The sequence below is a fragment of the Anabrus simplex genome, chromosome 1 (genome assembly GCF_040414725.1).
Source record: "Anabrus simplex isolate iqAnaSimp1 chromosome 1, ASM4041472v1, whole genome shotgun sequence".
Taxonomy (NCBI): Eukaryota; Metazoa; Arthropoda; class Insecta; order Orthoptera; family Tettigoniidae; genus Anabrus; species Anabrus simplex.
Genome location: NC_090265.1, coordinates 1,666,334,971 through 1,666,623,328, shown reverse-complemented (window position 1 = coordinate 1,666,623,328; position 288,358 = coordinate 1,666,334,971). Strand labels below are relative to the sequence as shown.

Genomic DNA, 288,358 nt, shown 5'->3' with positions numbered 1-288,358 from the left:
CTCCTCTTCGAAAGTCATGTTTTTCACTTTTATTTCTACATTTCTATTTATTTTTTCGTACTTCTACCGGTCGGTACGTGATAAGAACTGAGGCCTTATAATGCAGACGAACCTGCCCTAACGGACATCTTTATTCAGCGGACATCGCCCTATACGGACATTTTTCTAATGAACCGATTATATTTTCCATAAAACACATTTAAAATAAGCCTCATTTAAGCGGACACCTCGAATTCCGGACAGCAGACATCGCCATTAGTCTCGTCCGCTCGTCGTAAGCCGACACTTTACATGTTCCAGGACATTTTATTTACACAGGTCCATGTCACTCTTGCTTTTAAAATCATTCTGCAGACATAAGGGGTTCCTTTTGAATGTTTGTACTATTCCGTGTCCAAGGAAAACAGAAAGTAACGTACATAGAAATGCTGAAGTTAATTGTTCTGTACAGGACTCTTTCCAAACCTTTCGTTAGACTCGTCTTGTGTTCTAATTAGTGTACATTCTGATAATTCTAGTTGCCCGGGAATGCTGCCAGTGACTGTTTACTCACGTTACCAAGAGACTTTCCAGCCTATCTTTATCATTCTATTCATAACTCAGATTGTCTCCGATAATCTCCAGGCCAGGTCATGAAGTTAGATAAGGATGAGACATTCATGTGCTGATTGTTGAGGCAGAAATACCCATTTGATCCTTTAAAAGAGAAACATAACAATGTCCAACCTAAGCCAATTCACGCTCTATGCACTGTACAGAAAAAGAAAAGAAAATAATACACGTAATGTACAGAAAATGAATAGAACAATTTAGCAAAATAATGATATTCCTTGGACCTGGCATGAATCCCCTCGGATACTCCGGAAACGTGACCCCCCAAATGCAGGTCACCATGGTAGTCATCCTTGGCCTCTTCATGTCACGTCCAACTTCTCTCCTGAATATTATTATTGTCTTCCCAGAATATGCAACTTAAGCAATATTATGAATGTCACAGACCTTCATGCCGCTGCTGAGTATACACGCAAACCTTTACACATTCCATTCCTCCTATATTTTCTCTACTTGACTCCCTCGGGGTTGCTGATTCCATACTTCCGTTGCACTCACATTCTGCTACTACGTCTATTCAAGGCCACGTTGAGGCAGAAATACCATTGCACTCCAATCACTCAGTAAATATGGGTAGGAGGGACGAGCGTGTTTAGATCTCGGGACAAAAAAAAACTGTAGTGCGAAAGATCTTTCAGTAAGAAAAGCTCCCTGAAGAAATAAACTGCGGGAAAACACAACTGTGAAGAATAAAAATAACATTTTAAGTGAGTGGGAGGAAAATAGGAATTGAGGAATGAAAAGAAAGTGGGAGTCAGTTTTTGTAGAAGTGAACATTGCGGTATATGAGTGGTTCAAACTTTTTGAAGCAAAGAAACTGTGAGTGAGGGCTAATGTTACAATAAAAAGCGCGGGAAAAAGCAAATAACCTGAAAGTTCAATTTAATTCAGTAAATAATTTGTATGCCACGCTTGGCCGTTAATCCCTTTTCGAGAATATCGCAGTAAAGGAAAATATGCTAAATTTGTACAGCCAGCTGATTGATTACTTCCCGAAGCTGTAGTAAATATAAGGTATGTAAAATAACTCGTAATATCCGCCGGACAAATACTTAGTTAGAAATTATTTAGAATAATGAAAATAAAGACATATGCTTATATTTAAGCCGGATGTTCTTTGCCCTTACTGTGTTCGATTAATTTTTACAACCTCGTTTTTGCGGACACATCTCGTATCGGGCATTTTTTCACGGAATCGGCGGTGTCCGCTGAAGAGTGGTTCGACTATAATAAGAGCATTACCATCCTACATCGTCGCTGAGTGATCAATACTGCGTTAATGGTAATATTCTTCCTATCCATTATTTTTCCCTAAAGACTGGTCACGCCTCCCAGATGCATATGGATATGCAGTCGATCAGTACAATTTTCGTTGTGTTAATTTTCCTATTCTGATGAGTGAAGGAAAATTTACTGTAGGAGTGCGTAAATACGTCATGCAAACATACACCCCTACAGTACGTTACGGTAAGGTTCGTTTTCCTTTGCAAGTAAGCATTAGAAAATGAACGCAAAGAAAATTGTTTTGATGGACTGCATATCTATATGTAGCAGAGAGGCGTGACAAATATTCAGGAATATAATGGATTTAAAGAGCATTGCTACATAGGCGGTATTGCTCGTGAGTAACGAGTTTCACTTTGTCCAGTACCATATCACAAGAAAACAAACTAAGTACTTGAGATGATTCACCAGTCCCGAGTTTTGTATTATCTACCTGATAGTCAGTCCACATAGGTGCTTTATACTTGAAATGAATACTTCAATATTTATAACAGCTAACTTGATCTAATGCCCATCACTGCATAAGTGAGATCTCACTAGTTCCTCCCCTTTAATAGTCATACATTTTACTTATTACTTTTATATTTCCATGTTATATTTCTTTTATCAAGTTTGGAGGGTCGGTGCGAGATAATATCTGAGTTCTTTTAGTGGCAAGAACATTTCCATCTTTTATTCTCCTTCGAACGGCCGTACCCGTGTTGAAACACCGGATCCCGTGAGATCTCCGAAGTTAAGCAACATTGGGCGTGGTCAGGAGTTGGATGGGTTGCCACGCGCTATTGGTGGGGGGGTAAGGGAACGGAGGAGCGGAAAGGAACTGGCCACCCTACCGTACGTAAACTCCGGCTCAGGAACACCTCGGCGGAGGTTCAGACCTGTCTTCGGGCAGAATACACCCTTACCTTACCTATTCTCCTTCGCTATTCTGTACAGAAAATAATTAAACATTGCCCTTCTGTAGTTTTCTGACAGGAGTGATGTACTTCCTAAAGACCATTTTTCCTTCAATACAGTCGATTATTCTTCAGACAATAGGCATTCAGCAATCGACGTTATCGATGTTGGGACGTACAAGATCTCAGTCGAAATATTAGGTGCCGGTATCCACTCCCAGTCCGCCTCTGTGGTGTAGTGGTTAGCGTGATTAGCTGCCACCCCCGGAGGTCCGGGTTCGATTCCCGGCTCTGCCACGAAATTTGAAAAGTGGTACGAGGGGTGGAACGGGGTCCACTCAGCCTCGGGAGGTCAACTGAGTAGAGGTGGGTTCGATTCCCACCTCAGCCATCCTGGAAGTGGTTTTCCGTGGTTTCCCACTTCTCCTCCAGGTGAATGCCGGGATGGTACCTCACTTAAGGCCACGGCCGCTTCCTCCTCTCTTCCTTGTCTATCCCTTCCCATCTTCCCATCCTCCCGCAAGGCCCCTGCTCAGCATAACAGGTGAGGCCGCCTGGGCGAGGTACTGGTCATTCTCCCCAGTTGTATCCAGCGACCAAAGTCTGAAGCTCCAGGACACTGCCCTTGAGGCGGTAGAGGTGAGATCCCTTGCTGAGTCCGAGGGAAAAGCCGACCCTGGAGGGAAAACAGATTAAGATAGAAGAAGAAGATAGATCAACTCCCTATTCTAGAACAAGCTTATTGATAACCACTGACCTAAATGTGTTATGGTTTTTGAGTACAGCACGATCAGAAATTATGTGAAATGGAATATCAGGATGGTGCTATTTACAAATTAATTACATGCATCCAAGACAACGGGAAAGGTAATGAATAAGATACTGAGGTATTTCAAAAGCCCAACTCTTCAACGTTGAAATTTCTAAATCCACTCCGTGTAATGATATCGCACACTTTTGTAGCAGGCTGCTGGAAAGTTAGCCCAAACCGAGCGTCTTTATTGCAGCGACATGAGAACATTTTAGCATAAACAGTGTGGCAGTCAGTAAATTTCCTCGCACATGATATGAAGCTCGTAGCTAAAGGCCAATTAAGTGGGCTATATGTTCTTATTTCTGCACCTGATCTCCCACGTATACAGTCTCCATGGAAAATATAAGTCTACCGCACTTTTAGAATCTTCACTGGCAATATCGTGTGCGTTTTGGGTCTCAAGGGACGATGGCAGTATAGCTTGTGCTAGATAGCCAGCGAGTTGGCTTTCGATGTTCAGGAACATTTGTTCGATCTCCACAGTAAATGGCGATGGTTCGAAGGCGTAAAGATGCCTTACTTAGTGTGAAGGAATATAAAAAAAAAGGAACTTCGCACTCGATCATTTTCACTGCTACGCGCAAAAGCACAGAATTGGGATTATAAAACGAGAGAGTGAATTTCAAATTCCCCTCTTTGTAGCCTCTTCCGATATACAGCAGGATGCAGATAATGCATCCATCCACAGGGGAGATAATGAGTTCCGACAAGTCGATTGAAAAATAAGTGTATAAGCTAAGGTATTATAATGCTCATGAATTGTGAGAACTGAAAGACCTATATATTATTATTATTATTATTATTATTATTATTATTATTATTATTATTATTATTATTATTATTATACAAGTTGCTTTACGTAGCACCGTCACAGATAGGTCCTATGGCCACGATGGTGCAGGAATGTGTTAAGAGTCGGAAGGAAGCGGCCGTGGCCTTAATTAAGGTTCAGCCCCAGCCTTTTTCTGGTTTGAAAGTGGGAAACTATGGAAAACAATTTTCAGGGCTGTCGAAAGTAGGGTTCGATCCCACTATCTCCCGAATACTGGATAGGCTACTGGCAGCTCTTAAGCGACTGCAGCTACCGAGCTCGGTAATTTAATTATTAGTCAGCCCTGTGCCTGTCTCTTATTCCAAAGCCCTGGGTTCGTTTTTCGGTGAGTACAAGGATTTTAATTCTGGACTGAGGAATAGTACGGGGTTCACTTGAAACGAAATTTTCTCAAGCTCTTACTTACAAGAAGAAAGCACACAGCGAGAAGATGACGCTGCTGACCTAGTATACACAGAGGAACACTGGTTGCCTTGGTTACAAAGGCGTCGGGAAATTGATTACGCCCAGAACACAAAAACATATCCATGTTAAAACTTCTTCTACGAAGGAAGTTCATTAGCTCAAAGACATTGGTGGATACTTCCCTACTTTACATGTATGTGTCATTAACGAAATGACAACTCACGATCATATTTATCTCCCTCTGCTGACGAGTGGTAGAGTGTAGGTCTCCACATCCCAAGACTACGGGTTCGAATCAGGCAGAAGTAGTCAGTTTTTCGAAGGGTGGAGAAAGTCGCTCAACTATCCCGTAACTTAGGGTATTTCCTACTCTGTACAGCCTTATATTTGCTCAAATTTTTTATATACACGGGAAAACATCATCACCACCTTCTTTGTATTTTTCTCATTACGTGGGGTCTGTCTGTATATTTTGATTGTTACAGGATCAGAGTGCTTCACCTACTCTCTTCGTCTACATGAATCCTGAAATGGAAACGGCAATGGAGCAATTTTATTGTAAGTCCTCATCATAGTATCTATTGTCTGCAAAGCAGTTAAAATGTCGAGTAAGTGAATTAGTTCAGCTTATAGTTCATCACTTCGCTAAGGCTGCAAACTGGAGAAAATCTTCGCTCATCTCGTCACGATAACCAAATCGTTTCCTAACGACTCACGTACGCTCAGTCTGTGACGCGTTTCCCAAAGTGGTGAAGCCTTTAAACTTTCAGCGCGGACTGTATATTGGTAATAACGTCTTCTTCACCCGCCTTATCTCCAGGGAATTCGGGGGACGTAGGAGGGAGAGAAAAGCAATTCGCTACTAAGGTGAGAATGTAAAGCGGTGTAGATATTCCCTCCATAGATTCCCACTAGCCGCTCATACTAGTCGCCTGTAACCATGAAGCACGGGGTCGCGTGTTTTTGTTGAAAGCTTTCGTCTGAGTTAAGAATCTCATAACTTCATCTTAAGTCTCTCTCAAATTTCTTTCCTCTCCTCTTCTCTTTCTTCTAACTTCACTCCCTTGCTATCTCCTTAAAGTAAAACTTACTCGCAAGGAAATGCGAAGAATGGGGGAAATTATGACGTCGTATATCTTAATCTCAGGGCTGTTTTACACATAAACTGGTTCCACAAGCTCTATGATGCTGTAACACGGGTTAAATGAGCCAGTGTAGGTGGGGTCCGCCGTCCCACTGTGATATCTACCTCCCTTACATCCTTTATTAATGTTCCTCTTGGAGATCTTAGGTGTCAGAATCATGCTAAATAACTTGATGCTCTTCTAGTTGATCAATGAACTGGGATTCAACTCTCTTAGAATGAGGTGACCATAGTAGACCACACCTTCTGGTATAATGATTCTATACGGTATTCGATACCTGTCATTAACATGTAGACGTATCATATATATACAGGATGTAACAATAAGGTAGGCAAAACTTTCGGGATACTTTCCTGACACGTACAAGAAGAAAATATCGTCTCTGCAGACCCAAAACAGCGAATATGACAATGCTCTTCCTATCAATTATTTCCCTTAAGAAATGTGCCTTTTGTAGGGGCCGATGACCTTCGATGTTAGGCCCCTTAAAACGACAAGCATCATCATCTTCAAATATGCCTTTCAGGCACATTTAGATATGCTGTCCATCAGAACAAATGTCGTCGTGTTTTTCCCTATGGTAAAGTGTAAAGGAAAATGAACCTTAAATAGTTCATACTCTAGGAATGAGTAAATATGTCATGCAACCATACATTCCTACAATACGGTATGGTAAGGTTCACTTTTCTTTGCACGTGAGCATAGGAAAATGAACCCAACGAAAATTGTTCTGATGGGCTGCATATCCATATGAGATTGGGAGGTGTAACCAGTCTTCTAGCCCTTTTCTATCCCATCGTCGCAATAAGACCTATCTGTGTCGGTGCGACGTACAGCAATTTGTAAAAAAAAAAAAAAAAAAAAAAAAAAAAAAAAAAAAAAAAAAAAAAAAAAAAAGAAGTAAGCATTGCAACCCGCATATCCCCCAATTGTAATGTATTTTAACAATAATAGTAATGGTAATAATATGAGTATTTGTTAAATGAGATAAATAATGTATGAACTATTTAAGATTCATTTTCCTTTACGCTTTACCATAGGAAAAAAAACCACGACGACATTTGTTCTGATGGACAGCATATCATCCTGCCTATTATATTCCTTAAGAATTTCACGCCTCCCAGCCACATATTTATCCGCAGTCTATCAGAATAATTTTCTCTGTGTTAATTTTCCTAAGTTCACGTTCAAAGGAAAATGGACCTTAAATACATTATACTGTAGGAGTGAGCAAGTTTACCATCAAACGACATCCCTACAATACGGTATGGCACATCGGCATAGAAAAATGAACATAACAAAAAATTATTTTGATGTACTGCACATAAATATGTGGCTGGGAGGCGTGACCAGTCTTAAGGATAACAATGCGTAGGAAGAGCATTGGGACATACAAGGATTTAAAAGATAGCCATCGATAAGTTATATAACAACAACACAGTACCACCAAAAACCAAATATTGTATGAAATTATATCGAAACTAAAAATTTCATACGGCAAAAATGCAAGATAACAAGAAATGAAAACGAAAAACGAAGTAGTGCAAAATAATCAGTGAAATTAACGCTAAATTATGGCAATAACTTAAAATATCGCCATACAAATAGCATAACTATACAATTTCAGTCACTTGGAAACTTCCCCAGAATTTACGAAATACATCATTATAAGTCGTGTAGCATAATAATACTTACAAAACAATGACTTACGAATTCACAGGTAACTAAAATGCAGTGCTCTCATTTTATGAGAAAACCTTTCATCCCTACGCCGCCGCTGGCCGATTTCCTAGCAGCATGGAAAGCCTGATATGCAAAATATTCTAGCAGTTACTTCTTTCTGAGAATTCTACTGAAACTGGTGTGTGACTGTTCCTTGCTTGTGTATAGTTGTGCTTATATTAAGTAATTAATTGAAAAAATATGTATACGATGAAAAATATTTTTAGTGAAATATTAGGTGAAAAAGATGAAAGAAAGAGATTTTTCGTATATATCCTGACTAGCATTCCTACAAAATCTTGCGTTTCGAAGTTGATGAAAAAGTACTCTACAGCAGGTTCTATTTGTGATATCGTCGTTGAAGAAACCAACGTTCAAATGTCTAGTGCTCTTCCTATCCATTATTTTCCTTAAGACTGGTCGCGTCTCCCTGCCATATACAGGTGTTCGAAAAAAACCTGAACCGGGTGTACGAGCGTTAGAACGTTGGTCATGCTGATAAGTAATTTGAGAAAATTATGTCAATATATCGCGCCGTTGTCATTTTATCAGATGATGAAGTTAGCCAATCAGATCTCTTCGCGGGAGATTTCAGACGGACTTCTTTTTTTTTTTCAAAATGATATTTGTTCCTGGCGTCGACCTCTGCAGATTTTTCAAAATATGAGAGGAACCTGCGTGTAAGTGTAATTGCGGAAGTGTAGAGTGTTGAATGTGAGGGAAGGAACGTTTAGGACGACACAAAAACCCAGGCCAGGAATATTAATCATTTACAATTAAAAATCCCTGATGCGGCCTGGAATCGAACCCGTGGCCGCCGGATAACAGGCGGACGCGTTGCCTCCTACCTCCTACACCGCGAGGCCGCTTTGTAAGGCGATGTTGTTAACTGTGCACGTGACTTATGACCGGCTTCAGAGCGCCAATAGAAGGGATAAACTTCTCCATGTGAGGGACTTGAAGAAGGACTTCCTTGTCGAGAGGCTCGGCTCACAGCAAGAACGCTACCATGGCATTGGCTGAAACCCACGGTGTGTTACTGTTTGATGTCCATTTATCGGCATGGCTCTCGAGCCCAACGAAGCAACGTGCAGATTTATCAACAATGCCTTGTAATGCCCATTTCAATTCACTCGCGAAGCGATGACTGGCTAACTTCAGCAGCTGATAAAATTTCAACGGCGAGAGATATCGACGTAGTTTTTCCAAATTATTTATCAGTATCACCAACGCTCTAACGCTTATATACCCGGTTCACATTGTTTCCGACCACCCTGTAAGGATAGGCCTATGCAGTCCATCAGAACAATGTTCCTTGTGTTCATTTTCCTATGCTTGTCTGTACAGGAGAATGAACCTTACTGTGCCATACTGTAGGAATGTATGTTTGCGCGACGAATGTACTCACTCCTAGAGTATAATTCATTAAAGTTTCATTTTCCTGTACTTTCCGTCTAGGAAAATTAACACAACGAACACTGTTCCGATGGACTAGATATCGATATGTGGCTGGGAGGCGTCACCGGTCTTCAGGAACATAATGGATAGAAATAGCATTGTGACGTTCTACGAAGTTGGTTTCTTCATCGACGATATACAAAGGAATTGGCCTGTCTGTTAGGTCATCAGCCCAGAGGCTGGTTGGAGCCTCAGATAGCACCACCAAAGGCTATGCAGTTATAGGAAAACGACAAAAACCAATGGCAGAGCCCAAATGAGGCGTACTAGGCAAGATGAAGAGTGAGGTACTTTACCATTGCTTCCCTCACCGGACCAGAAGGTGTCACTGCACCACGACTGATCCTATGAGCAACACCTTTCATAACACTCGGACACTATTTGTGCTCCAAATGTCATTAATCAGCACCACCCATACCCCAGCAGCTTCCATATTGTCACAGCCATGGATGAGACTGAGACTTCAGTGGAAGCTACACTTTGCTCTGGCCTGTGTCAAGAGACGGATACAAAAATACTGCATCCATCAAGAAATGGCAACAGGCACAAGGAATTGGAAAGCCCCAAATTTATCTTCAGTTAAAACGTTTCTTTTCCGGAGCACGGTTCATTGTAAAGGCTTCGAGACTGAACCCTGTCGATATGAACGGCTTCTTGGGATTGGTCGGACGTCCGTATTTTAACCTATAACCGCTAGACTGCGCTGATGTTTCAGTTGACAAATTGCATTACTGTCACTCTTCTGCCCATTGATCATGTCCTTATATCATTTTGCCCCAACTGCGATTAAAAGTGCATAAGGGCAAGCTAACGGCATTATCCGAATTTCAGTGAACCGTCGTAGACTTGTCTTTAGTTGAGCTTAAAATTTCAATTGCTGAACTTGAAACTAATATACCCCAGTGTGAATTAGCTGAGTTAGACTCTTTTGAGAGACATTGTGGGATTGTGCGTTATGCGAAATAAGAAGCTCAGCATTCTGTAGGTGCGATTGAGATGAAATTTGTAGTGTGGCGAAGAACCGGCCTAATTAATGGTTACGGAATATCATCATAACATTGGCATAGGCTCACTGCTGAGTATAACTATTGTTTCCTGAGATCAAGAATGTTGGCAATTACGGTTCATTAGATAGCTAAAGATTCCAAAGCTGGAAAAGCAAGCAGTTCCGAAAAATTGGCACATCAAATCTACCAAAGATTCTTGTTGTAGAAACTGCTGCTCAGATCATTTGGAATATCCTCGACTTTTCTACCATGTTGTAACACAATCGTACCTTTGTTGCTCTTGTTCGCAACGTTGTGGGACCTGGAGGCTAACCACGTTGACACGTCGGTCTGTCAAATGCTCCATTCAACCAATCGGTTATAATATCATTTTGACGCAACAGAATATGTGTTGTTGAGTCATCAGTCCATAGACTGGGTTGATGTAGCCCTCCATGCCACCCTATCCTATGCTAACCTTTTCATTTCTACGTAACTATTGCCTCCTACATCTGCTCTAATCTGTTTGTCATATTCATACCTTGGTCTACCCCTACCGTTCTTGCCACCTACACTTCCTTCAAAAACCAACTGAACAAGTCCTGGGTGTCTTAAGATGTGTCCTATCATTCTATCTCTTCTTCTCGTCAAATTTAGCCAAATCGATCTCCTCTCACCAATTCGATTCAGTATCTCTTCATTCGTGATTTGATCTATCCATCTCATCTTCAGCATTCTTCTGTAACACCACATTTCAAAAGCTTCTATTCTCTTTCTTTCTGAGCTAGTTATCGTCCATGTTTCACTTCCATACAATGCCACGCTCCACACAAAAGTCTTCAAAAACATCTTTCTAATTCCGATATCAATGTTTGAAGTGAGCAAATTTCTTTTCTTAAGAAAGCTCTTCCTTGCTTGTGCTAGTCTGCATTTTATGTCCTCCTTATTTCTGCCATCGTTGGTTATTTTACTACCCAAGTAACAATATTCATCTACTTCCTTTAAGACTTCGTTTCCTAATCTAATATTTCCTACATCACCTGCCTTCGTTCGACTGCACTCCATTACTTTTGTTTTGGACTTATTTATTTTCATCTTGTACTCCTTACCTAAGACTTCATCCATACCATTCAGCAACTTCTCGAGATCTTCTGCAGTCTCAGATAAAATAACAATATCATTGGCAAATCTCAAGGTTTTGATTTCCTCTCCTTGGACTGTGATTCCCTTTTCAAATTTCTCTTTGATTTCCTTTACTGCCTGTTCTATGTAAACATTGAAAAGGAGAGGGGACAAACTGCAGCCTTGCCTCACTCCTTTCTGGATTGCTGCTTCTTTTTCAAAGCCCTCGATTCTTATCAGTGCAGACTGATTTTTATACAGGTTGTAGATAATTCTTCGTTCTCGGTATCTGATCCCTATCATCTTCAGAATCATAAATAGCTTGGTCCAATCAACATTATCGAATGCCTTTTCTAGATCTACGAATGCCATGTACGTGGGCTTGTCCTTCTTGATTCGATCCTCTATGATCAGACGTAAAGTCAGGATTGCTTCACGTGTTCCTACATTTCTTCTGAAGCCAAATTGATCTTCCCCCAACTCAGCTTCAACTTGTTTTTCCATTCTTCTGTAAATAATACGTATTAAAATTTTGCAGGCAGGAGATACTAAACTAATAGTGCGGTAGTTTTCACACCTGTCAGCACCGGCTTTCTTGGGAATAGGTATAACAACATTCTGCCGAAAATCGGATGGGATTTCTCCTGTCTCATACATCTTGCACACTAAATGAAATAACCTTACCATGCTGGTTTCTCCTAAGGCAGTCAGCAATTCAGAGGGAGTATCATCAATTCCAGGTGCCTTGTTCCTATTTAGGTCACTCACAGCTCTGTCAAACTCTGACCTCAAAATTGGGTCTCCCATTTCATCAGCATCAACAGCCTCTTCATGTTCCAGAACGAAATTACCTACATCGTTACCTTGATACAACTGTTGGATATGCTCCTGCCACCTTTCTGCTTTGTCTTCTTTCCCTAGAAGTGGCTTTCCATCTGAGCTCTTAATATTCATGCACCTAGATTTCCTTTCTCCAAAGGTTTCCTTGATTTTCCTGTATGCAGCATCTACCTTTCCCAGGACCATACAGCCTTCGACATCCTTGCACTTCTCCTTCAGCCATTCTTCCTTAGCTACCTTGCACTTTCTATCCACTTCATTCTTTAATCGCCTGTATTCTTTTCTGCCCTCTTCATTTCTAGCATTCTTGTATTTTCGTCGTTCATAAATCAGGTCTAGTATCTCCTGAGTTATCCACTGATTCTTAGATGATCTTTTCTTCCTTCCTAACATTTCTTCAGCAGCCCTACTGACTTTATTTTCCATGACTCTCCACTCTTCCTCTACTGTGTTTCCTTCGGCCTTTTCATTTAGTCCTTGTGCAACATGTTCCTTGAAACAATCCATCACACTCTTTTCTTTCAACTTGTCTAGATCCCATCTTTTTGCGTTCTTTCCTTTCTTCAATTTCTTCAACTTCAGATGGCATTTCATGACCAACAAGTTGTGGTCAGAGTCCACGTCTGCTCCTGGGAATGTTTTGCAATCCAACACCTGGTTTCTGAATCTCTGCCTAATCATAATGGAGTCTATTTGATACCTTCCAGTGTCTCCAGGTCTCGTCCACGTATACAGCCGTCGTTTGTGGTGTTTGGACCAAGTATTGGCGAGGACTAAATTATGGTCAGTGCAGAATTCAACCAGCCGACTTCCTCTTTCGTTCCTTTGTCCCAATCCAAATTCTCTTACTGTGCTACCTTCTCTTCCTTGGCCTACCACTGCGTTCCAGTCTCCCATCACAATTAGATTCTCGTCACCTTTGACATATTGTATTAAATCTTCTATCTCCTCATATATTCTTTCAATTTCTTCATCATCCGCTGAACTAGTAAGCATATAGACCTGCACTATTGTGGTGGGCACTGGTTTGGTGTCTATCTTGGCGACAATAATTCTTTCACTATGCTGGTCGTAGTAGCTTATCCGCTGCCCTATTTTCTTATTCATTATTAAACCAACTCCTGCATTACCCCTGTTTGATTTCGTGTTGATAATTCGGTAGTCGCCTGACCAAAATTCCTGTTCTTCCTGCCAACGTACTTCACTTATACCAACTACATCTAACTTTAGCCTATCCATCTCCCTTTTCAGATTCTCTAACCTACCACAACGATTCAAACTTCTAACATTAAGCGCTCCGACTCGCAGAATGTCAGTATCCATCTTCCTGATGATCGCCCCCTCTCGTGTAGTCCCCACCCGGAGATCCGAATGGGGGACTAGTTTACCTCCGGAATATTTTACCCGGGAGGAAGCCATCATCAGTACATCATTCATACAGAGAGAGCTGCATGTCCTCGGGAGGTGGTTACGGCTGTAGTTTCCCGTTGCTTTCAGCCGTGTAGCAGTATCAACACAGCTAAGCCATGTTGAGTATTATTACAAGGCCGTATCAGTCAATCATCTAGACTGGCGCACTTGCAACTACCGAAAGGCTGCTACCCCCCTTTCGATGAACCATTCGTTAGTCTGGTCTCTCAACAGATACCCTTCCGATATGGTTGCACCTGCGGCTCGGCTATCTGCATCATTGGGACACGCAAGCCTCCCCACCGCGGCAAGATCACATGGTTCGCAGAGGAGGCAACAGAATATACAAGTCCTTTATTTCATACCAGTGCAGCCCCATCTCTCGAGCAAGTCACCATATTAACACTCGTCCGCTGGGCGGCAAATAGTGTGCCACTACTCAGCATCAACAAATAATCATAGAAAACAATGGAAAACACTTTGTGAACTACTACCAACTGGACATACTGAGTACTGGATGACTTGGAGATCTCTATATAGGCTACGCCGGGGTGTTACAAGACGAATGACCAATATCCACAGGTTGGTGTATTCAGTGAATTCTGTTCTGTGTGGCTGTGGTGAACTAGATAGTACGGCCCATCTGATAGATAGACATCTTTGTCCTGCCACATGCACTGAGAAAGCGCTGCTTGAGGTGACAAGGAATACACTGAACGTTGCTGATTTTCGGTGCACCACTATATGAACCTTTGGTGCTCAATTAATTTTATTTATTTTCTATAGACATTTATTGTACACCTCTACATGTAACTCTGCTTCTGCACGATATAAATAAATAAATAAAATCACAGAAAGCTACCGCCATTAAAGGGAAAGCAGAAAGTAACGTCCGTCAGCTCTCATTCGTGTTTGGCACCTACTAAACAGTTCTGCAGACTCTCAGCAAATATCGTCCTGTGAGACGCTCTGTATATCTTGTAAAATGTTCTCCTGTAGCTCTTCTCTTGTGTGAGAGCCGTTGACGCCAGGAAATACAGAGAGTGAATTGAAACCAGTATTCTTTGACAGATGTATACTTCGCATAGGACTGCACAATGAAAGAAATATATTTCGACGTTAACATCAGTTGTTAAACAATACCGTAATTAAAAACATTCATACAAAAACTGCACTGCTAAAATAAACATGGGCAGTGGCAGAGGTACAGAGGAGAGGTAAATTTATTCTTCAAACCTTGCGACATAATACCACTGAAACCGATCTGCTGGAAGGGAAAATCACAAGGAAGAAAGGCCGAGGACGACTGACGAAAAATTCCTTAAAGACTTGACACAGAATCTTCCTTATGGTTCCTAATATTAAACGAAATGAGGAGCTGAGAGAGAGAACAGTGGTTGATGATCAATAATGCAAAGATGCTAAATTATTGCTGAAATCAGCAAAGTGATTTTTATCAGTGTTACATAATCTTTGCCAAAATGGCGAACTAGTGTAAGTGACGAACTAGAGAACATGTAGTTATGAAATTATGGTCTAAATTTTATTATTTATATAATATATACCCTCTGACAAAGTCTCACATCTCTGGCTCGTTCTGTATGGCTAACACTTTAAACCAGCCATTAAATATAAACATTGATTTGACAACTTGTTTCAGCTTTCCTAATTTTTTGACAATTTACACATTCGTTAGTTTGCTGGAGGGGGGACGATATTAATATTTCATCAGCCCGTACAGATGCCGGCTTGAGGCTATTACGGCTGCGCGTGTTGGGGTCAACATTCGACTGATAACGCGCATTCCTTGCAGATCCTTTAAATAAGTATACTGTGTTATATAAATGAACATTTTAAAATAATTCTGCCTTACCTAGAAACAACCAAATTCTAGCAACAAAAACATCGTAGAAATTTGCTGTCACAAATAAGCCACTATCACGGTAAAATCTGCACATACTTCTTTATGCACCTTCCAGTAACAATTCACATTTACCACTTACAACAAAAACACTCGACCTTGTTGCAACTGTGAGTCACGGAACTGCTACTGTATGTACGTTCATTAGTCAGCAAACTAATTTGTCAGTTCCTTCGTGTCCTTCATCTGTCTCATCAAGAGCGACTTTACTAGTTCCACAAATATTCAGCTACTTTTTCTTGGAGGCTACTCTTACAATTAAGCCAATTAGAGCAAACGGGCCGGTGACAGCTGATTGATGTGTGTCAAAGGCTAGGAGTAATTGCAGGATGTGGTGGATACCACCTGTCATAACTCCATATCCAGACCAGACCAGAGCAGTCCTTGTACTGTGGTGCGGTTGAGGGCGCTTTATAAGGATCTAGAATAATGTTTATAGTAATTGATTTATTATAAAGGAAACGACACGATCTTCACATACGTCTTCTTAGGTATGAGAATGAAGGCTGGATGGATTCAGGATATCTTATTCATAAGTTAGAAGTAACGATCATGGAACTAGAGAGAACGTTTGTTGGTGCAAACAGTGGCACATACTTTAAATGAGGAGTGTGGATTAAACCTAAATTAGGAATAAACTAGAAGGAAGCTGAATGTTTAACCCGACTTCTGTTACCAAGAAGAACAAAGGGCTCAGCCTTGGTAGGTAACAGATGTAAAGGGAGACCATATTCAGCTAATAAGTAATGTTTAAGAAGCTGAGAATCTAAATACCAGATATGAATCACCACCAAATACTATATTGCATTCAATGTCATGTGAAGAATCTGCTCCTCATCTGGTTACGTTTAGAAAAACTGAATCCACTGTATCAACAACCTATAAATAATAGAAGTACTTCACAATAATTTTCGAACGAGAATGGAGAAATGAACGTATAGTATATTTTTCACAAGCTACCAGATGGCCTCAGAAATATTCGTTCTACCAAAATTGTGTGCGTAATAAACATTATAGAAAATCTATTGTCAACGCTTTTTAGATTGAGTACATATTTATCACGAGAGGTATTATAAAGATCTTCACAAATTACACTTTTATTGCTATTACTGACTTTGAAATAATTTTTAACCGTCATGGTAAAAATTGAACTGGCTATAATGTTACTGTTGATCAGTTTCATGAGGTTTAGATATTGCATTCATTCATTCATTCATTCATTCATTCATTCATTCATTCATTCATTCATTCATTCATTCATTCATTCATTCATTATCATTATAGACTATTATGCCTTTCAGCGTTCAGTCTGCAAGCCTCTGTGAATCTACTAAACGTCGCCATAATCCTCGATTTTCAACTAGTGTTGTGGCCTCATTTAGTTCTATACCTCTTATCTTTAAATCGTTAGAAACAGAGTCTAACTATCGTCGTCTTGATCTACCTCTACTTCTCTTACCCTCAATAGCAGAGTCCATTATTCTCCTGGGTAACCTATCCTCCTCCATTCGCCTCACATGACCCCACCATCGAAGCCGGTTTATGCGTACAGCTTCATCCATCGAGTTCATTCCTAAATTAGCCTTTATCTCCTCATTCCGAGTACCATCCTGCCATTGTTCCCACCTGTTTGTACCAGCAATCATTCTTGCTACTTTCATGTCTGTTACTTCTAACTTATGAATAAGATATCCTGAGTCCACCCAGCTATCGCTCCCGTAAAGCAAAGTTGGTCTGAAAACAGACCGATGTAACGATAGTTTCGTCTGGGAGCTGACTTCCTTCTTACAGAATACTGTTGATCGCAACTGCGAGCTCACTGCATTGGCTTTACGACACCTTGATTCAATCTCACTTACCATATTACCATCCTGGGAGAATAGATATTGCAAGCCTTCACATATTAATTTACTTCGGAGTCTGGGATATTAGAACATCTAATGCAAAGGCAGTCCTTCCTTCTTTTCATGACTCCTTCTTTTCTTATTCGTCAAGCGATCATCTTTTTAAGAGTTTTTCTTATTTTTTATAATCATCTTCACAGTTTTCGTTGTCAATATGGACCGATTACTACGCGGTTTTACATTTTAAGACATTCATGACAAAATCATCGCCAGTTAACATTATTAAACAACACTTCGATGTTAAAAATGCTTAGCATTGTTATGGACTAAGCAACAAAAGTCTAAATCCATTATTCTATTATCATAGTAAAACTGTATAATATATAAATTATTGGAACTTGTATTCTCTATAACTTTTTTTAACGGTATGTAATACTTTTCGATAGGTACAATAACAAAGGTATGGGTATTAAAAAAAAATTAAATTTTAGGCACCTTCCCCTAAACAACATTTTATCCCTAGTAAATAAAAAGTATTTATAACCTAAACTGTAGCACCTTATTCCTAGACTTTACATACCGATTTTCATTAAATCTTGTTCACCCATTTTCTCGTGGCTCAGCGTTGATATGGACTTAGCAACAAAAATTGAAATTTACGAATTTCTGTGTTATAGCTGATACGGTAAAAATTTATAAGACATAAATGATCGGAAATGTAATTATATAAAACTTTAATTATGTAGTATTTGTCTATAGGACCATATTTGAGAATTATAGTACGCGAACCTTTTTCTTGCGCCCTAATTCCCACTCAGCACTATGGAGTTCAGGACTACAGCCCTTCCCCTAAACTACCATTTCACTGAGCGTGAATAAGACTCTTTATAGCGTAGATTGTAGTGCATCATTCCCCGAGTTTACATACCAATTTGCATAAAATTCTCTTCTGCCATTTTTTCGCGATTCCTGTACATACATACATACATACATACATACATACATACATACATACATACAGAAAGATAGACAAGCAGACAGAAATGATGGAAAATTAAAAAGTGCATTTCCTTGCTCCTGTGAACACGACCGATACATAAATACAATTCTTCTTAAATTCTCTCAAATATCGTCTAATGTATATATAGAGCCTCCGTAGCACAGACGACAGCGCGTCGGCCTCTCACCGCTGGATACGGTGGTTCAAATCCCGGTCACATTATGTGAGATTTATGCTGGACAGAGCGGAGGCGGGACAGGATTTTCTCCGCGTACTCTCTGTCATCTTTCATTCCAGCAACACTCTCCACTCTCATTTCATAGCATCTATCAGTCATTACTAAATCACTTTGGGAGTGGCGACCCCATCGTACTAATAGCCTATATATGATTCATTCATTACATCCCTGACCCGGTCAATGACTGGAAAACAGGTTGTAGGTTTTCATTCTCATACAGATAGATAGATAGATAGATAGATAGATAGATAGATAGATAGATAGATAGATAGATAGATAGATAGATAGATAGATAGATAGATAGATAGATAGATAGATAGATAGATAGATAGATAGATAGATAGATAGATTTGAGTCCCACCAGTTACTTATCTCTCCTCTCCTTTACATCCTTACTACAACCCCTAAATAGCTTCTAAACCATATCAAGGAATATGTAACCTTTATTTTCAATCCCGCTCGAAAGATTAGCCAAATGAAGCACTTTCCTTATATTAACACCTAAATACTTACTGTGATCCCGAAGAGGTACTATCACCCCATTAACACAGTAATTAAAACGGAGAGAACTATTGATGAAACTTGCAACCTGCATTTTCACGTCCTTTACCATCATCTGCTGTTCATCTCACAACTATGGCCAGGTCTTTTTGCAGTCGCTCACAATCCTGCAACATAATTGTTACTCCATAACTAAAATAATTTCACGCTATCTTACAGCCGATGACAGCTTGGAACATTCCGCTTAGTATGTACAGTGTTATTAGGGTAACACCAGACAAGTAAATAGTATCCTAATACTTTATAACTAAAGATGCTTAGCAAAGTATATGAATATCATTTTACAGATCCAAATTTCTTTTTAGCTACAAAAATTTTCTATACAGGGTGTTTCCATGGTGATGTTACGAACTTTCAGGAATGATGGATGACGGCAAATGGATCAATTTGAGATAAGGAACCATATTCCGGAAACGATAGTGTCAAAAGTTAAGCAAAATTCTACTCATTTAAGTCCGTTTACCTGCACAAGTTCCACAAGCTGCTGCATTTACAACAGGTGTTCGAAATGGCGCCCCACTGCAGGCATGGCATTGTCGCACAAAGTTCCGTCGTACCCGTTCGAATATCCTCGGACTTGCATGAACAGCGTCGCAGGCAGCGAGAATTCTTGTCGAGAGATCGTCTTCAGTCTCATACACAACCCCATGTCACTGGCTTCCGGTACGTTAAATGACTACTGCGGGACGAAATTCCGGCACCCCGACGTCTGTTAAGAAGGAACAGATGTTAAACAACTTGGATGATTATTAACTTTTTACTCGAACGTTTCTGGACTACGGTTCTCAAATACACACATTTCGTCCTCCATCTTCCCTGAAAGTATGTAACATCGTCACGGATACAGCCAGTATACGTAATTGTTAAAGATGTGCAATTAGTATCAACATATAAAATGAAAACGTACTTTGATTAAAAACGTAACGTGGCTTGTAATTTACAAAAATTGCTAATTTGCGGGAGGTTTGAATTTTTTGAGATATGCCCTGCAGGCGTAGGACGACGTTATTGTTCAGGAACATAACGAAGATGGTATTTGAAGTGAGAACGAATGATCAATTGAAGATCGAGGGAAAAATAAGTCCTAAAAGAAGGATGGAAGTTTTAAAGGCCACACCTTGAATGCCCTAATATCAACCCAGCGGAAGAAGACAAAATCGAATGGTGTACTATACCCTGCAGGGCATAAACAACAATGCATGATCGAACTTACCTACTTACCTGTTACTAACTAACTGCACCAGCCTAGCTGCAATCGGCAGACGTACGAATTCTGGGTAATTGTGACGAGAGTATTGGGGTTAGAAAATTACCCTATTATTTTAAATTATGAAATGAGGAACTCAGTTATAATTCATATTTTAACAGCATGTCCGATTAATCAAATAAACAAGAATTTTGTTATCACAATATCCTATTTACAATGGATCGCACTCGTAGTGCCAAAAACAACTGCCATAAAGGAGCATATTCATAATTTACAAAGTTACATTCAGTGATGACTCGGTGCTGGAGAATAAATCTGTGAACCAAACTTGTATTCCTCATTAAGGAATACCCATCGGACCTATAAAAATAAAAACATGATGCTAGGATCAGAACTCCTTCACAAAAGGGCTTTTATCCTCGTCTACTCATGACAAACCAATAGCCACATAAGGAGTGAGGAAGCACATCACATTCTATATATCCAACTCAAGTAACAGACCGCCATGGGCCTCATTTATACCATATAAAGTACTTTGCCCTGTTATTCCCATAAAACATCACCGTCAATCCATATGGCGTGTTCCTGGTAACCTTCAGGTCTAGGGTTAAAGCCCTTGCTTGGCAGAGTAAAACGGGGTCGCAAATATTAATGACACAGCCTACGGTGTGGTTTCATTTCACCCACAGTCGATTAAATAAATACAAGCATTTAAAAAAATTCAATTCGGGCAGCATGCAGACGCTATGTTATGCAGATCTGACTATCCTTTCCAATAGAGAGAAATGAGACACTATTCTGAGTAACCCTTAGTTACAAGTAAATTTTATCCGACGCCAGACACTAAGGAATACTAATCTAAGGCACACAAACAAGCTCCCGTAATACTAGGCACATTATTTCCTACCACATAACCTAACTTAATCATTGCTTGCTACATATATATATGTGTGCCTTATACTTGAATATATAAAAAAAAATCTTAATAAATAGCCTGATAAGCTGTAATCACATCCCCTGCTAATATTTTCAAATTTAATTACTGTATTTCTGTGCAACAACCCCCCGATCCTAACACATGCTTACGAGTATGGTTCACTTATCTATCATTTTGGAGACCTCCTCAATCCTTCGTCCGGGTTGAGCTTCGCCTGCCTAGCCCAACATGGCCATTTGGTGGTCCTGGGTCGATCCTCTAGGTCCAGTCTCCATGTGTAGCTCGTTCATGATGTCGTCTTCTGTAGAGATGGCTCGTTGGTCGTCTTCTTGTGGTTGTGGCCGGATGGTCTCGTATCACACGTCTCTTGCACACGTCACAGGTCTTTACTAGAATGAAATGTCTAATTTATTCACAGCATATCATCTACCGATGTTTTTCATTCACTTTTGAAATGGAGATCAGTACTGGCTATCTGCGACCTCCAAATTGAAATCAACGTTCAGTTATTCGAGGCAATTATTATTTCATGCTCAACTGATCCAGTCTCATAAGTCTAGCAAGAATAATACCGATTGCTTTAGTTTATTATTAGCACTTCTTCTGCGCTTCGCAAACTTCACCCTTACTGCTTTATAATGAAGTCTTTACCGTCAATTAATTAGGCACTCGCGACCTCACAGCAAAGCGTCTAAATATTATCATACACTTGAATTACTACCAGAAATTTATAGATCACCGATCCACTGAATCAAAGTTAGCGTAACTGCACTCATTATTCACAGTCTTTGTCCTAAACAAAGGTTTCTGGCGCAAATACAGGCAGACGTGCGACACGCACTGGCAACAGTCTTATCGTCGAATGAATTCCCTCCTTCCACATCTCTCAGCTCTTACAGGAGGCAAAAAGCCAAGCGACGCCAGGGTAACCCCCTTGAAACAACTTGAGTTTGGTATGCAGCCACTAAACAGTTTCCCACGGTGGTCGGATTATTACGTAGTCACTAATCTCGTTACTTGTTAATAGCATTAAACGTATCATTGGATTCACAAAATTCTGGAGATAATTTTCATTTCTTAATTATTTTGGAAAACCTTCAGATAGATGAGATATCGCTCAATTCCCGTGATGTGGTGAACCTGACTGCTCCCGCTTAAAATTATTGTTAGGGTGTTATGGTGATACCCAGAAAAAATTCTTATCTCTTATTCTCCCTTCCACATATTCTGTCTCACTCGTGCATAGCCTAGGGGATCACCTCCTGCGTTCCCGCGTTCTGTATGGCATCACGCCCTTACAGTTGGCGTCATGTTGCGCAATATTGTTTCTGCGTTAAATATCACTTATTAATGACTGAACAGAATGGTACAGTACAATGTCATGAGTCCCTAAAACATAACAGTGACTGAGTGTTGTTGTTTGCTGAGGTGTGCTTTGCCGTTTCCTGCGAGGTACACAAGGCCAGGAAATGAGCTACACTTGTCCGGCTCCTTGGCTGAATTGTCAGCGTAGTGCTCTTCGTTCCAGGATCCCGGGTTCGATTCCATTCCGGGTCGGAGATTTTAACCTTAAATGATTGATTCCCTTAGCTCGGAGTTGGGTATTTGTGCTTTACCCAACATGCCTGCAATCCACACACAACACTATCCTCTACTACTGTCCTATACACGACAGATGCTACCCACCCTCGTCGGAGGGTCTGTCCTAAAATGTTTGCACCAGGCTAGAAATACCCACACGAAATTATCTCATCAGCCGCAGTTTTGGTCATAAAAACTAGGCTCACGGAGCTGATAATCTCATCGCAAGATGGCAGCTGACTGAGAAGTTACTTGGTCAATTTAACATTAATGTGATACGAAGTGGAATGTATTTCCTCGTTTTTGTGTGTGGAATGTAGGCACCAGATGAACTGAACTTTAAAAACTAGCATGATAAATCTCTCAGATATACCCAATGTGGAAAGACAGACTTTCAAATCATTACACAGTTCTCACCAGAGAAGATTCGATGGTGAGTAGGTCTCCACGGAAGTTTTCAATTTACTTGATGAACCTCTGAAAAATACGGTAAATTATGGAACTATGTATTTATGACGGCACTTGGTTCTTTTTAATATGAAATCAACCTGCGAATTGTTAATTTGATTAAATGTATTTTTTTAATTTATTTGGTTTACGTACTACTAGCTACTTTGACTACTAATCCGGAAACGGCACGGTGCCGAAATTTGGTCCCACAAGATTTCATTTACGTGGCCGGAAATCTACCGATACGAGACTGACAAATTTGAACACCTTGAAATAAGACCGGACTAAGCCAGGATCGAACCTGTCAATTAGGGCAGCCCTCCAGAGCATGAGCCACTCATCCCGGTTGTTTAACTGATTACAGTATTTGTAGCTTGTTCTTTTATTAAAAATAGAATTGTCTCCACTGGCGATTTAATAACAGTAGCTGAGGAGAATACAGATTGTTCATTATGTTCAGAAAAATTGTCAGGGTCAATTGCTGACAGCTCTTTGGTGTGTTTTAGTAAGACCGGGCGAGACGGCCGTGCGGTTAGAGTCGCGCAGCTGTAAGCTTGCATCCGGGAGATAGTGGGTTCGAATCCCACTGACGACAGTCCTGAAGGTGGTTTTCCGTGGTTTCCCATTTTCACACCAGTCAAGCGCTGGGTCTGTATCTTAATTAAGGCCATGGCCGCTTCCTTCCCACTCCTAGGCCTTTCCTACCCCATCGTTGCCATAAGACTTATCTGTGTCGGTGCCACGTAAAGCAAATAGCAAAAAATAAAAGAAATGTTTTAGCAAGCAGCAAGACCGAAAAGCATTGCGCTATCCACCGTCCCTAAAACCGCTCAAAATTCAAAATTTCACTTGTCACTGCGATGAGTGTGCTGAAGGCGGACTTCATATTATTATTCTTCTAACGAGGTTCTTAAATCTCATTCTTGATGATTGATTGATTGATTGATTGATTGATTGATTAATTGATTGATTGATTGATTGATTGATTGATTGATTGATTGCAATGAATTAATTCATCCTTTCATTCATTCACTGATGGTGAAGGTCATTCTGTTGAACGCCCTGCGGCTGCGTGTGTGTGGTTATGATGCTGATGGTGATGATGCTAATGAGGTAGGGAATGGGTGAAATCATCATAATCAAGCATAAGGAGTAACATGGGGAGGTGACAGAGAATATGAAGAACTTCCGAACGGAACCTCTCAATTGCAAGTCATATACAGGATGGTCGGAAGAAATGTGAACCGAGTACATGAGCGGTAGGGCGTTGGTCGTACGGATAAGTCATTTGAAAAAAAATACGTAGATATCTCGCGCCGTTGTTGTTATATCAGCTGCTGAATTTAGCCAATCAAATCGTTTCGCGGGCGAATTATGGGTTTTCCGAGGCGGTATTGCTAAATCTGCACGTGGCATAGTCGGGCTTCAGCCATGCCGAGAAATGAGCATCAAACACTAACACACCGTGGGTTTCAACCAGTGCCAGCGTAGCGTGCTTGCTGTGAGCTGACCTCATCATTAGGGCGGTTGTTGTTCAAGTCCCTCCCCTGGAGAAGTTTATTTCTTCTATTTGTTCTCCTAAGCTGGTCGTAAGCCGCGTGCAGATTTAGCAACATCGCCTCGCAAAACCCACCTGAAGTAGTCCGCGGAGTGATCTGATTGGCTAACTTCAGCAGCTAACCAAATGACTACAGCGCGAGATATGTAATTTTTTTCAATTATTTATCGGTATGACCAACTCTCAAAAGCTCACAGACCCGGTTCACGTTGTTTTCGACCAGCCTGTATATAAATTGTGAAAAATACATTTTGCAAACATTACTATCGAAATAATAACAATAAATACGGTAGTACAATTAAATTTGTTTTCTTCCATTTATTGCAACTGTCACTAAGTTTCAATACTCATCATTTACCACCACAAAATCTAACTAAACAGTTCTTTCCTTTAGTGTAAATATTATAGGATTGTTAATTGTTGACTTCCAGATTATAAACCTATTTTGAAACCGTGTCTGTGTTTAATGAGACAATTTCGTACTACCTGATTCCTACACAATCCCTATTCAAGCATACGTGGATGTACATCTCTGAAAAGAGTACTCTGGCAGGCTTCGGAAGAACTCCATCGTTCCGTGGTTGAAACGATACTTTTTAAGGCCTTCTTTTACCTAGAGATCAATGGGTTTGCCTACTCTACTACCACTCATCAACGCTAAATGGCATCACTGTTCGGCTCCATGGAAAAATGGTTAGCGTGCTGGCCTTTGGGCACATGAGTCCCGCGTTCGGTTCCCGGCAGAGTTGGAAATTTTAACCATCATGGGTTAATTTGGCTGGCACGGGGACTTGGATGTATGAGTCGTCTTCATCATAATTTCATCCTCATCATGGCGCGGAGGTCGACTACGGCCGTCAAATCAAAAGACCTGCACCTGGCGAGCCGAACATGTCCTAGGACACTCCAGGCATTGAAAGCCATGCGGCATTTAATTTTTTCAATGGCATCACATCTGCTATATTATTAAAACTAACTGGTCAAGGAAGAACAAACATAAACAGCAGTTGATCCCAAAGAAAGTTATCATTGAAATTGTGAATTGAGCAAGAAAACACAAACACACTCGTACATCTTACAATTTGTGAGCCTCTTTGGACTTCAATGTTGTTGAATAAGAAAGTGTAATTTTGTGTAAAGCAGTTTTAAATTTCAATGTCTGTACATTGAGTAGTACTATTATGTGAGTTCTTATAGGATACACTTCTTCTGACATCATGTTTCCTGTAGTTGACTTGCGATTGAGCCCTAAATTTAGTTGATACTCCTTTATGTAAGTGATACTAAAAAGCACAAAAGTTATTTTTTCTCAGATTTAGAATCCTCCCTTCACTCGAGCATATGAATTACAGCTGATACCGCATGTCACATGCAGCGTACGGGCGAGGTGTATTCAGCGGAACATTTCAAAGGTACATACAGTCACTCCCATAAATATTCGGCCACTGATGAAATCCGCGAAAAAGTTATAACAGTAACGCACCCATGAGTCGAATGTGAAACCAAATGTGTCCAAGTTATGAAACTACATTTTGTTGCTTAGGCCGAAGAGGAATCACGGAACATTGATGTACAGTATGCTGTAAAAGAAAGGCCATAGTGGACATGGGTGAAATGACACGCCTCAAATATATTCGGTCACCTGAAAAGGCCGGGATTGCCGTTGTGTTCATTGACGGAGACAGGGCAGATAGCGTTGCAAAATGTTCAGTTCAGGAGTGCGGTGTCGCGAGACACGTCGTGCAGAAATCATTTGCTGCAGTGTTGCGGAATGGTATCAAATGGGGTGCAAAAGACAACACAATACCACTTTTGAAGAACGGCAGCTCGTGATATTCCATCGTGCTCGAGGTAAATCGCATAGAAAGATATCGCAGATGCTTAACATAACCAGAACAACAATTGGAGATATAATACGATGCAAAAATAAAGATAGAATTGATTCAATTCCCCAGACATGCAGACGAAGAAGGCTAACACAACGAGAGGAGTGGTTGTGCTTCAGAATGGAAAACGGAATCCGAAAATTAGTGCTCCGAAACTGGCAGCAGCTGTTTTAGAGGAGTGTGGAAAGAAAGTGGGTACTGATACCGTGCGAAGAGCACTGCGAAGGAATGAGTTCTTTCGGAGAAGAGCTAGGAGGAAACCATACATTAGTGCAGTAAATAAAACAAGCGGCTAGAGTTCGCAAAAACCTTCGTACGCAAACCCAGTGCTTGGTGGGAGGATGTGTTATTTGTTGATGAGTCAAAGTTCAACGTCTTCGGGTCTGATGACAAGCAATTTGTGTGGCGGAAACGTTACGAGGAACTGAGAACAAGCAATTTAGAAGCCACGGTAAAAAAAAGTGGAGGAAGAGCAATCGTGTAGGGATGTGTAGCATCGAACGGGGTTGGTGCACTGAGTTTCATTGAAGATACTTTGACAAAAAAGGGGTATTTGGCTATCCTCAAAAACAATTTGCGACAATTTGCGGAACAACTTGATATACAGTGTACTTTCAATTTCTACCAAGATATCGACCTCAAGCACAAGTCGTAACTTGTCAGGGAGTGGTTGTTGTACAACTGCCCGAAGGTCTTGAAACTCCACCACAATCACCCGACCTGAACCCCATCGAGAAGGTATGGAGTCGAATGAAGGCAGCTCTGCAATTGCGACGGCCAAGTTCCTTCAGAGACTTGAAGAGGAGACTGCTACAAGAATGGGAGGCATTAAGCCCTGATTATATCAAGAAAGTTATCGCCAGTATGCCGAATCGACTGGAATAGGTCCTAAAACATCAAGGTGGACCTACAAAGTACTGAATGTGTAACATTGTTGTGAATTATGCGAGTTTATGTTGCTTTTTGTATAGTGGCCGAATATTTTTGAGGTGGCACTGGAATTATTGCTTTCATTTAATGTACAACAGAGGGCGTACTAATGACTGTCAGAAGATTTTGAATTACACCACAATGTTTGTAGAACGTGTTACTATGTTTTCCTACATGTTTCGTTGTATTAAACGTTATCATTATAGTGTAAGAATAACTACCCAGTAAAAGTGTGTGAAAAATCAGACTGACCGAATATTTATGGGGGTAACTGTACATGTATTCGTTTCTCATTTACCGATGACATCAAGGTTGTCATATCAAGTTGAGAGACATAAATCATTCCAAGTCTGACTGTTCTTACAGTCACCGTGTCACCCACCATCTGCTCTGGAGGTAGAATGTTTACGGCATTCATTAAGACAGTTTAATGCAACTTTTCTTACACGTACATGTCCAGTACTGCCAGCTGCATCGTATAGAATAATAACTGTAGAAAAAATAATTTCAACTTCTTTTGACATGAATATGTCTTAAAATTATTAAATGAATATACAGTATTTACATTGGTTAAAATATAAGTCCTTATAAATTATAACTGTAATGTTACTAACGTTATATTTACACAATATTTATTTAATAATCTAACTTTTGTGGATGCTTCTTAATTTCATTAATCTCAATGTAGGTACAACTTCCAGTATTTTATTCTGGATGAGTACCTGGTTTCAAAGTCGTTACTATGGTTTGACAAAGCCGTAACCTTTCCCCTTAATTGCTTGTATTTTATATACAATGAGAGACCAAAAGTCATGGGAAAGGGTGTCCCATTGGACCCCTGAGCGTTGCGGCGTAGCTGAGTAGTCTGCCTCAGACACTCCTATCGTCAAAATGGCAATGCGTCGCGAGTTAACCCACTTTGAACGTGGGACGGTCATCTGTGCACGGCACATGGGCCATAGCATTACAGAGTTTACACGCAAATTCGGATTTCCAAGGTCAACAGTGTAGGTTGATGAATATTGAATTTTCACGACCGCATTGTAATCGAAACCGACTTTCAACCTATTAGGTCGTGTTACGTACGTTTAGTACGTATTGAAGAGATGTTAAGTACAGAACAAAAATGGCCAACCAGACACCAGTGGGATCCGAACCCACAACCTCCCGATTTCGCGTCGGTTGATTTTCAATATCGCAGAGAGAATGTTATAGCCAGCGTAATCCGCCGCACGGGAAGACCACAGGTGTTTAACGAACGGACATCACGTCGCCTCCGCAGAACCATACTGGGCGCTCAAGGAGGCTACTGTGAGTCAGATCACCACCCAGTTGAATGTTGGGAGTCAGGAACCCATTTCTTCCAGGAGAGTAAGGGGCCAATTTCACAGCATAGGTTTCACCAGCCGACGACCAACTCGTGTTTCTTTGCTGACACCTCGACACAGAGCTCAACGACGTGAATGGGCTCGCGAATATCGGCAATGGACTATGGAGCAGTGGCGGCGTGTGGCATAGTCAGAAGAATCGCGGTTTCAGTTGTATCGAGCTGATGGGTGTGTGAGGGTGTGGCGTATGCCCCACGAAGCTATGGATCTTGCTTGTCAACAAGGTTGTGTCCAGATGGGAGGTGGCTCAGTTCTGGTCTGTGCGGCGTTCTCATGGACGCAAATATGCCCCATTGTCCAGCTGCAGGGAGCGCTGACTGGTGCACGTTATGTGGACATTCTTTCAGACCATTTACATCCCTTTCTGGCCTGGAGTACTGTACCCTGATGGAGATGTCATGTTTCAACAGGACAATTCGACATGTCACCGCTCTATGGTGGCAAGCAGGTGGTTGGAGGAGCACGCCAGTGAAGTTGCGACCATGGGTTGGTCTTCCAGAACCTCCGATCTTAATCCAATCGAGCATTTATGGGATGCTGTCGATGGTGGTGTACGCTCCATGAACCCCGCACCAACTACACAAAACCAATTGAGGGTAGCAGTGCAAGATGCGTGGGTCAAGATCCCCTCAGAACTATTCCAACACCTTGTAGAGTCGATGCCACGCCGTATTGCTGCCATTTTGAGGGCTCGCGGAGGAGCAACTCGTTATTAACAACACATTCAGTGTCTTCCCATGACTTTTGGCCACACAGTGGATATCATTTACTGAAAGACACAAAATGGCACCGAAAGATTATATTTGGGTGGTAATGTAATAAACTATTTGTCCTATACCGATGAATTGATATTAATATCACACAGTGGTTAAAGCTTGCTATCTAAAGCACCGGGCTGAGTGACTGAGACGTTTGGGGCTGGCCTTCTTATCTCAACTTGGCAGGTTCGGTTCTGGCTCAGTCCGGTGGTATTTGAAGGTGCTCAAATACATCAGCCTCATGCCAGTAGATATTCTGGCACGTACATGTAATAATGCGCGACGAAATTCCCGCCCTCAGCGTCTCTTGAAACAGTAAAAGTAGTTAGTGGGACGTGAACTTGAAAAGAAATAAACCGAATACGATAACGAAAATTAGCATTACCAAGACTGAAGTGTTGTCAGTAGCGGAAAAGCCTCAGAGAATTGACAGTGAGATAAGGAATACGGCGCTTACGAGATGACTTTTGCATATCAACAAATCATAATTGAGCACGTTCAATCTTGGCTACAAACTTCGTGGTTTAATATTCTAGTACACGACTAGTAAACTGAATACTTTCGAATATAAGCTCTAGAAAATTGCAGTACTTGTGGTCATTTATATAAATACAATCGTAAAGACTATTTGGCTATTTTGGCGAAATTTTCATTCCGTTATCCGTCTCAGGTGTAATGATGACCATATGCATATTTTTTTTAGCTTTGGTGTCTGTTTGTCTGCTTGTTTGAGTTCTTATAGCTTGAAAACTACTGGATATATTTCTACCAAACTTAATATTTAGAATCGATCTGTCCTTGAGTTGGTAATAGAGTCAATATCATTTTCTAAATCCTGGATTGGCTTGGGGGTTTATAGGAAGCCGAAAAAGTGATTTTACCCTCTAACAAAATATACATGACCAACCATAATGAAAAACCTCCAGCCTTAATGGAAATCAATTTCCATAGATATTTCTCAAGTGCACAGTTTCGACAGGAGGATTACAAGGGAGTTATCATTAATGGACTGTTTCACAGGCTATCATGTCATTTAAAGTTGGGTTAAACGGTTTAATTAAAGAGCCATTTTACTCTTCTCGGTTACAACAGATATGAGGCAGGTTATCGTCAACGCCTGGTTTCATGAGTCTTCATCCACTGTGCCACTCCTGGTTTCAGATGAGCAACAATATGTAACCGAGAAGTAGGTATAATTACGCTCAACTTCGGACCAGGAACTGTATCGTTCAACAAACGCTATGGTCTACCCCATTCTCTCTCCACTTTGCTCGGCGTTATCGTAATTCACATTACTGCCACGTGTTTTCATAGAACAATATCAGTTAAACATGCCGTATTAAACCTTTGAATGAAGTCATGTAACTTTACATAAATTTATTAAGGAATCGTGAAATTGATTACCAATTTCCGTGTACATATGCTAGTTGAAAAATAATTTTCAAACCCCCTTAATCTGCTGCACTAACAGTTACATGACAAGTATACTTCTAATTTAAAATCCATGCTGGTGCCGTAACCAGAGGATTTTATCACCCTAGAAAGCTACTGTCTCACCGGCAACATCACACATGCACTCCACCGGACAATGAGGCATCACTTAACTGAATGTAGGTACTCACCATTTTTAGAAGATTATCCACCATATTAACAATATGGTCCGTATTTAACAGCAGTATTATCATCAACATCAAAACAAGGAACATTAACTCCTATTATTAGAATTCGAGATTATATATCGAAAGACTTTAGCAATACTCCGTTATTCCGTTCACATTTTTAACTATATAATTCAATGACTGATTTTAACAAACCATGCATTTTAGAAACTGAACTGTGAAGAACTTTTATAGGGATGAATGTTCTTAATTCATCATATGAATAATTCATCTAATGTCTAAATATCTAAACCATAGACACTGAACACTATAACTCTCAACAGGAGAATTTCTAACTTAATTAATTTGTTTATAATTTTATTGTCTTATTTTAATATAAATGTGACACAAAAGGGTTGAAATATGTCTACGTTATTGATATAAATTTTATCAATCTCATAGATTGAATTATATAGTATTAAATAAGTGCATAAATAAAGTGTTTACTCAGTAGTGAACTACAGTCAATACTGTCCAATAAGATGATACTCATCTTATGTAAAATATACACATCATAAAATCAAACCCCATGGCGCAACAGCTCCGAAGTGCTTTGGCTTACCAAGCGACAGATGCTCAGCCTGAAGGTCTGAAAATTGTGAGGTGTCGTGTGGTCAGCACGACGAATACTCTAGGCCGTTATTCTCGGCTTTCAAGACCGAACAAATAGACATCATATAAATATTATTTTAGAGACATTTATTAGAACATTTTTTCACGTCAATTACGTACAGAGGTGTTTTATCTTTGCAGTTCTAACTGAAGTCCTCCGCGCATACTCTAAAATGTGCGCTACGCGATGTCATCAAATTGGTCTAGAGGCTAGTTTGCACGACACTACGATACGCACATAATTTCATTAAACTGATATCATGAACTTAGTTGCATGGATGGCTGTTTACAGGGATACATTATATCGTCACTGCGCGAGCAGTACCGCGTATCTGACAATGATCCTCCTATACTCAACCAAAATTTGCGTTTGTTATGTTCATTTCCCTATGTCAGTATGTAAAGGAAAATGAACTTCATTGTAAGGTTCTGTAGGAAAGTATGCTTGCATAACGTATTACCCAGTCCTACAGTATGATCTATTTAATATTCATTTACCTTTACACACACGCATAGGAAAATTAACACAAGGAAAATTGATCGGATGGACTGCATATCAATAGGTGGCTAAGAGGCGCGACCAGTCTTAAGTTAACTAATGGATTAGAAGAGCATTATCACAATCTCGGTTTTGGAACAGCAGTGACGATATATGATACGTCCACGACTATACCAAGTTTTGAAATTTACATCTGCAACCACCTGTACCTTGCAAAAGACGGAGACACAACAATTACAAACATACAACGCAAAATGTATCGTGTATGATACTAAAGGTCCACCATAAGCTGTACTAATTGTCTGAGCCAAAAAGTAGATAAAACACATGACGTATCATATAATTATGATACATAGGGTCCCTAGATGATACTAAAGGCAATGGGTTGGGACATATTGTCATATGTGAAATAGGCCTATTTGATAACTTCTTTCTCGAAGGAGCTCTACCAAATGTGTGGAGAGTAGCTACAGTGATCCCTGTATATAAAGGAAAGGGTCATTCATTCATTTCCTTGTCCGGTTAGCATTTCCAAAAAAACTGCACCTGCGATCACCTTGTTGTTTCCTGTAAAATATCTTGTGATGTGCCTGGGTTATCCAGGAGAGGACAGATAAGTAGGTGAGTTGGGTCTTGTTCAGCACCACATTTAAACGAGCTGTCTGCGTTTTCTGGAAGGATCCCCCATTCCTTCAGGTTGGTCTTGCATCGAGGGATGCCCACTCTTAAGCAGTTAAGGGACGTCCATACAAGGTAAGGTAGGTCGGTCCTTTGGTGACATGTCTGTGGGCAGTGAGCTCCTCCATCTGTTAAGACGAGTTGTCTATGGTGTTCCTCCAGCGCCTGAGTTCTAGGAAGGAAGCTCTTACAGAATCTGAGGCGAGACTTTGCTTCTTGGTGACCATGGAGTGGATGTTAATGGACATTCTCCTACTTTGTTCTCTTGGCGTCTGGAGCAGTGGCCCTCCGGATGTTGGGTGGGGCTGTTCTAACAGTTTCTGCACGAGGGATGGTTTTACGCATCCAGAGATTATCCTTGCAGTATTGTTGATCACAGTATCAACCTCTTGAAGCGTTCCACAGAGGAGCGGCATACTGATCGGCTGACACACCCAGCACAAGTGCAGAAGTCCTCAGGATGTGCGCTCATATTCCCCAGGTGCTGCAGATCAGGTTCTTAAGTATGTCATTTCGAGCACTGACCTCCTGTTTCGTGTTCAGCAGTGCTGTCTGTGTGTTGGAGAGTGGTCTAATGTGACACCTAGATAAACTGGTGTTGGCTAATGTTACAGTCATTCACCTCGCCATGTGATGCTCAGCTGTCACCGCTCTTCCTCGTTGAGGAGATGAAACGTACACACTTGTGTTTTACTGGGCTAAGGTTCAGATGGTTGGCATCAAAGTACACGGAGAGTTCATTCATCGCTGAAATCAGCTTTAATTTTACTTCTTCAAAGGATGATCTCTGAACAGCTACCGCGGTTTCATCGGCATAGATGAAGAGTCGAGTGCTTGCTGGAATTGGCTGATCATTTGCGTAAGTGTAGTACAGCTCTGGAGCTAGCATTCTGCCTTTGGGGAGACCGTTATTCTGGGTTCGACATCTGCTCAATCAATCAATCAATCAATCAATCAATCAATCAATCAATCAATCAATCAATCAATCGATCAATCAATCAATCAATCAATCAATCAATCAATCAATCAATCAATCAATCAATCAATCAATCAATCAATACTGATCTGCATTTAGGGCAATCATCGAGGTGGCAGATTCTCTATCTCTTGTTTTCCCAGCCTTTTCTTAAATGATTGCAAAGAAATTGCAAATTTATTGAACATCTACCTTGGTAAGTTATTCCAGTACATAACTCCCCTACCTATACACGAATATTTCCCAATTTGTCCTCTTGAATTCCAAATTTGTCTTCATATTGTGATCCTCTCTCCTTTTAAAGACACCACTCAAACTTATTCGTCGACTACCGTCGTTCCACGCCAAAATTTGCAACATTTTCGTAACGATACTTTTGTCGGAAATCACCCAGCACAAATCGAGCTGCTATTCTTTGGATTTTTTCCAGTTCTTGCATCAAGTAATCCTGGTGAGGGTCCCATACGCTGGAATCATACTCTATTTGAGGTTTTTCCAGACAGTTATATGTAATCTCCTTTACATCCTTACTACAACCCCTAAATTCCGAAAGGTTGCAGAACGCAATATGTTCCTGCTTGTCCGGTGATGACAAACTACTATTAGGAATAGTTTTCCTTGAAACTTGGATGAATTCTATAAAGGCGTCGTACAATTTTGGTTGTGGTGGAATGTTTAATACCTCTGAGTCAATCCCTTCGCTAAGCCTCTTCTTTCAGCGTTCTTAAAGTTAAACCTTCTCTTGAATGGTACCTCCTCAGGCATCACCATGGAATTTGCGGTGCAGATAACAGGCCTGTGTTGAGTGCGAGGGAGGGGCTCTCCCGTAGTCTTCACACATTGCCCAACTACTTTTGAAGACATGAAGGTATTGACTGGATTGCACCCTCTTTTCCACCTACCACTGTTTAAGGAAGATTGGAGCTTCGGATCGTGGAACAGATGCAAGCCATGAGCCTCAGCTCATGTTTCTAGACCTGTTCCATTTGCATCAGAATTTGGGTATACCCAAGCTGCGCTTCAACAGTTGAAATGGCCAATGACAAAGTTTACGTCCTAGTGGTTGAAGTTGGCAGGTGTTTCAAAGCAGAAAATTTCCTCGAGTGGATTGTAGACTGATGTGATGCATAAGTGCGGACTGTAAAGAGCTTGATACTATTGTCTTCAGTCAATGATGCTGAGATGATGTTGAAGTCAGGTCTGAAAAAGATGGCACTGTCGTATTTGTCTTAGGGATTTTTCTAGGACTAGTTCCATACCAGCACTTCTTGGACGGTACCTGTTAATCTCCTTGTGTGTTTTCTGAACTAGCAGGATGTCACATGTATGTTTTTGCCCAAATTAGCTAATAGAAGTTCTTTCTCTCGAGATGATCCGTCAATGGTTTAAGAGATAAACACAATTGGCCTCAAAAATACCGATGTTTCTGCAATCCGTTTGTGTGGAGACCGATTGTGAAAGTATCAGTCGTCAGCACATTTCGTTGCATCATCTGACAGTGCCCGGGGTACATACAATTGCTACTCATTTCCTGTATGTCTATAATTGAAATCTTCGTGGAGGTTCCTTCCCGCGCATAGGAAAAATGAACACAACGAAAACTCTTCTGATGGACTGCATATCAGTCTGACGGGGTGGGGGAGTGACCAGTTTTAAGGAAAATAATGGAGGTGTAGAGCATTGTCAAATGTGTGTAATTAGAACTAGGCCATCGAGTATATGGACGTAACTGAGGCATGAGAAATGTTAGTAAAGTTATCCCTTGTGTAGTTAGTGTCTTATAACAATGGTGCGAAAGTATCACTCATAGCGTCATGTGGTGAGTGGATTTCAGTAGGCTGGCACACTGATACGTAACAATACCTTCTGGTTCAGCGAGAAAAGCAACAGGCAACTACAGTAATCTTCATTTCCGAAGACACTACGCAACCTGTGGTAGCTGATGACGGATCTATTGCGGATCCAGGCACATTTAGGCTGAGGATTTACGTAACAAACAGTCAAACGTACATACATACAATCTGTGTTCTAGGACTGGTGGGAGGGCACAGAAGTCCGCCTGAGTTGAACATTAATGAGTAAGATTTCCTACATCCTCGCACATCCTTCTATATTGGTTCCGCAGCGTTCTGAAAAGTGGCGCGTGGTCATCGAGTGTGTTAATTTGATAGACAGGCAATATACTGCTACGACGATCGTAAAATCAAGTAACATCACTCAACGTGGGGACATTTTCGCGAACTGCCGAATTTATCAACCCACTGGCTTGTTATGAACGCTTTTCTAGCAATGTAGCCACGTTTCAGGATTGAGTTTCTATCCTTCATCTTTGTCTCGCTCAATCCTTCCATCATCATCGGCTGAACATTGTCTATTAGTTGTCTATTAGCAGTTAAATTAGTATTCAAATAAATTCGTAGGATATTTGGTGATGGATTTCGAGAGAGATTTATTTGGTTCCTGTTGGTATTATGTGACTGAATGTTTAAGAACGTGCCCTCGTTGTACACGAGATTGTTGTGTAAAAGAACTCTGGTGGTACGTCTGTTGTAAAAGTGTAGTGTTTCGAAAATGTTGCAAACATTGGGCTGGGAACCTAAGTTGCTCGAATAAGCGGTATGTTCCGAGCTGCCAATCAAGAAATAGTTTGGAATGTTGGTAGTATACCAATAAAAATATTTTTAAAATTGGGAAAGATCACAATGAGAATATAACGTTGGAATTCAATCGGATAAATTGGGGCAAATATTAGTTTAAAGGAAGAGGAGTTAGGGATTCAAATAATTTACGAAAAACAGTATTCAAATAATGTCTAACTTCCTTGAAACTCGTACGGAATGGGCCACATAGACTGTTGGCCTAAATGCAGAGATGCCGTAATTAATTGAATAATTGACAAAATTAGCAAACTTCCAGACGTAGGTCACCCAATAGAACTCTGATTTCTCCCCCATTTGGTAGAGGAAAGTAGAGCTCCGAAATTGACACACATGCAACCCAAATGGCGTCAAATGAAAATGCGACCCCTCATGGTAGGTAATTGTGTACTATTAATATAATCATTCATTATTATTATTATCTCAGGTACTGAATATTTTAACAGTTTCTAATTTTACTTTTACCATCTACCATTGGACAGAAAGGATCCCCAAACGCTAGTATTACCCAAACAGGAATGGGTATAAACCGAAAAGCAATATTTATTAACTTAATGCAATGATATATTTCCGTTCTCTTTCCAAACTACCGTTTATTTAAAAGATACCGTGTTGTAGTTATTTGAAATTACCGTAACAAAAATAAAATTTCCGGATCTTACAAATAATGTTATTCAACATACTATTATCATTTCAAAGGTTATCAACTTGCAGCTCATAATCTCCTATTTGCAGGTGATTTGACTAGGAAATGTTGTAATAGTTCAATTACGTCATAATTCCGAAGATATTGTCACCAAATCCTACCTACTTTCACGTGTAATTTCGTACATTTTACTAGGCGGGATTAGTCGACGATTCTTTGCCATATGGTAGCAATAAAATACACAGTATATTATTTCTTTGTCATTAACTGCCTTCAGACTCTAGAGTTATATCCTTGACAGTGCGCTTTCTCCTTCTCCGATCGTAACAATATCTTGAAGCTTCTCGCTTAGTGACTCCTCAGAAGTCCATACTTCTAAACTCAAATGAAGTGGAAAATAATTGCTGATGTTAGAAAATAATTTATGAAAGATATCGTCGCTGAGGAGTCAAAACTATGAATGTGATAATACTCTTCCTATACAATATTTCCCTTAAGACTTGTCACGTCTCCCAGCCGCACAATGAAATCCATTCCATCAGAACAATTTTCATTGTTCATGTTCCTATGCTAATGTATACAGGAAAATGAAACTTGCCATACCGTACGGTAGCAATATATGTTTGCATGACTTATTTACGCACTCCTAGAGTATGATGTATTTTACATTTTCCATTTTTCTTTACACGTTAGTATAGGAAAATGATCACCCGAAAAAATGTACTGATGGATTGCATATCCATTCGTGGCTTGGAGGCGTGACATAATGGGTAGGGAAATAATGGACAGGAAGAGCCTTGTCATACATTCGTGGTTTAGCTCCTCAGTGATGGTATCATGACGGTACAAACACTTCTGTTTCACATTCTAGATACTGCACGCGAATTAAAGAAGGAACAAGCAATTGTGTCAGATCTTTTTTTTCTCATGATGACAATCCTTTTTGGTTATTTGTTCCATGTATTGGATAAAAGTAGTGAATTTCATTACTGAAAGTTTTAAAAGACTCCGTGTTTTTACTTCAACATATGGTTCAGTAATTTATCAATAAGCTTTCTAACACGTGACCCTCGATTTTAAGCCAGCAAGTGTTAATGATCGGTATTCCCGACAGACGCGATTATTCAGTAGCGTCTGTGTCGAAACATTCGATATTTAAATATAAAGTGTTTCTTTCTGTTTTCTTTTTTATTTCTGGGCTGCTGAATTTGTTATATGTTTCTGAAAATCTTAATGTTGACCTCAATGGAGAAATAATTCCTAAATCCGAGATACCTTCTATCAAACCAGTTGAAATGTGTCTAAAACAGTCAGAAATCATGCTTTTTTACAGGGCTTGCATGCTACACATGTCAAGCTCACTTACCGGTAATAATAATTTCGTGTGGCTATTTCTAGCCGAGTGCAGCCCTTGTAAGGCAGACCCTCCGATGAGGGTGGGCGGCATCTGCCATGTGTAGGTAACTGCGTGTTACTGTGGTGGAGGATAGTGTTACGAGTGGTGTGCGAGTTGCAGGGATGTTGGGGACAGAACAAACACCCAGCCCCCGAGCCATTGGAATTAACCAATGAAGGTTAAAATCCCCGACCCGGCCGGGAATCGAACCCGGGACCCTCTGAACCGAAGGCCAGTACGCTGACCATTCAGCCAACGAGTCGGACACTTACCGGTAATGATTCACTTTATCTTTATTGCCCTTTCGTCTGAGTGGTTGCATGAGGGTATTTGGATATTTAAACTTTTTTCGGGGAAAGATAACTGTCCACATTCGCAGGAAGATTCGTATATACGAAGTCAAACTGAGGCCATTGAGTGCGGATATTGTTTAGTAAATTTTCAGAGGCTCGAGGGAATCTGAAAGATGAAGAGCAGAGTAATCATTTATCAATATCAAAATTATTCGTTAATGTCGTTGATGAAATGGTACAGAGAATCTAGACGTAGGCTGTACATTAACGCCGCTGACGAAGTGGCACACGGGGAATCTACATGTAACGCTAATGATGAAATGGTAAATGAAAATCTAGATTTATTCGTATGCTTCAACAGATTCTCATTATATTATTCGGCCTTTCATGCAAATCACAAAGCCAAAATCTCAAATAACTAAAAATGGATTCAAAACACAGTTGCTGAAAGTAACGGACGACAGCATCTAAGATAAGTACAATAAAGTCCATAAATACTAATGTGTCAGTAGAGGACCAATCCATTCATTTTTGTTCATATTTGTTTATAACATCACAAGTTCATAATAATTGACTAGTTTACGCAGTGTAAACGCTATTGTACGTACATGCACTTGATTTAAAGTGATTTCATAAAATCTGAGGATGATCTTGTAGAATGAAGTATATCGTCTGTATGTCACAATACTCTTTCAAACTCTTAAGTTCCTTATGATTGGCGACACCTTCCATCCACATACGGATATGCAGTTCATCAGGACAATGTTCGTTGTATTCATTTTCCTATGTGAAAGTGTAATGGAAAACTAACTTTAAATACAGTATATTGTAGTGGTGAGTTAAATTCGACAAGCAAACATACATTTCTACAGTACGGTACTGTAAGGTTCATTTTTCCTTTACACGTAAGTATAGGGCAATGAACACAACGAAAATTGTTCTGATAGGCTGCATGTCCATATGTAGCTGGAAGGCGTGACCAGTCTTAAGGGAAATAATGTAGAGGAAGAGAATTGTGATATACGAGGGTTGGATTCTTCAAAGGCCGTATTACTTGTATACTGTCTGTTTCTCTTTTAGTACAGGTACGTGCTATAATTTCTGCTTCGGCAGGACGTAAAACATAACGTTATATTGTAGCCAAAATAAATGACGATTTGAATCAATACGAATAAAAGTACCCAGTCCATGAGCAAGATGAATTAATTAGACGCTACAAACATCCTCTGCTCGGCCATCAATGAGATCCTTGGCCCTCTAAACCAAAGATTTCTTCACTTGCTATTTATTGAAGAAGCCGGGCCAACCAACCCTCGAATGTTAATCACATTTATCAAAAAAGGTATGCATGTTGAATTTATAGTGCTTCGTTAATTGGATTAGTTTTAGTATTATAGATACAGTCAGTTAAAGTCATCGGAATGGCAAAGCTTTGAGAACAAGTGTTAGTGATTTGCGATGCGCGAAAGAAGGTGAACAAGCTTTAGTTGTGTCACGTGACACTGCCTACTTAATTACTGAACAAAGCCCGCTGTGCTCGTTAGATGAACAAGCGCTCCCAGTAAATCATGGCCTGCTGTGGAATTAAGATTGATTGCAAGTTGCATGAATATCAAAGGCGGCTTTGCCGACCATGCATCACTCCAGATCCTGTCGCGGCCTGCATTCCTTCGATGCCTGCGTCACTCTGCTGAACTAGGCAGGAATGAAAAAATTAATTAACACAATGAACGTACAAGTAGGATATACTGAATAAGGAATACATTTTTAATAAGCTGAGATTTATATTCCGTTCATTTTTTGTAAATTTCCAAGTATAAAACAACGGCGTCTGAGGAAATGAATGGCAAGGCCGTAAGATTATAAATATTGCGTATTATTAAGTATTTATTTTATTATATTAGGTTAGGTTAGGAACAAAGTCTGCAAAGTGGTGCAGAGTTTAGCAAGCTATTATAAAGTTTTGGATAATTAACAAATATAGAAACTCAGCAGAGAAAATGTATCCCTCCCTGGCCTGAAGGCAGACTTCACCAAAAGACGTGGCATTACTACTATAGGCTAGTTTCATTTAAAACACATTGTGAGTTGAAAAAAAAGCATGCAGATGTACCTTGACTGAGCAAATGTCATGGGATAGCGGAGCACTGATGCGCAGGTGTGTTGTCTGCGCACCACACGCCCCCTGTGCCAGCGGCAGTTGTATAGGTGACCTTGTGAGCAGCGGCTGTGCATGCGACAGGTGTAACATGGAACGTCGTCGTGAGCTGACACCGTTCGAACGGGGTATGGTGGTCTGATGGGAAGTGCGATTTCGGAAGTGGTGCGGGAATTCGGCTTCACACGATCAACCGTGTCCAGGGTGTATCGTGAATGGTTGAATGCGGGTGTCATCGTCCACAACTGACGAACGACCGGCCGTCCAGCAACCCTCGATGACCGTGACCGGCGACATTTGAGACGGATTATCAATAGTGACAGACGGGCAACCGTGCAACAAATCAAGGCTCAATTCAACACAGGCCGTGCTAGACACGTCTCCCAGTGGACATTCCGCAGGAGCATGGGTTCTGTGGGGGTACGGTAGCCGGCGCCGCACACGGGTGCCATTGTTAACCCAACGTCATCGGGCACAACGACGCGCATTTGTCGCCAGTCAGCAGGGATGGACACTGGAACAATGGCGTAACGTGATATGGTAGGACGAATCACGATTTCAACTGCACCATGCCGATGGGAGTCGCCGTGTATGGCGCAGTCCACATGAAGCGATGGATCCCGCATGCCTCGAAGGTGTGGTCCAGGGCGCTGGTGTCTCTGTTATGATCTGGGGTGCATTTTCCTGGTATGGAATGGTCCCCGTAGTTGTTCTGGAAGGGACTTTGAATGGTACGCGGTATGTTGAGCTGCTCGGAGACCATCTCCACCCATTTTGGCCTACCAGCGCGCAGATGGTTCTGCGGTGTTTCTAGATGATAACGCGCCGCCACATCGCTCCCAAGTCACTCGGGAATGGTTCCAGGAACATGCAGCGGAGGTCCAACGACTGCCATGGCCACCCAGGAGCCCCGATATTAACCCTATCGAGCATATCTGGGAAGTCCTGGAACGCAGGCTCCGTGCCATGGATCCTGCACCCACGAACAGACTAGCATTGGCGGCCAGCCAGGAGGGAGAAGCCAGCACTGCAGCGGGGCCACTTGCTACACCTTGGTCACTAGGCCGGGAGGACGGACATCAGGACGAGGCCTCTTCCCCTGCCGAAAAGAGACCACCACCGCTAGGAAGCAGACGCTCCCGGATTAGGAGGAAGAAGGAGAAGACGAATTTGGTCCACGAGGAGAGGGCAAACCAGCCGCAACCCAGGAATGCTCGCAGGAAGTCAGTCGAACTAGGAGCCATTCAGGAGAGGACCTCAGTGGGTAGCGACAGGCAGGTGAGAATAGAACGTCCCCATCAGCAGCTCTTGCAGTGTTTACGCTGTTTCAGGTGGGGCCAGCGTGAGGTTAGCTGTAGGCTCCAAGTGAGGTGCAACCGCTGTGGTGATGATCAGAATTACATGGCCTGTACTACACTTAGGGAGGCGCCAGTGTGCGCCAACTGCGCGTGGGACCCCCGGCCTCTCATTGCAGTTGTCCTATATACCAGGCCACGGTCCGGTCAGAGAAGAAGGAGGCCCGGCGCCATGTCCCGCACCCAACCAGCATGTCCCCGACTTGGTGGGCATGGCCTCATTCTCTGGAATCAGAAACTGGGTACGAGGGACCCCAAGGGAGTCGAGTGGTGCGACAGGCCCTAGTGGCTATTTCCGCATGGCTCGGTAACTGGCAAGGCCCACGCTAGTCACAGCAGTGCCCAGAAGAAATAATCCCCTGAATAACTGGACTGGCGAGGAATTGTCTAATGACTTGTGCATGATACCTGTTTGCAAATAAAGCATTTACCTGGACCTCTCCAGAGCCACATCCTCGCATGTGCTATTTACAAAATGTCAGGTTTTATATGTAGGTACCTTTCTTTTTCCGCCTATGTGGTTTTATCCTGACCCTTATTACACGATTACACCGCTATTGATGCCCATCACCACATGTGGCCTGGTAGCATGCCGCGACGGTGGACACGCAGATACTCCTGTAGTATCACACTCCCACTCCTCCCTGCTATCTCTTTATTCTTAGAACTAATAGCATGTCGGAGGCAATGTAGAATAGTGACGATTGCCACGCGGGAGGAGCTGGCCTCGGGGGAGCCCTGAAAAAAAAAGCAAAGGGATCAGCGTGGCAGTCGTAGCTCGGCGCGGTGCGTGCGTTAAATGCGACCACGTGAACTATGGCGACGTTATTACCAAATGCGTCCAAACAGGACCAACGTGCTGTTGTTCTGCTCTTGGCTGCATAAGGACAAAAACCGGGGAATGAAGACGGTGTATGGGGCAGCATATATGTCGAAAAGCACAGTTGTGGAATGGTGCACTAAGTTTCGTGCGGGTCACACTTAGACACAAGACGCCGGTCGGTATGGGAGGCCGGCCTCATCCATTACTGCCAACAACAAGCTGGCGGTGAATGAGGCCTTACAATTCTGATCTCTCCCCATGCGATTATCACGCCTGCGGTCTCCTCCAAAAGGCCTTGAAGTGTCGAAGCTACCTGTCAGACGAGGATGTGCAGCAGGCGATTACGAACTTCTTCTAGCAGCAGGACACAGTATTTTACCACACGGAGATCTTCAACCTGGTGCGTCGGTGGGATGAGCGCCTCAATGCTCACAGCGATTTTGCCTGATTGACATCGCGATTGAGTACTGTACGGCCGTCTAACGGCCCCTTATTTGCGATAGCTGCTGGAATGATGAAGTTAAATGTGAAAACTGCTTTTAACGTGTGAACTTTTAATTAATTGCGGTAAGCATCACGATATATAGCTGGCCTGCGAGGTAAGTGTCACTCTTCTTTGAAGGTTAGGCAGCTCAGACGGCTGCACAACACAGCACGCGTCCCGCTAGCTGTCTGATAGGTTTGTAAGTACGATGTCGTTTTTGGCTTTAGTATCACCTACGACTAAGTGACGATGTTCCCAACTTCCATATCAATCAGGAAATGACACAGACGCTCTCGGGAAAGTGGCAGATCGCTTGGGAAAGTGCAATAGAGATTCAGCGTCCGTTTCACCACTAATGATCCAATATTGAGGTGTTTTAGGTATGTAAAGAAATATTTTTAGTTTCTCTGTTTGAGAGGGCGAAACTGCCAATGATTATCTCTGTTACATCTCAAGACATTACTTTTTATTTTATTTGGGTATATTCAAGCCGGACACCCTGTATTAAAAGAAGCTTATTTGTTGCATCTGCTATTTTGCTGTATACATACATACATACATACATACATACATACATACATACATACATACATACATACACGCATACATACATACTTACATACTGTGCCCTACTGGGCTTCGGAAGGGAGACCCATGCATAATAATGCATCAGCGTAACCTAATAAACAACCATGGATGAGATTAAATCGAAGAGCTGCCCGAACTGCTGACACGGGCTTCGACCCGCGGTCCTCCTACTTTCTGTGCTAGCCAGGGCCACTCGAGCACTTGGAGGTGGTTACGTTCGGAAGAAAACAAAAGAAGAACAATGTTTAAGATGGAGTCTTTTCTAATACAAAAGTAGGATTTCTAGGTTAAACTATCTACTGGATACTGCTGAACACTGCTAGAAATAACAAGAAGCACGTAATGGGGTCACGAATACTAATTTATTCTGAAATGTGATGTAAGAGGAACAACACTATTACAATAAACTATTCCCATAAGAAGGATGGAAGGAAAGAAATAACCATATTACATTGTCTCTCCTGAAAGGCGTTCACTGACCTTAATCAGCACAAGCTTCATTTAGCAAAAAGGTATAATCGACGTCTGGCGGTTAACATAATCTATGTTTCCATTGTTAATTTCATTGCTTCTGTCAATCACATCGTGTAATTTGAGAAGATGTCCCTTACACAATATGTTCTACTCTTAGCACGTAATTAACAGGTCCCTACGCTACATAGTTAATATATGATAAAAATATTTTCATGAAAAAAACACACAACACTCAGCAAGACTCTCCCTCGCCGGGGGAATAGCCTGACACCAAGACAGACAACGTTGAGCATCGATTCTGTCTGAACTGAAAGAAATACACACTAAACACTGATCACAATCATATGTACACTCCTTGTAAAATGGGGCCATTCCTGTAAGAAAAATTGGGATAACACTTTCTTCTGCCCCGGCGAAAGCTTAAGGCAAGTTTGCGTAGCCGGCTTATTCTGATCTGGGGTCCAGCAGGTCTCCTTCTGACTAAAAGTTACATATCTGAAAATCCCTAGATATCCGTGGCATCACACTAGAGGATATAGGGGGATATATAATTCTACATTAACATCCATCTATTTTATCATGATATTATCTGTATCATTTAACACAAGTGTCCTTAACCTGAACCACTGAAAAAAAAAAAAAAACACAGCGTGAGATACAGGGTCCATAGCTTTTAACTTCAATAAAATGGCATGCCGCTTTGCACACAGGGAAGATAAAACGAAAGGGAAGGTTACTCTTCTATTGTACAGCACTCGGTCAGTAGGAAAGTCCTTCCCATTCAATGGCTGCAGAATTACAACGGCGAGTTCCCTTCCAAGAATACAAGAATACACTTATTACAACCCAGTTCATTCGTTTATTCGATCATTTCGTATTACCGCAAAATTCCCAAGAAATATTTTTTGTTAATTATTTATTCTCTCATCCTTCACGTCGATTATCTTTCGGTAATATAACATTCGAATTCTTCATTTCATATCTCATCGTAGACTATTTTGGGCGTTCGGCCCTCTCATTACTTCTCATACCGCGTATCCTAGTTCCTTGGGCATAGGGCCATCATTTTTCCTTTCTCATTATCTACGCTCACTGTAAAAAAGGAATGTTAGCCCGTAAAAAAAGCTATTACTACTATCTAAACTTCTACCGAAATGCTATTACAAGCACTCCTCAATCACACATCTTCATAAATTGTGCAAGCACAAAAAGAAGTTTTATTAAATCGAGGACTGGAGAAAGTGAAGAAATTGTGTTTGATTAGTAAACGGGGATTTGATGGGTCCAATCAATCTGAGTATAAGCAAAGGTTTACCACAAATCCCTAAGCAACTGATGCAAATATATTTGTTTTATCTGTACTGCCCAGGCGACTGATTATGGCTGCAGAAAAGTCCGGGACCAAGGAGGAAATCATAATTTGACAGAATTCGTTTATTTTGTAGTCCTATGAAATTTTATTTTGCATACGGAACTGCTGATCTATCCAAGTCCGAAATAACTCACATAGAAAAGCAAATCAACGAAATACACGTTCAATTACACATTTATAGAAGTAACTCACAAACTACTACTCACAATGGTGGACGGGAAAGTGAGCAACGCTCTGACAGAAACCACGTCTACACAACGGTGCTATATTTGTGGTCTTTCTTCGAAGAATTTTAATGATATAATAAAAGTTAAAATGCTGAAGTAAGTCCTTACAATTTCGGATTTTGGTTATCAGTGCTTCACGCATGGATAAGGTTTTTAGAATGCATTGTACACCTTTCATATAAATTACCCCTGAGAATTTGGCAAGCGCGGGGACTACAAAATAAACAATTAGTTGCTGTGACAAGAAAGAAGATACAGAAGGGGTTCAGAAATGAAATGTGTGTACACATTGACAAACCTAAGCCAGGGTTTGGAAGCAGTAATGATGGCATTACTGCCAGGCGTTCTTTTCCTGACCCACAAAAATCAGCATATATTACAGGCGTTAGTGTGGTGATAATACAGAGATTTAAGGTTATGCTACCAATGATATCCAGTGGTCACACCATAGCAACTGACAAATTTAGATCATATGCTTTGGATACTGCTAAATTATTTATCAAGGAGTACCCTTGGTACCCAATGCCACCAACCATTCACAAAATTTTGATTCCTGTAACCGAATTAATTCCCAGTGCTTTGCTTCCTATTGGAATATTAAGTGAAGAGGCAGAATAATCCAGCAAGAAAGTGTTCAAAAGGTATAGAGAACGCTTCACAAGGAAAACATGCCGAGAGAAGACGAATCATGATGTGCTTAATAGGCTCCTGATTGTATCTGACCCATACATCTCAAACATGGACGAACTACACACTACAAGAAATACATCTTTCGATACAAAAATGTGTCAGATATGTTGCCGTCACCAAACATTAACTTTGATTGTAGAAATAAGTCTATTGGTAACAGTTAAGATTCTGACTAAAAGCATCCATGTACAGTGTTTATTAGGTATGTACTGTGACCGTATCATCACAATTAATAATTATTTTAAGTTATATGCTTGGGAAGGAAGCAGGCAGCAAGCTTTCTTTGTGTGGATGTTGGGAGTAGCATCAGATTGCGCAACAGAACCCCCGTCAGAGCGGCGCCTTACACACCCAGTGGGCGGCTTAGAAAACCCCGAACTAGGCACACGTCATAGAAAAAGCAGCAGAAGAACACTATTTTAGTGACTCCATATTGAAAACAAATGCCAGCGTACAGCGATGCCAAAGCGATCGGGCCAATTTTAACGTATTTTCGGCTTAAATAAGGCTTGGTTAACCAAAATGCATCTGTCAGAGCAGTAGAAATAATATTGGCTAAATTTTGAAATCAGGAGTTATGGTAGAAGAGATTATCCAAGGCAAATGTGCTTAAAAACAGCTTACGTAACAGGCTTGGCGTACTGACGCTACGGGTGAAGCCAGATGCCTTCGGGAATTCCCCATTTCCCCTCCGATCTTATTAATTAATTGCTGCAAACCCGCCGATCATTTTCAACTCCGCCGGCATAGCGCACTTGTGAATAAGGTTTCACACAATCAGGCGTATTGCTGATTTCCACAGGCTGGTTGATCTAGGAGATGTGAACATAAGGGAGGGGGCGAGGTCCGCCGGCCACCCCTATTCCTGGCTCGCCTATAAGTTTTTGCACTTCCCAGGGAACAGCAGCAGTCGTGAAGAAGCTTTCGACGTGAAAAGACGGCCGGTTCGCTATCGAATTCGCCGCTCCTTTGTATATGAAGTGAACAAAGCGGGAGTGAATTTTCAGTGTTTTTCCCTTGTACTTTGGTGATAGACAACGTAAGATTATGATGATGAGACGTATCTGATATATCGGCCGCGAGGTAGACTGTAAACTCATGAAATATGAAGTAGGTTTTGTATAGAAAGTGATTACACGATAGTATGCAGAACTTCTGTCGTAGAACGCTCTTGTAAACTAATAATCAGTAGCTGTAAAAGAGAACAATTGATAGGGATAGAATCATGGTATTCGAAGACCTATTCGAAAAAGGAAAGGTAGACGTCTGACGAAGAACTGTGTAAATCTACGCTAATATATGAACAAAGCTTAGGGTGAGATTATTGCACTGATTATCAGGCAGTGAGAAGTGTTCCCGAACCAATGAACTAGATAGAAGATAGGGATAAATACAGTTGACTAGCGTCACGACTTTACGTGGCGAAAAATCTGAACCATGCGAATGCTGAGAATGTCCGTCTTAGCTGTGTCATAATTGAAGTAGACCAACTGAAATTAGCCATTATCAACACGTAACCGTCAGTGGTTAAGGAACGAGGTAGTGGAAGTGAATGGTGACGTGTGAATAAGAAATCTGTAAATTTGTGTCAACTACAATATATTTTAAGTGATCCCTGTGCTATTCAAATGGATTACGCAAGAAACCATATGGAACTTCTAGATCCCAGGACTCCAAGAGCCAGCGCCATGGAATAAGTCAACATGGGTAGGCCCCCGGAACTCCGGATGGGCCCGAAGACATCAAACTGTTGAGTACCAAGTTATGTTTCTACTCCAATGCTAGTATTTCCCTTTGTAAATAACAGTAATGTAAGGATAGGGTTATTAATAATATGATTTGATAGGCTAGTTCCGCTTAGAATGGTCGGGAGACCCTTTATTCATTTTGTTTCAGTTAATTAGATATGGGAAGGGAGTGATCCAATGTCAGTGTAGAGAATTTGGGACCCCTTTTAGTGGCTATATTTGCACGTTATCATAGTTTTGTTTATTTAGTGCTGAGAAGGAATTGAGGGGGAAAAAGGATAGAAAATCGTGTAGATTAATGTTGTAGATCTCACCTGAGCGATTGCTTAAGTCAAGCAGGGATTAGCAGGCGACAGAGTCATTAACAAGTGCCCGTATAAAAGAAAGATTGGGAATAGAGTCAGCACTATAGTCGTAAAAGTAGAATCAGTAGTTTATTGCATGTTAGTGTAAGCTTTGGCTGCAACTGAGGATGTTTGAGAATTGCTGTGCTGAGGTTTGACCGCTTGCCCCCCCCCCCCCACTACACTAGTGAGGTTACGTGTAGAAGCTCTGTTTAGTGTTTGGCGGGATTTTAATAATTTAAATTATTTTTTATGATTATTTTATTTTTATTTTTTATTTTATTTCTTTTCATATATGTTTGATCGATGATTTCATGCCGATCTATTTAAATGGCAGGTTAGTTTGATACCAGGTACACAAACTCGGCCCAAACGGGGAGATTAGGAGGCATTGTCTTTCGGTGAAAGGCGAACGAAAGTGTGAACTAGGTTACGAGAAGAAATGACTGGTTGAATTCCAACTTCTGCCAAAATGAGGGAGTTTTTGATATAATATAGCTGTTTAATGTGAGAAATAATTATTGGTCATAATGGTTGTATGAGTTGGTTCGAGCAGGTGGACCCTGCATTAGCCCAATTGAATAATTTTATTGACCCAGTGACTGCCGCTATTGAGCGTGTTAAATAGTCTCTCGCCGTGGTGTGAGGGGAGTATACTTGAGTCGTGATTTATTGCTCCGAGAAGGGAGGTCCGTGAGGGACACAGCCAAAAGAACTCGCCTTGCCAAGGAAGTGTTTTCTGTTAAAATGTTGCATTCTACTGTGAGAAATAAGGCAGAAATTATATGTAACCACCACACACAGTCCATTAGCCTTGATCCGAAGAACAATGTAGAAATTGACGACTGTCCGTGACACGATTAGCTAAGTTAGGGTTTTTATTACAGCGCCCTGGATGGAGACGGCCAGAGTCTCAGGTTCAAACCTCACGAGAGCACAGAAGGGATCGACTGCTCGCTCATACAGCGGGTCACAACGGAACGACTACAGACCTTGTATTTATTTGTACATGTGTTTGATATGTTTCTTTTTCAGGGTGTGTTCTTGTTTATTGTTAATCAATGTCAATTTGAATTCAGACTTCGTGAGAGTCCATTGATAGTAATCGCAAGTGATAAGTTTGTTTCAAGTCGGTGCTTGATTTCATATGGGAGACTTGAGACCATCTATTTCTTTTCCGCGTTTAAGTGATGGATTTTTGATATGGTCGGAGCATTTGGATTATTTACAATTTTGTTATTTTAATTCATGTTTAGATATTTTCTGCGGTAGAGTTAAGTTAGCCGACCATTCTAATGCGGAAAATTTTTCAGTGTAAATAGATTTTTATTGTGTAATACGGGATTTAGTCCCATGGAATACTCGCGTTGGGAGGGACATGGCTTGCTTTGTAAATATTGAAGGGTTATTTTATTATGTTGTCATACTCGACAGTTTATGTTTGACCGGGGGATAGCACACAAATAAACCAATATAGCACACATCTAAACCAATGTGGCATTTATGTAAACAATGTAGGACACAGGTAATCCAATGGGATAAAATGTGAAAGTATGGAGAAGTAGTGTCATCCTCTCGGACATCCTTCGCTTCATAGAGAGGAAGGTAACCATTAATGTACGTGTCATAAAGGAAAATTTGGTGTATAAGAGACATTACCAGCGATCGTTGCCATCCACATAGATTTTTTGTGGAATGTGGAGGCAACTGCTGATGTCGATGGTAGCACGGACTTTTCCGCTGCTAAAATATATGTTTTGTAATGTCACTTGTATTATAGTTATCCAGGATGTCAGTAATTGTTGTAAATATTTCCCCGAGTGATTAGTAAATTGTTTGAAACTATTTCGTGCCTATCTATACCGAAAAACAAGCATCCAAAAACCTCTTCCGTTCATTGTAAGCCTGTAAGATAGTTTAAGTTTAATAGCCATTACTTGCCGCGGACGGTCTTCGACCCTGAGTAGCCGGTGTTTAGACCTCAGGAACGGAAGAGTAGCATTGACCTTGCTGTGATGCATGACCGATGACTTCTCATGTGAGTGGATTTATTATACAATCCCAATGAGGGGAAATCGGCACAATCCGAAAAGGTCCCTCTACTATCGACTTCCGTGGAGCATGGTCCCATGTGTTCGTGACCCGAAAGGGTTGGTTTGTTGTCACATGGTCCCATGAGTCATGGGGAACGGTGGGAAAGGTCCCAGTACAATAAATAAAACTGTTATTTTGTTATAAAAATGTAATTCTGTCACTTAAGTTACTAATATACTGTTCACATAATTTTTGCCATATTTTTCCCCGTTCGGCCCCACTGTGCGACAGTATGCATGCTCTAAATGAACGAAGCATGAACGTAAATATTCATTCCTATCGTAGCAAGTTTCAATTATTTAAGGGATACTGAATATCTGGTCGTGACAGCCCGTCTATGGTTTGAATCTACATTGGTTATCATCCAACGTACCCCACTCTTCACCAATGATAATACCCTCTTTTTCAGAATTCCTGTGAACTCCTTTCCTCATACAATGATCAGTGAGATAGCCCGATAGTTGTTCCAATCCAATTTGATACCTTTTTCCTCCCTTGCCTGTGGTTTAACGTCGTACTAACACATCGAAGATTTTCGGCGACACAAGGCTGGGAAAGAGCTAGGGTTTGGGAGGTAGCGGCTGTGGCCTTAATTAAGGTACAGTCCCAGAATTTACCCGGTGTGAATTCTGGAAACAGCGGAAACCCATCTTCTGGGCTGCCGGCGATGGGATTTGAGTCCACTATCTCCCGAACGCAAGTTTACAGCTACGCGACCCTAACTGAACGGCCAAATCGCTCGGACACTGTTACGTTTCTGATACAGAAGTGCTATTAATGATTTTGCCCAATTGGAAGGTACTGTACCTTCCTCACATTCCACGCATTTCCTATCTGCCTTCCTGCTATATTTCACCATTTCAGGTCTAATTTCATGTCTCCCTGCTGGTTTATGAAAATGATTTTTCTTTACTACCTTTCTAATTCCTCGAGTATACTTTCACCGTCATTGCTTGTATCCTCACAACGAACTCCGTTGTTCGGGATTTCAACAACAAATATTTCCACTTACTTTGAGAATATTTTGTCGCTGCCTGGGCATTACCACGTATCTGTCAATGCACTTCATATCCAGAATTTTCCTTGTGCCTTGTCACCTCTCACAGCCACGTTTGAACATGAAGTCCATCAGAACAATTTTCGTAGTGTTCATTTTCCTATGCTCATGTCTTTTTTAAATTGACTTTTCCTCGCACCAACATAGATAGGTCTTATGGCGACGATGGGATAGGAAAGGACTAGGAAAGGGAAGGAAGCGCCCGTGGCCTTAATTACGGTACAGCCTGGGTATTCTCAGGTTTCTTCTTGTTATCATCTTTAGTAGGAGCTTGTGCATGAAAAGGGAATATAGTTGGTTTCCACGCTAGACGGACAGTTTTGAGAGGCGCTCGCTAGTTGTCGTGAAATCGATGATTGAGTCAACTAAATTTCGTCTTATTAAGAAAGCCATTCCAAAGACGCTGGAGCCATGTGTGTTTCTAGACGCTGGCTTCCCCTTAGTCATTCTATATCCTTCTGATTCGAAAGCCTCGTCATCAGTATATCTGATTTCTTGGACTGATGCTATAAAAATTTTGCGCTTATACAGGGTATCTGTTAGTTCCTTAAATTTTCCGGTCTTGAAGGGGAAATTCTTCTCCGTAATAAATTATCTGAATTTACGCACATTCTTTCCCGCTAGAGACGATCTATAAGATTATCACTTACCACTAAAAATAATATCTTACTGTAGAGAACTCTCTATTCAAGAAATGGTATGTATAATAAGCAGGTCATTCGGCGCTCATTGAAAACCCTTGAGAGTTTTAATAATAATAATAATAATAATAATAATAATAATAATAATAATAATAATAATAATAATAATAATAATAATAATAATAATAATAATAACTTTTATTACTAGTGATATAATCACACCAGGGAACGCTTATGACTAGTTATTTTTGAATGTTTGTTTTCGTTCACAATACCTCTTGATCCTGCTATTAGTTTCTTTCCTGTGAAAGAGTTTTGCGAGCTTTAACGTTGTTTCGTAGAGGAGACCACAATTTTACTAATTTACAAATTTAGGGCGGTCTGTGACATCAGTATGAGAAATCCCAAAGGAAGCAAAGCCCTTTTCACGTCTTTGTGCCACAAGCTTCCAGTCTTGTAGATTTTGATGAGTGAGAAGGTCTTCTTCGTGAGCCTCCCGTTACCCATTCTCAGAAGGCACCGGTAAAACATCAGCTGCCTGCGTCGCATGCTATTGTTAGCCGTTTCCAGCCGTTGGTACAGTTCGGAGTTCGCTTTCAGTCGGTAGGCTGCATCCGGGAACGTTTGGCGCATGAATTTTCCGGAGGATACGTTTTTCAGCTGTTGACGGGAGATTGGATACTTCCTGGTATCGCGTACTTTCGAAGAGGTATAACACAATAGTATTTGCACGACCATGGGCAGTAAGAACAAGGATATAGATAAAAGTAATACACATACTAAGATATCTCCAATAGAAGGTCGTAGCAAGCCGTGGAATTTAGTAGAGCCCAGCAAGATCAGGTGGATTAAAGAATAAATAAATTACTACTAAGTAAAAATATGTTACTACTGACTAAAAGTAAACGATTTAAAGGAAATTCCAGACTTTTAAACCAGAGATTACCTCCTGTGGGATTTATTAAGCGCTAATGCATAAAGTGTGAATGTTGTCCAGATGGGGTTTTTTTTTTCGATTTGATATACGTCGCACCGACACAGATAGGTCTTATGGCGGCGATGGGATAGGAAAAACCTAGGAGTGGGAAGGTAGCGGCGTGAAAGCCCCATTATTTGCCTGGTGTGAAAATGGGTAAACACGAAAAACCACCTTCAGGGCTGCCTACAATGGGAAAACCGGATGTTAATTACGTAGGGCGATTAGGGTGGGAATTTAAAATAATGCATGATCATTCCTATACTTAAGGTCTTTTTCCAGAAGGGTGATCGTTCTTGCTGCATGCTCCGTGTCCGTAAACGATAGCTTGGTCCCCATGATACTGTTCCTGTAAGCCAACAAAAACTCATGTACATGGATGAATGGATAATAAGATTGAGGAGGAGATAGAAAATAATAAAACTTAACCTATTATATAAAGTGTTGAAAATGCTCTTTCTCATCTTGTAGACAAGCGTTGTATAAAGCTGAAAATTACAGGCCAGTAAGTTTGACATGCATTGTATGTAAGCTTTGGGAAGGCATTCTTTCTGATTATATTAGACATGTTTGTGAAATTAATAACTGGTTCGATAGAAGGCAATTCGGTTTTATTAAGGGTTATTCCACTGAAGCTCAACTTGTAGGATTCCAGCAAGATATAGCAGATATCTTGGATTCTGGAGGTCAAATGGACTGTATCGCGATTGACATGTCTAAAGCATTTGATAGGGTGGATCATGGGAGACTACTGGCAAAAATGAATGCAATTGGACTAGACAAAAGAGTGACTGAATGGGTTGCTATATTTCTAGAAAATAGATCTCAGAGAGTTAGAGTAGGTGAAGCTTTGTCTGACCCTGTAATAGTTGAGAGGGGAGTTCCTCAGGGCAGTGTTATCGGACCTTTATGTTTTCTTATATATATAAATGATATGAGTAAAGGAGTGGAATCGGATGTAAGGCTTTTTGCGGATGATGTTATTCTCTATAGAGTGATAAATAAGTTACAAGATTGTGAGCAACTGCAACGTGACCTCGAAAATATTGTGAGATGGACAGCAGACAATGGTATGTTGATAAACGGGGCTAAAAGTCAGGTTGTGAGTTTCACAAATAGGAAAAGTCCTCTCAGTTTTAATTACTGCGTTGATGGGGTGAAAGTTCCTTTCGGGGATCATTGTAAGTATCTAGGTGTTAATATAAGGAAAGATCTTCACTGGGGTAATCACATAAATGGGATTGTAAATAAAGGGTACCGATCTCTGCACATGGTTATGAGGGTGTTTAGGGGTTGTAGTAAGGATGTAAAGGAGAGTGCATATAAGTCTCTGGTAAGACCCCAACTAGAGTATGGTTCCAGTGTATGGGACCCTCACCAGGATTACCTGATTCAAGAACTGGAAAAATTCCAAAGAAAAGCAACTCGATTTGTTCTGGGTGATTTCCGACAAAAGAGTAGCGTTACAAAAATGTTGCAATGTTTGGGTTGGGAAGAATTGAGAGAAAGAAGACGAGCTGCTCGACTAAGTGGTATGTTCCGAGCTGTCAGCGGAGAGATGGCGTGGAATGACATTAGTAGACGAATAGGTTTGAATGGCGTCTATAAAAGTAGGAAAGATCACAATATGAAGATAAAGTTGGAATTCAAGAGGACAAACTGGGGCAAATATTCATTTATAGGAAGGGGAGTTAGGGATTGGAATAACTTACCAAGGGAGATGTTCAATAAATTTCCAATTTCTTTGAAATCATTTCGGAAAAGGCTAGGAAAGCAACAGATAGGGAATCTGCCACCTGGGCGACTGCCCTAAATGCAGATCAGTATTGATTGTATATAGCGTGTGATAATATGTCTGTTCACTCTCTGCAATTCAGCCTCGACGATCTTCAAATTTGTGGTGTGAATTGCATTTAAAAATATACAGCTCACAGAAATAAACGGTTAAGCAGCTAATTCAGAAGCCATGAAACGCATTAAACTGATCAAATTGCTGTTGTATAAGAAGCAATCACGCCGTACGCTGTACGGGTGCTTACCGCAGACTAGCTGATATCATGACAACACTGGGCGGGTTGTTTGGATCAGGCGGCTGTTGCACCATCCGCTCGTCCAGATACTATTATCAAATTGTTTTAGGTCGCACCGACACAGAATCTTATGGCGATGATGAATAGGAAAAGGCTAGGGTTGGGATGAAAGCAACAGTGTCCTTAATTATCATTTACATGGTCTGAAAATGGAGAAACCACAGAAAAACCATCTTCAGGGCTGCCGACAGTAGGTTTCTGACCCACTATCTCTCGAATGCAAGCTGATAGCTACGTGACTCAAATCGCGCCGTCACTTGCTCGGTAGCCCAGACAAGGCAACGTGTTTTACCGGCAACTTGATAGAGGTTCGTACTGCGAATTTTATTACCTGTTACATACTGAATTTAGATGAATAGTGACTAAATATTTAGCCATCTTATACCAGAACAGCCGGCCCCGTGGTGTAGGGGTAGCGTGCCTGCCTCTTACCTGGAGGTCCCGGGTTCGATTCCCGGCCAGGACAGGGATTTTTAGCTAGAACTGGGAGCTGGTTCGAGGTCCACTCAGCCTACGTGATTAGAATTGAGGAGCTATATGACGGTGAGGTAGCGGCCCCGGTCTAGAAAGTCAATAATAACGGCCGAGAGGATTCGTCGTGCTGACCACACGACACCTCGTAATCTGCATTCCTTCGGGCTGAACAGCGGTCGCTTGGTAGGCCATGGCCCTTCAAGAGCTGTAGTGCCATGGGGTTTATACCAGAACAAACTGTCCAAATATACGTTTTCCTCTGCTCCTTTGCAAATATTCGTCGGCAATAATACGGATTAAACCCGGTTTTACTGCCGAATTCCTATCTGACACCAGTAGTTTGTGGAGAAATATATTATCTGCTGCTTATTTCTGCGGCAGCTAGAAGTGTGATTTGTTGTGTGTAATTGAACCAACCCTCGGGATAGAAGAACCAATCTTGTTTCTTCTTCTTTCCCATTGTGCTACAAACCCGAGCGACTCTGTCCTACCAAGCGACCACTGCCCAACCCAGAGATCTCTAGTTTAAGCATGGTCAATGCCACGAATTCTCCGAACTGTTATTTTTGGTTTTCTTGACCGGAGGCGCTTTTTCACAATCAGATATCTCCTCAATTGTGGAGTGGACCTCGAACCAACCCTGAGGTCCAGGTGCAAATCCTTGACGTGGCCAGTAATAGAACCCTGGGACTCTGTGTGAGAAGCAAGCACGCTGAAGGGAATTGAGCTTACGGCACGTGCTGTTCCAAGTGATCGTCCATGCCAGTACTGACCACGTCCAATGTTGCTTAACTGCATTGATCGGACGAGAACCGGTGTATTCAGCAAGGCATGGTCGTTGGCCAAATGTCATTAAAATCTCCAAAGACGACCGGTAATCAAATTTGGAGCCATATGAACAGATCATCACCCTGAACATTTATCCAAGCTGTCAAGGCACACTAGCAGAACAGAGAAAGAATGAGAATACAGAGAAAAGTGTGATGGCTGTATATTTCACCACTATTTTATAAAGGGATAAACAGATGGAAGAAGATGAAGGTAGTTTACGCCATTTTTTGGAGATACTGTGTATCTACTTGGAGATGATTTTTTTTGTTTGTTTGTTTGTTTACCGCAGTCCAGATAGTGAGCAGCTTGGCGTTACTTGTTGGTTCACCGGACACAAAAAGCGCTTTGCCATTACCGGCAGAATCTTTTCCATCATTACCTACAACACATACAGCCTCTGCTTATTGAAACGTCAATAAGGAAAGTGAAGTATGAAAGCAGCTAATGGACTTTTAGCGTGTGCTTTGTGTTTTGCAACAATAGCTGAAGCTAATTTCGTGCAAGTTTACTCGGCAAATTTACATATCATACAATCGCAGAATAATATTTTAAAAAATTCAAAGGAGTTTGAACTGATGCATCTTTGAGTTTTGTCTGAAGGTAAATAAATGTGAGTTTTAAACAGGAACTGTGGGAAACTTACCGCTCTTTACTGAAGAAATTTACGATGGTTATAAAGTATGTTGCTGATTTCTTATTGCACAACGCTGGGCGCCAAGGAAGGCGGTTATAACCAGGTATATTTTGCTATGGCAAATGTTGTAACATTATCCTTGTTATTACGATCTCTAGCGTACCTTATGATGTTCAGAATAGCAACTGGAAGGAAGTTAACTAATTATTATTATTATTATTATTATTATTATTATTATTATTATTATTATTATTATTATTATTATTATTATTATTATTATTATTATTATTATTATTATTATTATTATTATTATTAATAGCTAGGGATCACATGTCAATTTCAGTTACTCAGCCTTTGATGTTTCTCTTCCTTTCCTTCAATACTCCTTCATCGTTTCTTCTTTCTTTCCTGAGGCCAGTTTGTACCAGTCTTCTGTTGCCCTTGGCTCCGAAACTTTCCATATTAAATTTTTTAATTACATAAGTCCCTCTTTGTTTGGCTGTTATATTACTTAGTTGCAAATCTTTCTTGAATTACTGAATTCAATTTGTTGTTGACATTTCCTCCCAAAGGTGTCTGAATATTTTTCCGTTAACTTGTATTCATCCATGCTGAGGATGTATTCAGAAAGGTAAGAATCTTCTTCTTCTTACTGTTTCCGTTATCGATATTCTATGTACCGGTATATTTCCTTATTACTACTTAATTTCCCCAATTTTTTATTTTTATTCGAAACAGGTCTTTCCTAATTATTCTTCTTTCTAATATTTCAAGCATATTTATTCTATTATTGTTTTACTTTCGATTCGGCCATCTATGGGCCACGTTTGACAATGTACAAAATCATACCCAAAAAAATATCTATGTCATTTTGGAATGCACAGTATAAGTGGATCCAAAGGGTCAGTGCTGTTAAAAGTAATATTATTTTCTTATTCTTGCTAATCACAAGGACATTTTGCATTTTAAAAATATATATTATTGCAATCTGATTCATTCTTATGGATAAATATTAGTTAATAACTGCATAATAATTACCCTTACGTAGTAGTAAAACAACAGCTACGCGAATGTGTATGGGCGCCGCGTGCATCATTCAGCGGATCGCTCTTGCGTGTGGAGCTTTCCCCGTCTTCTCTCTCAGTATGTTTTCATCCTTTCTCCTACTTCTTTCTTCTGTTCTTCTGTTCAGGATCTCCATTTTCTCAGTAGTATCTCCCAAGTCTCTTGGAAACCGCGGAACGTTTTGACGAGTTGACTAAATCAATCTCTGTCCACTATATCATCTTCCGTAACCCCCGTCCTAGTCAAATCCAACATCACTTCGGTTATCTCTCCCTCTTCCTGAAGAATTCAAAGATTCTCTTCTTCAGTCTCTGTTGTTCATCCTCAACAAGTTTCGATAGAACTGTACATACTCTTCTCTTCCTCATGAATTCAACCACTCCTTTTTTTTCTTCCACACAATTCTTTGTTAGGTTTAAACCTCCTATAACCTTTTTTATATTTGGACCTAGAACTTTTCTGGACATTGTTGTTTATCTCTTCCGCATTCCTCCAAGCGCGCCTTTTCCAATCACATCCAATGGTTCTGCTTCATGCAGGCACTCATGTTTAATAAAAGTGTTTATATGCCTTAGTTTAGCCCCATATGGTTTTCGTTGTAGATGTTCCTCGTCAGTTCAAATGTCATTTCCACCTTTGTCACCCGCTCTTTAACAGCATTATTTTCCGACACATTCTCTTGCAACTTTCCTCCGAAATACTGAAAGATATTAACACTCCTGTAATTTTTCGTCTCCTAACTTCAACAGTTAAAGGGCCTCTGTTATTATTATTATTTATTATTATTACTATTATTATTATTATTATTATTATTATTATTATTATTATTATTATCATTACTAGCAGAAGTACCCGTTCTTCGTACGGATTATCAGAAACTGGCTTTAGTTACTCATACTACCGGTGTGACTGACTTCATTAGATATTTATATCACTGGTGTATTTACTTAAGTCATCATCATCATCATCATCATCATCATCATCATCATCATCATCATCATCAGCATCATCATTATAGACTGTTATGCCTTTAAGCGTTCAGTTTGCAAGCCTCTGTGAAATTACTAAACGTCGCCACAATCCTCGATTTGCAACTAGTATTGTGGCCTCATTTAGTTCTATACCTCTTATCTTTAAATCGTTAGAAACAGAGTCTAACCATCGTCGTCTTGGTCTACCTCTACTTCTCTTACTCTCCACAGCAGAGTCCATTATTCTCCTAGGTAACCTATCCTCCTCCATTCGCCTCACATGACCCCACCACTGAAGCCGATTTATGCGTACAGCTTCATCCATGGAGTTCATTCTTAAATTAGCCTTTATCTCCTCATTCCGAGTACCCTCCTACCATTGTTCCCACCTGTTTGTACCAGCAATCATTCTTGTTACTTTCATGTCTGTTACTTCTAACTTATGAATAAGATATCCTGAGTCCAGCCAGCTTTCGCTCCCGTAAAGCAAAGTTGGTCTGAAAACAGACCGATGTAAAGATAGTTTCGTCTGGGAGCTCACTTCCTTCTTACAGAATACTGATGATCGCAACTGCGAGCTCACTGCATTAGCTTTACGACACCTTGATTCAATCTCACTTACTATATTACCATCCCGGGAGAACACACAACCTAAATACTTGAAATTATCGACCTATTCTGGCTTTGTATCACCCATCTGACATTCAATTCTGTTGAAGTTCTTACCTACTGACATGAATTTAGTCTTCGAGAGGCTAATTTTAATACCATACTCATTGCACCTACTTTCTAGTTCCCAGATATTAGACTGTAGGCTTTCGGCACAATCTGCCATTAGGACCATATCGTCAGCATAGGCCAGACTGCTTACTATATTTCCACCTAATTGAATCCCTCCCTGCCATTTTATACCTTTCAGCAGATGATCCATGTAAACTACGAACAGCAAAGGTGAAAGATTACAGCCTGTTCTAACCCCTGTAAATACCCTGAACCACGAACTCATTCTACCATCAATTCTCACTGAAGCCCAATTGTCAACATAAATGCCTTCGATTGCTTTTAATAATCTACCTTTAATTCCACAGTCCCCCAGTATGGCGAACATCTTTTCCCTCGGTACCCTGTCATAAGCTTTCTCTAGATCTATAAAACATAAACGCAACTGCCTATTCCTCTCGTAGCATTTTTCAATTACCTGACGCATACTGAAAATCTGATCCTGACAGCCTCTCTGTGGTCTGAATCCACACTGGTTTTCATCCAGCTTCCTCTCAACGACTGATCGCACCCTCCCTTCCAAGATGCCAGTGAATACTTTGCCTGGTATACTAATCAATGAGATACCTCGATAGTTTTTGCAATCCTTCCTGTTCCCTTGCTTATAGATAGGTGCAGTTACTGCTTTTGCCCAATCTGAAGGTACCTTACCAACACTCCATGCTAATTTTACTACTCTATGAAGCCATTTCATCCCTGCCTTCCCACTATACTTCACCATTTCAGGTCTAATTTCATCTATTCCTGCTGCCTTATGACAATGGAGTTTATTTACCATCCTTTCCACTTCCTCAAGCATAATTTCACCAACATCATTTTCCTCCTCCCCATTTGCTTGGCTGTTCACAACACCACCAGGATGAGTTCCTTTTACATTGAGAAGATGTTCAAAATATTCCCTCCACCTCTCCAGTGATTCCCTGGGATCTATTATGAGTTCTCCTGAATTACTCAAAACACTGTTCATTTCCTTTTTCCCTCCCTTCCTAAGATTCTTTATTACTGTCCAGAAAGGTTTCCCTGCTGCTTGACCTAGCCTTTCCAAGTTGTTACCAAAATCTTCCCAGGACTTTTTTGGATTCAACAACTATTTGTTTCGCTCTGCTTCTTTCATCTACGTACAACTCCCTGTCTGCCTCGGCCCTTGTTTGGAGCCATTTTTTATAAGCCTTCTTTTTTACGTTTACAAGCTGCTCTCACTTCATCATTCCACCAAGATGTTCGCCTTTACCCATCTTTACACACAGTTGTTCCTAGGCATTCCCTTGCTGTTTCTACTACAGCATCCCTGTATGGCACCCATTCACTTTCTATATCCTGAACCTGCTTACTGTCTACTGTTCGAAACTTCTCACTAATCATATCCATGTACTTCCGTCTAATTTGCTCGTCCTGGAGATTTTCTTCCCTTATTCGTTTGCAGACAGATTTCACTTTCTCTACCCTAGGCCTAGAGATACTTAGTTCACTACAGATCAGATAGTGGTCTGTATAATTGAAAAATCCGCGGAAAACTCGTACATTCCTCACAGATTTCCTGAATTCGAAATCTGTTTAGTCTATTTTGGATCTGGTACCCCTAGCCTCCCATGTGTAGCGGTGAATAGCCTTATGCTTGAAGAATGTATTCGTAACAGCTAAACCCATACTAGCACAGAAGTCCAGCAAACACTTCCCATTCCCATTAGCTTCCATATCTCCCTCACATTTACCAATCACCCTTTCGTATCCTTCAGTTCTATTCCCAACTCTCGCATTGAAATCGCGCATTAGCACTATTCTATCCTTGCCGTTGACCCTGACCACGATGTCACACAATGCTTCATAAAACTTGTCAACTTCATCCTCATTCGCACCCTCACATGGTGAATACACGGACACAATTCTAGTCCTAATTCCTCCAACTGACAAATCTACCCACATCATTCGCTCATTTACGTGCCTAACAGAAACTATGTTCCGTGCAATGGTATTCCTGATAAAGAGCCCTACTCCAGACTCTGCCCTTCCCTTTCTAACACACGTCAAGTACACTTTATAATCTCCTATCTCTTCCTCGTTATCTCCCCTTACCCGAATATCACTTACTCCTAGCGCATCCAGATGCATCCTCTTTGCTGACTCAGCCAGTTCTACTTTCTTTCTTCCATAAGCCCCATTAATATTGATAGCTCCCCATCGAATTCCATTTCGTTCGCCAAGTTGTTTCCAAGGAGTCCCTCGCCTGTCAAATGGGAGTGGGACTCCGTTATTCACATAGGTCCGAGGCTTGCTTAAACTGTTCTGAGCTCGGTAGTTCATGAAGCAGGATGCTACCCTACTTACACATAGTCCAAGTGAGGATCTCTCCTCTAACGGGTTATGGACCACCGGTGGATTGTATAGTCCTAGCCGCCTGAGCACAAGGAGGGCCAGGACTCAGAATATGTCCGAGATGCCCACTCCCATTCCATAGTAACTGGTATCCCGACTCTCAGGACCACTTACTAGGCCACTCAGCCGTTGCCCATGGTTCACGAACTAGGACGTGACTACAGTAACTCACAAACATGAACCATGAAATTATTTGTCATGTTTGGAATTATAGTGTATCTTCTTCTTCTTTTCTTCATGGGGGCCTCTAAATATTAGTTCCTAGTTAGCGTCGACCTCTGAGATCTTTTGCTACCATGTTTTTCCTTCATTCCCACCTAGATATACCTGCTCCCTTCACAAAGCTGCAGGTTTAGTTTCAGTGTACTTCCGCTGGATAGTACCCCAAATATAAATATTATTGAATGTATTTGTTCGATCCGACATTTCGTAACTATTACAAATGATCAAGGAAATACGCGATGCATAAAAGAAACTACTATAATTATCGAGAATTATAATTATCAGGGTTTGTCACTCATGTCGCACATCATATAATGAATCTGAGTATAAATGTTGAGACATTTTTTTCAAGTCATGGGCGCAGGACCATCTTGACAATTGTGTACAGTATATAGATTGTTTTCATGGTTATAATGAACGTAAAAGTGGACCAAAATATCGGCACTAATAACATCAGTGATCCTACTACTCCATGGTTTGATAGAAAATAGTTTAAACTATAGGTAACAGACTCCGCAAAATGCTGAAACCTAAGCCAATACGTAAAAACGGAGGCCCGTCGGCAACCGCTGGTCGCTGTACTACGGAGATCCGCAAGGCTGTTATTTTTATACTTCACTCCCTTTCCATCCCCGCCCAAAGGAGTGCTATGAGCGTCTTACACAACAATTTATATTTTCCAGATAGTAAGTCATATATTTATCAGTTTTGGTTAGCAGCTATGCCCAAACGTACATGCAAAATCTAGCTGCTATAGAATCCCGGAGCTGACGTTGCCGTGGTTAAGGCCGTTCGTTTCTTTATCCGATTCCTAGAGCAGGGGTAGTGTGGTGCCAATATCTCCGTAACGGTTGGTTTTAGGGCCTTAAAACACGGTTTTCGGGCCCGTAGGGCTTATCGAGTTTTGTTCTTTGCGTCAAGAGGATTAAATTGAGCTTTGTCTCGTCCTTATACGACAAATTCGATATTTTGCCAATATTAGCCTACCGGTATTATTTTTTATCTCCCCCCCCCCCCGTGCCCCCCACCTCGAATTGTTTTGAAAATAAAATACAGCCCATGTTACTCACTGGCAATGTAGCTTTCTACAGGTGAAGTAATTCTTAAAATCGGTTCAGTAGTTTTTGAGCCTATTCGTTACAAACAAACAAATTATTCCTCTTTATAATATTAGTATAAATAATTATTTGTATTATTATTATTATTATTATTATTAAATAATTCCTTAAATAAAATTGTTATGGTTGCGCACAAGAAGTTTTTTAGCCGAGACAATAATTATGACTTTCCTGAGTGCATGGCAGCTGACCAATGTAATTCTAACCTGCAGTTTCTGATGGGTTATATATTGAGTCGGTGTACAACTGATTGTAGATGTTTTGGTAGGACTCCTGTTGTTGAGATCACAATTGTAACTGTTGTACCTCTTTCATGTTTCCAGAGGCATTTGATTCCTCTTGCCAGATCCATGTATTTACTGGATTTTTCACGGATCTTAATTAGCATGTTATGAACATTTCTTAAACTAAAACAGCAATAACAACAGGCTGCACTGCTGTCATCCAGCTCAAACCACTCACTGAATGTTGCCTGCTAGAGTCCCTTTATATCGCTGGTAATGGAGTACCTGAATCTTCGAGGCTCGACTAAAGACGCAACGAGAAGGTGGACTGGGAAGAGAGAATAAAGCACAACAGGAGTGGCCACGGTATGTCATAAGGACCGGCTGGGAGGTCCATTCCGTGTAATACCAAACGGGGCTAAGACAGGGCTGGCCCAAAACTATACGCTTTTTCAGCTTAAACAAGGTACTTCTGAGGTTGCTGGAACCATCTGGACTAAAGTACTTTTGGTTTTGGCAGAAAGTTTAAGTTCGGATGTCCTCCCTTACACCACGTGATTTTTCAGGTGAAAATTCCAACCCAGGATAAGCACGTGGTCCTTGTTCAAGTTCCTCCCCATGGAGAAGTGTATTTCTTCTACTGGCGATCTTAAGCTGGTCACACCGTCTCGCATAGCCCATATGAATTCGCCCGCGAAGCGATCAGATTGACTAACTTCAGCAGCTGATAAAATGACCTCGGCGCGAGTTATCTAATTAATTTTTTCCAATTATTTAATCAGTATGACCAATCCTCATATACCCAGTTCACGTTGCTTCCGACCAACCTGTATTCGTATTTAGAAATCGCATTCTTAGAAATATCTGGGTGAAATAAGTGGAATGTGCTGAGCCCTCAGGCTTGGTTCCAAAATATACAAGTGCTACTTTCCTCTCCTAAGATTGAATGTAGCATTGAGCTGAGATGTATTGTATTGGTTTCAGATGCTTGCCGCTAGTAGCAAGCTATTCGTAAGGAAAAAATGTGGTCGAGTTTTGTATCCATTGGAAGTCCAGGGCAAGGATGTGAATCTAACCATCTCCTTGGACTCTACAAATTTCTGGGTGTGAGGATGCAACCGATAATGACCTCAGCAGGAGAATTGCACATGACGGACATCAAATGTATACAGATGAAGATATTGTGGCTATGGTGTAGCAGAATTCTGAGGTTCATGAGGAACAGAATGATGACAAAGATAATGACCAGAGTGAGCAACATGTGTGACATTTAGACGTCACAGCGACCTTTGAACTTACTGCGCGTTAGGCTACACTCATCTCCTATAGTCAATGATGTACTGCGTCATCCAGTAGGTTAAATCATTGCAGCAAAAGACACTAACCGACTTTCTAAAGAAAAAACGATCAGTGCCCTATATTTCCGATGCATATTGATTGTTCATGTTATGTTAATCTTAACCTCTCTTCAACACGAACATGTACTAAATGTACATAACACGACCTAAGAGGTTGAAAGTCAGTTTCGATTACAATGCGGTCGTGAAAATTCAATATTCATTGACTTGGCCCTCAACGGGCAACTTAAACACACTCTAGAGTGTGATGGTAGTAGTACCAGACCTGTAGCTTAGATCCTTTCGAACAGAACAAAGATGGCCTAGTCCACCATAGCTCAATTGGTAGAGCAACCGACGCAAAAATCGGGAGGTTGTGGGTTCGAATCCCACTGGTGTCTCGTTGGCCATTTTTGTTCTGTACTTAACATCTCTTCAACACATACTAAATGCTCGTAACACGACCTAATAGGTTGAAAGTCGGTTTCGATTACAATGCGGTCGTGAAAATTCAATATTCAAGGTTCATTTTGCTTTACACTCGTGCGTAGGGAAATGAACACAACGAAAATTGTTCCATAAATGGCTGTGAGGCGTGACCAGTTGCAAAGAAAATAATTGTCAGATCTCGTTATATCTACGTTATATCGTCCTCCATAACCAATGTCCTCTAATATGATCTAGAATATTTTGTTACTCTCATTGACCTCTCACAGTCTCATCCTAGCTCCATCACTAATTGGCATGTTAGCATGTTGGTCTTTGGTCTAAGGGATCACGGGTTCGATTCCCTGCCGCGTCGGAGATTTTAACCTTAATTGGTTAACTCGTCTGGCTCAGGACTGGATGTTTGAGATATTTTCAACATTAGAAATCATGTCAGGTAGACGCACAGGTCGCCTGTAGGCCGTCTATTCGGAAATGAACTGCACCAGGCCCCTCCGGAGGCCATACGCCTTTATTATTATTATTATTATTATTATTATTATTTATCGTCCTTGGTTTTACAATATGAAAGTGACTTATGTATGCTTTTTGTTTGCTATTTGCTTTACGTCGCAGATAGGTTTTATAGCGACGATGGGACGGGAAAGGCCTAGGAATGGGAAGGAAGCGGCCGTGGCCATAATTAAGGTACAGCCCCAGCATTTGTCTGGTGTGAAAATGGGAAACAACGGAAAACCATCTTCGGGGCTGCCGTCAGTGAAGTTCGAACCCACTATCTGCCGGATGCGAGCTCACAGCTGCACGCCTCTGACCGCAAGGCCATCTCGCCCGATGGCTGAAGTATGGGCAATGCTAACAATGCCATTTATAATACAGCCAGTCTCTATTACGATCGGTATGAACATGTCGGGTCGGTGAAGAAGCAGCGGGAAGCGACCTCACGCCTCATATGCCTGTATGCCTGGGTCATCTGTGACGTGTGATGGCGGAGCTGTTGATGATCCAACCAGCATTCGGTCTGAGTACTCAACGTACGTATATACAAGTCCACCTGGAGGCTATGGTCGTTACGACATCACTCCATATGGTCTGACACCGTGGTTAACCGGTTCGAGTCCCGTTCGTGTAAAACATTTCACTAACAGAATGTAGACCGGTAGGGTAGGAAAGTACTGGTATGCAATTTTAATCACTAGACTGCGTGGAAAAAGGCTGGGCTTAATTCCAAACCTCTCTGCACTGTTCATATCGTCCCTGTTCTACCAAAACGGCGAATGTTACAATGTTCTTCCTATCCATTATTTCCCTTAAGACTGGTCACGCCTTCCAGCTATATATTGATTTTCGGTCAACCAGAACAATTTTCGTTGAGTTCATTTTCCTATGCGCGTGTGTAAAGGAAAATGAAGGGAAATAATGGACAGGAAGAGCATTGTTACATTCGCCGTTTTGGCAAAACAGGGACGATATGGAGCAAGGGCTCATGTTGACGTGTATATTGGTTCGTCCGTCGGATGAAGACTTTAATAAGCCTTGAGCAGACTCATTTGTGTTATTTGAGATGAGTAGGTTATATGCCGACTCTGCACCATCATCATCATCATCATCATCATTATCTCACACTCATAGGTGTAAGTCACACAAGAGCGTCAAGTAGAAAGACCCGCACCAGGCGAGCCGAACATGAATGACCTTGGACTCTCCCGGCACTAAAATGCACACTTTCAATAAATAAATAAATAAATAAATAAATAAATAAATAAATAAATAAATAAATAAATAAATAAATAAAAATAAATAAAATGAATAAGTACATACATGATATAAATTGATTTTTGCTAATTTGGAAGTTACGGTATCTCTTTTATACTAAACCCTTGACTACCGGCAGGATCCATTGTAACACATACCGTCCTGAGACAACTTCAATCATTCAGTGTGTCCTCTACGACAAATAATAAATTATCAATGCTAAGGGAACCTTTTCTGTTTGGAATACTCAGGTTTTCTGTGGACATTTTTATGAAATTCATCAGATCGTATTTAGGTATAAATGTATACCAAATAATTCACATGGAGTACGTTTGAAGCGGCCTCAAGGTTTCAAAGTAATGAGATGCTACCATTATTAATTACTGTTACATTCTGAGTGCTCAAAGATAGCGATCACCCCAGTCTTCATTACTCATCAAACTGCTATCTACATCATTGATAGCATCGTACTTCAAAGTGCTTAATGTGCATCACATTCTAAAAACTGGAACCGAACTTATAATGATAGCCTACCTTTGTTTTTGTGCAGCAGGACCACGAAAGCTACTTTTATTCATTCCAGCCACAAATTATTTATGTCTTTAAACCCACTAGCCGCTGTTCGAGACTTGCCTTCTAATTAGCCTGAATATCCCATCAAGGAAATTCAGCGTATCAATGCAAAATGTATAAAGAAAGGAGCGTTTGTGGAACATTTTACATGTCTCCCTCCCATCAAGCCATCGTGAATAAATAATGTAACGACATTAATACACGTACAGCCATAGGGGAGTCGGCTGGACACGAAAGGTGAGCACGAAGGACAGCTGTCACAGAACTGACGGCTGGATGACAGATCTTATGCCTCGCTTTGTTGCTCAAATAAATAAACCGCAAGTTCGTTTTTATTACTTTTTTTTTTTTACTTTAATCTTTGCAGACAGTGAGCCAACACCAAGGTAACAGTTACTGAGCTAATGTAAGCAAAGGAGAATGTTGTAGAAGCATATTCAGAGGAACATTTACAAACTATTTTGAAGGCCTGTAATATATTGTTGGCCTAGTTGTAATACTACGTATTTGATAATGCTATTCCTATGCATCATCTTCCTTAAGACTAGTCAGGCCTCCCAGTCACATATGGATATGCAGTCCAACAGGACTATTTTCGTTGTATTCATTTTCGTACGCTTACGTATAAAGGAAAATGAATCTTAAGTACATTATACTGTAGGAGTGCGTAATTAAGTCATACAAACATGCATGCCTAGAGTGCGTTACGGTAAGGTGCATTTTCCTTTACACCTTAGCTTAGGAAAATGAACACAACGAAAATTTTTCTGATAGACTAAAATCTATATGTAGCTGAGAGGCGTGACCAGTCTTAAGGAAAATGATGGTATAGGAAGAGCATAGTGAGATAGGGTACTGGGCCCTATATCCGGACGATTCAGATGTTTTTGGATATAGCACATAGCAGTGAATATTTCGAACATTGAAATATATTCAGTTTCATATAGAGTAGAAGTCCGATAGTCCGGCACGTTCGGGACCGGCCCGGTGCCGGATTACCGAAAATGCCGGACTAAAATGTTGATCAGAAGAATAATTAGTTTAATAACACACTCCTCTTTTCAAACGTGTTGTTTCTTATTGCCATTCCATTCCATTCCATTCGTCGACGTTTATATTTGTAAGCCTTCCTTTAACATCTAGAGTCTTTCCGTCTACAAATTCTCTTTACCTTCCTTCCGCTTCAGTTTTTGAAGGCATGTTCCCATCCGTTTTTGAACGTGGCCCATACATTCAATTTTTTAAAACTTTTTTTAATAATATGGTTGGCTTCCTAGTACTCAGTATAGCACACAGCCTTCTAGGCTGAATATTTCCAGAAATACTGTAGATATATTTAAGTAAGTCAATGCGTAACAAATGGTTTGTATCAGATGCATTTGCACTATGAACTTTGAAATAATAAAAATATATACTTCGATTGATTTCGACAAATAATGCATCAAATTGTTCACGAGGGATCATTATCAAGAGATAATAACATTTGAAAAATCCCGGAATGGTGCCGGACCATCGGGCGTTCCGGAATGTTGGATGGAATTCTACTGCAATATGCTTTAATAATACTAGTGGGTTTAATAACATTTAGAATATATTACATGCTTACAGAAAAACAATATTTTAAAAATTAATTGAAAACATCCGATAATAGGAACGGCTACTCTTAAATCCGGACATCACTGAAACATAGTGTGCCAATTTCCGGACATCATATTTTTGGCACTTACGATGGTTTACTTCCCCACTATTCAACTTAGCACATGCACGGTACATTATTCTTTACATTTCATATTGTTTTACAACACATTTGCCACACACAAAATCACGCTGTCACGCTGTTCCCACACAAATTTCGTGAAACCATATCTGGCACAGACCGCACTGAATCCATGATCCCATTCGCGCAGAAACGTCACTGAAATAGTCAATACTACAAAAACACATCATATAATAATACTGTCTTTATCATTTATAATTTTTCAGGACGGGGTTGAGGTAAAGCCTCATTTCCCCTCTATTTTGGACACCCCTCTATAACTGAAGCTGGTCAACCCTTAGGGTCATATCAAGTCTGCTCTGTTAAAAGTGCTAAATTGCCTGATGAGGGTTCATGTCGTCATGAACTCAGTACACAATGGGCTAGAAATGGCTTTTGAGAGTGCGTTTTCCATGTAACTGTATCTTCCTTATTCCACCTGCCATTAGAATAAGAAGCAAGTGAGAGAAGTCGTATGGTTGCGGGGTAAGGGCTGCGAGAGGTAGTCATTGCTGCCACGCATGTGTCTATCATAAGTCTCAAGGCCTGACAATAAACATCTGTTCCTTCCGTGGGGACTCTTGCGAATTGAGGTGTTGTTGTGAAGTTATAAGGTGGTAATGCACTTGTGCCTTAGTTATACATTTACTGTAAGTACTGCGTAATGAACAACTTTATAATAAACATGGATATGATTTTTCAGTAGAGCCTCCGTGGCTCAGACGGCAGCGCGTCGGCCTCACACCGCTGGATACCGTGGTTCAAATCCCGGTGACTCCATGTGAGATTTGTGCTGAACAAAGCGGAGGCGGGACAGGTTTTTCTCCGGGTACTCCGGTTTCCCTGTCATATTTCATTCCAGCAACACTCTCCATTATCATTTCATAGCATTTATCACTCATTAACAAATCACCTTGGGAGTGGCGACCCCATTGTAATAATAGCCTATATATATGTTTCATTCATTACATCCCTGACCCGGTCAATGACTCGAAAACAGGTTGTAGGTTTTCATTTTCATGATTTTTCAGTCACGACTAATGTTTGTAATAAGTACATTATCTGTTACTCCTGCCGTATCTACAAGCTGCCGCGACTTTCCGTCAGACGCAGATAGTAGCTTGTGTTTACCGAGTAATTCCATCGTCTCAGAATATATCTACAGCACTACTGTACTGATATGCGAAGAAAAAGTCATACCCCTTTTTCTTTGGCACCAAAGTTGAAAACGTAGAAAAGTAATAATATTTAATAATTGTCTTTATACATCCTGTGTGACAATTTTGAAGGTCTCCAACTCCTGCTCAATAATATCAGTGCAGTAAGTGAGGACATGGGACTAAAAATAAATGTAAACAAGACCAAGTTCATGATCTTCAGCAGACGTGCCAATGCTGAGGCAATCTTACAACTAAACAACCGACAGATTGAGAGAGTAACCACTTTTAAATATTTGGGTGCCATTGTCACTGAACAACTTGATCCCGAGAAAGAAGTGAAACAGAGGATAGCAATAGCACGAAAAATATTTACAAAAATGAAATCTTTCTTTTGCAATGACTACTTAAATTTAAAACTTAGACAGAGGATGGTCAAATGCTATATATGGTCAGCCTTGCTATATGGTGTGGAAACATGGACTCTCAAGAACATATCAGTGAAACGCTTGGAAGCCTTTGAAATGTGGATCCACCGTAGGATGCTCAGGATTTCGTGGGTTGCACGACTAACGAACCAAGAAGTACTCAGAAGGGCAAGAGCAAGTCGGGAACTCGTTCAAACAATAAAATTCCGGAAGATCTCTTACCTTGGCCACATCCTTAGAAATGACCGTTACCTCATCTTACAGCGGATTGTACAAGGCAAAATACAGGGTCGAAGAGGTGTCGGGAGGAGGCGAACATCATGGCTTGGAAACATCAAAGAATGGACTGGAATTCACAGTGTTGAAAGACTTTTCCACCTAGCAAGAGATCGTTCTGCATTCGCCACAGTGATCGCCAAAGTCAGGGGGACCTGATACGGTACTATGAAGAAGAAGATACATGTCGGTGGTCTCTTGAACATGTACAATTAACCAAATTTGAATTTGTAGTTGGTATGTATTGATGTCCGGAATTGGGAACAATCGAGCGTCCGGAAATAGGAAAAAGTCTGTCCATCATTCAAATTTCGCCCCATGATTACACGTGTCGTGACCTACACACTGGCTGGTTAAACCTTTCATCTTCAATACTACAGATTCTCTTACTCTCAGGTTGTACATTTCCTCAGTTTAAGTGAAACGAAAGATCAGAATAAATATACAGTCAAGAAAAAGTATAGGAGGCGCATCATACCGTGTTTCTTTTGATATTGTCTGGAGCAAGACCCCCCCCCCTTTTTCCCTAAGAAGTTTTGCCGAACAGCGACGAATCGTTCTGATGTACAACAGATATTTTACGTGGCTGTCAGGCGTGACTAGTCTTATGGAAAATAATGGATAGGAAGAACGCTGTCAGCTACGAGGTTTTGTTTTTTCAACGAAAGGGTAACCTTTTCCTTTCGTGATAATTTCCATATTATCTCGTATCATCAGTGATTTGGATTAAGCACAGTTCTACTGCAAGGTGTCCTTCCGTATTCTAATCTTATGTGGAAGGATATATCGTCTCTGTTGCAGCAGAACCTCGTATACCACAATGCACTTCGTACCAATTATTCTCCTTGAAACAATTTTCGTTGGGTTCATTTTCCTATTCGAACGTGTAAAGGAAAATTAACCTTAAGCACATTACACTACCGTATAGCAATGCGTAAATACGACATGCAAACATACATTCCTACAGCGACGGTAAGGTTCAGTTTCCTTTACAGATTGCCATAGAAAAATGAACACAACGAACTTTGTTATGATGGACTTCATATCCTGCGAGGCATAACAAGTCTTAAGGAGAATAATTGACAGGAAAAGCATTGGGAGATACGAGGTTTTGTTGTAACAGCGGCGATATTCGCCCTTAGTCATTAGTGTGATGTGTTGTTTGTAAAGGAAGATGTATAAGTTATTGAGACCATCCAAACATCCAGCACCCAACCTGATGAGATAAACAAAACCTGGCAGGTTTCCCTAGCTCGGGCGGAAATGGAACCCGGTGCCTTCTGTACCACAGGCTACACCACTGTCAATTCAGCTAAGATGCCGTACAAAGATACTTCGTATATACGAGGTACCGGCGTTAATTCATTGTCAGGTCATTTGCAGACATGATATTTCTTGATTAACTACTCTGAAGTCATGAATTTGTGAGGTTTGGTATTGACATAAATATGCGCATTATAATGTAGGACAAGGGGGCAAATATTCGCAGAGTATTTACAGGCTCACCAGAAAATCTATAGGCCAATTTTCCTTACCTGATTTACTGCTTATAGCGATTCCGGGGTGATTTCTTGAGAAAACAGTTTTGAATGGATTCTGTTTTGCCAAAGGCGGCGACGGTTGGCCTATTCATACTAACAGTTATTAAATTATTATTTCAGATGTTATCGTGCTTCTGGGGGGAAGATTTTACTCGATCCATAAATTTCGACTTGTCCCAAACAAGGACAAAATATTTAGTTGATGTGACATACCTCCGTTTAGTGAAACGAACTCGTACGTCATTTCTTAAACAAAACTCTGAAAGTGAAAGACTACTGTATACAAAGGACGCAATGTCGCCTGCTCGATTACTCTATAACGCGCATAATGGTGAGCCAAGATTCTTGGTGGAAAAGAGATGAATGCTAATGGTCGCACATGCGTGACAGAAGATTTAGCTCTAATTTGTAGAGTTATAACTATGTAATAGATATAGCAAAATAATATCTTTTAAAAATTCAAAACTTCCATTGTGGAACTTGTGTTTTTGGCGATTTTCTTTTAAATTTTACCGACCATGTTACTGGAATCGTAGGGACACGTGGAAGTCATTTAGACGTGGGGGTATGCGAGCGTCCGCTTATTTTCACCCCAGATATTTGAACCTTTTTTTTTTCAATTAACGTGAAAATCGTCTTTGCGCTTGCGAAAACGGCTATGTGATAATATTGTAGGCGAAATACTGACCCGCAGCTTAAAAGTCACAATAGGGAGAATTCTTAGAAATTATTCACAGAATACTGAACCTTAGATGACAGAGCCTTACCGGGCAAAGTTCTACGGTGAAATATTTCACATAGCGTTCTTCACAGGCGCAACGACGATTTATTACAGCACAAGGTTTCGTAGATATCTAAGAATTGGCATTTTTAGTTCAGTATATTTTAAAACCTCCATTTTGACGGTCTTTGGATTTACAAGCTTTCGGAGTAACAGCGGCGATATGCTTGTACCGAATTAGATTGATTAAATTTACGTAGTACATCACATCATTAGCCCCATATTAAATCTAACAACTGGACTTTGAGTAATATAAGTACTTAAAAGTGAATAACTTTAAGCTAATAAATAAGAAGAGCGGCATCAGACATAATACGCTACGAAGGTTCACCTTTAAGGATTGTCAATACATTCAAGTATCTCGGAATGACTTTTCAGACAACTGGAACCACATTTACAGCTCACATAAAGGAAAGGACTCTGGCTGCAATCATAGCAATAAATGACATAGTTCACCTTAGTCAACTGTCAATCAAAACTGCCTTGAAACTCTTCCGCCTCAAAGTTACTCCAACCGTCACCTACGGCATTGAAACAATTTGGACTTTCCTGAAAAAGAAAGATCTAAAAGAGATAGAAAGGGTGAAAGCAATTTTCCTTAAAAGAGCCCTATGTGTATCTAAATACACACCCTCTAGACTTGTGTATGAACAGACCCGAGAACCTTTCTTCATTGAGGAATTGCGAAATACAATGACTCTACAATCAACAAAGGCATATCAAGAGCTCTTACATGAATTAAAATTAAAGAAGACAAAAATTTGGAGTGATTTCTATATAACGGATGCAATGACAACAGTCAATTGGTGTCGGAGTTGCTTCGACCTGAGACATACAGTGACCCGTGCAGCTGTCAATGGCTTCCATCACAAGGCATGTGTTGTACCTAGATTTCACGATCCGAACCATGACTGTGTATGTCGATGGTGTGAGAAGTTCTGTGGTCGTTACCACGCACTGGAGTGCCAGAAGAGACCGTGTCCACTGACAAAACTTTGTAGTGATTAAGTTTATACCCCTACACATTGTGCGCTTTTCTGTGTAAATAAATGTAACACTGATATTTACACTACTCAAGGGATATGCGCAGTATTTAAAGTGACTTCAAAGAATATGAGGAATATTCTTGTAAAACGAAACATGTCAGTCTTTGTTTAACGGCGTGTATCTTTACATGTATGTTATTGTTTTTATGTGTTAAATTTATATTTTTCATATGCATGGATAGGAAGAGCATTGTCACATTCGCTGTTTGGGCATAGGAGCGACGATGTCATGCAAACATACACTCCTCCAGTACGGTACGGCCTCTTCGAGATGAAGGGAAACTAGAGTAGTTCTGTGTTAACACTAGTTCACGATCGGTCTGGTACACTGACTGTACTGGAAACCTACAACCTGTTTTCCAGTCTTTGACTGGGTCAGGGATGTAATGAATGAATCAGATACAGGTTGTTAGTAAATTGGGGTCCCCACTCCCAAAGTGATTTATATTAATGACTGATAGATGCTATGAAATGAGAATGGAGAATGTTGCTGGAATGAAGATGACAGGGAAAGCCGGAGTACCCGGAGAAAAACCTGTCCCGCCTCCACTTTGTCCAGCACAAATCTCACATGGAGTGACCGGGATTTGAACCACGGTATCCAGCGGTGAGCGGCCGACGCGCTGCCGTCTGAGTTACCGAGGCTTCCCACTGATTGTATTATTACTCATAAATAGTTCGATTTTTCTGGAGGGAAGAAGGATCGAAGCCTCTTCTTAACATTCACAAAACACAAGTTCCTTAAAAACTAGCATCAAACTGGAACGGGCCAGATAATTACATAACGACCACTGATGGCATAATCCGCCTCGTGGACATGACTGTTAAGGCGTTAATTCTCTATGCTTTGACGCAATGGTCATCCGTTGCTTCCGACCACCCTATAGATTAGTGAACTTCTATGTCAATAGTTAAGAAAAAGTAAGCCGAGAAGTCATATCTATTCCAGTGTGGCGTATTAATCTACGGGCTATTTCCGTTTGATTTACTTCCAGGGACAGCAATAATTCTTTCGTAGTGGAACTATACATCTCCGTCGGACACAAAGCATAGCTCAATTCTGACGTAGAGAATTGCCTCGTTGATGTCATATCTTGGAATCGAACAGATAGGAAAGGTCTTTGATGATGAGTGGCTTCTTGGCTCAGCTACGGTAAATGTTAAGGTTATTTCTCAGACACGACTTTCTCCTTATCCCACTACGATCTTGATAGCATACACTCAGAATTACTTTAATTTATTGTGATTATCCTCATGTAACAAGAACTTGTCTTTTACGGCTTGTGCAACATGTTATTATCTACTGCGAGCATGAACAACATCAAGAATCAAGATAATGAAATTATCTGAAACAAAATTTGTAGAATCGTTTAATATGATAACTAATTTTATAATCAAAATTGTACATCGTACATGTTTCCTGCCTCTCGAGTGGAACTGACTGTTAGATGGTAAACAATATTTCACAACAACAATATTTTGCGACTCTTATTAATTTTAAGGATGTAATTAAGTACAATAATGAATAACATAACAACAACAATTGGACGAAAAAAAATTACAAGATGATGTTGATAATAATAATAATAATAATAATAATAATAATAATAATAATAATAATAATAATAATAATAATAATAATAATAATAATAATGGCATGTGGCCTGATGCAGGTCTTATGGTGTGACGCCATATAAGCGAGCTGTACGTCTGTGAGGATGGGGCCCTAATTAACATGAAATATAATGCTGAAGACGGCACAAACACAAGCCCCCGAGTCAGAGAAATTAACTAATTTCCGACGCGGAATCCTTTGGATCAAAGACCAGAATGCTAATCACTTCTTTTTCTTGACGATTTGCTTTAGGTCGCACCGACACAGATAGGTATTATGGCGACGATGCCAATTATTTGGCCACGGAGCAGGTACTATTAAAAGATGTTATATCAAAACAAGGAATTTTGTGATAGTGAAAGAAGGAAAAAGAAAAGAAATTAAATTAAATCGATACTGCCAACCTGTTATTAGGATCACGACCTAGAAAAGCGAAAAACATCTGCATTATAACAAAAAATACATATAGCTACTGTCATCGTCTGTCCTATCTCAGTTTTATTTGTGAAACTTTGACATTGAAGAAAATTAACATTGGAAAATAGATGCCCCCAAATTTAGGTTTAAGAGAAGGCTCTGGCACATTTCATGGGTCCATGGTATATCATCAGATGGGCTCACTAGACGCACAGGCATGATTGCTCTTGAGAATATCCTCCTGTGGAGTTCGGCTGAATAACACCCACGGTGTCCCCTGCATGTCACAAGAGGCGACTAAGAAGGGCCCCATGGGCTCTTAATTTGGAAGCGTGAGTTCGCGACCATGGGGCCCTAGCTGAGTCCTGGAATTGCTTCCACTTACTCGTACCTGGCTCCTCATTTTCATCTATCCTATCTGACCTCCCATGTCCAACTCTTGTTCTTTTCTGAACCCGAAGCTATTAGGTTCCGAGTGCTAGGGAGTTTTTCATTTTCTCGTCATTTATGGCCTTTGACTTTGGCTGATACATTCATTTTACGAAGTGTCGGATCACTTCCACTCAACGAAAATTGTTCTGAGACTGCATAATCAATATGTGGCTGGGAGGTGTGACCAGATTTACGGGAAATAATGGACAGGAAGAACATTTTGGTATACGGGGCTTTGCTCGCGCAGCGAGATGTTGTACCTATTCATAGGTTTATAACTCCTTAATGCGGACGGCATTTGCCTGTACCACGTGTACGGTTTTGTGCCTACTAATTATCGGTGTAGTCAATTTGAATTAATTCTCCTCTGGTTACGCGACTACCGGTAGCAGTCTAATATCCACACAACGTGACCAGCCAGGCGTGTTCTTACGAGACACATTCCCATGTGGTGTTTATGTTACCCCCTCCTAGTTGAGATTAACTGGAAGTCTTACAACCTGATGCCATCTCCAGAGGATGGAGGGCGGAAATGTGCCTTGTTCTGAGAAGACTCCACCCCTCGGAGGTAGTAGAGGGCGGGTGATCTGAGGTGCACTTCTTGGAATGCGCGCCGGCAAACAAACAGCGGCGAGTTACAAAGGCGTCAGCCACTCGTCAAACACACGACTACTGTGTTGCGCTTAACAAAGACTGGAAGCTGGAGACCCATTAACTGATTGGTGTACATAGGCTTCCTCTCTCCCTCTTTCTAGTGACGCGCATGCACGCTCTTGATGGAAAAAGAAAAGAGACCAAATACGACTGCATCAAGGATTTACACAACCTTGGTCTCGTCTCTGTCAAGTCCTCAAACACATCTCCTTCTACTGCCGGATTTAAAACTATAGAGACTCAAATATAAACCTCTATATATTTTAAACGAGTGTACCGATCTCAGCTTGGAAATCACCGAACTGTAGTTTCTTGATATCTGGGTTTAGTAGTAGTTCATATTTTTTGTGTAATTAATGGTTGAGATATTTGGACGAAAATGGAAAAAGGGGCCTGTTTTTGACTTTCTATCGACGACCCTTCTTATGTAAATCAGGGTGTTAATAATTGCAATGCTTTACCTGTAGCAGTTTCAGAGATTTCTTTCGTATTAAAATAACTCAAAATATCCTGAAATGTATAAGTAAATTCTTTTGCTATAGTGTTGAATTGAAATATCTCTGAGAATGGATTAGTTGGAATGCTTTGGAATGCAAACTAGTGGAATCCAGGAAAAATAAACTTGAACTGGCCATCCATTAACAAAATATAGGCCTACATACAACAAGAAGTCCCTTTCATGGGGGTACGACATTAAATATTATAAAAGAGTAATTAAACAATAATCACTATATGCAGGAGAGACACTAAACGTGAATATCGAAAGCCAGATGGACAAAACTCGAGCTCAAAAAGACGAAAACTTTAAGAAAGATCATAGGACCAAAATTTCAGGTTAATAAGATAATATACAACAAGAAAGAAACACTCGACAAGAAAACTGAAAAACTCTCAGACACTATGGGAAAAAAAAATATTAATTGTTATGATCAACTTCTCAGAATTAACTCTAATAGATTAATGAAAGAAATCTTTGACTTCTTCCGCAACCGCAAAACGAAATCCAACTGGCTTAAATGAACTGAAAAAGACCTCTGTAGTAGAATTAAAAATTATAGGAAATTCACTATTCGATCGAACAGCTAAAGTTTATTTATTTAGCGTACGAAATAAAAAATAAAAACACACAATCACAAATTAAATATCCAGGCTGAGTGGCTCAGATGGTTAAGGCGCTGGCCTTCTGACCCCAACTTGGCAGGTTCGATCCTGGCTCAGTCCGGTGGTATTTGAAGGAGCTCAAATACGTCAGCCTCGTGCCGGTAGATTTACTGGCATGTAAAAGAACTCCTGCGGGACTAAATTCCCGCACCTCGGCGTCTCCGAAAACCGTAAAAGAGTAGTTAGTGGGACGTAAAACAATTAACATTATTATTACCACAAATTAAATATACAATACACTACGTAGGTTACAATTTCAAAATCAAGCTCTGCAAATAGTCTATACAAGAAGGATTTGGGTCAAGAAAGTCTTTTGGGTTACCCTGATAAACACTCAGGGGGCACTGTTCCACTTTATGACGAACTGTTTGCTTGGGGGCACCGCAGCTAGGAGGGAAGTTTGCCCCATTTATAGAGGAAGTCAGCGCACTTTCCATGGCCTATCCTAATACGATTGAAGGTTGTCCAGGTTTTGTGAGACAGGTGAAATCCTTTTGGTATTCTTGTAATACAGGGGAAGTTCTGATGCTCAGCTGGAGCCATGGAAGTCCATTCTTGAATCCAATCCTGCTGCAGGCTGGATTTGTCAACCGGAATTTTGGCAGTTCTTATTTGTGGATGAAGATGATTCCTTCCCATGCTGCCCCCTGCTAAGGTAGTTGGAAAACATTTTTCCATTGCCGAACTGAATGTCAGCATTCGACAGCCAGATAATCCTAGTGATCTCCTGGCTTAAAACTCATTACAATGACAGATAAAGTAATAACTAAAGACAAAGTATAAAGTTCCAAGGTAAATCTACATTAAAAGCCAAACCTATCTTCTCGGAAGATTAGAGGAAAAGAAGATCAGAAAAAATGAAGAAATACTGGGCACTAAGAAAAGAACAACACACAGAGAAATGATTAATTCAACGTACCCCAAAGAGGGTGAAACGACAGAAAAAGTGTTAAATTGATATCCGTGAGCTGGTAGCAATTCATTGTTACTGCTCAATAGGCTGTAAATTGTAAGCATTAATCATCGCTGATCTACATTACGCCTGCCGTCAAGGTGACAGATTCTCTCCCAGTTGTTTATCTAGTCTTTCGTTAAATTAATGAACTTGAACATTTACAGAACCTTTCCCACGAAAAATTATTCTATTCCCTAATTCCTCTTCCTATAAATTAATATTTGCTCCGATTTGTCCTATTGAATTCCGACTTTATCGCCGTTGAATAAACAAAGAGAGTGAGGGATTGTTTTAAGGAATAAGGTCAAAAGAGCGGTTGAAAAAAATGTTAGGAAGAAAGGATATAACAACTAAGAAACAATGGATAACTCAGGAGATACTAGGTCTGATTCATGAACGACGAAAATAGAAGAATGTCAAAGATGATCAGAGCAGAAAAGGATACAGGTGAATAAGGAATGAAGTAGATAGAAAGAGCAGGACAGCTAAGGAGAAATGGCTGAAGGAGAAATGCAAGGATGATGAAAGTTGCATGGTCGTAGGAAAGATAGATGCTGCATATAGGAAAATCGAGGAAATCTTTAGAGAAAGGGAAACTAGATGTATGAAAATTAAGAGCTCAGATGGAAAACCACTTCTAGGGAAAGAAGACAATGCAGGAAGATGACAGGAGCATATCCTTCAGTTGTATCAAAGTAAAGACTTAGATGATATGGTTCTGGATGCTGATGAAATAGGAGACCCAATTTTGAGGTCAGTATTCGACAGAACTTTGGGAGACCTAAATAGGAACAAGGCACTGGAATTGATGACATTCCCTCTGAATAACTGTCATAAGAGAATCCTGCATGGCGAGGAATGTGACAGGCTTGTACATCCGGCACATTTCCTATCCTTGCAGCTAGTTGCGGACTTCATTCATTCCATTCCTGACCTGGTCAAATGACAGGAAACAGGCTGTGAATTTTCATTGTATTACTTCTGGAATGAAAAACCATAATATATAAAAGAAATAATAAATTTCGGGTGTAAGGGTTAAGGATAGTTAATGTTTATTCACTTGGTGGCAATGCTGTTATACATAAAGGAGTACGAGAAGCGTGGATGCTAATGAACGAGGTATGAATAAGACACACTTGTTTTGTTAGTGGCTCTTTGACACCGAATCTCAACCACCTGGCACGAAGCTGCTATCTCAGAATCGAAGTCTAGCCATGACAGCAGTAAAATTTTACGACTTACGAAGTGTAATTTTATATTATAGGAATGGTTCCTATGATGATATCCGTAAAATTAACGCTGTACCTAAATGGCGTGTCCTCCACAGCAGGTATTATCCGTGTTATTGGCGATACGCGTGGAAAACTGCGCCGCTGACGGTTAGACTTTATCGCTTTGTGATTATGATTTTATATCGCTACCATTACAAATGTTAATTACATGCTCTCTAATGCACCGGCGTGGCGATTACATACAAATAACATGCAACTCATATATGCTAAATTATGCTTACATCTATAGCCTATTGTTTTTCAATTTGGATACATCATCATTGTAACTAATCGAATAAATAATGTTTAATGAGCTTACATTGATCGTATTTAAATTGGCATGAAATGCGTTTCACAAAGAGATTGCATTTACACTGCAAAACACTGCAGTCATTAAGAAGAATATCAGTGCAGTGATACCTTTGGAAGATACTGTATTTCGATTAAGAGGGTGCTAACCGAGATTGCTAGTAAAAATTGGTTTTAAATACCCTGGCCGTACACTGAATGTTTTCCTTTACCTCTTGTTTCTAACATATATTATTTTTTTACACAAAAGGTGCATTTTATTCGTAAATAACATGAAATATTTACTGCGAGAAGCCGGCCCCGTGGTTTAGGGGTAGCGTGCTTGCTTCTTACCGGGAGGTTCCGGGTTCGATTCCCGGCCAGGTCAGGGATTTTTACCTGGACCTGAGGGCTGGTTCGAGGTCCACTCAGCCTGCGTGATTAGAATTGAGGAGCTATCTGACGGTAAGATAGCGGCCCCGGCTTAGAAAGAGAAGAATAACGGCCGAGAGGATTCGTCGTGCTGACCACACGACACCTCGTAATCTGCAAGCCTTCGGGCTGAGCAGCGGTCGCTTGGTAGGCCAAGGCCCTTCAAGGGCTGTAGTGGCATGGGGGGTGGATTAACTACTAGATTTCTCATGGTCATGTACCAAGTTTAACTTAACAATTAAGCTGTAGATTTGACTTTACACTGAAAGAAATAACATATTGTAAAAAAAGTAAGAAAATGTACGTATTAAAAGAGTTTACTAAAAACTGCTTTGGCAAATCCGTCGCTCCGTTCTACTGAACCTGTCTGCTTTATTTTTGTTCTATTCTCTCCGGAATTACCTGCCGGTGAATAATGAGACATTGATAGGTCTCTAAGTTCATCCAACTTTGAGTAATCACAAAATCAAATCATAACATGATCACTCCAGTAATTGCAGGTGAAGGCTTATCCTAAGTCCAATATATTCTGTACTTAGCAGGTTGCTAAGCGACTAACACTTTCATCAATACTCTGATGTATGTGATTGTCTCATCCTCAGTAAAGTCGTTACATGCAGCCATGTTTGATTACAGCCTATCAAGCCAGAGAGTATACACTTTCTCTGATCACGGAAGAATACTATCCCTTGCTAGGTACTCTTTGATTTCCTAACCTTTCTCACCTTCCAACCATACTTTACATGTTGCTAAGAGAAAAAAGTCTACCTACAAAACAGACCCCTTCATTACAAACGCCTTGGACAGTATCTAGGAACACCTATCGAATAACTATATACACTCGAAAGAGTGAAGAACATGTATCTTTAAAAAAAAAGTTCTCTGCTTGGCATAAAACGCTCCTTCGAGACTAACCTATGAGCTCACAAGACAACCGTTCTATAACGAAGAACTACGATTAAAAATACCATTCGATGGAAAATGGACATTACCATACCGTATTGTACGGATGTTGTTTGCATGGCGAATTTACGCATTCCTACAGTATAACTCATTTAAGGTTCGTTTTCCTTTACACATTAGCATAGGAAAATGAACGCAACGAAAATTATTCTGATGGACTACATATAAATATGTGGCAGCGAGGCGTGACCAGTCTTAAGAAATATATGGGTAAGAAGAGCATTGGGACATACGAGGTTTTAAAAGAAAGCCATTGTTTGCCTTCTACGACACAATACTAAGTTTTGCATCAAGAACTGCAAGATAAAAAAAGCGAATATTGCACCCATAAGCGAATTTGCCTAATTTAATTCACAATTAAATTGAATATTTCACATATGAGATACCACAGCGAGGCTGTGAAACTAGCAGTCACAAAGGAACTTTCTGGCGCCAGCCTGACGGCGAGGAGAATCCATGAAACTCTTCTCTAAGCACGACCAACTTGTAAACCATCCTTAGGGTTCCTTCCAATAAATTTTATGACACCGCCTAGGAGGGGCGACTTGCTGTTCGTTCTCACGAGAAAAGCACGCGTTGAAGCCTGACCTACTTAGCTAGGACAATAGGGGACAACGACAATAACCGCCAATCCTTGGGATGAAATGGAAGCAGCCACGTTTGGAAGAGCGCGAAAGTCTCAGCCAATCAGAAAATTCTAAATTTGAATGAACTGTCACAGCGGGAAATCTACAGTCAGTATCTCGTGATCTGAAGCCCGATGTGGTAGTGGAAAACAGTGTCCTGATTTCTTTATAATATTTGGTGAATTATCAGTGCGAATCTGTGGTAAATTAGTGCCTAATTGATAAAATTCAAGTTCACACGGAGGAGTAATAGGACCCGGAAGGAGGAGCTGTCATGGCAGGATGAAGCCGTCCACCGGAAGAAAATAACACCAGTGACGCGCGCCGTCGTGTGGATTATCCTGTGATCATTTCTCACGGCGCAATATCACATGTGAGTCGGACAAAATTTAGGAAGTTTTGCATATGAATTTTGAAAACCATAACCTACGGATGTACGAGAAAGCGCTCCCGAGGACTAGATCATTACGCCACATCCCTTCCACGGAACTATTTTTCAGGTGGTGGGAGAACTCTTTACAAAAACCCAGCGACCAGAGGGTCGAATTCTCAGTTTTTTTGAGTATCCTCAGTGTCTTCAGAGTTCTCAGTTTTTTCTGTTGAGTCTTGGCAGTGGTTCTGTAAGTCTCAGTGTTTCTGAATTCTCAGTTGTTGGCTTGAGTATTGACAGTGTGTCTTGACTAATTCGCAGTGATTCAGTAATAATCTCAGTGTATCTACGTTTGACAGAGTGACATAGAGTGATAGCTAATTCACTTAGTCAGATTTGCTTTTGACTGGTAAGAAAGCGATTAGACACTTGTAGGCATTTTAGAAAGCCTTGTATTATTTATTTGGGAGAATAGCATTTCAGAAAATGAACACTTTAACAGACTTTTACTGTAAATGCAAGGGGAGTAGGCAAGAGCTACACTTTCAACTTAAATGAACTCACATTACGAGTCGAGAGGAACAAATCCATGTTTTTCAGCATATTTACATAAAAACATTTCTAACCAACTGGTAGTTTCACATGTGGTATCAGCATAAAGTTTCCTCCACAACATAAACTGTATTTTAGCTTGCTTCTACCATTCTATAAACTGTTTTGGCAAGCGAGATATTTACGGGCAGAAACTAGTAAAGACAGACAGGAAGGAGATTGACTTTCTTCAATGAAGGCCGCAATAGTCAACCTTGAGGAAACAGTTATGTCCCGTGGGGTTAATGCTCTGTAAGCGGGAGTGTAAACAAAGCTGAGAGAGGCGAGCAGACCAACAGGTGATTTCCAGGTAGATAGCGAGGCGACCGTCCAGCTTCACAACAGGAGTCTGCAGGGGCATCTTCTAACTTTCACTGGAGTGAGAGAAATGCGAGTGTTTTGTGCTAATATAAACGTGTGTCACGGCTTGGCAAAAATGTGTCAAATTTGCGTGTGTAAAAATCTGGAATACCACATCAGCTTGAAGATGGAATTCTAATTTCCACCATGACCGGGGCCGGAGGGCCAGCCGACCTGCCTCCACCATCACAGGTATGAGCATCATTAAATAATGTAAATAAACATGTAGGACCGTGGCAAATCGATGATCAATGTAGTTTAGAGTACTAGGTAGGGTTGTAAATAATTCACAGTTTTATAATACTGCTAATAATAATAATAATTATTATATAATAATAATAATAATAATAATAATAATAATAATAATAATAATAATAATAATAATAATAATAATAATAATAATAATAATAATAATAATAATAATGTTCATGTTGCACTTACAGCTAGGATTATTTGTGCATTTGTTAAGTAGATGTTTGTCTGCGTGTATTTATGGTTGATTTCTGGAGTATGTCAGTTTGACAGTTAGGCAGCTTTGATATTTGATCTACGAGTGTAATGCCAGTTTATTATTATTTTTCATCATGTTTTTAGATCGTAGTTTTTTTTCTTTGAGTCACTTTTGTTGGAGTTTTGATGTTGTAGACGCCGTCGCGATGTTTCAATGTTTATTTTTGCTATTTTGCGCATTTCAGCTTGTTTATTTGTGGATCATCCTTCAGATGACCGGTTTTGATTGTACTTATCCCGTGTATTTTTGCGACGATTTTTGGGTAGACGCGAGTATTTTATTCCTGTGTAGTTGCGGTTACACATGTTTCAACATCTGTGTTTTGAGAGGCAATCTCGTCACTTTTTTTTCATAGAAACAGTGAGTGCCATTGATGAGTCAGCTCTGTGATTTTTGTGATATGTTAAGCAGTGAATGCGTGTATTTTTGCGACGATTTTTGGGTAGACGCGAGTATTTTATTCCTGTGTAGTTGCGGTTACACATGTTTCAACATCTGTGTTTTGAGAGGCAATCTCGTCACTTTTTTTTCATAGAAACAGTGAGTGCCATTGATGAGTCAGCTCTGTGATTTTTGTGATATGTTAAGCAGTGAATGATCGAGAGATCGAGCTAGATGATTAATATCCCTGATGATGTACGTTGATAATGGAAATATGATATTTGGACCATGTCTTGAATTGTCGTAAGAAGCCGTAATGTGCACGACAGATATTTTTGCCCGCCGGATACGAGCGAGGCTGTATTGTGAGAATAATGAATAATAATGACGTCAAGAATTAATGAGTAAATAGAATTGTGAAATGAAGAATTTAACCACGAGTGTTAAATGTGGTACGACATGGGTTATGATAGTAGGCAGAAGCCTGTATTTGTTTAAATAATTCCAGGGAGAGTAGATGCTCGAAAAATAATGCTAGCCAGAGTACAATGTGAACAGAGCGACGAGTCAATGTGTTTTGAATAATTATGTAGAATCACGGATGACGTGAAATAACAGTAATGTGTCCATCAAGGTTAAATAGTATCATGTCCAGACATTTATCGTCTGAGGTTTGAGATTGCCGTCAAATTCGCAATATTTATATTTTTGCTACCCGCAGCGGGGTACATTTTCCTGGAGACTCCGATTTTGTTTTGCGCATTCCATCCTTATTAATTTCCAGTAGGCCGCGATGGTGGGATCTAGTTTGCTTATTTGTTTTCCTTTCTGATTGTACTTTCTTACCGTGTATTTGTAGAACGCAAGCGTATGTGAATTATTTATATTTGATTTGTTGTAAATAGATAAGTGTAGCTAGGCTAGTTTTTATTTGATTTCTGTAGTTTCTTTGTCGGAGCAGTGTTTCTCCGTTAATTAAGGTAATGATGTAAATAAAATTTCAGATGTTAGGTTTATGGATCATCGATTATGTCACGGTCGAAACAATAGTAGTGGTATGCTCATACCAGGCATTTAAGTAATTACCAAACTTTCTTTTAAAATCCACTACATTTTTATTTAGAAATGAAGCGATCTTTAAATAAACAATTGTACAAAACTGCCGCAATGAATGGTAAATAAGATGGCATCTGCCTCCATCTAGTGGTGGTACCACAAATATGAATTGATAATGAAATGCAGCTAGCGGCAAATTTAATAAAAATTTTAATGTACAAGGATCGCTATCATTCGATAATGTTAACATCAGGCACTTGGCCTAATTTTTGGTTTATTCTTAAGAAGTCCAGTCTATCACAGACATGCAAATGAAGTTTAAAATTTAGATGAGTGGTTGGATACACTCAGAGTGATGTTTCAATAATTTATTTTGTTTAACCATGAGGTGTTTGAATAAGACAATGGTTATGTCAGAGATGAAGTGTGATGTTCATGGCTGTTCTGTTTTCTTCGAATTATTCCTTAAGTGATACACTTGCTTCGTGCAGTCCATGATCTTAAATTTGGGTATTTTACCAAATAAGCCACATGTGATAAACATTTGATAACTCCTATAAGTCAGTGGACTGATCGACGTAACAAATTTAATTTACTTTATTGTGATTTAACTACTTAAATTTATTTTGAGAGATATTTTCTCCGTAATGTAATTTTGTATTTCAAGAAGGTGGTCTTTCGGACCAGAGTTTTAAACTGAGTCATTTTATTAACTTGAAGACAGTGTCAACATAGTCTGGTATATTTCAATTAAGGTGTTTGACCTTCAGTCAGTTTATTTAGGCAGTTTATGATTGTTTTGTAAGGCAGATCTTCAATCTTTAATATTTTATTAGTCTTATTTCATTTTGTTTACATTTTTCACTAGTTCAGTTTACGTTCACTTTTTAGCATTTTGCATTTTTATTTTAATAAACTAGTCTTTTATTTAAATTTTAATTCAGTCTTGGGTACCGTCATTTTTAGTTAGTTTACCCCCCTCTTTTCATTCCCTCACTCCTTGATCAGCGGGTGGCCTCTCCGGGGATAACGGACGGGCACGACTGAGAAAGAAGAGTCTACATGCAGCGGTGAGTATTATTTACATGTCTTTTATTACAGGAGCAGCCGGCGCACAGAAGAAAGAAGAGATCACCGCAGTTTTTGCCTTGAAAAGGGCACAATATATGGATAAATATTTACTAAACAGACGGCAGGATGGCGTCAGAATGCATTAATTCTGACTACTAACTGTTGCATTCCATAACGCGCTTCTTATCAAATATTCCTCCCTGGCTAAATGGTTAGCGTGCTGGCCTTTGGCCACAGGGGTCCCGGGTTCGATTCCCGGCAGGGTCGGGAATTTTAACCACCATTGGTTAATTTCGCTGGCAAGGGGGCTGGGTGTATGTGTTGTCTTCATCATCATTTCATCCTCATCACGACGCGCAGGTTGCCTACGGAAGTCAATTCAAAAGACCTGCACCTGGCCAGCCGAACATGTCCTCGGACACTCCAGGCACTAAAAGCCATACGCCATTTCATTTCATCAAATGTTCATAAAACCATTGAAAAGGGCAGAAAAAACAATATGACTACGACAGGTATATAAAGACGAGTTGTCTGACCTTCTATAACGACAGCTGCAGTAAGCACGGGTTCTCTAGTACACTGACTGACAGAGAAAATGCAACACCAAGAAGGAGTGGTCAGAACTTTATGCCAATTGCAGGGTAGACTGACGTCACTGAGGTATGCTCATGATGTGAAATGCGCCGCTGTGCTGCGCACGTAGCAAACGATAAATGGGACACGGCGTTGGCGAATGGCCCACTTCGTACCGTGATTTCTCAGCTGACAGTCATTGTAGAACGTGTTGTCGTGTGCCACAGGACACCTGTATAGCTAAGAATGCCAGGCCGCCGTCAACGGAGGCATTTCCAGCAGACAGACGACTTTACGAGGGGTGTGGTGATCGGGCTGAGAAGGGCAGGTTGGTCGCTTCGATACCCATAGGGATGTGTCCACGGTGCAGCGCCTGTGGCGAAGATGGTTGGCGCAGGGACATGTGGCACGTGCGAGGGGTCCAGGCGCAGCCCGAGTGACGTCAGCACGCGAGGATCGGCGCATCCGCCGCCAAGCGGTGGCAGCCCCGCACGCCACGTCAACCGCCATTCTTCAGCATGTGCAAGACACCCTGGCTGTTCCAATATCGACCAGAACAATTTCCCGTCGATTGGTTGAAGGAGGCCTGCACTCCCGGCGTCCGCTCAGAAGACTACCATTGACTCCACAGCATAGACGTGCACGCTTGGCATGGTGCCGGGCTAGAGCGACTTGGATGAGGGAATGGCGGAACGTCGTGTTCTCCGATGAGTCACGCTTCTGTTCTGTCAGTGATAGTCACCGCAGACAAGTGTGGCGTCGGCGTGGAGAAAGGTCAAATCCGGCAGTAACTGTGGAGCGCCCTACCGCTAGACAACGCGGCATCATGGTTTGGGGCGCTATTGCGTATGATTCCACGTCACCTCTAGTGCGTATTCAAGGCACGTTAATGCCCACCGCTACGTGCAGCATGTGCTGCGGCCGGTGGCACTCCCGTACCTTCAGGGGCTGCCCAATGCTCTGTTTCAGCAGGATAATGCCCGCCCACACACTGCTCGCATCTCCCAACAGGCTCTACGAGGTGTACAGATGCTTCCGTGGCCAGCGTACTCTCCGGATCTCTCACCAATCGAACACGTGTGGGATCTCATTGCACGCCGTTTGAAAACTCTGCCCCAGCCTCGTACGGACGACCAACTGTGGCAAATGGTTGACAGAGAATGGAAAACCATCCCTCAGGACACCATCCGCACTCTTATTGACTCTGTACCTCGACGTGTTTCTGCGTGCATCGCCGCTCGCGGTGGTCCTACATCCTACTGAGTCGATGCCGTGCGCATTGTGTAACCTGCATATCGGTTTGAAATAAACATCAATTATTCGTCCGTGCCGACTCTGTTTTTCCCCAACTTTCATCCCTTTCGAACCACTCCTCCTTGGTGTTGCATTGTCACTGTCAGTCAGTGTATATTATTTAAAATATAATTCTTGTTCTTCTACGCGAATGGGTCACTTAGAACCATGCGGAATCAACATTTGTTGAGCTTTACTCCTTGACCATTAGTTCTTCATTTTCACAGATTGTTGTATTTTCTGTTCCTCGACCAAGTTGGATTCTTCTCGTCTTCCTTAAATCCATTTGTGTGAACAATTTTCCTGATTATATTTCTATCCTGCAGATTTAATGATACCAATTCAGTGCGGACTTTGTCTACTTGCTTATACCAGTTTGATCTCGTACGTTTGATTTGAAAGAAAAAGTGTATTCGATTAGTAAAGTCTGTTGTCATTCATTCTTTATAAATGGGTCATAAATTGAATTCGTCGCAGTCGCACCGTGTCAGTTTAGGTACTTCCGAGTTGGGTTTGGCATAATGTATTCCATTTTTAATTCTTGGCCCTAATGTTTTCTCGTGATTTTCCTTTATTTAATATCTAATTGTTCCTTTAAATTTTTATGTTGTAAATTGAGCGTTTCTGAAGCATAAACAGCTTCAGATTTTATCACTGTTAAGTTTGTTATTAACCTTCTTTGTGTGCTGAAAAGTAATTTCCATTTTCTGAATTCTTGAAGCTACTGATGTATTTTCATTGCCATTTTCTGTGTTCCATTCACCTAACAACTTACATTCCTTTACTCTTGCAATTTTAGTCATATAAAGAGTAAGCTCAGGTGGAGCAGTTTTGATATTTGTCATAATATTTATAAAGAACAAAATAATTTTGTCATACTATATCACTCACCACTCTCTGAGGGTTTATAAAGACAAATTGAGATTAGTACCATTGGTAGTTTCAGGGAACAGTTAATTAATTACGTTTGGCTATTACTTTTTCGAAGCAGCCTTTGTAAAGCAGACGCTCTGATGAGGATGGGTGCGCCTGCCGTGTACCGGGAGCTGGGCATAGTATAGTATTGAGTATAGTGTATGAATTGCAGGAAAATGAGGGACAGAACCACTCCCACTCCCCAAAATATGGGAATGAATCGAATAAGATTAAAATCCCTCTCCGCGGCTGTCAATCGAACCTGGGGCCCCAGAGACCTAAGGCCAGTACGCTGATCACTCAATCATGAGGTCCGACTGTTTCAGAGACAATACACAATATGAAGAAACAAAACATCCTACGTCAAAATGTTCTTCCTATTCATTATTTTCCTTAAGACTGGTCTCGCCTCTCAGCCACATATGTATATACAGTCCACCAGAACAACTTATTTTCGTTGTGTTCATTTTCCTGTGCAAATGTGTAACGAAGATGAACCTTATCGCAACTTAGTGTAGGAATGTAATTATGTCGTCTCTGCTGTGCCGAAACCACGAATGTGACAATGCCCTTCCTATCCAATGTTTCCCTTAAGACTGGTGACGAATCCCAACCTCATTGTGATATGCATCATAACAATTTTCGTTGAGTTAATTTACCTATGCACGTGTGTAAAGGAAAATTAAGTTTACGGTATCGTAACTTAAAACGTTATAATGTGAGAGAGATGCCTTTGCTGGCGAGATGTAGTGTTTGTTACTTTCATTGATCTGTCTCAGTCACCTCCTCAGCTTTGACCTTATGAAAGTGACTGAGGTATGAGTGATGCTAGTAATACCATTCCTGATGCAGCCAGTCCCTATTATGAATTGTGTGAAGATATCGCTCATAGGTCGGTTTGTGCATGCATCTCATTGGGCTTGGCAGACTGATATATAATAGCAACTTCTGGCTCGATGAGGAAAGCAATGGGGAAGTACTTCACTCCTCATTTCCGTTATATGCCTCTTCAGTGATGCCTAGGCTGTTTATGACAGCTGTTAGCGGAGCTGTGGAGGATCAAACCAGCCTTCGGGCTGAATACCCAACATGCATACACTGTGAGTGAGCATAAATACTTTATGCGAATATACATTCCTGTGGCTGAGAGGCGTACCAGTCTTTAGGAATATAATGGATTAGAAAAGGAATTGCCAGATGTTTTGTGTACACAGCGATGATATAACATCAAAGAATTGCGGATGGTGGAGCTGATGATCGGCAACCGTGGGATAATTCGTCGCTGTTCGAACAAAAGGTCATATCTCCCAATGCTTTTCCTATCCATTATTTTCCTTAAGACTGGCCACGTCTCCCAGCCACATACGGATATTTAGTACATCAGAACAATATTCGATGTGTTCATTTTCCTATGCTTTCGTGTAAAGTAAAATGAACTTTACCATACCGCACTCTATGAATGTATGTATGTTTGCATGACTTATTTACTCACTCCTTCAGTATAACGTACTAAAGGTTAATTTTTCCGAACAGCGACGAACATTTAAAATCCCTTGAGATCCAACCACAGATTTACCGAAATGTTGCACTTTACTGTTTGAAGGGGTCGATCTGGATACCCTACTCAAAGATCACCTTTACAACGTCAAGAATCAACACATAACCTGTAAGTCTATCGTAATTGTCCCATTCCAGTTAAGCAGTAGCTTTCAGTTTTCTCATATTACTGTATTAGAGTCTCATTATTTAAATTATATATGGCACCCTTTGTCCTAGTTGGCAATACAAACTCCCTGGGAAGTTAAGGTAAATAATGCGAATGTATTCCCTGCAGTTTTCTTAGAGCCTTTTTCACAAAAAGTAAGATGCTTCAAGAAAAGATTCCAGTATTCTGTAAAATGTGTGTAAATTTCTATGTTATGGTGTCATATTTTAACGCAACGCTCAATCCACTATAAACTGTAGTATTAAGGAATCTGAATTATTTAAGGTATTTGTAAATTTGTATATGAAGACGCTGGATCTGGAATGGTAAACTAGTAGAATTGTTTGTAATATTTCCTTTCCATGGAATTGCTTTTTGCATTCTTGTTTTTGTTGTAATTGTTGTTATAGTAAGTCATACGGTAAAATTTTGAAATACTTAAGGTACGTGTGAATTTGTATACGACGATGCTGTAATGTTAAGCTAGTTGTAAGCTCAACCTCTAGTATTGTAAGCCGTAGTGTTAAGTATTGGAAATACTTTGTAGACGTTGTGTGTGAATTTGTATATGATGATGTTGGATTTAAAAAGTTAAACTACCGGGCGAATTGGCCGTGCGCGTAGAGGCGAGCGGCTGTGAGCTTGCATCCGGGAGATAGCAGGTTCGAATCCCACTATCGGCAGCCCTGAATATGGTTTTCCGTGGTTTCCCATTTTCACACCAGGCAAATGCTGGGGCTGTACCTTAATTAAGGCCACGGCCGCTTCCTTCCAACTCCTAGGCCTTTCCTATCCCATCGTCGCCATAAGACCTATCTGTGTCGGTGCGACGTAAAGCCCATAGCAAAAAAAAAGTTAAACTAGTAATATTTCTTGTAATACTTTCTTTCCATGGAATTGCTTGTTGTATTATAGTAGTAGTAGGAGTGCCTCCGCTTGTATAAATGTCTGCCTTTCGCCTTTGTATAGAAAATAAGGTTCTTTGATGGAAACTATAATTTAATTTCATCGATGAGATGCCAAAGGCAGGTATTTATACAAGTGGAAGCACATGCTTCCCCTAGTGCACGGTCACTGCATTGTCGTATATAAAGGCTTTCAGTGGTGTCTCAATGGCGCACTTGCCGCAGGAGTCTTGGAAAGGTGTAGCGATCCAACTGATGAGCCTACTGCTACACTGGGGCGAAACGCTGGTAATTTCATGATTGAAAAATCCCAAAGAGCTTAAATGATTTTAATAATTTATTTATTTATTTATTTATTTATTTATTTATTTATTTATTTATTTATTTATTAGCATTTGTGTGTTATTAATGTTTTCATTCAAGAAATCAAATTCCTTTGCCAGAGAAATTTCTTCTGCAGGTTATAAGACGCTCAGGATCCTCGGAATACAGGAGTATATGACACTCCGTGACAGTCTGGAACGTCTGATAACACGGCGATTGGAATTCATTCGTCATGTCGCTTGCTATGGTAATCGGTGTCTTCTTAGCTCTTGAGACACACCAGTGGCCATGTTTTAGAGTCAAATAATTCCAAACGTCTCCGTTATTTAGAACAGGTAGACGTCTGTTCAATATGAGATGAACCCAAGCAAAGAGAATACCAAGAGCTTCTGCCAGTGAAACATCAATAATACATGAATGGCGCTGGAATTACATGCCAGAACATTTCGGACAGAACAAGACTTATGGACCCTGTTACTGCTAGCACAAGAATGTTTATTTGCGTCCGAGCATGGCAAAGTTACAGAACATAGCAAGCATCTGTTGCTCGTCCATCTGCTGAAAGAATACTAATGTTGCACTACAGTATGAATGTAATTTAGAAGTTAATACACATCCGTTAGGTGCCAGGAAATCGACAATATAAATTCGGAACAAGTGGTCATAGCCTATGTGACTAGCTATTGTTAGTGGTCCAATATCAAAGCCATTTTATTGAAATGCATTCGGAATCTAACCTAGCAGATTATGACGGAAGTAATGGAGTTCCTTTCTATTTTTCTACTTCTATTTTCTACTTCTGTTTTTTTTTTAATTTTTATATTATCCACTGTTCTGGTGCCTTATTTCTGACCTTAATCTACAAACTTAACATTTTTCTTTACAAAAACACAAAACTTAACAACGAATAAGTATGAATGGGATAATTTTCGTTTGTTGGAAAATAGTGGTAAACTAATACTGGAAAACGGAACATCATTAACCTTAAATTGTTTGTAGTATTTCCAGGTATTTAACATCATCCTACGGAGTTTAGACATTGCACTTGCCATCAAGTAACCTAATTGTCATTTACAACAACTTGTCTTTTCATTTTAGATGCACAAGACATTTTGTCAATCAACTGATCTGTAATTCTTCCATGAGACTTTCCACACATTTGGCACTTAATCGGCTATGTTACTCTTGATGTCACATTTTTAAACTGACCATAGGCACGGCACTTATATTTCAGAGCGATTATTTAGGGAAATGAACACAACAAAAATTGTTCTAGTAAACTGCGTATCGATATGTGGCTGGGGTCGTGACCACTCTCATAAAAAATAATGGATAGGAAGAACATTGTATTGATCGCGTAGCGACGTTATATCATGCATTATGCTCGATCATAGATGTCGTTCGATGGAGTTTTAATATTATGTCAAGGGGAAGCCTACGCAAATACTAAAAAGGAAATTTCAAAGCTTGGGGTAGATGCTTCAAAGCTTGGGGTAAGTAGTGATAACTTTTTTCAGTGTGAAATATTCGAAAGCAAGTATTTCCGAAATTCCAAATGACGCCTCTATAACAGTTTCGGTTTTGATTCGTTTCATAATATGCGCATATGTGCATTCGTTGGCCCATAACAATCGTAATTTGTAGGCTCTGTTTCAATAATCATTGGTAATTTTTCAGAATGTTTGTGTTAAATTACGAAAGTACTCATTTTTTGTAATGTGTACTGTATATTGGGTATTCAGCCCGAAGGCTGGTTGGATCCTCAACAGGTTCACCGTTAGCTGTCATAGATGGCCTAGGTGTCACTGAAGAGGCATACTAGGGAAATGAGGAGTGAGGTAGTTTCCCGTTGCTTTCCTCACCGAGCCAGAAGTTGCCATTGCACATCAGTCTGCCAAGCCCACTGAAATGCCTGCACCAACCGACCCTATGAGCTACATTTTCACACCATTCATAGCAGGGACTGGCTGCATAAGGAATGGCATTACTAGCATCACTCATACCTCAGCCACTTTCATATTGTCAAAGCCACGGAAGAGACTGAGACAGATCAATGAAAGTAACAATTTTATTCTAGCCCATACCATAAGATATAGCGCACTGTAAACACTACATCATGCCAGCAAAGGCATAATGTGTACTACATATTAAAATTTTGTTAAAATATAGGAATTTGACTTAAATCTGAAATAAGTTCGTAATTTACTTTTTAAATGCCTCAATCCTGTGTAACTAAGTTTTAAAATAATGAACCAAACATATTTTCCCGTGGTACATTTTTAAAATAAATTTACCAGCAGAACGTTGGCTGACACGGTAGGTGAAGTGGTGGTACACAATTTCTATTTACTTAAATTTCCTGCCAGAACCTGAATTCAATTCCAAAACCTCTCCGCAGAGTTTATTTGGAGTGAGGCACATCGTCGCTGCGCTTCGGAAAACCGCTATGTGGTAATTTTGTGAAAGAAATACTGACCCACAGCAGATACACTACTTCATCAAAAGTATCCGGAAAACTATCTGAAATTGCACTTAGACTTCACCCGCGTCACGTTTCCTATTATTGGATATTAATATGGGATGGTTCCAACCTTCGCCTTTATGGCGGTTTTAACTTTGCTGGGGACAATTTCAATGAGATGTCTGAATATCTGTGGAAGAATGGCAGCCCATTTTTGCTCAAGAGCCGAAAGCAGAGAAGTTAGTTATGTTGGACGCTGGGTTGTGGAGCGAATTCGACGTTCTAACTCATCCCAATGTTCTTCCATTGGGTGCAAGTTGCGACTCGGGGCAGGCTAGTCCATTTCAGGAATGTTATTGTGCACAAATGATGGCCTCACATATGCGGATTATGACAAGGTGTACTGTCATGCTGATACAATCATCGTCTCCGAACTGATCCTCTACTGTACACAGTACACAATGGTTTAAAATGTGTTCATTTAGAATTTTCATACGCACAATGAGGAGATCACGCCCTAACCATGAAAAGCACTCCCATACCTTAATACCACCTCCCCGTACTTCACTGTTGGCACTACACATGATTGGAGGCAAATTCTTCTAGGCACTCGCTAAACCCAAATCCTTCCATAGATTGCCACAGGTTACAGCAAGGTTCATCATTCAAAATCACTCGTTTCCAGTCATCCACTGTCGGGTGGCGTCGCTTTTTACTCCACCTCAAGCATCTTTCGCTTTGACTCCAGAAATGCCTGGCTTATGAGTAGCACCTCAACCATTGTACCTTATTTCTTTTAATTCCCGACACACAGTCATTGCGCTGGCTGGAATGCTGGTAGCATATTGGAACTCAATGATAATTCCTTTCGCTGATTTCTTGCGATATTTTACAAGCACATTCCGCAATGATCGACCGTTCCTGTCCGTCATTAAATAAGGCTTGCATGGTCTTAGTTTAGCTGCGGTTGTTCTTTTGGTGTTTCCACTTCACATTCCCATCACCAACAGCTTTAGAAAGGTTTAAATATCCTTTTGGATTTGTTACTCAGGTGACATCCAACGTCTAGTCCACATTCGAACTAGCTTGACCGACCCATTCTGCTGTTACTGCTTCTCTACTGGCAAACACAATACTCCCTGTCTCCTTACATACCGGCGGGTCCGCCTCTCGTGATATCTAGGGTTCAATTCCGCATTACATACGGGGCGTTCGGATACTTTTGATCAGATAGTGTATATCAGTAAGAGAGTGAATACTTCTAAATTACACGCTCAATATAGAACCATAGACGACAGAACTTTACAGGCTAAGCTGAAATATTTCACATAGCTTTTTTGTCGGCCAATGATGATATGATGCTGTTGATAGTGATTCGTCCGTCCGATGTCAAGCCTTGGCTTCTACAGGACTACGTTATATGCCCTCTCCCTTCCTACTAATACGAGTTTATATATCACGTCGTTCATTACATCTCAGTAACTTCTCTGATGAGGTTCACGTCAGGAAGGGCATCGGCCGTAAAAACTCAGTATGAAGATTAATCTCATCCCGTAAAGAGTCCACCTCCGTAGCGTGACTGTTAGCGCCATTATCTACGGCCCTCCGGGTCCCGGGTTCGATTTTCGATATTGCCAGAAATTTAAGGATGCCAGGAGAGCTGGCATGTTGTTAAATGTTATATGCAGATCACCTCCATCGCGGGGTGTGTCTCAAAATAGCTGCACCACCTCGCGACGAGGACACGAGTTTATTTTGCTTTACCACGTAGAGGAACGTGACAACTAGTGGATACACTACAATACACACCCCTCCCCCACATCATGAAAGCTCACAGTTTTTCAATAGTACTTTATCAAATCCATTAGATCGATGTTATTCCTAGTAATACCTCTATGTGACAATATTTCAGCTTAAACAGCGAGCAGAAAGGTTCTGTCCTCTAAGGTTTAGTTTTGCATGAACTGTATCAACGAATTTTCGTTTTAAGTGATACATGTGCTGCGGATTAGTAGTACAACGCGACTCCTCACATGCCAGCAATAAAAAAATGTCTCTCACAAATTTTCGTCCTGCGAGTATATCCGGCAGAAAAAGAACGTTGAAGAGTGGCAATCTGGCAACACTGTAACCACGTGTAGGGTAACTACCTCTGTCAGCACGTATCAGTCGTGAGTTTGAAAGAGAGAAGGGGTGGGTGTATAGTAGTGTGTCCACTACTTGTCCCATTCCTTTACGTGGTAAAGCAAAATAAACTCGTGTCATCGTCCCGAGGTGGTGCAGCTATTTTGGGACACAACCCCGATGGAGGTGAGCTGCATGAACATTTAACCACATACCAGGCCTTCTACCACCCTTAAATGTATGGTAACATCAGAAATCGAACCCGGAACCCCGAGGATAGTAGCTAATGGCTCGAACCGTTACGCTACGGAGGTGGAATCTTTGCGGGACGAGATCAATTTTCGTCGTGAGTTTTTACGACCGAAGCCCTTCTTGTAACTCATCAGAGAAGTTTTAAAGAAAATGCTTTTTGTTCGGGGCGTCGACCTAGAAAGATATTTTCCCCCTACATGCACAATATTTTATGAACCTGCGTGTATTTGAAAATTGCGGAAGTTAAATGTGAGGAAAGGAACGTTAAGGACAACACAAACACCCAGTACCCAGGCCAGGGATATTAATCATTTACAATTAAAAACCCCTGACCCAGCCGGGAATCCAACCCGGGCCCTACGGGAGACAGGCAGACGCGGTCCTCCTACACCGCGGGGCCGGACATCAGAGAAGTTACTATTTACATTACGCTAAATCGGGAGGTTATGGGTTCGGATCCCACTGGTGTCTGGATGGCCATTTTTGTTTTGTACTTAATATCTGGTCCGCCTCTGTGGTGTAGTGGTTAGCGTGATTAGCTGCCACCCCCGGAGGCCCGGGTTCGATTCCCGGCTCTGCCACGAAATTTGAAAAGTGGTATGAGGGCTGGAACGGGGTCCACTCAGCCTCGGGAGGTCAACTGAGTAGAGGTGGGTTCGATTCCCACCTCAGCCATCCTGGAAGTGGTTTTCCGTGGTTTCCCACTTCTCCTCCAGGTGTATGCCGGGATGGTACCTAACATAAGGCCACGGCCGCTTCCTTCTCTCTTCCTTGCCTATCCCTTCCAATCTTCCCATCCCTCCACAAGGCCCCTGTTCAGCATAGCAGGTGAGGCCGCCTGGGCGAGCTACTGGTCATTCTCCCCAGTTGTATCCCCGACCAAGAATCTGAAGCTCCAGGACACTGCCCTTGAGGCGGTAGAGGTGGGATCCCTCGCTGTGTCCGAGGGGAAAAGCCGACCCTGGAGGGTAAACAGATGATGATGATGATGACTTAATAAATGTACAACGCGTACTGCATGTACGTAACACGACCCAATAGATTGAAATTTTATTTACAATGTTCAAACCAAATAATACGTACCATGCTTGTAAATTACGTTACACAACCATGGACCGGGGAATAAAAATAAATTAAGCAAACATATAATTTCACACTGTCACAATCTCTCGTACTGTGACAATTATTATACATAACATACAGCAAAAATAAATTCTACTTCAGCCATTTGCTAAGGCACTTTCATTCACATTACCTTGGGTGTCTCACAAGTTCCTGTCAGAAATGTGATCACTAAATTCCTCACCTTGCACATAAAAGGAAAGAATCCGAATAAGGTTCTGTTGGGTTTCGTAGTTCATTCTGAACACAAGCGCAATTAACACTAAAAATCAAAACAAACCCCCTGGTGTTACTCGACCCTTATGGTGTTTAGCCTTCCAAGCGACAGCTGGTCAGCCCGAAGGCTTACAGATTACGAGTTACGCGTGGTCAACGCGACGAGTTCTCACGGCCGTTACTCTTAGCTTTGTACATCGGGCCGCTGCCTCATCGTTAGGTAGCTCTTCAGTTGTTTCCACGAAGGCTGAGTGAGCCCTCAGATCCGGGTAAAAATCTCTCACCTTTGCGGAAATCGAATCCGGGACATCCGGATAAAAGGCAAGCTCGCTACCCTACGATTAACACCATACGGTAAAAATGTTCACTTAAAGAAACAGGGTAAATTTTCGTCCTCATTACAATACTACTACTACTACTACTACTACTACTACTACTACTACTACTACTACTACTACTACTACTACTAATAATAATAATAATAATAATAATAATAATAATAATAATAATAATGCCACCAGAGAGAACAGCCAAGCGAATTCTGGAATACATGGAGAACAGGAAGACACAAACTAGCTGGCTTAAAGGGGTCAAGGAGGATATGGAGGAAAATAATATATCACAGCAGGCAGTATACAACAGACAGGAATACAGAAAAATCATCAACAAAATTAAGGGATTCAAAGATCAAAGTAGCAAAAAACGGACCGGCAACAACTGGTCACGAGAACGTAAAGAAGCCCACTCCGAAAGGATGAAGAAGTACTGGGCCGATCGAAAGAGGAAGAACCGTAAATGAATGATGCTTAACGTGGTCCATAGTAGACCTATTCGAAAACAATAATAATAATAATAATAATGATAATAATGATAATAATGTCAATTACGTACGGTCTCGGCTATATTGTGCAAGCATTTTAATTGAACTACATCTCGCTGCTTGCTCGTCCGTTTCGACGTTCCGTTTTACTCTAGGCCTGCTAGATGGCAGAGTAAACGGAATCTCTCGTGGGCGTCTAAGGCTGAGGTTTAATTAATTTTTGTCGGGTAAACGCCAAATCCGTTACTAGGGATATCTTGCATGCTGACATTGTAAGACATGGAGTGTCGAATGGACATCTCCGCCCTTCGAAAGTCCTACTACCTCTGCCGGATTTGAACCCGTTATCTTAGGATCCGGAGGCCGACACTCTACCACTAAGGTATGTATGAATTTGTATACGGAAGTACTATATTTACAATGCTAAGATAATAGTTAGTAATTGGCCCGCTCAATCTACTGCAAGTAATAGTGGAAAATTTTGAAATATTTAAGATACGTGTGGCCGGGCTGAGTGGCTCAGACGGTTAAGGCGCTGGCCTTCTAACCCCAACTTGGCAGGTTCGATTCTGGCTCCGTCCGGTGGTATTTGAAGGTGCTCAAATACAACAGCCCCGTGTCGGTAGATTTACTGGCACGTAAAAGAACTCCTGCGGGACTAAATTCCGGCACCTCGGCGTCTCCGAATACCTTAAAAAGTAGTTAGTGGGACGTAAAGCAAATAACATTGTTATTAAGATACGTGTGAATGTATGTATGACAGTGTTGTAATGTTCAGCTAGTAGTAAGCTCAACCTATAGGCCAGTATTTTAAGCCGTAGTGTTAAGCACTGGAAATATACAAATTCGCACAAAACTTAAATATTTAGATATTTAAGTTTCGTGCGAATTTGTATATGATGGTGCTGGATTTAGAAAGTTAAACTAGCAGTATTTCTTGTAATCTTTTCTTTCCATGGAATTGCTTGTTGTACTCTTGTTGTTGTTGTTGTTGTTGTAGTTGTTTACTTTATTGTCACACTACTGTAAGTGATCATTGCCGTCACGATATTTCCCAATTGCGCAGTATTTGTTAATAATAATAATAATAATAATAATAATAATAATAATAATAATAATACACAATTACCACATCACACTACCAGCTATCAGGAGACAATTAGCAACTACATGGAAATGTGTCTGATGGATGTTCAGAGGATTTTTTTCTAGTTGCTTTACGTCGCACCGACACAGATACTGTAGGTCTTATGGCGACGATGGGACAGGAAAGTCTTAGGAATGGGAAGGAAGCGGAAGTGTCCTTAATTAAGGTACAGCCCTAGCATTTGCCTGATGTGCAAATGGGAAACTACGGAAAACCATCTTCAGGGCTGCCGACAGTGGGGTTCGAACCCACTATCTCCCGGATGCGAACTCACAGCTGCGCGCTCCTAACCACTCAGGCAACTCGCCCGGTGCTTACAGGATTAGCAGGAGTGGTGCGACTGGTAACGATATCAGCAAGGCATTATCTATTGAAGCCATGACCTATGTGCCCTAAGAACAGTATGCATAAATTGACAATTTTATTTAGAAGTTCGATTCTTGATAGCATGGATTTGACACGTGACGAGGGGGTGATTACCTTCGGTCCCACGCTCTGGGATACGTGACGTCAGCCGTACGTGTCAACGGCGGAAGAATCTCAAGTCATTTTTGTGAATTATATCAAAGCGCGTGTACATGGCGTGCCCCAAGCCAAGTCAAAAAAATATAGTGCCTATCAAAGAAGGTCAATTATACCACAAATCGAACCCGTATAAATTTTAAATGTCCATGAACACTGCCGCCAGAAATGTATCGAGTATGTAGTCACCTTCAAAACTCTTGTAATTACAGTTTAGTTAAGTCAGAAAATGTATAGAAATTTTCTTGGCGGCAAAGGGAGATGCCCGAAGAGGGGGTAACTGGTATAAATATGAAGGGGCGCCATGACGAAACCTCCTTCTCCGGCATTTATGGTACGAAGCGGACGAAAAAAGTGTTGAGCTGCTCTCTGAAATCAAACAACAAAAGTAGAATCAGTTCAACAGCAGATTTCAGCCATTGTGGCTGGGGTCTTGACTCCATGTGGAGATAGCTTCTTGAGTGGAAATAATTGTACCAGATAGGACGGTCAAAGTACTGAATAAATTCTCCTGTGATAATTAAAGTAATTCGTGTGCGGAAGTAATTACAGTCCATCGTGTGCGATCAAAAAAAGTGAAGGGCATTTCTTTTTTTAATATGCTTTATTCCAGGAAACCTGAAGAAATATAATAATGATCTGTAAAGCCACGAATGTAAAAATGGCTAAATAAAAATGCCAGGGTCGCAGGTGAGCCCTATGACGAACACTAGCATAACTACATAAGGTATGTGACTTTCCATCTTACTACCTATTAAATCTTGTTTCATGATCTCTAAAAGTGTATTTGAATGGGGATATACGACGCAGTGGTCACCCCTATTAAGTTTTTGTAAATGTTAGAATACGACAAAAACAGTCATTTGTTTTATTTTCCACTTGGATAAATTTTTGAAGTCTTGCGAGTGCCGTATAATGTTGTATAAATTTACTGAATAGGGTTTCGAAGTGATAGCACGTCCAATGTAGATCGCCATTTCCGTGTGTGTGTACTGCCTATATTTTGTGACGTCAAATTAAGATGTTCATTCGACGTAAAATTTTTCTGTCTGTAATTTTGACTAAATAATTTAGAAACACATGGTTACTCATTTTCAATCGAGTGGAAGCGCGCTGTCGGGTGAGAGTCTAGTGTGATGAGTTTGGTCGCGGGGAGAAACGTTTGTTTTCTAGGCCCATTTTAAACTGTGTCTATCTGACAATAAAAAGATCTAGTAGAAATTTTCAGTCATTTTTCGTAAAAATCAAGTTATTAAAAATACAATATCATGTTATGCGAAGCTGTTCATCATTAATGCATTTGCGTATTAGGCGTCATGAATTCTGGTAAGAATTTTATTCCAGTTCTTTGTCGGTGACAGTTGTGGAGTTGGGAAACAGAGGTTAGTTGTCGTGTGAGTCGAAGTGAGATTTGTGAATCAGGTTAGAGACCTGTCATTGAAGCCGGGACATGGAAGCCCGAGGAATATTTTATAATGTTGGGATTGGAAAGCAATATATAGAAATCCATAGCGGTATTAATTTGCGACGCGTATAAAAATTTGTGGACATCTTGAAGTATAATCTGTGCATTTTATTGGTCAGGAATATCTATTTTGTAATTAGTCTTTTGCGAAGTTAAACGTGTCATTCTTTGAGGTCAGTCAGGCATGATGAACAGATGTTCCATATCGAGATTGACAGACAGGGAAGGGTCGTTTGTAGCTGAGACCGCCAGCGGATCGAAAGGGAAACGGGTTGTAACGGGACATGTAGTGGTTTACGTGTAGGATTGAGATTTCGTTCGTGGCGACGGAGATAAATAATTATGGAATCTAGTTGAAATGTCCATCCGGGAATAACGTGCGAGTTGTTGGATACTGTGAATTTGTTTACTTGGGGACGTAATGAACATTTGAAACCACGAACTTAGTGTACTAGTAACCAAATTCAGGGTTGTCCAAAATATAGGGCGGTGGTAGTGATGATTGTTTGTCTGTGAGGGGTGCGCGAACGTTATAAAATGTTATGACGAGATATGGCATCGTAATTATATGGCGAGTTGCTTTTGGTTTGTACGTAGATTATTAGGGTATCCAAGTGTTAATAATGGCTAGGATTAGATTAAAGTGTGAGATCATGAAACAAGATATATAAACTGGACATGAATGATGTAGTTCTTTTCCAGATAATATGAAGCAACAGATAAACATCGATAGGATTTTAAAAATTGTGGGAACACAATTGCGTAGGAATTTGTGAAGAAACCAGAGTCCGCGGAGATAGAAATTGTTGTTTTTTAAGATTTCATTAAATCATTGAAATTTATTTAATTATTAAATTCAGTGAAACCGCATTTTGAAATAACTTTAATCAAGCTAATAACTTGGAGATGCATTCTGGAAATCTTAGTTTGTTTTCTGGTTAATATTTAAATGGTAAAGTAACGATTAAGGGGACAGATCCGAAGGAAATGGATTTTACTGCCACAAAGTTTGTGAGCATTGCTATTGTTGTAATAATTTAACTTTGATTGATTGAGCAGTGAATGTGCTGGGGATAGTAAAGTGGAAACTTTGGTCATCAACCGATGTAATTTAATTGTGTTTAGCCTTCAGCCTAGAAACTTGGATGGTCAGGGGTTCATCAACCTCAGTGATTTAGATTAGGACCATATGCCACTGTAGCATCAGTTTCCTTGCGGTCATCATCCACAATGACTTTAAAGTAACTTAGAAGTTTAGATGTCGGTCCATGATATAGACGCAGGTCACATCGATTCAATTAAAGGTCCATGCCGTAGAACCACTGTGTGGCACACACCGATTGGACGGCGTTAATTATACCCAGAGTCCAGAGTTCGTGTTACGAGGGCTGGACCATAACGAATCACTATGATGGTACATGTGGTCTCACATGGAAGCCGAATTTAAGGATTTCCAGACTTTCCTTTCCTTAATAAAAAAAATTAGACAATGGTTTCTAGTAAGAATGCCCATCAGGCAGTTACGTCCAAGGCTCACACCAGTGTTCTGACCTTCTATGTAATAAAAATTATTGTGGTGTCCAGTGGACACGATTGATTTCAACGATACCGTTGACATATCAGAATGCTTCAGAATTTCCGGAATAAATAGGAATCTTTTAAACAGACCTTTCATTCAAAGTAGATAGATTAGAATTACTGATCCCTACCTTTACCTCAGCAAGTGATGAAGAACCCGATACGACCCAAGAGACAGATCTCATGAACATTGCTGATAGGTAAGAAAGGTAGGTATCCCTAAATATGGAAAAAAAAAGGGTTCACTATAAAAAGCTATATGGTGCAGTGATTTTTCTCGAAGTGCGTAAGGACATGTTAATGATGGATTATACAGGTTTCATTGTTGAAGACAACAATAATCTTGTAAAAATTGATTGTGGCGCCAATTTAAAGATATGATAAATGCTTTGTAAGAAATTCGTTTGGATAGGATCTAATTTTCCGCACAAAACGACATTTAGACTATCACAATCACCAACAACTAAGGTAAAATCAGTAATCTAATCCCAATTCACGGAATTAATCATTCCTCTATGATAAGTTTCTCAGAGAACACTCGGGACATTCCAGTCGTATCGTAGTTGCGGCCATTCATTTATCAGCCCTCCCTCGTGGCTGTGTCCTGTGGTTCCGATTTCAGTCACATGGACGGTAGGGAGTCCTTGAGATGTCTCGTATTTAACTCAAGCCTTCAGATAGCTTGACGTTGAGGATACCTAGCACATTGTTTAAAGTTTCCATTTGAGATACTGCAATCAGCAAGTACGTACTTAAATTGCATTACGTGCAGTCAAAGTGGCGAAGCGGCCCAGAAACAAAAAATAAAGACGCAGATATTCATTAGCTGCCACTGCCCACTGAATCCATCAAACTACACAGCACTAGCTTGCAGCAGCCTGGCACGATATCAATTATTTTGATTAAATTATGAGAATGGCCAGTGAAAATATACACTCGCGATAAATAGGCAACGGCTTTGTTCCATGCTTACACTTTTTCATTTCTGTTAAATACAATATTCTTCAACAAGACTACAATTTAAGTAGTTGACTGAGATTTTAATACATTTTAGCTTTTTCTCTAAAATACCTTTCCATTCCGCACTTTTTTAAACAATATGTTTCTTGTTGCACCGACACAGATAGCTCTTAAGGCGACGATGGGAGAGGAAAGTGCTAGCAGTGGCCTTGATTAAGGCACAACCTGGTGTGAAAATAAAACCGCGGGAAACCACCTTCACAGTTGCCGACAGTCAGGTTCGAGACCACTATCTTCTGAACGCAAGCTGAGAGCTATGCGTTCCAAAGCGCTCATCTACTCGCTTCTCTAATGAAATAATTTTTAGCAAGATTCAATTCCTCTTTAATGATTGTTCATTTTGGGCTCAATGGCCGGGAATCGAAACCGGGGCCCTCTGAACCAAAGGCGACTGCTCTGACCATTCAGCCGAGGTGCCCTACACTGCATCACAAGACTTCGTTTGACTGCGCTCCATTACTTATGCTTTGGATTTATTTGTTTTCATCTTGTACTCCTTCTCCAGTATTGCCCGACTCCTTGGCTGAATGGACAGCGATGATGCCTTCCGTTCAGAGGGTGCCGGGTTCGATTCCCGGCCGAGTCGGGGATTTTCATCGCTTCTGATTAATCCCCTGGCTCGGGGACTGGGTGTTTGTGTTTGCCCCAACACTTTTCTCTTCATATTCAAAGAATATACTACACTAACAACCACCACAGAAACACGCAATGGTGATTACATTCCAACGTAGGGGTTTGCGCGAGGAAGGGCATCCGGCTGTAAAACAGGGCCAAATACACAAGTGCGACACAGTTCGCGCCCGTGAATTCAAAAGGTGCGGGAACAGTGGTAGAAGAAGAAGAAGAAGAAGAAGAAGAAGAAGATTCCTTCTCCAAGGCTGTGTCTATAACAATTTTTCCACATATTCTGTAAACTCAAATATACCAAGAATATCATCGGCAAAGAAAAGCAGGAATCCTGAATGTAGTGAGGCGGGAGTGAGGCAAGGCTGCAGTTCGTTTCCTTTTCAATGTTTATGTAGAACTGGCTGTAAAGGAAATCTGAAAGTTTGCGAGTGTAGTACGAATATCAGTATTTCCAAGATTAGTGACGTTAGTAGGGATAAACCTAAGAGGACTGAAATTAGGAGCGAAATACGAAATTGGAACAGGTTGATCATTTTATAGAATGGTAGTACCGGTACTATAACTGAAATCGGAGAATGTCTGACGAAGCCAATGCTATGAGTTTGCAGCAGCGATCAGTGGTATTCTGTAAGTATACACTGACGGGTAAACGAAAATACACCTTAAATACCTTATATTATAGAAGTGCGTAAATACGTCATGCAAACATACATTCCTACGTTACGGTACCGTAAGGTTCAATTTGCTTTACACAGTGGCAAACGAAAATGAACACAACGAAAATTATTCTGAAGGACTGCATATCGATATGTGGCTGGGCCTTAAGGAGAAATAATGGCTTGGAAGAGCATTGTGGGTTACGAAGTTTAGCCGGTGAATCGACGATTATAATGTTTATTTTACAATTTTGAATTGTAAATAAACTTGTATATATTGACTAGGTGGAACAAGTATATTAGTATTTTCAATTTATGTAGCATAATTGTCAGTTCGGACCCAAAATTAAATTTGTTTCTTGTAATATAGTCGGGGTTGAAAAACAACAAGATTGCACAAACGGAGGTCAGCTAGGAAAGTTGAAAATAAAGGGTCTTTCACGTGCAATTTGAAAAAAATGACAGATACAGCTTGGGAAACCGTGGTTGTCAACCCATGCTCCCAAGTTCAAAACCCCTGGCCCTACTTTTAGCCGCACCTTACGAGGTGCAGGGGATACCGTGGGTGTATTCTGCCATCCCTACACACAAGGGGTTGTATATATTCATGTAAGTGTACATGTATGGATGAATGTATGCTAGAACTGATAGTCTGACAACTGAATAATAATAATAATAATAATAATAATAATAATAATAATAATAATAATAATAATAATAATAATAATAAACATCACTACTGATATGCATTTAGGGCAGTCGCCCAGGTGGCAGATTCCCTATCTGTTGTTTTCCTAGTCTTTTCTTAAATGATTGCAAAGAAATTGGAAATTTATTGAATATCTCCCTTGGTAAGTTATTCCAACACCTAACTCCCCTTTCTATAAACGAATATTTGCCCCGATTTTGAATTCCAACTTTATCTTCATATTGTGATCTTTCCTACTTTTAAAGACACCACTCAAACTTATTCGTCTACTGATGTCCTTCCAGGCCATGTCTCCACTGACGGCTCGGAACATACCAATTAGTCGAGCAACTCGTCTCCTTTCTCCCAGGTCTTCCCAGCCCAAACTTTGCAACATTTTTGTAACGCTACTCTCTCGTCGCAAATCACCCAGAACAAATCGAGCTACTTTTCTTTGAATTTTTTCCAGTTCTTGAATCAAGTAATCCTGGTGAGAGTCCCATACACTGGAACCATACTCTATTTGGGGTCTTACCAAAGACTTATATGCCCTCTCCTTTACATCCTTACTACAACCCCTAAATACCCTCATAACCATATGCAGAGATCTGTACCCTTTATAATAATCGTATGGACTCCGTTATGCTGTGCAGGCACGTGAGTTCCGATGTTCCATTTTACACTACCAGATGGCAGCGTAAACCGGAACTCTGTTGGGGATCTTTGGCTGACTTTTAATTTTATCGGGTAAACAAAGCATGATTTTTCAGATTCTGATGTTATAGGTATTATTGCGACGATGGAATAGGAAATGGCTAGGAGTGGGAAGAAAGCGGCCGTGGCCTTTAGTAAGGTACATTCACCTGATGCAAAAGTGGAGAACGGTGGAAAACCATCTTCAGGGCTGCCGACAGGAGGTTCGAACCCACTATCTTGCAAGCTTACAGCAGGGTGGCCCTAAAAAAACGGCCTACTCTCTAGGTGGAATTTCAGTGAAAGGTGGAGGAGCAGCTTGAATTTAATTGGGAAGCACACTTTTCAAGTGATTACGAAGACATGTTTTCTGAAATTGTAACGGCAACTGCAACAGATAGTAAATCATAAAATACGGTTTAACAAGAGTGACTGCAACAAGCACAGATGGAGAGACAGAGTACTTTATTGTTTGACGTCTATCCGACAGAGAACACCGCCCCGCCCGCCATCTGGCCTGCAAGAGAATGTCATGCAATTCACGTAAACAGCGGCTGTTGATTTCGTTTTGTTGTTCCGACTCTACTTGTGCACTTGCGAATGGTCTAACCATTATTCTGAAAGCATTCGTTCTCATCAAGATTATACAGTACAAACACAGGTGTGAGAGAAACAAAATCAGCCGCGAACGAAGTTCATCATTCCAAACACAATCGCTTCTTAAAGCCAGTCATTTCCGAAAGGAAATTAAGTCGATTCTAACCTGTCAATTGATCCACTCAATTTACACAAACTGTATTAGTCCACCATGCTACCTCAGTTTCAGAATTTTTTGACGTGCATTTATATTTATCAGCATTTTTAATTCGTACATAACCCGGGACTTATCTTTAAATATCCCCTTCACCCCTCCTCGAAGGACTCCACTACACACACTATTTACGTTTTGTCTGTGTTTGCTGGATCATCGGCCCAGGCGCTGATTTGTTCCTCCAAGAGCATCATCAAAGGTTATGCGGTTATAGAGAATTCAAAATAACCGATGGTGGTGCCAAATTAGTCTTCTAGTCAAGATGAGAACTGAGTTTGCCATTGCTTTCCTCACTGGGACAGACAATGCTTTTGCAGCACGAATGACTGTATAACTAACACCTGAGTGTTAAACGAAGTGAGATCAAGAGAAATACGCGGAGTTGTGGTTGAGAGACTAAATCACCTTACATTACTGATAGTGTTTACTGGTCCGACTCTTTGGCTGAATGGTCAGCATTGAGGCCCCGGGTTCGATTTCCGGCAGGGTCGAGGATTTTAATCGCCTATGATTAATTCCTCTGGCTCGGGTACTGGGTGTTTGTGTTTGTCCCAAAACTTTCCTCTTCATATTCACACAACACACTACACTACTAACCACCACAGAAACACGCAATAGTGATTACATCCCTCCATACAGGGTTGGCGTCAGGAAGGGCATCTGGACGTAAAAAGGGCCAACTCCTCATGTGCGACATAGTTCGCACCCACGACCGCACAGCAGTGGGAAATGCGGTAGAAAAAATGAGAAGAGATTGACAGTGTTTACTGGAGTACACTGTTCATACACCCTGTATTTATGTCGAGTGGTCCACCAGCCCCTGAAAATGCAATTTTATTCAGACTTCAGTTTACAGGCAACCTAAATACATCGCTCTGTGTTCCCTTACCGGACCACTACAGCGATACGTTTAGTCTTAAGAGGAGGTGGTAGCCTACTCCCATCTCGTTCGTAAATATAATTTCGTTTATTTAATGAATTTTGCAACTTTGAAGTATAATTTATTTTATGTATGAGTAAATTGGACTGTCCAGAATCATTCTAGTCGCCCTGAAAATAAAATAAACGTTAAATGATGAGATTACGTCCTCCTTTTCCTTCTTTTCCAGGCATGCCAACGGCCGTAGCCGTGTTGAAACACCGGATCCCGTGGGGTCTCCGAAGTTAAGCAACATTGGGCGTGTGAAGAATTATTTAATTTATTTTCCGGGTTGAACCGTGTTGTACTTGTACGCATATCACGTACAGTTTGCCGACGTTTCGAATACATTGCAGTATTCTTTGTCAAGGCGACTGAAATACCCGTACTCGATCCGAGGTAATCAGTCTCCCAGGCAGAAATTACACTACTAGAGTGGCCTTGATCTTGGCCTTTTATATCCTAGCCTATCTATATCTATCAAGGCAACAAGTACAACACGGTTCAACCCGGAAAATAAATTAAACAACATTGGGCGTGGTCAAGATGCATAAAGCAATATTGTTGAACATATCTAAGGGAATGCTTTTGTTGTACCCATTTGTGTTGTAGCTCCTTCCACTTTAAACCTGTGTTCAGGAGACTTGCTGATCCAGAACCACTCCGTAAACGCTTGTATGGCCGAACATAGAACCCTGATGAATCATTCAACAGTGTCATACGGAGTAGGTTTCCAAAGTCAGTGTTAGTAGGATATCAGTCATTTTGCATTAGTTGTCTATTACGCTGTAATTGCATTGATTGAGGGCTGTGCTGGTAGGATGAACGTAATACATTGATCGACTAAGGAGTGAACACCCTGCGAATATTTCAAGAAATTGGTGATATGTGCTGCAAAAAGTCTGACCTGTATGCTTCTGTTATCCTCAAAGTATCAAGACTTGTGCATAGAAACCAGAAATGTGTAGGAACGATGCTGATGGCTCCGGTGATCCAGAATATATTACTGGTATGAATTAAGATAATCGGGATTGATTTTCTCCATTTGTGTTCTTTTTTTGTAGGAAGAGGCATATGATGATGAAATTTCAGTCACTAACACTATTGATTGTTTCACAAATTTCATAGATGCTTCACTTCAATAATTATGAACTATTGCATTTATTTCGCTACAAAATCTTAAAATATCGATGAAGAATGGGTTCGTTATAAATGTATGTAAATTCAGTCTGTTTAATATGTAAAGTCTAAAAATTACCGTTGACGCGAAAACAATACAGCTGTACGTGTACCAAATTTCGTAATGCTATTATTGATAGTCTTCACAAAATGTGTACCTAAAATAGTTAGAATTAGCATTGTAAATGTAGGGCTACAAATACCCCGTCCCCTCTTAAGCTCGATGATAGAGACGGAATCGTTAGTGCCAATGGTGATTACTAATAGAACAGGTCATGAATTCATGAAGCGATCATAGCTGTAGATAACACTTACGTTAGGACAGTAGGCGAAAATTAATGCTTTGAAGAGTTACGGTACACACGGCGAACTTGCGTCGCACTAGCTAAGGCAGCAAAAGCGCCCCTTGATAATATTACACTACCAGACCATGTGGAGACGGTTCAAATCTAAGCTATACTTCTACATTTGTTACGTCTATTACGCGTTGCTACTCATTTCCAAGAACGAATTTTTATTTGACAAAAAATCCCATTATCTGGAATAGTAGCTGAATGGTGTGGGGACAATCCTAGAGGTGGACTAAAATATGAAATAAATACATCCAAAACAAAATTAACGGGGTGCAGTCGAACGACGTCAGATGATGCAGTAAATGTTAGATTAAGGGAAACGCCGCTGCGCGAGCAATACCGCGTACCTGACAGTACTCTTTCTATCCATTATTTTGCCTCTGACTGGTCACGGCTCCCAGTCACATTTGGATATTTTGTCCATCAGAACAATATTTGTTGTGTTCATTTTCCTATGCTTGCATGTAGAGGGAAATGAACTTAACCGCACCGCACTCCAGGAAGGTATGTTTGTATGACTTCTTTACAGACTCCTACAGTATGATGTATTCAAGGTTCATTTCCCTTTACACATTAAGGAAAATAATAGATAGGAAGAGCACTGAGATATACGAGGTTTTGCTGGAACAGCGATGATATGACAAAACTCAAATGAAATAGTTGCTCCTAACATGACTTTTTTAGTTATATTGGGATAGTCTATTTTGCTCACCGCAGAATTCCACTATCATTACGAAGATCGGGCAATAAACTATATGATCTTTCTGAAATTGTTTAAGTTGTGAAACATGTTTGATCCAACCTTAAGGTACTTTCAATTGGTCTGAATCATTTTTATATAGTCGCATCATGTCTAGTACACACGTACGCGACGTAGTTGTGCTGCTCTTCAACAGAGAAACTCGCGTTATGGAACGATACAGAACCATACAGCGAACCATACAGAAGTAAACTTACTAACCCCTCAAATGTTACAAAAATTAATGTCTTATTTTAGGAAATATTCCAGTTTCAGAAGGAAATTAAAACATGACAGTGGCATTTAACAGATGTGAGTTGATACTGTTCTATTTTTTATATTGAAATGTAATTTAGTTTTCATTTCATGCACTCGTGCATTTTAAGTTTATGTAACACTGACGTATTTTTTTCGAGTGATTTTTAAATTCAACCAAAAGACTGTTCTCACACAAATTTACACCTACGTATTATAACCTCAGTTGGAATTTTTTGGACCAATTATCAGTGTTTTATTAATAAACGATAGTGAGAGTTTTACTGAGATGAGTTAGTAAAATATTAAGTCTAATTGAACTAAATGTTAACAAGCTTTGAACCTAAGATTATGAATGCACAGTGACTCGTATCCTCCCACTTTGTAAACACAATGGCCGTATCACATTTTGCAAGTATCATTTTCTTCTTCCTGATAAATTACAACATTATAATTAAAGGAAATACGATTACTATCAATGCTGTACATAGAAATAACAAATTATTTAAAGAGTGATACGGTTTTTAATTTCGAAAATTGTTTCGTTTACCAAAAGTATGAATTTGTAAAGATACTCCCTTAAGGCTCATAATGGCAGTGTTGCGATAAGGTAAATTAATTTTAAAAATCCCACCTGTTTATACCACCAATCATTCTTACTAATGGCATGCGTTTTACTCTCAAGTGATGAGGAAGTCCGTCTAGTATTCATTGATAATGATGACGATGATGATGTTTATTATTATTATTATTATTATTATTATTATTATTATTATTATTATTATTATTATTATTATTATTATTATTGACCTTATTGTTTTCGTTTCGGCCGCTTGTGGACCACGTTTGACAATCTTTGCACTTTTATTTAGCCTTCTCTGCGTCTCACTCTCAGTAAGTAACTTTTCATCCTTTCTCGTACTTCCTTCTTCTTTTCGTATTTATTTCAACTAGTGTCTTTCCAGTCTCCCGGAAACAGGGTAACTTTTCATGAAGGAGTTGTCCAAATCGCTTTCTGTCCATTGTAACATCTTCCGTAACCCCCATTTTAGTCAAGTCCAATCTCACTTCTCGAAACCATTTAAGCACTGTCTTCCTTTTCCTGAAGAGTTCAAAGATTATCTTGGCCAGTCTGTTATTGTCCTTCCTCAACATTTGTCCATAGAACTGTACCCTTCTCTTCCTCATCATTTCAACTACTCTTTTTGTTCTTTGATGAAATTCGTTGTTAGATTCGAGTGTCTTTCCCCGTATTTTAAATTATTTTGGCCTAGAATTTTTCTTAGCATTTTTATTCCTTTCTTTCGGCTATCTTCAGGCCCCGTATTTTTTAAATATTTGGGCCTAGAATTTTGATTAGCATTTTTCTTTCTTCCTTCCAGATATCTTCCGGCCCACCTTTCCTATTCATTTCCGAGTTTCTGCTGCATACTGGCACTCAGATTCAACAACAGATTCTGGATGCCTTAGTTTAGCCCCATACGATAGAATCTATTTGTTGTAGGTGTTCCTCGTCAGTTCGAAGGCCAGTTCAATTTTTCTCACCTATTCTTCTTTTTTTCTTGTTATTTGCTTTACGTCGCACCGACACAGACAGGTCATATGGCGACGATGGAGCAGGAAGGGGTAGGAGTGGGAAGGAAGCGTCCGTGGTCTTAATTAAGGTACAGCCCCAGCATTTGCCTGGTGTGAAAATGGGAAACCATGGAAAACCATCTTCAGGGCTGCCGACAGTGGGGTTCGAACCCACGATCTCCCGAATACTAGATACTGACCGCACATAAGCGACTGCAGCTATCGAGCTCGGTATTCTTCTTAATCTTATTATATTGCCTCCGCAGCTCAGGTGGTAACGCACCAGCCTCTCACCGCTAGGTTCTGTGGTACAAATAACGATTTCTTCCAAACAGTCCGGTTTTCCTTGCCATCTTTCATTCCAGAAGGATTCTCCAATATCATTTCATCTGTCGGTCACTAATCATTGGCCCAGAGGATTGTTACAGGCTTCGAGAGCCAGCACAGTTCCTCTCCCTGCCGCTAGATGAGACTTTGTTCATTCCATTCCTGACCCGGTTGAAGCTGGAAACGCGCTCTGCATTTTAATAATATATTATTATTATTATTATTATTATTATTATTATTATTATTATTATTATTATTATTATTATTATTATTATTATTATTAGGGCCATCCAGGACCACGCTGCCTTGTTACATTTGGCAGTGGACTTTGCTTCTTTTGACCCCAGAATTACCGCTTTCTTTTCTCGATGTGCCTGCTTGAGTTCCTCTGTCGAAGGGGCACCGTGTCTTCTTTTCGGTTGTTCGTCTCCGGCTTAGCCCATTCGTCATTACCTTCTTTCAGAAAAGACGTATGTCAAAGGCGTCTTCCGGTTTTATCTGTAGTACTTGAAGGTCTTCTTCGATATTTCTAAAGCAAGGCATCGTGGCTTTAGATTTTGAATCAAATAGACGAAAAATCGGTTTGGTCAAACTGTTTCCGTCCATTCGTTTGAGGTGACAGTAAAATCGTGCCCCTCTTTTGTGGATCGCGTCTGTAATTTTCTCTACGTTGTTATAGACTTCCTTATCGCATCTGTTTTGGTGGATGCCTTCCTTTTTCTTTTTCTTCTTCCTATTATTATTATTATTATTATTATTATTATTATTATTATTATTATTATTATTATTATTATTATTATTATTATTATTATTTGAACTAAGGATATTTGCATTAGTGGCCAATAGTAGTTTCTTCTATAAAGAAGTCAAATATCAGCCCGTGAAGTTCTCAAATGATGTCAGTTCACGATATATCGTTGCCTTCAGCACGTCACACATGAGGCTTGGCGCGAATTGAATAGCAAATACCGTGCTATTCTCTGTGTTTTGCAAGCCGTTGCACAGTAATCACCTGTTAAAGTCTGATCATGCATGCGCAGTTCACGGGATCCTAGACTGGCTCAAGGCTGTCGCCAAGATAGATGCCAACCTGCGATCTACGACACTGTACTCAAGTCGGCGTCTCTGAAGTCGTAAGTGCAATACCCTGGAACACATTGCGCATGCGTAGCATGAACGAGGGTCCACAGCTTGACGGAAACAAGCTGTCATGAATCAGTTTCTAGTGCAATGAGAAAGTTGTCTGCTATTCAGGAAGAATTATGGTTCCTGATAAGCACCCGTCAAGCTTTGCGTATCCAAACTGTGGGGGTTTCTACTAAACGAATGTGTTCGATGTTTGGACGAAGATGTAGAGTCTGGGAGAAGTGTGTGACCAGAAATCAAAAGAAGGCCAACAATTCTCGCATAACGCCCTTGAAGGAACCTAACCTCATATGTCACAATGCTCTTTCTATCCATTAATTTCCTTCCGGTCACGCCTTCCAGCCACGTCTGGATATGCAGTCGATCAGAATATCGTTGAGTTCAATTTCCTATGTATGCTTTAAGAATGTATGTTTACGTGACGTATTTATGCACTCCTACAGTACTCCGTATTTGAGGTTAGTTTTTCTTTACTCCTTCCCACAGGAAAATGAACACGACGAACGTTGTTCTGATGGCCTGCATCCAAATGTGCCTGTGTGGCGTGACAAGTCTTAAGGAAAATAATGGAGAGGAAGAGCATTGTGACGTACGAGGTGTTGTTTCTTCGTCCACGATATGTCATATCGTCGCTGCCTGGACGAAACCTCCTATGTGAAATATTTTAGCTTAGAACTTTGGGCGGTAATGTTTTGTCATCTAGGGTGCAATATTGTGTGAAGGTTGTCAAGGCATTCTCGCTCTTCATAATGTATGTGCTGCGGGACAGTATACCTCCAAAAATATTATCACACAGGAGGTTTTGTCCCGGCAACAACGATATACCGTTACAGTACGTTAATACGGATGACTATACACCATGCTTTTCAGTTTTAATATGTCAACAGGTCAACAGTCGTCTTCTTCCACTATTCATAACATATATAACGTCGCTGCGGGAGCAATATCGCGTAAATAACAATGTTCCTTCTATCCATTATTTTCCTTAAGAGTGGTCACGTGTCCCAGCCACAGAACAACTTACGTTGTGTTAATTTTCCTATTACAAAGTGTAAAGGAAAATGAACATTAAATAAATCATACTGGAGGTGTGCGAAAATACGTCATGCAAACATACGTTCCTACTGAACGTTAAGGTTCATTTTCTTTTACCCCGTTGTATAGGAAAATGAATACAACAAAGACCGTTCTAATGGAGCTGGAAGGCGTGACCCATCCTATGGAACCTACTGGATACGAAAAGTATGGTCAGATACGTGAGAGATATATATCAATGAGGGTACGTTACGGTACAGGTGGTCGATGTGGTCTTTGGAGGTTGTGATGGCTGTGTATTGATGGAGGGCCATGACTGAGAGATAGAAGGCTCTTTTATCAAAGATGCCTCATCATACTTTGGGAACTGATTATTCCATAGGCCTTGAGCCAGTTTTTCCCTTTCTGTGTATGGTTGACTCCGATTTATATACAGTCATCATAAAGACATCTTTCATAAACGCTTCGTTTGATGCAAATAAATGATTAATCGTTATCATTTTGAGTTTTTTCATTGAAATACATGTTTACGGTAATTTTATTTTCCCAAAAGAAATTTGAAACCTTGTTTATAGAACACTGGATCATCCTCCAACTTCAGTTCTTTGACATCCGAGATCCTGTCCATTACGAAAGCGTTTGAGCCCGTCATAAACACATTTGCTGCTTATTGCTCCTGTTCCGTACACTTGCATCGACATCTCATGCATCTTCGCCGCTGTTTTCCCAATTTGTAACAAAACTTAATGTTTATGTGTTGCTCCATTGGATTGTGACACGAGTCTTCATACAAACTACGTTCAGCTGGCCGCAGCAGATTAACCTGCTTCAGCCCCGTGTGTTCAACGCTACTATAAAAAATAGACACTTCTCGAGATGATCGCCTCCTTGGCTGATTGGTCAGCGCAATGTTCTTCTCTTCAGAAGACCCCGGGTTCGATTCCCGGCTGGGTCGGAGATTTTAACTTTAAATGGTTAATTTCCTTGGCTCGGGGACTGGGATTTTAACCTTCATCGGAGGGTCGGCCTTACAAGGGCTGAACCCGGCTAGAAAAAGCCACACGAAAAATAAATAAAACTTCTCGAGATGTCTCTTTATTTACATGAGCATGCACGCGGTGATACCAGTGTTACTGCGATATCGATCAATTAACCGAACTTTTTAGACCCACGTTGTATGTATTTATCTATTTCACTTGTACCATATGCCTAATAGTAGATAATAAACACCATACGATAAATAAATCGGCTACTGTCCATCAGGGAGATAATGAAGGTGACCATATAAATGAGGAGATAAAGGGATCACTGGTAGAATGATAGGAAAACGATTTATAACGGTGAGAGTTTTATACTTCCTAGGCCTGGTTCGCCGAGAGAAGAAGAGAATGTCGTAAACCCATAAAGCTCACAATATTCCACTGACTGACTGTTATTAGTCGCGGTGTGCTCTCTCTCTTTTCTCCCCTAAATGACATTATTGTAGTCACTGTAAAGAAAGCTAACCTGTCAACGAGGGTTACAGCGACTAGTTTAAAACACATCTACATTTTTATTAGAAATTAGATTTCAGCTCCCGGGCGAAACTATATTTACATCGATCTGTGTTCAGACCAACTTTACTTTACGGGAGTGATAGCTGGGTGGACTAAGGATATGTTATTCAAGAGTTAGGATGAGAAATGAAAAGAGCGAGAGGGGACAGTGGCAGGAGTGTACTCGGAATGAGGAGATAAATGCTAGGAATGAAGCCGATTGATGAAGCTGTACTCATAAACTTGCTTCGATGGGGGCGTAATGTAAGGGGGATGAAGGACGTTAGGTTACGTATGAGAATATTGGAATCGGACAGGGAGAGTAAAAGATTTAGGGGGTGTCAAAGACAACATTGGTTAGACTCGCAGTCAGTTTCTAATGATTTAATGATAAGATGTGTGGAAGTAAATGAAGCCACGGATCTGGTTATAAAATAGAGGATTGTGGAGGGGTTTAGAAAATTAACCGTGGTTTTGCAGACTGAACACTGAATGACATAATACTGTCCATGTATATAGTCTGAGTATGATGTGAATGTTACGTTCTCAAAATAAACAACTATTTATTCCAGTAAATGCATCAACTTTTAGAATGTTACTCTTATAACGAGAAAGTTCAGACGTGAATGCAGTGATCTGATGGTTTTGTTTTAGCCTACGTATAATATCTGCGTGTTTATAAAACAATATTTTAAACACATCTACATAATACGTTTCCAATATAAAGTGACAAATTTAATGAACACGTTAGGGTTTATGCTTACTGTTCCGGGGCTATCTGCGGAACGCAGAGGTGAAAGAATGTGCCGGGATGAATGGGTCTTACTACAAGGTCAAAGATAATATAAATTTTTAACAAAGGTTATATTTTCAGAAGAAACAACAAAATTATAACAACGTTTCACTGAGTGAAATAACAATTTGGGAACAAGAAATAGAAGGATCCAAGGTTACAGAATTTTAACACTGTTGGGCTACAAACCCCTAGTTTTACAATTCTGAGCTCCTAGCTCGACATTACAACACAGTAATTTGTTTAAAGGCCAGAAATCCCCTAAAACATGGAGCACTTGCACCGAATTACAATATCGAGCCTCCCAGAGGCACTCTTACAACACTAGAAAAGAGCTGACTCGCTCTCAGTTTTTCAAGCTTATTCAAGGCAATATCAGAACCTTACAATTACTTGCCATCAAGGCATAACTTACAGAAAAGAACCAGAGGTATCTTGTACCCAACATACTGGGCCTTAGCAGAAAAAGAACAGGTTAAGTAAATGGGCCGAAACACCAAATTGAATGGAGGCGAGTACTTGCACTTCTAGCTATGCATTCTAAAACCTAAAAGGCACTAGGCCGATGAAACAGGGGCTATTCCCAGACTATGGAGGTGACTCGTATATAAATAATTTAAGACATTACGGAAAGGAAGAAAACCAATTACAAAATGTAGTCACCTCAAACCAATATGAAGAGGAGCTGGAGAGGGTAAATCACTCTCTATCCCCGAGTTACAATTGCAGATTTTAGGAAATTTTCACATTAGCCGCAGAAATTTACATTTTAGAGAAGTAGGTTACATATTAAAGTTTCGGACCTATCCTTCGGGTTAAACTGCGGAGTGAGCAAGAAATAAAAATGTTAAACGGCCATTATCTTGCTGAAGGACTGCTGCCTGATGAAAGAGGCACCTCCCGCCTCCTGCTTCACATATACACACTTAGTTAGATGTTGATCGAGTGACCAAGAGCCGTGAAAATCCGCAGTTTATAAAACCTCGGGAAAAGTTCGAGACCTTTCATGAATAATCAAGCCACACCTCTTACTTTTATTGGCTAGCCTAAAGTTACACACCAAATCGAAGAAGAAGCCTGTGATGGGCCGAAAATTAATTACAGAAATTAGGGATTGGCTGAATTCAAAACTGGCGGAAAGAAAAGATCAATATTGCCAACCCAAAAATGAATGAACATAATTTAGTAAAGAACAAACTTATGAATACAAAATTTCTTCAAATAAAGTTCCTTCACTTCGCACCAAGGTGCATGATCATAGTTTTTGTAGTGACATCTGTTGCAGAAAGTCCCAACTTCCTGATAAATGGTAAACAAAATACGTAGAATTTCATACAGTACTGGAAACTTCACAATCCCAAAATTAAGGTGGTGACATCTTCTGAGTAAACGTTTAAATAGGTCTAGTTTCAAGTTCAGTGCTTCTCCTGTAAAGGAGGTTTTATAGGCACAAGATTTAAATGTGCGGCGTGGAGGTGTACCTCCCGGTACACTTACAAAGAAAAACACATAACACGAAAACGATACGGGTAACACAGTTTACTATGGTATCCCATTTTTAACAGTATTCACAGGTGGAATTCTTCTGCCGGCGATTCATCTTGTAGCTTAGGTGACCTTTATGATATCGTCGCTCCTATGCCAAAACCGTGAATGTGACAAGGCTTTTCCTATCCATTATTTACCTTACAATTGGTCACGCCTCCCAGCCACATATTGAACCCTTGAACTTACCATTCCATCGTTGGTCGGCCACGGCTGCTACAGTAGAACAATTTAGAACTCTTAAATCCTGGGTCGTTGCGGGAATAAATTCGGTCACGATCTTAACCAAACGATGGGGTTCAGAAGAGAGCTTAACTACTTGAAATGAGGAGCAAAAATGTGCTTACTAACTTTTATTAAATTGAAAGAGCACGATAACATCATTAATTTAATATGCATTCTTGCAAAATAAAAAAAAAATATAAATTATTGATTTTTGAATGTTCCAAACACAGTCACATTACATAACGTCAATTTGTTTCTTACAACGTCGAAGAGTTGCTTCCGAGAAGCTAATATGTTAGTGGACAGCGAAACTGAAAAACTGAAAAAGGGAAGACCTGAAAACCGGGCACCTATTATTCCAAACGAGAACTGAGAGTTAATCCACACGATCCGTGGAAAATCTGACTTTCAACAAGTAGTACGCCTGATTTTCTCTCAATTAAGGTTATCCACCAGTCGAATACCCTTCACGGATACGGAACACCCGCCGAATGGACCCTTAATCGAACCAAACTGACTATCAGTTGCTTTGGATAGGTTGCGAAATATTATGGGAAAGCATGGTGTTCACTACAAGTTAACAGCATCATTCACAATTGAAATAAAATTCCACCATGTATTTGTCATTCATGACACCCTTAAGTGATAAGATAATCCCGATGCTAAATGTGCATCACCCCAAACAGCTGTTCGGAAGGAACCAACAACAACAGGATCCGAGAGGATCTTACGTTATGTCGTTCTAAATGAACAAAACTGCGAGATGCAGGAAACAATTACTAATCATGCATTTAGAAGAAATGCCAAACACTGAAGATAATTAAAAAGTGGAAAAGTCACTTGAAAAATATTATTATCGAACCGATTTTCAGGTTAGAAATGGGTTTGTTATGCTTAATGAAATTACCAGTCCACGCTAAAATTTACTACAACTTTAAGGAATTCTTTCCCTTGAAAAACAATGCTACCAGCACAGATCTCTCTATTTACTGTCTGTCCCAACACACTACTTGTAAAGTGATTACTTACTTACTTTAACTATGAATAAGAATGAAAATACGATAAGATTGAAAATAAAATAAAATACTGGCTGACGAATCGAAACCGCATTCGCACCTCAAGTCTCACACTAATACACTGAGTGTCAATATGCACACTATCAAACGAAAACGGACGTTAAAACGAGAAAACAATGAAGTCCGTAAAAATAAATTAACATCTCGAAGTCATTAAAGCTTAACACGCACGGAGAATCTCAGTAAAAACATTTAATCTATACCGAGCCGATATCCAACACTTGGACAACCCTCTCAACAGCTGTCCCGTTATCTCAATGGAGCGCTACGCATTGACCCTCTTCTTAAATCATATCGTACTGTAACTGCTACCTTCCTCCAGGCCACTTCAACAAAAAACCAAAAGAAACATCTAAACTGAGACTTGAGTGTGTACAGCTACCATCCCAGACCTATCGTCGGGCTCACTTGAAATCTGTACACCCTAACACTAATCATTATATACATGATGCCTTCCAAATTCTATCGTCGGGCGTGACCTAGTACGTCTCATCATCAGTGACTCCAAGAATAACATGTGACGTCCTAAATCTATCGTCGGGCGTCAAAGTGGGTCGTACTACGCCTCCCTTAACATATCAGGCGAACTAGCAATTTCAAACAGACTCTGACTTTTAGTACTAAATCTGGTCAGACAAAATACGCACGACGGAACCACGTCTCTTACTATCAAATGAATGCAAGTCGAAAAATACAGTAAGTCTTTACCATTACAATACATGAACTCAAAAATAAATATACGCGACGAACGATTCTCCACCTCGAGCACACTCTCAGCCTGTGCCCTGAAGTGTTAGGGAAGCAAATGAAAATTCCCAACACATATTTGCCATTTAGTGGATGCCTTCAAAAATAATAATCATCACTACCGCATTCGAAATTCTCAAATCGCCTATCATCAATTCCAACTATATTATCAATGACCTCTCCAGTGAACAAATTCGATACAACCCAACCATGGGTCCAAAGTGCTCTTTGATCCTTGAGGTCGCTCATTATCTTATTATCCATACGGGCTTTACGTAACAGAAATCACTGGATGTTTACTACCAAGACTTTAACATTTTACTAGGGTCGTTTTCACTTGGAATCTTTCTATAAATTTACGATGCTTCACACCATAGTCGTCTCAAATTCGGATTGATTGCGGAAAACAGTACAGCCTGCCTCAAAACAGCCTGTTTCCTAAATACTTTCTCTTTAAAAATATAGCTTGTCTCAACTCCTTCTCCTCGCTTTATTCCAGCGGTATCACTTCTCTCTCATCTCCACGTACATATAAATTCGTCGCTCTCAAATTCCTTTTCCTTCAAGACCCTTTTTCATACTTCGATCCCCTGGTGGAAACGACAACCATTATTAAACACATCTCTTACTTTACTATTATTACGACTTTCGAACCTCGAGAGTCCAAGAGCACCCAACGACTTTTCGTATCATTGATATACACGATGTCTCAAAATTTCCTTCCCATTAATGACTGTGACTCTAACAAATTTCACCGAAATCATCTAAAGATGCCTGCGATCCTTGTAAAAATATACTGGTTAGATGCACTTTAACATAGAAAACTTTCCTTATCCCGCGGTAGACATTATTATTATTATTATTATTATTATTATTATTATTATTATTATTATTATTATTATTAGTATTATTATTATTAATTATTATTATTATTAATAATATTATTATTATTATTATCGACCAACATTTCTGAATTCAACTGACATCTGAGATTAAGATATTCGCCACGACAAATTTACACTTATAACGTTCCAAAAATCCACGCTTTGAATGATATCTCATCGAACATTCAACACAAAATTTTAAGCGTCGCATTTTACCGTTCTTGACATGAACTTTACACACTGAAATTTTCACACGCTGACCAAAATTTACAACACCTTTCGCCTGATAATTACGAATATCAACCCGACAATCATCTTGAAAAGTTGGTTGGGACAGACAATAACTAACTAACTACAACATAATATAAAATAGACAGACCTGCACAATGGTGACATTCCCAGCATTCTGATTACATCGTCACCAGCTGACCTCGGGCTTAGCCGCTCATTTTCACAGATAACATTTTCATTTCCAAAATCTCACTCATACAAACACTACCCTTCACACACACGAGATTAAAATTACCATATAAATCAGGCACTTTCTCTGTAACTTCCACCACGAACTTCCCTCGTCCTGCAGTCGACTACAACTGTCCGATGCGTTCCCAGAGTGGTCTCTCTCTCCGTTACCTCAATAAAACAGGTGTTCGGCCGATAAGGGAGCAGAACTACTCTGAATAGCTTCCCCCAAGACTCTGCTTCACTTTCAAGTGTACATGAGATGATATGAATAAAACCTGCTGCGTATATTTCAACCAGCCTACACTTTTCCTAGTTCGTCGGCAAACGTTCAGAGCTTTCCCAATCACTTTTTCTTCTTAACCAAGTATATGGACCTTAGCCACGGACATGTATTTAATTATTTGTCGGTCAATCTGGCGTGAATTTCCAATGGCGACGGGCGCAAGCTCCCGCGGCTTCAAGTTCCAGATCGACACTCAAAAATCTACGGTGGGGGGGTTTCTTTTATAATCTCAGGAGGGACGCTATCCCCTCTATGAGGCTTGGTTGTGTAATCTGCCAATTTTGCGTCTAATAGACCAATTTTGATGAGACTTGTCCCAGAACTCCGGACAGACTTGCACAATGTTAGATGTTAAATTTATAATTTTTCTACACTCACAACAGGGAAATAAATTGTTTCTGCCCGTGCGTTTCGCGCGTTTTCTTCCTCCCCTGACCTTGGCACGTGTAGCTGGTTCGCTGATCTCACGCTAACATGTACTTAGGCTTAACTGCATTTAAAGTTTTCCCTAGTGTCTCTGTCTTCACGGAGGGTGTACGAATAATTTTGCTTATTTATTTCTTTATATACCATATTGTCAAAATCCCTCGTTGTGCTGAATTCCATGAATTTAAAGAATTGTCGGGCACTCGAGTCCCACCGAGGTGTCCCGGCAATTCACGAGCTCGCCGTGAGTGAGAACCTTCCCACGCGACAGCGGGGCTCGTAGGAGCGCAACATGGCTGCCTTCAAACATAAAAGTACTTTCTTAATACCAAGTAAATATTGGAGGAAAAAAAATATTTTTCTCACCGTAGAATTATGGGTTCAATATTGATATTCAGCCCATCAGAACGAGTTTCGTTCAGTTCATTTTCCTACTGTAGGTATTGTCCTGTAGGACGATATGTTTGAATGAAAGATTTACCCACTCTTATAATATGATATATTTAAGGTTCACTTCTCTTTACACATGCACATAGGAAAGAGAGCTCAACGGTAATTGTTCTGATGGACTATATATCAATATGTGGCTGGGAGGAGTGATCAGTCTTAAGTGAAATAATGGATAGGAAGAGCATTGTCACGTTCGTGGTCTTGACATAAGAGCAGTGACATGAGACCAAAACATTTTGCCCTTTTCAGGCGTGTAGTCCATCAGCTGTGTCAGGTTCTCATCTGGCTTTTTGATTTAAAGCCACTTTATTTGAATAGGCAGGAAAAGGAATATCACTATTGTAAGAAAATTGTAATATAGTGAAATTTTCAGAAACAAAAAGCGTCCGTGATTTAGGCGGCAGCGCACCGGCCATCACCGCTGGGTTCCGTGGTTCAAATCCCGGTCACTCCACGTGAGAATCGTGTTGGATTTAGCGGAGGTGGGACAAGTTTTTCTCCCGATACTCCGATTTTCCCTGTCATTTCTCAGACCAGAAACACTCTCCAGTACAATTTCATTTCATCTGTCAGTCAATACTCATTTCCCCGGAGGAGTGCGACAGGCTTCGACAGCCGGCGCGATTCCTTTCCTAGCCTCTGGGTGGGGTTTCATTCACTCCATTCCTGACCCGGCCAAATGATTGGAAACAGGCTGTGGATTATTATTCAGAAACAACTCATCTATGACTCCGAGTGCTGTAACTTAACTAGGATCCTCTGCAGTATATTCATTGTAGGTGCGCATTTTGTAATGAGTTCGGTTTGAAAAGGTAACAGCAAAAGTATACCGACGGCCTAGTTCTAATGCCGCATATCTGACAATGCTACTCTTATCCCTTATTTTCCTTAAGGCTGGTTACGCCTCTCAGTCAGTCCATAGGAACAATTTTCGTAGTGTTCAACCTCCTATGAAAGTGTGCAAAGAAAAATGAACCTTAATACATAATTCTGTAGGAGTGCGTAAATACGTCATACAAACAATGTTCCTACAGTACGATACAGTAAGGTTCATTTCCTTCACACTGAAGCATAAGAAAATGAACACAACTAAAATTGTTGTGAAAGAATACATATCAATATGTGGCTGGGAGGCGTGACCAGTCTGAAAGGGAATAATGGATGGGAACAGCATTGTCACATACGTGGTATTAGAACTAGGCCCTCGATATGTACTGGTTTCGGTCCAAACGACTGGATCAAGGTCCCATATTTACATGAAGGAGGAATCAAATATTACGGTGTGCAACGAAATAAAGTGCCGGAAGGAAAAGAAAGACGAGGCTAAAAAAACTAGAAAGAATAAAATTCGCACATGTACATTTTCTCCGATACACGGAAACGTATAGAATCATGGACATATCTTTAGTGATTCGACTCTTTGTACCGTTCGTACAAATAATGTATCATTTCACTTCAACCACAGGTGAGATGAAATGAAATGAAATGGCGTATGACTTTTAGTGCCGGGAGTGTCCGCGGACAAGTTCGACTCGCCAGGTGCAGTTCTTTTGGATTGGACTCCCGTAGGCCACCTGCGTGTCGAGATGAGGATAAAATTACGATGAAGACAACACATGCACCCAGCCCCCGTGCCAGCGAAATTAATCTATGGTGGTTAAAATTCCTGACCTTGCCGGGAATCGAACCCGGGATCCTTATGACCAAAGGCCAGCACGCTAACCAGTTAGACATGGAGAGGGACACAGGTGAGATAAAGAGTCATGATAATCGAAAGAAAAATTAGTGTATCCACAACAGAATGAAAAGGCTCATGGATTGCGAGAAAATAGATGACATTCCAGATCTCGTAAAGATAATGTAATCATATTATTATTATTATTATTATTATTATTATTATTATTATTATTATTCATCATCATCATCATCTGTTTACCCTCCAGGGTCGGCTTTTCCCTCGGACACAGCGAGGGATCCCACCTCTACCGCCTCAAGGGCAGTGTGCTGGAGCGGAGACACTTTGTATGGATATAGCTGGGGAGGAGGACCAGAACCTCGCCCAGGCGGCCTCACCTGTTATGCTGAACAGTGGCTTCGGTGGGGGGGGGGGGGATTCGAAGGGGTAGACAACGAAGAGAGAATGAAGTGGCCGTGGCCTTAAGTTATGTACGGTTCCCACATTTGCCTGGAGGAGAAGACCGAAACCACGGAAAAACACTTGAAGGATAGTTTAGGTGGTAATCGAACCAGCCTCTACTCAGCTGACCTCCCGAGGCTGAGTCGATCCCGTTCCAGCCCTCGTACCACTTTTCAATTTCGTGGGAGAGCCGGGAGCCGAACTCGGGCCTCCAGGGGTGGCAGCTAATCACTACACCACAGAGGCGGATATTATTATTATTATTATTATTATTATTATTATTATTATTATTATTATTATTATTATTATCCAGCCCTATGGTGTAAAACCTGTCTCTTATTTCAAGGCCGTGGGTTCGTTTCTTGTCCAATACAATGATTTGAATTCTGGACTTAGGTGTAGAACGATGTTAACTTGACACGATAGTTTCTCAAGCTCTTAGTTACAGGAGGAAAGCGCACGGAGAGAAGATGACACTGCTAACCTAGTGTACATACACGAACACTAGTTACCACGGTTACAAAGGCGTTGGGAAATTGATGACTCAAAATTTCAGATAGACCCCCAACCCAAAATTATATCCATGTTAAAAATTGCAGAGGTTACGTTTTGGAACTAAGGGATTCAATTTCGGTCACGGACGCTTCCCTCCTGCCCCAGCCTTTCCAATCCCATCATGACCGAAAGACCTGTCAGCGTCGATGCGACGTAAAAGCAAAAAAATATGACTAGATCTTTTGTAAATTCATGCTATCAGAATTTGAAATGATCGAATCATGTAACGTAGATTCACCCAACAGGATCTTGACTTACATCTGTCATGACTGGGAGCACCCAATGCCTTTCTAAAGGTAGAAATAAATCAGTATGATTGGCGTGGCTGACACGCCATGATGTACTGTGGCAAGGTGTTCCACAGCTGGCAGCTTGCCACAGCTGCGCCATCTAGGTGGTCGCCGAGAGAACTACTCCAAAGCCCGTCGCCCATTCGTCTTGAACCCTGCAGACAAAACATCCGCTGACATTGTCGGCGCACTTTCTGTGGAGAGAAGTATTGGTATTATGCCCCATTCATATTAGCCGTAGTCAGTCTTAAGTCGTTAACCTGCTTAGGCCTTGTCTCCGGTTAGAAGTCATTGTCTTCCTGTTAGGTACTGCCACCACCAAGAGCGGGGAAAAGCGGTGTTTATATAGGCCTCGTTAAAGAAGAAGAATGTTAATATTTAAACAAAATTTTAGACCGCAGATTGCGAAAGAAAGTACCCAAATTAACAATTAATAACAATCTAGCTGAACATATTTAATAAAGTATAACGTGGGCTTACTTCTAAAACCTCGTATGTTACAATGCACTTCCTACCCATTATATTCCTTAACACTGGTCACGCCTTCCAGCCACATATTTATATGCAGTCCATCAGAACCATTTTCGTAGTGTTCATTTTCCTGTGCAGACGTGTAAAGTAAAATGGACCTTACCATACAGTATTGTAGAGGTGTTGTATTCGTGGCGAATTTAAGCACTCTTACAGTTTAACGTATTTAAGGTTCATTTTCCTTTACACATAACCATAGGAAAATAAACACAACGAAAATTGTTCGGGTGGACTGTACATCCATATGTGGCTGGGAGGCGTGACCAGTCTTAAGGACGAAAATGGATAGGAAGTGCATTGGGGGATACGAGGTTTTAGAAGTAAGCCGTCGATAAGTAATAAGGCTTTCTATATGTATTTTGTTCAGCCAAATTTCTAAAATTTAATGGAGTTAAAAATGGACTGGTGTCCTATAGTTTACTCAAATGTGCCTTAAAATATAAACAATAAAAAAAATGTAAAAATACATAAATACATCTTTAAGGTAGAATAATGCCTTTAAAGGGTGCAGTCTGCAAATCTCCGTGAATTCATTCGGCGTCTCCACAATACCCTATTTGCAACGAAGCTTTCGGACTAAGTTTACTTCCATACCGCTTATCTTTTAAATAATAAAAAACTGAGTCTAGCCAGTGTCGCACTGGTCTCCCTCTGCTTGTCTTACCCTCCACGTCTGAGTCCAATAATCAAAAACTGAGTCTAGCCAGTGTCGCACAGGTCTCCCTCTGCTTGTCTTACCCTCCACGTCTGAGTCCACAATTCTCTTATACAACCTATCCTTCTCTATTCTCCTCACAAGACCGACCGCCCGAGACTGTTAGAAATGGCGCAGGCAGATTCCAATGTCGCTTCTTCTAGGTCGCTTCTTCTGGTTCCTGAAAACCCTTCAAATGTCTGTATCTTGTTTCTGAATGTGGTTCTGTCGGGGATGTCTTTTTCCATGACATTCGTTCCTTGCAGGTCGTTCGTGATGTTAGTAAACCATTTTTTTTTACCAAACGTGTTGCCTATTCCCATGACGTCTGATATTCTGCCGCAAACTTTGTACAATCTGTTTTTGCGTAATAACGCAATTTTTGGGTGCAAGAAAAATTCTAAGGAATTTCCTTTCTTATTGATTTCTTCCATGCCCATTCTATACATTCTGAAGCGTATAGACGCTAGACGCTATCACAGTCCGATACACTCTTAGCTTAGTCTTAATTGGGATCGTTTCCTTGTTGTATATGTTCGTCGTAGGTTGGAAAGGAGGCGCCATTTTCCTTGTTTTCCCGTGGTTTATATCTTTATCGGGTCCATTGAGCTGTATGATATCATCAATGCATTTCATTCTAACGACTTTATTTATTTCTTCTTTCTTTATTGTCATAATGTCTTCACTGCTTTGCCAAAACCGCGGATGTGACAATGCTCTTCCTATCCATTATTTCCCGCAAGACTGGTCTCGCCTCCCAGCCACATATTTTTATGCAGAACAACTTTCGTTGTGTACATTTTCCTATGCGCATATATAAAAGAAAATTAACCTTACTGTACCGTACTGTAGGAATGTATGTTTGCTTGGCATATTTACCCACCCCTAGATGATGGTGTATTTATGGTTGATTTTCGTTTACAGTGTAGCATAGGAAAATGAACACAACGAAAATGTTCTGATGCACTGCATATTAGTATTCTTCGGAAAAAAAAATATTTCTAGTTGTCAATTTGAAAAAAAGTTCTGCCTCTGATCCAGGTCAAAGGATGAGGACTTTAGTACATCGCTGTTTATGTTTGGAAAGTTTGCGTAACACAGTACTTCTCAAACATGTTCACATTAATTATTTCCTTCATATATAAACATTTCAGCATAATTCGGTACAATTTTCGTACTACTCACGGAAAAAGAAGGGATAAATGTACAAATCGCACCCATAGGAAAATACTACCACAAGTCGCAAGACAAGTAACCCAAACCGTATAACATCAAATTATACAATCTCCTTTAAATACTAAACCTCAGCCTTCCACCCATTTTACTTCCACAAAACTCCCTAGATACCCGCCCATATTAGGCTCACTGAAACGAGCAACAATCTTAACACTCGAACAAATACAGTGAAATACCAACAGTTATTTCATTAAATTTGCAATAGATACTCATCGCATAGTGCAATTTATACTAATGGATAAAAATTAATGAGAGGAATGGTTGTGCGGTTAAATATGAAGACTATAATATGCTACGCAGATTTTTAACATTCTCTTAAACAGGTCATAGTTCATATTTAAAAAGCAAGCTATAAGAACTCATTCATAATGTTCTCTGATTACAAAAATGCATTAACTTCAATACAACAATCCATCAACAACACACCTCCTCGTTAAAGACATTCAAATGCTGTACCATAAGATCAAGATTTCCGGAAAACACAATTTTAATGTGGATATCATCTCATAGAGGTATACCGGGTAACGAATCAGCTTATCAAGCAGAAAAAGAGTCTTCCAATCAACGACAATAAATTGCCACTCCACATTATATTATCGCTTAGGCGTACATCAACATCAAACTACACTAGCGATGGAAAAATGAACTGGCTAAAACTTCCACTAGCAAATTCCAAAAAATTAAAATGATATATACGAAAATATATCCTCATGTCTCATACCATACATGAAAAGTCTTCATTTCCGGACTAAGGATAGGACACACCACTGTAGCTAGTTCTTAGCTACCGTGGGACAAATCAAGATCACCCACTACTATCTCCTAAAAAAGAAACAACTTCTCACTTGCAGAAAATATAACTGTTCCCTCACTGTCAAGCTTATCAACTCATAATGTGAACTTTATCACCATTGGTGCCAACACCAAAACATACCTAAGGAAAGGGAAGTGACACTGGCTTCTCCAGCACTGACTCATCAAATCATCGACTTCCTCAAAGACACTGACTTGCACTCGAAAAATCTGATAAATATACTGATTATATTTATTTATATTTTCCTGATAATTACAGTGTTATTTCTCTGTAATCACCTGTAAGTGTCGTGATAAGACCTTTGTGTCAAAGTGACTGTGCACTTGTACACAGCATATGTTTGAAAATACATTTCAATGTATTTGTCACAGCTGTAATGCTAATATTCTTTTAGTAACATTGATCCTACTTAAATTATTCGAAAATAAAGAACTGACGTACAGATGCAGTTGACCTTGCGATAAGGGGACCTTCGAATACTCTTCTCCTACCTTATCTATATCCTGATTTGTTAGGGTCAGTACTTTATGTCGATCTGGTCCAGTATTACGGATGGATGCCCTTCCTGATGCTAACTCTGCGTGAATTCGCTATGGCGCCCTTCTGTGTTTATTGATAGTGTGTTGTGTTTTATGTATTAGGATCAACACAGACACTCAATCCCAGAACTAGGAAAATCATCTACAGTTAAAGTTGTCGGCCTGTCCAAGTTTCGAACTTGGAACCTTCTGAACCCGAGCCCAATATGCTGACCATTCGTCCCAGCCGCTCCACAACAAACAGACCTTCGAATGTTGAACATAGTTTTTCAGTCTTTCATATCATGGTCCCAAAGGAACTGACATGTTGCAGTATTTTATTACTATACTAGCAAGATACCCGTGCTTCGCTACGGTATTATACTGAAATTTATAATTGAATGCTTAACGTTTTATATATAACCCGCCGATATTCGCGATCTGACTCGTTTACTGAGAGATTACGGCAAAGTTCCTCCCATTTTTCAATCGTTTTTCCAGCAATCGATTTCGTATTTCCCGGGCTAGGTCCAGGTATTCCACCCGGTCAGTTGGGTCCCTAAATCTTAGCCGTGCTTTCCTTATAAGCATTTTTAATGTGGATCAAATTCTTGAGGAGATCCGACGTGGTGTCCTCTTAGGTGCCTTGGCGGTACTGAACCGACGGTCGGACTGCAATCGTAGTCATTACCCGTCCAGGAGCCGTTTCCAGCACGGTCCGCACATTTTGACGACGGTCTAGAACATTCTTATTATTATTAATATTATTATTATTAATATTAGGGTGGGTAAAATTAGTTGAATTTAGGTATTATTATTATTATTATTATTATTATTATTATTATTATTATTATTATTATTATTATTATTATTATTATTATTATTATTGTTACCGTGGTTTGGTGGATCAGCAGAGGTGAAAGAAGGTGCGGTGGTGAACAGGTCTCAGAATACGAAATTAAAGTTAAGATAAAATTTAACAAGGTTATATTTTCTTTTCAAGATTAAGAAATAACAAATAGAACAGGTACTCAGTAGCCGAAACACAAATCGATAATGTACAATTACAGAGTTACAGAATTTGGGCTCCGAGAGCCAGACACACAATTCTTGAGCTATAAGCCCAACATTACGATATACAGAATTCAACAAAGGGGCAGAAGACCCCAATCATGCCCAGGAGCACTTGCTCCCAATTACACAGAAAAGCCTCCTCGAGGCGCGCAGAAAACAAAATTTTAGAAAGAGCAACCCGCTCTTAAGTTCAAGCTTATCAAAGGCCACACCAAATTCCACTTTCAAGTTGTCCTCCAAGGACATGAAAACAGGGGTAAAAATACCCACCCTACTGAGGCCTATTAAGTAAAGAAACAGGACAATTACATGGCCTCTAAAATACCAACTTGAGAGGAGGCGTTCTTGCACTCCTAATACACTTTATATAAAACCTACTTGGCACTAGGCCGTTACTGCAAGGGCTAATCCCATACTAGAGAGGTGACTTATAGAAGGAGACAATTTACATTACGTTAAGGAAGAAACGGTTCAGAAAATAAGTTCACCTCAACGCAATATGAGTGGGAACTCGAGAGGGTTAAGCACTCTCTATCCCAATATATAGTTTAAAAGATAGAATTGATACTAAGTGTCTTTACATTTTAGGGGAATAGTTACATGGTAGAAAGGCTTCGGACCTGCCCCGAGAGTTAAACTGCTGAGCTAGCAAGAAAAGAAGTTATTAAACGGCCATTACCTGGTGGCTGAACTGCTGCCCGAAGAAAGAGGCGCTTTCTGCCCCCTGCTACGTACTTTACACACTGATAGATGTTACTGAAGTGGCGCGGAGACCCGAAAATCAGCAGTTTATATACCCTCGTGGAAAGTTCGAGGCGTTTCAGGAATGAGAACACCCTCCCACAAGAATTTTATTGGCTAACAACGAAAATCCCTACACAAGATGAAGAAGAAACACATTATTGGTGGAAAATTAATTACAGAAGTTTCTGATTGGCCAGTTTCAAAACTGGCAGAAAGAAAGGGTTAATATTGCCAACTTAAACAATAACTGAAAGAAATTTAACAAAGAACAAACTTATGAATTCAAAATTTCTCCAAAAACACAGTTCTTTCACTTCGCACTAGGGTGCATAATTGTAGTCCTTCAGTATTGCCATCTAGAAGAGAATGTCCACACTTCTTACTACAGGCAAAACAAAAATACATCGAAAACGACCCAGTTCAGAAACTTCAAAATTTACAAGTAGTGACATCTTCTGAGAAACTTGAAAATTAACACAGTAGATAAAGTTCAGACTTCCTCCAGTAGAGGAATTTCAACTGGCGCAAGGTTTGAATTAGCGGCGTGGGGGTGTACCACCCGGTACAATTATTATTATTATTATTATTATTATTATTATTATTATTATTATTATTATTATTATTATTATTATTATTATTATTATTATTGATGTTCTGGACCCCACAGCAAGATGCAAGACTTCTACTTGGCGGTAAATTACATCTGCTGCCATTGTCATTGATGACAGTATGACCAGCACCATTGTCGCCCGTAGGCAAGTGCGCAGGACTTCTGGCGATACGAGTGACATACTTCCGTGTATTATTGACCTTATTAGAGAAGTGAACAATTGCACGGTCAATCTTATACCTATCGTTTATTTCAAATGTGTTTAAATTTCTATTTATATGCCAGAAGAATCTACTGTAATCTAAGAAGGTTCTCCAAAGGAAAAGATGACTCTTGAAAACGAATCCACGAAAGATTAAAAATGATCGGTTTATGATCAGAATAAGTCGATTGAAAATCAACAGTCATTCAACCGGGTCAGGAATGGAATTAATAAAGCCCCCAGCTAGCGGTGAGGATAGGAATTGTGCCGGCTGCCGAAGCCTGTCGCACTCCTCTGGGGCAATGATTAGTGAATGACAAATGAAATGAAATGATATTGGAGAGTGTTGCTGGAATGAATGATGACGGGGAAAACCGGAGTACCCGGAGAGAAACATGTCCCGCTTCCGCTTTGTCCAGCACAAATCTCACATGGAGTGACCTGGATTTGAACCACGAAACCCAGCGGTGAGAGGTCAGCGCGCTGCCGCCTGAGCCACGGAGGCTCCTTATAAGTACATTAGGAACAGTAAAATCAATTGGTCTCACCTCCGTCTTCAGCCCACCGCGGTTAAGTTGATTTACCCCCCCCCCCCCGCCAAAAAAGAAGGCGTGTTTCTTTATGATTAAAGGAGATTTCAAATACCAATGTTTACGTGTGTTACCTTCAGTTTTGAGATATAAGTATTCCTATAAAAGTAATTAATTTTTTTCACTTACTTTCACACTCCCCCCACCCCCTTAAGTGAATTTTCCGGCAAAGAATATTTGTTTCTTTAATAGTAAAGGATCTTCAAACTGCCGATTATCTTCAGATTTTGAGATATGTGTCCTCATGAAACGAATTCAACTCCTTTTCACATCCGCCCCCAAAGATGATTCCCCGATCCCCCCTCCACCAAAACGCGTCGTTTTATTTTTAAAGAAGATCTAAATACCACTTTTTACGTCTGTAACAACTTTATATTTTATTAGATGTAAGAATCCTCTTACAATTAATTCAATTAATTTTTCAATTTTTCACCGCCCCCCCCCCCCCCACCACCACCCACCCTCCATTCATTGGATTTTCCGAGAATACCTGTTTGTTTACTTTAACAGGAGATTCCAAATACCAGTTTTTACATCTGTAACATTTTACGTTTCTGAGATATACTGTAGATATAGTGTTTCTAAAAATTCACCCCAATTTGAAACTCCTGTTTAACCCCCATTAATTAGATTTTCCAAACAACAAAATAATACATGTTTCTGTATTTTGAAAGAAGATTCCATATACTAACTGTCTGGTCTGTAATGTCTTCAGTTTCTGAGATATAAGTATCCTCATTAAAGACATTCAACAACTTATTCACACATTTCACCCCTCCTATTGGGATTTTCCGAAAACAAAAAAATATGTGTTTCTTTATTTTGAAAGGACATTCTAAATACCAATTTTTACATCTGTAAACTTTTAAAATTTTTGAGATATAGATACACTCACTTTAAAAATCCACCCTCCTTTCAACCCTCCACTATTTGGATTTTCCAAAAACGAAAAGTACATGTTTCTTTATTTATAAAGGAGATCCCAAATACCGAATTTCAGGTCTGTAAAATCTTCAGTTTCTGAAATATAAGGATGCCTATTAAAGGAATTCAACCATTTTTCACCCCTTTTCACCCCTCCTATTCGGATATTCCGAAAACAAAAAAATGCTCGTTTCTTTAATTTGAAAGTAGATTCTATGTACCAATTTTTACATCTGTAAAGCTTGAATGTTTTGAGATACAGATACATTCATTTTAAAAATTCACACCCTTTTCACACCCCCATTAATTCCATTTTCCAAAAACAAAAACAAGAAACGTGTTCCTTAATTTTTAAAGGAGATCCCAAACACCAATTTTCAAGTCAGTAATATCTTCATTTTCTGAGATATAAGTATCCTCATTAAAGGCATCCACCACTTTTTCACCCCTTTTCACCCCTTTTATTGGGATTTTCCGAAAACGGAAAAATACGTGTTTCTTTATTTTGAAAGTAGATTCTATGTACCAATATTTAGATCTGTAAACTTTCAAAGTTTTGCGATATAGATACAGTCACTTTAAAAATTCACCCCCCTTCCTACCCTCCCAGTAATTGGATTTTCCAAAAACAAAAAAAACGTATTTCTTTATTTTTAAAAGAGATCAAAAGTACCAATTTTCACGTCTGTAATATCTTCAGTTTCTGATATAAGTACCGGTATCCTGATTAAAGGCATTCAACCCCTTTTTCACCCTTTCCCCCCCCCCTCCTATTGGGATTTTCTGAAAACGAAAAAATACGTATTTCCTCATTTTTAGAGAAGACTTTAAATACCAAATTTTACGTCTGTAAACTTTGCAAGTTTGGAGATATAGATACACTCATTTTAAAATGTCACCCCCCTTTTCACCCCCTTAGCGACGGAATTTCCAAAAATCCTTTCTTAGCGAGCACCTACATCTTAGTATGAATGTATCCCCAAAATTTCATTTCTTTATGTCCAGTAGTTTTGGCTCGGCGATGATGAATCAGTCAGTCAGTCAGTCAGGACAAGTTATCTATATATATACTAGCAAGATACCCGTGCTTCGCTACGGTATTATACTGAAATTTATAATTGAATGCTTATTGCTTTAGATATATAATCCGCCGAAATTCGCGGTCTGACTCGTTTTCTGCGAGAACCCACCAAAATTCCCGATCTGACTCGTTTTCTATTAGATTACGGCATGTTTCCTCCCATTTTTCAATCTTCTTTTCCAGCAATCAATTTCGTTCTTCCCGGGCTAGGCTCAGGTATTCCTCCCGGTCAGTTGGGTCCGTAAATCTTTGCCATCTTTTCCTATAATCATTTTTAATATGGATAAAATCCTTCAAGAGATCCGGCGTGGTGTCATATTGGGTGCCTAGAAGGCACTGAACCCGCGGCCGGACTGCATTCTTAGTCATTACCCGTCCAGGAGCCGTTTCCAGCGCGGTCCGCACATTTGACGACGGTCCGGAACATCATCATCATCATTATTATTATTATTATTATTATTATTATTATTATTATTATTATTATTATTATTATTATTATTATGTGTTGCTGGAATGGATGATGACAGGAAAACCGGAGTATCCGGAGAAAAACCTGTCCCGCCTCCGTTTTGTCCAGCACGAATGTCACATGGAGTGAACGGGAGTTGAACCACGGAACCCAGCTGTGAGAGGCCGGCGCGCTGCCGAGGATCCTTATAAGTACATTAAGAACAGTAAAATCAATTGGTCTCACCTCCGTCCACACCCCACCGCCGTTAAGTTTATTTACCGGCACCCCCCCCAAAAAAAAAAATTAAAAGAAGGCTTGTTTCTTATGTTTAAAGAAGATTTCAAACACCAATGTTCACGTCTATTACCTTCAGTTTTGAGATATAAGTATCCCCATAAAAATAATTTACTTTTTTCACTTCATTTCACACTACTCCCCTCCCCCCTAAGTGAATTTTCCCGCAAAAAATACTTGTTTCTTTAATAGTAAAGGATCTTCTAAATACCAATTATCACGACTCTTTCTTCAGTTTTTGATTTATGTGTCCTCATGAAAGGAATTCAACTCCTTTACACTCCCGCCCTCCAAGATGGTTTCCCCCCAAAACGCGTTTTCCTTTGTTTTTAAAGGAGATCCAAATACGAATTTTCACGTCTGTAACAACTTTAGTTTTTATTAGATGTATGTATTCTCATTCAATTAATTTAATTAATTTTTCAATTCTTTCACCCCCCCCCCCCTCATTGGATTTTCCGAGAATACGTGTTTCTTTATTTTTAAAGCAGATTGCAAATATCAAATTTCACGTCTGTAACATCTTCATTTTTGAGATATCAGTAGCCTAATTAAAAGAATTCAACACCATTTTCAGTCACTTTTACCCCCCCCCCTCCACCCAAGTGGTATTTCCGAAAGCTAAAAATACACGTTTCTTTATGTTTAATAGAGATAAAAATACCATTTTTCACTTCTGTAACATGTTAAGTTTTTTGAGATAAACTGTAAAAATTCTTATTTTAAAATTTCACCCCTTTTGAGTTCCCCTTAAGTGGAGTTTCCAAACACAAATCACCTATGTTTCTTTAGATTTACAGGAGATACAAACACCCACTTTTTACGTCTGTAACATTTTACGTTTCCAAGATATTCTGTAGATATAGTCTTTCAAAAATTCACCCAATTTGTCACTCCTGTTTAACCGCCATTAATTGGATTTTCCAAAACTAAAAAATACGTGTTTCTTTATTTTTAAAGGAGATCCCATATACAAATTTTCTGTTCTGTAATATCTTTCGTTTCTGAGATATATGTATCCTCATTCAAGGCATTGAACCCATTTTTCACCCTTTTACACCCCTCCTATTGGGATTTACAGGAAACAAATAATACGTTTTCCTTTATTTTTAGAGGAGATTCTAACTACCAATTTTTACATCTGTAAATTTTAAAGTTTTAAGATGTATACACACTCATTTTAAAAAATTTACCCTCCCCCCTTTTTACCCCCCAATATTTGGATTTTCCAAAAACGAAAAAATATGTGTGTTTATTTATTTTTAAAAGAGATTCTATATACCAATTTTCACATATATAACCTTTAAAAATTTTGAGATAGATACACTCATTTTAAAATATTACTCCCTTTTCACCCCCTCCCCCTAAATTGGATTTTCCAGAAACAAAAAAATACGTGTTTCTTTATTTTTAACGGAGATCCCAAACCCCAATTTTCAGGTCTGTAATATCTTCAGTTTCTGATATATAAGTAGCCTCATTAAAGGCATTCAACCACTTTTTAGCCCCTTTTCACTCCTCCTATTGCGATTTTTCGAAAACAAAAAAATACGTGTTCCTTTATTTTTAATGAAGGTTCTAAATACCAATTTTTACATCTGCAAACTTTAAAAGTTTGGAGATATAGATTCCTTCATTTTAAAAATTCACCCCCTTTTCACCCTCCCATTAATTGGATTTTTCAAAAACAAAAAATTACGTGTTTCTTTATTTTTAAAAGAGATCAAAAGTACCAATTTTCAGGTCTGTAATATCTTCAGTTTCTGAGATATAGGTACCGGTATCCTGATAACTAGCAAGATACCCGTGCTTCGCTACGGTATTATACTGAAATTTATAATTGAATGCTTATTGTTTTAGATATATAATCCGCCGAAATTCGCGATCTGACTCATTCTCTGCGAGAATCCACCAAAATTCCCGATCTATTATTTTACGGCACGTTTCCTCCCATTTTTAAATCTTCCTTTCCAGCAATCGATTTCGTACTTCCCGGGTTAGGCTCAGGTATTCCTTGAAGTAGCTTGTCCTGACTGACTGACTGATTCATCATCGCCGAGCCAAAACTACTAGACATAATGAAATGAAATTTTGGGGATACATTCATATTAAGATGTAGGTGCTCGCTAAGAGAGGATTTTTGGATATTCCGTTGCTAAGGGGGTGAAAAGGGGGGGGGGGGTGAAGTTTTAAAATGAGTGCACCTATATCTCAAAACTTTAAAAGTTTACAAATGTAAAAATTGGTATTTAGAATCTTCTTTGAAAATAAGGAAACACGTATTTTTTTGTTTTCAGAAAATCCCAATAGGAGGGGTGAAAAAGGGTGAAAATGGGGGAAAATGTGTTGAATGCCTTTAATCAGGATACCGGTACTTATATCTCAGAAACTGAAGATATTACAGACCTGAAAATTGGTACTTTTGATCTCTTTTAAAAATAAAGAAACACGTACTTTTTTGTTTTTGGAAAATCTAATTAATGGGAGGGTGAAAAGGGGGTGAATTTTTAAAATTAGTGAATCTATATCTCCAAACTTTTAAAGTTTGCAGATGTAAAAATTGGTATTTAGAATCTTCATCTATCTATATATATAAAATAGCTTGTCCTGACTGACTGACTGACTGATTCATCATCGCCGAGCCAAAACTACTGGACATAAAGAAATGAAATTTTGGGCATAGATTCATATTAAGATGTAGGTGCTCGCTAAGAAAGGATTTTTGGATATTCCTTCGCTAAGGGGGTGAAAAGGGGGTTGGAATTTTAAAATGAGTGTATCTATATCTCAAAACTTTGAAAGTTTACAGATGTAAAAATTGGTATTTAGAATCTCCTTTAAAAATAAGGAAACACGTATTTTTTTGTTTTCAGAAAATCCCAATAGAAGGGATGAAAAAGGGTGAAAATAGGGAAAAATGGGTTGAATGCCTTTAATCAGGATACCGGTACCTATATCTCAGAAACTGAAGATATTACAGACCTGAAAATTGGTACTTTTGATCTCTTTTAAAAATAAAGAAACACGTAATTTTTTGTTTTTGGAAAATCCAATGAATGGGAGGGTGAAAAGGGGGTGAATTTTTAAAATGAGTGAATCTATATCTCCAAACTTTTAAAGTTTGCAGATGTAAAAATTGGTATTTAGAACCTTCATTAAAAATAAAGGAACACGTATTTTTTGTTTTCGGAAAATCGCAATAGGAGGAGTGAAAAGCGGCTAAAAAGTGGTTGAATGCCTTTAATGAGGCTACTTATATATCAGAAACTGAAGATATTACAGACCTGAAAATTTGTGTTTGGGATCTCCGTTAAAAATAAAGAAACACGTATTTTTTTGTTTCTGGAAAATCCACTTTAGGGGTGGGGGGTGAAAAGGGAGTAATATTTTAAAATGAGTGTATCTATCTCAAAATTTTTAAAGGTTATATATGTGAAAATTGGTATTTAGAATATCCTTTAAAAATAAATAAACACACGTATTTTTTCGTTTTTGGAAAATCCAAATATTGGGGGGTAAAAAGGGGGAGGGTAAATTTTTAAAATGAGTGTGTATACATCTTAAAACTTTAAAATTTACAGATGTAAAAATTGGTAGTTAGAATCTCCTCTAAAAATAAAGGAAAACGCATTTTTTGTTTCCTGTAAATCCCAATAGGAGGGGTGTAAAAGGGTGAAAAATGGGTTGAATGCCTTTAATGAGGATACATATATCTCAGAAACGAAAGATATTACAGAACTGAAAATTTGTATATGGGATCTCCTTTAAAAATAAAGAAACACGTATTTTTTAGTTTTGGAAAATCCAATTAATGGCGGTTAAACAGGAGTGACAAACTGGGTGAATTTTTGAAAGACTATATCTACAGATATCTTGGAAACGTAAAATGTTACAGACGTAAAAAGCGGGTGTTTGTAATCTCCCGTAAATCTAAAGAAACATAGGTGATTTGTGTTTGGAAACTCCACTTAAGGGGAACTCAAAAGGGGTGAAATTTTAAAATGAGAATTTTTACAGTTTATCTCAAAAAACTTAACATGTTACAGAAGTGAAAAATGGTATTTTTTATCTCTATTAAACATAAAGAAACGTGTATTTTTAGCTTTCGGAAATACCACTTGGGTGGAGGGGGGGGGGGGTAAAAGTGACTGAAAATGGTGTTGAATTATTTTAATTAGGCTACTGATATCTGAAAAATGAAGATGTTACAGACGTGAAATTTGATATTTGCAATCTGCTTTAAAAATAACGAAACACGTATTCTCGGAAAATCCAATGAAAGGGCGGGGGGGGTGAAAGAATTGAAAAATTAATTGAATTAATTGAATGAGAATACACACATCTAATAAAAACTAAAGTTGTTACAGACGTGAAAATTCGTATTTGGATCTCCTTTAAAAACAAAGAAAAACGCGTTTTGGGGGGAAACCATCTTGGAGTGCGGGAGTGTAAAGGAGTTGAATTCCTTTCATGAGGACACATAAATCAAAAACTGAAGAAGTTAGAGTCGTGATAATTGGTATTTAGAAGATCCTTTACTATTAAAGAAACAAGTATTTTTTGCGGGAAAATTCACTTAGGGGGGGGGGGAGTAGTGTGAAATGAAGTGAAAAAAGTAAATTATTTTTATGGGGATACTTATATCTCAAAACTGAAGGTAATAGACGTGAACATTGGTGTTTGAAATCTTCTTTAAACATAAGAAACAAGCCTTCTTTTAATTTTTTTTTGGGGGGGGGGGTGCCGGTAAATAAACTTAACGGCGGTGGGGTGTAGAAGGAGGTGAGACCAATTGATTTTACTGTTCTTATTGTACTTATAAGGATCCTCGGCAGCGCGCCGGCCTCTCACAGCTGGGTTCCGTGGTTCAAATCCCGTTCACTCCATGTTACATTCGTGCTGGACAAAACGGAGGCGTGACAGGTTTTTCTCCGGATACTCCGGTTTTCCTGTCATCATCCATTCCAGCAACACATAATAATAATAATAATAATAATAATAATAATAATAATAATAATAATAATAATAATAATAATAATAATGTTCCGGACCGTCGTCAAATGTGCGGACCGCGCTGGAAACGGCTCCTGGACGGGTAATGACTAAGAATGCAGTCCGGCCGCGGGTTCAGTGCCTTCTAGGCACCCAATATGACACCACGCCGGATCTCCTGAAGGATTTTATCCATATTAAAAATGATTATGGAAAAGATGGCAAAGATTTACGGACCCAACTGACCGGGAGGAATACCTGAGCCTAGCCCGGGAAGTACGAAATCGATTGCTGGAAAAGAAGATTGAAAAATGGGAGGAAACATGCCGTAATCTAATAGAAAACGAGTCAGATCGGGAATTTTGGTGGGTTCTCGCACAAAACGAGTCAGACCGCGAATTTCGGCGGATTATATATCTAAAACAATAAGCATTCAATTATAAATTTCAGTATAATACCGTAGCGAAGCACGGGTATCTTGCTAGTATATATATAAAGTAGCTTGTCCTGACTGACTGACTGATTCATCATCGCCGAGCCAAAACTACTAGACATAATGAAATGAAATTTTGGGGATACATTCATATTAAGATGTAGGTGCTCGCTAAGAGAGAATTTTTGGATATTCCGTTGCTAAGGGGGTGAAAAGGGGGGGTGAAGTTTTAAAATGAGTGCACCTATATCTCAAAACTTTAAAAGTTTACAAATGTAAAAATTGGTATTTAGAATCTTCTTTGAAAATAAGGAAACACGTATTTTTTTGTTTTCAGAAAATCCCAATAGGAGGGGTGAAAAAGGGTGAAAATGGGGGAAAATGTGTTGAATGCCTTTAATCAGGATATCGGTACTTATATCTCAGAAACTGAAGATATTACAGACCTGAAAATTGGTACTTTTGATCTCTTTTAAAAATAAAGAAACACGTACTTTTTTGTTTTTGGAAAATCTAATTAATGGGAGGGTGAAAAGGGGGTGAATTTTTAAAATTAGTGAATCTATATCTCCAAACTTTTAAAGTTTGCAGATGTAAAAATTGGTATTTAGAATCTTCATTAAAAATAAAGAAACACGTATTTTTTTGTTTTCGGAAAATCGCAATAGGAGGTGTGAAAAGGGGTGAAAAAGGGGTTGAATGCCTTTAATGAGGCTACTTATATCTCAGAAACTGAAGATATTATAGACCTGAAAATTGGTGTTTGGGATCTCCTTTAAAAATAAAGAAACACGTATTTTTTTGTTTCTGGAAAACCCAATTAAGGGGGGTAAAAAAGGGGTAATATTTTAAAATGAGTGTATCTATATCTCAAAACTTTTAAAGGTTATAGGTGTAAAAATAGGTATTTAGAATCTCCATTAAAGATAAAGAAACACGTATATTTTGTTTTCGGAAAATCCTAATAGGAGGGGTGGAAAAGGTTGAAAAAGGGGTCGAATGCATTTCATGAGTCTACTTATATTTCAGAACCTGAAGATATTACAGACCTGAAAATTGGTGTTTGGGATCTCCTTTAAAAATAAATAAACACGTATTTTTTGTTTGTGGAAAATACAATTAATGGGGGGGGGTGAAAAGGGGGTGATTTTTTAAAATGAGTGTATCTATATCTCAAAACTTTTTAAGTTTATAGATGTAAAAATTGGTATTTAGAATCTCCTTTAAAAATAAAGAAACACGTATTCTTTTGTTTTCGGAAAATCCCAATAGGAAGGGTGTAAAAGGGTGAATAATGGGTTTGAATGCCTTTCATGAGGATACTTATATTTCAGAACCTGAAGATATTACAGACCTGAAAATTGGTATTTTGGATCTACTTTAAAAGTAAAGAAACAGGTATTTTTTTCGTTTTTGGAAAATCCAAATATTGGGGGGTGAAAACGGGGGTGAATTTTTTTAAATGAGTGTGTCTACATCTTAAAACTTTAAAATTTACAGATGTAAAAATTGGTGGTTAGAATCTCCTCTAAAAATAAAGGAACACGTATTTTTTTTGTTTCCAGTAAGTCCTAATAGGAGGGGTGTAAAAGGGTGAAAAATGGGTTGAATGCCTTTAATGAGGATACACATATCTCAGAAACGAAAGATATTACAGAACTGATAATTCGCATACGGGATCTCCTTTAAAAATAAAGAAAGACGTATTTTTTAGTTTTTGGAAAAGCCAATTAATGGCGGTTAAACAGGAGTGACAAATTGGGGTGAATTTTTTGAAAGACTATATCTACAGAATATCTTGGAATCGTAAAATGTTACAGACGTAAACAGTGGGTGTAAATCTCCTGTAAATGTAAAGAAATATAGGTTATTTGTTTTTGGAAACTCTACTTAAGGGGAACCCAAAAGGGGTGAAATTTTAAAATGAGAATTTTTACGGATATCTAAAAAACTTAACATGTTACAGAAGTGAAAAATAGTATTTTTTTATCTCTATTAAACATAAAGAAAAGTGTATTTTTAGTTTTTGGAAATACCACTTGGGTGAAAGGCGGGGGGGGGGGGGGTAAAGTGACTGAAAATGGTGATGAATTCTTTTAATTAGGCTACTGATATCTCAAAAATGAAGATGTTACAGACGTGAAATTTGATATTTGCAATCTGCTTTAAAAGTAAAGAAACACGTATTCTCGGAAAATCCAATGAAGGGGGGGGGGGGGTGAAAGAATTGAAACATTAGTTGACAATTGTATGAGAATACATACATCTAATACTAAAGTTGTTACAGACGTGAAAATTCGTATTTGGATCTCCTTTAAAAACAAAGAAAAAGGCGTTTTGGTGGGGAAACCATCTTGGAGGACGGGAGTGTAAAGGAGTTGAATTCCTTTCATGAGGACACATAAATCAAAAACTGAAGAAGTTAGAGTCGTGATAATTGGTATTTATAATGGTATTTATAAGATCCTTTACTATTAAAGAAACAAGTATTTTTTTGCTGGAAAATTCATTTAGGGGGAGGAGAGATTATTGTGAAATGAAGTGAAAAAAAGTAAATTATTTTTATGTGGATACTTATATCTCAAAACTGAAGGTAATAGACGTGAACATTGGTGTTTAGAATCTCCCTTAAACATAAAGAAACAAGCATCCTTTTAATTCCTTTTCGGGGGGGCGGGCTGTAAATAAACTTAACAGGGGTGGGGTGTAGAAGGAGGTGAGACCAATTGATTTTACTGTTATTAGTGTACTTATAAGGATCCTCCGTTGCTCAGGCGGCAGCGCGCCGGCCTCTCACAGCTGGGTTCCGTGGTTCAAATCCCGGTCACTCCATGTGGCATTCGTGCTGGACAAAACGGAGGCGGGACAGGTTTTTCTCCGGATACTCCGGTTTTCCCTGTCATCAGCCATTCCAGCAACACATAATAGTAATAATAATAATAATAATCCGGACCGTCGTCAAATTGCGGACCGCGATGGAAACGGCTCCTGGACGGGTAATGACTAAGAATGCAGTCCGGTCGCGGGTTCAGTGCCGCCAAGGAACCCAGTATGACAGCACGCCGGATCTCCTGAAGGATTATATCCGTATTAAAAATATTATAGGAAAAGATGGCAAAGATTTACGGACCCAACTGACCTGGAGGAATACCTGAGCCTAACCCGGGAAGTACGAAATCGATTGCTGGAAAGGAAGATTTAAAAATGGGAGGAAACGTGCCGTAAAATAATAGATCGGGAATTTTGGTGGATTCTCGCAGAGAATGAGTCAGATCGCGAATTTCGGCGGATTATATATCTAAAACAATAAGCATTCAATTATAAATTTCAGTATAATACCGTAGCGAAGCACGGGTATCTTGCTAGTTTTATATATATAGATTTGAATTGAAACTCTCCCGTTAGTAGAAAACTGAAACATAGGCTGTAGCGATGATTAAAAAAAACGCCGGGCTGAGTGGTTCAGACGGTTGAGGCGTTGAGGTTCCTACGCCAACTTGGCTGGTTCGATCCTGGCTCAGTCTGGTGGTATTTGAAGGTACTCAAATACCTCATCCTCGTGTCGGTAGATTTACTGGCATGTAAGATAACTCATGTGGGAAGAAATTCCGACGCCTCGGCGTCTCCGAAAACTGTAAAAGTAGTTAGTGGAACGTAAAGCGATTATTATTATTATTATTATTATTATTATTATTATTATTATTATTATTATTATTATTATTATTATTATTATTATTATTATTTAGCGTTTGGCTGTACATATCAACATTTGTCAAAAATAAAATACGTATTTACATTATTTACAGTTTGACTTTCAAGTTGTTAATAAAGTCTATTACATCCGGACCTGCTTCCACAAAGTCACTGAGGTGCCACTATAGGAATACGTCGGGCAGTCATTCACTATGTATAGTATGGTCTGTCTGGGAGCACCACAACTGCATTCTGGCGAAGGTATATATCCCCACTTGTAGAGAAGATCTGCACATCTGCCATGGTTTGTCCTTATCCTGTTCATCGTTGACCACGTTTTCCGGGGTAGGTTAAAGCCACTTGGTGGTGCTGTGGTGCTTGTGATGTCTTGCAGCTGACATGGAAAGTTCAGTACCAATTCTTCGTTCTAGGTTTGAAAGAGGTTGAAAGTATTGTTCACCAGGTGTCTCGCTGTCCGGATGGAGGGGTTCCGCGAACGTGAACGTCTGGCTTCAGCAGCAATGATGTCCTGGTGTGTTGGTAGCTGGTCGTTTGCATTTATCTTCTTATACTCCCTGAGTAACGCGGGTTCGCGTTTAAGTTCCGCTGGGGGAATGTGACTCAGTGTTGGTAACCAGAATGTAGGCGTTGATTTTACTGTGCCAGATACAATTCTTATTGCCTGATTCAACTGGGCATCGACAAGATTGATACAGCTACTATTGAGCCACACTGGATAACTGTACTCAGCTCTGACAAATAGGAATATGGGACAATAAAACAAATTCATATGACTGACCCTGTATCCCAGTACAATTGGCGTCAGGCAATGATACGGATTATCAAAGGAAGACTGGAAGGAGTGCACCAAAATTTGATAACTAGTACGGGGGGTGGAACGGGGTTCACTCAGCCTCGGAGGGTCAACTGAATAGAGAGGGGTTCGATTCCCACCTCATCCATCCTCGAAGTGGTTTTCCGTGGTTTCCCACCTCTCCTCCAGGCAAATGCCGGGATAGTACATAACTTAAGGCCACGTCCTCGTCTTTCCCTCTTCCTTGTCGTTTCCTTCCAATGTCTTCATCCCCCTACAAGGCTCCTGTTCAGCATAGCAGGTGAGGCCACTCGGGCGAGGTACTGGGTCTCCTTTCCAGTTGTTCATCCCGACCCGAAGTTTCAAGCTCCAGGACACTGCCCTTGAGGCGGTAGAGGTGTCATCCCTTGCTGAGTCCGAGAGAAAAACCAACCCTGGAGGGTAAGCAGATTAAGAAAGAAAGAAGGAAGGAAGGAAGGAAGAAAGGAAGGAAGGAAGGAAGGAAGGAAGGAAGGAAGGAAGAAAGACGTTTGGGGTACGATGGAAACTTGCTAATGCGAGTATCAAGTATATTCTAGCCCGCACAATGGTTATGTTATGAGGTGGTGGTAATTATTATTTTAAGTGAAAGTGCAACTAGGCATCCATCCTCTATGTTCTGCTATAGGATTATTGCACAAACATTAGTGATAAGGTCTATTGGAACCCCTCAATTTTATGTTACCCTTGTTACATTTTAAAAAGGGCGGGCCAGACGATACTCCGCACTAGCCGAATGTATATGCATTCTGAACTATTTATTTATTTATTTATTTATTTATTTATTTATTTATTTATTTATTTATTTATGTATTTATTTATTTATTTATTTATTTATTTATTTATTTATTTATTTATTTATTTATTTATTTATTCCCCAACTGGATATTGCCCCTGAGGACAAAGTATATAAAAATATAAGATGAACACAATGTTAATCCACAGCCTGTTTCCAGTCATTTGAACGGGTCAGGAATGTAATGAATGAAGCCTCCACCTAGCGGTGAGGATAGGAATTATGCCAGCTGCCGAAGCCTGTCGCACTTCTCTGGGGCAATGATTATGTCTGACAGATGAAATGATACTGGAGAGTGTTTTTGGAATGAAATATGACAGGGAAAACAAGAGTATCCGAAAAAGAAACCTGTCCCGCCTCCGCTTTGTCCAGCACATACCTCACATGGAGTGACCGGGATTTCAACCACGGAACCCAGTGGTGACAGGCGGACGCGCTGCCGCCTGAGCCACGGACGCTCTACAAGGTGAATATTAAATGTAATTATGAGTTGGTTAGCACATGCTGTATGTTGTTACATTGATAAGTTTGGGAAATATGGCTCTTCAATATTTGGATGGAATATTTTAAGGCAGTCAATGCAATTTCTTTTATTAATGCCTGATTGAGGTTAAATGATTTGAAGAACTGGCTGGAAATGAGAGGAATGGTTCCTCTAACGCCAACCATTAATCCTATGACTTCGATACCATCCAGCTGGTATTGTTGATAGAATGGGGTGGTTGGGTCCTACTTTTCGGATTTGCTTATAATGCAAGTTAACATTGAATTTTACTTCATCAGGCAGTGAAACGTACTTCTGTTTTCACTTTACCTCGGTACGAACAAAATAAATGGTTGCGGTAGGAGTATTTTCGGTTACCTGACATTGATTCTTTGCTAGTGACAAAAGCGGCCGTTAGGATACAACGCCGCCTTGAAGTGTGAGGCGAACTCGATACGTCTGTAGGGCAAGGAGGCAGCAAGAAAGATGCGCTAAACTAAAGGAAGTGTGTGGGAAGGTAGAAAACAACGCCAAGTTGTAAAAAAAAGAAAAAATAGAAGGAGAAGAAAAGTCGGGGCAAAGTGTTTGTGTCTTGGCGAAGAGAACAATAACTCAGAGTCCGGAACCGGCAAGCATTATTCGTCTTTCAACGCTAGAGCACCACCAGGGAAGCGAGTTTTCTCGCTCTCTCACTCTATGTATGTGTCTGTTTTATCCACATTTCCTCCGTGTTATCACTTCCTTTTCCCCTAAAAGGGAAACATAACCACGAGTCTGCTAACGTTTCCTGACTTTCAAGAAGAAAATTTTTAGAAACGAACAAGCTAACAAAATTGACTTTACTTGTCTCCTTGAAAAGGGGAAAAGAGAGCGCGCGGGAAGAAAGGAGAGAAAAAAAAGGAAGTACGACAAAGCGTGACTGTGTGAACTAACAACTCAAAGGCATCACCGCTTGGCTGCGCCACCATCCAACAACAAGCTGTTTCAGTCGACTTACACCTTATAAAGACAGATTATTATCACATTATGCTTCATCTTTCATCGAATACCTCAGTCTGCCGCTCCGGTCTTTCGTGATTGGAGCGACTTAATATATTTTTTTGTTATTCTTATTCCCCCTCCTGCCTTTTACAGCCCAACCATCCGTCAACTTTTAATGACCGCCTGCCGACGCACGCGATTATCACTCCGGTCCACCAATCAGAAAACGTGTTACAGATCAACTGGCGGCTCGACCCCTAGAGGCCGCCGCCGATGAGGTTTTCGGAAAGTGGCGCGGCTCAACGCTCCAGCATGGAAGGGGCGTAGGGGAGGAGGTGAGTGACGTCACACGTCTCGGCATGCGGCCGCACGGCGGAGAGCGCAGTAGTGCTGGAACCCTCCAACCAGTAGCACATATCTGTTTGGTCTTGTCGTGTGCGCGGACAGCGATGTGGAGTGTTAAGACGTGACGTACAACTAATAGTGTGTGATTATTGTGGCTACACTGACAACATGCTAACGTCAAGTGCCAACCAGTATCTGCGGCCGGAGTACCTCACACCGTTACCAACTACGGTAAGTTTACACTGACCTAACCTCAACGTACAATTAAATACCCTGTTATTCTCGCATTGACAACCCTGACCGTTTAGAAAGAGCTTCATGAAAAAAAAAAAGCACCTATTAGGATCGTTTATTTTTATAAAGATGTTTTCCACACACTTAAGGCACAATGTCAGTTTAAAAACTTCTTCATTAGTGAGATCTCAATTAAATAGTTTGTATGTTTGAAATGTTGTTCTATAAATTTCTAATTCTTATAAAACAGTATGAAGTATACGACCTACATGATTTTAAAACCAACACAGCCGTTGTCAGCGATCTAAGGATTATCAAATGCAAAGAAATGTCGTAGCAGAATTGTACAGTATATTCTCTCGTTTACCTGTACTGAGTTTTAACATGTTAAGGAGCAGTCTCTAATGGGGAGATTTGAATGAGATGGTGAACACAAATGATATTCAAAGGACATAGTTTCGTACTTAAGTTGAAGTGTAAATCTCTAGGGTGGTATATTACGTCACTTCCTTATCTACAAAATCAGACGTCCACCTGGCATTGGACCGAGGAGAACATTCAAAAGTGTGTTTTGAAAAAGTTTCTCATACACTTAAAAACCAAGGAAATTGAATTTATTCATATTATGGACTGTTTTGATACGTTCTATCGATATATATGTCACTGACTTACTTCCTCATTTGAAAGAATGTTAAGCAATCATAATAAGCAGTTGTATTTACAGTTGTAAATACCCTGGTGCATTTTGTTAAAAATATATTCGATATGGACCAAAATGGAGTTTACAACTGACAGATCGCAAATACATACTGTAGTCCATGTGAGAGGTTGAGAAATTGTAGGTACGCCTTTGAAGTCATAACATGTTGCGTGAATTTATTCCACATTCTAGCTAATACTGTAGTATATGATTGATTATTTAAATGTTTTATTCCTTAAGATACCACGCAGTAGACGGTCGTTTCATCTAGATTAGCTTCATTTCGTAAAGAATTTGTCCCTTGTACGCATTAAAATTTGTACCCTAAATATTATACGATAGGAATTTTCTATTCCTTGTCTTAAAAGTTTTGAATCGTCTTAAAGATATCGGTCTTTGTGTAAAATAGTAATACATTAACATAATAACACATCTGTATTATTATATAATAATTTAACGACCCTGCTAAATTCTACTCCTACTTGACTAATATTAAGAGCGACTTTATATATTTGCGGAGGAGAATATTTCAAATATTACTTAACGAACAATGTGAGAGTAATAACCAGAAATGAATATTTTCAATGATTGAATATATTTTTCAGCTGTCGTACCTTAGAAAGCTATTGAAAGTAACATATGTCGCAAAAACCTTGTTTGAATGTGTCGCTGTGAGCTGTACGTGCGCTCCTAGTCTTGCGCATGCCACTTATATAGCGTGTGCAGGTGTTAGTTTCCGCACGACCTGCTGTCAATATAGAGATAACATTTCCATATAGAGTAAAATAAAAAAATAATAAAAAAGTGAAACAGAAAAAACAAAGCTTGGTAACGGTGTTTATTGATTGAAAAGTGAGCCAACAAATTTCATTTATCTCTTGCGGGGTAGACATTGAGCCGTTAAGAGAAATGTACTAGTGCTGGAATTGCAGCGATAAAAAGTCTGCAGCAGTATGGTTTATATTTTGAATAGTACAGTGAGCAGTAAACACACGAGATGTAGATGGGGTAGAGTTGTTGTTAAAATTTAAAAAAAAAAACTATATGTGTTAACTCCGCTTCAGGTACGTTTACAAATGTTTCTCGTAGCGAACGGAATGTGTTGGACGACTGGCATTCTTTATTCATCGCGTTGGATTGGATCCAATCGAATTGGAGCTTGGGATATTTTTCTCCATTTATTATGAGAGTTACTGAAATTTCTACAGCTTTATTTTTCCATGATATTACAAGTGAACAGTGCCTTTTCGTTTACAGAACCGCGCTATCCAATTATAACAATATGTACCGTATCATAGAGGAAATCCCTTAAGAATTTGTATTATATCAGTTTCTTTATTTAACGAGATTGTCGTTGCAGAGTATTTATCTCAGCCTATGTTTCGTGGTTAATGTGATGTGGTATAGTCATTGTTCCGTTTTTTAATCTTCTTCACTTAATGAGGATTCTGAACTGTAAGTGGTTACCTAATAGACCTCACCATAAAACGGTAAATTTTAGGGTGATTTTTCTCAGATTTCTGTATATTCTATTCACTTCAAAAATAAAGATCTCTGGCAAGTTAAATATAATTCCATGATATTTTTAAATGAAAACTGAAAAACGTACTACAGTATTAGGAGTAAAATTGTATAGTTCACTTTGTTATAGGTTTTCCAAAATTGAATGTAATCCATATCGATGGCCTAGTCCTGATACCACGTACCTAACTATGTTCTTCTTATACAATATTTTCTTTAAGACTTGCCGCGCCTCCCATTCACATAAGGACATGCAGTCCGTTAGAAAGATTTTGGTTGTGTTCATTTCCCTATGTCTATGTGTAAAGGAAAATGAACCTTACCACATGACGTGGTGCACGACGTATTTATGCACTCGTGCAATATAATATATTTAAGGTTATATTTATGCCTTTGCTGGCAGGACCTAGTGTTTACAGTGCACCATGTCTTCTGGTATAGGCTAGAGCAATTTTGTTACTTTCATTGATCTGTCTCTGTCTTATCCTTGACTTTGACAATATGAAAGTGACTGAGGTATGAGTGATGCTAGTAATGCCATTCCATGTGCAGCCAGTCCCTGCTATGAATGGTGTGAACATGTTGCTCATAGGGTCGGTTAGTGCATGCATTTCAGTGGGCTTGGCAGACTGATATGTAATAGCAACTTCTGGCTCGGTGAGGAAAGCAACGGGAAACTACCTCACTCCTCATTTCCCTAGTATGCCTCTTCAGTGATGCCTAGGCCATCTATGACAGCTGATGGCAGAGCTGTTGAGGATACAACCAGCCTTAGGGCTGAAGACTGAACATACATACAAGGTTATATTTTCTTTACACACTATCATAGGGAAATGAACAAAACGCAAATTGTTCTAATGGTGTGCAGTTGCACACGTGACTGGGAGGTATGGCCTATCTTAAGGAAAATAAAGGATTGGAAGATTCTTGTCAGATACGAGATATTGCTCACTCAGTGACGGTATATGCATTCCAAATATTGTTTACCGGTAATGTCTTGGATTGCATAGTTCCCCTGTTTCTTCCAGTAAAGTAATACTAACTATTTTACTACTAGATGTAGTCACATAGCAGAGGGTCTCCAGGGAAACAAAATACATCACTTAATGTTAATTTATATGGGAGTTAGGATTAATAATCAGTTGATTAATTAATCGGTAGATCTTTTTTGCGAAAAGTGGAATCACTCTAGTTTTCGAGACCTCACCGCCCCTGTTGTATAGGTTTACTAGTACCTAATCCACCTTCAATTTCGGGTGACCATATTATGCATTATACCACACTGTACAAGTATGTACATTGATATCCAATAACAGTTTTGAACAGAGGAATGCATTAAAAATTAAATGTATGATTTGTGGTGCATTTACAGTTGTATCACGTGGGTAAATATCGTTGCTGCATGAACAAAACCACGTATGCAACAATGATCTTCCTATCAATTATTTCCCTTAAGACTGGTTACGCCTCCCAGTCATATGCAGTCTATCAGAACGATTTTCGTTATATTCGTTTTCTTATGCTAATATGTAAAGGAAAATTAACCTTACCGTGCCGTACTGTAGGAATGTATGTTTGCATGACGTTTTTACGCACTCCCGCAATATCACATATCGTCGCTTCACCGGTAAAAGGTTGTAATCCACAAAGCTCGTCCTATCAATTATTCTCCTTAAGACTGGTCACACCTCCCAGCCACATATTGAAATAGAGTCCATCAGAACAATTTTCGTTGAGTTCATTTTTCAATGAGTATGTGTAAAGGAAAATGAACCTTAAATACATCATGTCATGCAAAAAAAACATTCCTACAGTACGGAACAGTAAGGTTAATTTTCCTTTACACGTACTGATAGGAAAATGAACTCAACGAAATTTGTTTTGATGGACTGCATATCAATATGTGGCGGGGAGGCGTGACCAGTCTTAAGGCAAATAATGGATAGGAAGAGCATTGTCACATTCGCGGTTTTGGCATAGGAGTGACGATATTTTATCAAGAATACACGTTGAAACTTTTATTCTCGTATTACTCCGCAAATCTTTGTAATACTGTATAAATTACTATGACTACGCAGTTCTGTTGAGAACAACGGGATAAAGTCAAAAGTTTTAAGACGAAATTTCTTAGTCTATGTCAATAATATAACGTGCAACTGAACTGGAGAAAATTATTTAATTTCTTTATGCGTTTGGTGAATAAAAGAATAATATTGTTAGCCCAAGGAACCAGAAAACTGAAGTAATTTCTACAGAAACAAAGCCTCAGCGTTTTCGATGTGAAGGCCCAATTGTCACGGGTTCTTCATTGAAAAAGGTAGAAGATGTATGTGCTCTTAAGCGTTCAAACATGGTACAATGTCTTATTAGGGGAAAGCGTTCAGGTGCAGAGATAATCCCCACCGTAAACACTACGCTGACGGTGTGATTTCTTCCATCACTCCAACAGATTTTAGTGTGTCCCCTTGAAAGTCCCGTTCAATCTATCGCAGTTCGAAGACCAGACAAAGTTGAGACTCGACGGATACGCGAACTGATTCTACACGTGCAGGCGTGACGACTACGCACGTCTGTAGTCCCAAATGTAGAACACTAGATTAAGTTTTGAAAAGTCCCAATGTTCGTATTGTATGGGGAAGTAGGCATTACTTCGTAGGGTGAGGAAGGATTTTTTGCTACTTATTATACTTTCAAGTTCCATGACCGACATTGAAACGGGGATAATCGTCATAAAGTCCATCGGAATAACGTTACTATTAGTCAGTTATAAAACAAATTTTATAGCCTACCACTGATGAAAATATGCGACGGTAAAGATGGGTGAAATCCTTAATTTCTCAGGTACTTACATTCTATTTTCCTATTTTCTAAAATTCTGAATGAATGCCTCGAAAACAGTACCTGCAAGAGTAAGCCAGATCGTCAATATTTTGTTTTAAAATACAATAAGACATTTGCAAAAATTGACAATCAGAGAAATGGACTAAGCAGTTTTCTTCAGTTGTATATAATTTCTAATATTCGGAGTATTCATAAATTTGCAATTCCTCAAGTTTAACAAAGTAATGTATTCTCCATCGAGTGTATCAGCTAATTTGGAATAACAATCTAGATCTTTTGACTTATAAGGATTTTCTACTGGTAATTCATCATCTTCATCATCATCATCATCATCATCATCATCAACAACAATAGTTACTTTTATTTGGGGATACATGGAATTAAGCAACACTATGCAATTTTATGGAAATATGGGAGTAACACGTTAGGTGTTAATGTAATCAAGTTATATCTAGTATTCATGTTTTCATAAACCAGGCTTACTTTGTAGCTCGTAGGTAACTTTGTGGCAAACATAGATAGCGTGAAGGACTTCTGCTCATACCCTAGCCGGAAAGTAAATTTTAGTCCTATGTAATTTGTTCATCCTTCGTCCGTTTAATTCTGGAGCAACAACGCAGAAGATTTCGCAGCAAGGAAGATACTGATGTTTCACGAAGTTGCAAAGTGATTCTGATTGCGAATTCTCAAGAGTCAGAAAATAATTTCTGAAACATCTCATGAGGAGAAACTGTAATCTGCATAAATCACAGTTGTATTCATTAAACGTAAAAATATTATACGAATACGTCTTTTCTAGGAATAATGTTGGACAGAGACCCAGAGAGAAGCGCAAGCCTTCCCAAAACTAGTTATGTAGCCTACAGTACTAAACCATGAAAAGTATACTGAGATAACCAACAAGTATACATAACTGACAGAAGATATTCAAAGACTATGGCACTGCGAAAAAGGTGATAATTATGCCAATCATCCTTTCGAGTACAGCTGCTATATCTGAAAGTCTGAAGAAGTTGGATGTCAGCACCTACATCTACAAGACCGTGGAGAAGACTGTGGTCATTGCCACGACTGGAATTGTACGGAAATTTATGGGTTCAAATTCTACGTAAAAATTTTGTGTAAATTAAGGTTTAATGTGCTTCGATTTCCTAAAATTTGAACAATTGCTTGAATATAATTACCACGAAAGTGTGCAAAATAAATAATAATATTGGAATTTCCACCTGGAAAATCACGTGACGTAAGGGTATCTTGCCTTACCTTCGCCCTCCTTGACCCTCCCCTCCTAGAAACCCCAAAATGAGCAATGGTGCCCCCAACGGCCTGACAATTTCTCGAAATAAGCTGAATGAACTTGTTAGTTGCTATTATGACGATAATAATAATAATAATAATAATAATAATAATAATAATAATAATAATAATAATAATAATAATAATAATAATAATAATAATAATACATTATTATTACGCAACCTCTTCTACGTTAGCTTTCTATTTAAATATGTGACAGTGGATAATAATAATAATAATAATAATAATAATAATAATAATAATAATAATAATAATAATAATAATTTCGTGTGGATATTTCCAGCCAAGTGCTGCCCTTGTAAGGCAAAACCTCCGATGGGGGTGCGTGGCGTCTGCCATGTGTAGGTAACTGCGTGTTATTGTGGTGCAGGATAGTGTTATTTGTGATGTGTGATTTGCACGGGTGTTGGGGAAAGCACAAACACCCAGCCCCCGAGCCACTGGAATTAACCAATAAAGGTTAAAATCCCCGACCCGGCAGGGAATCGAACCTGGGGCCCTCTAGACCAAAGGCCAGCACGCTAACCATTTAGCCATGGAGCCGGACAACAAGTTGATGATGATGGTATTCAAGAATTGATGGGCAAAGTTTTGATATTAATTTTCGAAAGAAATTCCCCTGTAGCTGCGTATTTTTGGAAAAAGGTATATTTTAAGGTGTTTGCAAAACAGTAAAATATTAACATAGTGGTTTCCCATCACAACATTATTCTTCTTCTCTTTCGTTTTCTACCGCTTTTTCCACGCCTGTGGGGTTGCGGGTGCGAACTGTGTCGTACATGTGGATTTGTCCCTGTTTTACGGTCCGATGCCTTTCCTGATGCCAACTCTATATGCATGGATGTAATCACAATTGCGTGTTTCTGTGGTGGTTGGTAGTGTAGTGTGTTGTATGAATATGAAAAGGAAAATGTTGGGACAAACACAAACACCCAGTCCTCAGGCCAAAAGAATTAATCATAGGCGATTAAAATCCCCGACCCAGCCGGGAATCGGACCTGGGACCCTCTGAACCGAAGGCCTCAACGCTGACCATTCAGCCAATGAGTCGGACGACTTCCTATCACAACGTATTCTTGAAATTATCTGCCGTAATTTTATACACGATTTTGATATATTGTAAATCAATAATAATTTCAAGAATGTTATGAACCTTTTACCTGACTTGTCTTGAATCGGTAATTTTGAGTGCTTTTCAGTAGTCCAAACGTTAACTCGTCAGGCAGACCTTTGGTATTTTTTTTGGTCCAAGAGCCTTGGGTTGGAGACAAATGAGCACTGGCAATGCTTAGGACCGAAAATAATTTTAATTTGCTTTTCCAAATTCACCTTTCTATTATTCGAAATGGGTCGACGGGCTTCACCGGGGTATTTGACCGGATTCCCCTTATACCGCCCCGCCCCTTTCTGTAGATATCAAATAAGAGTTTTATCTGTACACTGATCAGAATTTCTAAAAATGGTATTTCTGTATCGATCGTGTCCACAATAACAATGAAATGCACTTTTTACTTTTTCGTCTTGTCTGGCTGTCTGTCTGTCTGTCTGTCTACCTGTATGCATGTACGCGCGCGCAAAAAAAGAAAAAAACCCCGGCTGAACAGAGTTTAATGAAAATCGATATCTAAAGTCGGAGAATGAATCACTACAATCCAAACTACAACCCCCATGGGAATACAGTCTTTGAAGGGCCTTGGCCTACCAAGTGACCGCTGCTCATCCCAAAGGCCTGCAGATTACGAGGTGTCGTGTGGTCAGCACGACGGATCCTCTCGGCCGTTATTGTTGGCTTTCTAGACCGGGGTCGCTATTTCACAGTCAGATAGCTCCTCAATTGTAATCACGTAGGCTGAGTGGAACTCGAACCAGCCCTCAGATGCAGGTAAAAATCACTGACCTGGACGGGAATCGAACCCGGGGCCTCCGGGTAAGAGGCAGGCACGCTATCCCTACACAATGGGGCCGGCACAATCTAAACTACAAGTACCTTTGTTCTTGAATTTTCAAATATATATGTTATTAATGTTCCTATCGAAAATACTACATAACTAAAGTTATGTATAGTTAAATTTCCCATCATTAATGTCTTATACATTTTTACAGTACCGGTTATGATAACAGAGATATTCGTGAATTTCGATTTTTGTTGCTAAGTCCATATCTACGCCAAACCATGAGAAAATGGGAAACAAAATGAATGAAAATTGGTATTGAATTGGAGAATAAGTTACTACAGTCGAGGGTGTAAATAATGGTAGTTTAGGAGAAGGCGCCTAAAATGTTAATTTTTAAATACCTGTGTTAACGGTTCTAAACAAAGGCATTAAATAACCAAAGTTATCGGGAATAGAATTTTCGATTCCGCCTCTGTGGTGTAGTGGTTAGTGTGATTAGCTGCCACCCCCGGAGGTCCGGATTCGATTCTCGGCTCTGCCACGAAATTTGAAATGTGGTACGAGGGCTGGAACGGGTTCCACTCAGCCTCGGGAGGTCAACTGAGTAGAAGAAGAACCGGAGAAGGTTATCCTAAATGCTGAATATCCGACAGTAGTTCGATATCCACGGTACAGAAAACCTGACGCGGGAAAGAAAAATAGGAACAATTACTCTATGATGAGTGCCAATTTTCTAAATCAGACGGCTCAGGGAGGAGGAGGAGGAGGAGGAGGAGGAGGAGGAGGAGGAGGAGGATAAGAAGAAGAAGAATATAAAATATTTTTTCTAAAGAAAACAATATTATTCCAAATCTTCTCATCAATTTTTTATGAAAAATTAGGATAAAATTGATTTTTGTGTCTTTTGAAAACAAACTCACTATATTCCATGATATTCTGATTACTGTTATCATGCAAGGGGAAATTTGTACAAAAAGAAGTCTTAGAAACTGCGGATAGTTTGTTGGACCTGATCGCGTTTGTCGTTTGGAATAGTCAGTGAAACCTTCAGATAGAGGCTGCTACAAATGTACTATGCTTTTTAAAAGTTCCATGAGTTTAGTAGCAAAAGAAAATTGTACTTTTGTGCGGGGTTTCTCTTGGTCTTCTTTCATGTGCATGTAGCCTTTCCTATATCATTATTCTGTTATTTGAGGACTTTCTTCCTTAGTAAAATAGCGTAAACCGGAGGTTTAACTCAAAATAAACTTATTTTTAAGAGTATTAAAATATTGTTACATTTTTTAGTTCAGTTCAGTAAAGTTCCACGACATGCCGTTTGAACTTCCGCTTATATCTATACTAATATTACAAAGGGGAAAAATGTGTATATTTGTTTGTAACGGGTAGACTAACAAACTACTGAACCGATTTTAAAAATAACTTCACCTACAGAAAACTGCATTGCCAGTGAGTATCATGTGCTGTATTTTATTTTCAAAACGATTGGAGGGGAGCGGGCGGCGGGGGAGATATAAAAATATAAAATAATAGGCTAATATAGGCGAGATCGAAATTATCGTACAAAGAAGAGACAAAGCTCATTTTCGGCCTCTTGATGCAAAGAACATAACTCGGTAAGCCCTACGAGCCCGAAAACCATGTTTTGAGGCCCTAAAACCAACCGTTATGGATATATTGGCACCACACTACCCCTGCTCTAGGAATCGGATAAATAAATGCACTGCCGTAACCATGGCAACGTCAGCTCCAATATTCTTACAGCCGCGAGATTTTCTACAACATATCACAAGAACCTAACATGTTACAGACATGAAAATTGGTATTTGGAATCCTTTTTAAAAATAAAAGTATACACATTTTTGTTTTCAGAAAATCCACTTAAATGTTGAGGGGGGGATGTGAAAAGGAGTGAGGAAGGAGTTGAATTCTTTACACTAGAATACATATATCTTAGAAACTGAAGATGTTACAGACGTTAAAACTGGTACTTGGAATTTTTTAAAAATAAATGAGCACTTTTTTTGGGAAAATCCCCTTAAGGAGGTTTTAATAATAAAAAAATCTGGTTATTTTTTAAAATGAGTATCTTCTTCTTGTACAGCTTTTCCCACGCCTATGGGGTCGCGGGTGTGAACAGTGTTATACATGTTGATTTGAACCTGTTTTACGGCTGGATGCCCTTCCTGACGCCAACCCGTGTGTAGGAATGTGATTACTATTGCTTGTTCCTGTTGTGTTTGATAGTGTGGTGTGTTGAGTGAATATGAAGAGGAGAGTGTTGGGACAAACACAAACAACCTGTCACCGACACAAATGAATTAATCACACGCAATAAAATTCCCCGACCCAGCCCGGAATCGAACCCGGAACCCTGTGAGAGGAAGGCCTCAACGCTGACCATTCAGCCAAGGCGTGGAGCAGTTTTTAAAATGAGTATATCTACAATATATCTCATAAACTTAACATGTTACAGACGTGAAAATCTGAATTTGGAATCTCCTTTATAAATATACGAGTACGTTTTGTTTTCGGAAAATTAAGCTGGAGATCAAAAATAAATGAAGGAGGTAAATTCTATTTATGAGGATACTTATATCTCAACAACTAAGATGTTACAGACGTGAAAATCTGTATTTGAAATCTTCTTTAGAAAGAAAGAAACCCTTTTTTGCCGACTTAAAAGAAGACTGTTTTTCACATGTAGAGTTCCATGTCACATGTTCCAGATTTAGCTCTCCCAATAGCCTGGTCATCTTAGCCCCAAAAGGCAATGCCACAAACGTGGTTTACAAAAAGGTTCTGTGGTAAATGAAATGCAATTTTTCGGTGAGTTTTTACACTTTATGGATTTGCAGATATCTTAGTGCAGTACTGAGGAACAGTTAATTATCAACTTACCAAATCCTCGCGAGCGAAGCCGTCGGTAACAGCTAGTTCCTTCATGTTTTTCTTTGTTTTCTCTATCAAAATCGCCTATGATGTGGAAACCTCAACGCTACAAACATAGCGGATTCATGACAAGACAGTCCACCCTGAATGGTACAGTCCAGAGCATTAACGTCCATCCTACCCACCATTTGTGGTTTTACATAAATACTAGGCATTGAACAAAATATACTGAATCCGTACAAACCTTGAATTTGAGATCATCATGGCCCTACATATAGAATAAGAGTTTGTACAAGTAGAAAATATCATCATATGAAGATGAAGTTAGAATTCAAGCGGACAAATTTGGGCAAATATTTGTTTACACGGAAAGGAATTAGCGATTGTATAATTTGGCAAGGTAGGTCTTTCAAAAGTTTCCAGTTCGAAATAATTTAAGAAAAACCAGGTAAACAACTGATAGGGAATTTGCCACCTGAACGACAGCCCTTAATGCAGACCAGTAGTGACTGGTTAGACTGACTGTGGTAAATAATAGACGGAAGTTGGTCAACTGCGCGGGTCACTAGATTTGATAATTCCTCGTCTCAGGTTTGTGGTTGACATTGAGAAGCTGTTAAATACGAGAGATGCTGCCGGGAGATCTTCTGGTTAGATACACTCTGTTCTATAAACTTCTGTATTTTTTTCTTATTATGTGTGACTTTCAGATGGATTTGGGCTACATACTTTTATTATAGAGATGAAGAAAAAAGAGAATAATTTCCTCTGCTCCCCGCACCGTACCGTACGTTAACTGTCACATCTAATTTCACTTTTGATGTAGTTTGGTATCACGAAATTGATAAAACATGTGCTCTTCAAGTTCTTTGTGCCAATGCGATTTGGTCTGTTGGCTTCTGCGCTCATGAGCTGTAGATAGATATTCTGTTGGTAGTTTTTGTTTTAGCTGTGTGGGTTGTTGTTTAATTATCAGCGTATGACGGTACAGCTGTTTATAGCCTTGTCGGGACAGGAAATTACAAGAAACTGTTGTCTAGCTGGTTTGTTTTTCGTGTGGCTATTTCTAGCCGAGTGCAGCCCTTGCAAGGCAGACCCTCCGATGAGGGTGGGCGGCATCTGCCATGTGTAGGTAACTGCGTGTTATTGTGGTGGAGGACAGTGTTGTGTGTGGTGTGTGAGTTGCAGGGATGTTGGGGACAGCACAAACACCCAGCCCCCGGGCCATTGGAATTAACCAATGAAGGTTAAAATCCCCGACCCGGTCGGGAATCGAACCCGGGACCCTCTGAACCTAAGGCCAGTACGCTGACCATTCAGCCAACGAGTCGGGCGTCTAGCTGGTGATGACGGTGGTATTCCAATATGTCACCTTGTAATGAGGATTTTATATTATTATTATTATTATTATTATTATTATTATTATTATTATTATTATTATTATTATGTGAAGGTCCACATGTTCTATATCGTGCTATTTCCTTGAGAAATTGATAAAGATGTCCGTATTCTGAAATTCTGACATGGGATTTATTCACAGAAAGTGATGCATATTATATGTATACAAAGTTGAAAAAGAAGTTGGATTAAACTCGATGTTTTTGCTCTAATAATAATAATAATAATAATAATAATAATAATAATAATAATAATAATAATAATAATAATTTATGTAAAATATAGGGACATTTATTATTATTATTATTATTTTCTGAATTTGATAGGCCAGTGTATCGTCCCTGCGGAAAAATACCGTGTAACTGACAATGCTTTTCCTATCCAGCATTATTTCTCTTAGCCTTGGTCTCGCCGTCATGTTACATATCGTCCCTGTTCTGCCAAAACGGCGAATGTTACAATACTCTTCCTACCTACGAACGTGGGCAATATCAACAGTATGTTCTCGAATGCCAAACTTCCAAGTGGATTCCAGCTACCACGTAAAACATGGACGGCTCTGAACAGAGTAAGAACAGACAATGGCAGATGCAGAGACATGTTGTTTAAATGGAACAAATTGCCTACACCGGCGTCTGACTGCGCGGCTACATGACAAACCATACACCACATAGTCAGAGAGTGTGAAACGCGGGCGTACACAGGCTGCAAAGTGGATTTTCTTATGGCAACTCCGGAAGCAATACAGTGGATCGATTGTCTTGACATTCAGTTGTAAGGAGTCTCTTATGTAAATATATATATTTCTATGTTCAACTTGATTGTATAGGTCATTCGCTAAATAAATAAAAACATTAGATAATATCGTCCCTGTTCTGCCAAAACGGCGCATGTAACAATGCTCTTCCTATCCATTATTTCCCTTAAGACTGGTCACGCCTTCCAGCCATATATTGATATGCAGTCCATCAGAACAATTTTCGTTGAGTTCATTTTCCTATGCCCGCGTGTAAAGGAAAACGAACCTTAAACACATCACACTCTAGGAGTGGGTGAATGTCATGCAAACATACATTCCTCCAGTATGGTACAATAAGGTTCATTTTCCTTTACACACGCACATAGGAAAATGAACTCAACGGAAATTGTTCTGATGGACCAAATATTAATATGTGGCTGGAAGGCGTGACCACTCTTAAGGGAAATAATGGACAGGAAGAGCATTGTAACATTCGCCGTTTTGGCAGAACAGGGACGATATACTAGGCATAGTCCCGCCCTCATAGACGCGTAAGTCGCCGATGGACATCAAGTCCAAAGAACTTCATGAGGCCTCTTCGGAGGCCGTACACCATTCGTATTATTATTTACTTTGGGAAAATATGGAAGCTTATATCAGCTTGAAGGTATCGTGCCACCAGGTGAAATGTGATCTCTTCGACAGAAGAAATATTATTTCCTTGTACCTTTCCTGGATAGTCAGTTGCGTGATCGTTCGCTCAGTGGAACCTATGGGATGGAATGTGAGCAGGTACGTGAGCCGATGCTCCACGTGACAGTCAATCATAAATCCCCTTTACAAACTACCAACAGACCATGTCACCAGCTTTTCATTTCGCTCGATCTGCACTTTAGCTCATATATGCTCCCGCGGGCGTCCGTCATATCTATGGCTGTCGTCCATCTGAGCTGGGCGTGAGAAGCAGATCTGACCACAGACCCAAGCACCGCACTCTAACTTCCCTCATCTTGTAGATTTCCTTGCTGACTCTGGTGGCGTTCTGCACGATTTCCTCCCAGAAACCAACCGACTTTCTGCATCTCCGGATGCCATGTAAAAATTCCTCCTATAATCTTTCAAACCACCGTATGCTCGTTGACCAGAAAATTTAAGCTCACTGTCCAAATCATGTGAAAAATACAGATCCTACCTACATCTATTAGTCCGGATGTGATGATTGCATTGTCTTTTCTTAGTATACAGCTGACGTATTTAATACTAATCAGTATAATTTAAAATTATACTTCCTAATGGAGAACTGTTCTGAAAACGATACTGATAACGAAGAAACGAGGTTTTTTCAAGTCATCTCTCTTACTATCGTCTATCAAACGTTAAAATAATGACCTTGCAATACGCAATAAAGTCCAAAATTAGTTTCAGTAAAAAAGTCGCACTCGTTCATTTCTTCTCCTATACACGGAAAACATAGAATTGTGGATAGGTTTTTGGGCGTGGAAGGCGATAGAGAGAGAGTTTTCATAACCACAGTTCTGTGCTTTTCTGTCTAGCGAAGAAAATGTCCGAGTGCGAAGTGCGAGTGTCCGTAATAGAGCGCAAGAGTGTAGGGATTCGATTAAGTATTTTTCACGAAGAAAAAAAAATACAATACTGATGGAATATAACAAAATTTCATTTACACATTAATGGAAACACCTGGGTTGTGGTACATTATTTATACTCAGTTATGAACACATTATCGGCGCACGTAATACTCCTCGTAGTGAAATTGCTGGGTCTTTGTTTAATTCGAGGGTGAATGTATCACGCACAAAGTAGAGAAACTCTTGACCAGGTGCTGACTTCGGTTAGATGTTCAAATTTCCGCCAGGTACAACAGGTAGCAAATGGTACTCGCTCTCAATAAGCTTGCGATCCTGTAGCAACGTATAGATTACGCTACTGGAAATTCAGATAATATTGTTGGAAATGGGACGTCTGTTTCTAGAAAAACGCATGAGCTTGGAAATCATTCATCGTATTAGGTTTGCAGTGGTTAGGAAGACTTTCATTCAGTCGATTTATTTATCTCTTTGAAAGCACACGGGTAGAACGCTCAATATAGTACTTCTTTAAAAAACAGTACTTAAAAAACCGATGTTAGTAAGCATTAGAAACAGAGAACAAAGAAGAGAAAGAAGAAAAAATCGAAAATACGAAAGACCAGTTTATCAAACTGGATAGAGAAGTTTCTGGTATTTCAAACATAATTGAAATGAAACTATCAATGGATGAATAAACACGGCAATAATAAGTACCTGGACAGAGTATAAACGATGACAAAGATGTTGATTTCCTTAAGAAACCTGAAATATTTGTTCCGAATGAGTAGGTGTGCTATTTACCAACTGATGATAACAACTTAGCACACTGGGGCGAAACACTGTCAACCAGGAATTAGTTAGCTGGAAAATTTATAGTGTCCAATAACGGACCAACTACATTAGTATAAACGATGGCAAAACAGGAAAATATACCGGTACCTGAATTTATAAAATGGAATCACAGTCCGTTAATTGTTTAACAATTACAGTGTCTGGTCGTCGTGTAAATAAATATGCATCTGCAGCAAGTATATTATAACAATATAGTATTTTGTGAAATGATAAATTCAAATGATGAGATGTTTCGGATCTTTGAGCATGAAATAATTTAAACCTACGAGCTCTAAAATGTGGAACATGAAAGGAGGGCATAAAGTTCGTTACTATTTAGGAATCAAATATAGTGGTAATAATTTTGTTTAACACTTGTAAATAAATAATAATTATTCTCTTATTTACTGTTGTGAGGTTAAGAAAACTCCTAAATTTCTAACCGTCGTATCAAAAGGACAAATGATAAGTGTTTTATAGAACACAATACTGCAAAAACATAACTTGAACAAGTTCGACAGCATGTATTTGTTCCTTTGAATACGCGTACCAAATTATAGACGCATACTCTAATTTGCTCTGTTTAGGGCTAGTGAACAACTGTAACAGTGTATATAATTTATCGACCTGCGACGGCCATCTATTTCTCCCGTTCTACTTCCCCATAAACTATTTATCACCGCTGCCATCTTTAGTCACAAGAAAACAAATCTCTGAAATGCTCATGAATAAACTGCTGGCAATGAGGCCGTAAGCTCATTTCAGCACGGTTGCCGATAAAATCTTCATTATCAGACGAAATCTGTGTATAATATTCTACAACCCTGACCATGAAGTGCAGGAAATTAAATTGTAAAATTGGACCTAAAATGACATTAATGTAAAATTACTGCATCATGTGCCGCGTAATGCAGTAAATAAGCGCGAGGATTATTTTGCGATCCATGTTGTGTGTTCCATTTGGATGATTTTAACGCTCTGTGCTTTGATGGGATTAAATTAACTAAAATTTACTACGCATGTTTTCCTAACCGCTGCACTCATAAAGGAGATGAATGTTTATACTGAGTTTTTATGACTAACTTATAAAATGGCCAAATACAGAGAGTGCTGAAAATCAAGACATTTAGAAAGGGCCAGGTACTCTTGCGTTACCTATCAAGACAGCCATGTTTTGAATGTTTTATTGTTTGTTCTTGTAATCTTTCTTAGTAATCCTTCTCTAATTTAGTAAATCATTGCTAATTATTACTGTTAAGTGTCATAGTAAGCCTTAAATTTTAAAGTAACAATGGTAGGTACAATATGTGTATCTGAAAAAATTTGCACCCTTCAAAACCTTAATCTACTATTTGGCTAGGGAGAAAAAATTCAGTTCCGAAATTGTTTTGAATCTGAAAGCTAAACAAATTTACCTTAAAAATTTAAATTGGTCTGATTTTAGGTTATTTTTCTTACGAACATCGAGGTTCGGAGCTATCATTTTTATAAAGTATCTATTTAAAAATAATTATGATATGATGCACAACAGCATACTGTCAGATATATAGCAACTGGCAATAGTCTGTAACACTGCATACGTGTCTTACGCGTACTGGCCATCATTTTGAAACTATAAATTTCTTTCCCTCACCTGAAAAAGTTGCTAAAAGTGACATAATGCCTTTTAGCTTCGACTGGTTCAATTATATTATTATTGAAAATACTGAAGTACCACATCCTTCATTCTCATATTCATCCTTGCACTCATGCAAGCTGACTACTTACATAGGAGGAAATCCCGGTAAGATCATTTAACAGAGGCTAATATTATGCAGTTCCTAACACCCTGGCCCAGACACCAGAAACGTTTGTACACTGAAGTACGGTTTATAGGCATAATAAGCGAGGTGTTGGATTGGATGTATTGCTGACGAGTGGAGGAGGGATGCCTAAGGTATGAGGAATTAGATTGCAGTTTTGCTTCATTCAAACTTTGGAAAACGAGTGTAGCTATGTGAAAATATCTCGTTTGCTCAATATTTAACCAGGCGAATATTTCGTAATAGGGAGTGACATGAGTTGTAAATTTTAATGAAAAAATGAAAAATAAAATTAAAATTAAAAGGAGTTCAATGCATTGTGCAGTTTCTTTATTTGTTCCTCAATAGTGTATAATTAATCTTATTTTGATAAAGTGTGGGAGAAGCGACGGGTGAATTCTGTATAAGTGAAGAGTAGCTTCTACTTACTTGCAAGTATCAGTTATTTGTTCATTCAGATCTAAAGTTTCATTTATAATGACCCCAAGGCATTTCACAGAATTATGGCATTACCATACCGTTGATGATGAGTGGGGGTGGAGGTCTTCCTTTTAGAGTAGTTATAGCCCTTGCCGGTCATATAAGCATTACTTGTGTCATAATAGGATTAAAAGAAACTTCTTATTAGTATTGATTAGGATTACATTGTTATTTATCAATATTTATCAATATCTTGAATTTTGATTGACTATATTTATACCTTGTCTGCATAAAGATGGTCTGTTAGCGATTAGCGACACCATTAATGTGATTAATAAATAGAAGAGGTGCAAATACAGAACCCTCTCGGGCGCCCGTAATTTTAATTTTCAATCTGATATTTTAACATCCAATACTACTCGCTGACATATGTTGACGAGGTACGAGAAGAAACTCGTGAGCTGTGATGAAGTTCTTGTAACTTAGCTAATAACATTTCGGTATTAACAAATGCGCTGCTGAAACCCAGGAGAATTATACTAGTTTCCGTTCGTCCATTGCTTTTCTGATGTCATGCGGAAATTTAATTAACGCTATCGCAGTGCTCAGTACTTTCCTAAAACATGACTGAAAGGAATAGGTGTAGAAACAATAGATCAATAGATAAAATAAGATAAGTAAAGCAAAGTCAGTTTAATCGATTATTTATCACCTAAACAAAATAAATACAGTATAACCACCAAAACCAATTTTACAGTACCTTACTTGGCTACGCACGATTGTATTGAATATCTTTTTGCAAGGAGCCTCCGTGGCTCAGACGGCAGCGCGTCGGCCTATCACCGCTGGATACCGTGTTTCAAATCCAGGCCTCTCCATGTGAGACTTGTGCTGGATAAAACGGAGGCGGGGCAGGTTTTCCTCCGGGTACTCCGGTTTTCCCTGTCATCTTTCATTCCAGCAACACTGTCCATTATCATCTCATAGCATTTATCAGTCATTAATAAATCGCCTTGGGAGTGGCGACCCCATTGTAATAACAGCCTATATACATGTTTCATTCATTACAACCCTGACCCGGTCAAAGACTGGAAAACAGGTTGTAGGTTATCATTATCCTTTTGCAAATTCTTCTCTACTTTTTGTGCTTTACATACAGTATAATCCACATTGCCCATATATTCCAGAAATCTTAGAATGGTCCTGATAAATGCTTGTTTCACTATTGGGACTCTTTATTTCAATCTCTTCATCATTTTCCCTCTCTTTACCTCCGTGATGGGAACACCCTTTCACATCTTCAACTATATTTGAAGGAATTTCAATGAGCGCAGAAAAGTTCTGAGTGTATTGGATGAAAATAAGCCTCAGACAAGACATACTTCATACAGCTGACTGAGAAAACTCTGACAAAACTGGTGAAATGGTTGACTTGTTCAGAAATCTGTGGTTTGGACAAGTCCAAAGAATGGAATACACCACAACAGAAAGCTTTCGACGCCAGGATATTGAAAGTCAAGGCCACTGTTCTGTTGCTGTTATGGTGACGATCTTCTTCAGATATTAGGGTTTATAGGCCTAATATTTCAAAAGTCAAGGGTTTAATATAAACACAATTATTTAAAGTATGATTTACCGTAAATGAATCGGGGCCAATGACTTACGTTCATTATAGTCAAAAGTTTACTACAATCGGGTTCACAAAAACCAGGTTAATAATAATAATAATAATAATAATAATAATAATAATAATAATAATAATAATAATAATAATTTCTTATTCTTATGTCCTCCCGTGCCGTTGACCACATCGGAGGACGAACAAATACAGCAAGAGTGATTTTACGGGAAATCCATTGCAGAGGCATGTCGTTGTACAGGCATGCACGTTATAATTTTACTATACACAGGGATAAAGGGATACTCGGTATTAAAATATTATTTTAATAATACGTTAACAATTCTTTAAGCCTAACAATAAATATGAATAAAATGTTTCACTGTGCAGGGAAAGCTCTTTTGATACCACTGTAGAACTGTGCTACACTTCGTGGGAATTGTAAGGATGGACCCAGTACCGCCTTCTCTTCCTCTTATACGACACGAAAATCAGTAGGCCAAAACGTCTTCTTCACTTGAACTCATTGCGACTGATAATAGAAATACATGTTTTAACGTCTTGATGTGCAGGAAGATTTTCTTTAGATATCGCACGCTGTTCATCTTGTCACTCGAATAGCGTATCGCACTGGTGAGTACGAGAAAACCCGGGAGAAATCCATCTCGTTTTGGATGTAAAGAGTATTTAGAAACCGGTATATGTGTCAGTACTGCTGAGGAAGTAATCGATCATCATCAAACCTTAGGACATGTAGTGCTCTTGTCAGAAAATATCCCGTTATAAACGGGTTAAGGAAACATGTACCAGTGGTTCCAGCGCATTTTGTGACCTACCGCAGCATCCTGTAACGGTGTTATCCTATCTGCAATCTACTATTACAGAAAGGCACTCGTATTGAATACTATAGAGAACCTACTCTAACAATAGAACATAACTATGTAATCACTTCTACTATCAGTTTATACCATAAATTTGTTAAGCATTCATACGTCCATTTCTACAATATATTTGTGTATAAGACGAGATATCTGGATTGCTACACAATGCTACACACTATTACGGAACTACTTGGCCAGCCGTGTGATTAAGATGATGTGTTAGATTAATGGTAGAAGAGTTCGTGAACAATGGCTTGGTTTGATGGATGGTAGTGGCGGCATCTCACAGAATGAAAGATCCAAGGCCGGAGAACTTGTGAAGTGGACTAATGCTCCCACAGACGTGACAAATGTGCACCCACGCCTATCGTGCCACAATTATAGATGCTTTATGTACACTGTGTTTACTTCAATCGTTGCTGTATAAAATAGCGATTTCCTATGTTATAATTTGTTGGAAGACTGCATGACATTTGAGAGAGGACGGATATGAGTGGAATGAACCAGAGAGAACTACTATGATAACCATATTACATTGGCATGGCATTACGCTCAGCAGAACTCAGTCACATTATCATGTTTTCAAGAAAAAACTGTGAAGACACATTTCTGAACGTTAATTACTTATAGTATGAATCCATTGCATGTCTGTAGTTTTTGAATAAGAGTATTATATTTTAGATTTTAGCTTATTGCTATTAATAAGAAAATAATGTTTGATGTAACTATTTGATGATGAATATATATTTGAAATGTTGAACATCAATAATTCACACTCACAACTTACATTATCCGGTAACATACAGTAACAAAAATAATACAACGCTTATGAATAGATAAGGTGCGTTAAAATATCCATATTTACCGTTATTGTGAGAGTTATGTATTGATATTCGACACCTTCGGTTCAAATAATAATGCAAATGATTACTTATCAAACTAAACAAAAACGAAACAGTTCTTATCATTACTGAATTATGTTCTAGTTCCTTGATGGTTGTATTTGTGTGCAATTTCTTCGGAGGCTGTTCACACTCATTTTTCCGGAGAAATGTTTCTTCTTGATCCTGATTTCAACATGATGGAGCAGGACCCCCAGAATCCAATGCCGTGCTAGAACCAGTCTATATCTGACTCCGGTTTGTACCGGCTGAAGTTGTTTCCGATGTATGCTTTCATACCATGTTGGTTTGTGTGAATCTATTCACATGGGGGCCCATCTTAGTTAGATGCTGGATCAGACATATGTGGATTTAGTCTATATTCCAAAAAAAGTTCTTCAATCTTTTTCGCAATTGGGATTCGCATTCCTCATCCACCAATGAAGCAGTTGGTCATCCTTTTGTTTCTCCCAACAATTACCGGCTTCCCGCTGGGATAAGTAACCCAGTCATGCACTGCGTTGCTCCGCTTAACTGGGATACCACTTGTAGGTTACTTGTTGGAGATGGAGTGAAAGAGACTAACTGAATGATCACGATGAATCCAGTATTTCGATGGCTTACTTCTAAAACCTCGTATCTCCCTATGCACTACCAATCGATTTTCTTCCTTAAGACTCGTCACGCCTCCCAGCCACACATGGATGTACAGTCCATCATAACAATTTTCGTTGTGTTCATTTTCCTGTGGGAGTGTGTAAAGGAAAATGAACCTTAAATACATTAAACTGTAGGAGTGATTACATTCGCTATGAAAACAACATCCCTACAATACGGTGTAGTAAGGTCCATTTTCCTTTACACATTAGCTTAGGAAAATGAACACTACGAAAAAGGTTCTGATGGACTGCATATAAATATGTGGCTGGGAGGCGTGAGCAGTGTTAAGGAATATAATGCGTAGGAATAATATTGAAACATACGAGGTTTTAGAAGTAAGCCGACGATTTTCTGCTTTTCACTCCCATTTGCTAGAGTCACAAGAACTCCTCTCAGCCCGAATTTTTGGATGCAGGACGATGAAGGAAAGGAGACTGACCCTTTATGAATACCTTAACTCTCCCATTGCCAAGCTTTTCAACACTTTTATTTTACCAAGCGGGGCATTATTACTACCCCAGAACAATTTTGTGATTTACTGTAATATTTGTGTTTAGATTCTGTTATTTTCAATGAATCCCCTCGATGTATAATCCTTCCGATGTTCTTACTGTACTTGCACTTGAAATCTATTATAATCATGTACCTAATTTCAGCACAACAGCGAACGTCTAATTTAACTCAACCTTAGTAAATGGAGCAATAGACAACAATGTATGTATTTGAGCTAAATAATCGGTGTAGAGTAAAATTCAACAATGTAAAAATTAAAGCGCCTTATGGGTGCAATACTAAGTGGAGTAGTCTCACAACCCCACCAATATATCCCGTCAGTTAACAACTAAAATACCGGAGGAGTTAGCACAGGTCAGGGCCGCGCGGCTGTGAGCTTGCATCCGGGAGTTAGTAGGTTCGAATCCCACTGTTAGCAGCCCTGTCCGTGGTTTCCCATTGTCACGCCAGGCCAATGCTGGGGCTGTACATTAATTAAGGCCACGGCCGCTTCCTTCTAACTCCTAGGCCTTTCCTATCCCATGGTCGTCATAAGACCTATCTGTGTCGGTGCGACGTAAAGCCACTAGCTAAAAACTGAAATAACAAAAAATTGGTTGAGTCACGAGTGTAAATTTAATTTCAGTCATTTTAGGACAAAGTCATGAAACAACAGGTATCTAGCTCTTCGATTGAGTTATAACAGGGAAGAAATCAGCCTGGGGTAGTCAGAATACCCGCTTGTTAATGCGAGGGTTAATAGAATGTGTCAAGTGATGTTGGCCAAAAAAATACTCCTTCTGCAAGGAAAAATGGAAAACACAGCCTGTGTGGCTTGTACAGGTGCACAAGTACCTAGCAGAAGTAAGTGTTAAGGAGGAAGAGAGGCATGAAAGAACAGCATTAGGTACAAGCGTTTCGGGAATGAGGGGTGTATCTGAAAAGTCACTGACGAAGCCATGGAACATTTTGGGGGAAAAGCGAGAGGGAAGAGGCTAATGATTTAAGGATCTCAGGCACATTAGTTTGCGTGATAGAAGGGAAGGTAGATTGTGCAAACGTGGTCGTTGAATGAATGAATAAAATGAAAAGTCGTATGGCTTTTAGTGCCGGGATATCCCAGGACGGGTTCGGCTCGCCAGGAGCAGGTCTTTCTATTTGACACCCGTAGGCGACCTGCACGTCGTGATGAGGATGAAATGATGAAGACAACACATACACCCAGCCCCCGTGCCATTTGAATTAACCACTTAAGGTTAAAATCCCCGACCCGGCCGGGAATCGAAACCGGAACCCTCTGAACTGAAGGCCAGTACGCTGACCGTTCAGCCAACGAGTCGGACAATGAATGAATGAATGAATGAATGAATGAATGAATGAATGAATGAAAATTACGTTCTGTAATTGTACAGAGCAGTATAAACTGAACTTACTTCCCTCACTGAAGCTTAGGAGTATGTGTATGACGTGAATCGTATGTACTTAATGTCCTTCTTATGTTGTTCTCAGTCCCTCATGCGCTTATGGGAAATATTTTGGTAGACTTTCGAGATCAGAAATCAAGCTGAGTATTACTATTATTACCAGGGGCGTACTATATAGTTTTACACTTCATTTTTTGTACATCCGGGTATGGTTTTCATTTCACTTTTGAACGTGGTGACGTGTAACTGGTGTCTTGTTCCGCCGTTTGGTAGCAGGACACGTACAGGGGTCAACGAATGCACTCATCATAGCCATTTCATAAAATCTCTGTCAGCGGGAGCAGACAACATGGAAAGCAAACGTCAGGGACAGCTCTACACGACTTGGTTCCTATGGAAAGAAGGCGTGACCACTGGAGGAATTCATCGGCGCTTAGTGGCAGTCTGTGGAGAACATGCGCCGTCACAGAGAAGAGTTTACAACTGGGTGGAAGTTTGGAAAACTGGGTGCACATCGGTGAACAAGGGAATCAATTATGGAAAGAATTTGACAGTGTCATTACCAGCCAACATTGCCCTGGTCGAACAGGCCATAGACGGGAACAAATGCACCACATTTACGGAAATGGAGGCAGCCTCGAGAAATAGCAGCGGATTGTGCACGGCAACTTACAGTTAGGGAAGGTGTCATCCACGTGTCTGCAGACGAAAAGCAGACGCATGTGGACTGTGCAGGGGAATTTTCCAACGCCATGATCACAAGATCCAGCCGACTTCATGGCTAGGCTTGTGACTGGTGACAAGACATGGCTCCATTACCATGAGCCACAAACCAAACAACAATCGATGCAATGGAAGCATAGGGGCAGTCCACCGCCAAATAAATGTCGAACAGTGCCATCAGTTGGCAAGGGAACATGAAGAAACCTCTGCGTGGTCGTTGTTTTGCGGATTTTGCAGAACTGGACGCAGCTTTCAAGACATGGTTATGCAGCACTCTCAAAGAATGGTTTCAGTAAGGTCTGGAAAGACTGACACATCGATGGCAAAAGTGCATGCAGTTACAAGGAGATTATGTTGAGACAGTGGACGTAACAACTGATGTGTAATGTACGTCATTTGGGTGGAAAAGCAATATAGTACGCCCTTCGTAATATTATTATTATTATTTCAATTCGTATTGGCCTACTAGGGACCATGGGGCTCGTCGTAACAGTTGCTTTCTTCTCGGCCCAGTACGCTTCCGTTTTCTGGCTGTGTGCCTGCATTGTTCCATCTATCCTCTTAGGTCCGGTGGTCCCTGTATTATTTTTGCTTTGAGGGACAGTTGAAAAGACTTCCTGTAGGATAGCCTTCCGGTACTGAGATCGGTTGTCTTCGGTCTTTAATAGTATCTGTAATTCCTCTAAGTCTGATTTTACTGAGGTGATCCACTTGGTCTTGGAAGCCTTTCCTCTACTTGTCACGGCGAGGATTCTGTTAGTGAGCCTGATGGGTTTCAGGCGGGTCATGTGCCCGTAGAACGTCAGTCGCGTTCTCCTCATACACGTGCCTATGTCTTCCTGATGTTCGTAGAACTCGTTGTTGTGCCTGATCCTGTAGGTGTCATCCTCCTCTCTTATGGGTCTCCTCCTCAAGATCTTCCTCTCTTTAACTTTTAGTTTCCCGAGTAGGCTCTTTCGATTCATCAAGAGGCACTCAGAGGTGCAGAGTACAGAGGTTCTCACTACTGAGTTGTAGTGCTTCAGCATTAGTTTCTTGAAGAGGTACTTGGATGTGTAGATGTTTTTACCATTCAGACGGAGTCAGACGGGCCGATGGTCTCTCTTGCATCCTCTTCAAGTGTGCACTAGAGGAAATCGCATCAGGGAATTGACTGCTACATTGTCATCATAAGCAGATTATTATTATTATTATTATTATTATTATTATTAGTATTATTATTATTATTATTATTATTATTATTATTATTATTATTATTATTATTATTATTATTATTATTATTATTATTATTATTATTATTATTATTATTATTCATGCAAACATAAGGTAACTCCCTCAAGTGACATCAAACAGTTTGATAGAGATGAAAAATTGGGGTAACCGATATTCAGAAATATACAGATTACTGGCGCGTGAAGCAGCAATGATTACTCTAGAATAGTCATTCCTTTTTGATTAAACTCGTGAATATTGCTGAATTACATATTCTGTGTTTAAAATTCAAAATGGTGGATGCACAGGTTTTTGAAATAAAAGGAAAATATGAAGGCTTCTAAGAGTTCCGTAGTGGCGCAAAGGATTTCAATCGTAGCCTAGTCAAATTACTGTCTTGAAGGGTTTTGCATGTACAGTATATAGGACATCCTTAATTTCTGTATATAATAACACTGAATGTACTGTATGTTTGTTTGTCCAGGATTGGCGTCCAATCGACAGCACAGATTTTCATGACTCTTTCAGGGTGGCTCCTTTGCGACCCGGCATACAGACTAGGGTATGTTTCTATCGGACACTTACATAACTGAATAAAAAATGTGCATTTTATTACGGTAAATATACCACATGAAGTATATATTTTCAAACACCGTGCAGTTTATGTGTCATTTAAGAAATTGCCATGTATTTCTCGTGCTATGGTGCGGTTAATTATTGTCCTAAAGGGAAAAGCGAATATGTTGTCCGATCCAGCGTATCTGCACCATATTTGAAGGTAGGGGTATATCGCCACTAAATTGACTCTGATTTAAACTAGGTAGCATCGTGTTACAAATTTTAATATGTAGCTCATGCTTACGAAATACACGAATTTTACCAAATTGCATAAGGATCAAGAGGGCAAGAACGTGAAGTTAGTTGGATATTTTAGAACGGGAATTTAAACTACTTTTACTAGTTCGGTGTAGCAATTTAGAAATATTTGGTAGAAATGTAATATAAAACCTAAGTAAAATACAAAATTCCTCCTCGAACGTTACCAATGCTTATACTTTGTATGTTTCATATACCGCATGTACCCTCCGTGGCTCAGGCGGCAGCGTGTCGGCCTCTCACCGCTGAGTTCCTTTGTTGAAATCCCGGACACTCCATGTGAGATTTATGCTGGACAAATCGGAGGTGGACAGGTTTTTCTCCGGGTAATCCGGTTTTCCCTGTCATCTTTCATTCTAGAAACATTCTCCATTATCATTTCATTTCCTCTGTCAGTCATTAATCATTGCCCCAGAGGAGTGCGACAAATCTCGGCAGCCGGCACAATTCCTATCCTCATCGCAAGATGGGGTCTTCATTCATTCCATCCCTGACCCGGTGAATGACTGGAAAACAGGTTGTAGGTTTTCATTTTCATATACTGGGTGTCTCACCTAAGATTCGTCAGGTGTCTTTTCTTTGGTGTTGGAAGATATCTTCACTCGCGAGTGGCCTCCGGAGAGGCTTCGGTGCAGGTCTTTCGAGTTGACGCCATAAAGGCGACCTGCACGTCTGTGAAGATGAGGCCCTACGTAGGATGAGTATGCTGAATACGGCAAAAAATCCCAGGCCTCGAGCCAGCGGAATTAATATCGTCCCTGTTTTGACAAAACGGCGAATGTGACAATGTTCTTCCTATCCATTATCTTCCCTAAGACTGGTCACACCGCCCAGCCACATATTTATATGCAGTCCATCAGAACAATTTTCGTTGAGTTCATTTTCCTAAGCACTTGTGTAAAGGAAAATGAACCTTAAATACATCACACTCTAGGAGTGGGTAAATGTCATGCAAACATACATTCCTTCAGTATGGTAGAGTAAAGTTCATTTTCCTTTACACACGCGCATAGGAAAATAAACTCAACCAAAATTGTTCAGATGGACTGCATATCAATATATGCGTGGAAGGCGTGACCAGTCCTAAGGGAAATAATGGCTAGGAAGAGCATTTTCACATTCGCCCTTTTGGCAAAACAGGGACGATATTAATGGAAATTAAAATCCCTAACCTTGCCGGTAATCGAACCCGAGTCCCCTTGTGCCAAAGTTTAACATGCCAATCATTTATCCACGTATATGCACAATGTGTAGATAGAGTCAATCCAAACAAAAACAGCTCACGTCTAGTGTCAACGGAAAACGTCGCTTAGCTTCTCTCTTTTAAAGAATTGGCGGCAGGCTGTCACTATTTTAACGGCCACAGGGCTTTGGGGGTTTCGTAGACTTAATTACTGAATCGTGTTCGCTGTTTCAATTTTTCATAGAAACGCCTATTACGCTCTTCTTGTTTCATTACTTTTATTCCTTCATCATTCACTTTTTTCGTTTCAACTCTTAATTTTGTATGTTTCTGCGGATCCTAATAAAATCTTTCTGATGTATTCACAACGACAGCTAACCTCCAATTGAGCGCGCGCGTCAACACAGCCCCATCTTATAGCAGAATATGCGTGTGACGTCACATAGTTAGCACAAATTTCGCCTTAATTTGAAGTGCTGTTTCATGGAAACTACTTTTCAGTTTTTCATGTTTTGTTTTACAACAGCTAGCCGCCTCTTGTATCTGTCAATTGATATATTAAGAATAATCCTAAGTTAAATTATCTAGGCAATATACGCATTCAACCCAAACACTAAAAGCGCCTTAAAACTTTTCTCTCTGTGTACCCGTTGTCGAGGGACAACGCCTCAACCGTGTAAACCAGGGCCTCTCAAACGCCCAAAATCTCACGCGTGCAAATCGAGGCGCAAGAGCTCCGTGCAATGTGCATCGCTCCCGCTCGGCACGGCTCGTACCAACGCTTCGTCTCTGGGCTACTCGGCTAAGCTCGGCTCAACTCGGACCAATTCGGCTCGGATCTGGAGCGATACGCAGCAAGTGAGGAAGAGGGAGACAGGGGGAGCGAGCGAGACAGGCGTGGGGGATGAGAGAGACAGGAGTGGGGGTCTGCACTCTGGTCAACCAAGCGAAGTCGTCTTTTGCACCGTGCACTGTGCATGCACCAAACGCATGCACCCTGAGAGGCCCTGGTCTAAACCACTCAGCCCGGCAAGTAGGTCTAACTGCAGGCTGTGCCATACTTATCTAAGAGGTCCGTAGTCACCAACTGACGCTCTCAAGTTCAAAGTGCCTGATCTCCTATTGTCATCTTTTGCGACAGGCAGGGGATATCGTGGATATGTTCCACCACCCCCACCACAGAGGAATCTATTGTTGGTGGTTAGTGCTCCTTGCGCGTACTAGAACTGTACTTACTTTAATATATTAGGTTATAATATTCACTAATTTAGTTAATTCTTTTAAAGTATAATTTTATTTAACCAAGTGATAGATCATACTCAGATTAGTCTAGTAGGATATTCCGCTTAAGATTATATTTTATTGACGGTGATAGTACAGCTTCCTTGGGGCGCGCCGTGCTGTCCCCACTCTATTGTCATACAGCAACCTCATTCAGCCGCTAATAAAATACTAAATATTGCCCTTGTTCTACTGTCACTGTCAATAAATATCCTTGAATGGAATATCAATATACTAATTTGAGGCTGCTCTATCGACTGGGGACATTACACCTTAGAAAGCATTTTCTTTGCAGCGAGAACGTAGACGAAGTTTTCCATTGACGCTGGACCTCGCATGACGTACCTGATGAGCAGTCGTTATTTGGGCTGACTGTACTTAAACATTACAAAAGCGAACTTGAAAATGTATTCCGAAACTCTAAAAAAGAAAAGAAAAAAATACAAGCGCATGGCCAATCTTAGGTGAGACACCCGCTAGAGAATGACGCGATGTTGATAGATATCCTAAATCGTAGTAATTATATGTATACACGTACCTACACTAAATTCATATCGTCGCTGTGCGAGCAATACCTTATCCTACACATTATTTTCCTTAAGACTAGTCATGCCTCCCAGCCGTACACGATAATTCGATCCCTCCATCAGAACAATATTTTTGTTGTGTTCGTCTTCCTATGCAGATGCCTAAAAGGAAAACGAACTTTACCGTACCGCACTGTAGGAATGTATGTCTGGATGCCGTATTTGCGCACTTCTACTACAGTGTACTGTATTTAAGATTTATTTTCTTTACACGTCCGCATAGCAAAAATGAACACAACGAACGTTGTTCAGATGGACTGCATATCCATGCGTGGCTGGGAGACGTAACCATTCTTAAGGGAAATAATGGATAGGAAGAGCATTATGACATACTAGATATTGTTTCTTCACCGACGGTATGCGATTTTAACCTACTTAGGTTACTATATTTTAATCATAGAGACCGAATTCTGGATTGTATTCCAATTCAAAGTTATGTAGACTATCATTAGGTAATACTGAGCAGTGAGGCGGTGAGGCTAACCTTACCTGTTTCTTCTTCCTGGTCTTCTCTCAGTAATCTGTGGACGGCACTAGATGTGAATTAAGTCCATTTTTACGGCCGGTCACCTTTCCTGGAGCCAATCCTGTGTGGGAGAATGTACTCATTATTGCGTGTCTCTGTGTTAGTTACGTCTGTGGTGTGCTGTTTTCAAACGAAAATATGGATTCAAGTAGACACGAACACCTAGCCACCGAGCCAGAGGAAATAACCAGTCGCATCTAAAATCCCCGACTCGACTAGGAAATAAACCCGAGTTCGTGTGAACAGAAAACCACTATGCTGATGTTCAGGTAAGGATCCGAATTGCATACTGAAACACAGCGCCCTTCGTAGGCGCGTAAATGGAAATGTTACCATGCATCTAAAGAAATTAATTTTAAAGCGTTGCTCGGTGCAGCCATTATCTTTGGAGTATGAGTACAAAGATCAAAGAACTGGATATAACTAATTAAAATAGTTACATTTTTTCGTTTTTAAAAGATGGTTATGCTGTACGAAGTGCAAAACTGAGTTAATGCAAATGACTAAATAATAGCGGTGGCGTTTAAACTGAAATATTAACTTCGAAATATTTTATAATTCTTTCTCAATATTTGTTTTTAAAATATCCATGCATAACTGCAGCAATGTTATTACATTTTAACTGTGTACACAAATGTTATCGATATTTACATAAAACTGGGACAATTTTTTGTATTTGAACATGGCCGAGTGTCAGGCTAATATACACAGCATTAGAATTATATGCTTGTCACTACAAAACGCATGGATTTTTTAAATATGTAAAGAACGATGCCGTTTTGATGACGGTACGTTCAGTGTTGATAGTTTTCCATCGCAGTAAACAGCTACATGTTATTGGTGAAACATTTCAGTAATGACATTATTGAAGACAGTGCGCTAATTTTGTTTATAAATGTGACATTCTGTAAAATGTGTGTTATCATTAGTCTGGCAGAATAGTATTGATGAGTATTATGCTTCATCATCATCATCATCATCATCATCATCATCATCATCATCATCATTCATCCTCCTTTCCCCTTATCCAACTCCTACCGGGTCGGGGCATTTATAGCACGTTTCTTCCCTTCCACCATTCCTCTTCCATAGTTTGTGCCAGTCCAGGTTTCTTTTTCTTACACTACACCTTGTTCTAGGCCTCTCTCTTACTCTCTTTCCCTCGAACTTCATCTCCATCATATGTTTTGGTATTTTTTCTCCTCCATCCTCTTCACATGTCCAAACCATCTTACTTTACTCCCATCAATTCTCTCATTTAGGTTTTGCATTCCCTTTTCATATCTTAATTCTCAATCTGTACTTCCTTGTCTTTCCTAACATATTTCGTAGGTATTTTATTTCGCTGGCTTAAATTTCTGCTCACCTTCCTACTTGTCAATGTTCAGGTCTCAGCTGCATAAGTCAGTCTGTGAGCGCATAATACATTTTTTACACTATCTCTTTACACTTCCTTGGTACTTTCTTATTACAGACGAGGTTTGTTACACTCTTGTGGAATGCATTGTCCTGATGTACTTTCTTGCTAATCTCCACGTCCGGCCTTGTATTCTGCATTAATTAGATCAGGACCTCTCAAACGCCCAAAATTTCACGCGTGCAAATTAAGGCGCAGAGTTCCTGTGCACAGTGCATCGGTGCCATTCGGCTCGACTCGGACCAACACATCGTCTATGGGCTACTCGGCTAAGATCGGCTCAACTCGGCTCGGATTTGGTTCGCTACGGAGCAAGTGGGGAAGAGCGATCGAGACAGGAGTGGGGAAAGAGAGAGACAGCGCTATTGCACCAAATTGAGGAGTGGGGGTCTGCACTCTGGTCAACCAAGCGAAGTCGCCTTTTGCACCTGGTGCCCTAGATATTCAACTATTTCAAGGCTTTCATCTATTTTCACAATGACTTTCCCTTGACTTTCTCGTCTTGATATCGTCGCTGCTGTGCCGAAAGAGTGAATGTGACAATGATATTCCTGTCCTAATGGAAAATGAACCTTTAATACATCATACTCTAGGAGTGGGTAAATATGTCATGCAAAAATACATTCCTAAAGTACGATACGGTAAGGTTCATGTTCATGAAGCATTTACGCACTCCTAGAGGATAAGCGTTTAAGGTTCAGTTTTTATTACTGGTCGGCACAGATAAATAAACAGAACGAAAGTTGTTCTTATGGACTGCATATTTATATGTGGCTGGGAGGCGTGATCAGTCTTAAGGAGGATAACAAATAGGAACAGCATTGTTGGGTACAAGGTATTGCTCGCGAAATGACGATATTAGTTTTGTCAATGCAAACCTTCCTTCACGTACAGGGAAAGTCATTACCAACTCCCTTTAAGTAAGTTGTTTAGAATACCTGTACATTTTCTCGTGTTTTCTTCTTTCTGTTTATATAGCGCACAGTTAGATATTAAATATTACAATTAATGTAACTTCTTCGTTTCTTTTCCAATAACTGCACCTTGTGATTTCTACGTAGATGCAAGTATACTTGTAACTTAGGTTATTTCCGTAGGCAATCAACTGAAGCACTAACTTTAATTATTTCTGAAAGGAAGTTTCCGTTTCTTCTGAGTGAAGGAAATTGGCAGTGTTTACCTTCAAAATATTTCTTGTTGTCGTCATTTTCCAATCGTTTGTCCCGCTGGAGCAGAGTCCGCTTTTTTTGCGTGGTGACCTGCACTTATTTTGATCCAGGACGTCGTTTGATGAGACGCTGACGAGTTTCATGTCAGTTTTAGTGCGGCCGAACCACCATTTTTAGGCCGTCTGCGGGGTTTGCGTTCATCTCGATTAAGACTCGTGACTGTCTTGTCTACTGATTGCTATTCGCTACAATTAGCATGGCCAAACTATCTCAGACGAGTTTCGCGCAGTTTTTCGCCAAGAAGGGTTGCTGCTCACGTGACCTCACGTGTACAGCCATTTCTAATATTCTGTAAAAACATTCTTGGCCCACTGGCAAATTAATAATGCTTCTTCTTCAAAGAGTGAGTGTGGGAGAGAAAGTACTTCTCATTCTGAAAATTAATACATTTTTGTCTGCATATCGTCACTGTGCCTCGAAATACCGCTATGTGACAGCGTTGTAGCAGAAATACTTACCTGCAGCACATGTATCACTTAGAACGAAATTTCGTAGATATAGTTCATGCATATTTGAACCTTACATGGCAGAATATTTCTGGTCAGAGTTGTTAACTGAAATATATCACACAGCAGTTTTATAGGGGCATCGACAATATTTAACATAGCACTATTGTTATACTGTGGAGGATCGTCCATATCTGTATATCGTCGGCTTACTTCTAAAACCTCGTTTGTCCCAACGCTCTTCCGACCCATTACATTCCTTAAGACGGGTCAGTCCTCCCAGACACATATTTATGTGCAATCAATCAGAAACCTTTTCGTACTGTTCATTTTCCTGTGCTGCCTTGTAAAGGAAAATGGACCTTATCATACCGTATTGTAAGGATGTTCTTTTCATGGCGAATTTAAGCACTCCTACAATTTAATGTATTTAAGATTCATTTTCCTTTACACAGCAGCATAGGAAAATGAACACAACGAAAATTGTTCTGATGGGCTGTACATCCATATGTGGCTGGGAGGCGTGACCAGTCTTAAGGAAGAAAATGGTTAGGAAGTGCATTGGGAGATACGAGGTTTTAGAAGTAATCATCTAAGAGAGGAATGTGGGTTAATCCCAGTCGTACGGCCGGATGCCCTTCCTTATCTTAACCTTATGTTGTGGGATGTAGCCTATTCACTATTGCGCGTCTCTGTGGTGGTTGGTAATGTGATGTGTTGCTGGTATAGGAAGATCTGTATTAAGAAGATCACAAACGCCGTGCCCCAAAACATGAGGAATTAATTATACGGAGTTAAAATCATCGGTCCGGCTGAAAATCGAACCCGAGGCCCAGTGGACCGAAGGCCACGATTCTGAGTATTCAGACAAGGATCCGTTCTTGACGGTAACATTATTATTATTATTATTATTACTATTATTATTATTATTATTATTATTATTATTATTATTATTATTATTATTATTATTATTCACTAAACTCTAAAGCATGAGAAAATGACCTAATGCCCCTTCTTTCTATTGTAGGATCCTGTCAGGGCTAATACACGCCTCCGAAATGCAATGCGTGTTGTTGAATACTTCTATTCCTTTTTCACTTCTGATTAGATTTGTATGCCCTCTTAAAAAAGTCACCACCACCACCACTACCACCACCACCACCACCACCACCACGTAAATGTGAATCCAGTATTCTGGCTATACAGTTCAATTCGTTCAGCAGTTTCTCAATCAACTTGTTGCAACGAAAGGGGAGATCTTCTTCGGAGAGAGACTTCCTATGACAATCATGGAAACACTACAACTTTTTTATATACATTTTATTTTTAATTTATGCCCTGTGAAGAGGAAGAACTTAAGAAAATAATTTTAGAACTCTCATAGTCGCTCGTTCGTAGCTCACTTCTGAGAAATCACAACAATTACTTTGCGAAACGTAATATATCCCAGCAGTTTTTCTTTTCACACGTCACAAACCCAAACGCTGAGCCACCAACGTAACTTCCGGGCCCTTTGACAAATGAAGATGGCAGGCCTCCTATTCCTCAAGTTCACCACAAAGTGTCAAACAGAATTTGCAATATAATGGGCACAGGCGTATATATATTTTATTTTGTTCAGATATAAAATTTAATAAACCTAATTATATTATTTATCTAATGGTTTATTTGTTTATAAAACAGAGACATCAAACCACACTTGCGGACGACCACATGGATCATTAAGACAAAACAAGTATTTATTTACATAGAAAGAAGACATTCTACACATAAAGTACAAAATCTGAATTATGAAAACATAAAAATAGAACATTGAAAGCTACAAAAAATTAAGAAGTGAAAGGAAACTAAAAATACAAATATGTGGATAAATGGATAGAAGATAGAAGAGCAATAAACAATTCTGGAAAAAACAGACCTAAGTTTGAGTTTATAGCTGCTATTGGAGGGGTGAAATGGGTAGCCCTTGTTTCCAGATTAATTGAAAAGTTTTGGAACTACAGCCTTAAAATATATTTGAAAGGTTTTATTTCATCTTTAACAGTAGTATTTTACTTACATATTTATGGAGTGGAGCCTCCGTGGCTCAGACGGCAGCGCGTCGGCCTCTCACCTCTGGATACCGTGGTTCAAACCCCGGTCACTCCATGTGAGATTTGTGCTGGACAAAGAGGAGGCGGGACAGGTTTTTCTCCGGGAACTCCGGTTCTCCCTGTCATCCTTCATTCCAGCAACACTCTCCATTCTCATTTCATAGCATCTATCAGTCATTAATAAATCACTTTGGGAGTGGCGACCCCATCGTACTAACAGCCTAAATCTGCTTCATTCATTACATCACTGACCCAGTCAATGACTGGAAAACAGGTTGTAGGTTTTCATTTTCATTTATGGAGTGTTTTGAGGAGATTGCTTGTGAAGTTCTCAAAACACGCTCCACATATTTCTTTTGTCTCTTTCGACTTTCTGCTGTATGTTTCCATCTAGTGCCCAGATATGAAATAGTCCTGATTATTCCGAAATGTTTGGAGAACTGAGTAGAACTTGACTACCAGGAAACATGTGGTATGCTAAAGGAGTCTGTTACTGATTCGATTAATTGTTATTCTACATGATGAAATTTTTCGGCACGTTCCAGAATTTCACAGCACACTCTTTGGAACTCCTTCTCTATGGCACTATGAAATTCCCGTGAAGTGAACACACCAATACAATAACCGCATTATTGCTCTTAACGACATCCGATCAAAGGTCTGTTGGTTTGTAAGTGACGTTTGGTCTCACTGTACTTGGTTATATTTCAATACTAAAGCCTTCGTGGCTCAGGCGGCAGCGCTGGGTTCCGTGTCTGAAATCCCCGTCACTCCATGTGAAATTTATGCTGAACAAAACGGAGGCGGGACCGGTTTTCGTCCGGTTTTTCAAGATAAGAATAACTTGACCCTGCCAGCAATCGAACCCGGGACTGGAGGTCAAGACGTTGACTACACAACCATGGATCCGAAAATAATTATATTATTATCGTCAAAATTTTAACACCTGTTGGCAGTCTTCAGACACTTCCTTCTTCCGCGTTTCCTGCAACATGAAATGTCAGGACACATAATTGATTTTGAATTCACACTATATAGTGATTTATTACATATCTCTTTGCACACTGAGAAATATTCGCATGAACCTATTCTGTAACAGACCTTCTCTTAAAAGCTCCGGAAAATCTATCGAAGACCCAAATGGATCCAAACCAGCGACTCGACAAATAACGGTAGCAGCTAAGGAGGTAAGACAAGTGCAGAAGTACTATATTTTGTAGCAAGGGCATATCATTTCTTAATCGTTAAATTTCATCTTTTATTAAAGCAACACTCCCCAGTGTCATTTTAATTCATCTGTCAGAGTGTTAGTCATTAGTCATTGCCCCCGAAGAGTGTGACAGGCTTCGGCAGCCGGCACAATTCCTATCCTCGCCGCTAGATGGGGCTTCATTCATTACATTCCTCACCCGGTCGAATGACTGGAAACAGGCCATGGATTTTCATATTTCAGTACCAATATTTCAAAAATTTCACAACACACTCTGTGGGGACCCCTTCTCTAGCTTACTAAGAAATTCTCGTGACGGTGACAACACCAGTACAATAACTGCATTATTGCCTTGAGCGACCTCCGTCCCAAAAGTCTGTCGGTTCGTAAGTGACGTCTGGCCTCAATTTATTATGTTATATTTCAGTACTAAGATTTTTTGAACTCGTAAAAAATTGCTTTACAAGCGCAGGAACTATTCAGTATTACTCCAGAGAGCACATAAACTTATACATGTATTATATAGTTTCCTGCAGTGACAGGGGCTTACCAGTTTACAGCGCAATAGCTGTCCAAGTTATCAGTTCATGGGCAGGCTTGTTACCATAATTTATTGTTGTTTACAACAGGAATACAGTGACTCGAGCCGTCAAGTAATCTATTTATGACTCTAACTTACAAGGAAACGCCTTTTAGCTTGATATTTCTCGGAATGTAGTGAGACTTCGCATGGCATGTTGAGTTTCTGACAGTTGACCGGAAAGAGAGTAACGTAATTCTTCTAGTGACAAATGTCTAATATGGCTTAAAGGATAAAGAATCAGAGTTACGAGAAAATTTAACGATTAAGAAAAGATATGTCTTTGCTACAAAATATAGGATCCTTTGCAATTGTCTGACCTCCTCAGCAGCTACCATTATTTGTCGAGTCGCTGGTTTGGATCCATTTGGCTCTTCGATAGATTTTCCGGAGCTTTTAAGAGGTCTGTTACAGAATAGGTTCATGCGAATTCATTTGGCTGTTCGATAGATTTTCCGGAGCTTTTAAGAGAAGTATTTCTCAGTATGTAAAGTGATTTGTAATGAATCATTATAGTGTTTGAATTACTCGTGTATCGCCTAGTTAGAAGTCGTTAACTTTCTGAAAGAAGAGTACGACATTTGTACATGAGATTTGCGCATCATTACTTTGAAATATTTGAATAAAATCTTTATTTAATCCCTTGAGGAGTTTCTGGAATATAGTTTGAAGTCTAAATCAATTGTGTCCTGATATATTGCGGAAAATGCGGAAGAAAGAAGTGTCTGGAGACTGCTAACAGGTGTTAAAATGTTGATGATAATAATATTATTATTTCCAGCTCCAAGGTTATGTAATCGACGTCTTGACCTTCAGTCCCGGGTTCGATTGCTGACAGGATCAAATGATTCTTATCTTAAATACTTAATTCCCTTGGCTCAGGGACTGGTTATTAGTTATTTCCCCAACATTCCTGTAACTCACACGCTACACACAACAATATCCCTCACCACACTAACTCGAAAATTTCCATACCCGGCAGGCGTCGCCCAACCTCGACGGAGGATCTACCTTACAAGGGCTGCATGAGACTAACAATAGCCACAGTAAATTATTATTATTATTATTATTATTATTATTATTATTATTATTATTATTATTATTATCCAACTCCTTGGTTGAATTTTCAGTGATGAGGCCTCCGGTTCAGAGGGTCCTGGGTTCGATTCCCGGCTGGGTCGAGAATTTTAATCGCGTCTGATTTAATTCTTCTCTCGCGGGGACTGAATTTTCGTCTTTGCCGTAACACTTTCCTATTCATATTCAGACAACACACTGCACTACAAACTACCACAGTAACACGCAATAATGATTACATCCCTCCACAGAGGGTTGGCGTCAGGAAGGGCATCCGACCGTAAAACAGGACCAAATCCTCATGTGCTATACAGTTCGCACTCGCAACCCACATGTGCGGGTAAAGCGGTACGAGATTATTATTATTATTATTATTATTATTATTATTATTATTATTATTATTATTATTATTATTATTATTATTATTATTATTATTATTATTATTATTATTATTATTATTATTATTATTATTTTGATGTGTTGCACGATGTAAGAATCAGCTGATAGTATTGCTAGGAGTTTGGTAGTGAATATGGATGCTACATGGGAAGTGAAATTTTTACCGATTTTGCATGAAGGATAATAGTGACTTCACGTAAAGTGTTAGGCCCATCCTTGTAGATCTTGGTGAAATTTAGACAGGTTGTGTAGATGAACTTGTGAACAGTTTCATTTTTACTAGGGCTGCTGAGAACGAAGTTTGGTGTATACTATATGGCTGGAGAAAACATCGACCAACTCATTTAGTGTTCTTGGGAAGTTACGCCGTTTAGTCCCTTTTGGAACTGAAAGGTGATACCGTGGATGTATTCTATGTCCCCTCCTTCGGGATGAAAGGTAATTCTTCCTGACTGTTTCCAATTTTAGAGCCTTCGGTATTAACATGATTAAGCCTAGTTCTACGACTCGATGCACCGGAGGAACATATTGCACCCTTTGAAGACATCTACCGGCTGACTGAAGTTCGATGAGCATAATACTTAATCTCGAACGTGTGGAAGGTCCATTGATAAGATTATTTGACGGTGAAGAGTTGGTAAATATTTTTAAAATTAATTAAAAGAAGTGGTAAAGATTCACTATACATTTATTGGTTCTAAATTAAATTCGATAATAAATAGATAGCTATTGGCTTAAAGTGTGCAGCTGATCAAACATAAATCCATAGTTTGACATATTAATTGGTGCAACAACAAACACTGAGTTCATGGAAGGACGTTATTCAGCCTCCCACTTAATGTTGTATTTCGTGGTTCAAGTATACTTTGTCAAGCCCGGAGATTGAAAATTATTTCACTAGAATTCACAAATTTAACTTCCTCAGAGGTACCACAAACTCAACTTCATCATGACTGGTCGTCCATATAATCAACAACATCTACAATCATACATTAAAGTTGGCACTTTACAGCTCTTTAAAGTGTTCAATATATAGGCATGATAAAATTTTAAATACCTCCAAGCTTGACATGCCCCTGATTTGATATTAAGAACATCACATGAGAGCGTTTTATGATTGTAGGTGCTCAGAAGCATATATCGCCGCTCCTATGCCAAAACCACGAATGTGACAATATTCTTCCTATCCATTATTTTCCTATGCGCGCGTTTAAAGCAAAATTAACCTTACTTTACCGTACTGCAAGAATGTATTTTTGCATTACAAATTTACCCGCTCCTAGAGTATGATGTATTTAAGGTTCATTTTCCTTTACACATGCGCATAGGAAAACGGAAATCAACAACGAAAACTGTTCTGAAGGACATTATATCAAAATGTGGCTGGGAGGCGTGACAAGTCTTAAGGGAAACAATGGATAAGAAGAATATTGTCACATTCGTGGTTTTGGCATAGGACTGACGATATCACAACCATGCTTCACTATTATAAAATAAACTGGTTGATTGAACATAATTATAATATGTGGGACACGTGTACTACCACACCACTGACTAACACCAACAACAAACCCTGAGACATTGGAATGGTAAGAAGAGAACACTATGTTACGGCATGCCTGACCCATATCAAACCCTAAGTAAAAAATCCACACCTAGCATAAGCTGTTGTTATCATGAATTACTATTATTGTTACGTCCATTTAGAAAGGCTTGGCTTGTGCCGATATCATACTGGGCTGACTCGCCCTAAGCAAGGAATCACCCTCTTTGATTATGAAACTATAAACGTATCTATAGATGTCTACAACATATATAGTTACAACATATATGTATATATATATATATATATATATATATATATATATATACAAATATGCACATATGTCGTCCCTAAACAACTTTTTATCCCCCCATTTTGGGAATCTGTTCTTCAGTATTACTGGAACTTCATTTTGTTTGGTGTAACTCAGAGGAAAGGTTGTTCCTAGAAGCTTTTTCACAATGCGGCAGGTGTTCAGGAGGGTGACTTTCTGTATTCAAACGTATGTCTAATGATGCAGGTTTAATGCGGCCAGAGCTGTGCAGTCTTTTCTGAATAACATTAGTACATGGTATTACTATTGAAACTGTGATGACTGATTCTAGTTTCTACAGACGTTGTATTTCTGTTGCCAGTTCTGTGCATTTTGATTATTTTGTGGCTATTGCTGTTTGCAGATTGGGGGTGTTCGGACAAGCAATTTCTATAAGGGATGCGGATCTTTTATTATTATTATTAATAGGAATCATTAGCAAGAGTTTTTATCCTAGTTCCCAATACCAGTTTGCCTAACTACACTGTCACTATGATCACGTGATCATAACCTCTCTTAGCAGTCAATTATAAATCAATTCCAACAGTGTGAGGATGTGAAACAACTCTCACGATAACATACAGAAAACTGCAAGCAATGAGAAGCAAGAGATATTAAATCGTCAACCACTGACACTCACTATTTACATAAATAAATACCAAACTCTGTCTTCTGTTAACATCACATCACATCACATGGTTCGAACTGACTTCCACACAGACACTTTCGTTAACTAATAAAAGGCAGTTTCAGATCTTTGATGCTCAATAAGCAAAAATGAACGTTCAATTCAGCTCGGGATTACCTCCTAGCCAAATAACACAATAAGGTCCAAGGAAATTAGCGTACCGTAAACCGCAAGGTCAACAGATGTCATGGAAAATCCCTTAAATGTATTAACACAAATTAATACTTGGGTAAATCAGACTTGACTCTAAATGCAAGGGTCTGTAGACTTGCCCACAAGGCTTCCATCTTTGCCACAGGAATAATAATTACACACATTAAAGTTCACAAATAGGCTTGTTTTTGCATAGTAAAATGATATTAACAAACGAAGTTGAGGAAAAAATTCACAAACGTCGTTGAAGGAACAAAACTTCGTATGTCGCAATGCTCTTCCTATTCATTATGTTTTGTAAGGCTGGTCATGCTACCCAGCCACAAATGGATATGGACTGCATATCCTTGTAAGAGGCCTGACCAATCTTAAGGAAAGTAATGGATAGGAATCGTATTGTCAGATAAGTGGTACTAGAATTAGGCCATCGACATTGGTATGCAGTTTATCAGTTCAATTTAAGTTGTGTTCACTTTCCTATGCCGACGGGTAAAGGAAAATGAACCTTACCGTACCGTACTGGTGAACTGTATAGTTGCATGGAATATTTACGCACTTCCACAGTATAATGTGTTTAAGATTTATTTTACTTTGGTTTGTGTAAACGAAAATAGTTCTGATGGACTGGATAGCCATATGTGGCTGGGAGGTGTGGCCAGTCTTAGGGAGAATAGTGGACAGAGAGGGCATTGTGGGATACGAAGTTTTGGTTCTTAAAGCGACCACTTGCCTTCTACTTATTGAAAATATTTCACATACAACAACCCCGCAGGGCTTGTCGGCACTGAAAATTCTCGTAACAACCACCTCGCGGGGCTTACTCTTATCGATGACTCTAATATCACCTGTAATAAGCTCGTAGGGCTTATCTTACCGAAGGCTAACAACAACCACCTCACCTCTTATCGAAGACTCTAACGCAGGGCATATAAAATGGCATAACATCGTAATTCATTTCTTACTGGAGCAACTTCTACACACTGCAGTCACACAAGGCTTGCTCTGTGCGAAACATCTAGTGATGATAGGGCACAGCTATCCAAATACAAAGCATGCAGCAGAAATGCATCAAGCCTAAACATCAATCACAACAAGCGACAGCTTCTCAAGTAATTACATCCTCTCAACGTACAGTAAGTAAAGAAACTTAGACCTAAATAGAGGAATGAGTAGGTAACATTGGGATGAGATAGAATATAAGAGTGAAGTTACCTTGCAGTTCTGATTTGTGTGGAAGATGAGCAACATTTCATGGTGACCCCCTTTAAAGAAACAAAACATGTCACATAGCGGATAGAAAATCTTATCTAGATGAAACGCCTCTCCAAATAAAGACATACATACAGGATAGTTGGAAAAATAAATAAATAATTGGAAAAAGACTAATTAGATATCTCGCGCTGTTATCACTTCATCACCTGCTGAAGCTAGACAGCCAGCCCGCTTCGCGGACGAATTGAGGTGGGCTTTGCGAGGCGGTGTTGCTAAATCTGCACGTGGCGTATGACTAGCTTGAGAGCGCCAATAGAAGAAATAAACTTCTCCAGGGGAGGAACTTGAACAAGAACCTCCCTGCTGATAGACTCGCCCCGTAGCAACTACGCTAGGGTGGCACTGGCTGAAACCCACAGTATGTTAGTGTGTGATGCTCATTCCTCGACATGCCTCTCAAGCCTGACGAAGCCTCGTAAGGCCTATTTAAGAGATCTGATTGGCTAAATTCATCAGCTGATAAAATGACAACGGCGGGAGTTATCGACGTAATTGTTTTCTAATTTCCTAACAATATGACCAACGCTCTGATGCTCAGATACTGGGTTCATGTTGTTTCCGACCACCCTGTATACAGTAACATTTCTAACTTTAAACCTGCCGGGCCGAGTGGCTCAGACAGTTGAGGCGCTGACATTCTGACTCCAACTTGGCAGGTTCGATCTTGGCTCAGTCCGGTGGTATTCGAAGGTACTCAGATAAGCAAGCCTTGTGTCAGTAGGTTTACTGGCAAGTAAAATAACTCTTTCTGGAATAAATTCCGGCACCTCAGCGTCTCTGAAAACCGTAAAAGTAGTTAGTGGGACTTAAAGACTAACATTATTATTATTATTATTATTATTATTATTATTATTATTATTATTATTATTATTATTATTATTATTATTATTAATTTTAGCCAGGCTGAGTGGCTCAGACGGATGAAGCGCAACTCTTCTGATCCCATCATGGCAGGTTCGATCCTGGCTCAGTCCGGTGGTATTTGAAGGTTCTCAAATATGTCAGCCTCGTGTCGGTAGATTTGCTGACACGAAAAAGAACACCTGCGGGACAAAATTTCGGCACCTCTGCGTCTCCGAAAACCGTCAAGCAGTAGTTAGCGGGACATAAACGCAATAACATTATTATTATTATTATTATTATTATTATTATTATTATTATTATTATTATTAATTTTAAACCTACCAGTCCATTTGCTTTCAAACAAACATAAATGGCCCAGTCTTGAAAAACGGATATCATAATAATGAAAACATGAATACACGCACCGCCAACAATATAATTTACTCACACATGTGTCCGGAGATCGTTTGTTACCTTGAGGGAGACAACATTCCTCTAACTCAGGATTCGTTGCTTAGCTGCCTATTTGTTATTTATTCATATCGATTTCCGAAGTGGGGTAATATTGATATGCGTGTGCAAAGTCTTTTATTGTAATGTGCTATGTGTGCTTCAGTGACGGTATATTGTGTGTGATTGTATATTTGTATGTGTTTAAAATCTATACCATTTCCTTTCGCAGTGCAAGATGTCAATAAATTTTCTCACTCAGAGGGTTAACAATGTCGATCAACATGAAATCATGTTTCTCCTCACGACTATGCATTTACTCCATATAGTACGGCGTTGCACAAATCGTTTACAGAAAATATCGATATATTTGATTTTGAATTACAACTCGGGAAGGAGTGTTGTGAGCTTCTTGGTACCCAGAGTAGGAAAGGCTGGGTGAGGTGGTTGGTGACACTCTTCGGGAATTAAAACTAACCGACATAATTAACCATTCATTGACGCTGGTGCTGACTCACTTCGCGTAGGTGATGCGCTTTACACCTGTGGAGTAGGCTCACCCATTATTCATAACTGATAATGATCAAGGTGCAGAACGTTGAAAGTAAATGTTAACGCCCACGAATACAACATGACGTACGCTGTTGAATAGATAGCTTTGCAGTCAACGTACCCTTTCTCCAACCAGGAATCAGCACTTCAAATACTTTCTTTTAAGTCAAGGAAATCTTGCAAGCAATATAAAAATTGATGTGAGTATTTTAGTACTTTTACTTTATTAAAAAAATAGTTTCAAAATTATGTGCGTTGAGTATGACATGAAAATTGGTATTCCAAGACTGAAGGGATGTCGATAGGGGAAGACCTGAGTACCGGAGTACCCGGAGGAAAACCTGTCCCGCCTCCGCTTTGTCCAGCACAAATCTCACATGGAGAGACCGGGATTTGAACCACGGTGCCCAGCGGTGTGAGGCCAGCTCGCTGCCGCCTGAGCTACGGAGGCTCAATAAGATGTTATATTGATATATTAAGAGTTAATACAATACCATAATTGTACGTTTGTACCAGAGTAAATAATATTTATGAACGATTTGCCATGGTTAAGCAAACTTTGCTGTCTCTCAGTCAACTAACAATATTCTCAGCTATATTGGAACTCTCTCAAACTACAAGAAAGATTTTTACGATGATACTAACACAATTGTCACAAGCCACAGTGCAGTTGAACAAGACCACAACTCAAAAACATATGTCGTTGTATATACAGGAGTGTAGCCTTATCTGTTTTGAGAAGAGGTGTGAACATCATGAGACCACAGAGTTACTTCCAAGTAAAATATCGTGAAGGCACTTATTTAATTCACAGAGTCTTGCAGACTAAGTGATACACAAATTTTCTTTTTTGTTAGTGGCTAGGCGTCACCCTAACAAAAGGATTTCGGCGAGGCTACGATTGGAAAGGGCTTCTATTGGGCAGTAGTGGTATAGACTCGGTGTACAGCTGTAGGGAAGATGGGATCCCCCGGGAAACTACCATTCAGAAATAGAGAAATCTTAACTGCTCTAAACCTCTGTTCCGTTACCATTCACTCGGTTGTTCAGAGTAAGCGAGTGAGCTAGGAAGACGCACAGCGTAAATTAGATGGTAACCACAGGTTTATAGCAAATTTGCCTCCCAGTATGCAGGCAGGTCTTAACACGCTGAATTACATAAGTCACAGTGCTGGACAATCAGCAATATATGGCATGCAGAATAAAATATTGCCAGGCGTTGAAGAAGCTTTATTGATGGATTTCCCCGACGGCAGACGGAACCCATGAATTATTCAAGGCTTCATAAGAAACTGCTCGAGTCTCTCATTACTAAATCAAAACCTCTTTTAGCTTCACATCACTTAAATCTTCAATAACGTTTGATATATTGAAAACCTGTGAGTGAATGATGCCGAACAGTTTATTTCCTTGAAGACGGGAAGAGAACCATGTAATAGACTGATCCAGTGAAGTACCTTCGACGTGGCAGTGGGAATAAATGTTATTGAAATTCTTTCTCAGAGTTCCTCTCAGAGTGACTCTCATCCCAAGAGAGGATTCGAAAGTCACATCTAAATAGTTCAATTTTCAGTAGTGATAATTTTCTGGAACCTTTTTTGTGGGTTGAGTTCTTCGTCTGAGTTTCTTTATAACTTACTAATTATAGAAATATAACCGCCTACGTGGTGTAGGGGTAGCGTGCCTGCCTTTACCCGGAGGGCCCGGGTTCGATTCCCGACCAAGTCAGGGATTTTTACCTGGACTTGAAGGCTAGTTCGAGGTCCACTCGGCCTACGTGATTAGAATTGAGGAGCTGTCTGACGGTGAGATGGCGGCCAAGAATAACGGCCGAGAGGATTCGTCGTGCTGACAACACGACACCTCGTAATCTGCAGGACTTCGGGCTGAGCAGCGGTCGGTTTGTAGGCCAAGGCTCTTCAAGGGATGTAGTGCCATGGGGTTTGGGGTTTGGTTTGATTATAGAAATATGTACGTTGTGTGCTCAGCCCGGAGGCTTATTAGGACCTCAACAGCCCCACCATCAGCCGTTGTAGATGGCCCAGGCGTCACTGAAGAGGCGTAGTAGGAAAATGAGGAGTAAGGTAGTTCGCCGTTGCTTGCCAGAAGTTGCTTTTGCATCTCAGTCTGCCAAACGCACTGACATGCCGGCATCAACCGACCCTATTAGCAACATTTTCACACCATTCATAATAGGGACTGCCTACATAAGGAATGGCATTACTAGCGTCACTCATACCTCATATCGAAAACAGTGCTGGGGCAGTTTAAATTTTATTCTTTTAATCTTATTATTCTTGTTTCCCTTTACAGAAGCCTGAGGTTCTTCATTATAATAATTTCGTGTGGCTATTTCTAGCCGAGTGCAGCCCTTGTAGGCGGACCCTCCGATGAGGGTGGGCGGCATCTGCAATGTGTACGTAACTGCGTGTTATTGTGGTGGAGGATAGTGTAATATGTGGTGTGTGAGTTGCAGGGATGTTGGGGTCAGCACAAACACCCAGCCCCCGGGCATTGGAATTAACCAATGAAGGTTAAAATCCCCGACGCGGCCGAGAATCGAACCTGGGACCCTCTGAACCGAAGGCCAGTACGCTGACCATTCAGCCAACGAGTCGGAGAGGTTCTTCATTGAGTAGTTAGGACTATTTTGCGCTTACCGTATCAGCGTTACCATATTGTCGATGTTGAACCACTCTCTGGGATTGTGCAGTCTTCACTGGTCACGTCCATATTTCCCTTCCATCTTACCTTCTGTAACCTGTTATATCAAACTGTGCCTATCATTTCGTAACATGAGACAGAAATTGGCCAATTTGCTGCGATTTAGAAGTGTAATAATAATAATAATAATAATAATAATAATAATAATAATAATAATAATAATAGTAATAATAATAATAATAATAATAATGAGGCGCTGGCCTTCAGATCCTAACTTGGCAGGTTCGATCCTGGCTCAGTCCGGTGGCATTTAAAGGTGCTCAAATACATCAGCCTCGTGTCGGTAGATTTATTGGCTTGTAAAAGAACTCCTGCGGGACTGAATTCCGGCACCTCGTCGTCTCCGAAAACCGTAAAAGTAGTTAGTGGGACTTAAAGCCAAAAATATTATTATTGATTCTCTATTTGTAACTAACTCTGTGGCCTCATTTGGTTACATACTTCTTATGCCTAAAGCATTAGAAACAGAGTCTAACCATCGTCGTCTTGGTCTCCCTCTAATTTTCTTACCGTCCATTATTCTCATAGGTAACTTATCCATTGAAAGCGTTCGAGCCGATGTTTGAATTGGATGGCCAACCCTCGTAGGGAGATGGAGTCTTTAGAAGAAGCAGAAGAATAATCTCTCCTCCTCCATTCACCTCACATGACCCAACCACCAAAGCCTGGTTTATGCGTACAGATACTAAATACAGTTAAATTAAAATATGTATCATATACTCAGTATCATATCTTCATCAGTGTTCTGCCCTTGGGCAACCCATCCAACTCCTGACCACGCCCAATGTTGCTTAACTTCGGAGATCTCACGGGATCCGGTGTTTCAACACGGCTACGGTGTTGGCTCCCATCCTATGTCCAAGCCAATTATTGTGCTTCTTCTTCCTGATTACCTTCAATATTTCTCGTTCCTCCACTCTTCTCAACATCTCCTCATTTCTCACTTTTTCTGTCCATTTTATCCCCTCCATCCTCCGCGAGTTCCACAACTCAAATGCTTCCAACATTATTAAATTTTGGACTAAAGTAATTTTAAGGAAATAGGAGTGCTTACAATAATTATTGTGTGAGGAAATATGTGGCTTTCTGATTGATAAATACAAGGTACTCCTCCAGGAAGAAAGGTGTTGAGGACTGATTTAGCCGAGGAAAGCTAGTAGTATTTGCGAAACGGTGTTAATTTAAGCCGTTAATAATGTGTTAAGTTTGGTAGTACGATGGATATGAATTTGATGAGTAATCTTTGTAACCTATTATCCCGGTTATGTACTGCTCCATAAGTTTGAGAGAGGGGGAGCGGGAGGGAAAGAGGGTATTTAATCGATCCGGTACTCGAGGTACTGGTCATGAGTTTGTTTTGCAAAGACTGAAATTTTCATAGGGAGCACCAGATGACCGCTTTTTCCACAGGAGCGAGAATTTGTTTCGGGAAAAACATCTGAACCACGCAGACATAACACTGTCCAGGAAACTACCTACACCTGTTATTTACATTCGTAATAATTGTGAAGTATTCTTTTGGATTTGTAATTACTTGTAGTTATTGTTGATCATTTAGGTTAAGTTTTAAATGCCCTAACATCGAAGATTGAAATTAAGATTGGAGTTGTTCCATTTATTCAACCGCTTTGGTTCACTACATCATCACCGAACTCGCACTGCTTTAAGCACCCCGCTCCCAATGAGTAATTAATATCACCTAAATTTGGATCTCTGTCTAGTGTCTAATGTGATTGCTGAGTGGAAGTCTAGTGACCTGGTCAAAGGGTGGTGCACAACACCAGGAAGTAGAAAGAATTCTCAAACAAAAGAGAACTTAAATGCCAAGGCACTGGGTTCTTGTTGTAGTCCCTGTTGAAGAGGTCATGTATTGTCCTTGCACTCAAAGTTTGTGAAAGGCAGTAACAAACGACACTATCAGTGGAGACTGAATTGTATTCAATCACAACAAAAGTTGTTACCACGAAAAATTTATTTCCAAGGTAACTCAGTTACCGTTTTACGTAAGCAGATGGATATATTTTGCAAGGAAGGAAGAGGAAATACTAGGTGCCTCACCGTCAACAGTCATGAAAACGGATTATAGTCGCCTCTTATGTTCATAACAGGGATATTTCAAGGCATTGCCTAAATTAAAGCCTTGGTCAGTGCTTTCTCAGGTTTATCTCTCTTCTTTCTAGCGTAGCCAAAACCCCACCAGTGTTAAGACTATGTCAAACCACTGGTCAATGCTTATATTTAACATGTCAGTTTTTTACGAATTCCGCATATTAATTCTTCTACCACTTTTCCCCCCACACCTGTGGAGTTTCGGGTGCGAGCTGTGTTACAAATGTGGACTTGGCCCTATTTTACGATCGGATACCCTTCCAGACACCAACTATACATGGAGAGATGTAATCACTAATGCGTGTTTCTGTGCTGGTCGGTAGTGCGGTGTATTATCTGAATATGCTTGTCTATACCGCACTGTACTCTAGGAATGTATGTTTGCATGACATATATATACCCGTTCCTAGAATATGTTGTATTTAAGGTTGATTTTCCTTTACAAATTAATATTGGAAAATTAACTCAATGAAAATTGTTCTGATGGACTGCATATCAATATGTGGCTGGGAAATAATGGATAGGAAGAGCATTGTCACATTCGCGGTTTTGGCATAGGAGCATGACATATTATGTCAATTCAGTGTCCACTGATAGTGTCGTTTGTTACTGCCTTTCACAAACTTTAAGTGCAAGGACAATATGACGATATGTGTAGGTTTCCTATCAGTCAGTATGGAAACTAGAAATTTAAATTAATCATTACGTCATGTTTTATGAACATCGTTGATTTTTATTTAACTCATTTGTTGTAGAAAAGAAAGAACCTCCAGGATTGATTTCAGGACTAAAGTTGATAAGAAGATATCACACAGTGCACTAATTCACACATGTACAGTCGCTCAAGAATTAACGCATGGTATTGGTTGTTCGTCTTGTTTAATATATCGTCCCTGTTTTGCCAAAAGGGCGAATGTTACAATGCTCTTCCTATTCATTATTTCCCTTAAGACTTGTCACGCCTCCCAGCCACATATTGATATGCAGTCCATCAGAACAATTTCCGTTGAGTTCATTTTCCTATGCGTGTGTGTAAAGGAAAATGAACTTTACTGTACCATACTGAAGGAATGTATGTTTGCATGACATTTACCCACTTCTAGAGTGTGATGTATTTAAGGTTCATTTTCCTTTACACAGGCGCGTAGGAAAATGAACTCAACGATAATTGTTCTGATGGACTGCATATCAATATGTGGCTGGGAGGCGTGACCAGTCTTAAGGGAAATAATGGATACGAAGAGCATTGTAACATTCGCCGTTTTGGAAGAACAGGGACGATATTATCGGACTTAATTTTAATTATCATCCAAATATAATCTACTTCCCATGTAGATAAAAACTCTCTGGACACACACAACAAACATCATATCTATAAAATCCCAAATTCTCTCTGTGATTAACAGCGACATTGAGAAAATGAGGAGGTTTCAACCGCTGTATTTTGTGGCGGGTGTACATTGTTATGCCTCTTTCTTTCTTCTCCTTTCTTAATCCGTTTACTATCCAGGATTGGGTTTTCCCTCTTACTCAGCGAGGGATCCAAACTCTACCACCTCAAGGGTAGTGTCCTTGAGCGTGAGACTTTGGGTTAGGGGATACAATTGCGGAGGAGGATCAGTACCTCACCCAGGCGGCCTCACCTGCTATGCCGAAAAGGGACCATGTGGGGAGGGGGGGGGGGATGGTAAGATTGAAAGGGATCGACAGAGAATAAGGAAGGAAGCGGCCGTGGCCTTAAGTTAGGTACCATCCTGGCATTTGCCCGAAGAAGAAGTGCGAAACCACGGAAAACCACTTCGAATATGTCTGAGGAGAGAATCGACCTCCCCCACCTCTTCTCAGTTGACCTCCCGAGGCTGAGTGGACCCCGTTACAACCCTCGTACCACTTTTCAAATTTCGTGGCAGAGCCGGGAATCGAACCCACACCTCTCGGAGTGGCAGGTAATCACACTAACCGCAACACCAGAGAGGCAGACATGTTCAGTTCTTTTCTGAGAAAAGTATACTTGCGAAGAACTTAATACAGTACCATGCGCTTATCGTGTTTTTCAGTAACTATGCGTCAGATACATTTTACTTCTCACGACGTTTTAGAATTATCTCGAGCGGGGAATTCTGACGCGTTTGGTAATGTTGTAGAAATCATATTAAACATCTTTTATGGAATGTAAAATTTTCATTTAGGTAGGACCACAGTCCCTAGTTTTTAAGTCCTGGCCTTTTCGTATCCCATCACCATCGGGAACTTGTACGGGCTCGTGCGATTTTAAACAGATAGAAAAATAGAAATTGGAAATGAGAGACGTGGGAATTTGGTGAAGGTGTTTACGTTACACGTGAGTGCAATATAACCCAGATAGTAATCTTTGATTTTAAAAATAATAAAATATACTAATTTGTTTACCATGATTACCACATTCGTCTCATAACCTGTAATCGCCTGGTAGATGTAAGGACAGCTCACCTCTATTTGTGTAAATGCCTGTGGTTTAAAAGGAGGCTTGCAACAGTGTCCCAACGGTGCACGGGCGCCAGCGCCTTGGAAAGTTTTTTTTTTTTTGCTAGTTGTTTTACGTCGCACCGACACAGATAGGTCTTACGACGACGATGGGACAGGAAAGGGCTAGGAGTGGGAAGGAAGTGGCCGTGGCCTTAATTAAGGTACAGCCCCAGCATTTGCCTGGTGGGAAAATGGGAAACCACGGAAAACCATTTTCAGGGCTGCCGACAGTGGGGTTCGAATCTACTATCTCCCGAATACGGGATACTGGCTCTTGGAAAGTTATCGCCATCAAACTTATAAGCCCAGCGCCACACTGGGACGAAACACTGGTAATATCATGATTGAAAAAGACTAATGAGCTTGAATACGTTCTTATAATGTAATACTCGAAATTCTTCGCTGCTTTGTAAAAAAAAATTACTCTGTATCCTTTGGCACTGCTCCCGCAGATATCAAAGATACTGTATTGTTTCTGACATTATCTGATTAGCGTGCATGCCCAGCATTTACATAATTGCTGCCATTTTTAACATTAGAAGCTGTCGAAGTGGAGTAGAAGTCTTTTATGATTAGATAGCCTTGTGAGGATGATTAGCCTGAAGGCTGACCTGTCTTTGAACAGGAGGCACTCAACTAAGACAAAGCAGGTGGTTTATTTTTAATGTACGGAGTTCTAATATCAGAATCTTCTCCTCAAGCATTGCTGGCACTAATGAGTTGTGTTTTAGAGAGAAAACGACTATTGAGAGCTGATAACATGATAACCAAATGCGTTATTTACTGTTACACAAAGGATTCGATAGTTCTGTATTAATAAACATCAAGACAGCTCTATCATCAGAAATATCTTCCCATAAGAGACGATGGGACTTAGTAAACAACTGATTAACATAATTTAAGATAATGAGTTATGTGCAGTGTCGCAGTCTATAAAAGAATGAAGAAGAAGTATTTAACATCGCAGCTATTACATTATATTCCTCTCACGCAGTAGAAACTATTAATCGTTATTATGGAGAATTTTGCCTTCAATTTTTCAGTCTCTAAATCTCTGTGAGTGAATTAAGGACCTAAAGACAATCCTCTATTTGCAACTATCACTAATATACTTCTGTAACTCTTCCCTTGAAATCATAAAAGAACCAAATCTAACCATCGTTTACTTGGTCTCCTTCTGCTGTATTATATTTTCGGTGGACAAGTCAATTGTTCCCCTTGGTAGTTCCTCACTGAGTCAGAAAGTACTATCATATCGACGGTGCGTGACCAATACCTCGGATCTCACAATGTTCTTCCAATCTATTATCCTTCTTAAGACTGGCCATGCCTCCCAGCCGCACATGGAAGTGCAGTCCATCACAGCAATGTTCGTTGTGTTCATTTTCCTGTGCTGACGTGTAAGGAAAATGAACTTTAAATACATTATACTTTAGCAGTGGGTAAATACGACGTGAAAAGTGCAGTACGGTAAGGTTTATTTTTCCTTTACACATGGACATAGGGAAGTGAACACAACGAAAATTGTTCTGATGGATTCCATATCCTTGTGTGGCTGGAAAGCTTGACCAGTCTTAAGTAAGTTAATGGATAGTAAGAGCATTGTCAGACATGCGGTAGTGTTGGAAGAGTGATGATATCTAACTTCTAAGACACTGATAACATTAAATTAGCAGAAATCTCGTGATTTGTCTTCGCTGTGATACTCATTTTTATGTCGTAGTTCCTATGCCAAAACCACGAATGTGACAATACGCTTCCGATCCATTATTTCCCTTAAGACTGGTGACGCCTCCCAGCGACGTATTGATATGCAGTCCATCAGAACAGTTTTCGTTGAGTTCCTTTTCCTGTGCGTGTGTGTAAAGGAAAATTAACCTCACTGTACTGTAGGAATGTATGTTTGTATGGGATATTTACCCACTCCTAGAGTATGATGTATTTAAGGCTGTTGACAGCTGCCAGAAAGAGAAGAGGAGGAAGACCCAAACTGAGGTAGAATGAGAAATTGAGAGAAAGGCTGGACAAAAGAGGAAGCCAAGGAAAGGAATTAAAAAAGGAAGTGCGAATCCCAAGTCGTCACTCCTGTGCCAAAACAACGAATGTGATAATGCTCTTCCAATCCATTATTTTTCATTTTCTTTTCCTCAAACTGTTCGTCCCTTCTCTCTATGTGGTCTGTTTTCTTTATTATTATTATTATTATTATTATTATTATTATTAATTATTATATACAGTCGTATCAGCACACACTTTATTAAAACATTACCGGCTTATAATGATTATAATTCGTCTGTTTTCTTTGCCTACGTTCCTGAATCTTCTTGAACATGGATCCCAATTCCACTGTGCCTCTGACGTAACTTTTCTTAATTTTTGTCTTTCCTTGTCACACCATCCATACATCTTCTTCTTCTTCTTCTTAGCGTGCCTGTCCGCCTCGGACGTTGGCGATCAACATGGCTATTCGGGCTTTATCCATTGAAATTCGGAACAGTTCTGCAGATGTTTTGTTGAACCAGGTTTTAAGGTTGTCGAGCCAGGAAATTCTTCTTCGCCCAGGAGATCTTTTTCCTTCTATTTACCCTTGCAGGATAAGTTGAAGCAGCTCATACCTTTTCTGATTCCTCATGATGTGTCCAAAATATTGTAGTTTACGGCACTTGATGGTGTTGATCAGCTCTGGTCTCTTGTTAGCTCGGCGTAGAACCTCAATGTTTGTAATCTTCTGAGTCCATGATATTCTCAAAATTCTTCTGTATAGCCAGAGTTCAAATGCTTCCAGTCTAGCAGTGGTGGCTTTTGTAAGCGTCCATGTTTCCACACCGTAAAAGAGAACTGAAAACACATAGCACCTAAGGAGCCGCATTTTGGTTTCCATGGTAAGGTCGTGATTCTTGAAGGTTGAGCTCATTGAATTGAAAACACTTCTCGCTTTTCCAATGCGACACTTTATCTCTTGCGAATTGTCCCATGCTTCGTTAATGATGGTACCCAGGTACGAATACTGTGAAACTCTCTCTATACTTGCTCCATTGAGGAACAGATTCACGCCTCGGATGTTCTTCTTACTGATGATCATCAATTTTGTTTTATTAGTGTTGATGTCCAGACCATATCTCTTGCTTGTTTCAGAAATTTTGTTCATCAACTTCTGTAGCCCTTCCATCGTATCTGCAAAGACAATTGTGTCATCTGCGTAGCGCAAATTGTTGAGTTTGACACCATTCACTGAAATTACTTCCTCCACATCAAATAGGGCTTCTTTGAATACGTGCTCAGAATACAGGTTGAAGAGTATCGGTGATATTATACATCCTTGCCTGACCCCTCGGGGTATTCTCACTTGCTCAGATTGGTCTTGATCTATTTTCATGATTGCAGATTGGTTCCAGTATAAATTTGCTATTATTCTTAGATCTTTCCCATCAATTCCTGTTTTCTTGAGTACGTCTATCAGGTGTTCATGAATCACGCGATCAAACGCCTTTTGATAATCAATGAGGCATGCAAATACATTACAGTTGATATCCCTACATTTTTGGAACAGTACCTGTACACTAAATATTGCTTCTCTAGTGCCAACTGCCTTCAAAAACCCAAACTGGTTGGACGCTATCTGTTCTTCACAAATTCTGTATATCCGCTTGTGTATCACTTTAAGAAATAATTTTAGCAGATGGCTCATTAAACTGATGGTACGGTAGTCCCCACATTCTTTGGCATTTGATTTCTTAGGTAAAGCAATAAATTCTGATTTTAACCACTCTGGAGGGATTTTACCTGATGAGTAAATGTCGTTGAATATTTTTGTGATCATTTTTATTTTTTCCTCACTGAGCAGTTTGAGAAATTCTGCTTGTATGCCATCTGGCCCAGCTGCTTTCCCTTCCTTCATTTGTTGTATTCCCGCTTCCACTTCACTTACTAGGATATCTGGTCCTGTTGTATCTGATATCTCTGGTTCCTCTCTCCTCATGTCATCTTGGAATAACTGTTCCAGATATTTCTCCCATTTTCTAGCACTCTATTTCTTCTGTTTCCATATTCCTTTCTTGATTTCTTGTTATCGCCCATGTTTCAGCTCCATGTTATATGGCAGGTCTTCTTGTATAATCAACAACATCAGAAATAAACGTTAAAACCAAGTAGGCCTATTCACTCGTATCATAAAGGGGGTAAATATTCTTGGAAACATTGAGGTACAGTCCTTTCAAAACAATTATATTCAGATTTCTTCTTGAAATAACTGAATGCCACGTTCAAATGATGCAGTGTTCGCAATGTAAGCAACGTTCACTCGGCCGTATGTAACTAACAAGAAAGCAGTAATAGTCGTCAAAGGAATAATCATGGTTACATTTTCTTGCCTGTCACTCATAAATATTTCCTATCAATTGCGATAAGTGTCTACAAAGTCACCAAACCACATGCAGTATGTCGAGTTTCCTCAGCGCAACGAAGGCTGGTATAATATATCACAGCTGGATAACTTGTAAAAATAATTTTATGTGTCATTTACACCTCGTGCATGGCCGTACATTGAATATGTTATGGGAGTCTATATGGATAAGAATATATTTTGTAAATATAACATGGACTGTCGATTAGAAGAACTTGTTTACCTCCATAGCTGTGAGGGTTCTGGGTTAAATACATCGTCATTGAAGAAACAAAACCTTGTATGTGTTCAGTGATCTTTCTACCCATCATTTTTCTGAAGACTGGTCAAGCCTCAAGCCACATATAGATTTCGTCGTCTAAGAATAAATAACTCGTATCTCAGAATGCTCTTCCTATTCATTAAGTTCCCTGCGACAGGGCACACCTCGCAGCCGCCTGTGGATATGCAGCCCATCAGAACAATTTTGGTTGTGTTTATTTTCCTATGATTGCGCGTAAAGTAAAATGAGCCTTACCATGCCGTACTGTGAGGATGTATGTTTGCATGACGTGTTTATGCCCAATTGCATGTGCTATAATATGACCATTAGAGCGTTGGTTGTGTGGATAAGTGATTCGAAAAATTACGCCGGTATCTCGCGCTGGTGTCATTTATCAGGTGCTGAAGTTAGCCAATCAGATCGCTTGGCGGGCGAATTCAAATGGCCAATACGAGGCGGTGTCGCTAAATATGTACGTAGCTTGTTCGGGATTGAGAGCCATGCCGAAACATAAGCATCAAACACTAACACAGCGTTGGGTTTCAGCCAGTGCCACCGCAGTGTGCTTGCTATCACTAGAGAGGTCCTCCCCTGGAGAAGTTTATCTCTTCTACTGGCGGTCTCAAGCAGGTCATAAGTCTGGAGCAGATTTAGTAACACCGCCTTGAAAAGCCCATCTGAAGTCGCCCGCGATGCGATCTGATTGACTACTGATAAAATGACAACGGTCCGAGATATCTAATTATATTCTCCAATTATTTATCAGTATGACCAACCCTCTAACGCTCATATAGCCGGTTCAAGTTGTTTCGAACCATTCTCTCTAAGATTCATTTTCCTTTATACACCAGCATACCAAAACGAACACAACGGAAATTATTCTGATGGCTTTCATATATATACGGGGCTGGGATACGTGGCTAGTCTAATGTGAGGTTTTACTTCTTAGGCGTCGATATGCAGTCCATCAGAACAATTCCTGTTGTGTTCATTTTTTTCCTATGCAGGTCTGTAAATGAAAATGAACTCATATGGTATAATTTCTGTAATGTCCATTTTCCTTTACGAACTTGCATAGGAGAATGAATACACCGAACATTGTTCTGATGGACTGAACGTCTATACTGTATATCGTCGGTCCTATGCCGAAACCGCGAATGTGACAATGCTCTTCCTATCCATTATTTCAGCTAAGACTGGACTTGCCTTTCAGCCACATCTGCATATGCAGTCCATCAGAACAAATTTCGTTGAGTTCATTTTCCTATGCTGATGTGTGCACGAAAATGACTTTCCTGTACCCTACTGGAGGAATTTATACTCGCATGATATATTTATCCGTTCGTAAAGTATGATGTATTTAATGTTCATTTTCCTTTACATACTGACATAGGAAAATTAAATCAGCGAAATTGGTTCTGATGAACTGCGTATCAGTATGTGGCTGGGAGCCTTGACCAGTCTTAAGGGAACGATATGTTATTTGGAGGAGTAACAAGTCTTGAGGAAAATATTGGATAGGAAGTGTATTGTGTCGTACGGGATATTGTTCCTTCACTTTATCAATTTCTGTGATCATGGAATTAAGATTTCCGATACCAACATAATTTGCCTTCACTTATGCGAAATATCCCGTAATACTATAGCGACCGATCGTCAAAAGAATGGGTAATTTTTTGTGTATGTGGAGAGAAGAAAGAAACGCAGACCTACATGAATATTATGAAAAGTTTTGCAGTTTTTAGAATTCATAGTTTTCAAAGTTTAGTTGAAGCTAATTACTCGTGATTTTCAGTCGTTGTACACGTAGGAAGTTCCGTATTTATTTTGGTGGGTGGAATAATAAGAGCCAAAAAACCAAACACTCATTCATAATATACAATACTAAATGCTCTTACTGAAATCGGACAACCGATCAAAATCTAAAATACATTAAGAAAAGAATGCTTAATAGATCATATAAATATGTGAAGCACTTGAAAGAGGAAGGTGTGTGTTAAAGAAAACATATTTCAGCTTTCAACGTTAACTGGCATCACGATATTAAAAGTAGGAAGGAGAGCGAAAACAGAGGGTTATGTTTCTCTGATACAGTATTTAAGAAACGGCCAACTTATCAGTTGGAAATATTTATCACAAAAATAATTGAATTTTTTCAAACAAACTTCAGCAAATAAGTGAAAGAAATATCGTGACCTATTTTATTAATTTTCAGCAATTTTATAAATTATAATCTTAGTCTACTTTATATCATTACAGTTGTATGTTCAGACTGACGGTTCTGTTGCTTTGCACCTTAATTCTCGAGATAAAAGAAGCATAGAAGAGAGATGCCAGCGAATATGGTTAATAACTCAAGATACTTTGGGCGAAACAATTCGTAACCATGAACATTTTAAGAGTTCAACATTAGGCCAGAGTGGCTCCGTTGGCCTTATTAGTCCAAGTTAGAAGGTTCTATTCCGGCTCATTGCAGTGAAATTTGAAGGTGCTCAAATACGTTGACCTCATTTCGGTAGATTTATCGACACATAAAGGAATTCTTCCCAGAAAAAAATACCGACACCTCACTGTCTTCGAAAACAGCGGAACGAAAAATTAATAATATTAAGGAAATAATAATAATAATAATAATAATAATAATAATAATAATAATAATAATAATAATAATAATAATAACAACGTGACTTTTTTTAATAATACGAGACCTCTATCTAGAAAGAAAACTCAGGTTGTAAGCATGTAAAGAAGAGGGCGTACAAGGGACTAGTTATACCACAATATGGTATTGTTCTAGTGTATGGGGCCCTTGCCACGATTGCTTGATGTTAGAACTGGAATAAATCCAAAGAAAAGTACCGTAATTTCTTCTGGATGATTACGGGCAAAAGGGTAGTGTTACGAAAATGTTTCAAACGTTGGGCTGGGAAGACTTGGGAGTAAGGAGATGAGCTGCTCGACTAAGTGGAATGTTCCGAGCTGTCAGCGTAGAGACGACGTGGAATTACATTAGTAGACGTATAAGGTTGAGTGGTGTTTTTAAAAGTAGGAAATGTGACTATATGAGTTTAAAGTTGGAATTCAAGAGGATAAATGGCGGCAAATATTTGTTTGTAGGAATTGGACTAATTTACCTTACATCTTACACTTCGAATATTTCACTTTTACCCAACATAAAAAAACAAGAAGCAAAGTAGTCATCAGCTCCATCTCAAAAACATTGTCCGTCTGCCACAACACACAATCGCACATGGTAAGAGATATGAACCCTACCAAGGGGCACACACGTAAATGCAGCCCGCGACCCATCATAACTACAAAGAGCGTGAAATTTGAATTTCATAGCAGCCCACCACCCATTTCTCTGAAACCTTGTCCATCTCTGTAACCCCCAATGTTTATTCCTTAGATATGGGGTTCGTGGCTTTCCTTGTGTCTAGACACCATCGAAAATCTGCTAAAATCTATGGAACTCCTACAAAAATGGACATAAACATTTAACACAACTTTTCAGGCTACATGTGAGTATACTTTGTTTATTGAAAACTGGTCGCCTCATACAGCGTATGATGTACGCGAAATATAAATAAAGTAATCCATCTTCTTAATTATCAATCCGAAATAGGTGGGAGCAGCTCTTTTCCTCCACCCCTCTCTCTAATCTGTTAATCTCTTCAGTTTCTCGTAGTAGCCTTCTTCTGTATCTGAAGTATTGCAGTTTATCTGGTCTTGAATTATTTCTCCATGATATTAAAATTATTGTGCCTGTAGAGATGGCCAATTGTTGTTAATAGCGATCCTTATTAACCCATTCTGTGAATTTCTTCATTTGTGAGTTTTCTGTCCAAGAGATCTTTTTCATCCTCTTCCAGCACCACATCCCTAACGCTCCAGTCATAGCACTTTATAAATATCTTTTTAATCTACACATTTAGATTCCTTAATATAAGCAGCACTCTTTTCTAGTAATAGGAGACCTTTGTCAGTGCAATTCTGCTGTTTATGTCGGCTGAACTCTTTCCATCTGAAGTGAGTGTACTTCCTAAGTAGATAAAGGAATTTATTTGTCTGAGTGACAAATCATTAATAATAATGTCGACTGAAATACGTTGGTGTTTGTGTAACACAATTTCAGTCTTCTTTGGATTAATTTATAATCACTCAAAAATTAATGTCCATTCCATATGAGAATGAAATGGTAGTCGAACAGCTTTTGTAAACAACATTCGGTGCCCAGTATGTACTCCACAGATCGAGGTAAGGAAGGTCACCCGGCCGTAAAACATTACCATATCAAAACGTGTTCCACAAAAGTTAGCACGCGAGACCCCGCCAACATGTGAGAAAAGAGCAACATAAATGCAAAATTCTAATAATATTGTAATTGTAATTCATTGTAATAATCAAAATTATTTTTTACAACTAATTATCAGTTGTGGGTGTCTGGCTCCATGGCTAAATGGTTAGCGTGCTGGCCTTTCGTCACAGGAGTCCCGGCTTCGATACCCGACAGGGTCGTGGATTTTTACCATCATTGGTTAACTTCGCCGGCACGGGGCTGGGTGTACGTGTCGTCTTCATCATCATTTCAACATTATCACGACGCGCAAGTCACCTACGTGTGTCAAATCAAAAGACCTGCATCTGGCGAGCCGAACATGTCCTCGGACGCTCCCGGCACTAAAAGCCATACGCCACTTCATTTCATCTGTTGTGGGTAAGAACTAATCTTGATGCATTGCTCAAAATGTTGAACAAATCAGCACTGGAAGAAGGACATATTAATCTGTAGGGTGTAAGTTTAACAAATTATTTATGCATTCTGTTATAAACTTTGGACACAATTTGTGTTATTTATTAAGGGTTTTCAGAATACCTTCTCCCACTGCATGACACACAGACTTTTGTTCCAGCTATTCTGGATAAATCTATTTTAAATATGTACAAGTTTATGTCATTTCCGGTCCCAGTTCCTGTTTGTTCCAATGTAAATCAGAGTTAAAAAAGAGGTAAACGGCGCACAAATGTACAATGGAGCTCATGTGTAGGATGTGTCCAGCTGCGCGTTAGACACTACCTACTGTCTAATTTATGTTTCCGTCTTTATCCACCAGTTTAAGAGGCCATAAACCTACTTAAATCTGATGTCTTTTGACGTTTGCAAGGACTTTCACTGAGTGTTGCCCTCATTAGTCTGTGGATTAGATGCATTATTCGAACAAACAAACAAACAAACAAACAAACAAACAAACAAACAAACAAACAAACAAACAAACAAACAAACAAACAAACAAACAAACAAACAAACAAACAAACAAACAAACAAACAATCAATCTTGGAGATTTACATAATTGTTGATACTGCAGACCAGCCAGACGCCTATTATCTATGGGTAGCTTGCCTGCCTCTTATCTGAATGCCCCCAGTTCGGCTCCCAGCCACATGAGGGTTTTACCTGGAAATGAGTGCTGGTTCGAAATTCACTCAACCTACGCGCGAACGGTCGATTAGCTATCATGGGTTTTTAAATTGATTTAGTTCATTTTGTGATCATAGCCACCTCCAAACTGAAATCGTTAGTAGAAGGACGTGGCATTCATTTCAAAAATTCCAAATGCAATAGTGGGGAATCGAACCACAGCCACCTTAGTGAGAATCCAGTGACGATGTCACTCGTCCACCACGCTTCGATATTTCTCCAGTAATTACGAATATCGTTTGCGTAATTGATTTGACAGTATTAGGTAATTGCTGCTATTATTATTATTATTATTATTATTATTATTATTATTATTATTATTATTATTATTATTATTATTATTTTACAGTATTAAACCGCCATTTATATTGCTGTCATTAAATAATAATAATTCGTTACTTTAATTTATTTTACACTATTTTATAAAAAAATAGTGTTTTGCGGACCCTTGTGATCAACCGCAATTGCAACAAGATGACCCTTCTGTTGATAATATATAAATATATAAATAAATAAAAATAAGTAAATGCATTGCATAAATAAGTAACTAAATAAATAAATAATAACTTAATTTGTGAATCTGTGCATATTAACGGCCTTCGGTCACGGAGTCTAGTGAGGTGAATGGAACAGGATAGGTTACCTAGCAAGATTATGGACTCAACCTCCGAGGATAAGAGACGCAGAGGGAGACCAAGGTGACGATGCTTAGACTCGGTTCTTAATGACGTAAAGATGAGGAATGTTGAAGAACGTGGCCACAGAGCTAGTTTATAGTTGCTTATTTTTATCACAGAGGTTTGCAGACTGAATGGTCAAAGGAAAAATCAAACCCCATTGCACTGCAGTCCTGATGGGCTACCAAACGATCCCCCCCTGTTCCGAAGGCTTGCATATTACGAGGCGACGCATGGTCATTTTTTTTGGTTTTCTAATTCACCGTCAGATAGCTCCTCCGTTGCAGTCGCGTAGACTCTGTGGACCTCGAACCAGCCCTCAGAGAAATTGGGCAAATAGAAGTGTATTACATAGAAACCCTGTTTCCGAGCCAGAGAATTTAACGATATGGAATTAAAATTGCCAGCCCATCCGGAAATCGAATCCGGGCCCCTCTGAGCAGAAAGCCAGTATTCTGACAATTCAATCAAGGAGCCAGATTATTATTATTATTATTATTATTATTATTATTATTATTATTATTATTATTATTAATTGCAATACACGTTCTACTCCTTGGGTGAATTGGCAGTGTTGAGGCGTTCGGTTCAAAGGATCCCGGATTCGATTCCCGAACGGCTTGGAGATTTTAATCCCATCTGAAACTTTCTTCTGATTCGGTGACTGGGTGTTTGTGTTTGTCCCAATACTCTCCTCTTGATATTGAGACAACACACCACACTACCAATCACCACAGAAACACGCAATTGTGATTGCATCCCTCCATATACGGTTGGCGTCAGGAAGGGCATCCGTCCTTAAAACAGGGGCAAATTCACTTGTGCGACATAGTTTGCACTCGCAAACCTACAGGTGTGGGGAAACCGTTAGTAGAAGAATGAGAATAACAAGAACTAAATTAAATATTAAATTCTAACCGGCGAGATTCTCGTTCTGTAAATGTCTTTTGATCTCCACATCCACATCCATTCCTATCATGCTATCATTCATTTCCAAGATTATCTTCTTGAAACGGTACCGGTAACTCAATGCGAACACACCTGAAGTCGATCAGTTGATGTGATTGAATTGTAGGGGAATGTTAAACTCAGTTTAACTAGCCGCTGTACGTACCCGTGACATGAAGTGTATTGAACCACACGTCACAAATGATTTAAAATGTGTATGCAAAATTTTAATCATTGTAGGTAAATATTTATGAAAGGCATCGTTGATTGATGGATGGTGATAACGGATGGACGAGTCAATTTAACAGCTGCTTTTTTATTGTATGCAAGGTAAACAACTGCTAAAAATTCATCGTGCGCAAATTGACATGGAATTATCTCAAATTTGCAGTAACTTTTATTGGAAATGTGGAGTTGTAGATAGTGTCAACGAAAGCAATGGCTGAAAGCGTGTGTTGTGTATCTAAAAAGTGCACCTATCAGCAGTTGAAGGCTACAGTATTGTACATATTTTATCATTCTATCGCACACTGTCATGATTTTTTGCTTGTCAAGGACGAAAACACGATCATCTGGGTAAGGTTCCTATAATCATTCTAGAAGCAACCATACACATCTTCTACTAACGGAATTAAATCATCGATGTAAAAACACAAAAATGGAAAATGAATGTAACTGAACATTTTTTGATAAACCAGATAAAGCAATGTTGAGCCTGCATATTTTCGTGGTTAGCTTGGGACATTGTAATAACAATAATGATAATAAAAGAATTAGGCCTATATCATAATGAGTTGTCCAGAATAAGAAAGCTCATAATTTGATCAGAGGACACTCCAAAATATCGTTGGACAGAACTCTCCCCCTTCGTAATTACTAGGGTTCAGATGTTTAGGACCTAAACATGGCCCAATTATGTGGGCAAATATGCTCTTAAAAATATCTAAGTATCACCCCAAAAATGGAAAATTTGACCAAAATATATAGATTTCCAGCGAATGATTTTTGCCATTAGTTCATTAGATACAATCTTATGACACTTCAGTGACTTTAGGTATTCAATTTCAGTGCTAGTTCTTTTAAATTTAACTAGTCTGTATCATAACTTGATTATGAATAATGAGGTCACCATTGAAGATATTTTGAGTTAATGAAAAAAGGGAATGGCCGGGAGTGTTTTAGTCCAGTGCGGATGGATAGGGAGAGCATTGTAACATATCGTCGTTGCCGGGACCAAACCTCCTATGTGATAATATTTTTGGAGATATACTCACCCGCAGCACATACATCATGAAGAGCGAGAATGCCTTGACAATACTCACACAATATTGCGCCTTAGATGACAGCACCTTATCGGCCAAAGTTCTAAACTAAAATATTTCACATAGGAGGTTTTTTCCCCGGCAGCGACGATATGAGGTTTTGTTTCTTGAACGACAATATGTAGTCTAACAGAATAATTGTTGCAGAAATCCCTCATGTCCACTCGATGAGTTTTTTTCAGGAGAAAGATTAAACTGCATTAGTATGCACGCAGAGACGCAAATGGGAATTCACTTAAAATAATGTAAGCTGGATTGGAAGCACACATTTTCTGCGAAGTTGGATGCTTCCGGTGATTTCTAGTTCCGAGGTATAACGTACAGCATTACATTTGTTTGGCACTTTCCTCCTCATACTCAGACAACACACAGAAACATGCAGTAGTGGTTACATCCCTCCATACAGGGTTGGCGTCAGGAAGGGAATCCAGCAGCAAAACAGGGCCAAATCTACATGTGTGACAAAATTCGCACCCGCTACTTCAGAGATGTGGGAAAAGAAGAAGAACATTAAACTTTTTGGGCATAAGGGTTTTCTGCTCCAAAAAAATAAAATAAAAAATAAATAAATAAATAGCCTTGTGAATCCCCTCAGAGCTATGACCTCCTGCGGGGACACTGCTCCGTTTAACTCATCACGTGAGCAGGTCCTGAGTTCCATTATTATATAGGTTATTTCCTAGTTTGTTTCGTGAGAACGCGCTATTGCATCTTGTACACTTGTGTAGTCTCACTTCGGAGTGGATGAAGTTGTGTCTTTCGAGATCAACAATTCGTGAAAACGTATTATGACATTCTTGACACTTGTACATTTCTTCCCCACGGATGGTTGAGACTCCTTCTTGAGACTCATTTCGTTCTTTTTAGCTTCTCTTCAGAATGTTTGTGGAGGTGTTTTCTACAATAAGGTCTCGAGCTTCTTCCCACGTGGAAATTCCCTGTTTCATACTTCACACTCGCGTGTCCTGTTTTCACTATGTGTTCCATGATGACTTACAAGATCACACTTCATGCGAACGTCTTAATGTCTATTTGACACCTGTCTTGCTGTTTCTCAGAGTGATCAGAAGATGACCATCATGATTCCCTCTTATGCTTCAAACGGACGTACAGTTTAGTAAGAGAGTACATCATATGCAAATATCATTACACAAGAACACATTTTTGTCCACTAAAACTTACATTACTTTTGTTGACCCACACAAGTGGGTTTGGAATACATTCTGGAGAGTGAGGACAGTAAGGTTCAATTTTTCTTCATATTGGTAATTTTTGTCATTAATCATTGCTACTTTAACAGCGACCTAGTTTGAATAGAAAACTTGGAATTCGTCCTGCCCATTAGTGAAATTCCGTGCTTTGGCAACACCAGGTGTTTGTTTGCGATAGGAAAACATAATGTTGAAGATTGTGGATAAAGCAGTAACAATTTTTATCTGTGGTATAATCGTTAGAGTTGATGAAGGGTGTGTTGCGTGAGAAGGAAAAGGCTAAGGCAGGTTTTACAATGATAGTGTGCATGTTTCTAAAACTGCGAAAGACAGGAAAAAGAAATAAAACTGAAGTAGACAGGACTGTGATACGCGAGGAAACCTCAATCACACTTCTCATATCGCCTTTTTGCCTAGAAAAACAGCTACTGTACGTGATATATTTCGGCTTAGAACTCTGACCAGAAATGTTCTCTCATCTATGGTTCAGTGTTGCGTGAAGTGCGGCATCGAATTTTTGTTCTCTAAGTGATACATATCCTGCGGGTCAGTATTTCTCCGATACCATAGTCACATATCGGTATTTCGATGCACAACGACGATGGAGGATAAATTCAATCCGCTAAACAGTATTCTACAGTATTTAACTGAAGAAAGTAATTGTATTAAACGATCTATGTTTAGATTCAACAAGGATTTTGAGGAATTCAGAGCTGAGTTCTCATAAATGAACAAGACGTTAGGCCAACTGCCAGACCTACGCTTTCTAAAAGAGGAAATTGAATAGCTGGAACAATATTGTAGAAGGAACAATCTAAAATATCTTGGTGTACCACAGACTCTAGGTGAAGTTTATCAGGTTGTGGTCATTCCTACCAAAGAAGTGAATGTTGCCCTAGATAAGAAGGATAATTTTGTGCAACATCGAGTCTCTATTTGCAAGCCAGAAAAGCCTCAACAACTCTCAGTTAAATTTGTGAATGGGTGAAAGAAACGAAGACGTTATTAAATCAGAAAGGATCGCAAAGATCTTTGCAGCTCATTGATAGGGGCTACCAATGTTCCATTCAAATCTCACAGTCAATGACAATTTTACTCCTTGAAACAAGGCCTTGTACAAGAAGCTAAGGGATCAGTTTGTATTGATCAGGGACTCATAACTCTTTGCAAGAAGGGCTGTACAATATCAAGACCAAGTCGTTGGTGTTCCTTAAATTGCTTACTATACTTCCACTTATACGAATCCCATCCTCCTTCTATTCTATACTTTTGGGTACATTTTCCATACAAGCTATAAAGAGTGAAAGACAAAGGATTTGTCTAAGTCTAATCCCTGTAACTAATAAAAGCTCATTCTTCTAGCAATTTTCTCTGCAGCCTGATGGTCAGTATAATAAATAAATAAATAAATAAATAAATAAAACCTCGATTAATAAGTATGAAGTATTTCTGTTTTTTGGTGCGAAGGAATTGGAAGATTAAAATAATGTGATCACTCAAAAGACCGGCTCAAAGGACACAGTTAATGAAAATAATTAGAAGTATCCAAAATAAAGATTATTATTATTATGATGATTATTATTATTATTATTATTATTATTATTATTATTATTACATTTTCACCTAATTTCATTAAAATTGAATGGTTCCTGAATGCATGAAACGCATGACTTTATAAAATTCTTGATTGGAAAATAATTCCCATGGTGAAAGAAATATTTCGGAAATTCTGAGCTAATGTTTCGGTGTTAGGTTGCACAAGCCAGCTTAGAGGAAGCTTCTCGCGTGCGCATGTAACTCAAAAAAGGAATTAAGTGTTTGATATAATCATCGTAGACAGCTGTTGGAAAGAAGTTCAGTTATCAAATGAAGTGGACTGCCGCGTTGTGCTCTAATTTCAGCGCCCATTTGCTTAAATGCTATCTGCAGTTTTACATTAAATATTCCTTCTTTTGTGCTCGTTTCAAATAATTCATATTGCTCATTATTTTCATGGGATATTCATGGTTCTAATTTACATTTCCAATAACGGGTTTAAAGACCGCTTTTATGTTATGTAGATTAATTTTGCGGATTCCAATTAATTTGCTAAAGAATATAAAAAACATTCCAAGTAGTCCCATTGTTTCATATGGAAATTCAATTACTGAGTTATAAATTCATATTAAAATATACAATATGCCAAAGGAACACTTTTGTTTTACTTCCCATCATCTTTTAATGGCATATTAACATTTCGCTTGATTACATTTCAGAACTTCATGCCTTACAATGCGATTAGAAACTTCGATGTTTCAATATTTGTTCTTGCTATATAGCTCTTTCTAATGAACATTGGGGATGATTATACAGGCTCTCCATGTGCTATTGAATAGTTTCATGCACAATTTTCGCTAATAATTCAGAAGGGAATTAATTTAAAGATAATTTCTGGTATAAGTATTATTTAAATGTGAAGTTGTTAATGGCGGTACTCACACGCAGCGACCGGGTCGGTGCCTCTCAAGGTGACTAGCGCCTGTTGGAATATCAAATTGTAGTTATACTAATCAAATTGCGAATTGAAATTATCTGTTATTAAACGAACTACGGGTATTCCTACATATTAAACAATAATCTTGCTGAATGTTATCTATATGCTTATTAAGTCAGTTCAAAAATTCCCTTCGTCGGTCAAAGTACCACAGTGTTCCTTTTCTTCCTGAGGCAATAAGTTTGATTCACCTTTAGAAAAGTCTTATTTGATGTATTTTAATTCCGATAACTCCGCGCCATTGGCTTCTGGCACGTTACCCTCGTTGAGGCAGGACTACTGTTTATTTTAAAAGAACATCAATTAAAACATTTGACTGAGCCCAACCCCGCAAAATGAAAAAAGGTATAACTTTTATTTTCAGTTGTTGAAAACTTGATTTGATTTTGATTTTAAATTTGGTTTTTACTTTACTGTGTTCCGCTAAAACACAGTTCTAAGGATTCAAACTTTACACCGATTACACCGTTCAACATCAAGAGCTCTGATAAGCCTATTTTTTCGCTAAGCAAAATGTTTTTCTAGCAATCAAATTAAATTAAATAGTTACTAAAATAGTTAGTTAAAAGTGAGTATATTGTTGTTTGAAATACCTGTTCAGAAAACGTCTATGAATTGTAAAATAAGCACGTACTTTTAAAAGGACATCGTATATCAGAGCGATATGACAAATTAAGAGTCAAATATCGATTGCCTGCTTCTAATACCGCGTACCTCATAATGACCTTCCTATCCATTCATTTCCTTAAGCCTGGTCAGTCCTGACAGCCACATATGGATATGCAATCCATCAGAACAGTTTTCGTTGTGTTCATTTTCCTATGCTTACGTGGAGCGGAAAATGAACCTTACATACTACTGTAGGAGTGCGTAAATACATCATGCAAACATACATTCCTATAGTACGGTACAGTAAGGTTCATTGTCCTTTACACGTCAGCCTAGGAAAATGAACCCAAAGAAAATTGTTCTGATGGACTACATATCCTGAACGGATTATCCCAGTAGACTAATATGAGCCTGCTCTATCGACTGGACATACAAAATTACACTTTAAACAAAATTTAGTTTCCACTGGCAACTAGAGTTGTCAGATGTCTCGTATTAGGCGGGATTTCCCGTATTCGAAGGTCTGAAGTACTGACCCGTTTTAACAGCATACGGGACGCCCTTTTTTTTCCCACATTTAAACAACTCACTTCTGGCATGGTTAAAATTATCGATTTACAGTGATATTAATATTTTTATGAAACTAAAGGCTTTGCATTTGAAAGATGATTCATTTTCTGGTTTTGGTAAATTGTCATTTCTTTGAAACACATTTAAATTATCCCTATTTTGATTTTGATTTTTATGCAGAATTTTCTTCCCAAAACTTAAAATTATTCTACATGATCTGGAGCTGGATATATCTGTAATGATGTTGGTAGTGATCACAGTTGTAATTTGAACTCAAAATGGGTGAGTTTTTCTCTTTTGTTAATTTAGATGCTGTTCTATTTCATATCTCATATCTGAATATACCTGGTTCGTATTCATATTAACGGCCTTGTTCTAATAAGTTACTACGTATCTGACAATGCTATTCCTATACCTTATTTTTCTTAAGGCTGGTCACGCCTGCCAGCCTCATATGGAAACGCAGTCCATAGGAACAATTTTCGTTGTGTTCAATTTCCTATGATTGCGTGTAAAGGGAAATGAACCTCGAATACATTATTCTGTAGGAGTGCGTAAATACGTCATACAACTTTCCCAAAGTAAGATGCAGTAAGCTCCATTTTCCTTCACACTCAAGCACAGGAAAATGAACACAGCGAAAATTGTTGTGATGGACTGCATATCAATACCGTATGTGGCTGAGAGGTGTGACCAGTCTTAAGGGAAACTAGCAAATGTACCCGTGCTTCGCTACGGTATTCTACATTGTATTCGAATATCGAAGTAAATACTGTACATGCAGTAAATAAGATTGTTTTAAAATTGCATGTCTCTTAGCGTTATCCGAGAAACAGCATGGGTAGGTCCCCATACGCTCTTTCCAATGCAAAGTGTTTGTTACGGATTTGTGATATAACGGCAGGCTCACTTGCCTACTGCCATTCACAATCGAGTTGGGAAGTTTATATTACAATTGCAGGCCCCATTGCCTACTGTGCGGTCACAATCGATTTGGAGAGTTTTCGTTACAATGGCAGACCCCCTTTCCTACTACCAGACATATAACAGTTGAGGAGTTTCTAGTATAATCACAGGCAAATACCCTATTATCAGGCCCCTTTTCCTACTGCCAGCCAGCTTACTGCCAGTCACACCAAGTTGGTGAGTTTCCATCAAAATAGCAGGTCACTATGCCTAATGCCAGTCACATTTTAGATGATGACATTTGTTTACAATTGCGGGCACCCTTGCTTACTGCCAAACACAATTGGGTAGGGGATTTTAAACAAAACTGCGTGCCCCCTTGCCTTCCGTAAGTCAAATCGAAAAGTGAACTATTCATTACAATGGTAGGCCTTCCTTACCAATTCCAGTTACACAGGAGTTGGAGAAGGACCCCATTCCTACTGCCAGTCAAAGACGGTGTGGGGAGTACTGATTACAATATATATACATATATATATAGATCAACAAACGGAAACATATTCGTGTTTACAATATTGCAGACCTTCATTTACAGATTAACTGCTGCTAAACGTACGTCATATCGACAAAGGATTGTACCATAACACGCCAGATTTAGTGGCCTAAATGGCTGGTCCTATGATATCTCATCTATTCATGGGTCGGATTGAGCTAGAAAGGTTGAACAGGTTAAAGTTTTTGTAATATTATCTCACATTGCATTACTTTTCGGATATTTATATGACAGCTACATACATAGCATTTGGCTCACATATGGGTACTGGGTGGGCCAATTTTCGTGAAGAGTTTGATGATTCTATATTTTCTATAAGTGATTGAAAGTATGAATTATTCATGTTAAAAGTCCAAATTTACTTAACATCGATTAATAGAGAAAAATCAAACCTAAAAGAGATACAGATATGACAACAAGTAATAAGACAAAGGTTGTAGATCATTCCATATTGAACGGAGATTGTGCAATCCGTTATGTGATAGTAGACTTCCCGAAGGTCTGCACCATCATTAAAATTGCCTCCATATTTCGATATTCTTCGGGGTTAAAAGTGAAAAATTTAAAGATCTTGGAAGTTTTCCAACCGTTACAGGTTAAAACATATCATTTTTGTCAAATTTCAATTTTCTTTTTTCGTCTGGCAGGTTATGCCGCAATCTGGGTTTTGGGCGAAGAGGGTAAAAATTAGGACTTTCAGGATACTAAACCAAAAAATATGCAGATGGTCATTATTACCCCATAAACGGGTAGCTGTGAGAAAATTTCGCCAAGGTGGTCAATGTAGAGGCACACAGTCGTTACGATTTTATTTATATAGATAGATAAGGAATCTGCTCCACGTACAACACCTTTTGGGCTATGTCCGCTGGACTTAACCTGCAAAACTGACCATTCATGATATCTCCTTTATTAATCCTCCTGACGAAAACAATGCACTTGAAAAAAGTTTTAGAGATGGAATTCCATCACGTTTGGTCGATTTCCTACTGTATATATTGTGGAAGAGTAAAATCACCATTTCGGTTCCCTATAAACCATCAGTCCATTCCGGGAACGTGACATGTTATTGACCTTTAAAACCTACCTTTGGAGAGGTGGATGCTAAATATAAAGTTTGGTTCGAATATCTTCAGTAGTTTTCAAGTTGTAAGAAATACGCTTCACACGCACCCGCTCTTGAGTTGAGTCCGATGGGACTTGTACCGAAAAACGGTCCTTTAGTGATATCTCCCTTATTAATCCTCGTATCGAGATGATGCACATGAGAAAAAAGGTTTAGAGATTAATTTCCATTAAGGCAGGTAGATTTCCATTAATTGTGGTTGTGTATATTTTGTGGGAGTGCTAAATCACGGGTTCGGTTTCGTATAAACCCTCAGTCAATTCAGGGATTTAGAAACAATATTTGCCCTAAAAGCTCCCGAGAACAGGTGGGTGGATTTTAAATGTGAAGTTTGGTGGAAATATATCTAGAAGGTTCTAGCACTCGCGTACATACGGAGTAATTAAGGAAGAAAATAATTCAGTTAAGAAAGTTGAAATTAATAGAAAATGGATTATAACTGAAGACAGCCGGATAACGACAAATATGTAAATTCGAAGTGAATTTATTGTAAAATCAAATGCCCCTCAATAAATTATGCTGGTGTGAGTTATGGATATAAGAAAGCGGTAACAGAGGAGAAATTTAGGCACAGTGATTCTTTGGTAAACAGATAAGAAGATGACTAATGGTGTTATTATTTAATCTATTCGACGGCGGTTATAACCTCCAACGATATTCCGCCAATATCCCGCATACAGGCCGATTGACGCATCTCTTGCCTTCTACCCAAGGAACAGCCACGAATTTAAAATCATGATGAGGAGAAAGGCAATACGTTACTTCCCTGCTGGCATGCAGTCAGAGACGTTGCCATGGTAACCTGTAGGTTCGTTGTCGGTCTGTCGGTCACTCAATGCAGAGCATGATACCTGCAGAAAATAGTAAATTTCTCCGTCATGTGAAGAGTAAGGTAAATTATGAACATAACGAACGTTATTAATAATGAAGAGACGTTTCACGTACGGTGCACGGAGTTTACAGAATATAAATAGTATAAGTCAGAAATTTCGTGGCTTAATTCAGTTGATTCAGCGTTATTATTAAAGGCTCACAGTGATGAAAATTAGGGTTTTAAACATTTTTTTTTTGTAGAAAATGAGACACCAAAATACTGTAATAAAGTTTGTGGCGACAGTGTAATTATAATACTGTAAATTATATTTCTGTGTTTTCTTGAGCAGGTGTCGTTACATCGTGTCGACGTGACTTGTCCCTTATTGGCATTTCTAAAACCCAGCAACCCTAGTAGCAAAACAAACGACGTTTCCCGTTGGTACTGGCTGTCACAAGATGTATATGATCAGCGGTATTTGTTTGGGTTGACTCTACCCAAACGTTACAAAAATTAAATTGAAAATATCTTCCAAAAAACTGGAGAAAAGACGCCTGACGTCTTTAGGTGAGACGCCCGTGTGTATACTAGAAAGATGTTTCTGAAAATTTCTGTGTGGTACACTACAATGGAAGTAAATCAAGGTTAATATTGATGCAGAAATAAATAGAACATAAGGTTTGGAATATAACGTACAGAAGAAAATTGACGATGAGGTGAGGAAAACGCATCAAGAAGAGATTCTGTGACAAGTTGCTGTTGGGAGAACGATGTGGTGAAATTTCACGCGAAGAAGGGACGAATTTATAAAGAACAGTCTGAAACATTCAGGGTATTTTTCCAACTATCTTTACACAGGTCTGTTCCAGAGCAACTTTGCTTCACGGGAGTGAAAGCTGGGTGGACTCAGCATATCGTCGTTGCGCCTAGAAAAACCGCTATGTGATAATATTTCAATTTAGAACTCTGACCGCTCAGACGGTTGAGGCGGTAGCCTTGTGGTCCCAGCTTGGTGGGTTCGATCTTGGCTCAGTCCGGTGGTATTTGAAGGTGCTCAAATTCGTCAGCCTCGTGTCGGTAAATTTACTGACACGTAACAAACACCTGCGGCACTAAATTCCGGCACCTCGGCGTCTTCTAAAACCTTAAAGGTTGGGACGAAAAACAAATAGCATTATTATTATTATTATTATTATTATTATTATTATTATTATTATTATTATTATTATTATTATTATTATTAGAACTCTGTCCAGAGAGGTTCTGTCATCTAAGGTTGAGTATTGATTGAACTATATCATTGAATTTTCCTTCTAAGTGATGCCAATCAGTATTTCTCCCCTTATCATTGTCACATAGCGGTATTTCCAGGCGTAGCGACGATGTCTTATTCAAAAGTTAGAAGTAAGAGACATGAATGTAGCGGGAATGATCTCTGGTGAAAACAGGTGGGAACAGTGACATGAAGGTACTCGGAATGAGGAGATAAAGGCTATGTTAGAAATGAACTCGATTGATGAAGATGTACGCATAAACCAGCTTCGCTGTTGGGTGAGGCGAATGAAGGATTGGTTACCAAGGATAATAATGGACTTGGTCATGGAGTGTAAGAGAAGTAGAGGGAGGCAAGGACGATGATGCTTACTCAGTGTTGCTCCTAAGCAACATGTATTTCAAGTACACATCACCAGTTTTTGTTTAGACTGGTCCCTTCAACCCCATTGTTGCCATAAAGATACAGGTATGTGTTTTCATATAATGACTGCAGATGCGACTTAAAGCACTGATCTAGGTGGCAGTGTGTGTGTTTAGTATGTGAAGTGAAACAGTTGGCTGTGATCTAGTATCGCCAGTGTTACAAAATCATGTTTCAGAACAATTAATTGTGTGTTAACTTTTTATATTAGTGTATTGTCAACTTAATGTACTGTTGTAAGATGAAAATGAAATGGCGTATGGCTTTTAGTGCCGGGATATCCCAGGACGGGTTCGGCTCGCCAGGTGCAGGTCTTTCTATTTGACACCCAGCCCCCGTGCCATTGGAATTAACCAATGAAGGTTAAAATCCCCGACCCGGCCGGGAATCGAACCCGGGACCCTCAGAACCGAAGGCCAGTACGCTGACCATTCAGCCAACGAGTCGGTGTACGGCGATAAATTGGAATATGTATCATAGCTAGTGAATATATCTGATTAGAAAATGGTGTTGCTCTCAACTTTTACCAACCGGATTGTAATTCCATGTTATACTTGTTTTATGCCAATAGTCAAGATGAAAACGACACAAATAAGGAATGAAATGAAGAGGACGTTCTTATATTCTTGATACTCTTGAAATAGATGAATTCTGAAATAGATGAATTGTCAGATTCTGAGGACTCGGAAGATGAAACAGCCGTATTTCGTCAAGCATAGTTGTGGCTCTCACAAATGAGCTTCCTGAACACAAAACTTCCAAATTTACTTCGATAACTGGTTTCCTTCTCTTCAACGTGCCATAGCACTGAAAGAAAGGGGATTATTATGTGTGGGCACAATACGTAATGACATGATGGGCAAGTGTCCCTGATGTCTGAAGCTGAATTGAAACGCTCTGGAAGAGGCAGCTACGACTGGCGTTTGGAAAAGGACAGTAATGTGGCACTTATAAGATTTTATGACAGAAAAGCATTGCTTTTTATATCAACTTATGCTGCAATTGATCCAGTAGGGAAATGCAAGAGGTGGAATGCATCACAAAAAGTAACCATGGAAATAGATTACCCCAGTGTTACAAAAGAGTATAACTTCTTCATGGGAGGGTTCGGTTTGGCTGGTATGCTTCAGGAATTGTACAGAATTGATTTGAGATCAGTGAAGTGGTACACTAGAATTATATACTGGTGTAATAGTGTTGCCGTTGTGAATGGATGGTTGTTGTACCGTAGATATCAGGCTTAACGACATAAAAAATGTCAATATTCGCTGGCACAATTCTGGGCAAATATTGCAAGTGCACTTACGAGATCAGGGAAACGGAAAGGTACAAAACGTCGCTCCAGTGAAGCACTCAAAGAACCCACTAAAAGGCGAAAATTTGCAGTCCGCCCAAATGATGACGCTTGGAACGACGGGTATGAACACTGGCCGGGATACTCTGGTAAAGGTAGATGCAAATTTTGCCCAGCTGGATTCACTCAAGTAGTATGTGCAAAATGTAATGTAAACTCGTGCCTAACTGCAGCAATAGCAAACTACCTCACACCTCGTCTTGCCTAGTACGCCTCATTTTGGTGCTATCATTGGTTTTTGTGCTTTTCCTATAGAAGCGTAGCCTTTGGTGGTGCTGTTTGAGGATCCAACCAGCCTCTGGGCTGATGACCTAACAGGAAGCAAAAAATTACTGTACTTCACTCTGTTCCATACGAAGTAGGCCTTGATTGTGTACTGTATTTGTTACTGGAATGATAGTGCTTGTAAAGGAAAGTTGTTAAAGTAATGTGACGTTTCTACCATCATCCAGTGTTCTAAAATATGTTATTATGATATTTTAATGTTTCTTGTACTGTGTAATGTCTTAATTATAATATTGTAATGTTTCTAGTACTGTGTAATATCTTAATAAAGTAGAATATAATATTTAAATTTTCAGTTTATTATGTCTTCGAATTACTACTGAGCCCCAATGTATCTCGGAAGCAACATGTTCAAAAATCCAAGTCCAGGAGGGAATTTTTTTGAAAATGGCAAAAATGCATTTGAATCTGACCTATTAGTATAGAACAACACAAATACAAAATTTATTAAAATTACTTTTACTCTTGGGGTTCAAAGGGTTAACATGATTTATAGAGGGGAGTTATAAGAATAGTAGTCCATCATGGGGATGAATGTATAGATTTAGAGGGAAGGATATGAACGAAGTAAGGTAGACGGATGTCAAGCTACAGAAAATGAATACATCAGCGCAGCATAAGGTGTCGTGGAAAAACATAGGTCTACTGAGTTAACTGGAAAATTATATTATACATTTTAAATATTCTTGAACGTCTCCTTTTTAGTAATATTTTTTGCCGTGGAGGAATTACATTGGATCCTGAGAAGTCATACTACTAGCTCTTAAAATAATGACGACCACCACCAACACCACGGCCGCCATCACCACCCGAACATCCACCGGAATTCATTCGTTCGCCGCTACGTTATGATAGCAAGTTTCCGTCTTCAATATTCAAATGCTGTACGCTAAAAACGTTCATATTTGTGGTGTTGGTGGTGATTGGAATTTCATTAGGGCTTATCCTGACAAAACTTATGGTAGAAGTAATTCCTTCTGAAAGGTGGAAAGAGAAGATTCCCTAGGCGTTGCCAATATAATAGTCGGAGGAGAACAATGCAAGGGTAAGTGTTGTGCGTGCGCAGAAATTATCCTTCTTGGACAGGCTGTAAATCCTCCCTTCCCCCCTTCAAAGGGTTATAATAATAGTATTTCGTCCTGTAAAATAGCATTCACCACGATTATTGCCAAACAAAGGAAGTGAATATATGAACACGTTTCAGTTGCAATGTGTCACTACAGCACAACTTCTAATATCCGTTTTAATGGGCGACCTGTTAAGCGTAAAAATTTACAGTACATTCTCTCTGCCGGATATTGGCTACAACAGATAACGATTTAAAAAAATCCTAGTCCACTCTAGAAGCACAGACAGCGATATACTTAAGCTGCCTAAAATGGATCAAAGTTCTACCTTCTTCATTCCAGTCAGACATGTCCTGACACTGTAAGAATTAAATTTGACAGATCTGTCGTGTCCTGAACTTCTCCGACGTTTATAATCATTTCTAAAGACACAAATCTCATTTTTAGGGAGTTGAAACGTCGACGGTCAATGTCCGAATCCTGGCATGTGTAAGTTAGAATTTCTAAAAGGAAAATCACGTCAAATTTGCACTTAAAACTGTAGGTCTCGTGATTTGTCACGGCGAGATTAATAGCTGTCAATGAGTTTGTTTACTTTATCGTTAAAAGGATCTGATAATCACCTTGACCTACTTCTACCAATTACCACCTCTCATGGACATGACACATTTATTGACAAGTTTGTTTTGTAGGCTTGATATATTCTCTTCGATTTCGTAAGAATTATCTTGGAAACTTCATTCCTTCTTTTCAGTTTCGTATGATTCCATTTCCTCAAGTAGAAGGAGTGTGGATGTTAGGATATCGTTCCTCGAATTTCGCCACAATACTGTTGAATATAACATGTAGGTATGGCTATAGTTCTTGTTAAGTGGGTGTAGTAAAAACTGATATTCTTGTTGATAACTGTTAACTTTTCTTATATTTCTCTTACGTCGCACCGACACAGATAGGTCTTATGGGATAGGAAAGGTCTAGGAATGGGAAGGAATCGGCCGTGTCCTTAATTAAGGTACAGCCCGAACCCCACGGAAAAAGATTTTCAGGGCTGCCGACATTGGGGTTCGAACCCACTACCTCCCGGATGCAAGCTCATAGATGCGCGCCTCTAACCGCACGGACAACTGGCCCGGTTTAAAAAAATCATACTTGCATATCGTCGTTGAAGGAACAAAACCTCGTGTGTCCCAATGCTCTTCCTATCCATAATTTTCATTAAGACTTGTCACGCCTCCCAGCCACATATGAATATGCAGTTCATCAGAACATTGTTCTTCTTCTTCTTCTTATTATTATTATTTATTTTCCACTAATTGTAGTTACAATTTAGGGATGGTGAATGGAGAAAGGGCATAGCCCCACATACACAAAAGTGCCTCCTCACCACTTAAAATTATAATATACAAGTATACAATTACATTCTACATGGTGTTCTTATATACAGTTACCGTATTTACATAGGCATAAGTGAAGAAGAAAAGTGAAGAAGAAAATTAAACATATAGTATACTGTAGAAGAGAGGGCCGGCCCGGTGGTGTAGGGGTAGCGTGTCTGCGTCTTATCCGGAGGCTCCGGGTTCGATTCCCGGCCAGGTCAGGGATTTTTACCTGGACCTGAGGGGTGGTTCGAGGTCCACTAAGCCTACGTGATTACAATTGAGGAGCTATCTGACGGTGAGGTAGCGGCCCCGGTCTAGAAAGCCAAGAATAACGGCCGAGATGATTCGTCGTGCTGACCACGCGACACCTCGTAATCTGCAGGTCTTCGGGCTGAGCAGCGGTCGCTTGGTAGGCCAAGGTCCTTCAAGGGCTGTAGTGCCATGGGATTTTGGTAGGAGAGAGTAAATACGTCATGCAAACATAACCTCCCTACAGTACGGTACACACGTGCATAGGAAAATGAACAGAACGAAAATAGTTGTTCATGGAATGTATCGGGAAATGCCGCTACAGAACTAGCGAGCCGAACATGACCTCGAACAATTCCTGCTCTAAGAAAACCATACGCTAATGGCTGAATTTCCGCGATGTACTATACATCGTGGAATGCAGTTTTGATTGTTTCTCCTCACCAACTGTTTGAAATTTTATATAATTTTAGTTAAATACTTCATGAATATTTTATAATATTGGCAATTCCTGGGTGTGTTAAATGCCTCCGTGATTCAGGAGGTAGAGCGCCGGCCTCTCACGGCTGGGTTCCGTGGTCCAAATCCCGGTCACTCCCTGTGAGATTTGTGCTGGACAAAGCGGAGGCGGGACAGGTTTTTCTCCGAGTACTCTGGTTTTCTCTATCATCTTTCATTCCAGCAACATTCTCCATATCATTTCACTTCATCTGTTAGTCATTAATCGTTGCCCCAGAGGAGTGCGACAGTCTTCGACAGCCGGCAAAATTCCTATCCTCGACGCTAGATGGAGCTTCATTCATTCCATTTCTGACCCGATCGAATGACTGGAAACGGGCTGTGGATTTTCAATTTTCTGGAAGTGTTCCGGTGCGCTGTTCATGTACGGAAATCGTACTAGCCATTTTGATTCAAAACGTTAACTGAGGAATTATTCCCAGGCAATTCCACAGCAACTGCCATGTTGAGGCTAGAATAATGACAAGATAAATTCGTGGCATTCGACATTCTTATCATATCTTAAAAGTTCCTCTCAAAAATTCACGTTTCAGTTGATGAAGCTTTCGTTCTAATTTTAGATTTTATTAGTATTTTTGTAGCACTTTTCATTTTAAAACCTAATCAGTTTGCCGGGAGGTTTTGGGTTCCGCGATTTTGAGTTAGAAATCGGGAGATGGTGGTTTCGGATCCCACCATCGGCAGTCCTGAAGACAGTTTTCCGTGTTTCCCATTTCTACACCAATCTGGACTGTATCTTCATTAAAGTGACGGCTGCTACCTTCCCAAGTCTATTCCTTTTCAATCCTTGCTTTGCCAAAAATCTTCGATGTGTTATTGCGACGTTAAAGCCACTAACAAAAAAGAAACGTTATTTTAGGGGAAAATGCGAATGATTCAAGTATGGTAGAGGTTAATGTTGGAGAAGACACCGCCGTCTGCTCACGTGTTGAACTTGAACCTGACGCCATAATGCAGTTCCATTCAGTTCTTCGGAGAAAATGTTTAATTCGCAAGAAAGACGGAAGAGATGACAAATTAGAGCCAGAAGAAATAAGAGGAACTTAAAAGTAACCCAGGACCACAAAAGTAATCTAGAGTATAGGGCAGGAATATTCTTAGTCTCTAATTGAAAAATTGTGTTGTAAAATTTAAATACCGTTTTCCTCAGTTATATATTTTTGTACTTTTTTAAATCATTTTCAAGCAATTTTCAATGCTAGGTTGCTGCTTTTTTTATGTACACTAACTTGATATCAATTATGAGTTATAAGAAGAGATTTTTTAAGTAATACCTAAAATAAATTAAAAATATATATGGTACATTTTAGATAAAAATATTGCACCTCCTAAAATGCATGCCATAAAAGGTATTGGGCTTTGTAGAATAATCCTTCTTGTTAATATAGCTAAACATGCAATAATAAGCGTTAAAATTTTCAAGTTGATAACTAAATAAATTTTGAGGAAAATTGCACCAGAATTGTGAACATTAAGCTTGGATTAGGTAGGCAGGTGTTTCTCACTTTATGGTGAGAAAACTTCGGTAGCCTTAGAACAAGTAGCTTCTAAGGAATGAACCTACAAACTGGACTTAAACCATGGTGCCCGTTGCAGTAGCCTCCTCCTACACATTACCTCACACGAATTCAAGCCTGTCAATGGCCAAACCTTCACTGTTCATCATTTACCAGACATATGTTGCCGTTTAACATGTGTAGTCACGCTTCGTGGATTGAGTAGTGAAGACAATGCTGACAACTGGAGTAACGGAGAAAAATGATCCACATTATTCATGCCATTGTTCCTGATCGGTGAAGCACACCTAATTGTTGGTGTGTAACCACGTGGAGGGGCGTAATTAATGAGTGGAATGCGTACAACTTGCGAATATTCATGAGGAGTAGAACATTTCTTTCCGCATAGTCAAATAGCATTCGCATGTACAGCTCACCTCTTTTTGGTACTGTAGTCCTCGAGTAAGTTTCTTCTTAGTTCCTACTTCATTTCTACTCTTGATCCAGAATCAGTTTATTATGGTCTTGTATTTCTAAACTTTAACAATATCATAATGATCGAAAATTAATATGCAGTAAATTGATTCTTTGTTTTGTTTAGGAATTTTCTACGACTCATACGTCAGTATACGCAATTCCTTCTCATTTCCGTTCTTCTCTCTTAAATATCTTCAATCCATGATTCTTCGTACACAATCCATCCACTGATCCCTACTTTTTTCTAGTTTTCTGCTACCCTCGGCCTCCAGATTTAGTATCACTTTAGGAATTCTGTCACACATCGTTATTTTCATGTGAATGAAACACCTTTTCTTTCTTCAGTCACGTCCAAGATATTTCTCTACCTCCATAATTTCCCTAATTTTGGTTTGCCAAGGGGACAAATCGGAGAAAATATAGGAAGAGAAATGCGGATTAGAATAATTTACCGAGGGATTTTCGATAATTATTTTTTTTTGCTAGGGGCTTTACGTCGCACCGACACAGATAGGTCTTATGGCGACGATGGGATAGGAAAGGCCTAGGAGTTGGAAGGAAGCGGCCGTGGCCTTAATTAAGGTACAGCCCCAGCATTTGCCTGGTGTGAAAATGGGAAACCACGGAAAACCATCTTCAGGGCTGCCGATAGTGGGATTCGAACCTACTATTTCCCGCATGCATCTCCTTTTTAATAATTCATGAAAGAAAAAAATAATAGGGAATCTGACTTGAGGGCAACAGCTCTAAGACCAGGTCAATGGCGATTTAAGTTAATTGATTGATTGATTGGAAGGTTGTACACTCTCCTGAAGTAGGATTAGGACGAAAGTGAAATTGTGGGACAGCTATAGGTTATACCACAGATAAGAGTCCAGTGTTCCAGACTTTAAGCAAGAAGTGAATGAAATGGTCGATTAAGGCAAAGAATTGGGAAATTTATTGAATATCTCCCTTGTTAAATAATTTTAGTCCCTAACTCCTCTTCCTATAACATAATATTTGCCCCAATTTGTCCTCGTGAATTTCAACTTTATCTTCATAATGCGATCTTTCCTACTTAAAAAAAACCACTCGGCGTTAATCGTCTACTAATGAAATTCCACATCATCCCTCTACTTACAGCACGGAACATACCGCGTAGTGGAGCAGCACGTCTCTTTACTCCAATTCTTCTCAGCAAAAATTTTCAGCACGTTCGCGACACTGCTCTTTTATCGGAAACCACCCACATCAAATCGAGCTGCTTTTCTCTGGATTTTTCCAGTAAGCCCAAAAAATCTGCAACTGTACGTGCCAGGGAGCGAAGAAAGTGGAGGGATTTGGGCAGCGGGACGTACAGCCAAGCACTTCCGCCACAACAGTTCTGCGTGTCTGTTGCTACATCTAATTCAGTGTGCTTCATTTCTGTCAGAAGTACCATAAACCTTCCGGCCGTGCCTTCAACTCAGATGGTTCGTTCTTTCAGTTTCAATTCACATAATACGGTAGTCAAATTCTAGATAGGTTTAGTTTAAGCACCATGACGTGGTTCTCTGTTGTTAAAATTATCCTACAAGTTTTGTCTGTTTTTATCTGGAAGACCTTGATTAAAAAGCAATCGCTGGGCTGAGTGGCTCAGACGGTTGAGGCGCTGGCCTTCTAACCCCAACTTGGCAGGTTTGATCCTGGCTCAGTCCGATGTTATTTGAAGGTGCTCATATACGTCAGCCTCGTGTCGGTAGATTTACTGGCACTTAAAAGGACTCCTGCGGAACTAAATTCCGGCACCTCGGCGTCTCCAAAAACATTAAAAACGGTAGTCAGTGAGACGTAAAGCAAATAACATTATCAGAAAAAAGCTTCAGCAAAATGGAATCCAGTTTATTTGGTTGCATAGTTTCATTCACAAAATCATTAACTTCGTGCGCTGGAAGGGATATTATAGGCTACTTGTCTAATTCATAGCGTTGTTGAGTGAACATTTTCTGCAATAATCTCCAATTATCAATGGAAGACCTACTTATTATGCTAAAAAATCAACCAATAAAGTTATGATGAAAGTCAAATACCTGAGCTCAATTTATGTTATCATCTCTGATCGCAAAAGTATTATGTTTGACCTGTTTAAAGACAGGCTGTGGGGCTTGTAAATGTCAGAAACATTAACTTGTTAAGTACTGAATCTATTGAGGCCAAGCCTGTAGTAATTTATAGGCCAGGTGTTAATACAAGTGATTATCGCTGGTAGGCAAGCGGACAGAGAAAAGCAATCGAGCGCGCATATCGCTTGTTCCCTATCAATGCCCGAGGTTACAACATGTCGCCATCAGACAAAATAAATTAACAGGAGAATGGAGAATACTTCCTTATACATGCATATTAATTGCGCCTCTGGCTTTTTCTCTTGGTCTGTGGTTTGAGCTCCAGGACTCCCAGAACTTCGATAGGCACCTGTTATAATTGAATGTTACGTGACTACCATATTCTGGCTAACTGGGTTGCTCTTGGTTTACTTCGCTCCGACTCCAGGCAGGTCTTATGGCGGCAGTGGGGTAGACCAAGGTTAGGAATGGAAGTAAGTGACCGTAATCTTAACTAAGGCCTGGTATGAAAACGAGAAACCACGAAAAGCCGTGTTGAGAAGCCAATTTTCTCGGTTCGCAAATCTGGAGATTTTGAAGCCTAACTTGCGGACGAAAGTATATAAACGTGCATCTGCACCTTATTATGCCACATGTCCCCCACTCTGCTGTGGTCACGCACACGAACTGTGTATTGATTTGACAGTACTTTACGGCCGGATGTCCTTCCTGACGTCAACTCATTTTACAGAATTGCGTGTTCCTGTGGTGGTAGTGTGTTTTGTGTGTGTAAAAAGAAGTGTATTGGAACAAACACAAACACTAAATACCCGAGATAGAGAGGGATTACAAGACGCTACTAAAACCCTCATCATCATTTGGGAATCGAACTTGGAATCCTCTGAATCGCTATGCTGGAAATTCAGTCTAGGAGCCTGACGAAACTCTATAGCAGTGAAAAACCAGTCACTCACTCCCTCATCACCACCAATCCGAGAAAGGTAAAATTTGGCATGAAGCTTCCTGTTTGGTCGTACTGTAAGTAACATGTAGGAAACGTTTTGAAAAATTCAACCCTCAACAGGAAATATAACGGGGAAAAATCAAAACAAAGTGAGCAATGTTCTGGAGTGATATTACCCACGCTGCTGCGTTAGTTAAACTTCCATGCTGCATGACACAGCTGACAGGTCGCAGAATGCTATTATATTTAATTTTTATCCGATGTGGTGAAGTAAAAATAAATTCGTAGGGAAGGAAAACGTATGGACTTCCTCGCGATATTCAACTTGACGAACTAAGAACTAAGGAAGATCAGCAAACGATAGGCATTTCGGAAAAGAATTTTTCATGTACAAATACTTTCAAGTCCGTTAAGAAATTATCTTCTATGTCTTTCGCCACAATGTTGGACTTCTGTTCAGAGTGGCCTCCAGGTTCTTCAGATATGAATCCCATTGAGCATTTCACAAATACATTAAAACATGCGGTGTCAAAACGTGCTGACATAGTACGTAATTTCCAAGATCTTCGCAAACTAACCATTGAAAAGTGGTACAGTAACTGAACCAGTAACTATTCAGGAATGGATGAAAAATAAAGCGGACATTCAGGTGCTGAATGTGCTGTACATAATACAAACCGAGAAGGCACTGCATTTTACTTCAATGCATTTTTGTTTATTTGCCTCTTTGGTGAGTAAGAGATATTTCGAATTTTAATATCACGCGTTTTCATTTATTCTACTATAGATGTCATGAATAGGGCACACGGCCTTGTGTCAATGGATATAGTGACACGTGTAAGAACTCCTGCCACATCAGCATCCCGAAACAGCATAAAACAAATCATTGAGACATAAAGCCGAAAACAATTCCCAACGGTTTAAAGAGAAAACCGTAATTATTAAGAATACAATTTTTTGAACCATAACGGTGTACTTTACCTCCTGATATATGCTCCTAATATTTATATGCTAAACGTTTCACATAAATATGGTGCACTCTAGATGATGTATGTTTCTCATTGAAAACTGTCCTACCGCAATATAAGAATCCAAACTTAAAAACATTGAGTGAAATGCATTATGCCGTATGAGACTTGTAATATGAGAAAGTTGTTAAAATATTACTGTGAAAGAAGAAGTTTTCTGGATAACCTGACTCTAGACTAGTGCCATTATAGTTCTTCAAGAGTGGACGTTTTACCTACGTCCTTAACTTTCAGTCTCTTTTTAGGAAAGGAGCTTTGATAATGTTCCAAGTCCATAAAATAAACGTTAAGTGACAAGGAGTTACGAAAAATTTTCTAATAGGGTGTCAATTTTGACAGAATACACAGGTTTATTCAGGAAAAAGTTAACGAAATTGACTTCCAGACTTGCTCGTCCGGTTTCTCGTTGAATGCTGGACGTTGCCCCTCTGAAGCTTAAAATCGTCGCTGTTACAGTAAAACCTTGCATTATCCTATGCATTATTTTCCTTAAGACTGGTCACGCCTCCGTGCCACATATGGATATGTCATCAATCAGAACGGCGTTCGTTGTGTTAATTTTCCTATGATTAACCGTAAAGCAAATTGAAACTTGAGTACATGATACGTCGTGCAAACATACATTTCTACAGTGCGGTACAGTAAGGTTCATTTTTCTTTACTCTTCAGCATAGGAAAATGTTTCTGATGAACTGCATATCCATATGTGGCTGAGAGATGTGACCAGTCTTATGGAAAATAATGGATAGGAAGAGCATTGTAATATACGTGGTATGGCTCGCACAGTGACATTATGCTCACTGTCCTAGTTACTTAATTTCCTAGATAACCCTCCATCCGCTTCATGTCACCCCACCACCACCTGAATCAGTTAATACGCAAAGTCTTGTCTATCAATTTCATTCCTGTTATAGCCTTCATCTCCTCATTCTTAGCACACTGTGGCCATTGTTCCCACCTATTGGTACCAGCCATCTTTCTCGCCTCTTGAATGTCTGTAACTTCCAACGTAGGAATAGGATATCAACAGTCACGCAAAAACGCCAACGTTGCTGCTTCAGCCGTATGTCTATCTCGCATCCGTTTTTGTAATGAAACACTCGGAATTCATTTTCATATATGAGGACTTTTAAAGCCACGAAGCTCTGTTTTCTCTCCTGTGATTTAATTGTGAATGCTTTCTAAGTGCGTTGTGTACGTGCAGAGTGAACGTAGTAGGTGTAAGTAAGCAATTAACTCCAAAACTGCTTCAGCACTCATTTGCAATTTAATGTGTGTACCGGTTTTGCTGGGATCTTGATAGTATATAATTGGTAAGCACTGGGATACTTTGTCAGTTTATTACTCTCGTAATTAAGAAGTCAGCATCGGAACATTATTTATATCACGTTCCTAAATTACTACCAACTTTCATGTTAGCATATAAATTCGTGATACTTATTTCATAGGTTCATTAAGCTGTTTCTCTTAATGCACATCCGAACGCTTGCCAGCTTGGTCATTTACGACTTCGGTATTGCAAAAACATGTACATCTTTAATGATTGTTTGTGAGTGATCGACCATGTGTTGTTAGACGTGTAAAGTAAAGCTTTCACCACCTCTCGCCTTACCTGCTATCAGCAGGTGATCACTACCAGGAAGTTGAAACAAGCCATTAAGAGGCAGTGTCGAGGTAGGTGCTGGAGTGCCGAGAGCATGTATTTATATCCATTCCTGGATTTCTGTAGCCTTCCTTTGCGGATCCGATATAGAGTAGTTTTCATGACGCTGTTGGTCTCGAAAGGAGCCAAATTCACTTATTTTCAAAATTAAGAAATTTTGAAATAAATATGTTGCCAGGTTTGAATTATACTATTAGTTCCGTACAGAAGTATTGTGTGTTTTGGTTTTAAAAATGAATATTCCTGTGTTTTGAAAGCTTTCAAATACCAATCGAATTCAGCTGTAAGTAGAACAATTCAAGATAGAACTCTGCAGTAGCGGCGATTGGGATTTGTAAGTGGAGGAGGGTGGCAAAAACATGTATAGACAGCAAAAAGTACTAGGGATTGTGTGATAAGGCTGGCGAAGGGGGGCGGGAGTACATACGTCAAAACTGAAAAAAAAAAAAAAAAAGCTACAAAATGGTTTTTTGATGCTCTCTGAGCGAATTTCGACACAGAGGTAAATGTTGAGAGTTTACCAACTTAAGTGCGGTAATAATAGTTTTTAGTCTGCCTCTGTGGTGTAGTGGTTAGTGTGATTATCTGCTACCCCCGGAGGGCCGCGTTCGATTCCCGGCTCTGCCACGAAATTTGAAAAGTGTTACAAGGGCTGGAACGGGGTCCACTCAGCCTCGGGTGGTCAACTGAGTAGAGGTGGGTTCGATTCCCACCTCAGCCATCCTGGAAGTGGTTTTCCGTAGTTTCCCACTTCTCATAGTGGTACCTAACTTAAGGCCACGGCCCCTTCCTTCCCTCATCCACAGTTCTGGATAGCAGGTGAGGCTACCTGGGCTAGGTATTGGTCATTCACCACAATTGTATCCCCCGACCCAATGTCTCACGCTCCAGGACACTGCCCTTGAGGCGGTAGAGGTGGGATCCCTCGCTGAGTCCGAGGGAAAAATCAACCCTGGAGGGTAATCAGATTAAGAAAGAAAGAAATGATAGTTTTATTTGTTGATTCAGTACTATACATTACAATTTTCACCAAAGGAACATATTACATATGTATTACAACTAAATAGAAGTACGGAGTGATTATACAACTAAAAATAATTTAGTATTTGACTGCGCACTAAGAAACCAACGCACTGATAACACTCCCAGACTGACGAATGCGAGCGGCAGGCGGGTGAATCATACCTCACTGTAGCTGCCTCTGTGGATCACTGGTAGAGTATAGGCCTCCGGATCCCAAGATACCGGGTTGAAACCCGGCAGAAGTTGTCGGATTTTTGAAAGGCGGAATAAAGTCCATTCGACACTCCATGTCGGATGATGTCGGCATATAAATGATCTCTGGTAACACATTTGGTGTTTACCCGACACAGTTCATTAAATTTCAGCCATAGACGCCCAAGAGAGTTTCGGTTTACTCGGTCTGCCATCTAGTGGGCCTAGAATAAAACGGAACGTCGAAATTGATGAGCAGACAGCCAGATTGCGTCAAATTGTAATGTCTGCACACGGTAGCTGAGGCCATACGATTCTTCTTCTTCTTATTTTTATTATACCTCAGTGTCCATGATATTGGCAAAAATATATATCCCTGCTACCCTTCCTGACAGTACGTGCAAAGTCTTCACTACTTCCTGTGGCGCTATACGAATCGGTTAGTCACGACGAACGACATTTTGTGCGTATTTCCGCAAAATAAATTTTTAAATGATTAAAGAAAATAAAGGAGAACAATAGCTGATAAAAACAGAGCTTTTATAAATAGCGTTTTTAAATAATTCCCATAATTTCTAGTTTCAGTCGGCTAAAATTGAATTAAATGTTTAATGTTAAATGTTTAATGTTTTCTCCTCAAAGTGGAGGGTGTGGGCGACTGCCTCCCCCCCCCCCTCGCCCCCTCGTCCATCCTCCTAATCGCCGCTACTGGAACACTGTATCAAGCGAAAATAAAAATCTCGAAAAATCTCATTCTAGGCACATGACTTCTATAATTCAGTGAAAATGCAAGGATGTTTTGAGCATGCCCTTCATGATATCTTCCATCCCAAGTTAACACTAAGAGTCACTAAACATTTAAAAACTTCAAAGCATTTCAAAAAATGTGTAGACCGTAAGTCCCAGTATTGGTGTAGAGTAAGAAATGAATTTATTTACCTGCTTATAAAAATTCAATGATTTTATGTTTACAATCATCAGGATTACCATGGCTGCTGTTCATATTGTGTTGTATTCATCACGGAATAGTTCATAAGTGGTGAAGGCAATCCATTTTTGTCATTCCAACGCTGAGTGGTTCACAGAATTGCAGATACAATAAATGTATGTATGTATGTATGTTCAGTCTTCAGCCCTAAGGCTGGGTGGATCCTGAACAGCTCTGCCATCAGCTGTCATACATGGCCTAGGCATCACTGAAGAGGCGTACTAGGGAAATGAGGAGTGAAGTAGTTTACCGTTGCTTTCCTCACCGAGCCAGAAGTTGCTGTTACATATCAGTCTGCCAAGCCCACTGAAATGCATGCACCAAACGACCCTATGAGCAAGATTTTCACACCTTTCATAGCAGGAACTGGCTGCAGAAGGAATGGCATTACTAGCATCGCTCATACCTCAGTCACTTTCATAGTGTCAAAGCCAAGGATAAGACAGAGACAGATCAATGAAAGTAACAAAATTGCTCTAGCCTATACCAGAAGACATAGTGCACTGTAAACACTAGGTCCTGCCAGCAAAGGCATACAATAAATGTAATTCATCTAATTTATAGCATCACATGCACATGGAAATTTAAAAAAAATGTATATTACCCGTTTCAACTTCTTGAATCAGACTTAAGTGAATATGCGAGAGTAGGAATTAAAACTCAGGTGGACAGTTCATTCTAAATATTGCTTATGGGTTCCAGTACTAATACGTGTAGCATGAATAAGAACGTGACAGCAAGCAACATATTTCTTTGCGATTACTTTGCCATAAAACACGGATAACGTCAGCACTGTATCTTGAAACTGGTTTTAAATGTTCTTGTTAGAAACAACCTTGGCGATAAGCAAGTCGAGTGTTGTCACCGAACCATTCACGAATAATGTGAGTAGATTAGGGAAGTTGCCTTTCAGTGTAATGGGTTGAGACTGACTACTGGGTTTTAATACAAAGTATTATCATAGTATATTTTTATAACGAAATTTGCTGTAAATTACGTATTTACAACGAAGACATTCACGGATTATCCCTTGAACGTGTGTAACATTTCAGAACGAACTATTATGCCTTTCAGCGTTCGATCTTCAAGCTGCTATAAATGATCCAAACATCTCAATAACCGTCTATTTACTGGTACAGTTGACAGGAAAATCTTCGATGAAATCATGTCGCAATTTACCTGAAATTCGTCTGATATAATCCACGTACCAATAAATGAAATGAAATGTCGTATGGCTTTTAGTGCCAAGATATCCCAGGACGGGTTCGGCTCGCCAGGTGCAGGTCTTTCTACTTGACTCCCGTAGGCGACCTGAGCGTCGTGATGAGGATGAAATGATGATGAAGACAACACATACACCCAGCCCCCGTGCCATTGGAATTAACCAATTAAGGTTAAAATCCCCGACCCGGCCGGGAATCGAACCCGGGACCCTCTGAACCGAAGGCCAGTACGCTGACCGTTCAGCCAACGAGTCGGACTTACCAATAAATGATCTATACTAAAAGCTGGCTGCGAACTTCTGCTAAATGATTTCAATATTGACTTCGGAATATGTCAAGAAAGGCATGATAAGAATTATCACTTGTATTAATCTGTTTGAGCAGCTTCTGTAGTGATCGGATGCCATGCAATAGATCATGCGCACACGATGGGCAAGTTAAGTCAATCACCGAATTCGTCACCTCTCAATCGTGGCGTTCTTTATCGTATTAATTCCTGACTTAGTATTTACCCTCCATCACAATTGTTCTCTTGCCATTATTCGCTCTTATTTTTGCCGGTAATCATCCTCTCATCTTTTTGTCAGTTACCTTTAAGATATCCTAAATTACGTCGGCTATCAATAGTGAATTTGCCCGTGGAACAGCGGTATCAGGATAATTTGAACTGCATTCTCATTTTCTCTTTACAAATACTATCAACGTCAACTGTTGAGGTGAAAGCATTAATGGTGACATTAACTAAGATATTTAGCAGTATTTTTCTTCACATTCATTAATCACTGGCCCAAAGGAGTGCGTCATTCTTCGGCAGCCGGCACAATTCCTATCCTCGCCGCTAGATGGGGGTTTCATTCATTCCATTCCTGACCCGGTCTAATGACTGGAAACAGGCTGTGGATTTTCATTCAATTTATGCACATGACGATTTGAGATACCAATCTATTGATTTTACAATGGTAAGGTGCTAGCTGCACTTTTTATACTTTTAAAAATTTATTTACACTTTGATTTACGTCGCATCGGCACCGTTTAACGGCGACGGTGGGTTAGGAAAGGCGTAGGAGTGGGAAGGAGGCGGCCGTGGGCTTAATTAAGGTACAGCCCCAGCATTTGCCTAGTGTGAAAATGGGAAACCACGGGAAACCATCTTCAGGGCTGCCGACAGAGGGGTTCGAACCACCTATCTCCCGAATACTGGATACTGGCCGCATTTAAGCGACTGCAGCTATCGAGCTCGGTCATTTTAGACTAAGCTGATTGGTTCATCCCCCTACACAGTCCGGTGGTATTTGAGGTTTGTCAAAATTAACACACCTCGGTGTCTCTGGAAGCCGTAAAAGAAATGGTTAACGCGATGTGAAACCAGTAACATTACAGTTTTTTTTCTCAATATTTACGAAATGAATACATGGCTTTAAACAGTCACATCATTACAGTTAATATTTGTAAGAAAGGAAATGGTTAATCGTATATTTGGCTGCATGTCTATCTACTGGTGCGGTGTGTGCTTTTCTTATGCCAAAAGCTTATATACTACTCTTTACTGAATAGTGAATTAACCCTTTAATGTATGATTTTTTTATTTTCATGTTTAAAAGTTATTTTTGGACTTTCCATAAGGTTAATAGAATGGGGAAAATATTGAAAAAAATATCAATAATGCTGCATATATGATACATCATGAATAAACATTATCTTTGATACGGTTGCCATTCAACTAGTTCCTACATAAAATATATACAGATGGTTAACTAAGGTCAAAGATATTCTATAAACAACTTGGAACTCATGTGTAACATGCACTGGTTCATGAAATGTCCATCAGAGGCGTGCAAATCAATTTTTGAATCTATGTTGCTTATATGCTACATCATGCAACAAAGGGGTGTAGGCTCTCCCATCTCATAACATACGCTACTCTAAGGCCACAGTACAGCCAACCTATGAGTAACTAAGGTCAAAGGTCTTATATATACATCTTGGAACACGTGTGGAATATACATTGGTTCATTAAGTGCCCACCAGAGGCGTGCAAAACAGTTTGTTAATCGATGTTGCATGTATGTTACACAATGCAACAAAGGGTTAACATTTTGAATACAAATTGAGATATTCTGTGACATCAGAATATACAGTCTGCCGGAAATAATTTTCGAATAACCTGAAAATGAAAACAATTAAATAACAATTAAGTTATTTTAGGTATAATTCCGTTACCATTATGTTCTCTTCTTTCAGATAGTTTAACATTTATTTAAAAAATAGTTTCGGCAGACTGTGAATTTCACTGTATTATTATAAAATAGTAAGATATATCAGGGTTATAGATTAGCTCTCAAATGAATTCAGTTAAATTTGGCAATGCATCTCAGTTGATTTACTGTCATAATATAATATTTCTTTCTTACTAATTTGGTACTATAATCATTTTCTTTTGAACTGAAGGGTGCTGCTACTGCAAGCAATGTCTGTGAGATTCGTATATTTGAAATACAACAGGAAGGCGAGCAAGGAAAATATTTCTCCCAGAAATCACAGAAAAGAGTTCTTTCCAATTGCTAGTTTACTGTACAATGTATCTTTCATTTCGAATGCTGTTATTGTTTGGAGATCGAAGTGGTCGCTGGAAGAGAAGAGCTTTGACATTGTTCCGTTGAGCATGTGATGCTGGCAGCGTATTTCTTCATTACCGAGCGTTGCCTCAGGTAGTTGAGCGCTTCTGCTGCACTGTGCCAGTCAAAATTGAAGTGACACAGGTTTGAGGAACTTGACAACTTCTGAAACTGACGACTGAAAAAGGCAATTTCGTTGTTAAATTAAACTAAAACCGTCCCGTCCCTCACAGGTGAAGAGAAAGAAATGATGTAGAAATCCAGGGCCGGGTTTTTGTTTGCAGCCCTGCTCTTGATATGAAGGAAAGTAAGGTTGTCAGACTGTGACACGGCCAGAAGAGAAGTAAATTAATGAATATGTCCACGACAAAGCGAATTTTTGTAGAAGCTGCTCCTGGAATAGTTTCATTTCAAAGATAATGTGCTGTGGTGCAGACAGTGAGCTGTCTCTGTGGGTGATCTTCAGGCTTCTCCCGTTTCGTGTGCAACCCCTTCTTGATGAAGTTATATTAGCATTTTTAAAAATATTCGTCATTTTTCGGTTTCACACACTCTTCGTGTCTTGTTCATTCACGAGCTTTAAATTCTTCCAAAGCTTTCCCTGAGATTAGCAGACTTGCGGATAAGTTTAATTAAGCATGAGTTGGTACTCATTAGCTGTGAAGTATTTAATGCTTTATTTATTTTGAATTATTTATTTAATCTCCTTATTTTGCTTGGCGATGATGAAACAAGTATGAAGCCTCCTCGTACTTTACCAAGGTTAAAAAATACGTTATGTGTAAGTAATACAACTTACAGTTAATAATAATAATAATAATAATAATAATAATAATAATAATAATAATAATAATAATAATAATAATTTAACAGCGGAAACGCATCCAACTTCCAATAAAGCTCATCTCCGAAATAGTGACTCTCGTCCTCCGATGCTGCATAAAAATCCAGAGACATCAACTTTACAGCACGGAAACACCGTGCTTTCTTCAATTTTTTAAATTTTCCTCCACCTTGGGGGCTGCCTAAGAAAAAGAATACACAAAAAATTATTCAAGTATAAAACAATTAAAGTAAATCATATTACAGTCTGGAGAATGCAATTGGTGTCTGAGTATCAAAGGAGAACCTCTGAGCGCTTTCAGCCCCCAGTCGATGAAATTCTCGGAACTGATGTTGAAGGTCTTCATCAGCTCTATCGTCTTCCTAGGGACTGTCACTCACGCACTGATCATAAGACCCACTTCTACGTCGTCCAGCTCGTATTGCTTCATATAATACATACCTGTAGGCAGGTTAGCCTTCTTTTCTCTGTCTAATTCGTCTGGTAGTTAGGAGTGAGTTTCACATCTTACTATGGGGTCCAGTATATACTTTTGTACCATATCTTCATTGTACACTGACTGACTGACAGAGCAAATGCAACACCAAGAAGGAGTGGTCAGAACTTTATGCCAATTGCAGGGTAGACTGACGTCACTGAGGTATGCTCATGATGTGAAATGCGCCGCTGTGCTGCGCATGTAGCGAACGATAAATGGGACACGGCGTTGGCGAATGGCCCACTTCGTACCGTGATTTCTCAGCCGACAGTCATTGTAGAACGTGTTGTCGTGTGCCACAGGACACGTGTATAGCTAAGAATGCCAGGTCACCGTCAACGGAGGCATTTCCAGCAGACAGACGACTTTACGAGGGGTATGGTGATCGGGCTGAGAATGGCAGGTTGGTCGCTTTGTCAAATCGCAGCCGATACCCATAGGGATGTGTCCACGGTGCAGCGCCTGTGGCGAAGATGGTTGGCGCAGGGACATATGGCACGTGCGAGGGGTCCAGGCGCAGCCCGAGTGACGTCAGCACGCGAGGATCGGTGCATCCGCCGCCAAGCGGTGGCAGCCCCGCACGCCACGCCAACCGCCATTCTTCAGCATGTGCAAGACACCCTAGCTGTTCCAATATCGACCAGAACAATTTCCCGTCGATTGGTTGAAGGAGGCCTGCACTCCCGGCGCCCGCTCAGAAGACTACCATTGACTCCACAGCATAGACGTGCACGCCTGGCATGGTGCCGGGCTAGAGCGACTTGGATGAAGGAATGGCGGAACGTCGTGTTCTCCGATGAGTCACGCTTCTGTTCTGTCAGTGATAGTCACCGCAGACGAGTGTGGCGTCAGCGTGGAGAAAGGTCAAATCCGGCAGTAACTGTGGAGCGCCCTACCGCTAGACAACGCGGCATCATGGTTTGGGGCGCTATTGCGTATGATTCCACGTCACCTCTAGTGCGTATTCAAGGCACGTTAAATGCCCACCGCTACGTGCAGCATGTGCTGCGGCCGGTGGCACTCCCGTACCTTCAGGGGCTGCCCAATGCTCTGTTTCAGCAGGATAATGCCCGCCCACACACTGCTCGCGTCTCCCAACAGGCTCTACGAGGTGTACAGATGCTTACGTGGCCAGCGTACTCTCCGAATCTCTCACCAATCGAACACGTGTGGGATCTCATTGGACGCCGTTTGCAAACTCTGCCCCAGCCTCGTACGGACGACCAACTGTGGCAAATGGTTGACAGAGAATGGAGAACCATCCCTCAGGACACCATCCGCACTCTTATTGACTCTGTACCTCGACGTGTTTCTGCGTGCATCGCCGCTCGCGGTGGTCCTACATCCTACTGAGTCGATGCCGTGCGCATTGTGTAACCTGCATATCGGTTTGAAATAAACATCAATTATTCGTCCGTGCCGTCTCTGTTTTTTCCCCAACTTTCATCCCTTTCGAACCACTCCTTCTTGGTGTTGCATTTGCTCTGTCAGTCAGTGTATTTTGGAGATTTCCTTAAGTAATAGAACTTTATAAACAGAATTGTATATGTATTACGTTTTTAAATGGCAGCCAGTAAATAGAGGAAATTGTTCCCTGTTAAATGCATATATACATAGTCATAAGTAGATATAAAGAAAATATTTATAATACTAGACTTTGAATGGTTCCGCAACTTCACAATTCATCTGTTATGAGTTCTAAACTAGCTCTGTATCTGCCGTCAAGGAGTGGGTGTAACGTTTGGTAGCGTCTGGAGGGGTTATCAAGATATTCCTATCGTGAGAGCATGTGATTTGTTGACGAGTTTTGGAAAGCTTTGTAAACCTAGATGCCAGGTAGTGAGGTGTAAAAATACTCAAGAGTCGTGAACAGTAGACACTGGGAAAGAACATGCCTAGTCGTTTATGGATTTGCCAATGAGTTAATTATGAAGAAACATGCTTACGTAGTTTCACATTGAAAATGAACCAAATGCAGGAATTATAAGATTTTTCAGGGTAGAGTAACATGAATCAAAAAGTAATGTGCTGTACTTCGTTTAGAAAGTCATTTAGTCCCAGGAAAATGGAATTTTATGTGTACGCTTTTCAAGGAAGAGGTGCAAATCTATGTCATATTACGAGGTAAAAGTGATTTTTAAGATAAAGTGAGAGTTGTCCCCCCTCATCGCATTCGCTCAAACATTTTAGAATTATTCACGTACAAATTCCCAGGTTTGTTGTATATCTAAAGAAAACATAGTCCTAAATTTTTGTATGCAGGAACATTAATTACGATTTCTGAACCTCTTTATATCAAGAAAAACGTATTTTAAAATTCTTAGGAAACATTAATCTTGGGATACGTTTGTCAATCAATGTTACAGGCCTGTTAATAAGTTGTACAGTTAGTATTACAGACATTTTCCCAGTGTTATGCGCAAGTTTTGGCATGGGCCGGTAGTTTGCTTTATTGTCTTTGAAATGTACTTTCATACTTTACAAAATGATTTATATAATCGCTATTAATATAAAATGATGTGAATGTCAATTTATTGCCAATAGCAAAATACTTGTTGGGTATGTATTGCCGTAATAGCAACCCATAAACTCATAAACTCTAATAAACTATGATCTATCATATTCTGATACAGATAAACCGGCTTCTCACTGATGTCGGGTAACTATACATTTCATCCCATCTTAAGAACTGTGCTACTCGTTGGCTGAATGGTCAGCGTACTGGCCTTCGGTTCAGAGGGTCCCGGGTTCGATTCCCGGCCGGGTCGGGGATTTTAACCTTCAATGGTTAATTCCAATGGCCCGGGGGCTGGGTGTTTGTGCCGTCCCCAACATCCCTGCAACTCACACACCACACATAACACTATCCTCCACCACAATAACACGCAGTTACCTACACAAGGCAGATGCCGCCCACCCTCATCGGAGGGTCTGCCTTACAAGGGCTGCACTCGGCTAGAAATAGCCACACGAAATTAAAAAAAAAATCTTAAGTACTTGTCCTCCATTCACAGCAGTAATACCCGCTCTGGTTCCTCCCTTTCTCTTCCTATCCATCGATCCTCTATGTATAAATTTTTATTTTTTGTTGTGACGGGTTCCAGACTTTGGAATTCCCTGCTCGTCTGTCAGAAATACCACCTCATTACCTAAATTTAAGATGGCTTGCCGAGACTGCCTACTGAATACAGCTGACTAATTTGCATGACTGGATGAGTAAATGACTGTGAGTCAGAAAAGTATACTATATTATTGTGTTGATGATTTTCCCTTGATTTTCTCCCATAGATGTATTGCTGCAGTGGCTCGAGGGCTGGGTTTTTGTGCTGCACCCAACATCCCTGCAACTCACACACCACACATAATATTATCCCTCACCACAATAACACGCAGTTACCTACACATGGCAGATGCCGCTCACCCTCGTCGGAGGGTCTGTCTTACAAAGGCTGGACTAGGCTGGAAATAGCCACACGAAATTATATTATTACTTGGGTTCAATTCGCTACTTTGCCTTGGAGGATTCGCATCGTGTTACGAGAACGTGAGCCGGGTACACTTAATCTTGTGAATGTGGATGAGATAAGAGCCTCAGTTTTCCTATCTGATTTCCCTTAACGAATCCTTCCTCTTTTCTGATCCAAACGGTACTGGATCGCTATTTCTTGTTGCTTTCCACCTTCATGGACTTCATGGATATTCCGTTCCTGTTTCAGGTACCTTAAATTTTCGAGCGGTACAACTTCACATATTTTCTCCTCTCATTAGTATTAATAGGGGATGTTTGCATAGTTGTACTTCCTAATAAAATAATAATCACCACTATCATCTCTAATGCAATATGTGTAATGATTTTATATTACTAAATTTGATCACTTGGCCCACGCAAATTCTGCTTTTCATTAGAACATGTATCAATGTTTCCTTTCCTGTATTATTATTATTATTATTATTATTATTATTAGTAGTAGTAGTAGTAGTAGTAGTAGTAGTAGTAGTAGTAGTATTTGTTTTCGATGGCATCACTCAGGCTATGAAGCCCACTATTCTGTCAAACCATGTTCTATAATGTACATACAATTTAATGATATTTTACATACTATAAAATGAAACATTTCATAGTTATTCAAACACATTCAAAGAAAGGAAAAACTTAAATGAAATAACACAGAATAAATATAGTTGTCCTAATTCTTCAAGAGAAACAAATTTAGCACGAAATTTACTAACACACGGAATGAAGTAACAAATACAACAGATAATGTGCAGGCAAAAGTCCATTCGAATCGCCATTTAGAACGCCTGGACGGTATGCATAGCCAATTAACGGCGTGGACGGACAAGTTGCCTGTTTAACCCCTACCAATTACAATACAAGCACACATGCATTATCACTGCTGTAGAGCGAGTTGGCCTCTCCAGGTTCAATATTCCTGCTGTGTAGATCACAGTGCGAGAGGTTGAACGTCTCCACCAGACATTTAGACTCACTTTAATACGTCCAAGCACCGCTGCTAATATTTATTTTTGAATACCGATTAAGATAATGTGTCACTTAGACCATTCGGCATCGGCATCGGATTCCACGTTCAAATTTTACTAACAAATAAAGAATCATTGTAGAGGGTGGTTCTGTGATTTGGTATTTTTATTAGCTTAGCAGCGCTCTGGTCGGGATGTCTTAGTGATTGAGAACAACTGGAAAGGACTAGTTAGATAAGACTGGGTCTGCTTGTATATTATTTTGTGGAGAAGCTATCATGCTGATTTATTTTAAGCCAATTTGGTTCATGGTATGCTTGAGTTGTTTTAGAATATTCGTTATGAAATGAACAAAAACATTCTGAGGTCTCTGAAGTATGTTAGAGAGAGCGCCAATTAGTCTGTCGTACACGACGTGATAACAGCCTATCTATCGATCTAACCTTATTTTTCTTCTTCTTCTTAATCTATTATAATGTGTCCCCTTGGCTGTAAGGTCAGTGACGTGGCGTTCAGTTCAAAAGATTCTGGGTTCAATTCCTGGACATGCAGTAATTTTCGCTGCATCTGGTTAATTAATTTGGCTCGATGACGGGATGTCTGTCTCATGAGTACATCTTGAATTTCTAGGGAATAATACGTTACAACGCAAATTAATTTCACAAGTGGAGAGTACCATCTAGCAGATGATTCTGAAATGTACGGAGTATAACATAAATTCTAGGGTCTCTAATAGGTGTAACACTTTTGTTAATGCAAAACTCATAGCAGAACCGCAATGCGGACGAGAGTACACTTGTTAATTGTTTGAGTAAGATTACATTCTAACCTATTACTGGCCAAAAATTCTGTCTGTACACTTAAAACTTCACATACACAAAAATGACCTCACTACCAACGAACACTCAAGTCACATAATAGTCAATGTATATACCTCCTTATATGGTTGGCCATCCGAATGTAAAGCAGGGCCAAGTTTTTATAAGTGACACCCTGGACCCAACCAGAATGTGTTTGTATGTTACTGTAAGAAAGGAAGGATATAAAATTATGCATAATTATTAAATTATTAATTGGACTGTCTTCTTGCATTAACCTCTTTTTATTGTTTCTGTGTTTCAGTTGGATGCCAAGAAGAGTCCCCTTGCATTGCTGGCGCAGACATGTAGCCAGATTGGGGCTGATTCGCCTAACTCCAAGCCACTGATCCCGCCTCTTGAAAAATCGAGCAAGAGTTCGAAGCCGGAAACACCTCGAGAGAAGTCTTCTCCTGCTTCCTCTGTCGGAAGTGACGTGGTTGTCAAGTCTAGTTTCAAACCGTACGAGTCATGCGGATCTCGTGACAAGCCAGGCTCTCCAGAGGAACGAGGAGGATCTGCTTCGTCTGGTAGCCGAGTTCGTACCCCAGTAACTTCCAAGAACACGGCGACACCTATCTCCGGATCTGGACGCTGTAATAGCAATCAGAGTGCTTCTTCACCCAGGTCATCTCCGGCCGCTGTGGGCCGGAAGACGCCAGCTTCTAGTTCGGCGACGCCGCTATCTAGTAATGCAACAACAGATGTCACAGCGACGAGTAAATCAAGTAATACTGAGAGTTCAAGCCGGTCTGTGTCCAGTCCGATGAGTTCCAAGGGAGGTGTGAGTTCAAGTCTGCTGTCGTCTGCTTCAGACCCTGCTCTCAAGGACATGCCTCTGGGTACGTTCAAACCGGGAGCAGGCCTTCCTGTCTCAGCCGCTAGCTACCTCGGCACTTATCCTTCCCCAGGGGGACCATTTCCCATGGACGTGATGGCCAGCAGCCTTATGTCCTCCCACCAACACTTGAAACCTGGACTGAACCCTTACATTGGCTACGCGCGGATGAAGACACCGTCAGGTGCTGACACTCTGGTACCTGTTTGTAGGGACCCTTACTGCACTGGCTGTCAGCTGAGTTCACAACTTCTAGCGTCATCAGCGGGCACGAAAGGTTCTCCTGCTTCCTCCGCTTCCACGTGCCCAGGAGGCTGTGCACAGTGCGATCATGCCACAGCTGCCACGAAGGCAGGCTTCCTCCCTACCGGCCACTCTTCAGCGGCAGCAGCTGCGGCTTATGCGCATGCTCAATTGGCTGCTTTGGCTGCCGCATCACATCTGCCATACGTCTGTAACTGGATTGCTGGAGATGCTGCCTATTGTGGAAAGCGATTTAGTAATTCAGATGAACTTCTTCAACATCTTCGTTCACATACCAACCTTGGGACCGCAGCAGATTCTCTGTTGACCGCACCTCATCCTCTTCTACATCGTACCTATCCGACGCCGCCTCTTAGCCCACTTGCAACCGCCAGATATCACCCTTATAGTAAACCCCCGCTATTACCTCCCTCCCTAGGCTTCCCTCTCCACCCTCATCCCGGACTTCCACCCTATTTCTCCCCGTATTCGCTGTACGGCCAACGACTTGGGGCGGCATCAAGTATGCATCCCTGAGCAGAGCTTGAGAAGTTCTTGAGCCCTCAGATCGCGTCTCAATCCGCACGCCTACATTGACGGCACGATTCCCATCTTCAAGTGGAAATGACACGAAAGAGGAAACTTTTGCATTTCCTAAATGGAATGTGCTGTTCTACAAGTGAACGAAGCCAACATGTTTGCTGAGGCTTCAACTGAGCCTTTCCAAGTGAAACATTACTGAAAACTTTCAATTTAAAAGGAATCAATATCTGTAGGCCTATCAAGATGTAACTCTGCTGAATCCTATGTAATTGATTTTGGTATTCCTCGAATTCTATGTAAAGAAACACAATTCTCTCAGTTAATGTCCTTTATAAGTGTCGAATTGAAATATCTATATTTATAGATGCTGTGACTCATTTCTCAAGATTGTTGTTAATTATTTTCTGAATTATGCAGGATTCATGTTCGTATAGTTGCATTATATTTACGGGCAATTGAGAAGAAAAGACGAGCCATTTATCTTTGTAACCCAGTACCAGTTATCCGTATCTGTGACATCTTTGTGCATAACGTTACACATTTTTTGGATTACTAAAATGGTTCAATTTCGCTGCTAAACTTCCACATCCCGTTGAAAATTCTGTGTAGGGATATATTTGAATATAAGAGGCGTACGTAGTATGTTTAGTTTGGCCTAGCTTATGGCTTTTTCTTGTGACTGCTAACAAAATATTAATAAAAATATTATGGTTGAGCCTGAGAATAATCCACCCTCTTACCTAGTACAGTAGTTCTCCCTGGTACGATTGCAGTCAGATCAGAAGATTTCAAATATATTTATCAAGATTATTCTGACGTTCATTAAAATATTTTTCATGAGTACCTCAGCTTAATAACGTATTGTAGCATTCTGAAACGCAATATTGAATTATATTTTATTTATTATAATTTAGTCTAGGCTCTTTCCTTTGACACAAGTATTTTTTATTCTTTTATTTTGCTATTTGCTATTTGCTTTAGGTCGCACCGACACAGATATGTCTTATGGCGACGATGGGATAGGAAAGGACTAGGAATTGGAAGGAAGTGGCCATGTCCTTAATTAAGGTACAGCCCCGGAATTTTCCTGGTGTGAAAATGGGAAACCACGGGAAACCATCTTCAGGGCTGCCGACAGTGGGGCTCGAACCCACTATCTTCCGATTACTGGATACTGGCCGCACTTGCAAGTAATTTAACTTAAACAATAATTCATACGACAAAGCACAAATTAGGAAAAAATGTATAAATCCTAAATATTCGATGATTTTTTTATTTATTTTTATTTTACAATTTGCTGTATGTCGCACGAGCACAGATGGGTCTTATGTTAACGATGTGACAGGCACGGGGTAGGGGTAGGAAGGAATCGACCATGACATTGATTAAGGTACAGCCCAAGAATTTTCCTGGTGTGAAAATAGGAAACCATGGAAAAACCATCGTCAGTACTGCCGACAGTGGGGTTCGACTTCACTAATTCCCAAATGCAATCTGACAGCTACGTGACTGGAACTGCATAGACTCTTGGTCTGTTCGTATAGTTGCATTATATTTACGGGCAATTGAGGAGAAAAGACGATCCATTTCTCTTTGTAACCCAATACCAATTGTCCGTAACTGTGACATCTTCGTGCGTTACTAAACTTCAACAATCCATTGAAAATTCTGTGTAGCAATATATTTGACGTTAAGAGGAGTACGTAAACAGTCCTGGTGCGTCATACAGAAAATTGTAAAAAAAAAAAAAAAAAATCATCAAATATTTAGGATTTAAACTTTTTTCCACTAATTTTTGCATTGTCTTATGAATTATTGTTTAAGTTAAATTACTTGCGTCCAAGGAAAGAGCCTGGACTAAATTATAATAAATAAAATATAATATTGTGTTTTAGAATGGTCGAATACGTTATTAATTGTCGCAAATACATTTTGGCTGCAGAAGTTAAATTGCGAATTTGATCAAATTTTAACAAAAAATGTTTAAAATCACTATGTCATAAGTAACACTGAATGCATGTTGTGCATAAAAATTATTTCAAGCAGCATTTGTTGTTGATAAGCATTAAAACCGTGAAATTACTACAGGCTCACATTATTCATATCCTTTGTGCATGGGTGGTTGGGAGCTATATTTAATCACCTTTCACATACTATACGTGGATAGACAGTGGTTAAATATTTGGCCACCCGATATCATAACAAATGTGTTAAAAAGACAGTCATAACGCACTTGAAAATTACACCTGTACAAACTACACTAACACAATGTCTAGATGAATAGAGAGAAAAAATATTTCCCGACAGAGAAAAAGAGAGAGCCACTAACTTATCAGGGTTGTTAACGTAGTGAAAGGAGTACCGTTATCATAAAAGAAATACATGATTTGTCGTTGGATGGTTGAAAATATTCAGTGCATATATCCCCTAAATTATTTATCAAATAATTTTGCCTATCAATCTTTCTGTATTACGTACGCCTCCAGTTGTTGTTTACATGAATGACTTGCTCTTGGAAGATATTATTTTGGGATGTGTATGGAATGGAACTGAAATGTGTCTTTACTTCTTCAATATTGCCCTGTATTTTGAGAAGTCCAGTGTGTTGTGAAGAGACGGTAAAGCTCAGTATGCGTGGCGTTACAAAGCTCCAGTGTACAGTACATGTGTGATGTATATATATACTCGCGAGACTGTGTCGACTCAGGACTATAATAAAGGAAGTAAACCAAATGCCCAGAAATGTGTGTGTGTGTGTGCATGGGCCTACCAGGGTGTGAAGAAAATATATAAAATGCGTATTATTTTTAAATGTAATTATTGTATATTTGTTCATAAGTTTGTTACAAGTAGCCAAAGTTAAAGAACAGCAAAACAAAAAAGTATTTAATTTTTTTATTATTCGGTGTAAATTATTAGTTTTACATCTCATTACAATATATCTGGGTTTAAATTTTAAAAGTAACAACTGTTCAAATATTACTTATCCGGAAAACATACCTGTTTGAAAGTTTTACTGCCCCTTCAACGGAATTGTCAGTGTTATGTAATACCAGTTGTCAAGGAGACAGTAGATGATAGATCAGCCCGTACATCCTAACATCAATAATTTTGATATTTTCGGACACATTGTCAGAGCAGGTGCGGCTTCGTAGCACGATCTGAAAAACTATAGAACCAAAGGAATGAAAGCTATACAGCGGTGAGCGATACCATCCTTCATATTATGTGTTGTTATCGAGCCAAAGTTCTATGCCCATTCTGTTACTGGTGATCTAGCAACCTTGACTGGATCTGTGAACGACAGCACGTTAGGTCGAACGCATAGGAGCACACTCAGCCACCTATCAGAGAAAGCTGTAGATAAGTCATCCATAAGATTCTATATGATCTGTACTCCTTGCAGCACGCCAGGCCTAATCGTGTGTATTGAACGAGCTGTGTCTCTGAGACGTCCCAATTCTAGGAACCGTTTATATTGCAGTTCTTATATTTTGTAAAGAAATGTATGGATTAATTCCTAATAGAATAATGCGAAATGACTTCTTCATCTGTAAAATGTGTTGAAGCATTCAGATCGGCAGAGACTTCCACTATCCGAAACCTCAAGTTCTCTTCCCGACCACTTTTGGCTTCAGGAATTAATCTGGGGCTCATTTTTGTTGTGAGACAAGTGAGCCTCAGGACCAAGTACAGTCAACCGCAAAAAAATTGGTCGTCACAGAAGATGACTTTCTTTTCAAAATCCTTTCTCATTAGCAGACAGCAAGTGCACCTGCCATAAAGATCAGACTGTGAATCACGTGTACCGGCACCCTTTGTGTCGACCTTTTTGTACTTGTCTGCCTGTAAGAATATCGTAGGTATCGCGACGTTCTGGACCAAATTTGGTGAATATGTTCAACACATTGAATTTTATTTCAGGTGAACATTATATTAATAATTTCACGATACCAGTAAGAAAATACATGTATTCATCCTAGCTATTAGTCAAAAGCTTAGAGTAGAGGTTTAATTCAATAGAGTCTGGTGGATATACAATATTTTTAAGTTCCCTCGATTGAGCTTCTGAACTAAGCTTGTGTAAAATTTACTCGAGGATTAAAGTACAAAATTATGGGTGAGAACTACACTAAATTCCTCTAGTGACTTGGAGAAAAAAAAGCTGGACACACTTGCTGCACAAATTGACCCTTCGTTCAGTCGACATTATGTTCCACCTGTCCGACTCGTTCGCTGAATGGTCAGCGTACTGGCCATCGGTTCAGAGGGTCCCGGGTTCGATTCCCGGCCGGGTCGGGGATTTTAGCCTTCATTGGTTAATTCCAATGGCTCGGGGGTTGGGTGTTTGTGTTGTCCCCAACATCCTTGCAACTCACACACCACAGTAACACGCAGTTACCTACAAATGGCAGATGCCGCGCACCCTCATCGGAGGGTCTGCCTTACATGGGCTGCACCCTGCTAGAAATAGCCACACGAAATTAAAGGTTCCACCTTACTCTTCTCATGTAAGTCCTTGAGACTTAAGCCAATCATTTCACTGTACTCGTTTCAGAACTATTCCAGGTATTCATTAGGTATTACTGTAGACCGTTCCATTCTCAAGCATTCAACCAAGCATGCACTGCAGAAGAGACTTCAATACCGCCGGGGACTGAAATCACTCAACACTGGCGACTCCATCGAAGGGTGGTAAAATTTTCAAACAGGTACTTTGTTCTGTAGTTAGCCAAGACATGGACAACCTTGGAGTAGTGGAAGCAGATACTTCCACTATGCGTAACCTCAGCTCTCTTCCCGACCACTTTTGGCTCCAGGAATTAATCTGTGGCTTTATTTTTTGGTGTGAGCCAAGTGAGCCTAAGGACCATGTACAGGCAACCGCAAAAGAATTTGCCGTCGCAGAAGATGACTTTCTTTTTAAAAATCCTCTCCTTTTGTTTGGAATAGGATGGACATATTTTGTAGGTTTTAGGATTCTAAGTATAATTTCCTCAGCCAACGGTTGTCCACAGTTCATGAATATACTCGCGTTTCGAGAATGTATAAAATACATATTTTCTTGCCGGCTACTTATTTGAGGTTGAGTGTTTCTCTAGAGATATGTCGTTTCTAGGTTTTTCTTTTACCTAGTGAGGAATAGAAGTCTTGTCCTTCTAGGTAAATCGCATCGGCTAGGAAGACCCTGGCATTCATTCTGCATACGCAGAAATTAAACAGTTGTCACTATTAAAATTCCAATCCACATATATCCCTTTGTTTTTTAAATTATATTAAATAAAGCAATACTTATCCTATCAACTTGCTATCCTTATAGTGAAAGAATATAATTCTTTAATATTATGTGTGATTATAAATATATATATTCATGGGTCAAGTCCTTGTGTCTCTGTAGTGATGATACTTATTGATGGGGATAATATTTTGGTTAATACTGTATCAAATTCTGTAGACGTTTCCCGAATAGCTCCCATTTTTGATCACCATTCCAACAAGACAGTCGAAAGCTTTAATATGGGGTCATTTTTCAAATTCTCCTGCAACTTACGTGCCCCATGATATCACTTAGTTATTGTCGAGCACACATATTCTGTGATGTTATATCATACTGAATCATATCAGCTGTGTATATATCATTTGGTTTAGACGTCAACCTTCTTGTTAGTGGAATCTGGTGTACTTGAGCCAAGGAGCAGAGAATGTAATGGAAAATGTTTCTTGCGAAAATGTACCAGGTGTTTGAAACGTATATTATAGGGTATTTTATGTTGCCGCTACTGGCAAGTGCATTCGTGTGAAAAGTAAAGTGAAAGGAAAATCAAAATTATCATGTAGTAATATTGTGCACGTTCCGTCAAAATAAATGTTCAAAATACCCCCCCCCCCCTGTCCCGCACACAACTCTCCACTCCTCATTACACTCCCTCGCAATGTTGTTTACAATTACGGAGTGATAGTCGCCATTGCTCTACGAACTTTATGTACTAGGTCAGCCTTGTTTGGATGTAAGGCTGGGGACGTACGAGCATTGAACATACGTACCTCCAACGCACTTCCTTTTAGCGGACGTTGAGTATCTGTTCAGACAAGCATTGTTTTATGTTCGCATACCAAGTTTGATATCAAATACTTAGTTTCCCTATCTTACCGTTTATTGCGAATTAAGTAAAAAACTTTTATTTTCCTTAACTTTCACCATGAAGATCGCAAATTTGTGGCTTCTACGTATTAAGAATCTTAAGGATCTCTTGTAGGAACGGGAGTTAATGATTGGAATAATTTACCGAGAGAGATGTTCAATAAATTTCCAATTTCTTTGCAATCATTTATGAAAAGGCTAGGAAAGCAACATATAGGGAATCTGCCACCTGGGCAACTGGCCTAAATGCAGATCAGTATTGATTGATTGATTGATTGATTGATTGATTGATTGATTGATTGATTGATTGATTGATTGATTGATTGATTGATTGATTGATTGATTGATTGATTGATTGATTGATTGATTGATTGACCAGTTTTTCAGTAAACCGACAGGTTAGGGAGGGTATAGTGTGGTATTAAATGCTTTGAACTATACCATTCAAGGCCGACTTTGCAAGTCGCTTGTGATCTCATTTTACGAAACTGCTGTTTTCTATTGTTGAGCTTTCGAGATAGCTGGCATTGTTGATGAAGGAAACAAAGAAAAAGTCAATGAACCTGACGTTAAAAAGATGCCGCTATTTGCCTCTGTCCGATTTATAGGACGACGCTTTATTTTATACAAAAATTTAAGTAATCTAATAAATTGTTTAAATATTCCTAACAGTAATCTTATTTTGAGTTAAAATTCGGATATTGAACACTTTCCTAGGGAAATCAGATGTGGTTGAATAACAGCTTATTAACCACCCAATTCAATCCGCCAGACATATCCAAGGCCATTTTCGCACAGGCCATAGAATACCTTGGAGGAACGAAACTTAAAGGTTTCCTCCATACGTTACCTCAGCACTTAGTAGAATAGTCTTGTTAGTCCTATGCCCAACTGCATCGTACTCACCATTGGTGAGGGATGAGCGAAATTCCGAGCCACGTCCTGCACAGAAGCGGAAGACTATTATCTAAATTGTTCGACTTGCTGGCGGGAAATCTAACCCCCGTCCTTCCAGTCATTTCATTTTTAGAATTTGCCTTACATCGCACTGGCAAACACATAGGTGTTTAGGTGACGATAGGATAGGAAAGGACTAGGAGCGGGAAGGGAGCGACCGTGGTCTTAATAATAGTACAGCTCCAAAATTTGTCTAGTGTAAAAATGGGAAGCCAAGGGAAACCATCTTCCAGACCTTTTTTTACCGCCCCGTCTAGGTAGCTTCAGCTTCCCCCCACCACCCACAAAAAATTCTAGTTATTAGTAGATATACGATTAGTGTATACGTTCAGTAATGGCAATCTAACCGAACTATTTGCTCTACTGGAGACGGATTTAACATTTATGTTACAATTATATATTTTATCTCGTCTTTGGTGCATATTAACTTATTCAGTCATGTACATTCTCTGCCCCTATGTCCGAGTAGCTTAATGTCAGGACACCTTATATGTTGTTTGTCTTAGTGACAAGAGAAATTTACATCATTAAAATCGTGATCTGGTATTGCTTCTTGAAACAAACCCCAATATTTTCTGTGATATGTCTGTCTGTTCCAAAGTTTATATGTCTGCAAATGTTACTACCTACTATCAATCAGTACCTTTTTATTTTAGCTGATGAAAGTAGTCCTGGCATGAAAAGAATGACAAGTAATTTCATATTCAAGTTAAAATTTTGTAACAGGACTAGGCCGGACTATGGTGCAGAAATAAGTTAGAATGTTGACTCATTTGCTAGATAACACGGTGTTAGCTAGCCCAATACACGGTTGTGTAGAAGGAGTTGCATAAATTACAGGGGTTGTAATGCCGCATACTCCTATTATTTATGCGCATCTCATTGGAGAACCGTTGTGCAGGCTAGACGATTCTTGCTACTCCCTTAAATAACAATCCATTCTAACCTATTACTGCATAAATATCTGGACTTTCAAACATGTCAAATATCTTCTGTTTTACCAAATAAATGTTCCTGTAAAATCTGAATTTGTTTAAAACGACTATACTTTCATGATTTTTCTATAAAATCTGAAATTGTTTCAAGCTACCATACTTTCTTGCTTTCTTCTTTACTACTATTCCATTTGTAGGGAAATGTGTCGATTTTAAGAGACTGCTTTTGTTGTGATTGTTATTGCATGATGTTTCGAAACTTATTAAAAGCAATAAAGTATATTAATCCGTTTCTGTTGCTGGTAATGACTTAGTACCTTCAGAAGAAATCTGGGGCTTTCTCGTGGACATAGTAAATTGTGAATATTGTTTATTCCGGGGTATAAGATGAAATCAGCTAGTCCACTTTCAATGTGTATGTATCTCTACCGAGTGAACTCAAATACATTCAATTGTTACACATTTATTTTGTTGTTTTGATGAAATAATATGGTGATGAAATTATAAAATAAATTATTCTCAAATCCATCTGTTGTTATTATAAATATCTCCTTAATCCAAATAATCTTTTATTTTCTTCTTCGACAGAGTGTTAATAAATCTCAATAGGCCTGAAAGAGTACAGTTTAACCTTTAATAGGTGTGGTATTTTCTTTCCCCATAACTGATATCCTTACTATGTGAACAGCTATTTCCTATGTGAGGAGGGATCCAATGAAATCTGCTCAAGCCCCATTGCTTGCTTCACTGCTCGCGCATCAATGGATATTGAGGAGGGAGGGTTTAGAAGAGATCACAGTATACTGCATTTCCCAAAAGTAGCTAACAGTTGAGATTATATGCTTGGCTGTGTGTGTAGTAGTGGTGACTCGTGCTGAAATTGAAATTTGTGCATCAATACGTTTCAAGTATAAAGCAGAATGCACGATTAATAAATCCATGGGATTGTATACGTAATGTATATTATTCAATCACTATCGAAAAATTAAGCCCGTTCGTCGCTACTTTCTGCTGAAGAACTTGTCCATTACTTTAGGGTTCAAAACGCTTGATCTTGGCAACCACCTTCTTCTCAATTGAGAACATAGCAAGGGAGCTAATCCTTCGCCGTTTCCAGGGAAGGTCTTCATTCTGATGAGGGATTAGATTACATTTCCGATTCAGCAGTTGTCGTGGGTGTTCTTAACTCTCCGGTAATTCAAAGGAAGGTGTCTTGTAAATTGCTGGTCCGGATGAAATGAAGTATTGGTACAACTCCTTCGATGTTCCTGAAATCTGATTTTCGATATAAAAGTGAATGCCTTGTCTTCAGTATATGTTTTTCTAGCATGCACTTAGCCTGGCCAGCAACAAAGTGTGCTCTCTCATGAAAATGACTGCAGACTATTTAGTATAAGAAAAACCCAATAGTCTTGTTGCCCCTATGAGGACATTTATTTATTGAATAGAGAGGAGTAAGCAACTTACTATGACTTGGCTACATAAAATGTTTATACGCAGTGTTCATATACTAGCGTGAAGTCATTGCTTCTATCTATAATTTCAGCACGCGGTGTCACGACAACTTCCTTGCCGAAGAGGAGAGTTCTTTCACTTCCTTTATGAAAATGCGTACAGAACGAAGTAATTAAAATGTTCGTCGGTGAAAGAGCAATATCTCGTATGGCAGAATGGTCTTCCTATCCATTATTTCTCTTAAGACTGTTCACACCTCATCGCCGCATATGGATCTGTGTGTTCATTTTCCTATACGGGCTTGTAAAGGAAAATCCTTAAAAATACTTTAAACTGCAGTAGCATGTAGATTTATCATGCAAACATACATTCCAGCAGTGCGATACGGTAAGGTTCGTTTTCCTTTGCACGTATGCGTAAGAAAATGAACACAACGAAAATTGTTCTGATGGGTTGCATATTCTTATGTGCCTGGGAGGCGGGGCCAGTCTTAAGGAATATACTGGATAATAAGAGCATACGAGGCTCTGTTTCTTCAACGAAGTTTTATTATGCAAGAGATAATTACCGGAATACTAAAGCTCATTAGCACATAAGAGGTGGTCGTCTGTGAAGGGTTATGGGCGAATGTACTGTAACGATGGTGAATCCGCCAAGGATCAACGTGCTGTGATTACTTGTTTTGACATCGGAAAGATACATCAATTAGTACTGCATCCTACCATCCCAAATCATACATACTTTGTGACAGCAGTATGAGATGGCGATCGTTAATTATTCATGTTATGGAGAGTAATCGAGTGGCTCATTTATGACTTGAAAGCCAACTATGGTAGGTTTCGAAGGTGTGAATGGTTTCTCCGGAAAAGATAACAGTAGTTAGTTGGACGTAAAACCAATAGTGAAAAATGAAAATCCACAGCCTGTTCCCAGTTATTCGACCGGGTCAGGGATGAACGAATGAAACTCCATCTAGTGGAAAGGATAGGAATACCGGATGAGTTGATCGTGCGGTTAGGGGCGTGCAGCTGTGAGCTTGCAACCAGAAGATAGTGGGTTCGAATCCCATTTCGGCAGCCCTGAAGATGGTTTCCCGTGGTTTCCCATTTTCACGCTAGGCTGTGCCTTCACTAAGGCCACGGCCGCTTCCTTCTTCCTTCCAACACTTAGGCCATTCCTATCCCATCGTCGCCATAAGACCTATATGTGTCGCTGCGACGTAAAACAAATTGTAAAAAAGGAAGAAAAGGAATTGTGTGACTGCCAAGACCTGTCGCACTCTACTGGGGCAATGATTGATGATCCACAGATGAAACAAAATTATATTGGAGAGTGTTGCTGGAATGAATGATGACAGGGAAGACCGGAGTACCCGGAGAAAAACCTATCCCGCCTCCGTTTTGTCCAGCACAGATATATTGATTGACCGGGATTTGAACCACGGAACCCAGTGGTAAGTATCGCCTGAGCCATGGAGACCATGACGGACCGAAATAGTCATCTTTGAATACTTCATTATGTTGGCGTGCGTAAATACGTCATACAATCATACAGATAACATACCTGCAATGTGGTAGAGTAACATTCATTTTCCTTTACGTGCTAGCGTAGGAAAATTAATCTAATGAACCCAATGAAAGATATGGTTGGGGGGGGGGGCGTGACCAGCCTTAAGGCAAATAATGGATAGGAACAGCATTGTCAGATACGTTTAATTAGAACAAGGCCGTCGATATATTCGTACCTACATTAAATCTATTTACGAAGAAAGTACTAGGCCCTAATCATTCACGTCATGAATCATGCAGTGGATTTTCCATCTCCAAGAACTTCCGGATGACGCTGCAGGTGGCTAGTATGACCCCTTTTTGAACTCATGAGGTGCTGATTCAGAATGTTGAGACTATTATGTAATATGTTTGGAGTTAGGCAATTGCACGCTGTAATTATTGGCACTGATGTAACTGTTTTGTCTTCTACTTGGACATTTTCTCTGTCTCCCGCAGATTTTGGGAATGAGAGCATGCATTGTTTATGATGTATCAGGTTTCCTTGGCCTTATCAAAAAGCACAATGTCTGGTCCATTACATGATATTACCTCGTCAGTGATGATACATCTAACTGATACAGTGTACAGTACTCATTTTCAAACCATCCTTAAATGCAGCAATACCATCTTTGAAACTATGCTGTGTGTTAAGGCAAGCCCGTGTAGGGGAGGTTCAGAAATAAAGAACAAGCGTGAAGTTTCATGTGACTACATACATGGTGATCATATTCACAGGAACTCCAGTTTTATATGAATCCGAATCACTCGGAAGAGAATTGTCAGTTCAAATATCCCATTTGCATTGGTCTAAATTAGAACACCAACCACCTTCGCTAGATGGTAGAACAACATTCGACCAAAACTTTGTTAATTATTTGAGCTGACATGAAAATTTCTGGCCCGTCTTTTAGTATTATTATGAATATTTCAGTTTTGTATTGTATTACAAGTGTATTTCAGACACACAATCCGAACTTTTACTTTTTGGAGAAAAACCACTAAGGGGGGTTTAATACTTTCTGAAACCGGGTAACACATCGTGAAGAGCTCTATTCTCTATGAACTCTAACCGATTAAGGAACGCATTTTATGCAAAACACCTTGCAAAAGGTTTATGCAGCATAAGTGTGGGTGTATTAGAAAATAATACTGTACGTTGGTTTTCGTTGGGATAACATTAATTTTGTAACGAAGTCTGGAAACTGATGGTTAGACACAAATCAGAGTATGGTTCCAGTATACGAAACTCTCGCAAAGATTTCTTATTATCGTCGCTCCTATGCCAAAACCACGAATGTGACGGTGCTCTTCTAATCCATTATTTCTCTTAAGACTGGTCACGCCTCCCAGCCATATATAGATATGCAGGCCATCAGAACAATTTTCGTTGAGTTCATTTTCCTATGCGCTTGTATAAAGGAAAATGAACCTTAAATATATCATACTCTAGGTGTGGATAAATGTGTCATGCAAGCATAAGTTCCTACAGTACGATATAGTAAAGTCCATTTTCCTTCCTGGGAAGCAGACTAGCTGTTCGACAATGCGGTATGTTCCAATATTTCAGTATACAGATGGAGCGGAATGTCATTACTTGACGAATACTGTCGAGTGGGCTTTTTAAGGCAGGAAAGATCATAATATTAAGATAAAATTGGAATTCAAGAGGACAAATTAGGCAAATATTCATTTATAGGAAGATGAATTATGGATTGGAATAACTCATCATGGAAAATGTTCAATAAATTTACAGGTTCCGTGAAATAATTTAAGAAAATCTAGAAAAATAATTGATAGTCAACCTGCTACCTAGGCGACAGCCCTAATGCAGATCAGTGATGATTGACGATCCACTGAGTGCAAGTGTGATTGCTGAAGTTATACTTCTGGTAAGTTTGGAGAAGTTTAAACTGTATTTAATAATTAATCCAAGTTCTGATAATGGTCAACTCATTCAATGATCGTACCTATAAATTTAAGTGTTTTACATAGGAAGAGAAATAACTTTTCTCTTGAAGATCTTTTATATTTTGAAATACACTAGTGTATTTCTATTGATCTTTTGGAATTAGAAGACGATGAAGGATTTCCGAGCCCAATCCTACTAAAATTAAGATGTGTTGACATTGAATTGTAACATCAGAAGGTGTTAAGTGACTGCCTACTACAGAGGTAGCTCGATAGCTGCAGTCGCTTAAGTGCGGCCAGTATCCAGTATTCGGGAGATAGTAGGTTCGAACCCCACTGTCGGCAGCCCTGAAATGTTTTTTTGTGGTTTCCCATTTTCACACCAGGCAAATGCTGGGGCTGTACCTTAATTAAGGCCACGGCCGGTTCCTTCCCACTCCTGGCCCTTCCCTGTCCCATCGTCGCCATAAGACCTATCTGTGTCGGTGCGACGTAAAGCAACTAGCAAAAAAAAAAAAAAAAAAGGAATCCATAAATTCTGTCGTAACTACGGTCATAATGGGCTGCATTTCCGGGAACAGTGTTTCCCTTAGGAGGCAATTTCCCACGCCATTCGATAACTTCTTTACGAAGAATTCATGTAATGAAGTAGAAAAGGTTAGTAATTTGTTCCGGAGTAAAGAAGGTCTTGTAGATGTCCATAATAATCTTGTTAGCAACTAGCTATGGGCGTCGTCTCCACTGCATTGACTGTGAAACACAGCGTGAGAAAATGATTTAGTATTTCCTTAACTGGATTCTACAAAGAGTGATTTGATTTCAGCTTGCAAGAAGCTCTGTTTGAAATTGTTCTACTTTATGTTATTTGATTTACTTCGTACCAACGCGTTATGGTGACGATAGGACAGGGCAGAGCAGGGCTGCGATTGGGAAGTTAGTGACCATAGCCTTAATTAAGGTGCATCCTTTAACATTTGTCTGGTAAAAATGGGAAAACGCGGAAAATTATCTATAGACTTGCCACTAGTGAGGTTCGAACCCACTATCCGTTGAATTCAAGCTCATATATATGTGTGTTCCATGTCAACTCGTACTGGAATATGTAGCTCCTCGACTGAATTGTTTTTACAAGTTGCTTTTCGTCGCACCGGCACAGATAGGTCTTATGGCGACGATGGGACAGAAAAGGGCTAGGAGTGGGAAGGAAGCGGCCGTGGCCTTATATAAGGTACAACCACAGCATTTTCCTGGTACGAAACATGGGAAACCACGGAAAACCATCTTCAGGGCTGCCGACAGTGGGGTTCGAACCCACTATCTCCCGAATACTGGATACTAGCCGCACTTAAGCGACTGCAGCTATCTAGCTTGGTGACTGAATTATTGCCATAGTTGGTCTTCGATTTTAGAGGGCCACGGATGAGATTCCTTGCCGGGTTCGTTAATGAAGCCACGAATGGGTAGTTCATATTGCTTAGGGATTTAGTACTCGTATTTTTGTGCGTCGTAATGCTCACATATTCGTCCACTTACCACACTCCACAATTCCAGCCACCATACAATAATACAATAGTCAATACATTCATGCACATAGGGTTCACGTTAGAAAAGTCCATGAGAACTTGAACATTCTGCGGTATACAGGGTGTTTAGGAGGTAAATACTCATATTTTTTCTGCTCACTTTTTGTAGAACGTCAAAATAATGTCATATTTTTTTTAAAAAAGTTCAAAATTTGATGTTTGTAGCTCAGGTAGGATTTAAGGATGAACGATTTAGGGTTTTTCTGACATACATTACTCAAAGGAGTACGAAAAATGACACTTTACCGTACCATACTTTAAGCACTGTTTTATTTCAAATCGCCTCTGACTGGTTGAACTGGTTTAAACATGGATAGTCAAAGAGATCATGAATCAAGGAACACCAAACTTAATCTTGTTTAAAAACCGAGCGAGTTGGCCTTGGGGTTAGGAGCGCGCAGCTGTGAGCTTGCATCCGGGAGATAGTGGGTTCGAACCCCACTTTCGGCAGCCCTGAAGATGGTTTTCCGTGGTTTCCCGTTTTCACACCAGGCAAATGCTGTACCTCAATTAAGGCCTGGCCCGCTTCCTTTCCATTCCTGGACCTTTTCTATCCCATTGTCGCCATAAGACGTACCTATCTATGTCGGTGCGACGTAAAGCAACTAGCAAATAAAGTCTTGTTGAATAGCTTCTCCGCCTGGTTCCGTACCAGTGCACCAAAAAAGGGCGTGTCTGCATTCTCAGCATTAGTAATCTGCCGCCATCACCCCACTGTGGTATACGTTAATCCATTTCCAACACATAAATATCGCATGTATCACAGTATATCATAATGTTCTTATTACCTTCATTAATCCAGGATCAGAGGACCATGCTGACGACTCTGGTAACTAAGTGGACCCTTCACTGCTTCAAATAACATTCATTTAGACGTTTGATTACAATATGACCTCATATACACACCTTTTATATCCATCATAGCACGACACATAATCGCAGCAAAACAAGGAAACTTCAATGCACTAATCAAATTTGGACGATTTGTTTCGCGAAAGATCAAAATTATAAAAAATCAGAAGATCAATTTCCGTGGCAGTTGCCTAAATAATCTATTCCAGTGTGAAAACGTTCGTTCCTTGTATGTAGAACCTTTCCATTACAATTTATGCATGCATGATGCGCATAAATAATAGGAGTATGCGGCATTACAACCCCTGTAATTTATGCAACTCTTTCTACACATTGAAGATGAAATGCAGAAATGTACGTAGAACAGTTTCTTGCACTGTTACGTATAGGAAATACGTCCTGAAGCCGTTGTGAAGTGTTGTGTTCATCCGGCATACAATGAGCGGTCAGAGGCTGGAGTGGTTACAAAAAAGGACTTCATTAATGTAAGTTACAAATTTCAGTTTGATAGATGTTTGGACAGAAATAAAAATAATTATTTCCAAATTTTGAGTGTGACTTGACAGAAATTTTTGAGAAAGAAGCATGTAATTTTTTGTGCAATAGTGTGTATTTTTATTCCTCGTTTAACTGTGGATTTCTTTGCAGGTATGTTATAGTATAATATTATTTAACTCTTATGTTCCATAGACTGGAAAGCTTTTAATTTACATTTAATTGTGTCGACACTGGGGAGTATGGCTTAACAAATGTTTAAGAACAAACTCCTTTATTACTCTGTTGAAGCTGTTCATAAGGGGCTGAAATTTGTACAAATTGTATGCCGTCAAAATGGGCTCAAGCAACTATTATTGCCCTTCTGGTGGCTATGATCGTTAAGGCATAAAGTGTAGAGTCGAACTCCGTGGTCAGCCGGTTCGCGTTCCTTTGGTGGAAGAAAAAATGTAACTAAGTTCCTCCGATACACGGAGAAGCATAGAAGCATGGATATTTTTTTCTGTTCTAGTATACATAGATGACATACACGGGCACACTGTTGGAAAATTGTCGCCCCAAAACTGTCCACGTTATTTCTAGATAGAGCTCCAGCCCAAGAGCATATCCGTGTCAAAATCACCACCAGAATGTTGCATGGCAGGGTCGGAGATGTTGTGGTATAGAGTTTCTAGTCATTAGATTGCGTGCCAAACGCCTGTATTCAATTGAACCTAATAATCATCGCTGCACCTGTGAAAACCGCAATGTGATAATATTTTTGGAGAAATACTGACCCACAGCACATATATGGCGCACGGTCTGCAGAGAAGCCCGGGAAGGTCTTTTTCTAGTAGACGGCCTATAGGCGACCTGCATGCCTGTGAGGATGGGGCCTAACCTAAGATGATTTCTATTATTGTAGACACCACAAATATCTAGCACCGATCCAGACGAATTTATTGATTAAGGTTAAAATCCTCGACCATTCGGGAATAAAACCCAGTACCCCTTGGATCATAGGACAGCATTCCAATCTCTTAGCCATGGAGATGAATTAAACCCAATATTTGTAGGCTGTAAAATGTTCACAATACGGAATTATGAAAGAAAAATAGTTCAAAAACAGCCAGAGGTAACTTATTATCTCACCTACAGCCGCATATCACTCTGATACAGTGACATTCTTTTAATATTTCCTCAGCATCGCCTGGCAGTTCTATGGAAATGAGAGTTGGGCGGGGCTACGAAAGAGCATGGAACAATGCAGCGTGACTGAGTGGTAATCTGCAGGTACCTGCCGACATGTATGATGAATACAACACGATGAGAACTCGTGTGGTGAAATTGCTTAACATTCGTGAGTATGCTGCCTCAACTCTCTCCTCTTTTGTATTTGCCTTGTTTTGAGTCCATCGCTTGACTTGTTGTCCAAGGAAGTCTAAATACAGCACACAAGTAGAACATCAGGAAGATAAGATTACGTGCTCTTAAAATGTCAGATGTTCTGGGTAGTGACCAGATTTCTCATGAAATAAACCAATTTGGATTTGGGTTCTATGAAATATGGGAGGAGTCGTCATACCTATCTCTAAGAAAGAAGTTAGACGGAAAACCAGCAACTATAGGGGCATCACTCTTCTATCTCATGGACTCAAAATAATGGAAAGAATCATAGAAAAGTGATTAAGAACTATCGTAAGTTAGAAGAGGAGCTTGAAGAGGAGCAGTATGGTTTTATAAGCAGTTAGCAACAATAGATGTAATTTCTATGAAAGTGACCATGGAGAAGTATTGGGAAAAAGGAAAAGATATCATCTTTACTTTCCTAGATATTGAGAAGGCTTACACCAGAGTAAAGGGGCAAGACATCTGGGAATGACTTAGAAGGGAACTATGCCATGGGCTTTAATTAATAACGTCAAAATTCTGTATGAATATTGCCAGAGGTGTTCCCGAATAGGGGACGGATATTCGAAGTGGTTTGAGACTAACCAGGGTGTACAACAAGGCAGATCACTATCGCCACTTTATTCGTCATTGTAATGAACGAAATAATGAACAGAGTTAACCCTAGAACTGCGGGCCGTCTTTCTGGAAGACGGTGCAATGTTTCGTCAAGTGCGATCGTCTTTCTGACAGACAGTGTCTTTCTTCTGCCATAGATGTATAACTGGGCACCAGATTTCGCTAATATACGTACCAGTTTAATACTGATAATTTTATCTTCAATTTTGAAAGTCTTTGAAAACAAGCAACAGTATGGAGAAGTTTAGTTTATTTAGCAGTAGAATTGAAAGTGCTTTCATATTATGTTCTTAGAATCAAAATGGCAGTCCGCTTTGTTGACTATTCTGAAACCCAGCGCTTGATTTCCGAAGATCTTAGTGACAGTACTGATGGTGACAGCGATTATTGTGTTATTTCCGACGAGGAAATTATTCCTGAAAGTAGTGAAAGTGACAGCAAAGTACAAGGTGCCTCGGAATTAATGGAAAATTCCGATAACCGGACTGATGTTCAAATCGGTGCACGTTATATAATTATTGGCAGTACGTCAATATTTGAAGAAACCAGTGAAGAGGTAAGTGTGAACAGTTGATATTTGTGTATATTGTTATAAATACGTTGATCGCAACACAAAAAATAAAGAAACTGCACTAAGAAAACAAAGATAAGCTGTATGTTCGAAATTCGTGGAAAGAACTCAAAATCAGTTTCCAGAAAATAAAATGCTTTTTACTTAGCTTTTGAAATGAAAAGTGAAGAATTCAAGAACATATCTGTGTATTTCAGAATATCATGTTTCAGGTATAAATTATCTATCAGAAATTATTTTCCTAGAGCCCAATATTTCGACAATTTCCTTTGTTCAAAAAATTATAATTATATATTTCGATAGTTATAAATCGTGACAATTTTTTAAATTATTCTTGACATCTTCATATAGACCAATCTTTCAGCTTTCTGTTGGTGTATAATATGTATTTATTGGGATTAATATGAGTTTACGGGCATGATTTTCTTTTGATAATATATATTGAGGAAAATAACTGCAGCATTTGACAGATAAACCTGCAGCAGTTCTAGGGTTAACAAACTCAACAACAAAACTTAGTTTAAAGATCTTGCCTTTCCAGATGAAGTGGTGATATGGGGTGATAGTCACAGTGAAGTACAGCAGACGTTGAATGACTGGAATGATATATTCAAGCACTTGGTTCTCAAGATAAGCAAGTCAAAAACAGCATGGTTGACTGTTAGTTGTCAGAACATCCGTACTTACATCACTCTAGATGAATCAATGTTGGAACAAGTACATTAGTTACCTTCCTTCTTGGCAGTGCAGTAACAACAGATAGCCGACCCTCCGCAGAAATCACTAGTAGAGTACAGAATGAAGCGCAGTTTTGTCAACTGGCGAGAAAACTCCTTTGGGGTAAACAAGTTCCATTAAGTTCAAAGTAAATGTTCTACAGGAGTGTTTTTGTACCAGTTACTACATACAGTTTAGAAACCTGCACCCAAACCAACAGAAATATCAGCAAACTTAAAGCAGTGGAAATGAAGTTCTTAAGAACTATGATTCAGAAAGCAAGGAGGGACAAAACAAGAAACAATTAGACACGCCATCTTGTCGAAGTGAGTAAACCCAATAGTTAGAACTGTGTCGAATCCAGACTATAATGGCTTGGTTCTCTTAAAGAATGGACTGAAGAAGAATAGTTAGAGTGGAGTTTTATAGGGAACTCAAAGGTAGAAGATCAACAGGTCGGCCAAGGAAATGGATCGATATTATTAGAAATTATCTAGCTGGACGAGGTCTGGATTTGCAACAGCAGGTTATAGAAGAAGACATCTGCATGGACAGAAGTAAATGGAGAGCGCTCGTTCACCGCACCCGGGAAACTGGAGCTGGTTCAAGATGATGATGATGGAATCCGTGGATGTGATAGGTTATAAAGACTAAACTACTCTTCATATTCCCATCCAGAATAATACTAAATTTAACAAATCCTTCGTTTAAGTACCGCGCTGTAGAAAAGTATGTTTTCATGTAGCATTTACGCATTCCTAATGTATTTACGGTTCATTATTCTTTACAGATTTGTATAGGAAAATGAACCCAACAAAAACTGTCCTGAGGGACTGCATATCCATGTGTGGCTGGCAGGCTTGACCAGTCTTAACGGCAATATTGGATAGGAAGAGCATTGGGAGATTCCGTACGAGGTTTTCCTCTAACAGCCATGATTTATTTCAGATACTACTACTCCTTTTTTGCGTAGATATGTTGAGAAGTATTTCCTAACACTTCAATTAACTTCGTTCGACTGAGTGAGAAACCCCTTAACACCATCTGTTGTTTAGTCAGCAGAACTGAATGTGCGGGAAGATAATGAATTGGTGGATCTGACGAATGGCAGAGGTTTCATGCTCCAGCACTCATAGCCACACATTGCATCATTTTGAACTTCTTCATGCATAATATACATTCATATTTTTTTACATATGATGTGAAATTTCTCCTTCCTTTTCCCACATCATACTCATGTTAATTTTCTTAAAATAACAAGATAAAATGTAAGAACTGTTAAAAGGGGTAATTCTGGAGGGAGGGTTTATCAAATATTTGGCTAAAACAAAGGAGATGATGAAATGGTAGCAAGTGTGAGTTTCACACTAATTTTGATTCTTACACTATCTTATGTCTTGTCATACGAAGATAACTTGTTATTATTATTATTTTTTTTTTGCTACGGGCTTTACGTCGCACCGACACAGATAGGTCTTATGGCGACGATGGGATAGGAAAGGCCTAGGAGTTGGAAGGAAGCGGCCGTGGCCTTAATTAAGGTACATCCCCAGCATTTGCCTGGTGTGAAAATGGGAAACCACGGAAAACCATTTTCAGGGCTGCCGATAGTGGGATTCGAACCTACTATCTCCCGGATGCAAGCTCACAGCCGCGCGCCTCTACGCGCACGGCCAACTCGCCCGGTAACTTGTTATTATGCTTATATTATATTGTGTAATAAGGCTTTCACGAAACTAAATTTCTAAATTAAACGTCAAAATATGTACTTTTAATGGTTGCGTTTATTTGAGAACAATACTTACTATCATATGAATATGCCACTGGATTTTCAATTACATTCAATTACACTTCCTCAACCTCTTTCTTCCTGCAGAAGTAAACGAGGAGCACTCCGATAGGTATTTCAGAGAGCTTTTAAATTTGTTTCTCGATCAGAAAACCGGACAGTTCTTAAAACAACTGTTCTAGTGAATGCTAGTCTTAAGGAGAATGGGGAGATTCGAGGTTTTGCTGTAACAGCGACGATATCCGAATGTGGCTAATAGGCTTCACCATTCTTAAAAAGAGCATTTTGTGATATGAGGTATTGCTCGCCCAGCGACGATATCCCGAGTTCACCCAGATTTCACTCCCGCACAACGAAGTGAGTCCGAAAACAGCCTTCACGTCATATTCGCTTCACAGATTTTGAAGCTCCAATGTACGAGATTGGAGATATTCAGGATAGTCCACCATTAAGATTAAGTTGTCAACATTGGTCAAACTGGTGTTTAAATTTCGACCCGTCAGAAATCCTCCTTGCCATTTCATACATTTCGGTAAATTGACCATATATACTGCGAACAATAAGGGTGAAGGATTAGTGCCTTGTCTACAATGAACGAACTCATTCTGCCGTCAATTCTAGCCATGCTCTAATCGTGAACAAAACGTTTATTGTCTATGTTACCGTGTTTTTGCGGTAGTTAGAGGTGAAAGAAGGTGCGGGTGTGAACGGGTCTCAAACTACGAAATTAAAGTTACTGTAAAATTTAACAAGGTTATATTCTCTTTCCAAAATTCAGAAATAACACAAAAGACAGGTACAGAGTAGCAAGTCAACGAAATGTAGTTACAATATTTACTGGATTTGGGCTTCGCGCCCCGACTTCACAATGCTTGGGCAATCAGCCCAACCTTACTTCAAAATAAGTATTAACAGAGGGGCAGAAAACCCCATTCATGCTCAGGAGCACTTGCTCCAAATTACACAGAAAAGCCTCCTCGAGGCATGCAACACTCAATTTTCAAGAAAGAGCCGCTCGCTCTCAAACTTTAAGCCTCTCAAAGGCCACACCAAACTCCACCTTCAAGTTGTCCTCTCTGGACATAGACACAGGGGTAAAATACCCAACCTACTGAGGTCTATTAAGTGAGAAAAGATTAATTACATGACCTCTAAAATAACAATTTGAGGGGAGGCGAACTTGCGCTCCTAATACGCTTTGTTTAAAACCTACTTGGCACTAGGCCGTTAATACAAGGGCTAATCCCATACTAAAGAGGTGACTTAAGAAGGAAACAATTTACATTGCGTTAAAGAAGAATAGGTTGAGAAAAAAATAAGTTCACCTCAAAACAATATGAGTGGGAGCTCGAGAGGGTTAAGCACTCTCTATCCCGATATGCAGTTTAAAGATAGAATAGATACCAAGTGTCTTTACATTTTAAGGAAGGTTACATTATGGAAAAACTTCGGACCCGCCCCGAGAGTTAAACTGCTGAGCTAGCAAAGAAAGAAATTATTAATCGGCCATTACCTTGTTGTTGACCGCTGCCGGAGAAAGAGGCGCTTCCCGCCCCCTGCTATGTACTTTACACACAGAAAGATGGAACAGAAGTGGCGCAGAGACCCAAAAATCAGCAGTTTATATACTCTCGCGGAAAGTTCGAGGCGTTTTAGGGAAGAAAACACCCGCCCACAATCACTTTATTGGGTAGGGTACAGCAACATATACACGTTGGGGGAAGATACATCAGATTGGTCAGAAATTAATAAAAGAAATTCGGGATTGGCTAAATACAAAACAAGGGGAAGGAGAGGGGTATACAGCCAACTTAAACAATAACAGAAAGAAATTTAACAAGAAACAAACTTTTGAAATAAAAATTTCTCCAAAACATAGTTCTTTCACGTCGCACTAGGGTGTACCATTGTTGTTTTTCAGTAGTGTCCTCTAGAAGAGAAAGTTCACACTTCCTACTACCGGTAAAACAAGAATACATCAAAAGTGGCACAGTTCAAAAACTCCAAACTTTCCACGTAGTGACATCTTCTGAGAAACTTGAAAATTAATACCGTCGATAAAGTTCAGACTTCCTCCAGCAGAGGAGTTTCAATTGGCGCACATTTTAAATTAGCGGCGTGGAGGTGTGCCGCCCGTTACAGACCTCCCCCCCCAAAAAAGTTCCTCCAGGGGTGACACATGCAATTTGTTTGGAAAAAAGGTCCAAGTTTTGATGTTGATATGGAGATAAATTGCCGAAGTATTTATAAGATTTTCTTAATGTGGTTTGATTCAGTTTCAAAATTTTTGTTGTAACTGGTGAAGTAAAGTCTTTATGTTTGTAGAAGTTGAATTCAGAAGGAAAACTTTAGTTTTTAAAGTAGAGGAAAATTTTCTAAGTCCACCAAATATTGCAGTAGAATACCCAAGAAAAGGTAGTAAAGTTGATCTGGAATGTCCATATAGTTGATGTTGATTAAGTTGGATGGCCAGACCGGCCGTTGCAGCTTGCGTCCAAAGGCGGCCGCTCGGACCCCTCAAGTACCCTGAGATACCGCTCGCCCGCACTATGAGGGGAGCAGTGGTGTTGAAGCACGCCGCGCCCGCGGTGAACATATACAGGCTGCGGGCAAGTAGCAGGTCGTGCGCCGCACATCAGCCTTGGCCGGGAGGAGGGCTCCGGTTCGCCGACCACTGGTCGACCTCGCTGGAAGAGAGGGGGCCCTTCCTCTATTCCAGTAGCGGTAGAGCGCCGCGCGGCTGCAGGGGCACTGAAACATTAAAGCTAGGCGGCAGAATTTTGTTGGACTATCATCTTTTTTTTTTGAGGGCACAGGCTTGTGGAGAGGTTGAGGGGCCAGCGGCGTGCAGATATCCATGGCATTAATTAAGCCACTGTGTAGAGTGGAGCAGGAGACGGGAGCGTGGTAATGGCCGTGGGAAGGACAGGATGGCAGTTTAACGGTTCGGGGCAGGTTTCACAAAAATGCTTACATATGAAACAAAATATTATAGAAGGGGCAGAAAGCCTTAAAAGTGAAACTCAAAAAAAAAATATATAACCTTCATATTCCTTTCAAGATAATATGAGGCAAGTTAGCACAGAAATTATACAGGTTTCACCTGCGACAAGTGAACCATAAATATCCTCTCGTTGGCTGGATTGCTTAATAACAACGTAACCGGCGTAAGGAAATCGAGAATGACACACGGCCCATGGAATCTGGGGGCAAGCTTGCCCGCGGGAACAAAATTCTTGACCATTACTTGGTCACCTACCTTCAAATGGGTGGGTCTCCGTCCACGATCATACCTTTACCTAACCTTTTCATGAGACGCTTTAAGATTGGCTTTAGCCTTCTTCCAAAGATCTTTAATGTTGTCCTGATCTATTGTCTCAGGTAGAATGTCACTCAGAGACCAGAGGTTAGAGAGCGGCGTGTTGGGAACAAACTTGAACATCAAAGAGGCTGGAGTAAATTTATGTGATTCATGAACCGCCGAATTCAAAGCAAAAGCTAACCAATGCAGGGACGTGTCCCACCTGGAATGATCTTCATGATGATAGGCAATAAGCGCGGACCTGAGATTACGGTTAACCCGTTCAGCCAGAGATGGTTGAGGGTAATAAGCAGAAGTAGTTACATGAGAGATGGACAAGTCAAAACAGAATTTACGAAAAAGATTTGATGTAAACGCCTTAGCATTATCAGACACAATATATTGGCACGGATCAAAAGAAGCAAAAATAGAATTTAGGCAAGTAATGGTGGACTGAGCGGTAGCCAGCTTAGTCGGAAATAACCAGGAAAATCTTGTAAAACCATCTACGCATACAAAGATGAACTTGTTGGCGTTTCCCTTTGACTGGGGGAAGGGTCCTACATAATCAATATACAGGCGTTCCATGGGGCGCGACGCTTGATGCGAAGACAAAAGGCCTACCTTGGTGGACATGGTTGGTTTACTAAGCAAACAAGATTTACAAGCTTTTACTAGTTCACGGATTTCACCGTCCATACCCTTCCAGATGAACCTTTCACGAATCTTTTCACGAGTTTTAAAGATTCCAAGATGCCCCCCTAATGGGGTCTCATGATAGTATTTCAAGATCATAGGCACAAGAACAGCTCGAACGACAACCTTCATCATCTTATCATGCCTCGAAGGGCAACATAGAACACCATTCCTCAGAACATAAGGGACAACATGTTCCCCAGAAGAAAGGGTTTCCATTATCGGAGCCAGCGTCGGATCTTCACGTTGGTATTTCTCGATATCCCTAAAGAGCATGGGAGCATCTGTTAAGATGGCATTAACACCAGATAGTATGGACTCGGGAGGTGATGAACTGTCGACCGGTTCGTGGGTCTCGACGTCGTTGGAAAACATACGGCTGAGTCCATCAGCAACAACATTTTCGGTACCTCTGATATGCCGGACATCGAATTGGAAGGCAGAAATTCGGATGGCCCAACGGGCTATACGACCAGTACGACGCGGCCTACCTAAGACCCAGCTTAAGGCTTGATTATCTGTCTCCAGGTCGAATTTGACATGTTCCAAATAGAGACGGAACTTCTCTAAGGCGAATAAGACTGCCAAACCTTCGAGCTCATAGATGGAATACTTGGCTTCTTGAGCCGACAAGGTCCTAGATGCATAGGCGATGGGTCGCCTCCCTAGTTCAGTCTCTTGAAGAAGGACTGCAGCTACTGCTGACGACGACGCGTCGGTTTGGACGATGAATTTCTTCGAGAAATCAGGCATAGCAAGTACAGGGGCATTACAGAGAGCTAATTTAAGATCTTCAAAAGCGGCTTGTTGAGAAGGTCCCCACTCGAATTTGATGCCTTTCCTACGAAGAAGGTTTAAGGGCGCCGCTCTATTAGCGAAGTTAGGAATAAACTTCCTGAAGAAATTCACCATACCAATGAACCTGGCGATACCTTTGATATCCTTAGGAGGTTTAAAATCACGGATGGCCTGTGTTCTAGAATGATCGACTGCAACACCATCAGGTGACACAATATGCCCTAGGAATGACATAGAGGGCTTAGCAAAGGCAACCTTGGACAACTTGACAGTTAACCCAGCTTTACGAAGGCGATTGAGAACTTCTCGGAGATGATCTAGATGTTCTTCAAAGGTCTCTGAAAATACGACGACATCATCCAAGTAGTGATACAAGTACTCAAATTTGATGTCGGAGAAGACCCTATCTAGCAGCCTAGTGAGTACAGCTGCTCCCGTGGGGAGCCCGAAAGGCACGCTGTTGTATTCGTATAAGTTCCAGTCCGTGGCAAACGCTGTAAGATGTTTAGACTCTTCTGCTAGGGGAATTTGATTATAGGCCTGATTCAAGTCCAAGATAGTAAAGAACTTGGCTTTACGGAACCATGAAAAACAAGAATGAAGGTCGGGAAGGGGCACCGATTGTAACACCACCTTCCGATTGAGAGCCCTATAATCAATGACAGGCCTGAAGCCCCCTTGGGGTTTCGGGACTAGAAAAATAGGTGACGAATACGCCGACTTAGAGGGCCTAATAATACCATCCTTCAACATCTGATCGATGATTTCTTTCAGAGCCTTCATTTTAGGTGGAGATAGCCTATAAGGTGGAAAACGGACAGGAATTGAATCCGTGACCTCAATTTTGTATTCAATAAGGTCAGTAAGACCAAGAGTATCAGAGAACACCTCTGAAATGACTGACATAATTTACGAATACTATCAGCCTGCTCCTCAGGTAGATGTCTAAGGTCTAACAACATCTCATCCTGGGTAGGCGAAATAGATGAACATGACACAGAATTACACTTTAACAAGGGAATTTTGCAATTGGACGCAAATTTGAATGTGCACGACTTACTCTGAAGATCGAGCACAAGACCAATGTGAGAAATGAAGTCAGCTCCCAATATAATGGGGCAAGACAAGTGCTTAGCCACAAACAATTTGATTTTCCATGTAAATTTAAAAATACGAATTTTGACATTTACAGAACCTAGGATTTCCAATGGAGATGAATGAGCCGAAACATATTGAACAGGAGATGAGACATAGTCAGGTAGTTTACAAACAGATTTCAATTTTGAATACCATTGGTCCGAAATAATTGAACAAACACTGCCTGAATCTAATAGAGCTGTTATAGGCTCGTTATTTAACTCAATCTTAAGAAAAGGAACAGGTGGGGGGGTATCCGCCGCAATCCTAAGACACTCTTTGGGGCATTCGAAAGGTGAATTTGAAGATAGAACATTTCCTGAATTTTCGACCTGTTTACCAGGGGCTGAGCCTCGGGAAGAGGGATTAGTCGACTCAGCCGAAGCCACTAGTCATTTATTAATATTGTTGGAAGTTGCACCTGAAGTTGAGCAGGAGGGGGTGCTATTCGAATTGGGACAATTTTTGGCGATATGTGAGAAAGCCCCACATTTAAAACAGCCTTGTGATGAACCAGTTCCATTCCTTGTCCCACTAGTCTTGGTCAGTGGACACTTATTGCGAAGATGGTCAGGCGACCCGCAAGCATAACATTTACGGGATGTGACTGGTCGGCGAGGTGGAGGCCGAAGATTACTAAAAGAAGGAGGGGGTTCTTTCGCGACACGCAAAGAATCGGCGTATCTAACTCCTTCCGCTGAGACGGCCAATGCTTCAAGTTCAGAGAAGGTTTGCGGGCACGCCGCGAAACACAAATATGACCTATAGGATGGTGAAATTCCTTCTACAATAGCCTGTACAATTTGATCTTCAGGAAAATGAAGGGCAAACACCCTAGTATAGAATTTAATATCTTGGATGAAGTCTGCTAAATTTTCATCCAAACGCTGTACACGATAATAGTACTTCTGAATAAGGGAGGACCTGGCCCTAGCCGGGATGAAGTTAGCTAGCAAGTGGGCGTGGAAATCCTCAATAGATGATTGCTCGGCAATGGCTCTTACTATTTTGTCTGGGAGAATACCAGTTGCATAGGGATAGATGATTTGCAAAATCTGACATGGGGAAAGAGAAAACACAAGGGCATGATCCTGAAATTCAACTAAAAATCTTAAAAATGAAATTACGTCACTGGTGGTATTAACGGAAAACTTAGAGATACCTCTGAGCAACATTGCCAATGGATGAGGCAAGCTGCTAAACCCGGGTGACATAGTAGGTAAAGGTTTCAATGGCAAGGAAGTTAATTCCGAACGTATATTATTCAACGATGCACGGCGTTCAGACTCGTTGTCCAATGGGGCAGAGATAGTTTGAGCAGCAACGGTTATACTATTGGCTTCTCCCTTAGGAGGCTCTTCCTCGCTACCTACATTCATCGTGGTGGGTTGATCAATTTTGGGAGGAACTTCCCCAGTTAACAATTGAGTGACCTTGCTAGATAATTCAGAAATACTTTCAAGCAACGTACTAGCTTCCTTCCTCTGAACGTCATTCAACTTCAGAGACAACAGATCGTTAACTCTATTTGAAAAATGATATAGCCTGGCTTGCACACGCTTAATTTGATTAGGAGAAGGATCATTTTCGTCAAAAAAACTAACTACCGATGCTAGCCCAGTAGTATTCTCGGTGATAGTGGAAAGAGAGTCGTCAATTTCTTTCTCTCCCAAATTGGGGATGGAAATGGGCAAATCAAGGGACTCTCTAAGCTTGTTGGTGTCTATCGCAACCGTGCCTCCAGATTGCACATTTCTGATAGTTAACTCATAGATCAACTCCTCCTTGCGCAAATAGTTAAGATGGAGAACATCGCGAGGGCTGGGCATGATGACAGAACAATTTTGAAAAAATCAGAAAATTCCAGCAACTGAGGAAATGTTTAGCCGTCAAAAGGGGCTAAATTGAGACCCATTCAACCACGCTCTGCTACCACTTGTTACCGTGTTTTTGCGGTAGTTAGAGGTGAAAGAAGGTGCGGGTGTGAACGGGTCTCAAACTACGAAATTAAAGTTACTGTAAAATTTAACAAGGTTATATTCTCTTTCCAAAATTCAGAAATAACACAAAAGACAGGTACAGAGTAGCAAGTCAACGAAATGTAGTTACAATATTTACTGGATTTGGGCTCCGCGCCCCGACTTCACAATGCTTGGGCAATCAGCCCAACCTTACTTCAAAATAAGTATTAACAGAGGGGCAGAAAACCCCATTCATGCTCAGGAGCACTTGCTCCAAATTACACAGAAAAGCCTCCTCGAGGCATGCAACACTCAATTTTCAAGAAAGAGCCGCTCGCTCTCAAACTTTAAGCCTCTCAAAGGCCACACCAAACTCCACCTTCAAGTTGTCCTCTCTGGACATAGACACAGGGGTAAAATACCCAACCTACTGAGGTCTATTAAGTGAGAAAAGATTAATTACATGACCTCTAAAATAACAATTTGAGGGGAGGCGAACTTGCGCTCCTAATACGCTTTGTTTAAAACCTACTTGGCACTAGGCCGTTAATACAAGGGCTAATCCCATACTAAAGAGGTGACTTAAGAAGGAAACAATTTACATTGCGTTAAAGAAGAATAGGTTGAGAAAAAAATAAGTTCACCTCAAAACAATATGAGTGGGAGCTCGAGAGGGTTAAGCACTCTCTATCCCGATATGCAGTTTAAAGATAGAATAGATACCAAGTGTCTTTACATTTTAAGGAAGGTTACATTATGGAAAAACTTCGGACCCGCCCCGAGAGTTAAACTGCTGAGCTAGCAAAGAAAGAAATTATTAATCGGCCATTACCTTGTTGTTGACCGCTGCCGGAGAAAGAGGCGCTTCCCGCCCCCTGCTATGTACTTTACACACAGAAAGATGGAACAGAAGTGGCGCAGAGACCCAAAAATCAGCAGTTTATATACTCTCGCGGAAAGTTCGAGGCGTTTTAGGGAAGAAAACACCCGCCCACAATCACTTTATTGGGTAGGGTACAGCAACATATTCAAGTTGGGGGAAGATACATCAGATTGGTCAGAAATTAATAAAAGAAATTCGGGATTGGCTAAATACAAAACAAGGGGAAAGAGAGGGGTATACAGCCAACTTAAACAATAACAGAAAGAAATTTAACAAGAAACAAACTTTTGAAATAAAAATTTCTCCAAAAAATAGTTCTTTCACGTCGCACTAGGGTGCACCATTGTTGTTTTTCAGTAGTGTCCTCTAGAAGAGAAAGTTCACACTTCCTACTACCGGTAAAACAAGAATACATCAAAAGTGGCACAGTTCAAAAACTCCAAACTTTCCACGTAGTGACATCTTCTGAGAAACTTGAAAATTAATACCGTCGATAAAGTTCAGACTTCCTCCAGCAGAGGAGTTTCAATTGGCGCACATTTTAAATTAGCGGCGTGGAGGTGTACCGCCCGGTACAGTCTATAATAACCTACCACTAATCCCATAGTCCCTCAGTACGACTAACATCCTCTTCCTTGGTTCTCTGTTATACGCCTTCCCTAAATCTGTGAAACGTAAACACAGATGTCTTTTCATACAACACATCGTTGCTGTCGGGACAAAGCCTCATATGTGAAATATTTTGGCTTAGAACTTTCGGCGGTAAGGTTCTGTCATACAAGGTGCAATATTGTGTGAATATTGTCAAGGCATTCTCGCTCTTCGTATTGTCTGTGCTGCGGGTCAGTATGTCTCCAAAAATATCATCACATAGGAGGTTTTATCCCGAAAACGACGATATTTTCCAACGTTACCCTCGCATTCATTTCCAAAATGTCAGTGAACACATTGTCTGGTGTACTCAAATCTAACCAAGTCCCCTGGCAAAACAGCCCCGAAAGGTCATGGCCTGCCACGCGACCTCGGCTCAGCTCGGAGGCGCAACGAATCTCCTCGGCCGTTATATTCGGATTTCTAGACCGAAGTCGATATATCACAGTCAGGTAGCTCCTCAATTGTAATCGCATATGCTGAGTAAATCTCGAACCAGCCCTCAGATCCAGGTAAAACTCCCTGACATGTCCGGGAATCGAACCCAGGTCTTCCGGGTAAGAGACAGGCTCGCTCCCCCTACACCGTGGGGCCGGATGCCTGGTATACTGGTCAATAAAATGCCTCAATAGTTGTTGCAGGTCTTTTCTGTTCCTCTCCTCACAGGCATTGGCAATTATTGCTTTCGTCGGTAATACTTTACTCCTTAATACGTCCCGTTGCAGAGGATGCCGCGATTTCGAAACCTTACTTCATGTATTAGTGTTTTGTCGTAAGAGAGAGCTGATGAGAATCAATTGGCACAATACAGTTCGCACATTAATTGCTGGAAGCCACCGTAAACAACACCACTTGGAAATCTGTGAAGAAGTTTCTTTTTTTATATTTTGCTTTATGTCGCACTGACACAGATAGGTCTTATGGCGACGATGGGATAGAAATGGCCTTGGAATGGGAGGAAATCAGCCGTGGCCTTAATTAAGGTACAGCCCCAGAATTTGCCTGGTGTGAAAATGGGTAAACCACGAAAAACCACCTTCAGGGCTGCCAACAGCGGGATTTGAACCCACTATACAAGCTCACATCTGCGCGCTTCTAACCGCACGGCCAACTTGCCCGGTCTGTGAAGAAGTAGATGTCTTTCCACAAATAGATCAACAAGACGAGCTGCTATTGCTGTCATTCACCGGGTAAAAGATAGGGGTATGGTGTTTGATCCCACTGTAGGATTCGAGTCAAGTGAATAGCAGCCTCTATTAGTTTGCGAAGAGAAGTCCAAAAATGATACATGCACTTAGGTTCTCGAAACGATGTGTGGAATTAAAATATGGGAAGGAACTGGGCTTATAATTAGTGCTAAGGGGGGAGGGATAAACCCTACGAAAACAGCTAAACTTCTTCCGGATTCAAAAACTTCCGGACATCATCATCCGGACCATAGCGGACTATACTGTATGCTGAAATATTTGTTGTAGTTTGTTAGACACCATTTCTATTACGTGACCTGAAGTACCATGTACTGGATTTTCTTTTTCCAATAAAATCAGAACGAGGAAGTCCACCTGAGAGTAGAAAATTTCAACTTTGAGTCATAACTCAAATCCCGCTTGCATCTAAAGAACTGTCTGTTAGGTTATCAGCCCAGAGACTGCTTAGATCGTCAAATAATACAGTACTACCAAAGGTTATGAAGTTACGAATAAACCGCAACAACCGATGGCGGCGCCAAAATGAGGCCCACTAGGCAAGATAAGGAGTGAGGTAATTTGCCGTTGCTTTTCTCAGTGCAATCAACAGATAAAACTAATCAAATATTATTCATATAAATTGTTTAGGTGGCCGATCGTTTTTCATTCCCTAATAGGGACGCCAATTGGGCAGATTTTTCCATTAGTTCCACTTCTTCAACCGTAATTTCACCAGTGAATTGTTACATTAATAATCCAAACTCTCCATGCTAGTGGTGTTGTTCTGCGAAGGTATGCCTTCCATACAATTTCACTATATTTCACAATTTGAAGTATAATTTCATCTATTCTTGATGCTATGTGACTGTATTTTATTTTTTCATTAATTCCACTTCCTCGACTGTACTTTCACCAATTACATTAAAAATTCCAAACTCTTCTTTCAGATATGTTGAGGAATTTACCCTTTACACTGAAGCCTTCATGAGGTTTCATGAAACCTGGTGCGGTGAGATGAGGATGCGCAGTTAGTTTCTGGTCGAGACACAATGTGTGACCCGGAACGGTGATTTACGATCGCTGTGATCCGCCAGGTGTCGCTCTTAGCCGAGCAGGAAGCGGACACCATCTCCCTTCATGCATTAAACATAGGCCACACAATCGTGCTTAATGCTGACTCAATTCTCGGCCTTTAAATTACAATAATTACAGCACACTACAGTGTCTTGGAATTGATTTCAATCGCTCTGCTGATAAATATGCAGCTCAACAATGGAATTAAATGCTGGCCTTGCCTTGAACACGGTAATTCCCACCCAGTAATTCATGTGGCTCTGTGATCAAATATTACCATGTGTCACACCGATTCTGTAAACTCCACTCATAGCATTTCACTGATTTCTGTGACGTCATATTTCGGTAGAATTAGCCGTGGCATGGTTTAAAAAAATTTGCAATGCAGAGGAAAATTTCTGTGTATAGAAGCAGGTTACTAAATTCCAGTTTGTTTCGTGCTTTGGAAGTAGTGATATTTATCATACTGACACCTGATTATTCTTCTAGGAAATGACTCCATTAAGAATGTAGAAATATTCAACTGGAGTTTGAAATGAATTACTGAGTTACGGTGTAGATACGTAGCCAGAGGATTAATTTTTGAAATGAAAACTTTTAGCCCTGCCTTTTCAGTGACGCTCAGACCATCTAAGACAGCTCACGGTAAGGGTGTTAATGATCAAACCAGACTTCTGGCTGTATACACAATATAAATATTAAATTTATTTCTTGTTGATGGTCTAGAAAATGTATGTACAGAGTGACTCAAAAGTCCGTTAACATTTGACGAGGCAATACTTCACGGAATCTTGGAGGTAGAGAGATAATAATTGACACACATGATTGGCATGACATGGGGTTTTATTGACAACAAAATAAAGTACACAAAATAACCAACAGAGGGGGCTGGACAACCATACGCCAGGTACAATTGACACCAACAACGAGTGCACAAACAGGCCAATAGATGGCGCTGGACTGCAACACGACAGTGATGCCACATGAGATCCATGTAGGATATAGGCCTAAAAGGAGCTGTAGTGAGAGAGCGTGTCAGTTTCGCCTGATATCGCGGCATGTCATGCTTGGCCTCGCCAGTCACCAGACCTCAATCCGTGTGATTATTGGTTGTTTGGTTACCTGAAGTCGCAAGTATATCGCGATCGTC

At 39.9% G+C, this 288,358-nt stretch overlaps 1 protein-coding gene across 2 annotated transcripts; it reads left to right on the top strand.

Annotated features, from left to right (window-relative positions):
• Nucleotides 1–152,528: 152,528 nt before the first annotated feature.
• elB (elbow B) lies at nucleotides 152,529–256,190 on the top strand. Of its 2 annotated transcripts, XM_067138383.2 has the most exons (3): nucleotides 152,529–152,688; nucleotides 179,009–179,086; nucleotides 253,201–256,190. In XM_067138383.2, exons 1-3 carry the CDS (start codon nucleotides 152,626–152,628, stop codon nucleotides 254,551–254,553), a joined length of 1,494 nt encoding a protein of 497 aa, XP_066994484.2. In that variant the 5' UTR covers nucleotides 152,529–152,625; the 3' UTR covers nucleotides 254,554–256,190. The 2 variants fall into 2 exon arrangements, with proteins under 2 accessions (XP_066994484.2, XP_066994485.2); XM_067138384.2 differs by lacking the exon at nucleotides 179,009–179,086.
• The last annotated feature ends 32,168 nt before the right edge of the window (nucleotides 256,191–288,358 follow it).

Excerpts from the sequence above, each read along its gene's own strand:
- elB (XM_067138383.2), top strand. The coding sequence starts at position 152,626 with ATGCTAACGTCAAGTGCCAACCAGTATCTGCGGCCGGAGTACCTCACA. Across the intron at positions 152,689-179,008 it reads TCACACCGTTACCAACTACG|GATTGGCGTCCAATCGACAG; the intron begins GTAAGTTTACAC and ends TTGTTTGTCCAG. Across the intron at positions 179,087-253,200 it reads GACCCGGCATACAGACTAGG|TTGGATGCCAAGAAGAGTCC; the intron begins GTATGTTTCTAT and ends TCTGTGTTTCAG.